We start from the raw sequence: 288,358 nt of genomic DNA, 5'->3' as shown, positions 1-288,358 counted from the left end.
ACGTTCGTTCATCCAGCAAAAAGGGAACGGGTTGCAGGAGAAACACTTACTCTGCTTCTCAGTCTGTTTCCTAGTGCCGGTTTGAAGTGCCTGACGTTTTCACTGTAAAACCGAGTTGGAGCTTGTACCTCCCCATATATATGTATGGAGTGAAGTTGGCAACTGAAAAGAAACTTTGTGTTCCCTTCAAGCTAGGTGAAGGACGGCTTTCACACACACTTATCTCTCAGAACTGAGCATGTGGAGAGACGTTCGTTCATCCAGCACAAAGGGAACCGGTTGCAGGAGAAACAGTTACTCTGCTTTCTCAGTCTTTTTCCTAGTGCCGGTTTGAAGTGCCTGCCGTTTGCACTGTAAAACCGAGTTGGAGCTTGTACCTCCCCATATATATGTATGGAGTGGAGGTGGCAACTGAAAAGAAACTTTGTGTTCCCTTCAAGCTAGGTGAACTACGGCTTTCACACACACTTATCTCTCAGAACTGAGCATGTGGAGAGACGTTCGTTCATCCAGCACAAAGGGAACGGGTTGCAGGAGAAACACATACTCTGCTATCTCAGTCTGTTTCCTAGTGCCGGGTTGAAGTGCCTGCCGTTTTCACTGTAAAACCGAGTTGGAGCATGTACCTCCCCATATATATGTATGGAGTGGAGTTGGCAACTGAAAAGAAACTTTGTGTTCCCTTCAAGCTAGGTGAAGGACGGCTTTCACACACACTTATCTCTCAGAACTGAGCATATGGAGAGACGTTCGTTCATCCAGCACAAAGGGAACGGGTTGCAGGAGAAACACTTACTCTGCTTTCTCAGTCTGTTTCCTAGTGCCGGTTTGAAGTGCCTGCCGTTTTCACTGTAAAACCGAGTTGGAGCTTGTACCTCCCCATATATATGTATGGAGTGGAGGTGGCAACTGAAAAGAAACTTTGTGTTCCCTTCAAGCTAGGTGAAGGACGGCTTTCACACACACTTATCTCTCAGAACTGAGCATGTGGAGAGACGTTCGTTCATCCAGCACAAAGGGAACGGGTTGCAGGAGAAACAGTTACTCTGCTTTCTCAGTCTTTTTCCTAGTGCCGGTTTGAAGTGCCTGCCGTTTGCACTGTAAAACCGAGTTGGAGCTTGTACCTCCCCATATATATGTATGGAGTGGAGGTGGCAACTGAAAAGAAACTTTGTGTTCCCTTCAAGCTAGGTGAAGGACGGCTTTCACACACACTTATCTCTCAGAACTGAGGATGTGGAGAGACGTTCGTTCATCCAGCACAAAGGGAACGGGTTGCAGGAGAAACACATACTCTGCTATCTCTGTCTGTTTCCTAGTGCCGGGTTGAAGTGCCTGCCGTTTTCACTGTAAAACCGAGTTGGAGCATGTACCTCCCCATATATATGTATGGAGTGGAGTTGGCAACTGAAAAGAAACTTTGTGTTCCCTTCAAGCTAGGTGAAGGACGGCTTTCACACACACTTATCTCTCAGATCTGAGCATGTGGAGAGACGTTCGTTCATCCAGCACAAAGGGAACGGGTTGCAGGAGAAACACTTACTCTGCTTTCTCAGTCTTTTTCCTAGTGCCGGTTTGAAGTGCCTGCCGTTTGCACTGTAAAACCGAGTTGGAGCTTGTACCTCCCCATATATATGTAAGGAGTGGAGGTGGCAACTGAAAAGAAACTTTGTGTTCCCTTCAAGCTAGGTGAAGGACGGCTTTCACACACACTTATCTCTCAGAACTGAGGATGTGGAGAGACGTTCGTTCATCCAGCACAAAGGGAAGGGTTGCAGGAGAAACACATACTCTGCTATCTCAGTCTGTTTCCTAGTGCCGGTTTGAAGTGCCTGCCGTTTTCACTGTAAAACCAAGTTGGAGCTTGTACCTCCCCATATATATGTATGGAGTGGAGGTGGCAACTGAAAAGAAACTTTGTGTTCCCTTCAAGCTAGGTGAAGGACGGCTTTCACACACACTTATCTCTCAGAACTGAGCATGTGGAGAGACGTTCGTTCATCCAGCACAAAGGGAACGGGTTGCAGGAGAAACAGTTACTCTGCTTTCTCAGTCTTTTTCCTAGTGCCGGTTTGAAGTGCCTGCCGTTTGCACTGTAACACCGAGTTGGAGCTTGTACCTCCCCATATATATGTATGGAGTGGAGGTGGCAACTGAAAAGAAACTTTGTGTTCCCTTCAAGCTAGGTGAAGGACGGCTTTCACACACACTTATCTCTCAGAACTGAGCATGTGGAGAGACGTTCGTTTATCCAGCACAAAGGGAACGGGTTGCAGGAGAAACACATACTCTGCTATCTCAGTCTGTTTCCTAGTGCCGGGTTGTAGTGTCTGCCGTTTTCAATGTAAAACCGAGTTGGAGCATGTACCTCCCAATATATATGTATGGAGTGGAGTTGGCAACTGAAAAGAAACTTTGTGTTCCCTTCAAGCTAGGTGAAGGACGGCTTTCACACACACTTATCTCTCAGAACTGAGCATGTGGAGAGACGTTCGTTCATCCAGCACAAAGGGAACGGGTTGCAGGAGAAACAGTTACTCTGCTTTCTCAGTCTTTTTCCTAGTGCCGGTTTGAAGTGCCTGCCGTTTGCACTGTAAAACCGAGTTGGAGCTTGTACCTCCCCATATATATGTATGGAGTGGAGGTGGCAACTGAAAAGAAACTTTGTGTTCCCTTCAAGCTAGGTGAAGGACGGCTTTCACACACACTTATCTCTCAGAACTGAGCATGTGGAGAGACGTTCGTTCATCCAGCAAAAAGGGAACGGGTTGCAGGAGAAACACTTACTCTGCTTCTCAGTCTGTTTCCTAGTGCCGGTTTGAAGTGCCTGACGTTTTCACTGTAAAACCGAGTTGGAGCTTGTACCTCCCCATATATATGTATGGAGTGAAGTTGGCAACTGAAAAGAAACTTTGTGTTCCCTTCAAGCTAGGTGAAGGACGGCTTTCACACACACTTATCTCTCAGAACTGAGCATGTGGAGAGACGTTCGTTCATCCAGCACAAAGGGAACCGGTTGCAGGAGAAACAGTTACTCTGCTTTCTCAGTCTTTTTCCTAGTGCCGGTTTGAAGTGCCTGCCGTTTGCACTGTAAAACCGAGTTGGAGCTTGTACCTCCCCATATATATGTATGGAGTGGAGGTGGCAACTGAAAAGAAACTTTGTGTTCCCTTCAAGCTAGGTGAACTACGGCTTTCACACACACTTATCTCTCAGAACTGAGCATGTGGAGAGACGTTCGTTCATCCAGCACAAAGGGAACGGGTTGCAGGAGAAACACATACTCTGCTATCTCAGTCTGTTTCCTAGTGCCGGGTTGAAGTGCCTGCCGTTTTCACTGTAAAACCGAGTTGGAGCATGTACCTCCCCATATATATGTATGGAGTGGAGTTGGCAACTGAAAAGAAACTTTGTGTTCCCTTCAAGCTAGGTGAAGGACGGCTTTCACACACACTTATCTCTCAGAACTGAGCATGTGGAGAGACGTTCGTTCATCCAGCACAAAGGGAACGGGTTGCAGGAGAAACAGTTACTCTGCTTTCTCAGTCTTTTTCCTAGTGCCGGTTTGAAGTGCCTGCCGTTTGCACTGTAAAACCGAGTTGGAGCTTGTACCTCCCCATATATATGTATGGAGTGGAGGTGGCAACTGAAAAGAAACTTTGTGTTCCCTTCAAGCTAGGTGAAGGACGGCTTTCACACACACTTATCTCTCAGAACTGAGGATGTGGAGAGACGTTCGTTCATCCAGCACAAAGGGAACGGGTTGCAGGAGAAACACATACTCTGCTATCTCAGTCTGTTTCCTAGTGCCGGGTTGAAGTGCCTGCCGTTTTCACTGTAAAACCGAGTTGGAGCATGTACCTCCCCATATATATGTATGGAGTGGAGTTGGCAACTGAAAAGAAACTTTGTGTTCCCTTCAAGCTAGGTGAAGGACGGCTTTCACACACACTTATCTCTCAGATCTGAGCATGTGGAGAGACGTTCGTTCATCCAGCACAAAGGGAACGGGTTGCAGGAGAAACACTTACTCTGCTTTCTCAGTCTTTTTCCTAGTGCCGGTTTGAAGTGCCTGCCGTTTGCACTGTAAAACCGAGTTGGAGCTTGTACCTCCCCATATATATGTAAGGAGTGGAGGTGGCAACTGAAAAGAAACTTTGTGTTCCCTTCAAGCTAGGTGAAGGACGGCTTTCACACACACTTATCTCTCAGAACTGAGGATGTGGAGAGACGTTCGTTCATCCAGCACAAAGGGAAGGGTTGCAGGAGAAACACATACTCTGCTATCTCAGTCTGTTTCCTAGTGCCGGTTTGAAGTGCCTGCCGTTTTCACTGTAAAACCAAGTTGGAGCTTGTACCTCCCCATATATATGTATGGAGTGGAGGTGGCAACTGAAAAGAAACTTTGTGTTCCCTTCAAGCTAGGTGAAGGACGGCTTTCACACACACTTATCTCTCAGAACTGAGCATGTGGAGAGACGTTCGTTCATCCAGCACAAAGGGAACGGGTTGCAGGAGAAACAGTTACTCTGCTTTCTCAGTCTTTTTCCTAGTGCCGGTTTGAAGTGCCTGCCGTTTGCACTGTAACACCGAGTTGGAGCTTGTACCTCCCCATATATATGTATGGAGTGGAGGTGGCAACTGAAAAGAAACTTTGTGTTCCCTTCAAGCTAGGTGAAGGACGGCTTTCACACACACTTATCTCTCAGAACTGAGCATGTGGAGAGACGTTCGTTTATCCAGCACAAAGGGAACGGGTTGCAGGAGAAACACATACTCTGCTATCTCAGTCTGTTTCCTAGTGCCGGGTTGTAGTGCCTGCCGTTTTCAATGTAAAACCGAGTTGGAGCATGTACCTCCCAATATATATGTATGGAGTGGAGTTGGCAACTGAAAAGAAACTTTGTGTTCCCTTCAAGCTAGGTGAAGGACGGCTTTCACACACACTTATCTCTCAGAACTGAGCATGTGGAGAGACGTTCGTTCATCCAGCACAAAGGGAACGGGTTGCAGGAGAAACCCTTACTCTGGTTTCTCAGTCTGTTTCCTAGGGCCGGTTTGAAGTGCCTGCCGTTTTCACTGTAAAACCGAGTTGGAGCTTGTACCTCCCCATATATATGTATGGAGTGGAGTTGGCAACTGAAAAGAAACTTTGTGTTCCCTTCAAGCTAGGTGAAGGACGGCTTTCACACACACTTATCTCTCAGAACTGAGCATGTGGAGAGAATTTCGTTCATCCAGCACAAAGGGAACGGGTTGCAGGAGAAACACTTACTCTGCTTTCTCAGTCTGTTTCCTAGTGCCGGTTTGAAGTGCCTGCCGTTTGCACTGTAAAACCGAGTTGGAGCTTGTACCTCCCCATATATATGTACGGAGTGGAGTTGGCAACTGAAAAGAACCTTTGTGTTCCCTTCAAGCTAGGTGAAGGACGGCTTTCACACACACTTATCTCTCAGAACTGAGCATGTGGAGAGACGTTCGTTCATCCAGCACAAAGGGAACGGGTTGCAGGAGAAACAGTTACTCTGCTTTCTCAGTCTTTTTCCTAGTGCCGGTTTGAAGTGCCTGCCGTTTGCACTGTAAAACCGAGTTGGAGCTTGTACCTCCCCATATATATGTATGGAGTGGAGGTGGCAACTGAAAAGAAACTTTGTGTTCCCTTCAAGCTAGGTGAAGGACGGCTTTCACACACACTTATCTCTCAGAACTGAGCATGTGGAGAGACGTTCGTTCATCCAGCAAAAAGGGAACGGGTTGCAGGAGAAACACTTACTCTGCTTCTCAGTCTGTTTCCTAGTGCCGGTTTGAAGTGCCTGACGTTTTCACTGTAAAACCGAGTTGGAGCTTGTACCTCCCCATATATATGTATGGAGTGAAGTTGGCAACTGAAAAGAAACTTTGTGTTCCCTTCAAGCTAGGTGAAGGACGGCTTTCACACACACTTATCTCTCAGAACTGAGCATGTGGAGAGACGTTCGTTCATCCAGCACAAAGGGAACCGGTTGCAGGAGAAACAGTTACTCTGCTTTCTCAGTCTTTTTCCTAGTGCCGGTTTGAAGTGCCTGCCGTTTGCACTGTAAAACCGAGTTGGAGCTTGTACCTCCCCATATATATGTATGGAGTGGAGGTGGCAACTGAAAAGAAACTTTGTGTTCCCTTCAAGCTAGGTGAACTACGGCTTTCACACACACTTATCTCTCAGAACTGAGCATGTGGAGAGACGTTCGTTCATCCAGCACAAAGGGAACGGGTTGCAGGAGAAACACATACTCTGCTATCTCAGTCTGTTTCCTAGTGCCGGTTTGAAGTGCCTGCCGTTTTCACTGTAAAACCGAGTTGGAGCTTGTACCTCCCCATATATATGTATCGAGTGAAGTTGGCAACTGAAAAGAAACTTTGTGTTCCCTTCAAGCTAGGTGAAGGACGGCTTTCACACACACTTATCTCTCAGAACTGAGCATGTGGAGAGACGTTCGTTCATCCAGCACAAAGGGAACGGGTTGCAGGAGAAACAGTTACTCTGCTTTCTCAGTCTTTTTCCTAGTGCCGGTTTGAAGTGCCTGCCGTTTGCACTGTAAAACCGAGTTGGAGCTTGTACCTCCCCATATATATGTATGGAGTGGAGGTGGCAACTGAAAAGAAACTTTGTGTTCCCTTCAAGCTAGGTGAAGGACGGCTTTCACACACACTTATCTCTCAGAACTGAGCATGTGGAGAGACGTTCGTTTATCCAGCACAAAGGGAACGGGTTGCAGGAGAAACACATACTCTGCTATCTCAGTCTGTTTCCTAGTGCCGGGTTGTAGTGCCTGCCGTTTTCAATGTAAAACCGAGTTGGAGCATGTACCTCCCAATATATATGTATGGAGTGGAGTTGGCAACTGAAAAGAAACTTTGTGTTCCCTTCAAGCTAGGTGAAGGACGGCTTTCACACACACTTATCTCTCAGAACTGAGCATGTGGAGAGAATTTCGTTCATCCAGCACAAAGGGAACGGGTTGCAGGAGAAACACTTACTCTGGTTTCTCAGTCTGTTTCCTAGTGCCGGTTTGAAGTGCCTGCCGTTTTCACTGTAACACCGAGTTGGAGCTTGTACCTCCCCATATATATGTATGGAGTTGAGTTTGCAACTGAAAAGAAACTTTGTGTTCCCTTCAAGCAAGGTGAAGTGCGGCTTTCACACACACTTATCGTCAGAACTGAGCATGTGGAGAGACGTTCGTTTATCCAGCACAAAGTAACGGGTTGCAGGAGAAACACTAACTCAGCTTTCTCAGTCTGTTTAATAGTGCCGGTTTGAAGTGCCTGCCGTTTTCACTGTAAAACCGAGTTGGAGCTTGTACTTCCCCATATATATGTATGGAGGGGAGTTTGCAACTGAAAAGAAACTTTGTGTTCCCTTCAAGCTAGGTGAAGGACGGCTTTCACACACACTTATCTCTCCGAACTGAGTATATGGAGAGACGTTCGTTCATCAAGCACAAAGGGAACAGGTTGCAGAAGAAACACATACTCTGCTTTCTCAGTCTGTTTCCTAGTGCCGGTTTGAAGTGCCTGCCGTTTGCACTGTAAAACCGAGTTGGAGCTTGTACCTCCCCATATATATGTACGGAGTGGAGTTGGCAACTGAAAAGAACCTTTGTGTTCCCTTCAAGCTAGGTGAAGGACGGCTTTCACACACACTTATCTCTCAGAACTGAGCATGTGGAGAGACGTTCGTTCATCCAGCACAAAGGGAACGGGTTGCAGGAGAAACAGTTACTCTGCTTTCTCAGTCTTTTTCCTAGTGCCGGTTTGAAGTGCCTGCCGTTTGCACTGTAAAACCGAGTTGGAGCTTGTACCTCCCCATATATATGTATGGAGTGGAGGTGGCAACTGAAAAGAAACTTTGTGTTCCCTTCAAGCTAGGTGAAGGACGGCTTTCACACACACTTATCTCTCAGAACTGAGCATGTGGAGAGACGTTCGTTCATCCAGCAAAAAGGGAACGGGTTGCAGGAGAAACACTTACTCTGCTTCTCAGTCTGTTTCCTAGTGCCGGTTTGAAGTGCCTGACGTTTTCACTGTAAAACCGAGTTGGAGCTTGTACCTCCCCATATATATGTATGGAGTGAAGTTGGCAACTGAAAAGAAACTTTGTGTTCCCTTCAAGCTAGGTGAAGGACGGCTTTCACACACACTTATCTCTCAGAACTGAGCATGTGGAGAGACGTTCGTTCATCCAGCACAAAGGGAACCGGTTGCAGGAGAAACAGTTACTCTGCTTTCTCAGTCTTTTTCCTAGTGCCGGTTTGAAGTGCCTGCCGTTTGCACTGTAAAACCGAGTTGGAGCTTGTACCTCCCCATATATATGTATGGAGTGGAGGTGGCAACTGAAAAGAAACTTTGTGTTCCCTTCAAGCTAGGTGAACTACGGCTTTCACACACACTTATCTCTCAGAACTGAGCATGTGGAGAGACGTTCGTTCATCCAGCACAAAGGGAACGGGTTGCAGGAGAAACACATACTCTGCTATCTCAGTCTGTTTCCTAGTGCCGGGTTGAAGTGCCTGCCGTTTTCACTGTAAAACCGAGTTGGAGCATGTACCTCCCCATATATATGTATGGAGTGGAGTTGGCAACTGAAAAGAAACTTTGTGTTCCCTTCAAGCTAGGTGAAGGACGGCTTTCACACACACTTATCTCTCAGAACTGAGCATATGGAGAGACGTTCGTTCATCCAGCACAAAGGGAACGGGTTGCAGGAGAAACACTTACTCTGCTTTCTCAGTCTGTTTCCTAGTGCCGGTTTGAAGTGCCTGCCGTTTTCACTGTAAAACCGAGTTGGAGCTTGTACCTCCCCATATATATGTATGGAGTGGAGGTGGCAACTGAAAAGAAACTTTGTGTTCCCTTCAAGCTAGGTGAAGGACGGCTTTCACACACACTTATCTCTCAGAACTGAGGATGTGGAGAGACGTTCGTTCATCCAGCACAAAGGGAACGGGTTGCAGGAGAAACACATACTCTGCTATCTCAGTCTGTTTCCTAGTGCCGGGTTGAAGTGCCTGCCGTTTTCACTGTAAAACCGAGTTGGAGCATGTACCTCCCCATATATATGTATGGAGTGGAGTTGGCAACTGAAAAGAAACTTTGTGTTCCCTTCAAGCTAGGTGAAGGACGGCTTTCACACACACTTATCTCTCAGATCTGAGCATGTGGAGAGACGTTCGTTCATCCAGCACAAAGGGAACGGGTTGCAGGAGAAACACTTACTCTGCTTTCTCAGTCTTTTTCCTAGTGCCGGTTTGAAGTGCCTGCCGTTTGCACTGTAAAACCGAGTTGGAGCTTGTACCTCCCCATATATATGTAAGGAGTGGAGGTGGCAACTGAAAAGAAACTTTGTGTTCCCTTCAAGCTAGGTGAAGGACGGCTTTCACACACACTTATCTCTCAGAACTGAGGATGTGGAGAGACGTTCGTTCATCCAGCACAAAGGGAAGGGTTGCAGGAGAAACACATACTCTGCTATCTCAGTCTGTTTCCTAGTGCCGGTTTGAAGTGCCTGCCGTTTTCACTGTAAAACCAAGTTGGAGCTTGTACCTCCCCATATATATGTATGGAGTGGAGGTGGCAACTGAAAAGAAACTTTGTGTTCCCTTCAAGCTAGGTGAAGGACGGCTTTCACACACACTTATCTCTCAGAACTGAGCATGTGGAGAGACGTTCGTTCATCCAGCACAAAGGGAACGGGTTGCAGGAGAAACAGTTACTCTGCTTTCTCAGTCTTTTTCCTAGTGCCGGTTTGAAGTGCCTGCCGTTTGCACTGTAACACCGAGTTGGAGCTTGTACCTCCCCATATATATGTATGGAGTGGAGGTGGCAACTGAAAAGAAACTTTGTGTTCCCTTCAAGCTAGGTGAAGGACGGCTTTCACACACACTTATCTCTCAGAACTGAGCATGTGGAGAGACGTTCGTTTATCCAGCACAAAGGGAACGGGTTGCAGGAGAAACACATACTCTGCTATCTCAGTCTGTTTCCTAGTGCCGGGTTGTAGTGCCTGCCGTTTTCAATGTAAAACCGAGTTGGAGCATGTACCTCCCAATATATATGTATGGAGTGGAGTTGGCAACTGAAAAGAAACTTTGTGTTCCCTTCAAGCTAGGTGAAGGACGGCTTTCACACACACTTATCTCTCAGAACTGAGCATGTGGAGAGAATTTCGTTCATCCAGCACAAAGGGAACGGGTTGCAGGAGAAACACTTACTCTGGTTTCTCAGTCTGTTTCCTAGTGCCGGTTTGAAGTGCCTGCCGTTTTCACTGTAACACCGAGTTGGAGCTTGTACCTCCCCATATATATGTATGGAGTTGAGTTTGCAACTGAAAAGAAACTTTGTGTTCCCTTCAAGCAAGGTGAAGTGCGGCTTTCACACACACTTATCGTCAGAACTGAGCATGTGGAGAGACGTTCGTTTATCCAGCACAAAGTAACGGGTTGCAGGAGAAACACTAACTCAGCTTTCTCAGTCTGTTTAATAGTGCCGGTTTGAAGTGCCTGCCGTTTTCACTGTAAAACCGAGTTGGAGCTTGTACTTCCCCATATATATGTATGGAGGGGAGTTTGCAACTGAAAAGAAACTTTGTGTTCCCTTCAAGCTAGGTGAAGGACGGCTTTCACACACACTTATCTCTCCGAACTGAGTATATGGAGAGACGTTCGTTCATCAAGCACAAAGGGAACAGGTTGCAGAAGAAACACATACTCTGCTTTCTCAGTCTGTTTCCTAGTGCCGGTTTGAAGTGCCTGCCGTTTGCACTGTAAAACCGAGTTGGAGCTTGTACCTCCCCATATATATGTACGGAGTGGAGTTGGCAACTGAAAAGAACCTTTGTGTTCCCTTCAAGCTAGGTGAAGGACGGCTTTCACACACACTTATCTCTCAGAACTGAGCATGTGGAGAGACGTTCGTTCATCCAGCACAAAGGGAACGGGTTGCAGGAGAAACAGTTACTCTGCTTTCTCAGTCTTTTTCCTAGTGCCGGTTTGAAGTGCCTGCCGTTTGCACTGTAAAACCGAGTTGGAGCTTGTACCTCCCCATATATATGTATGGAGTGGAGGTGGCAACTGAAAAGAAACTTTGTGTTCCCTTCAAGCTAGGTGAAGGACGGCTTTCACACACACTTATCTCTCAGAACTGAGCATGTGGAGAGACGTTCGTTCATCCAGCAAAAAGGGAACGGGTTGCAGGAGAAACACTTACTCTGCTTCTCAGTCTGTTTCCTAGTGCCGGTTTGAAGTGCCTGACGTTTTCACTGTAAAACCGAGTTGGAGCTTGTACCTCCCCATATATATGTATGGAGTGAAGTTGGCAACTGAAAAGAAACTTTGTGTTCCCTTCAAGCTAGGTGAAGGACGGCTTTCACACACACTTATCTCTCAGAACTGAGCATGTGGAGAGACGTTCGTTCATCCAGCACAAAGGGAACCGGTTGCAGGAGAAACAGTTACTCTGCTTTCTCAGTCTTTTTCCTAGTGCCGGTTTGAAGTGCCTGCCGTTTGCACTGTAAAACCGAGTTGGAGCTTGTACCTCCCCATATATATGTATGGAGTGGAGGTGGCAACTGAAAAGAAACTTTGTGTTCCCTTCAAGCTAGGTGAAGGACGGCTTTCACACACACTTATCTCTCAGAACTGAGCATGTGGAGAGACGTTCGTTTATCCAGCACAAAGTAACGGGTTGCAGGAGAAACACTAACTCAGCTTTCTCAGTCTGTTTAATAGTGCCGGTTTGAAGTGCCTGCCGTTTTCACTGTAAAACCGAGTTGGAGCTTGTACTTCCCCATATATATGTATGGAGGGGAGTTTGCAACTGAAAAGAAACTTTGTGTTCCCTTCAAGCTAGGTGAAGGACGGCTTTCACACACACTTATCTCTCCGAACTGAGTATATGGAGAGACGTTCGTTCATCAAGCACAAAGGGAACAGGTTGCAGAAGAAACACATACTCTGCTTTCTCAGTCTGTTTCCTAGTGCCGGTTTGAAGAGCCTGCCGTTTGCACTGTAAAACCGAGTTGGAGCTTGTACCTCCCCATATATATGTACGGAGTGGAGTTGGCAACTGAAAAGAACCTTTGTGTTCCCTTCAAGCTAGGTGAAGGACGGCTTTCACACACACTTATCTCTCAGAACTGAGCATGTGGAGAGACGTTCGTTCATCCAGCACAAAGGGAACGGGTTGCAGGAGAAACAGTTACTCTGCTTTCTCAGTCTTTTTCCTAGTGCCGGTTTGAAGTGCCTGCCGTTTGCACTGTAAAACCGAGTTGGAGCTTGTACCTCCCCATATATATGTATGGAGTGGAGGTGGCAACTGAAAAGAAACTTTGTGTTCCCTTCAAGCTAGGTGAAGGACGGCTTTCACACACACTTATCTCTCAGAACTGAGCATGTGGAGAGACGTTCGTTCATCCAGCAAAAAGGGAACGGGTTGCAGGAGAAACACTTTCTCTGCTTCTCAGTCTGTTTCCTAGTGCCGGTTTGAAGTGCCTGACGTTTTCACTGTAAAACCGAGTTGGAGCTTGTACCTCCCCATATATATGTATGGAGTGAAGTTGGCAACTGAAAAGAAACTTTGTGTTCCCTTCAAGCTAGGTGAAGGACGGCTTTCACACACACTTATCTCTCAGAACTGAGCATGTGGAGAGACGTTCGTTCATCCAGCACAAAGGGAACGGGTTGCAGGAGAAACAGTTACTCTGCTTTCTCAGTCTTTTTCCTAGTGCCGGTTTGAAGTGCCTGCCGTTTGCACTGTAAAACCGAGTTGGAGCTTGTACCTCCCCATATATATGTATGGAGTGGAGGTGGCAACTGAAAAGAAACTTTGTGTTCCCTTCAAGCTAGGTGAAGGACGGCTTTCACACACACTTATCTCTCAGAACTGAGCATGTGGAGAGACGTTCGTTCATCCAGCACAAAGGGAACGGGTTGCAGGAGAAACACATACTCTGCTATCTCAGTCTGTTTCCTAGTGCCGGGTTGAAGTGCCTGCCGTTTTCACTGTAAAACCGAGTTGGAGCATGTACCTCCCCATATATATGTATGGAGTGGAGGTGGCAACTGAAAAGAAACTTTGTGTTCCCTTCAAGCTAGGTGAAGGACGGCTTTCACACACACTTATCTCTCAGAACTGAGCATGTGGAGAGACGTTCGTTTATCCAGCACAAAGTAACGGGTTGCAGGAGAAACACTAACTCAGCTTTCTCAGTCTGTTTAATAGTGCCGGTTTGAAGTGCCTGCCGTTTTCACTGTAAAACCGAGTTGGAGCTTGTACTTCCCCATATATATGTATGGAGGGGAGTTTGCAACTGAAAAGAAACTTTGTGTTCCCTTCAAGCTAGGTGAAGGACGGCTTTCACACACACTTATCTCTCCGAACTGAGTATATGGAGAGACGTTCGTTCATCAAGCACAAAGGGAACAGGTTGCAGAAGAAACACATACTCTGCTTTCTCAGTCTGTTTCCTAGTGCCGGTTTGAAGAGCCTGCCGTTTGCACTGTAAAACCGAGTTGGAGCTTGTACCTCCCCATATATATGTACGGAGTGGAGTTGGCAACTGAAAAGAAACTTTGTGTTCCCTTCAAGCTAGGTGAAGGACGGCTTTCACACACACTTATCTCTCAGAACTGAGCATGTGGAGAGACGTTCGTTCATCCAGCACAAAGGGAACGGGTTGCAGGAGAAACAGTTACTCTGCTTTCTCAGTCTTTTTCCTAGTGCCGGTTTGAAGTGCCTGCCGTTTGCACTGTAAAACCGAGTTGGAGCTTGTACCTCCCCATATATATGTATGGAGTGGAGGTGGCAACTGAAAAGAAACTTTGTGTTCCCTTCAAGCTAGGTGAAGGACGGCTTTCACACACACTTATCTCTCAGAACTGAGCATGTGGAGAGACGTTCGTTCATCCAGCACAAAGGGAACGGGTTGCAGGAGAAACACATACTCTGCTATCTCAGTCTGTTTCCTAGTGCCGGGTTGAAGTGCCTGCCGTTTTCACTGTAAAACCGAGTTGGAGCATGTACCTCCCCATATATATGTATGGAGTGGAGTTGGCAACTGAAAAGAAACTTTGTGTTCCCTTCAAGCTAGGTGAAGGACGGCTTTCACACACACTTATCTCTCAGAACTGAGCATATGGAGAGACGTTCGTTCATCCAGCACAAAGGGAACGGGTTGCAGGAGAAACACTTACTCTGCTTTCTCAGTCTGTTTCCTAGTGCCGGTTTGAAGTGCCTGCCGTTTTCACTGTAAAACCGAGTTGGAGCTTGTACCTCCCCATATATATGTATGGAGTGGAGGTGGCAACTGAAAAGAAACTTTGTGTTCCCTTCAAGCTAGGTGAAGGACGGCTTTCACACACACTTATCTCTCAGAACTGAGCATGTGGAGAGACGTTCGTTCATCCAGCACAAAGGGAACGGGTTGCAGGAGAAACAGTTACTCTGCTTTCTCAGTCTTTTTCCTAGTGCCGGTTTGAAGTGCCTGCCGTTTGCACTGTAAAACCGAGTTGGAGCTTGTACCTCCCCATATATATGTATGGAGTGGAGGTGGCAACTGAAAAGAAACTTTGTGTTCCCTTCAAGCTAGGTGAAGGACGGCTTTCACACACACTTATCTCTCAGAACTGAGCATGTGGAGAGACGTTCGTTCATCCAGCACAAAGGGAACGGGTTGCAGGAGAAACACATACTCTGCTATCTCAGTCTGTTTCCTAGTGCCGGGTTGAAGTGCCTGCCGTTTTCACTGTAAAACCGAGTTGGAGCATGTACCTCCCCATATATATGTATGGAGTGGAGTTGGCAACTGAAAAGAAACTTTGTGTTCCCTTCAAGCTAGGTGAAGGACGGCTTTCACACACACTTATCTCTCAGAACTGAGCATGTGGAGAGACGTTCGTTCATCCAGCACAAAGGGAACGGGTTGCAGGAGAAACACTTACTCTGCTTTCTCAGTCTTTTTCCTAGTGCCGGTTTGAAGTGCCTGCCGTTTGCACTGTAAAACCGAGTTGGAGCTTGTACCTCCCCATATATATGTAAGGAGTGGAGGTGGCAACTGAAAAGAAACTTTGTGTTCCCTTCAAGCTAGGTGAAGGACGGCTTTCACACACACTTATCTCTCAGAACTGAGGATGTGGAGAGACGTTCGTTCATCCAGCACAAAGGGAACGGGTTGCAGGAGAAACACATACTCTGCTATCTCAGTCTGTTTCCTAGTGCCGGTTTGAAGTGCCTGCCGTTTTCACTGTAAAACCAAGTTGGAGCTTGTACCTCCCCATATATATGTATCGAGTGAAGTTGGCAACTGAAAAGAAACTTTGTGTTCCCTTCAAGCTAGGTGAAGGACGGCTTTCACACACACTTATCTCTCAGAACTGAGCATGTGGAGAGACGTTCGTTCATCCAGCACAAAGGGAACGGGTTGCAGGAGAAACAGTTACTCTGCTTTCTCAGTCTTTTTCCTAGTGCCGGTTTGAAGTGCCTGCCGTTTGCACTGTAAAACCGAGTTGGAGCTTGTACCTCCCCATATATATGTATGGAGTGGAGGTGGCAACTGAAAAGAAACTTTGTGTTCCCTTCAAGCTAGGTGAAGGACGGCTTTCACACACACTTATCTCTCAGAACTGAGCATGTGGAGAGACGTTCGTTTATCCAGCACAAAGGGAACGGGTTGCAGGAGAAACACATACTCTGCTATCTCAGTCTGTTTCCTAGTGCCGGGTTGTAGTGCCTGCCGTTTTCAATGTAAAACCGAGTTGGAGCATGTACCTCCCAATATATATGTATGGAGTGGAGTTGGCAACTGAAAAGAAACTTTGTGTTCCCTTCAAGCTAGGTGAAGGACGGCTTTCACACACACTTATCTCTCAGAACTGAGCATGTGGAGAGAATTTCGTTCATCCAGCACAAAGGGAACGGGTTGCAGGAGAAACACTTACTCTGCTTTCTCAGTCTGTTTCCTAGTGCCGGTTTGAAGTGCCTGCCGTTTTCACTGTAACACCGAGTTGGAGCTTGTACCTCCCCATATATATGTATGGAGTTGAGTTTGCAACTGAAAAGAAACTTTGTGTTCCCTTCAAGCAAGGTGAAGTGCGGCTTTCACACACACTTATCGTCAGAACTGAGCATGTGGAGAGACGTTCGTTTATCCAGCACAAAGAAACGGGTTGCAGGAGAAACACTAACTCAGCTTTCTCAGTCTGTTTAATAGTGCCGGTTTGAAGTGCCTGCCGTTTTCACTGTAAAACCGAGTTGGAGCTTGTACTTCCCCATATATATGTATGGAGGGGAGTTTGCAACTGAAAAGAAACTTTGTGTTCCCTTCAAGCTAGGTGAAGGACGGCTTTCACACACACTTATCTCTCCGAACTGAGTATATGGAGAGACGTTCGTTCATCAAGCACAAAGGGAACAGGTTGCAGAAGAAACACATACTCTGCTTTCTCAGTCTGTTTCCTAGTGCCGGTTTGAAGTGCCTGCCGTTTGCACTGTAAAACCGAGTTGGAGCTTGTACCTCCCCATATATATGTACGGAGTGGAGTTGGCAACTGAAAAGAACCTTTGTGTTCCCTTCAAGCTAGGTGAAGGACGGCTTTCACACACACTTATCTCTCAGAACTGAGCATGTGGAGAGACGTTCGTTCATCCAGCACAAAGGGAACGGGTTGCAGGAGAAACAGTTACTCTGCTTTCTCAGTCTTTTTCCTAGTGCCGGTTTGAAGTGCCTGCCGTTTGCACTGTAACACCGAGTTGGAGCTTGTACCTCCCCATATATATGTATGGAGTGGAGGTGGCAACTGAAAAGAAACTTTGTGTTCCCTTCAAGCTAGGTGAAGGACGGCTTTCACACACACTTATCTCTCAGAACTGAGCATGTGGAGAGACGTTCGTTTATCCAGCACAAAGGGAACGGGTTGCAGGAGAAACACATACTCTGCTATCTCAGTCTGTTTCCTAGTGCCGGGTTGTAGTGCCTGCCGTTTTCAATGTAAAACCGAGTTGGAGCATGTACCTCCCAATATATATGTATGGAGTGGAGTTGGCAACTGAAAAGAACCTTTGTGTTCCCTTCAAGCTAGGTGAAGGACGGCTTTCACACACACTTATCTCTCAGAACTGAGCATGTGGAGAGACGTTCGTTCATCCAGCAAAAAGGGAACGGGTTGCAGGAGAAACACTTACTCTGCTTCTCAGTCTGTTTCCTAGTGCCGGTTTGAAGTGCCTGACGTTTTCACTGTAAAACCGAGTTGGAGCTTGTACCTCCCCATATATATGTATGGAGTGAAGTTGGCAACTGAAAAGAAACTTTGTGTTCCCTTCAAGCTAGGTGAAGGACGGCTTTCACACACACTTATCTCTCAGAACTGAGCATGTGGAGAGACGTTCGTTCATCCAGCACAAAGGGAACCGGTTGCAGGAGAAACAGTTACTCTGCTTTCTCAGTCTTTTTCCTAGTGCCGGTTTGAAGTGCCTGCCGTTTGCACTGTAAAACCGAGTTGGAGCTTGTACCTCCCCATATATATGTATGGAGTGGAGGTGGCAACTGAAAAGAAACTTTGTGTTCCCTTCAAGCTAGGTGAACTACGGCTTTCACACACACTTATCTCTCAGAACTGAGCATGTGGAGAGACGTTCGTTCATCCAGCACAAAGGGAACGGGTTGCAGGAGAAACACATACTCTGCTATCTCAGTCTGTTTCCTAGTGCCGGGTTGAAGTGCCTGCCGTTTTCACTGTAAAACCGAGTTGGAGCATGTACCTCCCCATATATATGTATGGAGTGGAGTTGGCAACTGAAAAGAAACTTTGTGTTCCCTTCAAGCTAGGTGAAGGACGGCTTTCACACACACTTATCTCTCAGAACTGAGCATATGGAGAGACGTTCGTTCATCCAGCACAAAGGGAACGGGTTGCAGGAGAAACACTTACTCTGCTTTCTCAGTCTGTTTCCTAGTGCCGGTTTGAAGTGCCTGCCGTTTTCACTGTAAAACCGAGTTGGAGCTTGTACCTCCCCATATATATGTATGGAGTGGAGGTGGCAACTGAAAAGAAACTTTGTGTTCCCTTCAAGCTAGGTGAAGGACGGCTTTCACACACACTTATCTCTCAGAACTGAGGATGTGGAGAGACGTTCGTTCATCCAGCACAAAGGGAACGGGTTGCAGGAGAAACACATACTCTGCTATCTCAGTCTGTTTCCTAGTGCCGGGTTGAAGTGCCTGCCGTTTTCACTGTAAAACCGAGTTGGAGCATGTACCTCCCCATATATATGTATGGAGTGGAGTTGGCAACTGAAAAGAAACTTTGTGTTCCCTTCAAGCTAGGTGAAGGACGGCTTTCACACACACTTATCTCTCAGATCTGAGCATGTGGAGAGACGTTCGTTCATCCAGCACAAAGGGAACGGGTTGCAGGAGAAACACTTACTCTGCTTTCTCAGTCTTTTTCCTAGTGCCGGTTTGAAGTGCCTGCCGTTTGCACTGTAAAACCGAGTTGGAGCTTGTACCTCCCCATATATATGTAAGGAGTGGAGGTGGCAACTGAAAAGAAACTTTGTGTTCCCTTCAAGCTAGGTGAAGGACGGCTTTCACACACACTTATCTCTCAGAACTGAGGATGTGGAGAGACGTTCGTTCATCCAGCACAAAGGGAAGGGTTGCAGGAGAAACACATACTCTGCTATCTCAGTCTGTTTCCTAGTGCCGGTTTGAAGTGCCTGCCGTTTTCACTGTAAAACCAAGTTGGAGCTTGTACCTCCCCATATATATGTATGGAGTGGAGGTGGCAACTGAAAAGAAACTTTGTGTTCCCTTCAAGCTAGGTGAAGGACGGCTTTCACACACACTTATCTCTCAGAACTGAGCATGTGGAGAGACGTTCGTTCATCCAGCACAAAGGGAACGGGTTGCAGGAGAAACAGTTACTCTGCTTTCTCAGTCTTTTTCCTAGTGCCGGTTTGAAGTGCCTGCCGTTTGCACTGTAACACCGAGTTGGAGCTTGTACCTCCCCATATATATGTATGGAGTGGAGGTGGCAACTGAAAAGAAACTTTGTGTTCCCTTCAAGCTAGGTGAAGGACGGCTTTCACACACACTTATCTCTCAGAACTGAGCATGTGGAGAGACGTTCGTTTATCCAGCACAAAGGGAACGGGTTGCAGGAGAAACACATACTCTGCTATCTCAGTCTGTTTCCTAGTGCCGGGTTGTAGTGCCTGCCGTTTTCAATGTAAAACCGAGTTGGAGCATGTACCTCCCAATATATATGTATGGAGTGGAGTTGGCAACTGAAAAGAAACTTTGTGTTCCCTTCAAGCTAGGTGAAGGACGGCTTTCACACACACTTATCTCTCAGAACTGAGCATGTGGAGAGAATTTCGTTCATCCAGCACAAAGGGAACGGGTTGCAGGAGAAACACTTACTCTGGTTTCTCAGTCTGTTTCCTAGTGCCGGTTTGAAGTGCCTGCCGTTTTCACTGTAACACCGAGTTGGAGCTTGTACCTCCCCATATATATGTATGGAGTTGAGTTTGCAACTGAAAAGAAACTTTGTGTTCCCTTCAAGCAAGGTGAAGTGCGGCTTTCACACACACTTATCGTCAGAACTGAGCATGTGGAGAGACGTTCGTTTATCCAGCACAAAGTAACGGGTTGCAGGAGAAACACTAACTCAGCTTTCTCAGTCTGTTTAATAGTGCCGGTTTGAAGTGCCTGCCGTTTTCACTGTAAAACCGAGTTGGAGCTTGTACTTCCCCATATATATGTATGGAGGGGAGTTTGCAACTGAAAAGAAACTTTGTGTTCCCTTCAAGCTAGGTGAAGGACGGCTTTCACACACACTTATCTCTCCGAACTGAGTATATGGAGAGACGTTCGTTCATCAAGCACAAAGGGAACAGGTTGCAGAAGAAACACATACTCTGCTTTCTCAGTCTGTTTCCTAGTGCCGGTTTGAAGTGCCTGCCGTTTGCACTGTAAAACCGAGTTGGAGCTTGTACCTCCCCATATATATGTACGGAGTGGAGTTGGCAACTGAAAAGAACCTTTGTGTTCCCTTCAAGCTAGGTGAAGGACGGCTTTCACACACACTTATCTCTCAGAACTGAGCATGTGGAGAGACGTTCGTTCATCCAGCACAAAGGGAACGGGTTGCAGGAGAAACAGTTACTCTGCTTTCTCAGTCTTTTTCCTAGTGCCGGTTTGAAGTGCCTGCCGTTTGCACTGTAAAACCGAGTTGGAGCTTGTACCTCCCCATATATATGTATGGAGTGGAGGTGGCAACTGAAAAGAAACTTTGTGTTCCCTTCAAGCTAGGTGAAGGACGGCTTTCACACACACTTATCTCTCAGAACTGAGCATGTGGAGAGACGTTCGTTCATCCAGCAAAAAGGGAACGGGTTGCAGGAGAAACACTTACTCTGCTTCTCAGTCTGTTTCCTAGTGCCGGTTTGAAGTGCCTGACGTTTTCACTGTAAAACCGAGTTGGAGCTTGTACCTCCCCATATATATGTATGGAGTGAAGTTGGCAACTGAAAAGAAACTTTGTGTTCCCTTCAAGCTAGGTGAAGGACGGCTTTCACACACACTTATCTCTCAGAACTGAGCATGTGGAGAGACGTTCGTTCATCCAGCACAAAGGGAACCGGTTGCAGGAGAAACAGTTACTCTGCTTTCTCAGTCTTTTTCCTAGTGCCGGTTTGAAGTGCCTGCCGTTTGCACTGTAAAACCGAGTTGGAGCTTGTACCTCCCCATATATATGTATGGAGTGGAGGTGGCAACTGAAAAGAAACTTTGTGTTCCCTTCAAGCTAGGTGAAGGACGGCTTTCACACACACTTATCTCTCAGAACTGAGCATGTGGAGAGACGTTCGTTTATCCAGCACAAAGTAACGGGTTGCAGGAGAAACACTAACTCAGCTTTCTCAGTCTGTTTAATAGTGCCGGTTTGAAGTGCCTGCCGTTTTCACTGTAAAACCGAGTTGGAGCTTGTACTTCCCCATATATATGTATGGAGGGGAGTTTGCAACTGAAAAGAAACTTTGTGTTCCCTTCAAGCTAGGTGAAGGACGGCTTTCACACACACTTATCTCTCCGAACTGAGTATATGGAGAGACGTTCGTTCATCAAGCACAAAGGGAACAGGTTGCAGAAGAAACACATACTCTGCTTTCTCAGTCTGTTTCCTAGTGCCGGTTTGAAGAGCCTGCCGTTTGCACTGTAAAACCGAGTTGGAGCTTGTACCTCCCCATATATATGTACGGAGTGGAGTTGGCAACTGAAAAGAACCTTTGTGTTCCCTTCAAGCTAGGTGAAGGACGGCTTTCACACACACTTATCTCTCAGAACTGAGCATGTGGAGAGACGTTCGTTCATCCAGCACAAAGGGAACGGGTTGCAGGAGAAACAGTTACTCTGCTTTCTCAGTCTTTTTCCTAGTGCCGGTTTGAAGTGCCTGCCGTTTGCACTGTAAAACCGAGTTGGAGCTTGTACCTCCCCATATATATGTATGGAGTGGAGGTGGCAACTGAAAAGAAACTTTGTGTTCCCTTCAAGCTAGGTGAAGGACGGCTTTCACACACACTTATCTCTCAGAACTGAGCATGTGGAGAGACGTTCGTTCATCCAGCAAAAAGGGAACGGGTTGCAGGAGAAACACTTTCTCTGCTTCTCAGTCTGTTTCCTAGTGCCGGTTTGAAGTGCCTGACGTTTTCACTGTAAAACCGAGTTGGAGCTTGTACCTCCCCATATATATGTATGGAGTGAAGTTGGCAACTGAAAAGAAACTTTGTGTTCCCTTCAAGCTAGGTGAAGGACGGCTTTCACACACACTTATCTCTCAGAACTGAGCATGTGGAGAGACGTTCGTTCATCCAGCACAAAGGGAACGGGTTGCAGGAGAAACAGTTACTCTGCTTTCTCAGTCTTTTTCCTAGTGCCGGTTTGAAGTGCCTGCCGTTTGCACTGTAAAACCGAGTTGGAGCTTGTACCTCCCCATATATATGTATGGAGTGGAGGTGGCAACTGAAAAGAAACTTTGTGTTCCCTTCAAGCTAGGTGAAGGACGGCTTTCACACACACTTATCTCTCAGAACTGAGCATGTGGAGAGACGTTCGTTCATCCAGCACAAAGGGAACGGGTTGCAGGAGAAACACATACTCTGCTATCTCAGTCTGTTTCCTAGTGCCGGGTTGAAGTGCCTGCCGTTTTCACTGTAAAACCGAGTTGGAGCATGTACCTCCCCATATATATGTATGGAGTGGAGGTGGCAACTGAAAAGAAACTTTGTGTTCCCTTCAAGCTAGGTGAAGGACGGCTTTCACACACACTTATCTCTCAGAACTGAGCATGTGGAGAGACGTTCGTTTATCCAGCACAAAGTAACGGGTTGCAGGAGAAACACTAACTCAGCTTTCTCAGTCTGTTTAATAGTGCCGGTTTGAAGTGCCTGCCGTTTTCACTGTAAAACCGAGTTGGAGCTTGTACTTCCCCATATATATGTATGGAGGGGAGTTTGCAACTGAAAAGAAACTTTGTGTTCCCTTCAAGCTAGGTGAAGGACGGCTTTCACACACACTTATCTCTCCGAACTGAGTATATGGAGAGACGTTCGTTCATCAAGCACAAAGGGAACAGGTTGCAGAAGAAACACATACTCTGCTTTCTCAGTCTGTTTCCTAGTGCCGGTTTGAAGAGCCTGCCGTTTGCACTGTAAAACCGAGTTGGAGCTTGTACCTCCCCATATATATGTACGGAGTGGAGTTGGCAACTGAAAAGAAACTTTGTGTTCCCTTCAAGCTAGGTGAAGGACGGCTTTCACACACACTTATCTCTCAGAACTGAGCATGTGGAGAGACGTTCGTTCATCCAGCACAAAGGGAACGGGTTGCAGGAGAAACAGTTACTCTGCTTTCTCAGTCTTTTTCCTAGTGCCGGTTTGAAGTGCCTGCCGTTTGCACTGTAAAACCGAGTTGGAGCTTGTACCTCCCCATATATATGTATGGAGTGGAGGTGGCAACTGAAAAGAAACTTTGTGTTCCCTTCAAGCTAGGTGAAGGACGGCTTTCACACACACTTATCTCTCAGAACTGAGCATGTGGAGAGACGTTCGTTCATCCAGCACAAAGGGAACGGGTTGCAGGAGAAACACATACTCTGCTATCTCAGTCTGTTTCCTAGTGCCGGGTTGAAGTGCCTGCCGTTTTCACTGTAAAACCGAGTTGGAGCATGTACCTCCCCATATATATGTATGGAGTGGAGTTGGCAACTGAAAAGAAACTTTGTGTTCCCTTCAAGCTAGGTGAAGGACGGCTTTCACACACACTTATCTCTCAGAACTGAGCATATGGAGAGACGTTCGTTCATCCAGCACAAAGGGAACGGGTTGCAGGAGAAACACTTACTCTGCTTTCTCAGTCTGTTTCCTAGTGCCGGTTTGAAGTGCCTGCCGTTTTCACTGTAAAACCGAGTTGGAGCTTGTACCTCCCCATATATATGTATGGAGTGGAGGTGGCAACTGAAAAGAAACTTTGTGTTCCCTTCAAGCTAGGTGAAGGACGGCTTTCACACACACTTATCTCTCAGAACTGAGCATGTGGAGAGACGTTCGTTCATCCAGCACAAAGGGAACGGGTTGCAGGAGAAACAGTTACTCTGCTTTCTCAGTCTTTTTCCTAGTGCCGGTTTGAAGTGCCTGCCGTTTGCACTGTAAAACCGAGTTGGAGCTTGTACCTCCCCATATATATGTATGGAGTGGAGGTGGCAACTGAAAAGAAACTTTGTGTTCCCTTCAAGCTAGGTGAAGGACGGCTTTCACACACACTTATCTCTCAGAACTGAGCATGTGGAGAGACGTTCGTTCATCCAGCACAAAGGGAACGGGTTGCAGGAGAAACACATACTCTGCTATCTCAGTCTGTTTCCTAGTGCCGGGTTGAAGTGCCTGCCGTTTTCACTGTAAAACCGAGTTGGAGCATGTACCTCCCCATATATATGTATGGAGTGGAGTTGGCAACTGAAAAGAAACTTTGTGTTCCCTTCAAGCTAGGTGAAGGACGGCTTTCACACACACTTATCTCTCAGAACTGAGCATGTGGAGAGACGTTCGTTCATCCAGCACAAAGGGAACGGGTTGCAGGAGAAACACTTACTCTGCTTTCTCAGTCTTTTTCCTAGTGCCGGTTTGAAGTGCCTGCCGTTTGCACTGTAAAACCGAGTTGGAGCTTGTACCTCCCCATATATATGTAAGGAGTGGAGGTGGCAACTGAAAAGAAACTTTGTGTTCCCTTCAAGCTAGGTGAAGGACGGCTTTCACACACACTTATCTCTCAGAACTGAGGATGTGGAGAGACGTTCGTTCATCCAGCACAAAGGGAACGGGTTGCAGGAGAAACACATACTCTGCTATCTCAGTCTGTTTCCTAGTGCCGGTTTGAAGTGCCTGCCGTTTTCACTGTAAAACCAAGTTGGAGCTTGTACCTCCCCATATATATGTATCGAGTGAAGTTGGCAACTGAAAAGAAACTTTGTGTTCCCTTCAAGCTAGGTGAAGGACGGCTTTCACACACACTTATCTCTCAGAACTGAGCATGTGGAGAGACGTTCGTTCATCCAGCACAAAGGGAACGGGTTGCAGGAGAAACAGTTACTCTGCTTTCTCAGTCTTTTTCCTAGTGCCGGTTTGAAGTGCCTGCCGTTTGCACTGTAAAACCGAGTTGGAGCTTGTACCTCCCCATATATATGTATGGAGTGGAGGTGGCAACTGAAAAGAAACTTTGTGTTCCCTTCAAGCTAGGTGAAGGACGGCTTTCACACACACTTATCTCTCAGAACTGAGCATGTGGAGAGACGTTCGTTTATCCAGCACAAAGGGAACGGGTTGCAGGAGAAACACATACTCTGCTATCTCAGTCTGTTTCCTAGTGCCGGGTTGTAGTGCCTGCCGTTTTCAATGTAAAACCGAGTTGGAGCATGTACCTCCCAATATATATGTATGGAGTGGAGTTGGCAACTGAAAAGAAACTTTGTGTTCCCTTCAAGCTAGGTGAAGGACGGCTTTCACACACACTTATCTCTCAGAACTGAGCATGTGGAGAGAATTTCGTTCATCCAGCACAAAGGGAACGGGTTGCAGGAGAAACACTTACTCTGCTTTCTCAGTCTGTTTCCTAGTGCCGGTTTGAAGTGCCTGCCGTTTTCACTGTAACACCGAGTTGGAGCTTGTACCTCCCCATATATATGTATGGAGTTGAGTTTGCAACTGAAAAGAAACTTTGTGTTCCCTTCAAGCAAGGTGAAGTGCGGCTTTCACACACACTTATCGTCAGAACTGAGCATGTGGAGAGACGTTCGTTTATCCAGCACAAAGAAACGGGTTGCAGGAGAAACACTAACTCAGCTTTCTCAGTCTGTTTAATAGTGCCGGTTTGAAGTGCCTGCCGTTTTCACTGTAAAACCGAGTTGGAGCTTGTACTTCCCCATATATATGTATGGAGGGGAGTTTGCAACTGAAAAGAAACTTTGTGTTCCCTTCAAGCTAGGTGAAGGACGGCTTTCACACACACTTATCTCTCCGAACTGAGTATATGGAGAGACGTTCGTTCATCAAGCACAAAGGGAACAGGTTGCAGAAGAAACACATACTCTGCTTTCTCAGTCTGTTTCCTAGTGCCGGTTTGAAGTGCCTGCCGTTTGCACTGTAAAACCGAGTTGGAGCTTGTACCTCCCCATATATATGTACGGAGTGGAGTTGGCAACTGAAAAGAACCTTTGTGTTCCCTTCAAGCTAGGTGAAGGACGGCTTTCACACACACTTATCTCTCAGAACTGAGCATGTGGAGAGACGTTCGTTCATCCAGCACAAAGGGAACGGGTTGCAGGAGAAACAGTTACTCTGCTTTCTCAGTCTTTTTCCTAGTGCCGGTTTGAAGTGCCTGCCGTTTGCACTGTAACACCGAGTTGGAGCTTGTACCTCCCCATATATATGTATGGAGTGGAGGTGGCAACTGAAAAGAAACTTTGTGTTCCCTTCAAGCTAGGTGAAGGACGGCTTTCACACACACTTATCTCTCAGAACTGAGCATGTGGAGAGACGTTCGTTTATCCAGCACAAAGGGAACGGGTTGCAGGAGAAACACATACTCTGCTATCTCAGTCTGTTTCCTAGTGCCGGGTTGTAGTGCCTGCCGTTTTCAATGTAAAACCGAGTTGGAGCATGTACCTCCCAATATATATGTATGGAGTGGAGTTGGCAACTGAAAAGAAACTTTGTGTTCCCTTCAAGCTAGGTGAAGGACGGCTTTCACACACACTTATCTCTCAGAACTGAGCATGTGGAGAGAATTTCGTTCATCCAGCACAAAGGGAACGGGTTGCAGGAGAAACACTTACTCTGCTTTCTCAGTCTGTTTCCTAGTGCCGGTTTGAAGTGCCTGCCGTTTGCACTGTAAAACCGAGTTGGAGCTTGTACCTCCCCATATATATGTACGGAGTGGAGTTGGCAACTGAAAAGAACCTTTGTGTTCCCTTCAAGCTAGGTGAAGGACGGCTTTCACACACACTTATCTCTCAGAACTGAGCATGTGGAGAGACGTTCGTTCATCCAGCACAAAGGGAACGGGTTGCAGGAGAAACAGTTACTCTGCTTTCTCAGTCTTTTTCCTAGTGCCGGTTTGAAGTGCCTGCCGTTTGCACTGTAAAACCGAGTTGGAGCTTGTACCTCCCCATATATATGTATGGAGTGGAGGTGGCAACTGAAAAGAAACTTTGTGTTCCCTTCAAGCTAGGTGAAGGACGGCTTTCACACACACTTATCTCTCAGAACTGAGCATGTGGAGAGACGTTCGTTCATCCAGCAAAAAGGGAACGGGTTGCAGGAGAAACACTTACTCTGCTTCTCAGTCTGTTTCCTAGTGCCGGTTTGAAGTGCCTGACGTTTTCACTGTAAAACCGAGTTGGAGCTTGTACCTCCCCATATATATGTATGGAGTGGAGTTGGCAACTGAAAAGAAACTTTGTGTTCCCTTCAAGCTAGGTGAAGGACGGCTTTCACACACACTTATCTCTCAGAACTGAGCACATGGAGAGACGTTCGTTCATCCAGCACAAAGGGAACGGGTTGCAGGAGAAACACTTACTCTGCTTTCTCAGTCTGTTTCCTAGTGCCGGTTTGAAGTGCCTGCCGTTTTCACTGTAAAACCGAGTTGGAGCTTGTACCTCCCCATATATATGTATGGAGTGGAGGTGGCAACTGAAAAGAAACTTTGTGTTCCCTTCAAGCTAGGTGAAGGACGGCTTTCACACACACTTATCTCTCAGAACTGAGCATGTGGAGAGACGTTCGTTCATCCAGCACAAAGGGAACGGGTTGCAGGAGAAACAGTTACTCTGCTTTCTCAGTCTTTTTCCTAGTGCCGGTTTGAAGTGCCTGCCGTTTGCACTGTAAAACCGAGTTGGAGCTTGTACCTCCCCATATATATGTATGGAGTGGAGGTGGCAACTGAAAAGAAACTTTGTGTTCCCTTCAAGCTAGGTGAAGGACGGCTTTCACACACACTTATCTCTCAGAACTGAGGATGTGGAGAGACGTTCGTTCATCCAGCACAAAGGGAACGGGTTGCAGGAGAAACACATACTCTGCTATCTCAGTCTGTTTCCTAGTGCCGGGTTGAAGTGCCTGCCGTTTTCACTGTAAAACCGAGTTGGAGCATGTACCTCCCCATATATATGTATGGAGTGGAGTTGGCAACTGAAAAGAAACTTTGTGTTCCCTTCAAGCTAGGTGAAGGACGGCTTTCACACACACTTATCTCTCAGATCTGAGCATGTGGAGAGACGTTCGTTCATCCAGCACAAAGGGAACGGGTTGCAGGAGAAACAGTTACTCTGCTTTCTCAGTCTTTTTCCTAGTGCCGGTTTGAAGTGCCTGCCGTTTGCACTGTAAAACCGAGTTGGAGCTTGTACCTCCCCATATATATGTAAGGAGTGGAGGTGGCAACTGAAAAGAAACTTTGTGTTCCCTTCAAGCTAGGTGAAGGACGGCTTTCACACACACTTATCTCTCAGAACTGAGGATGTGGAGAGACGTTCGTTCATCCAGCACAAAGGGAAGGGTTGCAGGAGAAACACATACTCTGCTATCTCAGTCTGTTTCCTAGTGCCGGTTTGAAGTGCCTGCCGTTTTCACTGTAAAACCAAGTTGGAGCTTGTACCTCCCCATATATATGTATGGAGTGGAGGTGGCAACTGAAAAGAAACTTTGTGTTCCCTTCAAGCTAGGTGAAGGACGGCTTTCACACACACTTATCTCTCAGAACTGAGCATGTGGAGAGACGTTCGTTCATCCAGCACAAAGGGAACGGGTTGCAGGAGAAACAGTTACTCTGCTTTCTCAGTCTTTTTCCTAGTGCCGGTTTGAAGTGCCTGCCGTTTGCACTGTAACACCGAGTTGGAGCTTGTACCTCCCCATATATATGTATGGAGTGGAGGTGGCAACTGAAAAGAAACTTTGTGTTCCCTTCAAGCTAGGTGAAGGACGGCTTTCACACACACTTATCTCTCAGAACTGAGCATGTGGAGAGACGTTCGTTTATCCAGCACAAAGGGAACGGGTTGCAGGAGAAACACATACTCTGCTATCTCAGTCTGTTTCCTATTGCCGGGTTGTAGTGCCTGCCGTTTTCAATGTAAAACCGAGTTGGAGCATGTACCTCCCAATATATATGTATGGAGTGGAGTTGGCAACTGAAAAGAAACTTTGTGTTCCCTTCAAGCTAGGTGAAGGACGGCTTTCACGCACACTTATCTCTCAGAACTGAGCATGTGGAGAGAATTTCGTTCATCCAGCACAAAGGGAACGGGTTGCAGGAGAAACACTTACTCTGCTTTCTCAGTCTGTTTCCTAGTGCCGGTTTGAAGTGCCTGCCGTTTTCACTGTAACACCGAGTTGGAGCTTGTACCTCCCCATATATATGTATGGAGTTGAGTTTACAACTGAAAAGAAACTTTGTGTTCCCTTCAAGCAAGGTGAAGTGCGGCTTTCACACACACTTATCTCTCAGAACTGAGCATGTGGAGAGAATTTCGTTCATCCAGCACAAAGGGAACGGGTTGCAGGAGAAACACTTACTCTGCTTTCTCAGTCTGTTTCCTAGTGCCGGTTTGAAGTGCCTGCCGTTTGCACTGTAAAACCGAGTTGGAGCTTGTACCTCCCCATATATATGTACGGAGTGGAGTTGGCAACTGAAAAGAACCTTTGTGTTCCCTTCAAGCTAGGTGAAGGACGGCTTTCACACACACTTATCTCTCAGAACTGAGCATGTGGAGAGACGTTCGTTCATCCAGCACAAAGGGAACGGGTTGCAGGAGAAACAGTTACTCTGCTTTCTCAGTCTTTTTCCTAGTGCCGGTTTGAAGTGCCTGCCGTTTGCACTGTAAAACCGAGTTGGAGCTTGTACCTCCCCATATATATGTATGGAGTGGAGGTGGCAACTGAAAAGAAACTTTGTGTTCCCTTCAAGCTAGGTGAAGGACGGCTTTCACACACACTTATCTCTCAGAACTGAGCATGTGGAGAGACGTTCGTTCATCCAGCAAAAAGGGAACGGGTTGCAGGAGAAACACTTACTCTGCTTCTCAGTCTGTTTCCTAGTGCCGGTTTGAAGTGCCTGACGTTTTCACTGTAAAACCGAGTTGGAGCTTGTACCTCCCCATATATATGTATGGAGTGAAGTTGGCAACTGAAAAGAAACTTTGTGTTCCCTTCAAGCTAGGTGAAGGACGGCTTTCACACACACTTATCTCTCAGAACTGAGCATGTGGAGAGACGTTCGTTCATCCAGCACAAAGGGAACCGGTTGCAGGAGAAACAGTTACTCTGCTTTCTCAGTCTTTTTCCTAGTGCCGGTTTGAAGTGCCTGCCGTTTGCACTGTAAAACCGAGTTGGAGCTTGTACCTCCCCATATATATGTATGGAGTGGAGGTGGCAACTGAAAAGAAACTTTGTGTTCCCTTCAAGCTAGGTGAACTACGGCTTTCACACACACTTATCTCTCAGAACTGAGCATGTGGAGAGACGTTCGTTCATCCAGCACAAAGGGAACGGGTTGCAGGAGAAACACATACTCTGCTATCTCAGTCTGTTTCCTAGTGCCGGTTTGAAGTGCCTGCCGTTTTCACTGTAAAACCGAGTTGGAGCTTGTACCTCCCCATATATATGTATGGAGTGGAGGTGGCAACTGAAAAGAAACTTTGTGTTCCCTTCAAGCTAGGTGAAGGACGGCTTTCACACACACTTATCTCTCAGAACTGAGCATGTGGAGAGACGTTCGTTCATCCAGCACAAAGGGAACGGGTTGCAGGAGAAACAGTTACTCTGCTTTCTCAGTCTTTTTCCTAGTGCCGGTTTGAAGTGCCTGCCGTTTGCACTGTAAAACCGAGTTGGAGCTTGTACCTCCCCATATATATGTATGGAGTGGAGGTGGCAACTGAAAAGAAACTTTGTGTTCCCTTCAAGCTAGGTGAAGGACGGCTTTCACACACACTTATCTCTCAGAACTGAGGATGTGGAGAGACGTTCGTTCATCCAGCACAAAGGGAACGGGTTGCAGGAGAAACACATACTCTGCTATCTCAGTCTGTTTCCTAGTGCCGGGTTGAAGTGCCTGCCGTTTTCACTGTAAAACCGAGTTGGAGCATGTACCTCCCCATATATATGTATGGAGTGGAGTTGGCAACTGAAAAGAAACTTTGTGTTCCCTTCAAGCTAGGTGAAGGACGGCTTTCACACACACTTATCTCTCAGATCTGAGCATGTGGAGAGACGTTCGTTCATCCAGCACAAAGGGAACGGGTTGCAGGAGAAACAGTTACTCTGCTTTCTCAGTCTTTTTCCTAGTGCCGGTTTGAAGTGCCTGCCGTTTGCACTGTAAAACCGAGTTGGAGCTTGTACCTCCCCATATATATGTAAGGAGTGGAGGTGGCAACTGAAAAGAAACTTTGTGTTCCCTTCAAGCTAGGTGAAGGACGGCTTTCACACACACTTATCTCTCAGAACTGAGGATGTGGAGAGACGTTCGTTCATCCAGCACAAAGGGAAGGGTTGCAGGAGAAACACATACTCTGCTATCTCAGTCTGTTTCCTAGTGCCGGTTTGAAGTGCCTGCCGTTTTCACTGTAAAACCAAGTTGGAGCTTGTACCTCCCCATATATATGTATGGAGTGGAGGTGGCAACTGAAAAGAAACTTTGTGTTCCCTTCAAGCTAGGTGAAGGACGGCTTTCACACACACTTATCTCTCAGAACTGAGCATGTGGAGAGACGTTCGTTCATCCAGCACAAAGGGAACGGGTTGCAGGAGAAACAGTTACTCTGCTTTCTCAGTCTTTTTCCTAGTGCCGGTTTGAAGTGCCTGCCGTTTGCACTGTAACACCGAGTTGGAGCTTGTACCTCCCCATATATATGTATGGAGTGGAGGTGGCAACTGAAAAGAAACTTTGTGTTCCCTTCAAGCTAGGTGAAGGACGGCTTTCACACACACTTATCTCTCAGAACTGAGCATGTGGAGAGACGTTCGTTTATCCAGCACAAAGGGAACGGGTTGCAGGAGAAACACATACTCTGCTATCTCAGTCTGTTTCCTATTGCCGGGTTGTAGTGCCTGCCGTTTTCAATGTAAAACCGAGTTGGAGCATGTACCTCCCAATATATATGTATGGAGTGGAGTTGGCAACTGAAAAGAAACTTTGTGTTCCCTTCAAGCTAGGTGAAGGACGGCTTTCACGCACACTTATCTCTCAGAACTAAGCATGTGGAGAGAATTTCGTTCATCCAGCACAAAGGGAACGGGTTGCAGGAGAAACACTTACTCTGCTTTCTCAGTCTGTTTCCTAGTGCCGGTTTGAAGTGCCTGCCGTTTTCACTGTAACACCGAGTTGGAGCTTGTACCTCCCCATATATATGTATGGAGTTGAGTTTACAACTGAAAAGAAACTTTGTGTTCCCTTCAAGCAAGGTGAAGTGCGGCTTTCACACACACTTATCGTCAGAACTGAGCATGTGGAGAGACGTTCGTTCATCCAGCACAAAGGGAACGGGTTGCAGGAGAAACACTTACTCTGCTTTCTCAGTCTTTTTCCTAGTGCCGGTTTGAAGTGCCTGCCGTTTGCACTGTAAAACCGAGTTGGAGCTTGTACCTCCCCATATATATGTATGGAGTGGAGGTGGCAACTGAAAAGAAACTTTGTGTTCCCTTCAAGCTAGGTGAAGGACGGCTTTCACACACACTTATCTCTCAGAACTGAGCATGTGGAGAGACGTTCGTTCATCCAGCACAAAGGGAACGGGTTGCAGGAGAAACACATACTCTGCTATCTCAGTCTGTTTCCTAGTGCCGGGTTGAAGTGCCTGCCGTTTTCATTGTAAAACCGAGTTGGAGCATGTACCTCCCCATATATATGTATGGAGTGGAGTTGGCAACTGAAAAGAAACTTTGTGTTCCCTTCAAGCTAGGTGAAGGACGGCTTTCACACACACTTATCTCTCAGAACTGAGCATATGGAGAGACGTTCGTTCATCCAGCACAAAGGGAACGGGTTGCAGGAGAAACACTTACTCTGCTTTCTCAGTCTGTTTCCTAGTGCCGGTTTGAAGTGCCTGCCGTTTTCACTGTAAAACCGAGTTGGAGCTTGTACCTCCCCATATATATGTATGGAGTGGAGGTGGCAACTGAAAAGGAACTTTGTGTTCCCTTCAAGCTAGGTGAAGGACGGCTTTCACACACACTTATCTCTCAGAACTGAACATGTGGAAAGACGTTCGTTCATCCAGCACAAAGTAACGGGTTGCAGGAGAAACACTTACTCTGCTTTCTCAGTCTGTTTAATAGTGCCGGTTTGAAGTGCCTGCCGTTTTCACTGTAAAACCGAGTTGGAGCTTGTACTTCCCCATATATATGTATGGAGGGGAGTTTGCAACTGAAAAGAAACTTTGTGTTCCCTTCAAGCTAGGTGAAGGACGGCTTTCACACACACTTATCTCTCCGAACTGAGTATATGGAGAGACGTTCGTTCATCAAGCACAAAGGGAACAGGTTGCAGAAGAAACACATACTCTGCTTTCTCAGTCTGTTTCCTAGTGCCGGTTTGAAGTGCCTGCCGTTTGCACTGTAAAACCGAGTTGGAGCTTGTACCTCCCCATATATATGTACGGAGTGGAGTTGGCAACTGAAAAGAACCTTTGTGTTCCCTTCAAGCTAGGTGAAGGACGGCTTTCACACACACTTATCTCTCAGAACTGAGCATGTGGAGAGACGTTCGTTCATCCAGCACAAAGGGAACGGGTTGCAGGAGAAACAGTTACTCTGCTTTCTCAGTCTTTTTCCTAGTGCCGGTTTGAAGTGCCTGCCGTTTGCACTGTAAAACCGAGTTGGAGCTTGTACCTCCCCATATATATGTATGGAGTGGAGGTGGCAACTGAAAAGAAACTTTGTGTTCCCTTCAAGCTAGGTGAAGGACGGCTTTCACACACACTTATCTCTCAGAACTGAGCATGTGGAGAGACGTTCGTTCATCCAGCAAAAAGGGAACGGGTTGCAGGAGAAACACTTACTCTGCTTCTCAGTCTGTTTCCTAGTGCCGGTTTGAAGTGCCTGACGTTTTCACTGTAAAACCGAGTTGGAGCTTGTACCTCCCCATATATATGTATGGAGTGAAGTTGGCAACTGAAAAGAAACTTTGTGTTCCCTTCAAGCTAGGTGAAGGACGGCTTTCACACACACTTATCTCTCAGAACTGAGCATGTGGAGAGACGTTCGTTCATCCAGCACAAAGGGAACCGGTTGCAGGAGAAACAGTTACTCTGCTTTCTCAGTCTTTTTCCTAGTGCCGGTTTGAAGTGCCTGCCGTTTGCACTGTAAAACCGAGTTGGAGCTTGTACCTCCCCATATATATGTATGGAGTGGAGGTGGCAACTGAAAAGAAACTTTGTGTTCCCTTCAAGCTAGGTGAACTACGGCTTTCACACACACTTATCTCTCAGAACTGAGCATGTGGAGAGACGTTCGTTCATCCAGCACAAAGGGAACGGGTTGCAGGAGAAACACATACTCTGCTATCTCAGTCTGTTTCCTAGTGCCGGGTTGAAGTGCCTGCCGTTTTCACTGTAAAACCGAGTTGGAGCATGTACCTCCCCATATATATGTATGGAGTGGAGTTGGCAACTGAAAAGAAACTTTGTGTTCCCTTCAAGCTAGGTGAAGGACGGCTTTCACACACACTTATCTCTCAGAACTGAGCATATGGAGAGACGTTCGTTCATCCAGCACAAAGGGAACGGGTTGCAGGAGAAACACTTACTCTGCTTTCTCAGTCTGTTTCCTAGTGCCGGTTTGAAGTGCCTGCCGTTTTCACTGTAAAACCGAGTTGGAGCTTGTACCTCCCCATATATATGTATGGAGTGGAGGTGGCAACTGAAAAGAAACTTTGTGTTCCCTTCAAGCTAGGTGAAGGACGGCTTTCACACACACTTATCTCTCAGAACTGAGCATGTGGAGAGACGTTCGTTCATCCAGCACAAAGGGAACGGGTTGCAGGAGAAACAGTTACTCTGCTTTCTCAGTCTTTTTCCTAGTGCCGGTTTGAAGTGCCTGCCGTTTGCACTGTAAAACCGAGTTGGAGCTTGTACCTCCCCATATATATGTATGGAGTGGAGGTGGCAACTGAAAAGAAACTTTGTGTTCCCTTCAAGCTAGGTGAAGGACGGCTTTCACACACACTTATCTCTCAGAACTGAGGATGTGGAGAGACGTTCGTTCATCCAGCACAAAGGGAACGGGTTGCAGGAGAAACACATACTCTGCTATCTCTGTCTGTTTCCTAGTGCCGGGTTGAAGTGCCTGCCGTTTTCACTGTAAAACCGAGTTGGAGCATGTACCTCCCCATATATATGTATGGAGTGGAGTTGGCAACTGAAAAGAAACTTTGTGTTCCCTTCAAGCTAGGTGAAGGACGGCTTTCACACACACTTATCTCTCAGATCTGAGCATGTGGAGAGACGTTCGTTCATCCAGCACAAAGGGAACGGGTTGCAGGAGAAACACTTACTCTGCTTTCTCAGTCTTTTTCCTAGTGCCGGTTTGAAGTGCCTGCCGTTTGCACTGTAAAACCGAGTTGGAGCTTGTACCTCCCCATATATATGTAAGGAGTGGAGGTGGCAACTGAAAAGAAACTTTGTGTTCCCTTCAAGCTAGGTGAAGGACGGCTTTCACACACACTTATCTCTCAGAACTGAGGATGTGGAGAGACGTTCGTTCATCCAGCACAAAGGGAAGGGTTGCAGGAGAAACACATACTCTGCTATCTCAGTCTGTTTCCTAGTGCCGGTTTGAAGTGCCTGCCGTTTTCACTGTAAAACCAAGTTGGAGCTTGTACCTCCCCATATATATGTATGGAGTGGAGGTGGCAACTGAAAAGAAACTTTGTGTTCCCTTCAAGCTAGGTGAAGGACGGCTTTCACACACACTTATCTCTCAGAACTGAGCATGTGGAGAGACGTTCGTTCATCCAGCACAAAGGGAACGGGTTGCAGGAGAAACAGTTACTCTGCTTTCTCAGTCTTTTTCCTAGTGCCGGTTTGAAGTGCCTGCCGTTTGCACTGTAACACCGAGTTGGAGCTTGTACCTCCCCATATATATGTATGGAGTGGAGGTGGCAACTGAAAAGAAACTTTGTGTTCCCTTCAAGCTAGGTGAAGGACGGCTTTCACACACACTTATCTCTCAGAACTGAGCATGTGGAGAGACGTTCGTTTATCCAGCACAAAGGGAACGGGTTGCAGGAGAAACACATACTCTGCTATCTCAGTCTGTTTCCTAGTGCCGGGTTGTAGTGTCTGCCGTTTTCAATGTAAAACCGAGTTGGAGCATGTACCTCCCAATATATATGTATGGAGTGGAGTTGGCAACTGAAAAGAAACTTTGTGTTCCCTTCAAGCTAGGTGAAGGACGGCTTTCACACACACTTATCTCTCAGAACTGAGCATGTGGAGAGAATTTCGTTCATCCAGCACAAAGGGAACGGGTTGCAGGAGAAACACTTACTCTGCTTTCTCAGTCTGTTTCCTAGTGCCGGTTTGAAGTGCCTGCCGTTTGCACTGTAAAACCGAGTTGGAGCTTGTACCTCCCCATATATATGTACGGAGTGGAGTTGGCAACTGAAAAGAACCTTTGTGTTCCCTTCAAGCTAGGTGAAGGACGGCTTTCACACACACTTATCTCTCAGAACTGAGCATGTGGAGAGACGTTCGTTCATCCAGCACAAAGGGAACGGGTTGCAGGAGAAACAGTTACTCTGCTTTCTCAGTCTTTTTCCTAGTGCCGGTTTGAAGTGCCTGCCGTTTGCACTGTAAAACCGAGTTGGAGCTTGTACCTCCCCATATATATGTATGGAGTGGAGGTGGCAACTGAAAAGAAACTTTGTGTTCCCTTCAAGCTAGGTGAAGGACGGCTTTCACACACACTTATCTCTCAGAACTGAGCATGTGGAGAGACGTTCGTTCATCCAGCAAAAAGGGAACGGGTTGCAGGAGAAACACTTACTCTGCTTCTCAGTCTGTTTCCTAGTGCCGGTTTGAAGTGCCTGACGTTTTCACTGTAAAACCGAGTTGGAGCTTGTACCTCCCCATATATATGTATGGAGTGAAGTTGGCAACTGAAAAGAAACTTTGTGTTCCCTTCAAGCTAGGTGAAGGACGGCTTTCACACACACTTATCTCTCAGAACTGAGCATGTGGAGAGACGTTCGTTCATCCAGCACAAAGGGAACCGGTTGCAGGAGAAACAGTTACTCTGCTTTCTCAGTCTTTTTCCTAGTGCCGGTTTGAAGTGCCTGCCGTTTGCACTGTAAAACCGAGTTGGAGCTTGTACCTCCCCATATATATGTATGGAGTGGAGGTGGCAACTGAAAAGAAACTTTGTGTTCCCTTCAAGCTAGGTGAACTACGGCTTTCACACACACTTATCTCTCAGAACTGAGCATGTGGAGAGACGTTCGTTCATCCAGCACAAAGGGAACGGGTTGCAGGAGAAACACATACTCTGCTATCTCAGTCTGTTTCCTAGTGCCGGGTTGAAGTGCCTGCCGTTTTCACTGTAAAACCGAGTTGGAGCATGTACCTCCCCATATATATGTATGGAGTGGAGTTGGCAACTGAAAAGAAACTTTGTGTTCCCTTCAAGCTAGGTGAAGGACGGCTTTCACACACACTTATCTCTCAGAACTGAGCATGTGGAGAGACGTTCGTTCATCCAGCACAAAGGGAACGGGTTGCAGGAGAAACAGTTACTCTGCTTTCTCAGTCTTTTTCCTAGTGCCGGTTTGAAGTGCCTGCCGTTTGCACTGTAAAACCGAGTTGGAGCTTGTACCTCCCCATATATATGTATGGAGTGGAGGTGGCAACTGAAAAGAAACTTTGTGTTCCCTTCAAGCTAGGTGAAGGACGGCTTTCACACACACTTATCTCTCAGAACTGAGGATGTGGAGAGACGTTCGTTCATCCAGCACAAAGGGAACGGGTTGCAGGAGAAACACATACTCTGCTATCTCAGTCTGTTTCCTAGTGCCGGGTTGAAGTGCCTGCCGTTTTCACTGTAAAACCGAGTTGGAGCATGTACCTCCCCATATATATGTATGGAGTGGAGTTGGCAACTGAAAAGAAACTTTGTGTTCCCTTCAAGCTAGGTGAAGGACGGCTTTCACACACACTTATCTCTCAGATCTGAGCATGTGGAGAGACGTTCGTTCATCCAGCACAAAGGGAACGGGTTGCAGGAGAAACACTTACTCTGCTTTCTCAGTCTTTTTCCTAGTGCCGGTTTGAAGTGCCTGCCGTTTGCACTGTAAAACCGAGTTGGAGCTTGTACCTCCCCATATATATGTAAGGAGTGGAGGTGGCAACTGAAAAGAAACTTTGTGTTCCCTTCAAGCTAGGTGAAGGACGGCTTTCACACACACTTATCTCTCAGAACTGAGGATGTGGAGAGACGTTCGTTCATCCAGCACAAAGGGAAGGGTTGCAGGAGAAACACATACTCTGCTATCTCAGTCTGTTTCCTAGTGCCGGTTTGAAGTGCCTGCCGTTTTCACTGTAAAACCAAGTTGGAGCTTGTACCTCCCCATATATATGTATGGAGTGGAGGTGGCAACTGAAAAGAAACTTTGTGTTCCCTTCAAGCTAGGTGAAGGACGGCTTTCACACACACTTATCTCTCAGAACTGAGCATGTGGAGAGACGTTCGTTCATCCAGCACAAAGGGAACGGGTTGCAGGAGAAACAGTTACTCTGCTTTCTCAGTCTTTTTCCTAGTGCCGGTTTGAAGTGCCTGCCGTTTGCACTGTAACACCGAGTTGGAGCTTGTACCTCCCCATATATATGTATGGAGTGGAGGTGGCAACTGAAAAGAAACTTTGTGTTCCCTTCAAGCTAGGTGAAGGACGGCTTTCACACACACTTATCTCTCAGAACTGAGCATGTGGAGAGACGTTCGTTTATCCAGCACAAAGGGAACGGGTTGCAGGAGAAACACATACTCTGCTATCTCAGTCTGTTTCCTAGTGCCGGGTTGTAGTGCCTGCCGTTTTCAATGTAAAACCGAGTTGGAGCATGTACCTCCCAATATATATGTATGGAGTGGAGTTGGCAACTGAAAAGAAACTTTGTGTTCCCTTCAAGCTAGGTGAAGGACGGCTTTCACACACACTTATCTCTCAGAACTGAGCATGTGGAGAGACGTTCGTTCATCCAGCACAAAGGGAACGGGTTGCAGGAGAAACCCTTACTCTGGTTTCTCAGTCTGTTTCCTAGTGCCGGTTTGAAGTGCCTGCCGTTTTCACTGTAAAACCGAGTTGGAGCTTGTACCTCCCCATATATATGTATGGAGTGGAGTTGGCAACTGAAAAGAAACTTTGTGTTCCCTTCAAGCTAGGTGAAGGACGGCTTTCACACACACTTATCTCTCAGAACTGAGCATGTGGAGAGAATTTCGTTCATCCAGCACAAAGGGAACGGGTTGCAGGAGAAACACTTACTCTGCTTTCTCAGTCTGTTTCCTAGTGCCGGTTTGAAGTGCCTGCCGTTTGCACTGTAAAACCGAGTTGGAGCTTGTACCTCCCCATATATATGTACGGAGTGGAGTTGGCAACTGAAAAGAACCTTTGTGTTCCCTTCAAGCTAGGTGAAGGACGGCTTTCACACACACTTATCTCTCAGAACTGAGCATGTGGAGAGACGTTCGTTCATCCAGCACAAAGGGAACGGGTTGCAGGAGAAACAGTTACTCTGCTTTCTCAGTCTTTTTCCTAGTGCCGGTTTGAAGTGCCTGCCGTTTGCACTGTAAAACCGAGTTGGAGCTTGTACCTCCCCATATATATGTATGGAGTGGAGGTGGCAACTGAAAAGAAACTTTGTGTTCCCTTCAAGCTAGGTGAAGGACGGCTTTCACACACACTTATCTCTCAGAACTGAGCATGTGGAGAGACGTTCGTTCATCCAGCAAAAAGGGAACGGGTTGCAGGAGAAACACTTACTCTGCTTCTCAGTCTGTTTCCTAGTGCCGGTTTGAAGTGCCTGACGTTTTCACTGTAAAACCGAGTTGGAGCTTGTACCTCCCCATATATATGTATGGAGTGAAGTTGGCAACTGAAAAGAAACTTTGTGTTCCCTTCAAGCTAGGTGAAGGACGGCTTTCACACACACTTATCTCTCAGAACTGAGCATGTGGAGAGACGTTCGTTCATCCAGCACAAAGGGAACCGGTTGCAGGAGAAACAGTTACTCTGCTTTCTCAGTCTTTTTCCTAGTGCCGGTTTGAAGTGCCTGCCGTTTGCACTGTAAAACCGAGTTGGAGCTTGTACCTCCCCATATATATGTATGGAGTGGAGGTGGCAACTGAAAAGAAACTTTGTGTTCCCTTCAAGCTAGGTGAACTACGGCTTTCACACACACTTATCTCTCAGAACTGAGCATGTGGAGAGACGTTCGTTCATCCAGCACAAAGGGAACGGGTTGCAGGAGAAACACATACTCTGCTATCTCAGTCTGTTTCCTAGTGCCGGTTTGAAGTGCCTGCCGTTTTCACTGTAAAACCGAGTTGGAGCTTGTACCTCCCCATATATATGTATCGAGTGAAGTTGGCAACTGAAAAGAAACTTTGTGTTCCCTTCAAGCTAGGTGAAGGACGGCTTTCACACACACTTATCTCTCAGAACTGAGCATGTGGAGAGACGTTCGTTCATCCAGCACAAAGGGAACCGGTTGCAGGAGAAACAGTTACTCTGCTTTCTCAGTCTTTTTCCTAGTGCCGGTTTGAAGTGCCTGCCGTTTGCACTGTAAAACCGAGTTGGAGCTTGTACCTCCCCATATATATGTATGGAGTGGAGGTGGCAACTGAAAAGAAACTTTGTGTTCCCTTCAAGCTAGGTGAACTACGGCTTTCACACACACTTATCTCTCAGAACTGAGCATGTGGAGAGACGTTCGTTCATCCAGCACAAAGGGAACGGGTTGCAGGAGAAACACATACTCTGCTATCTCAGTCTGTTTCCTAGTGCCGGGTTGAAGTGCCTGCCGTTTTCACTGTAAAACCGAGTTGGAGCATGTACCTCCCCATATATATGTATGGAGTGGAGTTGGCAACTGAAAAGAAACTTTGTGTTCCCTTCAAGCTAGGTGAAGGACGGCTTTCACACACACTTATCTCTCAGAACTGAGCACATGGAGAGACGTTCGTTCATCCAGCACAAAGGGAACGGGTTGCAGGAGAAACACTTACTCTGCTTTCTCAGTCTGTTTCCTAGTGCCGGTTTGAAGTGCCTGCCGTTTTCACTGTAAAACCGAGTTGGAGCTTGTACCTCCCCATATATATGTATGGAGTGGAGGTGGCAACTGAAAAGAAACTTTGTGTTCCCTTCAAGCTAGGTGAAGGACGGCTTTCACACACACTTATCTCTCAGAACTGAGCATGTGGAGAGACGTTCGTTCATCCAGCACAAAGGGAACGGGTTGCAGGAGAAACAGTTACTCTGCTTTCTCAGTCTTTTTCCTAGTGCCGGTTTGAAGTGCCTGCCGTTTGCACTGTAAAACCGAGTTGGAGCTTGTACCTCCCCATATATATGTATGGAGTGGAGGTGGCAACTGAAAAGAAACTTTGTGTTCCCTTCAAGCTAGGTGAAGGACGGCTTTCACACACACTTATCTCTCAGAACTGAGGATGTGGAGAGACGTTCGTTCATCCAGCACAAAGGGAACGGGTTGCAGGAGAAACACATACTCTGCTATCTCAGTCTGTTTCCTAGTGCCGGGTTGAAGTGCCTGCCGTTTTCACTGTAAAACCGAGTTGGAGCATGTACCTCCCCATATATATGTATGGAGTGGAGTTGGCAACTGAAAAGAAACTTTGTGTTCCCTTCAAGCTAGGTGAAGGACGGCTTTCACACACACTTATCTCTCAGATCTGAGCATGTGGAGAGACGTTCGTTCATCCAGCACAAAGGGAACGGGTTGCAGGAGAAACAGTTACTCTGCTTTCTCAGTCTTTTTCCTAGTGCCGGTTTGAAGTGCCTGCCGTTTGCACTGTAAAACCGAGTTGGAGCTTGTACCTCCCCATATATATGTAAGGAGTGGAGGTGGCAACTGAAAAGAAACTTTGTGTTCCCTTCAAGCTAGGTGAAGGACGGCTTTCACACACACTTATCTCTCAGAACTGAGGATGTGGAGAGACGTTCGTTCATCCAGCACAAAGGGAAGGGTTGCAGGAGAAACACATACTCTGCTATCTCAGTCTGTTTCCTAGTGCCGGTTTGAAGTGCCTGCCGTTTTCACTGTAAAACCAAGTTGGAGCTTGTACCTCCCCATATATATGTATGGAGTGGAGGTGGCAACTGAAAAGAAACTTTGTGTTCCCTTCAAGCTAGGTGAAGGACGGCTTTCACACACACTTATCTCTCAGAACTGAGCATGTGGAGAGACGTTCGTTCATCCAGCACAAAGGGAACGGGTTGCAGGAGAAACAGTTACTCTGCTTTCTCAGTCTTTTTCCTAGTGCCGGTTTGAAGTGCCTGCCGTTTGCACTGTAACACCGAGTTGGAGCTTGTACCTCCCCATATATATGTATGGAGTGGAGGTGGCAACTGAAAAGAAACTTTGTGTTCCCTTCAAGCTAGGTGAAGGACGGCTTTCACACACACTTATCTCTCAGAACTGAGCATGTGGAGAGACGTTCGTTTATCCAGCACAAAGGGAACGGGTTGCAGGAGAAACACATACTCTGCTATCTCAGTCTGTTTCCTATTGCCGGGTTGTAGTGCCTGCCGTTTTCAATGTAAAACCGAGTTGGAGCATGTACCTCCCAATATATATGTATGGAGTGGAGTTGGCAACTGAAAAGAAACTTTGTGTTCCCTTCAAGCTAGGTGAAGGACGGCTTTCACGCACACTTATCTCTCAGAACTGAGCATGTGGAGAGAATTTCGTTCATCCAGCACAAAGGGAACGGGTTGCAGGAGAAACACTTACTCTGCTTTCTCAGTCTGTTTCCTAGTGCCGGTTTGAAGTGCCTGCCGTTTTCACTGTAACACCGAGTTGGAGCTTGTACCTCCCCATATATATGTATGGAGTTGAGTTTACAACTGAAAAGAAACTTTGTGTTCCCTTCAAGCAAGGTGAAGTGCGGCTTTCACACACACTTATCTCTCAGAACTGAGCATGTGGAGAGAATTTCGTTCATCCAGCACAAAGGGAACGGGTTGCAGGAGAAACACTTACTCTGCTTTCTCAGTCTGTTTCCTAGTGCCGGTTTGAAGTGCCTGCCGTTTGCACTGTAAAACCGAGTTGGAGCTTGTACCTCCCCATATATATGTACGGAGTGGAGTTGGCAACTGAAAAGAACCTTTGTGTTCCCTTCAAGCTAGGTGAAGGACGGCTTTCACACACACTTATCTCTCAGAACTGAGCATGTGGAGAGACGTTCGTTCATCCAGCACAAAGGGAACGGGTTGCAGGAGAAACAGTTACTCTGCTTTCTCAGTCTTTTTCCTAGTGCCGGTTTGAAGTGCCTGCCGTTTGCACTGTAAAACCGAGTTGGAGCTTGTACCTCCCCATATATATGTATGGAGTGGAGGTGGCAACTGAAAAGAAACTTTGTGTTCCCTTCAAGCTAGGTGAAGGACGGCTTTCACACACACTTATCTCTCAGAACTGAGCATGTGGAGAGACGTTCGTTCATCCAGCAAAAAGGGAACGGGTTGCAGGAGAAACACTTACTCTGCTTCTCAGTCTGTTTCCTAGTGCCGGTTTGAAGTGCCTGACGTTTTCACTGTAAAACCGAGTTGGAGCTTGTACCTCCCCATATATATGTATGGAGTGAAGTTGGCAACTGAAAAGAAACTTTGTGTTCCCTTCAAGCTAGGTGAAGGACGGCTTTCACACACACTTATCTCTCAGAACTGAGCATGTGGAGAGACGTTCGTTCATCCAGCACAAAGGGAACCGGTTGCAGGAGAAACAGTTACTCTGCTTTCTCAGTCTTTTTCCTAGTGCCGGTTTGAAGTGCCTGCCGTTTGCACTGTAAAACCGAGTTGGAGCTTGTACCTCCCCATATATATGTATGGAGTGGAGGTGGCAACTGAAAAGAAACTTTGTGTTCCCTTCAAGCTAGGTGAACTACGGCTTTCACACACACTTATCTCTCAGAACTGAGCATGTGGAGAGACGTTCGTTCATCCAGCACAAAGGGAACGGGTTGCAGGAGAAACACATACTCTGCTATCTCAGTCTGTTTCCTAGTGCCGGGTTGAAGTGCCTGCCGTTTTCACTGTAAAACCGAGTTGGAGCATGTACCTCCCCATATATATGTATGGAGTGGAGTTGGCAACTGAAAAGAAACTTTGTGTTCCCTTCAAGCTAGGTGAAGGACGGCTTTCACACACACTTATCTCTCAGAACTGAGCACATGGAGAGACGTTCGTTCATCCAGCACAAAGGGAACGGGTTGCAGGAGAAACACTTACTCTGCTTTCTCAGTCTGTTTCCTAGTGCCGGTTTGAAGTGCCTGCCGTTTTCACTGTAAAACCGAGTTGGAGCTTGTACCTCCCCATATATATGTATGGAGTGGAGGTGGCAACTGAAAAGAAACTTTGTGTTCCCTTCAAGCTAGGTGAAGGACGGCTTTCACACACACTTATCTCTCAGAACTGAGCATGTGGAGAGACGTTCGTTCATCCAGCACAAAGGGAACGGGTTGCAGGAGAAACAGTTACTCTGCTTTCTCAGTCTTTTTCCTAGTGCCGGTTTGAAGTGCCTGCCGTTTGCACTGTAAAACCGAGTTGGAGCTTGTACCTCCCCATATATATGTATGGAGTGGAGGTGGCAACTGAAAAGAAACTTTGTGTTCCCTTCAAGCTAGGTGAAGGACGGCTTTCACACACACTTATCTCTCAGAACTGAGGATGTGGAGAGACGTTCGTTCATCCAGCACAAAGGGAACGGGTTGCAGGAGAAACACATACTCTGCTATCTCAGTCTGTTTCCTAGTGCCGGGTTGAAGTGCCTGCCGTTTTCACTGTAAAACCGAGTTGGAGCATGTACCTCCCCATATATATGTATGGAGTGGAGTTGGCAACTGAAAAGAAACTTTGTGTTCCCTTCAAGCTAGGTGAAGGACGGCTTTCACACACACTTATCTCTCAGATCTGAGCATGTGGAGAGACGTTCGTTCATCCAGCACAAAGGGAACGGGTTGCAGGAGAAACAGTTACTCTGCTTTCTCAGTCTTTTTCCTAGTGCCGGTTTGAAGTGCCTGCCGTTTGCACTGTAAAACCGAGTTGGAGCTTGTACCTCCCCATATATATGTAAGGAGTGGAGGTGGCAACTGAAAAGAAACTTTGTGTTCCCTTCAAGCTAGGTGAAGGACGGCTTTCACACACACTTATCTCTCAGAACTGAGGATGTGGAGAGACGTTCGTTCATCCAGCACAAAGGGAAGGGTTGCAGGAGAAACACATACTCTGCTATCTCAGTCTGTTTCCTAGTGCCGGTTTGAAGTGCCTGCCGTTTTCACTGTAAAACCAAGTTGGAGCTTGTACCTCCCCATATATATGTATGGAGTGGAGGTGGCAACTGAAAAGAAACTTTGTGTTCCCTTCAAGCTAGGTGAAGGACGGCTTTCACACACACTTATCTCTCAGAACTGAGCATGTGGAGAGACGTTCGTTCATCCAGCACAAAGGGAACGGGTTGCAGGAGAAACAGTTACTCTGCTTTCTCAGTCTTTTTCCTAGTGCCGGTTTGAAGTGCCTGCCGTTTGCACTGTAACACCGAGTTGGAGCTTGTACCTCCCCATATATATGTATGGAGTGGAGGTGGCAACTGAAAAGAAACTTTGTGTTCCCTTCAAGCTAGGTGAAGGACGGCTTTCACACACACTTATCTCTCAGAACTGAGCATGTGGAGAGACGTTCGTTTATCCAGCACAAAGGGAACGGGTTGCAGGAGAAACACATACTCTGCTATCTCAGTCTGTTTCCTATTGCCGGGTTGTAGTGCCTGCCGTTTTCAATGTAAAACCGAGTTGGAGCATGTACCTCCCAATATATATGTATGGAGTGGAGTTGGCAACTGAAAAGAAACTTTGTGTTCCCTTCAAGCTAGGTGAAGGACGGCTTTCACGCACACTTATCTCTCAGAACTGAGCATGTGGAGAGAATTTCGTTCATCCAGCACAAAGGGAACGGGTTGCAGGAGAAACACTTACTCTGCTTTCTCAGTCTGTTTCCTAGTGCCGGTTTGAAGTGCCTGCCGTTTTCACTGTAACACCGAGTTGGAGCTTGTACCTCCCCATATATATGTATGGAGTTGAGTTTACAACTGAAAAGAAACTTTGTGTTCCCTTCAAGCAAGGTGAAGTGCGGCTTTCACACACACTTATCGTCAGAACTGAGCATGTGGAGAGACGTTCGTTCATCCAGCACAAAGGGAACGGGTTGCAGGAGAAACACTTACTCTGCTTTCTCAGTCTTTTTCCTAGTGCCGGTTTGAAGTGCCTGCCGTTTGCACTGTAAAACCGAGTTGGAGCTTGTACCTCCCCATATATATGTATGGAGTGGAGGTGGCAACTGAAAAGAAACTTTGTGTTCCCTTCAAGCTAGGTGAAGGACGGCTTTCACACACACTTATCTCTCAGAACTGAGCATGTGGAGAGACGTTCGTTCATCCAGCACAAAGGGAACGGGTTGCAGGAGAAACACATACTCTGCTATCTCAGTCTGTTTCCTAGTGCCGGGTTGAAGTGCCTGCCGTTTTCATTGTAAAACCGAGTTGGAGCATGTACCTCCCCATATATATGTATGGAGTGGAGTTGGCAACTGAAAAGAAACTTTGTGTTCCCTTCAAGCTAGGTGAAGGACGGCTTTCACACACACTTATCTCTCAGAACTGAGCATATGGAGAGACGTTCGTTCATCCAGCACAAAGGGAACGGGTTGCAGGAGAAACACTTACTCTGCTTTCTCAGTCTGTTTCCTAGTGCCGGTTTGAAGTGCCTGCCGTTTTCACTGTAAAACCGAGTTGGAGCTTGTACCTCCCCATATATATGTATGGAGTGGAGGTGGCAACTGAAAAGGAACTTTGTGTTCCCTTCAAGCTAGGTGAAGGACGGCTTTCACACACACTTATCTCTCAGAACTGAACATGTGGAAAGACGTTCGTTCATCCAGCACAAAGTAACGGGTTGCAGGAGAAACACTTACTCTGCTTTCTCAGTCTGTTTAATAGTGCCGGTTTGAAGTGCCTGCCGTTTTCACTGTAAAACCGAGTTGGAGCTTGTACTTCCCCATATATATGTATGGAGGGGAGTTTGCAACTGAAAAGAAACTTTGTGTTCCCTTCAAGCTAGGTGAAGGACGGCTTTCACACACACTTATCTCTCCGAACTGAGTATATGGAGAGACGTTCGTTCATCAAGCACAAAGGGAACAGGTTGCAGAAGAAACACATACTCTGCTTTCTCAGTCTGTTTCCTAGTGCCGGTTTGAAGTGCCTGCCGTTTGCACTGTAAAACCGAGTTGGAGCTTGTACCTCCCCATATATATGTACGGAGTGGAGTTGGCAACTGAAAAGAACCTTTGTGTTCCCTTCAAGCTAGGTGAAGGACGGCTTTCACACACACTTATCTCTCAGAACTGAGCATGTGGAGAGACGTTCGTTCATCCAGCACAAAGGGAACGGGTTGCAGGAGAAACAGTTACTCTGCTTTCTCAGTCTTTTTCCTAGTGCCGGTTTGAAGTGCCTGCCGTTTGCACTGTAAAACCGAGTTGGAGCTTGTACCTCCCCATATATATGTATGGAGTGGAGGTGGCAACTGAAAAGAAACTTTGTGTTCCCTTCAAGCTAGGTGAAGGACGGCTTTCACACACACTTATCTCTCAGAACTGAGCATGTGGAGAGACGTTCGTTCATCCAGCAAAAAGGGAACGGGTTGCAGGAGAAACACTTACTCTGCTTCTCAGTCTGTTTCCTAGTGCCGGTTTGAAGTGCCTGACGTTTTCACTGTAAAACCGAGTTGGAGCTTGTACCTCCCCATATATATGTATGGAGTGAAGTTGGCAACTGAAAAGAAACTTTGTGTTCCCTTCAAGCTAGGTGAAGGACGGCTTTCACACACACTTATCTCTCAGAACTGAGCATGTGGAGAGACGTTCGTTCATCCAGCACAAAGGGAACCGGTTGCAGGAGAAACAGTTACTCTGCTTTCTCAGTCTTTTTCCTAGTGCCGGTTTGAAGTGCCTGCCGTTTGCACTGTAAAACCGAGTTGGAGCTTGTACCTCCCCATATATATGTATGGAGTGGAGGTGGCAACTGAAAAGAAACTTTGTGTTCCCTTCAAGCTAGGTGAACTACGGCTTTCACACACACTTATCTCTCAGAACTGAGCATGTGGAGAGACGTTCGTTCATCCAGCACAAAGGGAACGGGTTGCAGGAGAAACACATACTCTGCTATCTCAGTCTGTTTCCTAGTGCCGGGTTGAAGTGCCTGCCGTTTTCACTGTAAAACCGAGTTGGAGCATGTACCTCCCCATATATATGTATGGAGTGGAGTTGGCAACTGAAAAGAAACTTTGTGTTCCCTTCAAGCTAGGTGAAGGACGGCTTTCACACACACTTATCTCTCAGAACTGAGCATATGGAGAGACGTTCGTTCATCCAGCACAAAGGGAACGGGTTGCAGGAGAAACACTTACTCTGCTTTCTCAGTCTGTTTCCTAGTGCCGGTTTGAAGTGCCTGCCGTTTTCACTGTAACACCGAGTTGGAGCTTGTACCTCCCCATATATATGTATGGAGTTGAGTTTACAACTGAAAAGAAACTTTGTGTTCCCTTCAAGCAAGGTGAAGTGCGGCTTTCACACACACTTATCGTCAGAACTGAGCATGTGGAGAGACGTTCGTTCATCCAGCACAAAGGGAACGGGTTGCAGGAGAAACACTTACTCTGCTTTCTCAGTCTTTTTCCTAGTGCCGGTTTGAAGTGCCTGCCGTTTGCACTGTAAAACCGAGTTGGAGCTTGTACCTCCCCATATATATGTATGGAGTGGAGGTGGCAACTGAAAAGAAACTTTGTGTTCCCTTCAAGCTAGGTGAAGGACGGCTTTCACACACACTTATCTCTCAGAACTGAGCATGTGGAGAGACGTTCGTTCATCCAGCACAAAGGGAACGGGTTGCAGGAGAAACACATACTCTGCTATCTCAGTCTGTTTCCTAGTGCCGGGTTGAAGTGCCTGCCGTTTTCATTGTAAAACCGAGTTGGAGCATGTACCTCCCCATATATATGTATGGAGTGGAGTTGGCAACTGAAAAGAAACTTTGTGTTCCCTTCAAGCTAGGTGAAGGACGGCTTTCACACACACTTATCTCTCAGAACTGAGCATATGGAGAGACGTTCGTTCATCCAGCACAAAGGGAACGGGTTGCAGGAGAAACACTTACTCTGCTTTCTCAGTCTTTTTCCTAGTGCCGGTTTGAAGTGCCTGCCGTTTGCACTGTAAAACCGAGTTGGAGCTTGTACCTCCCCATATATATGTATGGAGTGGAGGTGGCAACTGAAAAGAAACTTTGTGTTCCCTTCAAGCTAGGTGAAGGACGGCTTTCACACACACTTATCTCTCAGAACTGAGCATGTGGAGAGACGTTCGTTCATCCAGCACAAAGGGAACGGGTTGCAGGAGAAACACATACTCTGCTATCTCAGTCTGTTTCCTAGTGCCGGGTTGAAGTGCCTGCCGTTTTCATTGTAAAACCGAGTTGGAGCATGTACCTCCCCATATATATGTATGGAGTGGAGTTGGCAACTGAAAAGAAACTGTGTTCCCTTCAAGCTAGGTGAAGGACGGCTTTCACACACACTTATCTCTCAGAACTGAGCATATGGAGAGACGTTCGTTCATCCAGCACAAAGGGAACGGGTTGCAGGAGAAACACTTACTCTGCTTTCTCAGTCTGTTTCCTAGTGCCGGTTTGAAGTGCCTGCCGTTTTCACTGTAAAACCGAGTTGGAGCTTGTACCTCCCCATATATATGTATGGAGTGGAGGTGGCAACTGAAAAGGAACTTTGTGTTCCCTTCAAGCTAGGTGAAGGACGGCTTTCACACACACTTATCTCTCAGAACTGAACATGTGGAAAGACGTTCGTTCATCCAGCACAAAGTAACGGGTTGCAGGAGAAACACTTACTCTGCTTTCTCAGTCTGTTTAATAGTGCCGGTTTGAAGTGCCTGCCGTTTTCACTGTAAAACCGAGTTGGAGCTTGTACTTCCCCATATATATGTATGGAGGGGAGTTTGCAACTGAAAAGAAACTTTGTGTTCCCTTCAAGCTAGGTGAAGGACGGCTTTCACACACACTTATCTCTCCGAACTGAGTATATGGAGAGACGTTCGTTCATCAAGCACAAAGGGAACAGGTTGCAGAAGAAACACATACTCTGCTTTCTCAGTCTGTTTCCTAGTGCCGGTTTGAAGTGCCTGCCGTTTGCACTGTAAAACCGAGTTGGAGCTTGTACCTCCCCATATATATGTACGGAGTGGAGTTGGCAACTGAAAAGAACCTTTGTGTTCCCTTCAAGCTAGGTGAAGGACGGCTTTCACACACACTTATCTCTCAGAACTGAGCATGTGGAGAGACGTTCGTTCATCCAGCACAAAGGGAACGGGTTGCAGGAGAAACAGTTACTCTGCTTTCTCAGTCTTTTTCCTAGTGCCGGTTTGAAGTGCCTGCCGTTTGCACTGTAAAACCGAGTTGGAGCTTGTACCTCCCCATATATATGTATGGAGTGGAGGTGGCAACTGAAAAGAAACTTTGTGTTCCCTTCAAGCTAGGTGAAGGACGGCTTTCACACACACTTATCTCTCAGAACTGAGCATGTGGAGAGACGTTCGTTCATCCAGCAAAAAGGGAACGGGTTGCAGGAGAAACACTTACTCTGCTTCTCAGTCTGTTTCCTAGTGCCGGTTTGAAGTGCCTGACGTTTTCACTGTAAAACCGAGTTGGAGCTTGTACCTCCCCATATATATGTATGGAGTGAAGTTGGCAACTGAAAAGAAACTTTGTGTTCCCTTCAAGCTAGGTGAAGGACGGCTTTCACACACACTTATCTCTCAGAACTGAGCATGTGGAGAGACGTTCGTTCATCCAGCACAAAGGGAACCGGTTGCAGGAGAAACAGTTACTCTGCTTTCTCAGTCTTTTTCCTAGTGCCGGTTTGAAGTGCCTGCCGTTTGCACTGTAAAACCGAGTTGGAGCTTGTACCTCCCCATATATATGTATGGAGTGGAGGTGGCAACTGAAAAGAAACTTTGTGTTCCCTTCAAGCTAGGTGAACTACGGCTTTCACACACACTTATCTCTCAGAACTGAGCATGTGGAGAGACGTTCGTTCATCCAGCACAAAGGGAACGGGTTGCAGGAGAAACACATACTCTGCTATCTCAGTCTGTTTCCTAGTGCCGGGTTGAAGTGCCTGCCGTTTTCACTGTAAAACCGAGTTGGAGCATGTACCTCCCCATATATATGTATGGAGTGGAGTTGGCAACTGAAAAGAAACTTTGTGTTCCCTTCAAGCTAGGTGAAGGACGGCTTTCACACACACTTATCTCTCAGAACTGAGCATATGGAGAGACGTTCGTTCATCCAGCACAAAGGGAACGGGTTGCAGGAGAAACACTTACTCTGCTTTCTCAGTCTGTTTCCTAGTGCCGGTTTGAAGTGCCTGCCGTTTTCACTGTAAAACCGAGTTGGAGCTTGTACCTCCCCATATATATGTATGGAGTGGAGGTGGCAACTGAAAAGAAACTTTGTGTTCCCTTCAAGCTAGGTGAAGGACGGCTTTCACACACACTTATCTCTCAGAACTGAGCATGTGGAGAGACGTTCGTTCATCCAGCACAAAGGGAACGGGTTGCAGGAGAAACAGTTACTCTGCTTTCTCAGTCTTTTTCCTAGTGCCGGTTTGAAGTGCCTGCCGTTTGCACTGTAAAACCGAGTTGGAGCTTGTACCTCCCCATATATATGTATGGAGTGGAGGTGGCAACTGAAAAGAAACTTTGTGTTCCCTTCAAGCTAGGTGAAGGACGGCTTTCACACACACTTATCTCTCAGAACTGAGGATGTGGAGAGACGTTCGTTCATCCAGCACAAAGGGAACGGGTTGCAGGAGAAACACATACTCTGCTATCTCTGTCTGTTTCCTAGTGCCGGGTTGAAGTGCCTGCCGTTTTCACTGTAAAACCGAGTTGGAGCATGTACCTCCCCATATATATGTATGGAGTGGAGTTGGCAACTGAAAAGAAACTTTGTGTTCCCTTCAAGCTAGGTGAAGGACGGCTTTCACACACACTTATCTCTCCGAACTGAGTATATGGAGAGACGTTCGTTCATCAAGCACAAAGGGAACAGGTTGCAGAAGAAACACATACTCTGCTTTCTCAGTCTGTTTCCTAGTGCCGGTTTGAAGTGCCTGCCGTTTGCACTGTAAAACCGAGTTGGAGCTTGTACCTCCCCATATATATGTACGGAGTGGAGTTGGCAACTGAAAAGAACCTTTGTGTTCCCTTCAAGCTAGGTGAAGGACGGCTTTCACACACACTTATCTCTCAGAACTGAGCATGTGGAGAGACGTTCGTTCATCCAGCACAAAGGGAACGGGTTGCAGGAGAAACAGTTACTCTGCTTTCTCAGTCTTTTTCCTAGTGCCGGTTTGAAGTGCCTGCCGTTTGCACTGTAAAACCGAGTTGGAGCTTGTACCTCCCCATATATATGTATGGAGTGGAGGTGGCAACTGAAAAGAAACTTTGTGTTCCCTTCAAGCTAGGTGAAGGACGGCTTTCACACACACTTATCTCTCAGAACTGAGCATGTGGAGAGACGTTCGTTCATCCAGCAAAAAGGGAACGGGTTGCAGGAGAAACACTTACTCTGCTTCTCAGTCTGTTTCCTAGTGCCGGTTTGAAGTGCCTGACGTTTTCACTGTAAAACCGAGTTGGAGCTTGTACCTCCCCATATATATGTATGGAGTGAAGTTGGCAACTGAAAAGAAACTTTGTGTTCCCTTCAAGCTAGGTGAAGGACGGCTTTCACACACACTTATCTCTCAGAACTGAGCATGTGGAGAGACGTTCGTTCATCCAGCACAAAGGGAACCGGTTGCAGGAGAAACAGTTACTCTGCTTTCTCAGTCTTTTTCCTAGTGCCGGTTTGAAGTGCCTGCCGTTTGCACTGTAAAACCGAGTTGGAGCTTGTACCTCCCCATATATATGTATGGAGTGGAGGTGGCAACTGAAAAGAAACTTTGTGTTCCCTTCAAGCTAGGTGAACTACGGCTTTCACACACACTTATCTCTCAGAACTGAGCATGTGGAGAGACGTTCGTTCATCCAGCACAAAGGGAACGGGTTGCAGGAGAAACACATACTCTGCTATCTCAGTCTGTTTCCTAGTGCCGGGTTGAAGTGCCTGCCGTTTTCACTGTAAAACCGAGTTGGAGCATGTACCTCCCCATATATATGTATGGAGTGGAGTTGGCAACTGAAAAGAAACTTTGTGTTCCCTTCAAGCTAGGTGAAGGACGGCTTTCACACACACTTATCTCTCAGAACTGAGCATATGGAGAGACGTTCGTTCATCCAGCACAAAGGGAACGGGTTGCAGGAGAAACACTTACTCTGCTTTCTCAGTCTGTTTCCTAGTGCCGGTTTGAAGTGCCTGCCGTTTTCACTGTAACACCGAGTTGGAGCTTGTACCTCCCCATATATATGTATGGAGTTGAGTTTACAACTGAAAAGAAACTTTGTGTTCCCTTCAAGCAAGGTGAAGTGCGGCTTTCACACACACTTATCGTCAGAACTGAGCATGTGGAGAGACGTTCGTTCATCCAGCACAAAGGGAACGGGTTGCAGGAGAAACACTTACTCTGCTTTCTCAGTCTTTTTCCTAGTGCCGGTTTGAAGTGCCTGCCGTTTGCACTGTAAAACCGAGTTGGAGCTTGTACCTCCCCATATATATGTATGGAGTGGAGGTGGCAACTGAAAAGAAACTTTGTGTTCCCTTCAAGCTAGGTGAAGGACGGCTTTCACACACACTTATCTCTCAGAACTGAGCATGTGGAGAGACGTTCGTTCATCCAGCACAAAGGGAACGGGTTGCAGGAGAAACACATACTCTGCTATCTCAGTCTGTTTCCTAGTGCCGGGTTGAAGTGCCTGCCGTTTTCATTGTAAAACCGAGTTGGAGCATGTACCTCCCCATATATATGTATGGAGTGGAGTTGGCAACTGAAAAGAAACTTTGTGTTCCCTTCAAGCTAGGTGAAGGACGGCTTTCACACACACTTATCTCTCAGAACTGAGCATATGGAGAGACGTTCGTTCATCCAGCACAAAGGGAACGGGTTGCAGGAGAAACACTTACTCTGCTTTCTCAGTCTTTTTCCTAGTGCCGGTTTGAAGTGCCTGCCGTTTGCACTGTAAAACCGAGTTGGAGCTTGTACCTCCCCATATATATGTATGGAGTGGAGGTGGCAACTGAAAAGAAACTTTGTGTTCCCTTCAAGCTAGGTGAAGGACGGCTTTCACACACACTTATCTCTCAGAACTGAGCATGTGGAGAGACGTTCGTTCATCCAGCACAAAGGGAACGGGTTGCAGGAGAAACACATACTCTGCTATCTCAGTCTGTTTCCTAGTGCCGGGTTGAAGTGCCTGCCGTTTTCATTGTAAAACCGAGTTGGAGCATGTACCTCCCCATATATATGTATGGAGTGGAGTTGGCAACTGAAAAGAAACTTTGTGTTCCCTTCAAGCTAGGTGAAGGACGGCTTTCACACACACTTATCTCTCAGAACTGAGCATATGGAGAGACGTTCGTTCATCCAGCACAAAGGGAACGGGTTGCAGGAGAAACACTTACTCTGCTTTCTCAGTCTGTTTCCTAGTGCCGGTTTGAAGTGCCTGCCGTTTTCACTGTAAAACCGAGTTGGAGCTTGTACCTCCCCATATATATGTATGGAGTGGAGGTGGCAACTGAAAAGGAACTTTGTGTTCCCTTCAAGCTAGGTGAAGGACGGCTTTCACACACACTTATCTCTCAGAACTGAACATGTGGAAAGACGTTCGTTCATCCAGCACAAAGTAACGGGTTGCAGGAGAAACACTTACTCTGCTTTCTCAGTCTGTTTAATAGTGCCGGTTTGAAGTGCCTGCCGTTTTCACTGTAAAACCGAGTTGGAGCTTGTACTTCCCCATATATATGTATGGAGGGGAGTTTGCAACTGAAAAGAAACTTTGTGTTCCCTTCAAGCTAGGTGAAGGACGGCTTTCACACACACTTATCTCTCCGAACTGAGTATATGGAGAGACGTTCGTTCATCAAGCACAAAGGGAACAGGTTGCAGAAGAAACACATACTCTGCTTTCTCAGTCTGTTTCCTAGTGCCGGTTTGAAGTGCCTGCCGTTTGCACTGTAAAACCGAGTTGGAGCTTGTACCTCCCCATATATATGTACGGAGTGGAGTTGGCAACTGAAAAGAACCTTTGTGTTCCCTTCAAGCTAGGTGAAGGACGGCTTTCACACACACTTATCTCTCAGAACTGAGCATGTGGAGAGACGTTCGTTCATCCAGCACAAAGGGAACGGGTTGCAGGAGAAACAGTTACTCTGCTTTCTCAGTCTTTTTCCTAGTGCCGGTTTGAAGTGCCTGCCGTTTGCACTGTAAAACCGAGTTGGAGCTTGTACCTCCCCATATATATGTATGGAGTGGAGGTGGCAACTGAAAAGAAACTTTGTGTTCCCTTCAAGCTAGGTGAAGGACGGCTTTCACACACACTTATCTCTCAGAACTGAGCATGTGGAGAGACGTTCGTTCATCCAGCAAAAAGGGAACGGGTTGCAGGAGAAACACTTACTCTGCTTCTCAGTCTGTTTCCTAGTGCCGGTTTGAAGTGCCTGACGTTTTCACTGTAAAACCGAGTTGGAGCTTGTACCTCCCCATATATATGTATGGAGTGAAGTTGGCAACTGAAAAGAAACTTTGTGTTCCCTTCAAGCTAGGTGAAGGACGGCTTTCACACACACTTATCTCTCAGAACTGAGCATGTGGAGAGACGTTCGTTCATCCAGCACAAAGGGAACCGGTTGCAGGAGAAACAGTTACTCTGCTTTCTCAGTCTTTTTCCTAGTGCCGGTTTGAAGTGCCTGCCGTTTGCACTGTAAAACCGAGTTGGAGCTTGTACCTCCCCATATATATGTATGGAGTGGAGGTGGCAACTGAAAAGAAACTTTGTGTTCCCTTCAAGCTAGGTGAACTACGGCTTTCACACACACTTATCTCTCAGAACTGAGCATGTGGAGAGACGTTCGTTCATCCAGCACAAAGGGAACGGGTTGCAGGAGAAACACATACTCTGCTATCTCAGTCTGTTTCCTAGTGCCGGGTTGAAGTGCCTGCCGTTTTCACTGTAAAACCGAGTTGGAGCATGTACCTCCCCATATATATGTATGGAGTGGAGTTGGCAACTGAAAAGAAACTTTGTGTTCCCTTCAAGCTAGGTGAAGGACGGCTTTCACACACACTTATCTCTCAGAACTGAGCATATGGAGAGACGTTCGTTCATCCAGCACAAAGGGAACGGGTTGCAGGAGAAACACTTACTCTGCTTTCTCAGTCTGTTTCCTAGTGCCGGTTTGAAGTGCCTGCCGTTTTCACTGTAAAACCGAGTTGGAGCTTGTACCTCCCCATATATATGTATGGAGTGGAGGTGGCAACTGAAAAGAAACTTTGTGTTCCCTTCAAGCTAGGTGAAGGACGGCTTTCACACACACTTATCTCTCAGAACTGAGCATGTGGAGAGACGTTCGTTCATCCAGCACAAAGGGAACGGGTTGCAGGAGAAACAGTTACTCTGCTTTCTCAGTCTTTTTCCTAGTGCCGGTTTGAAGTGCCTGCCGTTTGCACTGTAAAACCGAGTTGGAGCTTGTACCTCCCCATATATATGTATGGAGTGGAGGTGGCAACTGAAAAGAAACTTTGTGTTCCCTTCAAGCTAGGTGAAGGACGGCTTTCACACACACTTATCTCTCAGAACTGAGGATGTGGAGAGACGTTCGTTCATCCAGCACAAAGGGAACGGGTTGCAGGAGAAACACATACTCTGCTATCTCTGTCTGTTTCCTAGTGCCGGGTTGAAGTGCCTGCCGTTTTCACTGTAAAACCGAGTTGGAGCATGTACCTCCCCATATATATGTATGGAGTGGAGTTGGCAACTGAAAAGAAACTTTGTGTTCCCTTCAAGCTAGGTGAAGGACGGCTTTCACACACACTTATCTCTCAGATCTGAGCATGTGGAGAGACGTTCGTTCATCCAGCACAAAGGGAACGGGTTGCAGGAGAAACACTTACTCTGCTTTCTCAGTCTTTTTCCTAGTGCCGGTTTGAAGTGCCTGCCGTTTGCACTGTAAAACCGAGTTGGAGCTTGTACCTCCCCATATATATGTAAGGAGTGGAGGTGGCAACTGAAAAGAAACTTTGTGTTCCCTTCAAGCTAGGTGAAGGACGGCTTTCACACACACTTATCTCTCAGAACTGAGGATGTGGAGAGACGTTCGTTCATCCAGCACAAAGGGAAGGGTTGCAGGAGAAACACATACTCTGCTATCTCAGTCTGTTTCCTAGTGCCGGTTTGAAGTGCCTGCCGTTTTCACTGTAAAACCAAGTTGGAGCTTGTACCTCCCCATATATATGTATGGAGTGGAGGTGGCAACTGAAAAGAAACTTTGTGTTCCCTTCAAGCTAGGTGAAGGACGGCTTTCACACACACTTATCTCTCAGAACTGAGCATGTGGAGAGACGTTCGTTCATCCAGCACAAAGGGAACGGGTTGCAGGAGAAACAGTTACTCTGCTTTCTCAGTCTTTTTCCTAGTGCCGGTTTGAAGTGCCTGCCGTTTGCACTGTAACACCGAGTTGGAGCTTGTACCTCCCCATATATATGTATGGAGTGGAGGTGGCAACTGAAAAGAAACTTTGTGTTCCCTTCAAGCTAGGTGAAGGACGGCTTTCACACACACTTATCTCTCAGAACTGAGCATGTGGAGAGACGTTCGTTTATCCAGCACAAAGGGAACGGGTTGCAGGAGAAACACATACTCTGCTATCTCAGTCTGTTTCCTAGTGCCGGGTTGTAGTGTCTGCCGTTTTCAATGTAAAACCGAGTTGGAGCATGTACCTCCCAATATATATGTATGGAGTGGAGTTGGCAACTGAAAAGAAACTTTGTGTTCCCTTCAAGCTAGGTGAAGGACGGCTTTCACACACACTTATCTCTCAGAACTGAGCATGTGGAGAGAATTTCGTTCATCCAGCACAAAGGGAACGGGTTGCAGGAGAAACACTTACTCTGCTTTCTCAGTCTGTTTCCTAGTGCCGGTTTGAAGTGCCTGCCGTTTGCACTGTAAAACCGAGTTGGAGCTTGTACCTCCCCATATATATGTACGGAGTGGAGTTGGCAACTGAAAAGAACCTTTGTGTTCCCTTCAAGCTAGGTGAAGGACGGCTTTCACACACACTTATCTCTCAGAACTGAGCATGTGGAGAGACGTTCGTTCATCCAGCACAAAGGGAACGGGTTGCAGGAGAAACAGTTACTCTGCTTTCTCAGTCTTTTTCCTAGTGCCGGTTTGAAGTGCCTGCCGTTTGCACTGTAAAACCGAGTTGGAGCTTGTACCTCCCCATATATATGTATGGAGTGGAGGTGGCAACTGAAAAGAAACTTTGTGTTCCCTTCAAGCTAGGTGAAGGACGGCTTTCACACACACTTATCTCTCAGAACTGAGCATGTGGAGAGACGTTCGTTCATCCAGCAAAAAGGGAACGGGTTGCAGGAGAAACACTTACTCTGCTTCTCAGTCTGTTTCCTAGTGCCGGTTTGAAGTGCCTGACGTTTTCACTGTAAAACCGAGTTGGAGCTTGTACCTCCCCATATATATGTATGGAGTGAAGTTGGCAACTGAAAAGAAACTTTGTGTTCCCTTCAAGCTAGGTGAAGGACGGCTTTCACACACACTTATCTCTCAGAACTGAGCATGTGGAGAGACGTTCGTTCATCCAGCACAAAGGGAACCGGTTGCAGGAGAAACAGTTACTCTGCTTTCTCAGTCTTTTTCCTAGTGCCGGTTTGAAGTGCCTGCCGTTTGCACTGTAAAACCGAGTTGGAGCTTGTACCTCCCCATATATATGTATGGAGTGGAGGTGGCAACTGAAAAGAAACTTTGTGTTCCCTTCAAGCTAGGTGAACTACGGCTTTCACACACACTTATCTCTCAGAACTGAGCATGTGGAGAGACGTTCGTTCATCCAGCACAAAGGGAACGGGTTGCAGGAGAAACACATACTCTGCTATCTCAGTCTGTTTCCTAGTGCCGGGTTGAAGTGCCTGCCGTTTTCACTGTAAAACCGAGTTGGAGCATGTACCTCCCCATATATATGTATGGAGTGGAGTTGGCAACTGAAAAGAAACTTTGTGTTCCCTTCAAGCTAGGTGAAGGACGGCTTTCACACACACTTATCTCTCAGAACTGAGCATGTGGAGAGACGTTCGTTCATCCAGCACAAAGGGAACGGGTTGCAGGAGAAACAGTTACTCTGCTTTCTCAGTCTTTTTCCTAGTGCCGGTTTGAAGTGCCTGCCGTTTGCACTGTAAAACCGAGTTGGAGCTTGTACCTCCCCATATATATGTATGGAGTGGAGGTGGCAACTGAAAAGAAACTTTGTGTTCCCTTCAAGCTAGGTGAAGGACGGCTTTCACACACACTTATCTCTCAGAACTGAGGATGTGGAGAGACGTTCGTTCATCCAGCACAAAGGGAACGGGTTGCAGGAGAAACACATACTCTGCTATCTCAGTCTGTTTCCTAGTGCCGGGTTGAAGTGCCTGCCGTTTTCACTGTAAAACCGAGTTGGAGCATGTACCTCCCCATATATATGTATGGAGTGGAGTTGGCAACTGAAAAGAAACTTTGTGTTCCCTTCAAGCTAGGTGAAGGACGGCTTTCACACACACTTATCTCTCAGATCTGAGCATGTGGAGAGACGTTCGTTCATCCAGCACAAAGGGAACGGGTTGCAGGAGAAACACTTACTCTGCTTTCTCAGTCTTTTTCCTAGTGCCGGTTTGAAGTGCCTGCCGTTTGCACTGTAAAACCGAGTTGGAGCTTGTACCTCCCCATATATATGTAAGGAGTGGAGGTGGCAACTGAAAAGAAACTTTGTGTTCCCTTCAAGCTAGGTGAAGGACGGCTTTCACACACACTTATCTCTCAGAACTGAGGATGTGGAGAGACGTTCGTTCATCCAGCACAAAGGGAAGGGTTGCAGGAGAAACACATACTCTGCTATCTCAGTCTGTTTCCTAGTGCCGGTTTGAAGTGCCTGCCGTTTTCACTGTAAAACCAAGTTGGAGCTTGTACCTCCCCATATATATGTATGGAGTGGAGGTGGCAACTGAAAAGAAACTTTGTGTTCCCTTCAAGCTAGGTGAAGGACGGCTTTCACACACACTTATCTCTCAGAACTGAGCATGTGGAGAGACGTTCGTTCATCCAGCACAAAGGGAACGGGTTGCAGGAGAAACAGTTACTCTGCTTTCTCAGTCTTTTTCCTAGTGCCGGTTTGAAGTGCCTGCCGTTTGCACTGTAACACCGAGTTGGAGCTTGTACCTCCCCATATATATGTATGGAGTGGAGGTGGCAACTGAAAAGAAACTTTGTGTTCCCTTCAAGCTAGGTGAAGGACGGCTTTCACACACACTTATCTCTCAGAACTGAGCATGTGGAGAGACGTTCGTTTATCCAGCACAAAGGGAACGGGTTGCAGGAGAAACACATACTCTGCTATCTCAGTCTGTTTCCTAGTGCCGGGTTGTAGTGCCTGCCGTTTTCAATGTAAAACCGAGTTGGAGCATGTACCTCCCAATATATATGTATGGAGTGGAGTTGGCAACTGAAAAGAAACTTTGTGTTCCCTTCAAGCTAGGTGAAGGACGGCTTTCACACACACTTATCTCTCAGAACTGAGCATGTGGAGAGACGTTCGTTCATCCAGCACAAAGGGAACGGGTTGCAGGAGAAACCCTTACTCTGGTTTCTCAGTCTGTTTCCTAGTGCCGGTTTGAAGTGCCTGCCGTTTTCACTGTAAAACCGAGTTGGAGCTTGTACCTCCCCATATATATGTATGGAGTGGAGTTGGCAACTGAAAAGAAACTTTGTGTTCCCTTCAAGCTAGGTGAAGGACGGCTTTCACACACACTTATCTCTCAGAACTGAGCATGTGGAGAGAATTTCGTTCATCCAGCACAAAGGGAACGGGTTGCAGGAGAAACACTTACTCTGCTTTCTCAGTCTGTTTCCTAGTGCCGGTTTGAAGTGCCTGCCGTTTGCACTGTAAAACCGAGTTGGAGCTTGTACCTCCCCATATATATGTACGGAGTGGAGTTGGCAACTGAAAAGAACCTTTGTGTTCCCTTCAAGCTAGGTGAAGGACGGCTTTCACACACACTTATCTCTCAGAACTGAGCATGTGGAGAGACGTTCGTTCATCCAGCACAAAGGGAACGGGTTGCAGGAGAAACAGTTACTCTGCTTTCTCAGTCTTTTTCCTAGTGCCGGTTTGAAGTGCCTGCCGTTTGCACTGTAAAACCGAGTTGGAGCTTGTACCTCCCCATATATATGTATGGAGTGGAGGTGGCAACTGAAAAGAAACTTTGTGTTCCCTTCAAGCTAGGTGAAGGACGGCTTTCACACACACTTATCTCTCAGAACTGAGCATGTGGAGAGACGTTCGTTCATCCAGCAAAAAGGGAACGGGTTGCAGGAGAAACACTTACTCTGCTTCTCAGTCTGTTTCCTAGTGCCGGTTTGAAGTGCCTGACGTTTTCACTGTAAAACCGAGTTGGAGCTTGTACCTCCCCATATATATGTATGGAGTGAAGTTGGCAACTGAAAAGAAACTTTGTGTTCCCTTCAAGCTAGGTGAAGGACGGCTTTCACACACACTTATCTCTCAGAACTGAGCATGTGGAGAGACGTTCGTTCATCCAGCACAAAGGGAACCGGTTGCAGGAGAAACAGTTACTCTGCTTTCTCAGTCTTTTTCCTAGTGCCGGTTTGAAGTGCCTGCCGTTTGCACTGTAAAACCGAGTTGGAGCTTGTACCTCCCCATATATATGTATGGAGTGGAGGTGGCAACTGAAAAGAAACTTTGTGTTCCCTTCAAGCTAGGTGAACTACGGCTTTCACACACACTTATCTCTCAGAACTGAGCATGTGGAGAGACGTTCGTTCATCCAGCACAAAGGGAACGGGTTGCAGGAGAAACACATACTCTGCTATCTCAGTCTGTTTCCTAGTGCCGGTTTGAAGTGCCTGCCGTTTTCACTGTAAAACCGAGTTGGAGCTTGTACCTCCCCATATATATGTATCGAGTGAAGTTGGCAACTGAAAAGAAACTTTGTGTTCCCTTCAAGCTAGGTGAAGGACGGCTTTCACACACACTTATCTCTCAGAACTGAGCATGTGGAGAGACGTTCGTTCATCCAGCACAAAGGGAACGGGTTGCAGGAGAAACAGTTACTCTGCTTTCTCAGTCTTTTTCCTAGTGCCGGTTTGAAGTGCCTGCCGTTTGCACTGTAAAACCGAGTTGGAGCTTGTACCTCCCCATATATATGTATGGAGTGGAGGTGGCAACTGAAAAGAAACTTTGTGTTCCCTTCAAGCTAGGTGAAGGACGGCTTTCACACACACTTATCTCTCAGAACTGAGCATGTGGAGAGACGTTCGTTTATCCAGCACAAAGGGAACGGGTTGCAGGAGAAACACATACTCTGCTATCTCAGTCTGTTTCCTAGTGCCGGGTTGTAGTGCCTGCCGTTTTCAATGTAAAACCGAGTTGGAGCATGTACCTCCCAATATATATGTATGGAGTGGAGTTGGCAACTGAAAAGAAACTTTGTGTTCCCTTCAAGCTAGGTGAAGGACGGCTTTCACACACACTTATCTCTCAGAACTGAGCATGTGGAGAGAATTTCGTTCATCCAGCACAAAGGGAACGGGTTGCAGGAGAAACACTTACTCTGGTTTCTCAGTCTGTTTCCTAGTGCCGGTTTGAAGTGCCTGCCGTTTTCACTGTAACACCGAGTTGGAGCTTGTACCTCCCCATATATATGTATGGAGTTGAGTTTGCAACTGAAAAGAAACTTTGTGTTCCCTTCAAGCAAGGTGAAGTGCGGCTTTCACACACACTTATCGTCAGAACTGAGCATGTGGAGAGACGTTCGTTTATCCAGCACAAAGTAACGGGTTGCAGGAGAAACACTAACTCAGCTTTCTCAGTCTGTTTAATAGTGCCGGTTTGAAGTGCCTGCCGTTTTCACTGTAAAACCGAGTTGGAGCTTGTACTTCCCCATATATATGTATGGAGGGGAGTTTGCAACTGAAAAGAAACTTTGTGTTCCCTTCAAGCTAGGTGAAGGACGGCTTTCACACACACTTATCTCTCCGAACTGAGTATATGGAGAGACGTTCGTTCATCAAGCACAAAGGGAACAGGTTGCAGAAGAAACACATACTCTGCTTTCTCAGTCTGTTTCCTAGTGCCGGTTTGAAGTGCCTGCCGTTTGCACTGTAAAACCGAGTTGGAGCTTGTACCTCCCCATATATATGTACGGAGTGGAGTTGGCAACTGAAAAGAACCTTTGTGTTCCCTTCAAGCTAGGTGAAGGACGGCTTTCACACACACTTATCTCTCAGAACTGAGCATGTGGAGAGACGTTCGTTCATCCAGCACAAAGGGAACGGGTTGCAGGAGAAACAGTTACTCTGCTTTCTCAGTCTTTTTCCTAGTGCCGGTTTGAAGTGCCTGCCGTTTGCACTGTAAAACCGAGTTGGAGCTTGTACCTCCCCATATATATGTATGGAGTGGAGGTGGCAACTGAAAAGAAACTTTGTGTTCCCTTCAAGCTAGGTGAAGGACGGCTTTCACACACACTTATCTCTCAGAACTGAGCATGTGGAGAGACGTTCGTTCATCCAGCAAAAAGGGAACGGGTTGCAGGAGAAACACTTACTCTGCTTCTCAGTCTGTTTCCTAGTGCCGGTTTGAAGTGCCTGACGTTTTCACTGTAAAACCGAGTTGGAGCTTGTACCTCCCCATATATATGTATGGAGTGAAGTTGGCAACTGAAAAGAAACTTTGTGTTCCCTTCAAGCTAGGTGAAGGACGGCTTTCACACACACTTATCTCTCAGAACTGAGCATGTGGAGAGACGTTCGTTCATCCAGCACAAAGGGAACCGGTTGCAGGAGAAACAGTTACTCTGCTTTCTCAGTCTTTTTCCTAGTGCCGGTTTGAAGTGCCTGCCGTTTGCACTGTAAAACCGAGTTGGAGCTTGTACCTCCCCATATATATGTATGGAGTGGAGGTGGCAACTGAAAAGAAACTTTGTGTTCCCTTCAAGCTAGGTGAACTACGGCTTTCACACACACTTATCTCTCAGAACTGAGCATGTGGAGAGACGTTCGTTCATCCAGCACAAAGGGAACGGGTTGCAGGAGAAACACATACTCTGCTATCTCAGTCTGTTTCCTAGTGCCGGGTTGAAGTGCCTGCCGTTTTCACTGTAAAACCGAGTTGGAGCATGTACCTCCCCATATATATGTATGGAGTGGAGTTGGCAACTGAAAAGAAACTTTGTGTTCCCTTCAAGCTAGGTGAAGGACGGCTTTCACACACACTTATCTCTCAGAACTGAGCATATGGAGAGACGTTCGTTCATCCAGCACAAAGGGAACGGGTTGCAGGAGAAACACTTACTCTGCTTTCTCAGTCTGTTTCCTAGTGCCGGTTTGAAGTGCCTGCCGTTTTCACTGTAAAACCGAGTTGGAGCTTGTACCTCCCCATATATATGTATGGAGTGGAGGTGGCAACTGAAAAGAAACTTTGTGTTCCCTTCAAGCTAGGTGAAGGACGGCTTTCACACACACTTATCTCTCAGAACTGAGGATGTGGAGAGACGTTCGTTCATCCAGCACAAAGGGAACGGGTTGCAGGAGAAACACATACTCTGCTATCTCAGTCTGTTTCCTAGTGCCGGGTTGAAGTGCCTGCCGTTTTCACTGTAAAACCGAGTTGGAGCATGTACCTCCCCATATATATGTATGGAGTGGAGTTGGCAACTGAAAAGAAACTTTGTGTTCCCTTCAAGCTAGGTGAAGGACGGCTTTCACACACACTTATCTCTCAGATCTGAGCATGTGGAGAGACGTTCGTTCATCCAGCACAAAGGGAACGGGTTGCAGGAGAAACACTTACTCTGCTTTCTCAGTCTTTTTCCTAGTGCCGGTTTGAAGTGCCTGCCGTTTGCACTGTAAAACCGAGTTGGAGCTTGTACCTCCCCATATATATGTAAGGAGTGGAGGTGGCAACTGAAAAGAAACTTTGTGTTCCCTTCAAGCTAGGTGAAGGACGGCTTTCACACACACTTATCTCTCAGAACTGAGGATGTGGAGAGACGTTCGTTCATCCAGCACAAAGGGAAGGGTTGCAGGAGAAACACATACTCTGCTATCTCAGTCTGTTTCCTAGTGCCGGTTTGAAGTGCCTGCCGTTTTCACTGTAAAACCAAGTTGGAGCTTGTACCTCCCCATATATATGTATGGAGTGGAGGTGGCAACTGAAAAGAAACTTTGTGTTCCCTTCAAGCTAGGTGAAGGACGGCTTTCACACACACTTATCTCTCAGAACTGAGCATGTGGAGAGACGTTCGTTCATCCAGCACAAAGGGAACGGGTTGCAGGAGAAACAGTTACTCTGCTTTCTCAGTCTTTTTCCTAGTGCCGGTTTGAAGTGCCTGCCGTTTGCACTGTAACACCGAGTTGGAGCTTGTACCTCCCCATATATATGTATGGAGTGGAGGTGGCAACTGAAAAGAAACTTTGTGTTCCCTTCAAGCTAGGTGAAGGACGGCTTTCACACACACTTATCTCTCAGAACTGAGCATGTGGAGAGACGTTCGTTTATCCAGCACAAAGGGAACGGGTTGCAGGAGAAACACATACTCTGCTATCTCAGTCTGTTTCCTAGTGCCGGGTTGTAGTGCCTGCCGTTTTCAATGTAAAACCGAGTTGGAGCATGTACCTCCCAATATATATGTATGGAGTGGAGTTGGCAACTGAAAAGAAACTTTGTGTTCCCTTCAAGCTAGGTGAAGGACGGCTTTCACACACACTTATCTCTCAGAACTGAGCATGTGGAGAGAATTTCGTTCATCCAGCACAAAGGGAACGGGTTGCAGGAGAAACACTTACTCTGGTTTCTCAGTCTGTTTCCTAGTGCCGGTTTGAAGTGCCTGCCGTTTTCACTGTAACACCGAGTTGGAGCTTGTACCTCCCCATATATATGTATGGAGTTGAGTTTGCAACTGAAAAGAAACTTTGTGTTCCCTTCAAGCAAGGTGAAGTGCGGCTTTCACACACACTTATCGTCAGAACTGAGCATGTGGAGAGACGTTCGTTTATCCAGCACAAAGTAACGGGTTGCAGGAGAAACACTAACTCAGCTTTCTCAGTCTGTTTAATAGTGCCGGTTTGAAGTGCCTGCCGTTTTCACTGTAAAACCGAGTTGGAGCTTGTACTTCCCCATATATATGTATGGAGGGGAGTTTGCAACTGAAAAGAAACTTTGTGTTCCCTTCAAGCTAGGTGAAGGACGGCTTTCACACACACTTATCTCTCCGAACTGAGTATATGGAGAGACGTTCGTTCATCAAGCACAAAGGGAACAGGTTGCAGAAGAAACACATACTCTGCTTTCTCAGTCTGTTTCCTAGTGCCGGTTTGAAGTGCCTGCCGTTTGCACTGTAAAACCGAGTTGGAGCTTGTACCTCCCCATATATATGTACGGAGTGGAGTTGGCAACTGAAAAGAACCTTTGTGTTCCCTTCAAGCTAGGTGAAGGACGGCTTTCACACACACTTATCTCTCAGAACTGAGCATGTGGAGAGACGTTCGTTCATCCAGCACAAAGGGAACGGGTTGCAGGAGAAACAGTTACTCTGCTTTCTCAGTCTTTTTCCTAGTGCCGGTTTGAAGTGCCTGCCGTTTGCACTGTAAAACCGAGTTGGAGCTTGTACCTCCCCATATATATGTATGGAGTGGAGGTGGCAACTGAAAAGAAACTTTGTGTTCCCTTCAAGCTAGGTGAAGGACGGCTTTCACACACACTTATCTCTCAGAACTGAGCATGTGGAGAGACGTTCGTTCATCCAGCAAAAAGGGAACGGGTTGCAGGAGAAACACTTACTCTGCTTCTCAGTCTGTTTCCTAGTGCCGGTTTGAAGTGCCTGACGTTTTCACTGTAAAACCGAGTTGGAGCTTGTACCTCCCCATATATATGTATGGAGTGAAGTTGGCAACTGAAAAGAAACTTTGTGTTCCCTTCAAGCTAGGTGAAGGACGGCTTTCACACACACTTATCTCTCAGAACTGAGCATGTGGAGAGACGTTCGTTCATCCAGCACAAAGGGAACCGGTTGCAGGAGAAACAGTTACTCTGCTTTCTCAGTCTTTTTCCTAGTGCCGGTTTGAAGTGCCTGCCGTTTGCACTGTAAAACCGAGTTGGAGCTTGTACCTCCCCATATATATGTATGGAGTGGAGGTGGCAACTGAAAAGAAACTTTGTGTTCCCTTCAAGCTAGGTGAACTACGGCTTTCACACACACTTATCTCTCAGAACTGAGCATGTGGAGAGACGTTCGTTCATCCAGCACAAAGGGAACGGGTTGCAGGAGAAACACATACTCTGCTATCTCAGTCTGTTTCCTAGTGCCGGGTTGAAGTGCCTGCCGTTTTCACTGTAAAACCGAGTTGGAGCATGTACCTCCCCATATATATGTATGGAGTGGAGTTGGCAACTGAAAAGAAACTTTGTGTTCCCTTCAAGCTAGGTGAAGGACGGCTTTCACACACACTTATCTCTCAGAACTGAGCATATGGAGAGACGTTCGTTCATCCAGCACAAAGGGAACGGGTTGCAGGAGAAACACTTACTCTGCTTTCTCAGTCTGTTTCCTAGTGCCGGTTTGAAGTGCCTGCCGTTTTCACTGTAAAACCGAGTTGGAGCTTGTACCTCCCCATATATATGTATGGAGTGGAGGTGGCAACTGAAAAGAAACTTTGTGTTCCCTTCAAGCTAGGTGAAGGACGGCTTTCACACACACTTATCTCTCAGAACTGAGGATGTGGAGAGACGTTCGTTCATCCAGCACAAAGGGAACGGGTTGCAGGAGAAACACATACTCTGCTATCTCAGTCTGTTTCCTAGTGCCGGGTTGAAGTGCCTGCCGTTTTCACTGTAAAACCGAGTTGGAGCATGTACCTCCCCATATATATGTATGGAGTGGAGTTGGCAACTGAAAAGAAACTTTGTGTTCCCTTCAAGCTAGGTGAAGGACGGCTTTCACACACACTTATCTCTCAGATCTGAGCATGTGGAGAGACGTTCGTTCATCCAGCACAAAGGGAACGGGTTGCAGGAGAAACACTTACTCTGCTTTCTCAGTCTTTTTCCTAGTGCCGGTTTGAAGTGCCTGCCGTTTGCACTGTAAAACCGAGTTGGAGCTTGTACCTCCCCATATATATGTAAGGAGTGGAGGTGGCAACTGAAAAGAAACTTTGTGTTCCCTTCAAGCTAGGTGAAGGACGGCTTTCACACACACTTATCTCTCAGAACTGAGGATGTGGAGAGACGTTCGTTCATCCAGCACAAAGGGAAGGGTTGCAGGAGAAACACATACTCTGCTATCTCAGTCTGTTTCCTAGTGCCGGTTTGAAGTGCCTGCCGTTTTCACTGTAAAACCAAGTTGGAGCTTGTACCTCCCCATATATATGTATGGAGTGGAGGTGGCAACTGAAAAGAAACTTTGTGTTCCCTTCAAGCTAGGTGAAGGACGGCTTTCACACACACTTATCTCTCAGAACTGAGCATGTGGAGAGACGTTCGTTCATCCAGCACAAAGGGAACGGGTTGCAGGAGAAACAGTTACTCTGCTTTCTCAGTCTTTTTCCTAGTGCCGGTTTGAAGTGCCTGCCGTTTGCACTGTAACACCGAGTTGGAGCTTGTACCTCCCCATATATATGTATGGAGTGGAGGTGGCAACTGAAAAGAAACTTTGTGTTCCCTTCAAGCTAGGTGAAGGACGGCTTTCACACACACTTATCTCTCAGAACTGAGCATGTGGAGAGACGTTCGTTTATCCAGCACAAAGGGAACGGGTTGCAGGAGAAACACATACTCTGCTATCTCAGTCTGTTTCCTAGTGCCGGGTTGTAGTGCCTGCCGTTTTCAATGTAAAACCGAGTTGGAGCATGTACCTCCCAATATATATGTATGGAGTGGAGTTGGCAACTGAAAAGAAACTTTGTGTTCCCTTCAAGCTAGGTGAAGGACGGCTTTCACACACACTTATCTCTCAGAACTGAGCATGTGGAGAGAATTTCGTTCATCCAGCACAAAGGGAACGGGTTGCAGGAGAAACACTTACTCTGCTTTCTCAGTCTGTTTCCTAGTGCCGGTTTGAAGTGCCTGCCGTTTGCACTGTAAAACCGAGTTGGAGCTTGTACCTCCCCATATATATGTACGGAGTGGAGTTGGCAACTGAAAAGAACCTTTGTGTTCCCTTCAAGCTAGGTGAAGGACGGCTTTCACACACACTTATCTCTCAGAACTGAGCATGTGGAGAGACGTTCGTTCATCCAGCACAAAGGGAACGGGTTGCAGGAGAAACAGTTACTCTGCTTTCTCAGTCTTTTTCCTAGTGCCGGTTTGAAGTGCCTGCCGTTTGCACTGTAAAACCGAGTTGGAGCTTGTACCTCCCCATATATATGTATGGAGTGGAGGTGGCAACTGAAAAGAAACTTTGTGTTCCCTTCAAGCTAGGTGAAGGACGGCTTTCACACACACTTATCTCTCAGAACTGAGCATGTGGAGAGACGTTCGTTCATCCAGCAAAAAGGGAACGGGTTGCAGGAGAAACACTTACTCTGCTTCTCAGTCTGTTTCCTAGTGCCGGTTTGAAGTGCCTGACGTTTTCACTGTAAAACCGAGTTGGAGCTTGTACCTCCCCATATATATGTATGGAGTGAAGTTGGCAACTGAAAAGAAACTTTGTGTTCCCTTCAAGCTAGGTGAAGGACGGCTTTCACACACACTTATCTCTCAGAACTGAGCATGTGGAGAGACGTTCGTTCATCCAGCACAAAGGGAACCGGTTGCAGGAGAAACAGTTACTCTGCTTTCTCAGTCTTTTTCCTAGTGCCGGTTTGAAGTGCCTGCCGTTTGCACTGTAAAACCGAGTTGGAGCTTGTACCTCCCCATATATATGTATGGAGTGGAGGTGGCAACTGAAAAGAAACTTTGTGTTCCCTTCAAGCTAGGTGAACTACGGCTTTCACACACACTTATCTCTCAGAACTGAGCATGTGGAGAGACGTTCGTTCATCCAGCACAAAGGGAACGGGTTGCAGGAGAAACACATACTCTGCTATCTCAGTCTGTTTCCTAGTGCCGGGTTGAAGTGCCTGCCGTTTTCACTGTAAAACCGAGTTGGAGCATGTACCTCCCCATATATATGTATGGAGTGGAGTTGGCAACTGAAAAGAAACTTTGTGTTCCCTTCAAGCTAGGTGAAGGACGGCTTTCACACACACTTATCTCTCAGAACTGAGCACATGGAGAGACGTTCGTTCATCCAGCACAAAGGGAACGGGTTGCAGGAGAAACACTTACTCTGCTTTCTCAGTCTGTTTCCTAGTGCCGGTTTGAAGTGCCTGCCGTTTTCACTGTAAAACCGAGTTGGAGCTTGTACCTCCCCATATATATGTATGGAGTGGAGGTGGCAACTGAAAAGAAACTTTGTGTTCCCTTCAAGCTAGGTGAAGGACGGCTTTCACACACACTTATCTCTCAGAACTGAGCATGTGGAGAGACGTTCGTTCATCCAGCACAAAGGGAACGGGTTGCAGGAGAAACAGTTACTCTGCTTTCTCAGTCTTTTTCCTAGTGCCGGTTTGAAGTGCCTGCCGTTTGCACTGTAAAACCGAGTTGGAGCTTGTACCTCCCCATATATATGTATGGAGTGGAGGTGGCAACTGAAAAGAAACTTTGTGTTCCCTTCAAGCTAGGTGAAGGACGGCTTTCACACACACTTATCTCTCAGAACTGAGGATGTGGAGAGACGTTCGTTCATCCAGCACAAAGGGAACGGGTTGCAGGAGAAACACATACTCTGCTATCTCAGTCTGTTTCCTAGTGCCGGGTTGAAGTGCCTGCCGTTTTCACTGTAAAACCGAGTTGGAGCATGTACCTCCCCATATATATGTATGGAGTGGAGTTGGCAACTGAAAAGAAACTTTGTGTTCCCTTCAAGCTAGGTGAAGGACGGCTTTCACACACACTTATCTCTCAGATCTGAGCATGTGGAGAGACGTTCGTTCATCCAGCACAAAGGGAACGGGTTGCAGGAGAAACAGTTACTCTGCTTTCTCAGTCTTTTTCCTAGTGCCGGTTTGAAGTGCCTGCCGTTTGCACTGTAAAACCGAGTTGGAGCTTGTACCTCCCCATATATATGTAAGGAGTGGAGGTGGCAACTGAAAAGAAACTTTGTGTTCCCTTCAAGCTAGGTGAAGGACGGCTTTCACACACACTTATCTCTCAGAACTGAGGATGTGGAGAGACGTTCGTTCATCCAGCACAAAGGGAAGGGTTGCAGGAGAAACACATACTCTGCTATCTCAGTCTGTTTCCTAGTGCCGGTTTGAAGTGCCTGCCGTTTTCACTGTAAAACCAAGTTGGAGCTTGTACCTCCCCATATATATGTATGGAGTGGAGGTGGCAACTGAAAAGAAACTTTGTGTTCCCTTCAAGCTAGGTGAAGGACGGCTTTCACACACACTTATCTCTCAGAACTGAGCATGTGGAGAGACGTTCGTTCATCCAGCACAAAGGGAACGGGTTGCAGGAGAAACAGTTACTCTGCTTTCTCAGTCTTTTTCCTAGTGCCGGTTTGAAGTGCCTGCCGTTTGCACTGTAACACCGAGTTGGAGCTTGTACCTCCCCATATATATGTATGGAGTGGAGGTGGCAACTGAAAAGAAACTTTGTGTTCCCTTCAAGCTAGGTGAAGGACGGCTTTCACACACACTTATCTCTCAGAACTGAGCATGTGGAGAGACGTTCGTTTATCCAGCACAAAGGGAACGGGTTGCAGGAGAAACACATACTCTGCTATCTCAGTCTGTTTCCTATTGCCGGGTTGTAGTGCCTGCCGTTTTCAATGTAAAACCGAGTTGGAGCATGTACCTCCCAATATATATGTATGGAGTGGAGTTGGCAACTGAAAAGAAACTTTGTGTTCCCTTCAAGCTAGGTGAAGGACGGCTTTCACACACACTTATCTCTCAGAACTGAGCATGTGGAGAGACGTTCGTTCATCCAGCACAAAGGGAACGGGTTGCAGGAGAAACACATACTCTGCTATCTCAGTCTGTTTCCTAGTGCCGGGTTGAAGTGCCTGCCGTTTTCATTGTAAAACCGAGTTGGAGCATGTACCTCCCCATATATATGTATGGAGTGGAGTTGGCAACTGAAAAGAAACTTTGTGTTCCCTTCAAGCTAGGTGAAGGACGGCTTTCACACACACTTATCTCTCAGAACTGAGCATATGGAGAGACGTTCGTTCATCCAGCACAAAGGGAACGGGTTGCAGGAGAAACACTTACTCTGCTTTCTCAGTCTGTTTCCTAGTGCCGGTTTGAAGTGCCTGCCGTTTTCACTGTAAAACCGAGTTGGAGCTTGTACCTCCCCATATATATGTATGGAGTGGAGGTGGCAACTGAAAAGGAACTTTGTGTTCCCTTCAAGCTAGGTGAAGGACGGCTTTCACACACACTTATCTCTCAGAACTGAACATGTGGAAAGACGTTCGTTCATCCAGCACAAAGGGAACGGGTTGCAGGAGAAACACTTACTCTGCTTTCTCAGTCTTTTTCCTAGTGCCGGTTTGAAGTGCCTGCCGTTTGCACTGTAAAACCGAGTTGGAGCTTGTACCTCCCCATATATATGTAAGGAGTGGAGGTGGCAACTGAAAAGAAACTTTGTGTTCCCTTCAAGCTAGGTGAAGGACGGCTTTCACACACACTTATCTCTCAGAACTGAGGATGTGGAGAGACGTTCGTTCATCCAGCACAAAGGGAAGGGTTGCAGGAGAAACACATACTCTGCTATCTCAGTCTGTTTCCTAGTGCCGGTTTGAAGTGCCTGCCGTTTTCACTGTAAAACCAAGTTGGAGCTTGTACCTCCCCATATATATGTATGGAGTGGAGGTGGCAACTGAAAAGAAACTTTGTGTTCCCTTCAAGCTAGGTGAAGGACGGCTTTCACACACACTTATCTCTCAGAACTGAGCATGTGGAGAGACGTTCGTTCATCCAGCACAAAGGGAACGGGTTGCAGGAGAAACAGTTACTCTGCTTTCTCAGTCTTTTTCCTAGTGCCGGTTTGAAGTGCCTGCCGTTTGCACTGTAACACCGAGTTGGAGCTTGTACCTCCCCATATATATGTATGGAGTGGAGGTGGCAACTGAAAAGAAACTTTGTGTTCCCTTCAAGCTAGGTGAAGGACGGCTTTCACACACACTTATCTCTCAGAACTGAGCATGTGGAGAGACGTTCGTTTATCCAGCACAAAGGGAACGGGTTGCAGGAGAAACACATACTCTGCTATCTCAGTCTGTTTCCTAGTGCCGGGTTGTAGTGCCTGCCGTTTTCAATGTAAAACCGAGTTGGAGCATGTACCTCCCAATATATATGTATGGAGTGGAGTTGGCAACTGAAAAGAAACTTTGTGTTCCCTTCAAGCTAGGTGAAGGACGGCTTTCACACACACTTATCTCTCAGAACTGAGCATGTGGAGAGAATTTCGTTCATCCAGCACAAAGGGAACGGGTTGCAGGAGAAACACTTACTCTGCTTTCTCAGTCTGTTTCCTAGTGCCGGTTTGAAGTGCCTGCCGTTTTCACTGTAACACCGAGTTGGAGCTTGTACCTCCCCATATATATGTATGGAGTTGAGTTTACAACTGAAAAGAAACTTTGTGTTCCCTTCAAGCAAGGTGAAGTGCGGCTTTCACACACACTTATCGTCAGAACTGAGCATGTGGAGAGACGTTCGTTCATCCAGCACAAAGGGAACGGGTTGCAGGAGAAACAGTTACTCTGCTTTCTCAGTCTTTTTCCTAGTGCCGGTTTGAAGTGCCTGCCGTTTGCACTGTAAAACCGAGTTGGAGCTTGTACCTCCCCATATATATGTATGGAGTGGAGGTGGCAACTGAAAAGAAACTTTGTGTTCCCTTCAAGCTAGGTGAAGGACGGCTTTCACACACACTTATCTCTCAGAACTGAGCATGTGGAGAGACGTTCGTTCATCCAGCACAAAGGGAACGGGTTGCAGGAGAAATAGTTACTCTGCTTTCTCAGTCTTTTTCCTAGTGCCGTTTTGAAGTGCCTGCCGTTTGCAGTGTAAAACCGAGTTGGAGCCTCTACCTCCCCATATATATGTATGGAGTGGAGGTGGTAACTGAAAAGAAACTTTGTGTTCCCTTCAAGCTAGGTGAAGGACGGCTTTCACACACACTTATCTCTCAGAACTGAGCATGTGGAGAGACGTTCGTTCATCCAGCAAAAAGGGAACGGGTTGCAGTAGAAACACTTACTCTGCTTCTCAGTCTGTTTCCTAGTGCCGGTTTGAAGTGCCTGACGTTTTCACTGTAAAACCGAGTTGGAGCTTGTACCTCCCCATATATATGTATGGAGTGAAGTTGGCAACTGAAAAGAAACTTTGTGTTCCCTTCAAGCTAGGTGAAGGACGGCTTTCACACACACTTATCTCTCAGATCTGAGCATGTGGAGAGACGTTCGTTCATCCAGCACAAAGGGAACGGGTTGCAGGAGAAACAGTTACTCTGCTTTCTCAGTCTTTTTCCTAGTGCCGGTTTGAAGTGCCTGCCGTTTGCACTGTAAAACCGAGTTGGAGCTTGTACCTCCCCATATATATGTAAGGAGTGGAGGTGGCAACTGAAAAGAAACTTTGTGTTCCCTTCAAGCTAGGTGAAGGACGGCTTTCACACACACTTATCTCTCAGAACTGAGGATGTGGAGAGACGTTCGTTCATCCAGCACAAAGGGAAGGGTTGCAGGAGAAACACATACTCTGCTATCTCAGTCTGTTTCCTAGTGCCGGTTTGAAGTGCCTGCCGTTTTCACTGTAAAACCAAGTTGGAGCTTGTACCTCCCCATATATATGTATGGAGTGGAGGTGGCAACTGAAAAGAAACTTTGTGTTCCCTTCAAGCTAGGTGAAGGACGGCTTTCACACACACTTATCTCTCAGAACTGAGCATGTGGAGAGACGTTCGTTCATCCAGCACAAAGGGAACGGGTTGCAGGAGAAACAGTTACTCTGCTTTCTCAGTCTTTTTCCTAGTGCCGGTTTGAAGTGCCTGCCGTTTGCACTGTAACACCGAGTTGGAGCTTGTACCTCCCCATATATATGTATGGAGTGGAGGTGGCAACTGAAAAGAAACTTTGTGTTCCCTTCAAGCTAGGTGAAGGACGGCTTTCACACACACTTATCTCTCAGAACTGAGCATGTGGAGAGACGTTCGTTTATCCAGCACAAAGGGAACGGGTTGCAGGAGAAACACATACTCTGCTATCTCAGTCTGTTTCCTAGTGCCGGGTTGTAGTGCCTGCCGTTTTCAATGTAAAACCGAGTTGGAGCATGTACCTCCCAATATATATGTATGGAGTGGAGTTGGCAACTGAAAAGAAACTTTGTGTTCCCTTCAAGCTAGGTGAAGGACGGCTTTCACACACACTTATCTCTCAGAACTGAGCATGTGGAGAGACGTTCGTTCATCCAGCACAAAGGGAACGGGTTGCAGGAGAAACACATACTCTGCTATCTCAGTCTGTTTCCTAGTGCCGGGTTGAAGTGCCTGCCGTTTTCACTGTAAAACCGAGTTGGAGCATGTACCTCCCCATATATATGTATGGAGTGGAGTTGGCAACTGAAAAGAAACTTTGTGTTCCCTTCAAGCTAGGTGAAGGACGGCTTTCACACACACTTATCTCTCAGATCTGAGCATGTGGAGAGACGTTCGTTCATCCAGCACAAAGGGAACGGGTTGCAGGAGAAACACTTACTCTGCTTTCTCAGTCTTTTTCCTAGTGCCGGTTTGAAGTGCCTGCCGTTTGCACTGTAAAACCGAGTTGGAGCTTGTACCTCCCCATATATATGTAAGGAGTGGAGGTGGCAACTGAAAAGAAACTTTGTGTTCCCTTCAAGCTAGGTGAAGGACGGCTTTCACACACACTTATCTCTCAGAACTGAGGATGTGGAGAGACGTTCGTTCATCCAGCACAAAGGGAAGGGTTGCAGGAGAAACACATACTCTGCTATCTCAGTCTGTTTCCTAGTGCCGGTTTGAAGTGCCTGCCGTTTTCACTGTAAAACCAAGTTGGAGCTTGTACCTCCCCATATATATGTATGGAGTGGAGGTGGCAACTGAAAAGAAACTTTGTGTTCCCTTCAAGCTAGGTGAAGGACGGCTTTCACACACACTTATCTCTCAGAACTGAGCATGTGGAGAGACGTTCGTTCATCCAGCACAAAGGGAACGGGTTGCAGGAGAAACAGTTACTCTGCTTTCTCAGTCTTTTTCCTAGTGCCGGTTTGAAGTGCCTGCCGTTTGCACTGTAACACCGAGTTGGAGCTTGTACCTCCCCATATATATGTATGGAGTGGAGGTGGCAACTGAAAAGAAACTTTGTGTTCCCTTCAAGCTAGGTGAAGGACGGCTTTCACACACACTTATCTCTCAGAACTGAGCATGTGGAGAGACGTTCGTTTATCCAGCACAAAGGGAACGGGTTGCAGGAGAAACACATACTCTGCTATCTCAGTCTGTTTCCTAGTGCCGGGTTGTAGTGCCTGCCGTTTTCAATGTAAAACCGAGTTGGAGCATGTACCTCCCAATATATATGTATGGAGTGGAGTTGGCAACTGAAAAGAAACTTTGTGTTCCCTTCAAGCTAGGTGAAGGACGGCTTTCACACACACTTATCTCTCAGAACTGAGCATGTGGAGAGAATTTCGTTCATCCAGCACAAAGGGAACGGGTTGCAGGAGAAACACTTACTCTGCTTTCTCAGTCTGTTTCCTAGTGCCGGTTTGAAGTGCCTGCCGTTTTCACTGTAACACCGAGTTGGAGCTTGTACCTCCCCATATATATGTATGGAGTTGAGTTTACAACTGAAAAGAAACTTTGTGTTCCCTTCAAGCAAGGTGAAGTGCGGCTTTCACACACACTTATCGTCAGAACTGAGCATGTGGAGAGACGTTCGTTCATCCAGCACAAAGGGAACGGGTTGCAGGAGAAACAGTTACTCTGCTTTCTCAGTCTTTTTCCTAGTGCCGGTTTGAAGTGCCTGCCGTTTGCACTGTAAAACCGAGTTGGAGCTTGTACCTCCCCATATATATGTATGGAGTGGAGGTGGCAACTGAAAAGAAACTTTGTGTTCCCTTCAAGCTAGGTGAAGGACGGCTTTCACACACACTTATCTCTCAGAACTGAGCATGTGGAGAGACGTTCGTTCATCCAGCAAAAAGGGAACGGGTTGCAGTAGAAACACTTACTCTGCTTCTCAGTCTGTTTCCTAGTGCCGGTTTGAAGTGCCTGACGTTTTCACTGTAAAACCGAGTTGGAGCTTGTACCTCCCCATATATATGTATGGAGTGAAGTTGGCAACTGAAAAGAAACTTTGTGTTCCCTTCAAGCTAGGTGAAGGACGGCTTTCACACACACTTATCTCTCAGATCTGAGCATGTGGAGAGACGTTCGTTCATCCAGCACAAAGGGAACGGGTTGCAGGAGAAACAGTTACTCTGCTTTCTCAGTCTTTTTCCTAGTGCCGGTTTGAAGTGCCTGCCGTTTGCACTGTAAAACCGAGTTGGAGCTTGTACCTCCCCATATATATGTAAGGAGTGGAGGTGGCAACTGAAAAGAAACTTTGTGTTCCCTTCAAGCTAGGTGAAGGACGGCTTTCACACACACTTATCTCTCAGAACTGAGGATGTGGAGAGACGTTCGTTCATCCAGCACAAAGGGAAGGGTTGCAGGAGAAACACATACTCTGCTATCTCAGTCTGTTTCCTAGTGCCGGTTTGAAGTGCCTGCCGTTTTCACTGTAAAACCAAGTTGGAGCTTGTACCTCCCCATATATATGTATGGAGTGGAGGTGGCAACTGAAAAGAAACTTTGTGTTCCCTTCAAGCTAGGTGAAGGACGGCTTTCACACACACTTATCTCTCAGAACTGAGCATGTGGAGAGACGTTCGTTCATCCAGCACAAAGGGAACGGGTTGCAGGAGAAACAGTTACTCTGCTTTCTCAGTCTTTTTCCTAGTGCCGGTTTGAAGTGCCTGCCGTTTGCACTGTAACACCGAGTTGGAGCTTGTACCTCCCCATATATATGTATGGAGTGGAGGTGGCAACTGAAAAGAAACTTTGTGTTCCCTTCAAGCTAGGTGAAGGACGGCTTTCACACACACTTATCTCTCAGAACTGAGCATGTGGAGAGACGTTCGTTTATCCAGCACAAAGGGAACGGGTTGCAGGAGAAACACATACTCTGCTATCTCAGTCTGTTTCCTAGTGCCGGGTTGTAGTGCCTGCCGTTTTCAATGTAAAACCGAGTTGGAGCATGTACCTCCCAATATATATGTATGGAGTGGAGTTGGCAACTGAAAAGAAACTTTGTGTTCCCTTCAAGCTAGGTGAAGGACGGCTTTCACACACACTTATCTCTCAGAACTGAGCATGTGGAGAGAATTTCGTTCATCCAGCACAAAGGGAACGGGTTGCAGGAGAAACACTTACTCTGCTTTCTCAGTCTGTTTCCTAGTGCCGGTTTGAAGTGCCTGCCGTTTTCACTGTAACACCGAGTTGGAGCTTGTACCTCCCCATATATATGTATGGAGTTGAGTTTACAACTGAAAAGAAACTTTGTGTTCCCTTCAAGCAAGGTGAAGTGCGGCTTTCACACACACTTATCGTCAGAACTGAGCATGTGGAGAGACGTTCGTTCATCCAGCACAAAGGGAACGGGTTGCAGGAGAAACAGTTACTCTGCTTTCTCAGTCTTTTTCCTAGTGCCGGTTTGAAGTGCCTGCCGTTTGCACTGTAAAACCGAGTTGGAGCTTGTACCTCCCCATATATATGTATGGAGTGGAGGTGGCAACTGAAAAGAAACTTTGTGTTCCCTTCAAGCTAGGTGAAGGACGGCTTTCACACACACTTATCTCTCAGAACTGAGCATGTGGAGAGACGTTCGTTCATCCAGCACAAAGGGAACGGGTTGCAGGAGAAACACTTACTCTGCTTTCTCAGTCTTTTTCCTAGTGCCGGTTTGAAGTGCCTGCCGTTTGCACTGTAAAACCGAGTTGGAGCTTGTACCTCCCCATATATATGTAAGGAGTGGAGGTGGCAACTGAAAAGAAACTTTGTGTTCCCTTCAAGCTAGGTGAAGGACGGCTTTCACACACACTTATCTCTCAGAACTGAGGATGTGGAGAGACGTTCGTTCATCCAGCACAAAGGGAAGGGTTGCAGGAGAAACACATACTCTGCTATCTCAGTCTGTTTCCTAGTGCCGGTTTGAAGTGCCTGCCGTTTTCACTGTAAAACCAAGTTGGAGCTTGTACCTCCCCATATATATGTATGGAGTGGAGGTGGCAACTGAAAAGAAACTTTGTGTTCCCTTCAAGCTAGGTGAAGGACGGCTTTCACACACACTTATCTCTCAGAACTGAGCATGTGGAGAGACGTTCGTTCATCCAGCACAAAGGGAACGGGTTGCAGGAGAAACAGTTACTCTGCTTTCTCAGTCTTTTTCCTAGTGCCGGTTTGAAGTGCCTGCCGTTTGCACTGTAACACCGAGTTGGAGCTTGTACCTCCCCATATATATGTATGGAGTGGAGGTGGCAACTGAAAAGAAACTTTGTGTTCCCTTCAAGCTAGGTGAAGGACGGCTTTCACACACACTTATCTCTCAGAACTGAGCATGTGGAGAGACGTTCGTTTATCCAGCACAAAGGGAACGGGTTGCAGGAGAAACACATACTCTGCTATCTCAGTCTGTTTCCTAGTGCCGGGTTGTAGTGCCTGCCGTTTTCAATGTAAAACCGAGTTGGAGCATGTACCTCCCAATATATATGTATGGAGTGGAGTTGGCAACTGAAAAGAAACTTTGTGTTCCCTTCAAGCTAGGTGAAGGACGGCTTTCACACACACTTATCTCTCAGAACTGAGCATGTGGAGAGAATTTCGTTCATCCAGCACAAAGGGAACGGGTTGCAGGAGAAACACTTACTCTGCTTTCTCAGTCTGTTTCCTAGTGCCGGTTTGAAGTGCCTGCCGTTTTCACTGTAACACCGAGTTGGAGCTTGTACCTCCCCATATATATGTATGGAGTTGAGTTTACAACTGAAAAGAAACTTTGTGTTCCCTTCAAGCAAGGTGAAGTGCGGCTTTCACACACACTTATCGTCAGAACTGAGCATGTGGAGAGACGTTCGTTCATCCAGCACAAAGGGAACGGGTTGCAGGAGAAACAGTTACTCTGCTTTCTCAGTCTTTTTCCTAGTGCCGGTTTGAAGTGCCTGCCGTTTGCACTGTAAAACCGAGTTGGAGCTTGTACCTCCCCATATATATGTATGGAGTGGAGGTGGCAACTGAAAAGAAACTTTGTGTTCCCTTCAAGCTAGGTGAAGGACGGCTTTCACACACACTTATCTCTCAGAACTGAGCATGTGGAGAGACGTTCGTTCATCCAGCACAAAGGGAACGGGTTGCAGGAGAAATAGTTACTCTGCTTTCTCAGTCTTTTTCCTAGTGCCGTTTTGAAGTGCCTGCCGTTTGCAGTGTAAAACCGAGTTGGAGCCTCTACCTCCCCATATATATGTATGGAGTGGAGGTGGTAACTGAAAAGAAACTTTGTGTTCCCTTCAAGCTAGGTGAAGGACGGCTTTCACACACACTTATCTCTCAGAACTGAGCATGTGGAGAGACGTTCGTTCATCCAGCAAAAAGGGAACGGGTTGCAGTAGAAACACTTACTCTGCTTCTCAGTCTGTTTCCTAGTGCCGGTTTGAAGTGCCTGACGTTTTCACTGTAAAACCGAGTTGGAGCTTGTACCTCCCCATATATATGTATGGAGTGAAGTTGGCAACTGAAAAGAAACTTTGTGTTCCCTTCAAGCTAGATGAAGAACGGCTTTCACACACACGTATCTCTCAGAACTGAGCATGTGGAGACACGTTCGTTCATCCAGCGCAAAGGGAACGGTTTGCAGGAGAAACACTTCCTCTGCTTTCTCAGTCTTTTTCCTAGTGCCTCTTTCAAGTGCCTGCCGTTTTCACTGTAAACCTGAATTGGAGTTTGTACCTCCCCATATATATGTATGGAGTGGAGTTTGCACCTGAAAAGAAAGTTTGTGTTCCCTTCAAGCTATGTGAAGGACGGCTTTCACACACACTTATCTCTCAGAACTGAGCATGTGGAGAGACGTTCTTTCATCCAGCACAAAGGGAACGGGTTGCAGGAGAAATAGTTACTCTGCTTTCTCAGTCTTTTTCCTAGTGCCGTTTTGAAGTGCCTGCCGTTTGCAGTGTAAAACCGAGTTGGAGCCTCTACCTCCCCATATATATGTATGGAGTGGAGGTGGTAACTGAAAAGAAACTTTGTGTTCCCTTCAAGCTAGGTGAAGGACGGCTTTCACACACACTTATCTCTCAGAACTGAGCATGTGGAGAGACGTTCGTTCATCCAGCAAAAAGGGAACGGGTTGCAGTAGAAACACTTACTCTGCTTCTCAGTCTGTTTCCTAGTGCCGGTTTGAAGTGCCTGACGTTTTCACTGTAAAACCGAGTTGGAGCTTGTACCTCCCCATATATATGTATGGAGTGAAGTTGGCAACTGAAAAGAAACTTTGTGTTCCCTTCAAGCTAGGTGAAGGACGGCTTTCACACACACTTATCTCTCAGAACTGAGCATGTGGAGAGACGTTCGTTCATCCAGCACAAAGGGAACGGGTTGCAGGAGAAACAGTTACTCTGCTTTCTCAGTCTTTTTCCTAGTGCCGGTTTGAAGTGCCTGCCGTTTGCACTGTAAAACCGAGTTGGAGCTTGTACCTCCCCATATATATGTATGGAGTGGAGGTGGCAACTGAAAAGAAACTTTGTGTTCCCTTCAAGCTAGGTGAAGGACGGCTTTCACACACACTTATCTCTCAGAACTGAGCATGTGGAGAGACGTTCGTTCATCCAGCACAAAGGGAACGGGTTGCAGGAGAAACACATACTCTGCTATCTCAGTCTGTTTCCTAGTGCCGGGTTGAAGTGCCTGCCGTTTTCATTGTAAAACCGAGTTGGAGCATGTACCTCCCCATATATATGTATGGAGTGGAGTTGGCAACTGAAAAGAAACTTTGTGTTCCCTTCAAGCTAGGTGAAGGACGGCTTTCACACACACTTATCTCTCAGAACTGAGCATATGGAGAGACGTTCGTTCATCCAGCACAAAGGGAACGGGTTGCAGGAGAAACACTTACTCTGCTATCTCAGTCTGTTTCCTAGTGCCGGGTTGAAGTGCCTGCCGTTTTCACTGTAAAACCGAGTTGGAGCATGTACCTCCCAATATATATGTATGGAGTGGAATTTGCAACTGAAAAGAAACTTTGTGTTCCCTTCAAGCTAGATGAAGAACGGCTTTCACACACACGTATCTCTCAGAACTGAGCATGTGGAGACACGTTCGTTCATCCAGCGCAAAGGGAACGGTTTGCAGGAGAAACACTTCCTCTGCTTTCTCAGTCTTTTTCCTAGTGCCTGTTTCAAGTGCCTGCCGTTTTCACTGTAAACCTGAATTGGAGTTTGTACCTCCCCATATATATGTATGTAGTGGAGTTTGCACCTGAAAAGAAAGTTTGTGTTCCCTTCAAGCTATGTGAAGGACGGCTTTCACACACACTTATCTCTCAGAACTGAGCATGTGGAGAGACGTTCGTTCATCCAGCACAAAGGGAATGGGTTGCAGGGAAACACTTACTCTGCTTTCTCAGTCTGTTTCCTAGTGCCGGTTTGAAGTGCCTGCCGTTTTCACTGTAAAACCGAGTTGGAGATTGTACCTCCCCATATATATGTATGGAGTGGAGTTTGCAACTGAAAAGAACCTTTGTGTTCCCTTCAAGCTAAGTGAAGTTGTCTTTCACACACACTTATCTCTCAGAACTTTGCATGTGGAGAGACGTTCGTTCATCCAGCACAAAGGGAACGGGTTGCAGGAATAAACAATTACTGTGCTTTCTCAGTCATTTTCCTAGTGCCAGTTTGAAGTGCCTGCCGTTTTCACTGTAAAACCCAGTTGGAGCTTGTAGTTCCTCATATATATGTATGGAGTGGAGTTGGCAACTGAAAAGAAACTTTGTGTTCCCTTCCAGCTAGGTGAAGGACGGCTTTCACACACACTTATCTCTCAGAACTGAGCATGTGGAGAGACGTTCGTTCATCCAGCACAAAGGGAACGGGTTACAGGAGAAACATTTACTCTGCTTTCTCAGTCATTTTCCTAGTGCCTGTTTGAAGTGCCTGCTCTTTTCACTGTAAAACCGAGTTGGAGCTTGTACCTCCCCATATATATGTATGGAGTGGATTTTCAACTGAAAAGAAACTTTGTGTTCCCTTCAAGCTAGGTGAAGTACGGCTTTCACACACACTTATCTCTCAGAACTGAGCATGTGGAGAGACATTCGTTCATCAAGCAATAAGGGAAAGATTTGCAGGAGAAACACTTCCTCTGCTTTCTCAGTGTTTTTCCTAGTGCGTGTTTCAAGTGCCTGCCGGTTTCACTGTAAGCCCGAATTGGAGCTTGTACCTCCCCATATATATGTATGGAGTGGATTTTCAACTGAAAAGAAACTTTGTGTTCCCTTCAAGCTAGGTGAAGTACGGCTTTCACACACACTTATCTCTCAGAACTGAGCATGTGGAGACACCTTCGTTCATCCAGCACAAATGGAACGGTTTGCAGGAGAAACACTTACTCTGTTTTCTCAGTCTGTTTCCTAGTGCCGGTTTGAAGTGCCTGCCGTTTTCAATGTAACACCGAGTTGTAGCTTATACCTCCCCTTATATATGTATGGAGTGGTGTTGGCAACTGAAAAGAAGCTTTGTGTTCCCTTCAAGCTAGGTGAAGGACGGCTTTCACACACACTTATCTCTCAGAACTGAGCATGTGGAGAGACGTTCGTTCATCCAGCAGAAAGGGAACGGGTTGCAGGATAAACACTTACTCTGCTTTCTCATTCGGTTTCCTAGTGCCGGTTTTAAGTGCTTGCAGTTTTCACTGTAAAACCGAGTTGGAGCTTGTACCTCCCCATATATATGTATGGAGTGGAGTTTGCAACTGAAAAGAAACTTTGTGTTCCCTTCAAGCTAGGTGAAGGACGGCTTTCACACACACTTATCTCTCAAAACTGAGCATGTGGAGACACGTTCGTTCATCCAGCACAAAGGGAACGGGTTGTAGGAGAAACACTTACTCTGGTTTCTCAGTCTGTTTCCTAGTGCCGGTTTGAAGTGCCTGCCGGTTTGAAGTGCCTACCATTTTCACTGTAAAACCGAGTTGGAACTTGTACCTCCCCTTATATATATATGGAGGGGAGTTGGCAACTGAAAAGAAATTTTGTGTTCCCTTCAAGATATGTGAAGTACGGCTTTCACACACACTTATCTCTCAGAGCTGAGCATGTGGAGAGACGTTCGTTCATCCAGCACAAAGGGAACGTGTTGCAGGGGAAATACTTTCTCTGGTTTCTCATTCTGTTTCCTAGTGCCTGTTTGAAATGCCTGACGTTTTCACTTAAAACCGAGTTGGAACTTGTACCTCCCTATATATATATATGGAGGGGATTTGGCTACTGAAAAGAAACTTTGTGTTCCCTTCAAGATAGGTGAAGGACGGCTTTCACACACACTTATCTCTCAGAACTGAGCGTGTGGAGAGACGTTCTTTCATCCAGCACGAAGGGAACGGGTATCAGGAGAGACACTTACTCTGGTTTCTCAGTCTGTTTCCTAGTGCCGGGTTGAAGTGCCTTCCGTTTTCAGTGTACAACCGAGTTGGGTCTTGTACCTCCCCATATATATATTTATGGACCAAAGGCCGACACAAAAGAAGAGATTGTTGAAAATATAAAGAGTCTGAAATCAATGTCCGGAAAACCTTGCTAAGTTTCCAAAATGGCCCAATTTAACTAACTACAGCATTGCCGCATCAAGAATGAGGCAAATAGCACGTATTGGATTGTTTTTAATAAGTAAATAATGATCCATTTCCTACCACAGGCAATTATGATAAGACTGGGTATAAGTTCTTACAACAAATAGTGTACAATTCATAATTTCTACTTGATTCAAACTGCTTCTTCTATAAAATTTGAATCTTTTTTCTTTAGAGCGATTTGTGCCATATGACCTAGTGATAAAATTTTCAACTGGCTTTTATTAAAAATTTTCACCGTAGTGAGAGTTTATTACATCAACTATTCCTTTATGGGAAACCCATGTGCCTTGTCACTCTCTTTCATAATATTTCCTGTGGAAAATTCAATCCTTCATTCAGGAAAATGCTGAGCAATATATCTCATGGAAAACCGTCATAAACTGCAACACAAGAAAATGAAAAGGACACTGAGCATGTCGTGAAACTGGCAGACACACACAGTGCACTGTTGTGCTCCCGCCTCGAATTTCTGTAACCAGCAGGGAATTGTGCATCTCACGAAATAGACATAAACAATTTTCAGGACCTGAGCACACAATTTCCCTTTCAGGGTTTAGTGGGCTTCCATTTAATTCTATGCGAAATGTTTAAAACAATAGAACAACAGCTGAGATAAGGTTTAAAATAAATTTTATGTCAGTGAAAATAAAGCCAACTGACAGTTATCATTTTTACTTTATTTGATGTCACTCTCTTACTTTACCTCCCCAACCTCCTCCACAAAATGATGGTGAACATCCCCTCCTGGGTCAGAAATCTAAGTAGAAATTACCAATCACATTGAGGTGTGCTTTGTTGTTTTATTTTTCAAAACAACCAAGTTTCATTCATATGATTTAATAATTAAGATCAGAAACAAAATCGACTCAATAAATGGTAGACAACACATGTCGTCATAGCTGCTCATCAGGTTTGGCCCCACGTTACACACTTTTACATGGACATGTGCCATGTGCTGTCATGGGAAACGGTGAGTGGGGACAGGTCCTCTGCTCTCACAGGGCACACAGCCTGGTGGGGCAGGCGGTGTTCAATCATTGCCCTTTTCTGCTTAATTTACTTACAAATTATGGGAAATGCTATTTAAAAAGAACAAAATGAGTCAATGAAAGTGAAAAATACAAGGACAGTATTTAGGCTGAGGGAAGACAGGGAATCTCTTTGAAGATCTGACACTCCACTGAGACCCAAAGGACAACTCTGGCACTGCAGGTGAAGGGCAGGGACACACTGATAAAGGGCTGAAATCCAGAATATACCAAAATTTCTGTACACTCAACAAGAAGGATGAATAACCTGATTAAAAAATGAGCAAAATGCCTGAACACACACCTCATCAAAGAAGAAATCTAGATGCCAAAGAAGCCTTTGGAAAGATGCTCCACAGCACCTGTCATCAAGGGGATGCAGACTGAAACAGCGAGATACCACTGCACACCTGTCAGAACTGCCAAAATGCAGAAAACTGACAGCACCGAATGCTGGTGAGGATGTGGAGCACCAGAAATTATAATGCATTGTTGGTGGCAATGAAAAATGGCCCAGGTACTTTGGAAGACGGTCTGGCAATTTTTTACAGAGCTAGACGTAATTCTAACATATGATCCGGCAACTGTGCTCCTTGGTGTTTACTCGATGAAATGGAAACTTATGTTCACACACAAATCTGCATACAGATGTTAATAGCAGCTTTATTCATACTCAACAGAATTCAGAAGCAACTAAGCTCTTCTTCAGTAGGTGAATGGATAAATAAACTGTGGTCCCGCCAGAAAATGGACTATTATTTTGTGCTAAAATGAAATGAGTTATCAAGGAATGGAAAGACATGGAGGAACCTTAAATGCATATTACTAAGTGAAAGAAGCCAATCTGGAAAATTTCAGCAACTGTCTGATTCCAACTGTATGGTGTTCTGGGAAAGGGAAAAACAGAGAGACTGAAAGATCAGTGGCTGCCAGAGGCTAGAGGGGAAGGAGCAATGAATGAGGTGCAGCACGGAGCATTTTAAGGTCACTAAGACAGACGACTCTGTATGATGATGTGATGGTGGATACATGTCATTGTACATCTGTCCAAACCCACAGAGTGCACAACACAATGTGTAAATCCTAGTGTCAACTATGGGCTATGGGTGATGATGACGTGTCAGTGTAGGTTCACCCATTGTCACAAATGTACACTCTGGTGCAGGTGTCAATATTGAGGAGGCTGTGGGGACATACTGCTGTTCATACACCCAATCCAGCCCCTGCCACCGCTGTTAATAAAGCTCTATGGGTGTGTGGACTGTCTGGCTGTTCTGGCATCTAAACAGCAGAGCTGAGCAGCTGCACCAGAGATCAGGAGTTTTTCAGACCCTGAAATATTTACCCCCAAGCCCTTGAAAGGAAAAGTCTGCTGAGCCCTGTTCTAAATGAATCAAAATTCACCCTGATGAGGCAGGACAGCAGGGCCCAAACCAGGCATGGTTAATGGGGCTGAAGCAATGTTTTAGTTCCAACACATTTGCTGAAGTCCTGCAGGTCCAGCGACAGACTGTAGCCAGGAAGCGTCTGCAGGAGGAGTCGGGAGCAGGCCTTCCCGCCAGGCTCCGGGACGCCGGGGGCCGCGTGCCGCACGGAGGCCACCCGCTTGAAGAAGGTGGACTTGCAGTGGAAGCCGATCAACTCGTAGAGCTCGGAGAGGATGCTGCACGGCTGAATTCTCTCCTCGGAATGCTGAAGCACAGGGAGAAAAGCAACAAGCATCTGAATGAAACACGTAAGTGAAAAAAGACCAATAAAAATGGTTTTCCCTTAAAACAGAGACCCTATGACACAGGAAGGAAGAGGAAGGCTGACTTAGTGCACTGATGGGACCGGATGCAGAAACGCAGGGAAGCAGCACTGTGCAGACACTCCAGACCCCCTCTGGGCCCCACCTCTCCGCATTCCACCTGTCCCTTTACTAGAAAAGCCCGTATTCCCTGAAATAGAGGAATCTGCTACCTAAACATGGGACACAGAGAAGGGAAAGAGGGAAAGGAAGGGAAAGTAAAGGAACAACAGTTCATCTAGACCCTAGGGTCTGGGCGGGACTTTCACCAAACACACAACTTCTCAAAGCACAGAGCGCACAGGGAGAGGCTGACAGAGTGACTGCGACTTCTGCTCCTAAAGCAGCCAGCTACCTGTCAGCACACGCTGTGCCCGTTACTGAATCATTACAATCATCTCAGAAACAATTACTACCCCGGCTCACAGGCAAGGAAATCTGAAACTCGGGGAGGAATTATTATCATCCTGGACAAAGTCCCACAGCCCAGTAGTCTCAGAGCCTCCGGCAGACCCTGGGCTAAAATGCTCCTCATCACCACGGGCCCTGAGACTCAGGCTGAGGCCACGTCAGGTCTGCACGGGCCCAGAGCACAGTCTGTGGGATAGGGAATGCTCCCACTCGAAGTGCCAGGTCAAGGCCCTCAGGAACTTGTGTAATGAAACCAAATCCCCAAACTCATTTCCAACCCACTGCCCTGTCCGGGAGGACTGCTCGGCACAACTGTGCTGTCACCTGTGCACAGGCTTAGCAAGGGGCCCAGACAGTGATGTGACATCCCAGTGGAAGTGGCTCGGAGACCACTTCATCACAGGACAGATTCTCCCGGCTTCCAACGTTAACTCTCCATTCCATTTCCAACTGGAAAGTAAGTTTAGACTTGTTTTCCTCTCTTAGAAACAAAGAGAGCGGTAACATCAGAGGGAAACTCAAGACTGAGGAAGAGTCTCCTGGTCATTTGCAAGGATAGGCCTGGGAGGGAACAGAGACAGGGATCAGAAAGACCCGTGTTCCAGTCCAAAGTCTGCACGTCACTCGCTTTGACAGTTTCCTTTTTAATACAGGTGATAAAATCTAATTATGATTGTTGGGAAAACTAAATGAAATAACGTATTCCACTAGCATAGGTGTAAAATCCTCCATGAGTGTTCCAGAAATGGACGTGATCGTGGTTAGTTACTGTCTGCCAATTCTTGTGTTCTCAGCTCACATCACCCAACCAGAGATGTGTGAGAGAATGCCTCACCAGCCAGCAGCCTTCTCCAACTTGGAAACTTACAGTGTCTGAAGGGCAGGCAGTGTTGGATGCTTTGCGGCACTCTGGAGGTAGCACTCCAGTGATGACTTTAAAAAGCTGGGGAGAATTTAGGGGACCATACAGTTCAAATACAGAGTACTCATTCCATGTCTAGAAATATTCATCTCTAGCCATGATGATTAAGAGAGGAAATACATATTCAAACATACATCATTTTCCCACATAAGTGCATCAAAACAATTTGGAAAGAGTGTAACTTTCTTCTCTAGATCACACTGTGGGGATTACAAGGTTTGTACTGACAGCCCTACTTGTAAATCATCTGCAAACGTAACTGGGTCCACTATCAGTCATCATAATTTGAAGGGAATGTTAGAAAAGAAAAAAGCCAAGCTAATACTCTCCAGTCTTTTGTTTGGTTACGATGTCACAGAGAAGATGGACAGCTCAATAAGGAACCACTCTGCCGTGATCATGGAGCCGGGGAGCGGGATGTGCGGCAAGATGTATGACACAGCCGCAACTGTGCCCATGCTTCTAGGCAGGTACCCAAAGTCACCTTGACAAGGTGTGAAACGTTTATGCCCAAGTCCTCATAACCTGACATGTATTAAAGAGAAATGGAAACTTATAAACGGCCAATACCCTTGGTGGATACACCGTCCAAAGAGCAAAGTCACAGTTTGACAACTGGCCATCCCGGTACCTTGGGATTCATTCTTGAAGAACCTTAAAAACCACTCCTCTGTCCTAAGAAGTGCTGCCTACTAGTCCTATCTTTGGCTCATGGATACTGCATGTTGAAGTGAACTTCAATGTCTGCACAGATTTGACTGTCTTTCTCCAGGTTCACTTGTCCATTCTGAAGAGGCCTGAGTTAAGTCCAAATTCCTTAAGATTAATTCCCTCCAGTGACAACTCAACGAGCCTGTAATTACAAGCCAACTGAACAGGACTGTCCTCAGCGAAAAATGTCACCAACCCTTCACTGCTTTCTTAAACTCCTCTCCTGGTTAATTGCAACATACTAACACCACCATCCACCAAGTTCCCCAACTATGTCAAATAGAAAGTAAGGTCCATAAAAGAGGAGACAACTACATAGTCACCTTTGAATTCCTAGCATAAAGTAATGTCAATAAATAGAACTATGATTATGGCTTCTTTCCTTTAAAACCTTTCTGGTTATTTAAATGAGAACATGGAAGGGAGGTGTTTGAGTCCAGTATCTTGATCCAGAAGACTCTGGAGGCCTTTTTCAGAATGGCTGTCCACTGATTCATTCAAAACACACCTTCTCTTTCCGGGAGGAGCTGTGATTTTCTGCCATGGGTTTGTGGTCACTCTCATGCCAGAACAGCTTTAAACTAAATCCTTACTTTGGATATGTTATTTTTTCCCGCTTCCAAAAAAATTTACTTTCCTTACTTCCTTGCCTTGAGGAATGCTTTTATTCTTTTCTTTCTAATTCAACCTTTTATAAAGCAGGATTCTCAGGATGTGCTTGGCCTTATATAAGAACAGCCATCCAACTCCCAGTGTGAGAGGCCACAGGCTCACCTCCTGCCCTCCTGCCAGGGCAACTGAAACTCAGTTCAGGAGCCAACCGGCACCCCAGGGCTTCTAAGGCTCATGTATCTCCCAGAATCCCTGCTTTCTGGTTTGTCTTGGCTTCTGAGAATTTCCCCTCACTTTCTTGACAATTAGCTGTGCAGCTTGAAAGATGAGGAAGGAAGGTTTTATTTCTTAATCAGAATTTAAAGGAACTTATGTAATGAAGCTTTTTACGAGTTTCTAGAACCCTCCATTGCTGAGACAGAAAACACACAAGATATTTTCTAAATTTAGCTATCATGTGCATTTTTTCTTTGCTTTTGTTTTGTTAACTGCTAATAGACATTTTTTAATTAAAAAATAAAATAAGGTCCCAAATAAGATAGAAAATTGAAGGGGCAAACAAAATTAAAGAGCAAAGACAGAAAAATGATAAGTACTCTACAAAGTTAATAGAATAAATACACTATGAATCAGACCAGCAATTCTCAGTAACAGCTAATTGAAACCTGACCATGAGGTAAAACGTCTCTCCTGTCAGGAGATGACCAACAGAAAATAGAATTAAATCAACAACCTAAAATTCTAAGTCTGGCGAGGTATAGAAGTCTACCAGCTAAATGTGTCTTCTTCTGGAAAAGAGGGAGACTCACCAGCTCTTTTCTGTGGAGCCTGAGCCCAGGGGAGGACAGTGAAGTGTGTTCTGTAAGTACCCAATTAGCAAAGTGAGTGATGAATAAAGAGATGTGAGCTTTGATGAGAGATGATACTACTATTCACTTGTCCTGTAAAGTATGTCTTCGCATTCAGAGATCAATATCTCGGCAGGAAAATGCACAGCCCGGGACCAGACCACTTCTGTGATTGTGACACTGCACTTAGATGTCTCAAGGGCACCTCCAACTCCACCTGCAAAGAGCTAACTTCACGGTGTTCCTCCCATAGCCATCCTGCCCAGGGCCCCTGGTCGGGGGCAAGGTCTCCCTGCCTCTCCCAGCTCAGGCCAATCACTCACAGGTGTGACAAGACCCCTCCTTCAGGGACAAATTTCCTCAGTCAACGAGATCCACCACCCACACCTGTCCTACCAGGTAATCACTGGCACTCCCTCAGCACTGACTCTGTGCTGGGGACCATGCTGCACACTGTGCACACGTTATCTCACTGGATCTACACAGCAGTCCTGGGAGTTCGGTACATCACTGCTTCTATTGATTAGATAAATTGTTTCACTTCCTTGGGTGTGTCATCCAAAGTGACACGGCTACTGAGCCACAAACCTGGGACTGAAAACCACTTGAAAATTGAACACTGCTACACCTCGCAGCCACCCTACTCTGACTCATCACATCACCTCCTGCCGAGCCTTCTAAATGTTTCTAAGCATTCTACAAGACAAAAGTGATCTACGAGAGCACCGCACTAGCCTACTTAAAATCTGTCAATGACGGTCCACTGCTCTTAGGAGAAAGCCCCACCGGGCCTGAGCACAGCCCAACGACCCGGCATCCGCTTTCCCTGTGCTGCCGCGCCGCCTCACCCACCACGCAGCTCTACACTTGCAGCGTCCAGGACAGGGATGCTGACTCCGTACAACCCGGGGCTCGTCTCACTCAAACAATGATCACCCTCTTCAGTGGTTACCTTCTTCAATACTGAATCTCAGAAAAATATTTTCTCTGGATGAATCAATATCTTTTTCCTTACAACTTCCCATCATTGATAATGAGCTCCCCCCAAAAGAGAGAAGACCTAATCCTCAGTCTCCTTATCTGTAAAGTGCAAATAACAGGGAAATATGAGAGGTTTTATTAGAAGTAATATTCATGTGAGGCTGAGGGACAATTCCCAACATACAGTAAGTACTCAATATGTGCTTACTTAATATTAATAAGAATAGATTACATTCCAGCAACCTTACATCAATGCTTTATGGCTTTGTCTAAAAGACTACCGACAAACTGTTGGACGAACTGTTTTGAGCAGATCAGCACAAGTGTACTGGGCGAGGTAAGCGCTGACTCCAGTTACAGCTGCAACCAACCAGCACTACGGGGCGGGAGCAGTTTGCTCAAACTCTTACATGTTGCTCGAGCATTTAGTTGTAGTTATTGAATAAAGACAGGTATTATTTACTCAAAGCTCCTGAAACATAAATCTTCAAAGATTGATGCAAATTAGGTTTCAAGTACAACACTCTCACTAGAAATTACTTGAAAATTATAGTCTTAGCTCCTCCGCACATCAAAAGAGCATTTTCCTAATGTATCTGACTATATACTCTGAAAGGATTGTTTCAAAGAAATTAAGATGAAGCCATCCTGAATAAGATCTCAGTATCATCTACACAAACCCCACCCAAAGGTCTCATTTCTCACTTCCACATAGGTGTTCAGATGGCTTAAGCTGGGTCTTGGTTTCTTATGACACGGGGGTGGGAAGAATTGTGGATAGATCAATGTAGCAAATATAAACCTAGTGTATTTGCTATGTAGGAATCCTAGAAATAAATAAATTGATATATATAGTCCCACCCTTATGAAGCTAATCCTTTCCATTTACAACAGCATAAAAAATAAAATGAGAGATACATTTAACAAAAGTTTACAAGATTTGTACATTGAATATTTTGAAGTATCACCAAAAAAAATTTAAAATATCTTCATATATGGAAGGCATCCCATGATCATGCAATGGTAGAAAATATTGTTAAAAATGTTAAGACTTCCCAAAGCAATCTACATATTTAATGGAATCCCTATCAAAATTCCAGCTGACTTCTTTGCAAAAATTGAAAAACTGATCCCAAAATTCATATTGAAAGCAAGGGACCCAGGTCAGCCAAAACAATCTTGAAAAAGAAGAGCAAATTTGGAGGACTCACTCAAAGGTTACAGCAAATCTATAGCACTCAAGTCATTATGGTTCTGTCATAAGTTTGGATGCAGAAATCTATGAGACACAATAAAAAATCCTGGGGGGAAACTTACATTTACAGTCAGTTTTCCAGAAATGTGCCAACAACACTCCATTGAAAGTATAGTCTATTCAACAAATGGAGCAGAGACACCTGGGTATCTGAAGGCAAAAGAATGAATCTGGAATCTGGACCCCGTATTTTATATAACAAATATTAATTCAAAATGGATCACAGACAGAAACGTAAAAACTAAATATATGAACTTTCTAAAAGAAGACATAGTATGAATCTTTGTGGTCATAGGATAGGTTATGGCTTCCTAGATGCAATATCAAGAGCACAAGTGATAAAACAAAACAGATAAAATGGACTTCATCAAATTAAAATCATTTGTTACAAAGGACATCATCAAGAGTGTGAAATGAAAGGGGAAAGGGGTAGCTCAAATGATAGAGTGCGTGCTAAGGAAGAAAAACAAAATGAATAAATCTAATTACCTCCCCTATAAAGAAATTGTTTTAATGTTTAAAAAAATTAAAGTGAAATGACAATCTGCAGAATAGGAGAAAAATCTTGCAAAGCATATATCTAATAAGAGACTAGTATCCAGGATATAAAACAAATGCTTACAACTGAACAATACAAAGAAAATCGACCCAATTTTTTAATTTGCCAAGGATTTAAATAGATACATAATTGGCCAATAAGCATCTGAAAAGATGCTCAGCATCACTAGCGAAATCAAAATCAAAATGAGATCTCATTTTAAACTCACTAGGATGGTTATAATCAAAACATGGACAATAACAAGTGTCAGTCAGGAGGCAGAGAAATGGATACCCTCAATATGCAGCCGTTGGAAAGGGGCAATGGTGCAGCTTCTTTGGAAAAGCCCGATGTTTCCTCAAAAGGTTAGAGTTATGTGGCTGAGAAATTCCACTCCTACATGTAGAGTCATCCATCAGTGTCCTCGGGGGGTTGGTTTCAGGAACCCCCCACCCTGGATACCATAATCCAAGGATGATCGAGTCCCTTTGCAATCAGCCATCTGGATCCATGAAGTGGAAACTACAGATATGGTGGGCCAACTGTACAGCCAACAGAATGGAAATGTATTCTCACAAAAACTTGCACATCAATATTCATAGCAGTATCATTCAGAGTAGCTAAAAGTCACTAAAAATATCCATCCATCAATGAATGGATAAACAAAATTACCAAGAATAGTCCCACAAACTTTTGGTAATTGAATCTTTGACAAAGGAGGTGAGAACATACAATGGAGTAAAGACAGCCTCTTCAGCAAATGGTGCAGGGAAAACTGCACAGCTGCATGTAAATCAATGAAGTTAGACTTCCCCCTCACAACATACAAAAAAATGAATTCAAAATGGCTTAAAGACTTAAAATTGTAGACAAGACACTATAAACCTCTTAGAAGAAGACATAGGCAAAACATCTGACATATATCTCAACAATGTTTTCCAAGAGCAGTCTACTCAAGCAATAGAAATACAAGCAAAAATATACAAGTGGGTTCTAATTAAACTTACAAGCTTTTGCACAGAAAAGAAAACAAAAATTAAAGCAAAAAGACAACCTATGGAATGGGAGAAAATAGTTGCATTAAATGAAAGTGACAAGGGCTTAATTCCCAGAATATGTAAACAGCTTTTACACTTGATAAAAAAGAAAAACAAACAATTCAATCCAAAAATGGGCAGAAGACCTAAAGAAACATTTCTCCAATGAAGACATACAAATGGCCACTAGGCACATGAAAAAATGCTCAATATCATTATCAGAGAAGTGCAAATCAAAACTGCAAACAAGTATCACCTTTCACCAGTCAGAATAGCCATCATTCAGAAGTTCATAGACACTAAATGCTGGAGAGGCTGTGGAGAATTGGGAACACTCCTACACTGTGGTGGGAATGCAGTTTGGTGGAGCCATTGTGGAAAACTGTATAGAGGTTCCTCAAAAGACAAAACCTTGGGGGCCCAGATGACACAGCAATCCCACTCCAGGGCATATATCCGTAAGGAACCGTAATTCAAAAAGACACTTTCAGCCCAATGTTCACAGCAGCACTATTTACAATATCAAGACATGGAAACAACCTAAATGTCCACTGACAGATGACTGGATAAAGAGGTTGTAGTATATATGTCCAATAGACTACTATTCAGCCATAAAATAATAATAAATAATGCCATTTGCAGCAATATGAATGGACCAGGAGAATGTCATTCTAAGTGAAATAAGCCAGAAAGAGAAAGAAAAATACCATATGAGATCGCTCACATGTGGAATCTAAAACAAAAAAAACAAAAACAAAAACAAAGAAACAAAAAGATAAACTTATCTATAGAACAGAAACAGACACAGAGACATAGAAACCAAACTATGGTTACCAGAGGGGAGAGGGTGTGGAAGGAATAAATTGGGAGTTCAAGATTTGCAGATGCTCAGTATGTATACAATAAACAGCAAGTTTATACTGTATAGAACAGGAGAATATTTTTAATAACTTATAGTAACTTATGTTTAAAAAGAATATGAAAATGAATACAGGTATGTTCCTATTTAATTGAAGTGTTGTGCTGTACACAAGAAACTGACGCAACACTATAAACTGACTAGACTTCAATGAAAATATTTTTAAATACCAAAAACGAAAAAAAAGGAAAAGGATACTATCAAACAAAAAGAATAAAGTACTGATTCAGGCTACAATATGAATGAACTTTGAAAATTTATGCTAAAATAAGCCCGTCACAAAAGGGCAAATAGTGCCCTTTAAGGTGAACTGTATCTAAGCATTTATTGTACTACTCCTGTAAATTTTCCGGAGTTTTGAAGTCTATCAATATCAAAATAAAATGTATTATTCATTAAAAACTTAAAACGCTTCCTCACAGGAGGGCTTTAATTATTAAATGCAGAAAAGCATGTAAAACTCTTGGAACAACAATTTTCACGTCCACACACAGTCACTGCTGTCACTGCCACTCAGAGTGTGGTGCCAGCGCTGATGAGAGCTGCCTCCTCTCGCTCCCCTGCAGAAAGGAGTGAAGGCCTGAGCTCTGACAGGCAGGGTTTCCGTGAACCTGGGTCAGCCACAGCCACGTCCCAGACTCTGCATTACCCAAATTTCTTATACAAACTGCAACATGTAATGTAAACACTCTAGAGGGATGTATCTTACAACACAGGGAATACAGACAATGTTTTACAGTAACTATAAATGGAGCATCTATTGTACACCTGAAACATATATTTTAAATCAGCTATGTCTTTATAAAAATTAAAAAATAATTTAAAAATGTTATCCTTTTAATATTCAATTTGGTTTTTAATTAACTACTAAACAGCTTAGAATATATAAAAGCATTTAAGTGTGATGTTTGTTTACATATTTATTTACTTCAGCCTCCTGCTAAAAGAGAAATTAAACAATTTTTTAAAAACAGCTTAACAACCATAAAAACAAAAAGGCAAAACTGAGAGTGAAGAGAAAATGGAGATTCAATACTTAAATGAAACCAGGGGGAGGTAAACTCATAAAAATGGATTCCATGAAGTCAGGGCAAGTGTTAAAGGCCGACTAGAAATTCAGCTGTAAGATTCTTGGCAGCTAAAGCAAAAAGAAAAAGATGATGGGGCAGGTGGTAGAGCGTGTGCTTAGTGTGCACGGGGTCCTGGGTTCAAGCCCCAGGGCCTCCACTAACAGATAAATATACCTAATTACCTACCCCCCAAAAGAGCCCCAAAGAAAAGAAAAAGAAAAATTTCTTTCCAAAAAAATCCTGATATTAAATTTGGATTAAATACTTTTAAAAAAAAAAAGAAAAATAGAAAAGATGAGTGACACTGTGAACAAAAACCCCAGCTCGGCTAACAAGCTAAGTCACAAATCTAAGTGTGATAAGTGTCGGTTTACTGATCTAAGTTTTGCTGGGCTAACTCGTAAATCTGAAGTTCAGTGTCAGTTTACTGGGCTAACAAGCTAACTCGTAAATCCAAGGTCAACAATTGTCAGTAACGTGATCTGTTCCAAATTGATAAGCTTCAGTGTACTGATTCCTTGCTTTTTGTTGTTTGAGCCTTATTGGCTAAAAGCCCCATACTTGTAATTAACCCTATAAAACCTCATGTGCACGTCTTGGAGGTGCTCAGGGCTTGGGAACACAAGCCCCTCTGAGCCCGCTGGCATAATAAATCTCAGTACTCCCACCCTCTGAGTGGTGCTTATTTCTTGGCTGGCCTGTTGTTTCCATAACAACACAAGCGATAATGCCCATGAGATAAATCTGCGATGGCTGCTGGCAGGTCCCCATGTCTCATGTGGGAAAATCTGAAACATATTTCTCACCAGAGTCATCCTCAGCCCACCCCACATCTCCCGCTGTTAAATGCAGGAACACATGCAGGGCCCGGCCTTTGCTCTCTCTGTGTCATCACAGTGAGACAGGATGGAAGGGGGCAGAGCAAGCCTTTCAAGAAAGACCACAGCAATTAACATCAAAATGGTGAAGAATTCAACCCCCAATAGGTCTTGAGGCTCAGGATGAAGAGATTTAACTTCTAGCAGATCTTGAGCTTCATTATACACCCATTGTAATAGTAACATGGTGAATAACACGGCCCCAGGCACCATGGCAGTCACAAGGCTAGCCACAAAAGGTCAAAGGGTGGGAAATGGCCAACTCCCTGGAATCCCAGCCCCTTGCCCTAAGGCTGGTCCTTCTACTCATTAGCATATGAAACCACCAAGCCCAAGAAAACAAGCAACACAGCTCCACCTCCCAGGAACCCCTCTCTCTACCTCTTCGGAGAAGGCCCACACTATTTCTGTGGAGTGTGTGCCTACTTTTAATCTGAGCATCAAACCCCCATACTTCGTGACGTTTCTCATGCCTGTCAATGTATCTCTCTGAATAAATCTACCTTTACTCAACACTGGCTTGTTCTTGAATTCTTTACTGCATGAAGCCAAGGAAAAAAATCTGGTGGGGCACATCCCAGGGGCTCAACGGAAGCCTGGGACACAGCCCTTCTCATGCCCCACATATTTTTTCTTGTATCAAAAGGACTGGGATGTGAAGTGAGGTCTGAGGCCCCAGCTAAGGGACAGAAGCAGCCTCCAGGTCTCCAATTGGTGGGCAGCCTCTCCCCCATCAGGGGCCATGGGGTCTGCCCGGTTCCCTGTGTTTTTTTGTTGTGCTGACTCCCCAGTCAGAGAGATTTCTCCTTAGGCCTGGCTCCACAAAACCCTTCTCTCCAAAATACAAGCACATCATGTCACAATCCTCTTGTTCAACCATGAATTGTTCAGCCAACTTTTTCCTTCCCCAGTTAAGTACCTAAATGTCCTCCCTGCCATCCCACCACTTCTTTCTTTTTGAGAACTCTGCACTCCCCACACACCATCCTGAACGCAGGTGCCTTGCTGGCTGGGACCGAGATGTTTCAGTCTCAAACATCCTGAGTCGTTTCTCTTTCCACTTTCTAACTTAAAAAGGCCTTCCTGTGTCTCCCACCGCTCTGATTCTGAACGTCAAAAAATGCTCAGGTTGCATTCACTATGTGAATACCTCCCAGGTTTTGGCTAGGTTTCCTTCCCAAGATCTTCATTAAGGAGCTGCATCAAGAAGTTTAAAGGGGCTATTCTTACATTTGAGTGGAGGAGCCTCTAAGAAATTTAAATGGCTTTGAAGAGAGAGTTAACCAGGGACAGAGAGGTCGCAGGTCCTAGTCAACAGTGTCATGAGGCAAAATGTTCTTCAAAGGCTCAGAGTGTCTTCTGAACACGGAGTCCTCAGGGAGGAGGTGACAGGCAGTGAGTGGGGTGAGTGACACAGGGTACGGTCCCCCAGCAGGGGAAGAATTGGTTATTTTCTAGTTTTGCAATTTCTTACTAACTTTTTCTCTTATTGTCACATACCATTTCCTACGAATTAAGCATATCAATGTCAGTCATTTGGGCCACTTGGGAGAAGCTACACGATGCCATTCACAAGGCTGGGACATGACAGCCACACCAGTCTAGGTTGAAAGACCAGTGGGGGTATATCCATGGTAATCACAGGCATGCAGCAAACCCCCCAGATTCAAAGACCTCCTCTCAAAGTTGGCGCCAATAAAACTACCAAGCAAAATGCGTGATGATTATGGCCAACATCTGTTTATTAGTTAAGTGCCCGAGACAGCTGTCGCGTAATGGGGAATGAGTACGATCAATGAGGCCCTGTCTACCTGGCCACACGCGCCCTGCCTTCCTGCCTTGCTGCAACAGCAGAGCTTGTTTAGCTGAGATGAGCGCCCCCAGAGCAGCCCCAACGGGAAAGCTCCCAGCTCTGCATGGCCAGACGTGTTCCTTTCCTTCTCAGAGCTGATCACAGTTTGCTGTCGTCTGTTTTTATGTTTATCCCTTTTGTAACTGCCTCTCCTCCGGAGATTTTGCTCAAGCAGCACAGGACCAGGTGTCTCTTGTGGCCTGCCGGATATTCTGGGCTGGGAAACAGCCGAGCCCACATCTGGCTCTGGTGCTGAATGGAGAAGGCACAAGGCCCAGGGGCCCATGCTGAACCGAGGCCCCTGCACACAAAATTATGGTCTGACTTTGGGCAAATTACACAGTCTTTTTTACCCTGAGATTCCTCATCTGTCCATAAAAATAACTGCCCATGGCACACAGAGTTACAAGTATTAAAGGAAATCACCAAATTCACAAACTAGCCAAGGGGCTACCAGTGCATCCTAAACAGACACATGCTGCCTTTAAGGCTCTGACACACACCAAGCGTGGTGGTTGAACAAAGTGTACACTGCTAAGTGTCAGTGTGTTAAGTGCTTCATGTGTGCTATAATACTCTTCAGAACTTACAACAATCCCAGGAAGTAACGAATATTATCATGCCCATTTCACAGATTCACCATCAGTTTAAGAGAGGTTACATTCAAGTCCAAGGCACTATGGTGAGTAAATGGCGATTTCAACCTGAATATGGGCCCAGTCCTGGGCTCCATCTCTGTCCCATCCACCTGACCACTGCCTATGTATTCCACCTGTCCAATACCCAAGTTGAAGCCAGCCAGCACTTAAATGCAATGTGTGTCACCGTTTGTCAATGTTGGTTCATTACCATAAACAGTTCTCAGAAAGCACTTCAGAAAGGAAAGTTGGACTCACATACCTGCCCACAAAGAAGAGGAATTCTGCCTTGCCTTCTCCTGTAACGTGCAGAAACCCTTCCCATTCACCACCGAATCCTTTTGTATGCTTCCTCCGTGTTCATGTTTACACATGGCTTATTAAAGTAGAAGTTACCTGCAGTAATTCCATCTCGGTTCCATTCCAAGCTTCCAGATTATCCATAATCAGGGTAATATCATAATTTTCTGTGAATGAAATTACTACAAATTGAATGAAAATATTGCAACCATGTCACTAAACAAAGTATGCTGAAAACAAGTCATCAGCGGCTGCCGCCACCCCCCAGTGAAGACAGGCCTGCAGCCATTCACAACGGTGCCCTCTGAGCAGACTCAGAATAAGAAAGGACAGATTACTGGCCCTAGATAGCTAGGTGCTTGTCTAAAATATATATTCAGTCAGCCCAAATGTTGGCTTCCTCCCATATATTGAAAAGCATTAAATTCATGAACTTGAGATACCTGGCTTTCTTTAGATAACAAGCAATGTTTTATTGTTCTAACTACCTGGTCTTTGTTGTAAAGCTCCTATATAATCCTAGCTTCTCCCCTACTCGTGGGAGCAGTCCCTCAGAGTGTTCTGAGAGGCGGTCATCCTGGCTCGAGTCCTCCTGACAAATAAAACATAACTCTTAACATTCAGGCTGCACGTTTATTTCAATCAAGTCCCAGAATAGACACAACTCATCAATTCTGTAATGGGACACACTGGATCAGGAACCAAAAGAGTGTAGTAGTCCCGAAGAACTACGGCTCCCTCTTTCTTCCTGTCATTATACAATCCCACCAGAACTCATTACTTTGCTGTCTGCTCCTCTGGCAACCAAACTCAGAGAAGAGTCAACTCAGCAGAGCGTCCTGCTGGGGAGAACCCCCGCAGAATCAGGGCTGGCTGCCTGCCTCCCGCACGATCTGCTGACACTTGGTGTCCTCCATGGAGACCAGGCCAACAGAGCTGTTCCCTACAGCTACAAAGTCCCAAATATTAAATAAAACCTTTCATTTTATACTATATGTTACATATATACCCATCTCTGAAAACAGCTTTGCCAGAAGCCCAAATCTTCAACATTAATCTGCAAAGGCAAATCAGGTCCCCAAGGGAAAACAAGTCTTAAGACGATGCTAAGACTTCCAAAGTCCTCTCCACGACCATAAACCAAACTGCCTGTAGGTCTGCAGCTGCAGGAGGCTACATGTCTGCTTTTAAAGCAACCCCTTCCTGCCCTCGGGTGCTACAATGCCCTTCTACGCCCTCCCATCTCAGGGTAAGAACAGCCACTGCAGAACCTTGCAGGGCAGCACTGACAGGACTGGACAAAGAGGATCAGAGCTAAACCAAGCCTTCTGATGACACGAGTTATCACTCTGTCACTTTACAGATGAAGATATATATAGAGAGAGGTGGGGTGATATTGTTCAAAGTCACACAGATAAAAAGTGACAAAGTCTATAACTCTGCTCCTCCCTCTGGTGTGACGCCCCAACTGGGACAACCACAGGGTTCTCTCATGCCTGCCTGACCAGTTCTTTCCTATCACTCATGACCCACCACAGGGTCTGAAATTAGCCTGCATTTGCAGCATCTTTTCCCTCCAGTTTCTCAGGAACAAGGCTGTTCGGGCCACTGTATGACTTCCAGGTCCCCGAAATCTCCGTGCTCAGGCTGCTCTTGACTGTGCATCCGGCCCGCTGCTCAGAGGCTCTTCCTCCCCTGCAGGAGGACTTTTCTACTCTTCACAGGGACACCCCCTTAGGGGATCCCTCCTCTCGCCCTCAGCATGGCAGGTGTCCCAGGCCACATCGCGAGATGCCCCAATAGGACTGCATCTGCCCAGGTCTGCTAGTCAGACCAGCAGCCTCAGAGCCAGGGATTATGCCCAGGTCACACTGCAAACCTACTGCCCGCCTCACAGCCCCCAGCCAGCAGGTCACCTGGAAGTCACAGCAAGTGCCCCACCCAATCCAGAAGCCTCTTCATTTCCCAGCACCACTGATGACTGGTTTCCAAACTTTGGTCAGTTTCGCACAGAACAACACCTTCTACTGTGAAGCGGGTAGTTTTCGCTTCTGGGCCCCATTCTTACTGAAAACGTTAAGGGAAACCAAAAAGCCTCTTCTCAACCCTTTTCTGATGATACCCTCCCACCCACAATATACATATGCTCAAGAGATTTGGATCCACGTGATTTTGTTTCCCTTGCGGTAAGTGGCTCAAAACACTGCGGGATTCTTTCTCCTTTGAGGGTATTAGGACTCAGTTTCTCGGCTTTAATCTGTTTTTGTCTCTGTCTTCTTTGTTCCTAGCAGTTGCCACCTCTTACTCCCTTCAGCAGCCTCCCTCCCAACTTCTAGTCTAGGAAATCAGCTGTGATGAGGGGCCCGGGGGCATTCACAGAAGATGCAACAAATGCAAAGAGAGGCTACATAATTTGCCAAAGATATCACCTTCAACCCCCAACAGAGTGTGTCATGTCCCTGTGTTTAACTCTTATTCTAAGCAAGTTAACTTTTTGTAGATTATGTTTATAAACAGATGAGAAATCAAAATACATACAAGGACACACATCAACTCTAAGATATTCATTAACTCCACTATTTTGTTTCTATTTATTTTATTTGTATTAAAAAATTAAGAACCCCTGCAATCAATATAGCAAAATGTTACTGGGTTTTAAATACAGAATATAGAGGGGTTAAGTGTGTCATTACTCATCCTTATATGTATGTTCACAAGATAAAATTATTTGAAAGTCTCTCTCCCCTCTCCCTACTCACTACTGGCTCTCACCTGAGCTCCCAGACCACACATCTAACAACCTTTCACTTTACCCACAGCTGAACTCATCAGTTTTCCCCCAGAAATCCCTCTGCAGCTTTCCCTCCTCAGAACACAGCAGGACCATCATTTAACTCATTAATCCACCCAGAAACCTGGGCCTTACTCCATCCTACCTTCACAGACAGCTTTAATTCTTTCTTTTTACCATCTAAACATGCCTTCAATCTGTTTGTTTTACCCACTGACTGTCCTACCGCTCAAGGGGAAGCCAACAACACTGCCCACCTGGACTCACGAGTCTCCCAAGTGGCCCCACAGCCACTCTCCCCTACTTGAGACAAATGGGATTGTGTCACTCCCACGCTTTTTGGGCTCTTTTCAGACCCAATGTTCATAGAAGAAACTCCAAATTCTTCACCTGGTGAAGGTGTTTGCCATGAAACTGTCAGCTCAGGGAGGGCAGGGCACGCCCTCTCCCCTCAACCCCACTCTCTGGCAGAGCATCAGCTTGGGAGGACCTGCTGAGCTACATCAGCCTGTATCCTAAACCTGGTCTTGAGTTCTTAGCAAACTGCTTCACTTATCCATACATATCCAAGGTAGATAAGAAAGATTTTAGATGTTGAGCTAGACTATTCATTTGGGGATTTTGCACTGGCAACCTGCAAGTATATGTTCTAATGATTGTGTCTTGTTAAAACCACACCCAAATTAAAGGAGTATTTGTGGAATGTCTTCGGAGTAAAAGGGTTCTGTACTTCTACAGATTTTATGTTTTATAACATGAATAACCCGGACAGGGTCACAAATGGAACTGCCTCACAAGTGACAGAAGACAGGTTAGACGCATATAGCAACAGGTCACAAAGATGGTAAGAGCAAAATTGTTTCTCCAAACCCCCAAAAAATTCCTCCAAGAACAGAATACTCAGAATTTTGAAAGTAAAATACTATCATATAAGGAAAGAAAATAAATAATCCTCTTCATCAGTGATTCAAGATCTGACTGCAGAGTTATTAGCAGGCTATACTGAATCCTAGCACAGAAAAATCAGATGGACTAGTGGTGAGTAAGTTCCAGGAAAACGGCAGTAATTCCTCCACTTGAAAGAGGACACACACTCACTTGTTCAAGGTGATTGTAAACAACATTCTGCAGAAATTCAGAATATTCAGGCACCGATTCTAGATGGTGATGACACGGAAGGATGGCTTGGATGCATGCTTCTGAGTCACCGGCATTCTTACACTGCAGGGGGAAACGGAGGCCCTCAGCCAAGAGCAGAGATGTTCCTGTCATGTATCCCAGGCAGTGCCTCGGGGACTCAGTGTCCTGTAGCAGTCCGGCCCCAGGCGAGGACCAGAAGCGTGGCCCACCCAAGCAGGAAGGGCACTGTGCTTGAGAAAGCCCACACCAGATGGGAGCAAGAGTGGCTGGTGGGGTTTTGTGAACTATGAATGCTCATAGAAAAACACCTGCATACATACAAGTGATACAATTAACAGTAGCATTCTTTTTAACAAAATTTCAAATGTCAGTGTTAATTTTACCATTCCTTTCCTCTTGTCCCCTGCACTCTGAGACAGGCTTAGGCTCTCTCACACTTGCAGTTCTGATGCAATAGTTGTGAAGTTATTTTACTTTACTGCAAGTGTCTTTGCTCCACGTGTCGCTGTGACTGTCGTCTCTTAACACAGTCAAATATCTTCCTGGATCTCTCCATGAGTTCCTTGCTCCTGCTTCTCAGATCCTGAGATAAAGAACAGGTGAAGGCACATGACTGGAAAAGTCAATGTGGACTTGAGCAAAGTCCACAGTGACCCCCTAGGTGAGTGTTGACCACCCCTTAGCTTCGATTCTCAAAGTTCTGCCCAGGGTGACATCCAGACAGGAGGGAGTCCTGGGCCAAATTAAAATCTGTGTGGCTTGGGTGCGGGGAAAGGTGCAGGAGCTGGTTCCGTAGCCGGGACCCTCCACACCTCTGCTCCTCTCTCTCCCGAGGCCCCGCTGCCAAGCCCCCAGGTTCCCTGATCTTGTGTCCTTCTCTTCTACTCTACTTCAAGCCCTTTTCCTCTTCCTTTATTCCCTGATTATCTGCAGCTGGAGTGATTTTTCCATCACAAAATCTGAAAAAATTTCCTGCAGCTGAAAAAGAGGTCTCCAGAGGTCAATGCCCATATGGTGGTTCCTGAAGAGAGCCCCTGGTTAGGGGGACCCTCACCAACACTCACGGGACATCAGGCATGTTGCAGGGTCGACCACCCCCAACAAGAGTTTGCTGTGACCCCAAGGCACGCACAGCATCCCTGCTCACTAAAGTGTAGTTGTAATCCGTTATTAAGAAGCAAAAATAAAAAAAAATTTCTCATGTTTCTTACTAAAATTATTTATGAGTTAGAAAAAGAAATTGTAATAGAAAAGAACAAATTTGACTCCATGTTAGATGTGTTCGTTTGGCTTTAAACCTGTACCTTGTTTTCTAGGCTCTGACTTGCTATCTCTGCACCTTTTGTAAAAAAAGTTGCCTTTAGCCTGAAATATCCAGGACAGCCTATTCTCCGGGCTCTGATCTTTAAGGATATTAGCTCTTCTACACTTATGTACAGATGGCAAGTTGCAAAATAGATAATAACCTTTGTTTTATTTGGAGGTTTTACGGGGGCACCTTAATTTGACCCACATGGACAGCTGCAGGAACAAAGGATTCCAAGGACAAACAATTCGTACAGCGAGAAGTTTGCAACAACCAACCACATCCCCGCCGCTTTTTAGTATAAAAGGAGACTGAATTCTGCTTTGGGGAAGAGAGTTCTACTGGATATCAATATGCCATTTTCTGGGTCTGCCAGATTTTCAAATAAAGTCACTATTCCTTACTCCAACATCTCATCTCCCCATTTATTGGCCTGTCATGCAGCAAACAGAACGAGTTTGGACTTGGTAACAAAGTGACTGCATTAGAGGTAGTATGTCTCCACTGTTACCTCATTTCCAGTATGTCACAACCTATCAATTTTATATGCTGTTTAACAACACGACAAAAAACTTATTATACGGAATTGATTCCACAGAAATAAAATTATTTCTACTCCCTCAAAAATTTTCTTTTCTGTTTTATTTTGTTTTGCTTATTGAAAAGAAAATAAAAGTCAAATCATTTTATTTCACGTATTTTTATAGCTACATAATGTAAATACTACAAAAATATTTAAATTGCAATAAAATTGTTCATATATTTGTATAAAGATATATAAACAATCAATGCAGATTAGGAAAGGAGTAGATATTTACTAAAAATCCACTGCACATCCAGTCTTTTACAAGCATAACCTGGAATATAAGCTCTATTATCCAGGGGTCCCCCACCCCCATTCTCACTGCCGATTCCCTTAGTAATCAACTACCAAGGCACCAGCATAGAACCATGCGATCACTATTTTAGGTATAAATGAAGGAATTAGCTCATTCAATTCTAAAACAGAAACCTTAAAATAAATACTGAACTTATTTACAGATAAACAAAATTGGACACAAAAAAGTACAGTTTCTCCCCCAAGACACAAAGATAATAATTGGTAAAGGCAAGATTTGAACTAATCTGCCTGATTCTAAAGCTAAGGTGGAAATCCCCTTTGACTTTGGAGGTACAGCAGCACAACCCATCACCCTATCTTTGTTCAGATCTGGCTTTAGACAGCCTGAGACAGCACCCCATTCCTATGGAACTCGAGGGGAAACGATAACAATAAGGATTTTATATTCAGTAGTTTCTTAGGTCTCAATTTATAAAGTGTCAGCAGGTCAGCAGAAAACTCTGGGAGATATGAGTGGGTCCAGAGCTTTTCGCTGATAAGAAACTCAATCTATCAGGACACAGTGACCTTCCCATGAGTGGCCTCATGAACATAAACTGAATGAAGCTGAAATGAAAACTAGCAAGAACATGGAAGTGAAGCAGGAAGGATCCCTACTATCCCCTGCCCAGTTGCCTCTTCACCCGCGTGGACAAGATGGCAGAAGACCCAGGTTCTTGTCTAAGTTACAACATCATGGATTCTCACCCATAAAATGTTGCGACTCTATGCTGTCTTAAGTCCTTTACAACTAAAATATGATGACACCAATATCTCAGTGGAATGTCTATGTCTCCACTTTCTCTCTTCTATTAGGAGACTATATCTATGGCCACAAACAGAAATTCAATTAAAAACACCATGCACGAAGCCTGGTGAAACTCTGTGTAAGAGACATTGTTCTCACTCTCTGTGAATGAAAACTCAGAAAAAGTGGACCTTCTCCCTCTGCAAGTGGGAGGTAGACTGATTTTGTGTGTGTGTGTGTTTGCACGCACATGTGTGTGTGTAAATCAAATAAAATATATTCTGGGATGTGCACAGTTTTTTTTATGATACTATCATTTCATGAGGATGAGCCAACCTTTAAAGTAATTTCAATCTACTTTTCTGAGAGACTCTTTTGGTGGAGGATGGGAAAGGAGGAAAGAAGTAAATGAAGCAAAGCTGTAAGAATACTGCTAGGGAAAGGCAAGACATTAATTTTGTTCCTACTTGCATCACACACAAATTAGGGACTGGCTTTCCCCCATGTCTTGTCAAGCACTGAGCTGCAGAAGAACAGGCAAGAGCCCATTTCTCACTGAGCTTGTGACTGTACTTGGCATCTTATAGACACAAATTATTTAACTTGATCAAACATTCTAGCAGCAGGATGTAATTCTCCTACTTTGAGAGACAAGAAAACAGGAAGTGAAAGACGGTATATAGCTTGACCAAAGTCAGAGGACAAGTAAACTAAAGAGGATGAATTCAAACTCAGATCTGAATGCAGAGTCTGATCTTCCCACTCCCAGGGCTGGAAAATCCTTAACACACAGGGTCCCCAGCTCCTCTGCATTGTTCCTGGCACCAAGCATTTCCCATGGCGATGGTCTCCAGTTCTCCGACACAGTGCTCTGTGCAGCCAATAACCTCCATTCGACCTTGATCATCTACCCCCCACGCCCACCAGGCTTCACCATACAGGCAGGAAAGCTGGATTTCAAGTGCATACAAAGCCACCCTGGTTTAAGCTGGTCTGTTTATCAGCTTTTCCAGCATAAAGGCAGCCATGAAAGTGCTCACAGTTTGTACATGAGCCACACTACCTCTCTCCATCTGTCTCCCCACCTATACTACTTAGCTATGACCATTTTGAGAATCTTGGAAACAAATTTTTAAAAACAGAAAAGAAAGGATTCTGTAACAAGTACTTAATACTTACAATTTTAAATGAGAAGTTACAAAGTGAGTATTTACAAACCGAATCTGCCTTCCTAGGTGTCAGTTTTAACAGTTAAAAAAGATAATAGCAAAAATTTCTCACTTAAAAAATTAACAAAAACATCAACAATAATCTGGAATAAACTCAAAAACAATGCCCATGTTGTACATGGAGAAAGTACAGGACTGTACTGAGGGGTAAAGTAAGAAGTGTGAAAGTAGAGACATCAACATATTGTATGGAGGAAAGCAGTTTTAAAGATGTACGTTCTCCTAAAGATAATTCAAAATTACTAAAAAATCCCATGACAACTCTTATCTGTTTTTTTTTAACTTGAAAAAATTATATTAGAATTCTTCAGGAATAATAAAGTCATAATACAAGCCAAGAAATTTAGGGATCGAAAAAAGAATCAAAAAATTCGCACTGTAATATATTAAATAAATTTTTACAATATGTAAGATATAGTGCTAGAGTAAGAAAGTAAGATTGACAGAAATAAATCATGAGCTCAAAAAGAGACTCTAGTGTACATAAGTAGTTTTTACAGGTGGGATTTCAAATTAAAAAGCAAAGTATGAATTTAATAATTGTCTTGTTACAATCAGAGAATACCTGGAAAAAACAAATTCTATTCCAGTCAAAATGACCACAAGAAAAATTACAGAAAGTGATGTAAATATTAGAAAGTACTAATAAGAGCAAATACAACCCTTTGCTCATATCAATTCAGCTTCTCCTCACTATGACAAGTACCATTATCATCTCCATCTTAGAGATTAAAAAAACCTACAGAAGAAATTTATACCATTATAAGAAAGCATTTCTAAGAGTAATATCAAGAATAAAACCCAAAAAGAAGACATTTACTATCTTAAGGTTATTTTGGGCCACAACAATAATGAACCTACTGAACAAAATGAAAGGCAAGAAATGACAAGGGAAAGCTCTGTGATACATGTTGATGAAGACAAGGGGCTAATGTTCATAATATACATAGAGGTGTCACAAAGCAACAAGAAGCTCCCTCACTTAAATATTTGCAAAGGACAAAAGGGATCATTCACTTTTTAAAAGTTAGGTGGCTAATGAGTGAAAAATGCTCAATACCACACTGGTCATAAAGTGCAAACTAAAACAATGAAAATCATTTTGCTCATCATATTGGCAAATATTTGTAAAAGATATTCTAGCTAGTGTCCATTTTTGAGACAACAAACTGTGAGCGATCTTTTGGAGGACGACATGTCAATGGATATATAAACTCTGAAAAACGTGTGTACACACAGGCTGAACTTCACTTTTAGGAATTGTTTCATTTACAAAAAGAATCAGTTCAAAAAGATGTACTCATCAGAGCATTTACACAGCACTGTTTACATTGGTGGGAAGAAAAGCTGAAGTGGAATCATACCCAGGGATAGAGAATTGGTTACAAAATTTATTCTACATCTTTTCATTCCCCACAGTAGAAGGAATTTCTAGATTCACTTGAAAGGAGCCTGTGATTTATGTAGTTGTCACATCCAAGGACTAAATTTCCAGAAACCTTAGCTAAAGGAATACTCATACAAGATCACAGGAATGTTTGTACAAGAAGGATGCCAGTCAGACACCCTTTCTGACAGTGGAAAATGGAGAAAACTTAAGTGTCCACCATCAAGACAATGATGCGGTAAATCAAGGTGAGCTGTGGCCACTAAAGTTCCTGTGTTTCGGCGTGGTCCAAGGCTTTGTCCACAGTTCTCTCCCACGAAAAGTGTCCTTACACAAGAGACCAAACCTGCACATCAGAAGACCACTCTACTCTATCTGAAAGGATCGGGTGAGTCTGGAGGGGGAGGACGTCTGTGATATATACCTTAGTGAATAAACCGAGCTGCAGAAAACATATAGTATGGCCTTATTTTTCAATAAAGCATATATACACACACATATACATAGATTTCTCATATACGTGTATGTATGTGTGTATATATATATGACAAAGGCATAAAGGTCATGAAATATATACTCCACATTGTCAGCAGCTTTTACTCTCAGGAAAAAAGGGGAAGGGAAGTAGGGGACTTTCGGTACCACCACAGTTCTCTTTTCAGAATTTCAATTAAGTATACTTGGAATTTAAAAGTTTACTTAAGTACAAAGTAAAATGGACGATGCCTCCACAAAACAGAATGCTATATGGTCATTAAAAATCATGTCAGGGGAGATAGAATATTGTAGAAAAATGTGTAATAAGCCGAATGGAAAATGGAGGTCTCCACACAGTAAACAGGCACACAGTGCTCGCTGGTTTTTATGACAGAGTTAATACACACTGATGAAAAGAACAGAAAATAGATGTTAAAGTGTTAATTATTATCTCTGTGTACTGGGACCAGGATAGATTCTTTTGACTCTTTTTTCAGACTTTTATATTAAATACACATTATTTTTCATCTGAAAAATGCATTTTTAGATGTCTAGTACCACACATTGGAAAAAATACATGAGTAGTTACAGAAACAAATAACTAGGGGACACCGCAGCACCGTCACACAGTGTAGAAAGGGCGATCCTGAATAACACCACGCAGTTACAAAAGGACCCACAAAGTGAGAGCACCCGCTGTAACAGGCCGCGGCTCCCTTCTATTTGTCAGTTGTGTCTTCAGGGCTGAGGCATTTCTGAGCACGGCCAGTGTCAGTGCTGGTGTCTGGATGGATGCCACTGGAGGTGAGGGCACCTGCAAGCCGAGAGGAAGAACAGAAATAATCCTCTGCTTTTTCTGTCTTGTTTCTTTGTTACTTTTAAAGAGAGGTGTAAATAAGATAAACTGAATCTTCCCTACTGAAATTTCAGTAATGAAACCGTTTTTAAAGTGTTCACAACTTATATTCTGCCTATGACTGTCTTTTCAACAAAGCATCATATTTATTAAATGTTAATTAACTCAGTTAATTAACTACTTGTTGAAACCAATTAAAGAACATGAAATGCACTACGTGAAAGCACCACACATGCAGTGACTAGCTCAGCTGTCTTTACGGCAGTGCAGTCAGCCCCCACCATCCCATGACCCTGAGCTCCTGATGCTGGGAAGAGAGCACGCTGCTTCCTCAGATGGAGAGAAATGGTAAAAGCATTTTCTGAAATTTACAGCACTGACAAAACATACCTGACAAATCCCAGGCTCCTTTGAGGCTGTCATTTTCCGTTTCTGGCCAACACCCGTCAATGAGCAGAACCACCCCATTCCCGAGTCATGGGACTCACGTGGGCAGCAGTTTTGGAGAAATTTCCAGTTATAGAATGTTAACCAACTATACATAAAACTCTGAAAAAGAAAAGATGCAATAATCTGATTTTGGAAGACACTCAAAATATTCTCCTAAGTCTTAGTAGTTGGAAAGGCTGGGCTTCTCCTAAGCCACTTATTTATTTCACAGCCAGTGAGCATCTCCCACAAACCCTGATTCCCTGTGTGTGCTGGGAGCCTCAGGCACATTGATGCTGTCTATCTTATAAGTCACAAGGCAGAGGCGTGTGTCTCACGCCTGCAACTCTCACACAGGCTCAACTCCGAGCCTCAATTTGTGAACTTGGCCCCATTTTCTCACCTGTTTATTTGGTATCTGTTCTTCTGTAAGCTGCCTGAAGTGCTTCTTGGAACAAGTTAGAAGAATGAGTGGGTAGAGAAATGGACAGATGGACAGGTGAGAGATGGGCAGACAAACAGTGAGACTGCAAGAGAAGGGGAGCAAACAATATTTCCTATGCAAAACCCTCTTCTAGTCAAGGAAGAAAACCATCACGAAGAAGTATGAAAAGGCAGGTGGCTTAGTACTGTTTCCTGGATTTCATCAAAAGTCACACCACGTGATGAGAGGGTAGAAGTATAAATAATAAAAGAAAAAAAGCATGCATGTTTGAAAAATATATCTACATTATGTACTTTCTAAAGAATAGATTTATATCAGCAAGGCTCAATAACACAATCTTTGGGTATTTACAGAAGTGAGAATCCCATCTCCAATCCGCAAGACATCACTTCGGAGCACTGAGAGTCTACACTGTGCGATCATAAAGCCGTAACCGCAAAACCTGTGCTATCCTGCACTTACGAGGAACGAGCAGCTGTGCTTGGCCTGCCCACGCGCGTCATTTACAACCCACAGCACCTCTAAGGGGGAGGGATGACTAGCGAGCCCTGTCTCTGCAGGACAGAAAAAAAGTCCGGGAGAGGCTAAGACGACCTACAAGTTCTCCATCTCACAGGACTTGTCACTCCAGAGCAGGACTCGAACTCGGCTCACGTTTGTAACCACAGTACTACCGTACTTTATGTGCTTTGTGTGTGTATAATACATTTGTTTCTGGCATGAAAGGGTATTTAATAAATGATCGGTTGTCTTGTATATTTCATTAGCTAACAATCTTTATATTTTTGAATTGTACTCTTCCCCTGGAGAAAGGAACGGAAAGAGCAGTGGTCAGAATGAGGTGGGGCTCCATTCTTTATCTGTTACCTCATCTCATCCAAGTCCCCAAGCAGGGAGAAGGAGCAAATATTCTCTTCATCTTTTAAAGAGAGCGGTCCAGTGATGGTGATTTACTCAACTCCAAAACTAAGTCTGGGGGAAGGGCACATGCAGCAACGAGAGCAGTATCACCTGTAGGAAGGCGAAAAGAGCTCAGGGGATGGCTCAATGGGTCAGCCTGATTTAATTTCAATTGATAATTCAATAACACACTAAAAATACTAGAGTATTTCTTGACATCTAGCAAGTTTCCACAGCCGACATGTAACATTATCATGAACTAGTGAAAGGAAGAGTCCACAGACAAGGAAAATCAATGCCACAGGCAGGCTGAAACCCAGGCTGGAGGAAAGGAAGAGAAAGGGCATATTTAAGAAGAGGGGAAAGTCTGGGAAAAAGACATCATCACAAGGACTCTCAAGCATCATCCAGCAATCATATAATCATTCTTTCAAGAGAGAGTTACTTAGGTCCTATTTTGTGCGAGATTTTACAAAGGGCAAAGAGAGACCGCAGCATCCATGGTGGCAGCAAGTTGCGGGGCTATAATACAATTCTAATCCTGGTACCTTGCACACTTGTCCTCAGTATAAAGGCAAAAATTAAAGTAAAATAATACTATGTCAACCATACACATTGCTGAAATAAATTAAAGAAGACCTAAATACCTGGAAAGACAAACCACGCAAATTCCTGGATCAGATGACAATATTCTTGGGATGGCAGTGCTCCCCAGAGTGAAGCACACATACAACGTGGTCTTGATCACAATCCCAGCGGGCTCCTCTGCAATAACTGACTAGCTTCTGCTACAATTCATATGGGAATTCGAGGGTCTCAGTAACCAAAACGTACTTGAAAGAGTAGAACAAAGTGAGAGGACTTGTAATTCTCAATTTCAAACATTACAACTGTATCTACAAGTGAGATTAGAGGCCATTTTTAAGTTATTATTGTGTTTATCCTTATTTTCTAAATTCTGTACAACGAATATACCTGTTAGAATAAGAAAAATAAAAAGTAAGGTATCTTTTAAAACATGCACACCGATTCATTCATTGGGGAAAAATTATTTTAACTATAAAGAGGTAAACAAATATATAGTGAAAAAGGACTACTTAAAAATAAGTGTGCATTTACAATTTTCATAAATTGAAAACTGAAAAGCACAAACACATCAAGTTTCTTGGGAGACTCGTGAAACATATTAATAATTATTTTCAAAAATTCTAATTGCACAATGAAAACACAAGAAAGGGAAAATCATGATTGATAGGCAACTGCGAACACGTGGAGAGCAAAGGCCTTGAAATCACTGTTCCTTTAACTCTGCTACTAGCTCAATAGGAGAGGAAATTCCTCACTGAGGGGACAGTGGAATCCCATGCATAAGATAGGATACACAGTACAAACTGCAGTAGTATCGGGAGTGAATATGTTAGAAGAATTCTGAAGTTACAACATTGCTGAAAAACTATAAAAACACTGACAGACAGATTAAAACACACAGTCATACATATTATATAGAAACATGAACTCTTCTCCCATGTTGCATAGAAATACAAACATATTTGTTCATTTATGGGCAATGATTACTTTATCCCAGGTAGAATATTTCAACTTAAACAAATAATCAATATTACACTCCTATTGTCAAATGTACTTGATAAGTTACTCTGCTATGTAACCATATGTGTCTAAGATAGATCTAAAATTAGTGAAAAAGAGCTTTGTACGGTTTCTTGAATTCTTCTCAAAACTCCAAGCTTAATTTTAAAATATATCTGAGCAGTATTTCTATATTACCTTTTCCCTTGTGAAATGAACAACACAGTCTGTTGTCAAAATTCTGTCCTTACAATGATTCACGAGCACCGTATCCTCACAAAACTGCTGGACAGCAGAGCACTATCCAGACACTGTGACCAAATAAATGAAACAGAAGGAAGACAGTGACCCTATTCTGGAGGGCTTATAGTCTGTGTCAACACTGGGGTTTTTACTTGATTGGTTTGATTGGGTAGCAAAATAAAATCAATCAAGTACTTTCTTTGAGCATTCTATAAGTCATGACTGTTTTTAGTGTCATTAGCAGGAAAGACTTAAGCATGACTTGGTTAGGTCAACTAGCAACAATCATCACTGGAGAGTGAGTAATAAAGAAGTTAACTGATAGCAATGCTTCTGCCTACATGAGACCTAAAATAAATCTACACTGACATCCGAAAGGAAAATAAGGAGATGAGGTCCCCAATGAGAAAACAAACTAACAAGAAATCAAAAAAGGAAAGATGTATTCATTAACGATTCCAGGCAGTAGTGGAGCATGGTGGTGAAGATCACAAATGCTGGGGACAAACATGAGGGTCTGAAATCCCACAGCACTAGGTAGATGTGACACTGATATTTCAGGGAAATTTTCTGCATCTCAGTCTCCTATCCATAGACTGGGGACAACAACTGCACCCATCTCCTATAACGGTCCTAAGAATTAAGTTATTTTATATATAAAAGCTTAAATAAAATACCTCAGAGTTTAAATAATACCCCAAAAGCACAAGAAACAAAGAAAACAGAGACAAATTGCAGTTCATCAAAATTTAAAACTTTGCTTCAAAGGGCACCATCCAGAAAGTGAAACAACAACACAGAGGAGAAAATTTTTTCAAATCTCTTATCTGATAAGGAATTTGTATCTCAAAATGAAGAAAAAAAATACCCTACAACTCAACAATAAAAAGGCAACTCAATTAAAAGATTAATAAAATATCTGAAAAGGTATTTTTCAAGGAAAATATACAAATGTCCATAAAGCACAATGTAATGATGTTCAATAGCATTAGCTGTAAGGGAAATCAAGTCAAAACCACTAGGAGAAACCGCTTCACACTCACTACAATAGGGTATAATAAAAAAAAAGGTAACAAGCACTAAAGAGGACACAGAGGAAGCGGAGCACGTAGCCCTTGCTGGTGAGGATGTAACACAGCGTGGCCACTTTGGAAAACAGCCTGGCAGGGCCTCAGAGAGTTGAACATTTCGTTTCTGACTTACCCAGCAATTCTGCTCTTTGGGCACACACGTAAGAGAACTGAAAACAAATATCCACATAAAAAATCCCACATGAGTGTTCACGGCGACATTACTCATCACAGCCAAAAACAGAAACAACCCAAATGCGTATCACCTGATGAATGGGTAAACAGTGGGGCCCAGCCATAGAGTGGAATGTTATTCAGCAATAGCATAGCATAGAATAGTGACTAAGGCCACAACATGAGCAAACATTGAAAACTTTACTCAGTGTGAAAGAAGTCAGTTACAATAGACGTTTCCACTTATATGAAGTGACTCGATTTATATGAAATGTCCAGCACAGGCAAATCCACAGAGAGAAAAGTGGCTCCTTGGGGCTGGGGGAGGATGGGGAAGATGGGAATGCCTGTTTATGCATACGAGGCTTCCTGTTGGGGGGATGAAAATATTCTAAGATTGAATGGGATGCACAATTCTGGGCATAGAGTAAAAACCGATGTACATTTTAATGGGTGAATTTTATTAAAACTCTTAAGAACAAAAGGACCTTGGGCCAGTATCTTCCAAAGTAAATGCAAATTGCTAACTTTTATTAGAAGAAAAAGAAACTGCTCTCAGCATGAAAGCAGGAGATCAGCAAATGTGAGTTAACCGAAATTGGACCAGAGCATTTCACTTGAAACAGTTGCTGAGTGTACACTAAATATTCAGAAATAGGAAAATCACCTTGACATCACGAGGAAGCATTCTGTTTCAAATACAGATCAAGGATTCGGCAAGCCCAGCTGCCAAAAATGACCAGAGAAGAAACCTGGTTTATAAAACTAGCACCAGAGACAACAAGGAATGGTGATGAGGAAAGCAGGCGGCGAATATCTGGAACAGTTCGCTACAAATAATTTCTCCACCAAAAATTGAAAAATAAAATGAAAGTGATGAAATGCTCTGTTGACCTCTCGAGAATGGGCTTCCTTCGGTGCTCGACTGTTCTGTAACCCCGATTGAGAGACTCAGGAGAATCAGCATGGCTCCTGGGGGTCCCCAAAGGACTGCCCACCAGCACGCTGACCACCATCACATCTGCCAGGTTTGAATTGCAGAGAAGAGACCAAGTTCTGAAAGGCACAGGAAATATTGACAAGGGAAGAAAACGGTGAGGTCAGTCCTGGGACAGAGGCCCTCTGAGCAGAGGCCAGAAGGCTGCAGGTGAACTGCAGTAGCCCTGGGGCAGGAAGGGATCACGGGGGAGCATATCTCAATTCTCTTCTGTCTCTGCCTCTGGTAGGAGAGATAAAGCCTGCATCCTCCTCACATGGAACTGTGGGTTCTGGCTGGCAGAAGTCTTACTGACATGGAATGATTATTCAAGACTCTGTGGAAAAAGTCAAGAAATCGAGAGGGAGTAGGGAGCCATCTCCATGAGCCTCTCAAATGCTCCCATATTTATAGGGTATAATCAAAGGAAAACTTCGTTAACAGTTGTGAGATAGTAAGGAGGAAATTCGGGAAAGACAGGATGAGGCAGAGATTGTAGAATACACAAGGATTAGTGTATCTTTAGGGAAGTCATGGGGAGAGGGGAACAAGATACATTTTTAGATATGTTCATTAAAAAGCAGACCACCAGACCAGCCAGGTCCTTGTTTTGGGGATAATACACTATCTAACAGCACACAAGCCCAGCGTTTATAGCTGAGGGTCTCGGTCCTTGCTTTACAACCAGCAGAGTGCTATCTAAAACCTCAACTACACAAGCAAAGCATTGTCTCTGCTTTTTAAGGCAAGGAGTCTGGAGTGAGGATGCACAGGAACTTGCTTGTAAAGCAGTATCAAAGCATATTTTTTCTTCTTAAAATTCAGAGGCGACTGGGGTGTGTTACAATTTGTTAACCCAATCATCTGCTTCCACATGGAACCATTATGGAGGACACCCTAGGATGAAAATCCTGGATGTGGGTCTTTTCCTGCCATCTTCCGCCACTCTATCAGGGTCTAGGCACATCCGTGAATAACGATCCTACAGTACCACTCACTCTCTTAACTCCTGGTGATTGAAACTTAATTTTAGCTCTACACAACTTAACGTAGAAAAGTTTCAGCAAAAAAAGATATAATATTCCATTTATATCTCATCATATTACTGATTTTCTGATTGCTCTAAGCTGCTTCTACTTGGTAAAGCACCTCATTCTGAAGCTGAATTCAGTAATTTCCATTGTGCATTTCTAGCCAGTTTGGGCTTGCTAACTTCTTTTGGTCAAATATCGATACACTTAATTGATTTCTTTGTTTATCAATTTCAGCCAGGAGGAGAGGGAGTGTCACTCTTTTCCTCAGCCCACCCTCAACTTTTTTCCCATCAACTCAGGCCTCCTGAAAACAAAACAAAGTATTTTTTTCCCTTCTACTCTTTCCACAAACCCAACAGGAAACATCAGCCTGGAGAAAGAATTCAACCCAAATGTTAAAACAAAAATCTATAAACCTGAAACAACACCATCTCTGAATCATGATACCCAATGACATGAGAGTAAGTGTGTCAGGCACAAAGCATGCGGGAGCCTGACTACCTGATTTCTATTCTTCAAAGGAAGGAAGGTTTTCGTATTTTTTATTATCATTCTTGGTCATTGTTTCTGATTATGCCAAAAAATAATTTATGAAATAATTATGCACTGCAATAACTGATTTTTATTGTATCTATTTTAGAAGGCATTCAGAGGGGATAGGAAAACCCACCTCTGTAAAAAATGCAAAATTTCTTCCCCTGTTAAGAACACGTATACAAAATGCAACAGAGAATTCAAATTCTTGTGGAGAGGAGCAAAAGTCACAGAATCAAAGCAAAGTCATTACAATGAGTCAATTTAAAATTCACTGGACAAACATGCTCAATGCATTCAAATATTTTAAAGGCAAACTGCAAACCATTCACTTAATGATCTGCAGGCTAGAGGAAGAATTTCACTCTTTAACAGACAACAGAAATCAATAGGGTGCCCCACCAAACAAGGAGCAGTGAACAATCAGGTTTTTAACAGTTCTGATAAATCAGCATGTTCTAAAGATCAAAATCCAGAAATTTTAAACATTCATTCAAACCACAATGAAAAAAGCACTTAAAGAAAAAAAAAGAAAGTAAGCACATAGATCATTTCAACAGAACAATGAGAAATTCTTGTACCACTGGAAGAAAGAACAGGCTATAGCCTTTTACTTGAAAAGAGACTACTTTTAAAAATAACTGCTAAAACACATTTCATCATTCATGTTGCCTTTAAAAATCTGAGGTACTTGTATCTGATCAGAAAAGCAATTCTGAGTAATAGTATGTTACAATTCAGTGCCAGTTTGCTTTAGAAGAAAAGAGAAAAGTTACTGTTTCTAATTCTGCACAAAGTTTAAAGAACCTCCCTGCCTCTATCTCCTCCCATTTCCTAAGCTCATGCTCCCTAACCCTTCTGAAACAAGTATGAGAAAGTCTTATTCCCAATATGCCAAATGACAACTGAATATCAATTTATTAGTGTAAATATATGCCAATACCTTGAAATGGAGGAGAAAGGTATCAGAAGTCTATATGGAATTTCTTTCTACCTTCCTGAAATCACACACACCAACGTTCACACAGACACAGACACAGACACATACCCCCTGGGTTACTGGGCACTTCACAAGCTTAGTACTTACAACTTGTAGAAGGTAACTTTGTAGTTACTTTAAAATACAAAACTGTCAGCTTTTGAAAGCCTTCATCATCTGCTAAACCATCCAAATATCAAAGAGACCCAATTAGCCTTCTCTGTAGAATGTAATTTCCCTTGATGGCAAAACAGACTCTAAGAAGTACTGGATCAAAGATTCGTGTTTATCACTACCTATGATCGTTTTTAAGCACATTAACAGATTCAGAAATGTATGTCTCAAAAACATTTATTCCTATTGAAATAGTATACGTGTTCAATTGTCTATACAGTTACTAGGTCCCATGATGGTGTTTAAGAGATATTTTGTGTATAGCAATATTTACTTTCAAGTGCAGAAAAGGAGGATGTGTATTACTCAGTTGTAGAGCACCTGCTTAGCATGCACAATGTCCTGGCTTCAGTCCCCAGTACCTCCAAAAAAAAAATAAAAATAAGTGCATATTTAAAAATAAGAATAAAGTTATAAAAAATGCAGACTAAAAACCACTGCAATCTAGGTGCTACAATTATACTAAAAAAACAAGTGTTTCTATCAAATATTAACTCTATGCCAATCACAGAGACAACCACAATTCACACCTGAAGCATCACGTGTGATTCTCAGCAACCCTACTAAGTAGACACGGATGAGAAACCCGGCTCTGCGGATGAGGAGACGGAGCTCGGAGGAGCCGGGGACGCTGACCGTCCTGCTTCCCGTGACACCGCGTCAGCCCAGGGCAAGCGCTGACGGAGCTGCACTGAGGGGACACCCAGCTGCATGGACCCTTGGGGCACTGGGGAATCCCAGAAAACACTAAAAACTTTTCAGTGAAAAACCAGCTAAAATATATTACACTGTGCTGCATCCTTTAAACAGGGAAAGTGACTGAGACCTTTTTGATGCCTCCGTGTCCTTTCTGCCATTATCAGTTACTTGCCCTCACAGTGCGACCAGTGATGATCTGGACCCCATATGAAGTGCACTCAGATGGAAGAGCTTTTAAAGCTGTTTTATGAAGTTTGTAAGACTGTCTATGACTCACAAAGGTGGTCATCCATCACTTCTCACCGGTGTGGACGTACCACCTGAAATCACTCCTTTCTGCTTTTTAAAATCCCTTCATCTACTCCAGACTTTTCAACAGCAAAGAAGTAGCTCAACCACAGACAGTGGACAGCTTTTCACCAAATGGACTCAAACAGCCCATCTGACAACCTGGAAGCCCTTGTCTTCTATTAAACCCACTTCCAGGTACTTCCTTATTTTCTGATTGGTGGACTCGGCCTCTGACTGGCCTACTCAGAGAGCTCCCAACCTCACATCCAGGGGTGGGAGAGGACCACGCTGTTGGGGAAAATCAGTGAGGAAGCTGGACATCCTCCAGCCACATCTGCACGGGTAGAAGTGCCTCAACGTGCTCAGAAATTATACCGTCATCATCCCTGGACTCCCATGTACTGGTTTCACATTAACCAAACTCATGAGACATTGATGCAAGAAAACCAGAAACTTAACTTTTTAATGTAACAGAAGACGTGAATCTATGAACCAGACTGAAATATCAGAGTTCAACCATGAGTACATTTTCTCCTCCACGGCCCAATCACGGGCAGGCAGTCACATGGCAAGCATGGACAGAAATGGAGCAGGAAGCATTTCTAGATTAATTCAATGGACTATATTTCTATTATACGAACAGATCTACTGCCCAGAAGTCAATTAACGCCAATCACGGTGCACTCTCCGTGGACAGTGGCCAAGACATGACTATGAGCTCCTGTGTAACACTCCATTCCCTGTCCTTTCTAGGCTAACTGATGCACAGAGGTACAAAGATTCAGGGATGCCGATAATGCTAAACACCCAAAGCCCATCTCTGGGAACCTCAAAACCAGACAGCCAGGGTTTAAATACCAGCTCTGCCAATTACTAGTTCTGTGATTTTGCCAACTAACTTACCCTCTGTGTGCCTCAATTTCCACACTGTAAAACTGGGATAACAATCAAACCTTCCTTACTCGCTTATTGAGAAGATTGAAGGATTCATTTCTGTAAAACTCTCAGAAAAGAATGTAGCACATTTTGGGTGTTCAACAAATGTCAACTTAATATCAAATTGTTTTACAAGTCTCCCCTCTAATCATCTCTTGTGTTTCCTGGCTAGCCTAAGTCCCAAATAAAATCCTTATTTCTCCTTTTATACACTCTTGGGGAGCACCCTTATGTTCCATCCAACCACCTGTTTAAACTGAGGGAGTGGATGTCTCCTAACCACTCCTCTGGGCCATGGAGAGTGTTTCTCCCTTCACACCCCTGGCCCCTGGCCCACAGCTAGCACTCATTACACTAACAGAGTGAGGTGTGAGTCCAGGGAGACAAGCAGGGCATGTGAAACCCTTCCTTTCACTCCAGTGTTGGTCACCATTGGGAAGCACCTGGGATGCTCAGCTCCATGGCAGGAAAGCCCTGTGCATGAAAGGGCAGGTCTTCTCAAGGGAAGGCTCGCTGTGGCCCAGAGCTACATGGGACAGGGTGATTCTGTATTTCTGGGACACAGTATCATGACACGCATTTTCCCACAGCCTTGAAGTTCATGGAGAACGTGGCTTCATCAGTAACAAAGAAGACATTTATCGCCTGTATACTCTTTTGTGTCATCTCTCAGTAGGCTGCTGGAGACAACATGTGTATAAGTATTGGATCTCCTTAAACCCCAAAATATATGAAGTAACAAATAATTCTGTGGCTTAACGTTGGTTTAGGGCGACTGTGTAACAGTTCTGACTCTGCTGATGCTAAATTATGGGTATAGGAACTATGGAACCTCCTCAAATATCTTTCATCATAAAACCATCTCTTCTTATTTTCCTGTTTCTTAGTAATTGCCAAAGACTCTCAAATGATGGCTTCACACAAAACAGCAGCTAAAGTTTAAGAGCCCTCTTGACATAGCCACTGTGGTAAACACTGCACATAATTTCTAATTCTCACAATTCTACAAATCAGATACAAATTTCCCCATCTCACAGACGAGGGAAAAACTCAAAACGAACTGACTCAGGCTCAAGTGGCTCAGTGGCAGCGCGTGCAGGCAAACCATATCAAAAACTACACCCCTTCGTATATGTACCAAATCTCCTACCACCAATTAACACACAGCGGCGGGGTCAAAACTCAGGGAACTCAATACACTTTTCACCTTTAAGGTCCTCCAGATGCCGCTTCTAGCTGTTTTATAAAACCCCGGCTCACTGGTTTCTAACACTAGAAGAAAAGCCCGATTTTGCTATTGTTTGCACAGCAAGTCTGAAATGTTCACAGTGAGATGACAGAATAAATCTAAGATATAAGCAGAATAACTTTTCCAGTTAGACAGACATAATGGACATTGGGGTATTCTGAAGCATTAAGTAAAGTAATCAAAATAAAATAACGTTGTTTAAGCCTTCTTTTACAAACAGGAATGTTAAGACTGTAAGAAGGTGCAACAGTGCCACCTATGGCTAAAATGACCTTCCAGGTTACCGGGAAAGATGCAACACAAAAATTGCCTGTAGGATCAGTAACGAGAATCAGATAAATGAAACTTATGTAGCACATGCTGCACTTTGATTCGGGGGAAAGGAGGGATATTCAGTATTTAATCTGATATTGCTAATACTCCTGAATATAAACAGAAGACATAGGCTCATGGAAACTCATCTTAGAAGAGGAAAGAATCCAGTTCAGCCACTTCATTTTACAGGAGGGGAAACTGAGACATGGGATCTGTCCTCCTGGCAATCAGCAGCAAAGCTCTCCTATGCCTCATGTCTTGCACTGTAGCAAAAACCAACAGATCTGCACTAGGCCTATATTCATAAAATTCACGTTTGTATTTTTCCAACAGTAGGTTATCTAAATATCTTGCAAAATACTAAAAGAGCCAGGATATCATACAATTTTGTTGCCATACAAAAACATTTATTTACATAATAAAACAGCATGAGCTTTATTCTCTCTATTAAAAAAGTGACATGTCAAATCAATGTTTTGATATTTTAAACCTGTTAAGAATGTAGAAAAAAATCAAAATTTTCTTTAATCACAAAATAGAGGAGCTTATTCCCTGAAAATGATCAATATGGATTTTACTAAACTTAACGGATCTGGTCAGAATCCCACGAATTTAAATGTCTGATGGATGGTTACACGGCAACATAAATTCTGATTTGTAACAATACATATTCTGTGTAAATAATCTTCAAGGTCATCTGATTAAGGCAATTTAACTAGTCCCTGTCTCACTAGAATGATACAGATTTCATTAAAATTTCATACTACACCAAAAAAAATGAATCCTTGTTGCTTTAAACCATATTCAAATATATCATACAAATACATATTGAATATGTATCAGAAATAAGCGACACTCTTTAGTATTCAGAGTTGATCCTTCTAAAATATCTCTCATTGTGACAGCACACTTTTATTAAGCACCTCTTGGGTTCTTTGTATACAAGGCATCTACCTCTCACAGTCAGACAAATTAAACGATATTACTCAAATTTCACAAATGAGGAAATGTACTTAAGCCATGAAAATAACGTACATATTCATCAACAGGAAAGAAAAGAGTAAAGACTTTTCTTACAATATTCACTGACAATCTTTTCTTCCATATTAAAACTACATAAAACCAATTCAGTCTTTGTAAGTATTTCTGTCAAAAAGGGCCACAAGAGAAAAACAAGCAACATCATTAGCAGTGGTTGGACTTTAAGAGCTCACTTCTCTTTTGCACTATAATTATTTTTAATGTTTTGTTTTTAGTGCTTACAGAGCACTAAAATAAAAAAATAACTTTTTATGTAATTACCTGAGAATTAAAAATTTGTGAAAATGAACAATTTTAATTTCTGCCACTCTGTCTCAACTTCTCAATGGTGTCTCTCCTTTCAAAGCCTCATCAGTCTGAGATCACTAAACTCGGCCATTTATGGAGTCACAGGTGTTCAGGTAACCACTTAACGGGAGGCTGATAAGAGGAGCAATTAAGAATGCATTCTGTGCAGCCTGGGTTCCAGCACCGAGTTAGCCACAGCCTGCTGCGTGTAATTTGGGACAAGCTGCCCCATCTCTCAATCCCTCAGCTGCAAAAAAGGAGACACTGATACCTACAATCAAACACCTGCTATGAAGTAAAACATGAGGAAAGCATTTTAGCCTTAGGTAGGTGTCCACTCACAGCGACTTTGGTCATTATGATGATGAGGATGGCTGTTAACAAATTAAGCTAGACCTAACAGGAGAAATAACCTTAAAGGAGAAACATTTTAAGTCAATGAGCATTTCCATTTGGATGAATTGCAGAATATTCTAATGATTTTTTAATAAACCAAATTTTGTCCATTAATTATAGATTTACAGGTTCATGGACAAGTCTCCAGAAAAAGAATTAGAGGCCTCTTACCTCTGTAAACTAAGAAAGTAAATTTTAAAATAAATCACGGAGGAGATTATACCTCATTTGGGAGAGTATGTGCTTAGCATGCATGAGGCCCTCAGTTCAGTCCCCAGTAACTCCATCTAAAAACTTTGTTTATTAAGAAATAGAGAATTAAAGCAAAAAGATGGAGGAATACAGAATTTTTTAGAGACTCATCTCAGATTTAAGATGGGGAAGAAACCATCCAATTCTCAGAAGAAATCTTGAGGACTATGTAAACTGGATCTGAGATGTCTAGTCTTTTAACATTATTCATGAAATCATATTACCAAGTCTTAAAACTACCTGATAACCCAAGTGGTGATACTGATCATAACAGCTACCATCACGGATCGAGCTCCGGCTAGGACTGCTCTGTTCTGACATCTCTGCCCCTGAGGCCTCACCAGGCGGAGAGCACTAAATTCGGTCATTTATGAGCATCTCGTGTAAGTCCTCCATTTGTGCTTCTCACTCTCCCCTCACCAGCTCCTCTGAGGGAAGCACTGTTATCATCTTCCCCACTCACAGATAAGGCCACTGAGGCACAGAGACTAAACCTGTTCCAGGCCACATTGGCATTAAAGGACGTCTGTATTTCTGCTGTTTTGCTTTTCACAAAGGAATCTGAGATATCAATTCAAGGCAGACTGTTAAATAATCAAGTCTGTCAGGTCTTCACCTCAAAGAGCAGATACTATAAATTCCTGATGTAGGATGAGGCTGCCACCACAAACTGACTCAGCTTGAAATTAATATCCAAGATGAAGCAGCGGATACACGTAAATATTCACGACTGTCAACTCTGCTCACGGGTCTGGGCCCTTCACTGCCTGCAAGGGGGTGAAATCCCCACCCGTGTCTGGGAGGGAAGTGCGGCTCTTCCCGGGGTCACCCAGGCTTCACGGGCTATGTCCCCCCACAGACTGGCCTCAACGATTAAAATCTCTCAAGGTTTTTACACCATGCAAATCTAAAAGACATTTCTGCAGATGGAGCACTTTCTCAGGCTTAAATCTTTTTTGCCTACACTCAGCCAGGGGGAAAAAAGAAACATGACTCTACAAAGTCTCTGACCCGCACCACTCACAGGAGTAGAACGGCCAGAGCAGAAGATGGTTCTTCACATTGCAGGATGAGAAAAAAATAAAGATGCCCCGACAAGAGGCACTCCCAGAGACAGTGCTCAGCAGTCTTCTGCACACTCACGGTTGTGCAGCCCTAATCACCTTCTATTTCCAGAACACTTCATCACCCCAAAAGAATCCCCCTGTCACTAGCAGTCACTCCCTAATCCCCCTCCAACCAGCTACTTCCAACCATCACCTGCTCTCTGCCTCTGCATGTGCCTATTCTGGGCACTTCAGATCACTGAAATCAACAATAAGTGGCCATTTGTGTCTGCTTCCTTTCAATTAACATGCTGTTATCAAGTCTTGTACATTTTGAAGTGGTATCAGCATCTCTTTCTTTTTTTTTTTTGAAAACTTTAAAGATTATTAGAAGGTGGTAAGTACTATCAAAAAGAGTAGAGTGGAGCATAAGTGATTGGGTTTCAAAGGGAAAAGTGTGGGTTGAACAGTCAAAGTGGACTTCCCAAAACAGGTGGCATTTTTTATTTTCCTCTTCTTTTTTGTCTTTTTTATTCACTCTTACATGTGAATAATGTTCCACTACATGGAGATACTACATTCTGTTTATCCATTCAGCAGCTATTTATGCACGAGGCCAGAAAAATGAGTGTAAGTGGTGACTAGCATGGATGGTATTTAAGCAAAGGGCAAAATGTGCTTTCAAAAAAATCCAACAAAGAGAGGCATAAGGAAATTCAGTGTGTTTCTGAGCAAAGTGCTTGCTTGCTTCGGCAGGACTACCGTGCAGGGCTGGGGTGGATATTGGCAGGAGTCACGGTGAGGGAGTCAACTAAGACTCTCCACTGCAAGCAGCTCAGCCAATCCTCCTCCCTCATCCTGTATTGTTAGAGCAATGTTTCTAGGTTACTCTTATTTCAAGTAATAGCATTTTAACTGCACATCTGATCATCTCCATCAGACCACATTATCTCCAAGCCACAGAAAATCATTCACTGACCGGAGCAGCCCCAGGACATAAAGGTGATGGATCAGGGAGTCCTGCAGCATTCCAGCCTGCAGGCACAAACCCCACATGTGCCCTGGTGATGTCCAGAAAATAAAATGCATGGAAATTTCTCACTGCTGGTACACGACATCTGCCCTCAAATTGCCCCAAAATCATGCTGGCAAAGCACTACACAACCCTCTCACTATAAAAAAACCAAAAAGCTAAGAAGGCAAATTTAGGCTCTTCCATTGAAAACCAGCAACCATCACTGCCAGTATCTGAGCAGGAATGCTCCTGACTTCGAAAACCACTGCGCAGATACTTTTCAAACGTGAAACTCATATATGTATTCCAAATAGATGATATTGCAGTAGGATTTTTCTTTTCAAAATTTCCACTTGCAACATTAGCACAAGAAAATTTATGTTTAGGCTTTAAAAAAATCATTTATCCTCCACTTTCTTAGTTTTGAACTTATTATTATTTTATAAATGGAGATATGCTGTGTATTATAAACCTTTTGATTTCTGAAAACAAGACCTTTATGACCTCACTACTTCAGAGCAAACTTTAATGATTCTTTGAGAGGTGGGACCTGGGGCGCTCACTAACAGCTCTTTAAATACTGACAAGGACGTGCTATTAAGTAATGCAAAGGCTCTAACTCCACATTAGCTCAGAAAGCAAAGAAACTACACCAAAGACTTCCTTAAATATTTTATATATTCGTATTCTTTTGAATATTAAAATTCTTAAAAGATGATTTTTTTTGAAAAAGACAACCACTGTTTTAAATTTCCTCTCACCAAGAAAGCAATCTTTATCAAGAATAAAAACCCCTATGGAAATCGAAATGACAGGACGTTTCTAGCTAAGTGAACATCCAGCTCTGAACACAAACCTAAATCCAAACAGATCTCACTCGAACGAACTGAACAAAGTCCTGGGCAACCCTGGAAATTAGCTCTTTTGTTCCAAATGTTGGCTGAGCTAAGATCATCAAACAAGGAAGGGAAAGAGAGAAGACGAAAGTCCACCTGGCAGCCTCCATCAGTTTTCTTCCAGCCACAAGGTGCCTCTAGGGCGGCTCCGCTAACAAGCCCCCCATAAGGAAAGCCGGCATCCACACTGCCCCTGCCGTCCCCAAGTAGCCCCGATGCCCATATTCCAGCCTGTGAATGGTCTTCTAATGATCCCCCAGTTGGTGGCACCCACCCCCTCATCCCCGCTACACACACAGTGCCACGGCAGCCTTCCCAAATCACAAATTTGATTACATCAACCCCACTTCAAATGCTTCAGAGGCTCCCTGTTAGAGTTCTAGCCCCACCCCAGACCCTGCTCGCCCAGCCTCACCTCAGTACACAGGTCCTCAGTGACCTCAGTGGTCCCCTGACATGCTCCTAACTCTCACTTGCCTCCAGGTTCATTTTGGCTGTTTCCCAAGGAAGCCTTCCCTCCCTCCAAACTCCATAATTTGTTCCTCTCTTCCTAGAGCTTTCTAGGCTAAGTCAACTTCTGACAATGCTAAGCTCTCAAGAAGCAAATACATTTTGCTTATTATCGTGGCTACACCCTCTCTCCCCTATACTCACAGAAGTGTACGTGTTATGAATAAATGAATGACGGGTTGGATCTCAAAGGGACAGACATACCTGCTCTCGCCCATCCCGATCCTTCTGTCTGTAGAATATCAGAAGCAAAACCTGAAGTAACTTTCATGAGGGTCACTTTCTGTTGACACCCTTCACTGCCTACTGTGTCAGTTCTAGTAAAACTCAACTTATTACAAAGCCCTACACCCCAGACTCTCTCCAGTGTCCTCCCCAGCAGGGGCTCCCTCCACCCTGGACTGCACAGGGCACTCTCCCCGGGTCCCCACGCCAAAAGCCTCCAGGCCTCTGCCTGGGCTGCACCTGCGACCTGAGCCACATTCTTGACTCCTTCTCCTGGCTGACTCTTACTCTGTCCTCACAACTGAATTTAGAGCCCATTTCTTCCAGGAAGTCCTCTCTGATAATGTCCTTAAGTCTTGTCTGGGCTCTATCTATAGCAGCAATATATGGAGACCAACTGGTTGCCTGCTCCTAATAAGACCATGAACCCTTGGGGGCCACGTGAGAAGGAGTCAGAGATTACAAGACGGGTGGGGGAATCAAAAAGCAAAAATCACAGCCCAAGTCCCAAATTCAAGGATACTTTCTCAGAAAAAAGTATAAACTATTTCACACGTGTCCAAATTGGCTACTATTTTTGTGGCTTGTGGACAGCAAGAAATTGGTGTTCTTGTCCAAAACCTAGGTTACATGCAAAGAAATGTATATATTCATATCCAAAGGAAACAAGAGCTGCTCAACAACAGTTTACAGTTAGAACTGAAAGGAAATTTGATAAAGGCAATCTCTCTCTCTTCTTTCTTTTCTGGAATCATATAATTTTAGAAGTATTTGCGTGACTAACAGATGGCTACAGCCCGTGATTCTGCACTGGAGTGTTTGGGGCTGAGGAAGCCCAGATTAGATTCACTCTGTAAATGAAATTACACCAACAAACTGATAGGTGCCGTGGTGGTGGAGCTGATGTTCCAAAGCAGGCAACCTTATTCTGTAACAGAACACTAAATAGAAAGCAAGAAATGCAATGTCCTATACTGAATTTCATTTGCTATATGGGTCATTAACTGATAGTATATCTTGACTAATGGAACCCAAAAATAAATTGTCAACGTCGGTTTTCTTCATCTGACCGTTTTATGCTAACTTTGGATATGAAACACTCACTCCATACGGAAAGCTCAGGCTTACGCTGCAGCACAGTTACATCCCGTGGAAGAAAGCTGACCAAGGGAGAACTGGAGAGTTTCCGTTCAGAAGCTGCAAAGTCTGGTTTTGCACCTGTACATCATTTGCAACCACGTCATCTTCAAAGGAGTTAGACGTTACCTCTGTGGGGCGAAAATCACTGCATCCTTCAGAATCATCAAAGAACGCTGAGCTTTGTGAAACAGTCCTGAGGCGCTTAAACCATACTTTTTCTGAAAGGCTCCAAAACTGACCCACTTCACCTTTCCAGGTATAACAGGGAAGTACTGGAAACAGTAGAGAGAACATGCCCTTGAAGTCTGACAAGGTCCTGCTTGAATCCTGCTACAGCATTTACCAACCGCTAAACAGACCAATTCCTTAACCCCTCTGAGAAGGCTTCCCAATCTGCAAAAGGGGGCTGCCACCGCCCACCTGGTAGGCATGGATGTGAATACAACACGCAAGTAGGGCGGCCGACTGGTACCTGACACGGGGCCTGGCTAGTTTCCCTCCGCTGCCCTTCTCCCCCTTTAAACTTGCACTGTTCCCCCTGTAACGATCAAGCCCCCAGAACAGACTACCCGTATCTTCTGTGTATCCCTGGATACATGCCTTACCCTTAGGAGGCCAGAAAAACAACTGCCTCCTCCCAAGTCACTAACAATGTTCTTAAGAGTCTGGGTATTTTTAACTCTATTTTTCAGGGAGACTACTCCAGAACTTTCCAAGCACCATTCTCCAGGTTGGCTCCCCTCCCTTTTCCCATCCCTTCTCACCTCAGATCCTCTATCTGACTGCCTTCTGTTCATGGGAAAGAGAGTCCGGTAAGGTGGGGACTCCCTAGGCCTCCCTCCCTCCCTCACAGGTGACTGTGACTACATTCTCCCCACTCCCCACTCCAACTTCAGTTTCTGAGGGCTCTACCCTCCCAGACCCTGCAGCCTCTGCACCTTCCCAAGATGCACATGTGGCCACGACCCTCCCTGCAGATTTCTTCCAGGCTGGCCCTGCCCACCCCCCGGCCCCTTAAGGATAAATAGCATTGCTCTGAAAATGGCAAACGCCGCTAACTGACACACCAAAGCTGCATGGTCTGGGCTTTCCTCCAACCCAGGCACAGCCCTGCCACCCCTCAGCCTCAGTCTGCAGCCCTCGAGAAGATCTAATTCACATGCAAGGCTGTGAACACCAGCTAAGAATGATGACTCCCAACGTGTATCTCTAGTCCGGCTCCTTCACTTGAGCCCCAGGCTCATCGACCCGAGTGCCTCTTTGAAGTCCTAACTTGGATGAAAAATGGCATCTTAAAAATGCCTCATGTCCACCATTTACTCTGGAATTCGATTCCTGGCAGGTATCTCCCAGACTCCCCATTTTAGTAACAGCCCCAGCACCCACCTACTTGTCTGAGGTCACATTCAATTTCCACTCTTCCCTCCCCCGGGCCCTGCCCTGCAATCAGTCCTGTTATTTATGACAATAAGTCCATCTCAAGTGTGGTTCTGCAGGGACCATGGCCGGAACCCCACAAGCTCACAGCATGGTGCACTGAATAACAGTCCTCCGTAGGGTGCTCCCCGGCGGGGGAGGCATCTGCTGCCACTGGCCACCTCAGAAGGCACTGGATTCTCACACAGGAGGCCCAGGAGAAGGGACTCAAGGTTCTCCCGTGGTCTGAGCTTTGAAGGGCCCGAGGTCTGGGGGAGCTCATAATTAGCAGACACACTTGAAAGTGAGCAGATGAGGATGTGGGAACCCAGGCTAGGCTGTTCTCACTCCAACTCCTGGGCTCATGGGAGCCACGGGAAAGGCCTGTGTCCAGGGTACAGCCCGGCCATCACAGATCCCAGCCTGCAATTGCCAACCCGGACAGCCTAGACTCCATCTACTTGTGACACTTACTTATGTTTTGTTCACCACCCAGAATGTGATGGACTCATTCAGAAATTCTGGCCTGTCTCAAGTGAGACAAATTCAGTGAAAAATGAAGTGTCCACATTTGGACCAGAGCATGAAAGGAGAAACAAGGCCTCATGTTCAGCATGATGGTGGTGGCCACACCCTTCCACTGGGTGAGATGAACCATGGTGAGGGTGAGAATCCAAGGTCCTAGGTCGGCCAAATCATCTTCCTTCACGGTTGTCTGGGGTGTTGGAGACTGACTACCACAAACTAATGACACGGCAGTCAGTGGTGAACGTCAGCTGCAACAGAAACGGATTCAGCTATTTACTACCAACATAGGTTAAAAGTAAATCCCTGGGTAGGGAGGTCTGCACGACTGCTGAGGCAAACCACAGACCCAGCTCTGAATGCCCACTGGCTGGAGCAGAGAGGAAGCTACGGCCCTTTTAGCAGTCCCTGTGTCCAACAGATCCAGGTGAGCCAGCTACTTAGGAGAAGGCCATGTTGTCCTGATACTCAGAAAAACCAGCCTCGTAAAGGGAACAAAATAGTGGCATGGATTTTAGACCCAATTCTGCCTCTTTATGAAGGCAAAGTAATGTAAATGGCATGGGGAACTTGAATGCAAAAAAAAAAAAAATTAAAGAACCAAACGGTGACTGTTTCTTCCAACAGCGTCCCCTGCAGATGCTCACCCCCGAGCCGGCCACTTCCTCACCAGTGACCGCCGGCCAGGAAGCGCCGTCACGCACGTCACACAGCGACAGCCAGGAACCACGTGCCGAGCACGTTTGTATAAAAGCAGGAATCTTGCAAGTTGCCGCAGAATTTGACTTTACAAGTTTAAATACTCCATGAAAAGAATCCCTCAGCAGCTGCATAAATCAATTCGCATCTCACTTCTTCAAAACAATGATACAAATTTAATAAGGGAGCATTTGTCACCAAATAAAAGGAGGACCAAACAGGTTCCTCAAAGCAAGGATTTTAACAGGTATCAAAAACCAGTGGGTAATGTGCAAACAAAGTAAATATTCCAAAAATTAAGAAAATACAAAATGACGAGGATAATACATGGATCAAGACAGCTGTTAAGTTTTTGCTTTTTAAAACGATTGAGACAGCATGGATGGCAATCTGGCTATTTCCAATGCAGGATGTGCACAGCCCACATTTTCAGATGCAACAACATGCTCACTGGGCAGTACAAGTGAAAAAGGAATAAAGAAAAAGGAAAAGAGGAACAAGAGAAAATTAGAAACACACAAGAACAAAAATGATTTTGACAGCATGTACAAGAATTTACGTGAGTGTGTGAGGCCAGGGACGTGGGGATGGTGAAACCCACCCTCACCTCTTGCTCCAGGGAAAGCAGGGGCCTGAGGTGTGCGGTGCTGCCGGACGACCCCAACATGGTCAGCGCCCCTAACCCATATTCCACCTACAAGCGTCTAGGCAGATTTTGAGCTACAAAATGTGGTCGCATTTCATTCTGGACCGTTTTACTCACTTCCACCAAGAGTAGCAGGAGAGAATTAGGCTCTGCTCCTGCACCAAAGCATTGTTTAAAAAACTAATGACTGTGGAATACTAAAAGCAACAATGGGGTAAAAGTGACTGGAGGAGAATGTGCTTGACCCGAGCTCACTGGCCGCATTATCTAACTGACGTTCAGATGCTGGCTGAGCTCTTATGGTACCAGGACAGACAGACCCACAAGGAGGGAGATTTAATGCGCTGCTGTATTTTGATGCCGGGAGCCATACCTGGTACATGAGTTTCTGGGTAATCAATGGTGACAGTGTCAAACACTGTGGGCTAAGTACACATTCGGCTACTCCACCAAGTCCCAAGGGCAGACTTCAAAAGACAAAAACAAGCTGGCATTCTCTGGTGGGTCTGCAGACTCAGAGACAAGCATTTGTTGAGTAAAAATGTCACCAGTGACTCCTATGACAAAAGAGGACGCACTGGCGTGGGGGCTGGAGCAGGGCTCAAGGCTTCCACTGCTCACTCACCAGTCTGTCCAGGGGGAGAAGGTGGTCCCTGCTTACGTTGCACCGATGCACCTACCTTGACTGGTAGGGGCCTGGCAGGAGTTGACAGGTGAGGGGAACGGAGCCAGACTCTGTGTAGCACGGTGCTGGCAGCTATGCCCTCAGCAGTGCCCAGGATCCTAAACATACCAGCACATCCCCAAGAAGCAGAAGGGGAATGCGGGCATGTAGATCACAGGGCCCTGTGAGGACAAGCACAGATCATGGCCACGACAAGCCTCTCCCATTCCTTAAGTCATACAGGTATATCTGGGAGGAACAGAAAATTCATCCAGAGACCGCTAGGTGGGCTCTCGCAGGTGGGACTCCTGTCCCCTGTGCTTCTCACTCACAGGGCTGGTCTAGACATTCTTTTTATCAATTCTCTAGCATCTTCTCCTCCAACTTACCAACAACCAGAAAGTAGGATCTGATATTAGGTAAGTTCAAGAATCACAGAGCACTGCCTTCACGGCGGACCCAGCAGCATGTGCCAGGTTCTCCGACCGTCACCTGTGGGACCACCATGAGCCCTCTCCAGACTCAAGGACAGAGGCCGTAGGATGGGGGGACACAGCTTCCCTCACTCTCCCCAGCAAAGGGGGACCACTTCTCGGCAAAGACATCTCACCCTCTTCTGCCCTAGGGACAGCACGATAGATACACCGGGAAACAGAGCAGAAGGTGGGGGGGTAGGCAGCCCAAAAGAGCTCCTCTGTACTTCCGAGGTAAAGTGGGGCCTTTGACTTAATCACAGGGACAAACTGAGAATGAACATTTCCCTGCTCTGTCCCATACACCGTGATACGCCTTTCCCTGCATAAGGAGTTCATTCGGAAGTCCCTGGCGGTGTTTCTGATGTCCTAACTTGGCATGGTGGCTGTCGGGCAAGAAGAGAGGGCCTGAGCCGAATAGGTGCTGAGCCTGGGAGGCAGGAGTCACCGGCTCCAGCCCCAGCTCAACCAGCGCCTCGTTCCGCCTCTTGAGGTTAAGCATCTCATCTATAAGCAAAGGGATGAGACTGTCCCAGGACAGGCTACCCAACAGAAATGAAATGAGAGCCATGTAAAGAAAGTTTCCCAGTTGCCACGTTTAAAACAGTAAACAAACCAACAAACCAACAAACAAAAAACAAATACTAGAAACTGATTTTAAGAACAGATCTTACTTAATCAACTGTATGTAAAATACTATCATTTTGACATGTAATCAATGTAGGAAGTAAAGAGATAGTTTATATACTTTTGCTAGACAAGCCTCAGCGTCTGATGTGCATTTGACCTATAGCATATCTCAGCTCAGTCCAGCCTCCTCCCCAGTGCTCCTAGCAGCAGTGGCTTTGGCTAATTTATTGGACAGCAACTCCAGGGTTCCCACCATGGTCCTGGCTGTAAAGCGGGAGTAAGTGTCCACACTAACCCTAAAAGGATCTCTCTGAAACAAAGGCTGATTCACTTTGAAATGTCTGTAAACCGGCGGGCTGCACCTCCCTCCCCCCTTGGCTACAAGACAGACTTCTTCCTTGCTGATCCCTTTCTGGATGTAGGGAAGCAATCCAGCACACAGCCAGGGTGGGCTGGCCTCCAGGTAAACTTACCTGCTGTCTGTGTCCAGTCCCATGAAGTCCTCCTTCTCAAACGGGATGCAGAGGAGGGGAATCTTGCCCCAAAATTCTTGTGGCCACCATCCAGCCACTTGGACTTGAGCAAGATGAAGAGTGACTCAGTGAAGTTCTCGATCCTCTTCTCCACCACCCTGCAGTCCTCGTAGATTGAGGACACGTCGGTGAACGGCTGCTCGGCTACCTCCCCATGCAGCACAAAGACAAAGAGCTGAGAGTCATTAAGCGCGGTGCCATACAGCCCCTCTGCACGTGCAGCTTCTCCAAGGCCTTGGCAGAGAGACAGTTGGTAATGGTGACAAGGCCCACGACTTTGCGGTGTGTCTGGAAGACGCTCCACCCATTCTCGGGCACATAGTGGTGCCTGTAGTGGATACAGAGTGTCCACTGGGAGCCGCATGGGCTGATATGGCTCACCGAGGTGAGTAGCTGATAGATGCAAAAGAAATTCTCCTCTGAGATGATCTCCATGGGTTGGACCACAATGGGAAGTGTCTGGTGGTCCTCAGCACACTGCACATAGTCAGGGATGCTCATGTTGCTGGCCCTGCCGAGAGGGGTGAGGAGATCGAGGTACATAATCTGCTGTGTGCTACGGGCCCATCTGGGTTGCTGTGACCTGGTGTGTACCAGCCAGAAGGCAAGGGAAGCCAAAGCAAATCCGGGGGTACAGTTTGTCCTCAGAGTCTGCACGTGGCTAATGTATCTCGGATCATATTACCCAGCTTTTGGTCTAGGCTTTCTGCCTCTGCAGAGAAGGATCATTTCTTATTTTCTATTTCTAAGCACCTAGCAAGGCCCTGATGCAAATTCACTGCTCAAAAATGCTGAATAAAAAATGAACAAAAAAATGCTTTCCCCAAACCCCTTCAGCAGAATATAAAGAAAAGGTCCACAGTAGGATTAAAAGATCTGGATTTCTATCCAAATTATTTGAACCCCTAAGCTTCATAATAATGGATAAGAAAACTTGCCTAGGGGAAGAGGATACAGTTCAGTGGTACAGCACATGTTTACCATGTACAAGGTCCTGGGTTCAAACCCCAGTACCTTATTTTAAAAAATGAAACAAATAAATACACCTAATTACCCTCCTGAAAAAGTATTTTTTAATTCAAAAGTCAAAAAACACCTTGCAATTGACACAACATCGTAAACTTGACTATACTTCAATTAAAAAAAATTCTTGCCTTACAAGAATATATCTGAATTACGGATGTTTGCAAATGTAAAATGTCTAGTGTACCACCTGCATAAAAAGAGGTGACTGTACAAATGTTCTATCCCTCCTTAATGAGCTATACTTCCTTTGGGGGGGTTATAACCTCTCAGAACTAATTTTCTCAGATTAAAAAATATAAACATTGCCTGATTCTCAGTAGTGATGAATAATCAGATAAGCCAAAGAAAGCATATGACCCACAGAGTTTACTCAATAAATGTTTGTTGAATGAATGAATAAACAAGCAAGTGAATGCTGCTCCGTCCCACAGACCATCATAATGATACTGCCTGGAAATCCCAAGCCCACATTCACCTGACTCTGCACTAACAAAGTGGGTGACCTGGGTAGGCCTGTGTGCTTCTCTAAGCCCCAGTTTAATCATGAATAGAAATGAGGGCAATAACACAAACCTCAAATTGTTAGTGAGTCAGTAATGAATTGTACCCCAACACTGCAAGATGGAACCATGAAGGAAAACTGGGCAAAAGGATCCATAAGCCCTCTCCATATAATCTCTTACTACCACATGGGAATCAACATTACATCTCAAAATAAAAAGTCTAATTTTTTAAAGAGGTTATTGAGGTTAGGTGAGCTCACTGTCTCAAATTAGGAACACACAGTACAAATAGGTCAATGCCCAGCCCATGAGATACACTCAGTTATCATTCCCACTGAACCCACTGGTACCTCCAACTTCAGAGCAAGAGAATGGGTCCTCGTGGCAACAGGCCACAGCACCTGAAGCTAACAAAGCTAATGGTGTCCATTTCAAAGAGCCCCCGAAACCACCCTTGCTCTAATTTTCTATTTGTAATTTTTTTTCCTTTTCATTAAATAGAAACTCTCAATTCCATAGAATTCTTACCAGATATCATGATGGCAACCCTTCAAAGCCTGACCAAAGAGATCATGATGGCAGAACTTCTTGGTGAAACAATAAAATGAAAAGCTATTTCCACAAGACCTCTGAGTAAATCTACAAGGGAACTTCATCCTGGACTGAGGAAGAGGACTGGGGAGGAGGGGGTAATCTGGGGCACAGAGAACTATGGGCCACCTGTCCCACGATGGGCTTTAGACTCACCCTTACCCTCCAGGAACTTAAAATACACACAGACAGTCTGCTATGGACAAGATTTTTTTAAAACAAATCCCTGAATCCCTAGCAGGTCTTGTTTCTACCGAGACACAAATGGCTCATGTGTATAATGTTTCACAAAAGCCTTAAAATATTATCACCCCAACTTCACACATCAAGAAACTGAGGTAGAGAAGTTTATCACATTCTACAAGATTAGAGAAAGGCCACGTCAGTCACCATATTTAAATCCAAGCCCCTGCTCCATTGCTCACACTAGAAAGTGTGACATACTGCCCCTTTCCTGCCCTCTCCCTGCAATCAATCTCTGAAGAGTCTTTTCTGTTTCACCTGGGATCACAATCACATTCATTTTCCACAAAGAGCTATGTCACTCCTTGGAGGACTTATCAAAATCTAAAGGGTTGGGCTGAGAGGAGAGATTTGCATTTTCTGTTTCTCAAAGGAAACATGGCTTTAAAAGAAACTGAAAAGTACTTATCAAGTCTAAGCCCTCATTGTGCAGAGAAAGAAACGGAGGATCAGATGAGAAGAGGAAAGGACCTTATTAACAAATATTGCCTCAGCGCAGCACCAAGCCAGCCCTGGGCCCTTCTGGGGGAGGATCTGGGAGGCCCAGGAGAATGAGTGTAATAAAACAGAAAGAGAAGAAGCATACAAGGCCCTGTCTCCACACCACCATACCATGAATTTCCACCAAATTACCCAGTATGGGTGCAGCCAATATTAAGGTTGTCTAAACAGGTTATAGAACCCTGGAATTCTCAACCATAGTTGAAATTCCAAAATTTACTGTGCCTTTTTCCCAGTTCAAGCATCAATTCAGTGGGCACTCTGTACCAGGGACTACAGAGGCCTGAATTTCTCCCAAATACAGATCTCTATTACCACGTGTGCAAACCACATAAAGGCCACCAGAATAAAAGCACCCACAGATAAGATGAAATTACTGAAACTGAAAGCAGCCAAAGAGCATATACTACTAGGAAAATGGTGCTCCTATAAATGGACTCATGAACATAGAAAGTAAACTGTGTTTAGCAGGCAGGAAAGGGGGGATTAAGAGATACAAATTAGTAAATATAAAATAAATGACAAGGACCTGCTGTATAACACAGGGAACTATATTCAATTTCTTGTAATGAGTTATACTAAAAACAATCTATAACATATATATACATATGCATATGTTTATAACTGAATCTCTTCTGTACACCTGAAACTAACATTGTAAATTGACTACACTTAAATAAAAAATAATTTAAAAAAATAAGTAAAAATAAAAGCAACGCCATTAAGAAAAAATAAAAGAACACTCTAATCCCCTTAACTGTATGTGGTGGAGAATTCTGGTTGCAAGCACCAAGTCCACTAGATCACTTCAGCACTGGCTGTCACTCTTTCTGACCATCAGAGAGTCACTTGCTTCACTGAGGTTACTTTTGTCTTCTGTGAAAGGCTACAGTTGCAACTAACGATGTATAGAATCTCATCATTCACAAGCCCAACAAGTAGTGAGGACTTCCCATGGGCCAGGCACTGGACAGATGAAAATATAGGGTCCCAGATATATTCATGGGTAGAAGAAGTTTATGCCATAAAGACATTAATTCTTCCAGTTTTAATAGACAGTTTCATTGCAATTCTGATTAGAATTCCTACCAAATTTTTCTTGGAATGTAACAAGTTAATTTATGATCAGGAATAGCCAAGAAATTTCTTTAGAACCACCACTGGGGAGGGGTGGATAGGTCATTCATTTCCACTGGTCTTTCTGAAGTGATGAAAACGTTCTGGAATAATAAAGGTTGCACCACTGTGAATATGCTAAAAGCTTCTGAATTGTACCATTTAAATGGATGGAATTCATGGTGTGTGAACTATATCACAATAACACTGTTACATGAAGAAATATTTCTTGACAATTATTTTTCTGTTTATACCACTAGTCTATCACACAATTTAAGAAAAACAAAAAACCAAAAGAAACCAAACTGTGCCAGGAGCTCTTTAGGACTGCAATATCCCTGGGTCTCCAAGGCCTCTGGTGGTGCTGTTCCTGTTAACACACACTAGCTGGGCTGGGCTAGTTAGGGACTGTGAATATCTTTTTAAAATCGAGGATCACTCCTTTCACCCTGGGAGAGGGAAGGAAGGAGGATGTCACAGCCTCATGCCTTCAGCCCTTTTTTAACAGAACCAAGCCCTGCTTTCACCACTGTAATCACTCGCACTATAAAAACACGTGACATCAACAAGCACCGCCATGATAACACCTGAAAGTGTTAAAAGTACTTACCTGCAGCAGAAAAACTGAGGGAGGAGACAGAAGCTCGCTCAGCACTGAGGCTCCCTTTTCCCGACCTCAACTGGAGAAGCAGGGCATTACAGCCGGAGGTTCTCAGCCCAGGGAGCAGTGCCCAGGACACTGAGCTGGTCCTCCGGGAGCGGGAAAGGGAGAGGAGGGCTGCCCCGGGGGGAGGGAAAGGGGAGGGGCGCGGGCTGCAGCCCTGCTCGGAGGCCAGCCCCAGCCCCAGCCCCCCGCCCCGTCCGGGTCCAGAGTCCCCGCCCGCCCGGACACAGCCCTCCCAGGGGCGTGAACGGGCCGGCGGCCAAGGAGAGGAAGCCCGGGAGGAGAGGACTCGCGGGCGAGAGAGGGGAAGGGGACGCCAGCCGCGGACTGAGGGGATCCCGGCTGGGTGAGAGGTGGCAGGTGCACACCTGGCCCTTGGCAGCTGTGGCCGGGGCGCCGGGGCAGGTGGCGCGGGTAGAGGGGTCTGGACTGAGCAATTCATCTGAACACGGGCTGACTGGCACCCTTGGGGACTGTGACAGGCAGACCGCCCTCCCGCAACCGCCTGACCACTATTCCGGGAGTCCCCCACCTTGCACTTCCACAGCCAGAGGCCCCGGCCCCAGACAGGAACCAAAGGCCTACCGGGCAACAGAGTTGAGAAAACTTTGGGTCCGATCCCCGGCTAGGATATGGAGCTTCCAACCAGCGGACCACTTGGCACTGACTGCGCATGCGCAGGAGGGCCAGCGATCCTCTCTGGGTTCTGTGAGAGAAGGTGGGACAGGGAGGGAGGGAGAAGATGGGAGCGGGTAGAGAGGACGGGAAAATTGGAGAGATACAGATGGACACGATGAGCTGACAGTAGGGAGGGATCTGGAGAGGGGAGGGTCTTAGCGGAGTTGGAGAGAAAAAGCTTTACCTCTGGGGCACCCCTAGGCGGCAGACCTGCCTCTGTACCCTTCTGTAACCCTTCAAGAACCGCAGCTCAAGTTTTACCTCCCTGATCCAGCCCTCCATCAGATGCTTCTGCAGAAGCCCTATGGGGATCACATCCATTGCCCCCACGCGGACCTGGGTTTTCTCTTGCACTGAGAACCAAGCACCCGCAGGTGTTGTCGCTCAGAACTACCTTGGGAAAGGTACATAATCCCCTTTTACACGCTGGGAAACAGGCAGGCAGGATCACTGCCTTAGCTCCACTGTCCCAGGTGTTGGGCTGGCGGGGAGCGGGATGGTACAAGATCAGAGCCCCAGACAGAGCAGACTGCCTGAGTGTTGGTGCATAGTCCCCATCCCTCCTGGGTAAACCATACCCAACCCTAGTGGAAACATCAAGGGCTCACAGTAGTTCCCTGGGTGTGGGAGAGCTGTCCTCATGTGAAGGAAAAGTCCAGCTGGGCTAACAAGCTAAGTCACAAATCTAAGTGTGATTAGTGTCGGTTTAATGATCTAAATTCTGCTGGGCTATCTCATATATCTGAAGTTTAGTGTCAGTTTATTGGGCTAACAACCTAACTCGTAATTCCAAGCTCAACAAGTGTCAGTAATGTGATCTACTACAAATTGATAAGCTCCAGTGTACTGATTCCTTGCTTTTTGTTCTTTGAGCCTTATTGGCTAATTCCCCCTTACTTGTAATTAAGCCTTTAAAACCTCATGTGCATGTCTTGGAGGTGCTCAGAACTTCGGAGCAGGAGCCCCTCTGAGCCCACCGGCATAATACTTCTGAGTACATCAACACCCCGATTGGTGCTTTTCTTGGCTGGCCTGTTTCCATAACACTCAGCTCCAGTGCCCAGCTTTCTAGGTAGATAGGAGTGTTACCAAGTCGAAATTCTTTCTCCTCAGTGCAGGACAGGACAATAAGTTGGGAGACCAGATGTTGGGGCATGGAATAGCAAGTTTCTGTAGACCTAGATGGCAAACTAATGTTCTGGAAAACCATCTCCCCAAGTCACAATTCAGGGTCCTTTCCTATGTGCTTGGTTGTTGCAAACTTCTTAGTGTAGGAATTCCTTCTTGTTAGAATCCTTTGTTCTTGCAGCTATCTGCGTGGGTCAGATCCCTGCAAACCTCCAACAAAAGAAACGTTATTTTCTATTCTGTAATTTGCTATCTTTAAATGAATGAAAAAGTGTTAAATATCCTTAAAGGTCAGAGGCTTCAGAATAGGCTCTCCTGTATATTTCAGGCTCTAGGCAACATTTATTACAAGGAAGATGAAGCCTAGGAGACAGAGCATAGGGTTAAATTCAAAGGAACAGATCTAATATGGAGTCAGATTTGTTCTGTTATATTACCCGGCCAGAAGCCACTTGAGGATTTAAATCCGTTTAAGTTAAAAATAACTAAAATTTTAAAGGAATTTACATACATATGTGGGAATGTGCAAAGCATATCTGGAACAGCACCCAAAGGATAGCAAACAGTGGCATCTCCAGACAGGGCTGAAAGAACAGAGGATGAGGGAAAACTTCTTTCACTTGTGTATTTTTGTGTTCTGTTTGAGATTTTTTTTTAACCATTTGCTTGTATTTCTTTTTCAGTTAAAAAAAATGTGTAATGGAACAAAGGAGTAACTAGCATAGCAAATACAGCAGCCATGGAATCACTGAGTCATCACTTTTGATTTAAGCCAGAAAGCATTTATTGACTCTCTCCAATGTGCAGTCGTGTTTTAAGAATTCTTTTAATATAATTATTATTATTATTATTATTATTATTATTATTACTACTACTACTGCTACTACTATTAATATTACTATTATTACTATTATTTTATGAAATAATAACACGGTTTATCTCACCCCTGCCCATGGCTGGTGAAAAACCAACTGAGTTTTTCTTGAGTTGTTTTCAAAGGAGTACAGATGAGTTTATAAACAGAACACATCTTCAGGGTAAAACAGGCACAGTGCTTTTCCAGCAGGCCAGACAGCTATGAAGGGTTTTCAACAGAGGCGCCCAGAAGCTGAGAGAGAAAGCTTCCAGGACACTACAAAAAGCTGCCCAAACTGCCTTCTCCATGGCACTACTGAAATAGGAAAGAACAAATCTGACTCCATATTTGATCTGTACCTTTGACTTTAACAAAGCCAAGTTAATATGCTCCGGTCCTTTCATGGGTTATGATGTCACAGAGGAGATGGACAGGTCAACAAGGAACCACTCTGCCGTGATTACAGAGCCGGACAAAGGGATGGGCTGGAAGATGTATGACGCAGCCGCAACTGTGCCCCTGCTTCTAGGCAGGTATCCAAAATCGCCTCGACAAGGTGTCAAACACTTGTGCCCACGTCCTCATCAAAAGACATGTATTAAAGACAAATGGAACCATATAAAAGGCCAATACCCTTGATGGGTACACCGTCCAAAGAACAAAGTCTCAGTTTGACAACTGGCCATCTCGGTTCCCTGGGATTCATTCTTGAAGAACCTTAAAAACCACTCCTCTGTCCTCAAGAAGTGCTGCATATTTGTCCTATCTTTGGCTCAGGGATGGAACACGTTCAAGTGAACTTTAATGTCTGCACAGATTTGACAGTCTTTCTCCAGGTTCACTTGACCATTCCAAAGAGGCCTGAGCTAAGTCCATCCTCCGTAAGATCTATTCCCTCCAGGGACAGCTCATTGAGCCTGCAATTAAAAGCCAAGTGAACAAGACTGTCCTCAGCTAAAAAGTTCACCCACCCTTCACTGTTTTCTTAATCTCCTCTCCTGGCTAATTGCAACAGACTAACACCTCCCTCCACCAAGATACCCAACTATGTCATTTTGTCTCCCCAAAGAGAAAGTAAGGTCCATAAAAGAGGAGACAACTACATAGTCACCTCTGAATTCTTAGCATATAGTAATGTCAATAAATAGAACTCAGATTATTGCTACTTTCCTTTAAAACCATTCTGGTTATTTGAATAAGACCTTGGAAGAGAGGTGTTTGCTGTCCAGTATCTTGATCCACAAGACTCTGGAGGCCTTTTTCGGAATAGCTGTTCACTGATTCATTCAAAACACAACTTATCAATCAAGGAGTAGCTGTGCTTTTCTGCCAGGAGGTTGTGGTCACTCTCATGCCAGAACAGCTTTAAACTATATCCTTACTTTGGATTTGTTATTTTTCCCCTCTTCCAAAAAATTGACTTTCCTTACTTTCTTGTCTTGAGGAATTTTTTTTTCCTCTTTCACCCTTTAGTAAACCAAGATTCTAAGGATGGGCTAGGCCCATTATATGATCACCCATCCAACTCCTAGTGTGAGAAGCCTGGGGCTAACCTCCTGCCCTCCTGTCAAGGCAACGGAAAATCAGTTCAGGAGCCAACCAGCACACCACGGATTCTAACGCTCACTTATCTCCCAGAATCCCTGTTTTCTCGTTTGTCTTGGCTTCTGAGGATTTCCCCTTTGTTGACAATTAGTTGTGCAGCTTGAAAGGTGAGGAAGGAAGGTTTTATTTCTCAATCAGCATTTTAAGAAACTTGTCTAATGAAGGTTTCCAAGAGTTTCTACAACCCTCCATTGCCGAGACAGAAAACACACTAGACATTTTCTAAATTTAGCTCTCATGTGCATTTTTTCTTTGCTTTTGTTTTCTTAACTGCTAACAGACATTATTTAATTAAAAAAAAATAAGGCCCCAAAAAGGATAGAACACTGAAGGGGCAAACAAAATTAAAGGGCAAAGACAGAAAAATGATAACTAGTCTACAAAGTTAATATAATACATACACTATGTATCAGATCAGCAATTCTCAGTAACAGCTAATTGAAACATGACCATGAGGTAAAATTTCTCTCCTGTCAGGACATGGCCAACAGAAAATACAATTAAACCAACAAACTAATATCCTAAGTCTGGCAAGGTACAGAAGTCTACAAGCTAAATGTGTCTTCTTCTGGAAAAGAAGGAGACACACCAGCTCTTCTCTGTGGAGCCGGAGCCCACGGGAGGACGGTGAAGTGAGCTCTGTAAGTACCCAATTAGCAAAGTGAGTGATGAATAAATAGACGTGAGTTTTGTTGACAGTGATGATACTACTATTCATTTGTCCTTTGAAGTATGACTTCACTTTCAGTGATCAATACTTCGGCGTCCTCAGGAGTTGAGATTTTAGGAAAATGCACAGCCTGGGCCCAGACCTCCCCTTTAAACTCGTGACTCTGCGTAGATATCTCAAGGGCACTCCGAAATCAACCTGCAAAGAGCTGACTTCACGGTGCTCCTCCCATAGCCGTCCTGCCCAGGGCTCCTGGTCAGAGGGTAAGGTCTCCCTGTGTCTCCCAACTCAGGCCCATTACTCACAGATGTGAATGGACCCCTCCTTCGGGGACCAGATATCATCAGTCACAGAGTACCACCACCCTCAACTGACCTATCAGATACTCACTGGCACTCACTCAGCACTTACTCTGTGCTGGAGGCCACGCTGCACACTACACAGTGTATCTCTCTGGATCTCCACAACAGTCCTGGGAATTGGGTACATCACTGCTTCAATTGATTAGATAAATTGTTTCAATTCCTTGCCTGTGTCATTCAAACTGACACGGCTACTAAGCCACAAGCCTGGGCCTGAAAACCACTTGAAAATTGAACACTGCTACACCTCGCAGCCACCCTACTCTGACTCATCACATCACCTCCTTCCAAGCCTTCTAAACTTTTCCAAGCATTCTACAAGACAAGTGTGAACTACGAGAGCACACTACTCTCCTACTTAAAATCTGTCAATGATGGTGCAATGCCCTTAGGGGAAAGCCCCACCGGGCTTGAGCACAGCCTAAGACCCCAGCATCCGCGTTCCCTGCGTGGCCGCGCTGCCTCACCCACCACGCAGCTCTACACGTGCCGTGTCCAGGACAGGGATGCTGACTCCGCACAACCCAGGGCTTGTCTCACTCGAACAATGATCACATTCTTCAGTGTTCATCTTCATTGCTGACTCTCACAAAAATGTTTTCTCATGATGAATCAATATCTTTTTCCTTACAACTTTCCATCATTGATAATGAGCTCCCCCCAAAAGAGAGAAGACATAATTCTCAGTCTCCTTATCTGTAAAGTGAGAATAACAAGGAAATATATGAGGTTTTAAGAGAAATAATATTCATGTGAGGCTGAGGGACAATTCCATCATACAGTAAGCACTCAATGTGTGCTTACTTAATATTAGTAAGAATATATTGCATTCCAGCAACCTTCAATCAATGTTTTATGACTTTGTCCAACAGACTACTGACAAACTGTTGGACGAACCACTTTGAACAGATCAGCACAAGCGTACTGGGAGAGGTAAGCGCTGACTCCAGTTACAGCTGCAGCCACCCAGCACTACGGGGCGGGGGCAGTTTGCTCAAACTCTTACATGTTGCTTGAGCATTTAGTCCTCGTTATAGAATAAAGATAGGTGTTCTTTAGTCAAATCTCCTGAAACATAAATCTTCAAAGATTGATGCAAATTAGGTTTCAAGTACAACACTCTGACTAGAATTTATTTGAAAATTATAGTCTTAGCTACTCCGCACATCAAAAGGGCATAATCTTAATGTATCTGACTAAATAAACTGAAAGGGCTGTTTAAAAGAAATTAAGAAGAAGCCATTCTGAATATGCTCTCAGTATCATCTGCACAAAGCCCCACCCATGGGTCTCATTTCTCACTTCCACATAGGTATTTTCAAGTAGCTTACCTTGGGTCTTGGTTTCTTATAACATGGGGCGGGGAATAGTTGTGGATAGATTTATGTAGCAAATATATACCTAGGGTATTTGCTGTGAAGGAATTCTAGAAATAAGAAGATTGATATATAGTACCACCCATAAGAAACTCAGCCTTTCCATTTACAACAGCATTAAGAATAAAGTGAGAGATACATTTAACAAGAATTTATAAGATTTGTACATTGAAATTTTTGAAGTATCACCAAAATAAATTTTAAAAGATCTACATATATGGAAGACATTCCATTTTCATGGAATGATTGACAATATTATTAAAAATGTTAAGACTCCTCAAAGTGATCTATATATTCAGTGGAATCCCTATCAAAATTCCAGCTAACTTCATTGCAAAAATTGAAAAACTGAACCCAAAATTCATATGGACGTGCAAGGGGCCCAGGACAGCAAAAACAACCTTGAAAAAGAAGAGTAAAGTTGGAGAACTCACTTTAAAGTGTACTAAAATGCTATAGCACTAAGTCAGTATGAAACAGGCATAAGTTTGGATAAATAAATTTAAGAGACACAATAAAAACCCACGGGGAAAACTTTCATTTACAGACAGTTTTCCACCTGGAGGCCAAAAACACTCCATTGAAAGAATAGTCTATTCAACAAATGGTGCAGGGACAGCTGGGTATCTGCAGGCAAAAGAATCAATCTGGAATCTGAACACCCATATTTTATATAACAAATAAAATTAATTCAAAATAGATCACAGACAGAAATGTAAAAATTAAACTTATAAACTTTCTAAAAGAAGACACAGTATAAATCTTTGTGGGCCTAGGATAGGCTTTGGTTTCCTAGATACAAAACCAAGAGCACAAGTGATAGAAGAAAAAAGCAGATAAACTGGACTTCATCAAAATTAAAATCTTTTTATTACAAAGGACATCATCAAGAAAGTGAAATGACGGGGGAAAAGGGTGTCTCAAGTCAGAGAGGGCGTGCTTAGTAAGAAAAATAAAATAAATCATTTCATCTATCTACCTCCCCTGAAAAGACATTGTTTTAATGTTTAAAAAAAATATAGTGAAAAGACAGTTTGCAGAATAGAAGAAAAATTTTGCAAAGCATGTATCTAATAAGAGAGTAGTATCCAGGATATATAACGAATGCTTTCAACTGAACAATACAAGGAAATAGACCCAATTTTTAAATTTACCCTGAATTTACATAGATATACAAACGGCCAATAAGCATATGAAACAATGCTCAGCATCACTAGCAAAATCAAGAACAAAATGAGATCTCATTTTACACCCACTAGGATGGTTATAACCAAAACATGGACAATAACAAATGTCATTCAGGAGGCAGAGAAACCTCATATGTGGCCAGGGGAAAGGGGCAATGGTGCAGCTTCTTTGGAGAAGTCTGGTATTTCCTCAAAAGCTTAGAGTTATATGGCTCAGCAATTCCACTCCTACATAAAGAGTCATCCCTCAGTATCCTCGGGGGGTTGGTTTCAGGAACCCCACACCCTGGATACCATAATCCAAGGATGTTCGAGTCCCTTTACAATCAGCCATCTGGATCCATGTAGTGGAAACTACAGATATGGCGGGCCAAATGTACAGCCAAAGAATGAAAACATATGCTCATAAAAAATTTCACATCAATATTCATAGCAGTATCATTCAGAGTAGCCAAAAGTTACTAACAATATCCATCCATCAATGAACGGATAAACAAAATTACCAAGAATAGGCCCACAAACTTTTGGTCATTGAAACTTTGACAAAGGAAGTCAGAACATAGAATGGAGTAAAGACAGCCTCTTCAGCAAATGGTGTAGGGAAATCTGAACAGCTGCATGTAAATCATTGAAGCTAGACTACTGCCACACAGCATACACAAAAAAGAATTAAAAATGTGTTAAAGACTTAAACATGTAGACAAGACACTATAAACCTCTTAGAAGCAACCATAGGCAAAACATCTGACATACATCTCAGCAATGTTTTCCTAGAGCAGTCTACTCAAGCAATAGAAAAACAACCAAAAATATACAAGAGGGATCTAATTAAACTTACAAGCTTTTGCACAGCTATGGAAACAGTAAGCAAAACAAAAAGACAACCAACCTATGGAATGGGAGAAAATATTTGCAATAAATGAAACTGCTAGGGTCTTAATTCCCAGAATATGTAAGCAGCTTTTACAGTTAATATGGAAAAAAACAAACAATCAATTCAAAAATTGGCAGAAGTCCTAAAGAAACATTTCTCCAATGAAGACGTACAAATGGCCAGTAGCCACATGAAAAAATGTTCAATATCATTATCAGAGAAATGCAAATCAAAACTGCAATCAAGTATCACCTCTCACCAGTCAGAATAGGCATCATTCAGAAGTTCACTGACAATAAATACTGGAGAGGCTGCGGAGAATTGGGAACACTCCTACACTGTGGAGGGAATTCAGTTTGGTGGAGCCATTGTGGAAAAGTGTATAGATGTTCCTCTAAAGACAAAAAATTGACCTCCCATATGAACCAGCAATGCCACTCCTGGGCATATATCCAGAAGGAACCCTAATTCAAAAAGACACCTACACCCCAATGTTCACAGCAGCACTATTTACAATAGCAAGACATGGAAACAACCGAAATGTCCACTGAGAGATGACTGGATAATAAGGTTGTAGCATATTTGTCCAATAGACTACTATTCAGCCATAAAATAATAATAAAATAATGCAATTTGTAGCAACATCAATGGACCTGGAGAATGTCATTCTAAGTGAAGTAAGCTATAAAGAGAAAGGAAAATACCATATGAGATTGCTCACATGTGGAATCTAAAAAAAAAAAAAGAAAGAAACAAAAAGATAAACTTATCTACAGAACAGAAACACACATAGAAACCAAACTATGGTTACCAGAGGGGAGAGGGTGTGGGAAGGAATAAATTGGGAGTTCAAGATTTGCAGATACTGAGTATGTAACAAATAAACAGCAAGTTTATACTGTATAGCACAGGAGATTATATTTAATATCTTATAGTAACTTATGTTTAAAAAGAGTATGAAAATGAATACAGGTATGTTCCTATTTAACTGAAGTGTTGTGCTGCACACAAGAAACTGACACAAAATTATAAACTGACTAGACTTCAATGAAAATATTTTTAAATAGACCAAAAACGAAAAAAAGGAAAATGATATTATCAAACAAAAAGAATAAAGTACTAATTCAGGCTACAATATGGATGAACCTTGAAACTTTATGCTAAAAAGCCAGACACAAAAAGTCAAATAGTGCCCTTTAAGGTGAACTGTATCTAAGCTTTTATTTTACTACTCCTGTAAATTTTCCGGTGGTTTGAAATCTATCAATATCAAAATAAGATGTATTATACATTAAAAGCTTAAAACGCGTCCTCACAGGAGGGCTTTTATTATTAAATTCAGAAACGCATATAAAGCTCTTGGAAAAACACTTTGCCCGTCCACAAACAATCACTGCTGTCACTGCCACTCAGAGGGTTGTGTGAGCGCTGATGAGAGCTGCCTCCTCTCGCTCCCCTGCAGACGGGAGTGAAGGCCTGAGCTCTGACAGGCAGGGTGAGCGTGAACCTGGGTCAGACACAGCCACGTCCCAGGCTCTGCGTTACCCAACTTTCTTATACAAACTGCAACATGTAATGTAAACACGCAAGAGGGATGTATCTTACAACACAGGGAATACAGACAATGTTTTACAGTAACTATAAATGGAGCATCTATTGTACACCTGAAACTAATATCATATTTTAAATCAGCTATATCTTTCTAAAAAATTAAAAAATATTTCTAAAATGTTTTCACTTTAATATTCAATTCGGTTTTTAAGTAACTACTAAACAGCTTAGAATGTATAAAAGCATTTAATTGTTGCTGTCTCTGTGTCATCACAGTGAGACAGGATGGAAGGGGGAAGAGCACAGCCATTCAAGGAAGGCCACCGCAATTAACATAAAAATGGTGAAGGATTCAAACCCCAATAGGTCTTGAGGCTCAGGATGAAGAGATTTAACTTCTAGCAGATCTTGAGTTTCAGTAAACACCCATTGTAATAGTAATGTGGTGAATAACATGCCCCAGGCAACATGGCAGTCCCAATGATAGCCACAAAAGGTCAAAGGGTGGGAAGTGGCCAACTCCCTGGAAATCCCAGCCCCTTGCCCTAAGGCTGGTCCTTCTACTTATTAGCATATGAAACCACCAAGCCCAAGAAAACAAGCAACACAGCGCCACCTCGCGGTCACCACTCTCTTTCCCTCTTTGGTGAAGGCCCACACTCTGTCTGTGAAGTGTGTACCTACTTCTAATCTGAGCATCAAACCCCCACACCTCGTGAAGTTTCTCTTGCCTATCAATGTATCTCTCTGAATAAATATACCTTTACTCAACACTGGCTTGCTCTTGAATTCTTTACTGCATGAAGTCAAGGAACAAAATCTGGTGGGGCACATCCCAGGGACTCAACAAAAGCCTGGGACACAGCCCTTCTCATGTCCAACGTTTTTTTATTCTTCTATCAACAGGACTGGTCTGTGAAGGGAGGTCTGAGACCCCAGCTAAGGGACAGAAGCAGCCTCCAGGGCTCCAGCTTGCAGGCAGCCTCTCCCCCAGCATGGGTCTTGGGGTCTGCCAGGATCTCTGTGTTCTCTGTTGTGCTGACTCCCCAGCCAGAAAGCGTAATCCTAGGCCTGTCCCCACAAAACCCTTCTCTCCAAAATACAAGCACATCATGTCACAATCCTCTTGTTCAACCAGGAAATGTTCAGCCCACTTTTTTCCTCCCCAATAAAGTACCCAACTGTCCTCCCTCCCATCACATCACTTCTTTATTTGTGAGAACTCTGCACTCGCCACACCCCATCCTGAACACAGGTGTCTTGTTGGCTGTGACCGAGATGTTTCTTTCTCAAACAGCCTGCGTCCTTTCACTTTCCACTTGTTACCTTAAAAAAGCCTTTCCTGAGTCACCCACCCCTCTGATTATGAACTCACAAAGTGCTGAGGTTGCAGTCACTATGTGCATAACTCCCAGGTTTTGGCTGGGTTTCCTTCGCAAGATCTTCATTAAGGAGCTGCATCAAGAAGTTTAAAGAGGCTATTCTTACATCTGAGTGGAGGAGCCTGCAAAAAATTTAAATGGCTTTGAAGAGAGAGTTAACCAGGGACAGAGAAGTCACGGGTCCTAGTCAAAAGTTTCATGAGGCAAAATGTTCTCCCAAGGCTCAGAGTGGCTTCTGAACATGGAGTCGGCAGGAAGGAGGTGACAGGCAGTGATTAGGGTGGGTGATACAGGGTACGCTCCCCCAGCCGGGAAAGAATAGGTTTTTTTCTAGTTTTCCAAACAATTTCTTACTGCCTTTTTTCCCTTATTACCACATACCATTTCCTACGAATTAAGCATATCAATGTAAGTCATTTGGGGCACTTGGGAGAAGCTACACGATGCCATTCACAGGGCCGGGACATGACAGCCACACCAGTCAAGGTTGAAAGACCAGTGGGAATATTTCCATGGTAATCACGGGCATGTAGCAAACTCCCCAGCTTCAATGACCTCATCTCAAAGCTGGGGCCAATAAAACTACCAAGCAAAGTGCGTGATGATTATGGCCCACATCTGTTTACTAGGTAAGTGCCCGTGAGAGCTGCCGCTTAATGGGGAATGAGTACGATCAATGAGGCCCTGTCTACCTGGCCACACGCGCCCTGCCTTCCTGCCTTGGTGCAGCAGCAGAGCTTGTTTAGCTGAGATGAACGCCCCCAGAGCAGCCCCGACGGGAAAGCTCCCAGCTCTGCATGGCGAGACGTGTTCCTTTCCTTCTCAGAGCTGATCACAGTTTGCTGTCGTCTGTTTTTATGTTTATCCCTTTTGTAACTGCCTCTCCTCCGGAGATTTTGCTCAAGCAGCACAGGACCAGGTGTGTCTTGCGGCCTGCCGGATATTGTGGGCAGGGAAACCGCCGAGCCCACATCTGGCTCTGGTGCTGAACGGAGAAGGCACAAGGCCCAGGGGCCCATGCTGAACCGAGGCCCCTGCACCCAAAATTATGGTCTGACTTTGGGCAAATTACACAGTCTTTTTTACCCTGAGATTCCTCATCTGTCTATGAAAATAACTGCCCATGGAACACAGAGTTACAAGTATTAAAGGAAATCACCAAATTCACAACCTAGCCAAGGGGCTACCAGTGCATCCTCAACAGATAAATACTACCTTTATGGCTCTGACACACGCCAAGCTTGGTGGCCGCACAAAGTGTAAACTGCTAAGTGCCAGTGTGTTAAGTGTTTCATGTGTGCTATAATACCCTTTAGAACTTACAACAATCCCAGGAAGTAACGAATATTATCATGCCCATTTCACAGATTCACCAACAGGTTAAGAGTGGTTACATTCTAGTCCAAGGCGCTATGGTGAGGTAATGGCGATTTCAACGTGAATATGCCCCAGGCCTGGGCTCCATCTCTGTCCCATCCACCTGACCACTTGCCTATGAAATCCACCTGTCCAATACCCAAGTTTGAAGCCGGCCAGCTCTTAAATGCAATGTGTGCCACCGTTTGTCTATGTTCCTTAATTACCATAAACAGTTCTCAGAAAGCACTTCAGAAAGGAAAGTTAGACTCACGTCCCTGCCCACAAAGAAGAGGAATTCTGCCTTGCCTTCTCCTGTAACGTGCAGAAACCCTTCCCATTCACCACTGAATCCTTTTGTATGCTTCCTCCGTGTTCATGTTTGCACACGGCTTATTAAAGTAGAAGTTACCTGCAGTAATTCCATCTCGGTTCCTTTCCAAGGTTCCAGATTATCCATAATCAGGGTAATATCATAATTTTCTGTGAACGAAAATACTACAATGTGAATGAAAATACTGCAACCATGTCACTAAACAAAGAATGCTGAAAACAAGTCATCAGCGACTGCTGCCGCACCCCAGTGAAAACAGGCCTGCAGCCACTCACAACGGTGCCCTCTGAGCAGACTCAGAATAAGAAAGGACAGATTACTGGCCCTAGATAGCTAGGTGCTTGTCTAAAGAATATATTCAGTGAGCCCAAATGTTTGCGTCCTCCCATATATTGAAAAGCACTAAATTCTTGAACGTGAGATACCTGGCTTTCTTTAGATAACAAGCAATGTTTTATTGTTCTAACTACCTGGTCTTTGTTGTAAAGCTCCTATATAATCCTAGCTTCTCCCCTACTCGTGGGAGCAGTCCCTCAGAGTGTTCCGAGAGGCGGTCATCCTGGCTCGAGTCCTCCTGACAAATAAAACATAACTCTTAACATTCAGGCTGCACGTTTATTTCAATCAAGTCCCAGAATAGACACAACTCATCAATTCTGTAGTGGGACACACTGGATCAGGAACCAAAAGAGTGAAGTAGTCCCGAAGAACTACGGCTCCCTCTTTCTTCCTGTCATTATACATTCCTACCAGAACTCATTACTATGCTGTCTGCTCCTCTGGCAACCAAACTCATAGAAGAGTGAACTCAGCAGAGCACCATGCTGGGGAGAACGCCCCGCAGCAGCACTGCAGGCTGCCTGCCCTCCCGCACGCTCTGCCGACCGCTAGTGTCCTCCGTGGAGACCAGGTCAAAAGAGCTGTTCCCAACAACTGCAAAGTCCCACATATTAAATAAAAACATTTTATTTTATACGATATGTTACGTATATACCCATCTCTGAAAACAGCTTTGCCAGAAGCCCAAACCTTCAATATTAATATGCAGAGGCAAACCCTGTCCCCAAGGGAAAACATGTCTTAAGACGACGCTAAGGCCTCCAAAGTCCTCTCCATGACAATGAACCAAACTGCCTGCAGGTCTGCAGCTGCAGGAGGCTACATGTATGCTTTTAAAGCAGCCCCCTTCTGCCCTCGTGTGCTACAATGCCCTTTTATGCCCTCCCATCACAGGGCAAGAGCAGCCGCTGCAGAAACTTGCAGGGGCCTCAGAGCCAGGGATTATGCACAGGTCACACTGCAAACCTACTGCCCGCCTCACAGCCCCCAGCCAGCAGGTCACCTGGAAGTCACAGCAAGTGCCCCAATCCAGAAGTCTCTTCATTTGCCAGCACAACTGATCACTGGTCTCCAACCTTCGTCAGTTTTGCACAAAACAGCACCTTCTACTGTGAAGTGGGTGGTTTTCGCTTCTGTGCCCCATCCTTACTGGAAACGTTAAGGGAAACCAAAAGGCCTCTTCTCAACCCTTTTCTGATGACACCCTCCCACCCACAATACTCATATGCTCAAGAGTTTGGATCCACGTGATTTTGTTTCCCTTATGCTAAGTGGCTCAAAACACTGCGGGATTCTTTCTCCTTTGAGGGTATTAGCACTCACTTTCTCGGCTTTAATCTGTTTTTGTCTCTCTCTTCAGTGTCCCTAGCAGTTGCCACCTCTTACTCCCTTCAGCAGCCTCCCTCCCAACATCTATTCTAGGGAATCAGCTGTGATGAGGGGCCCGGGGGCAGTCACAGAAGATGCAACTAAGGCACAGAGAGGCTACATAATTTGCCCAAGAAATCACCTTGAGCCACCAACAAAGTGTGTCACGTCCCTCTATTTAAGAGTTATGCTAAGCAAATTAACTTTTTGTAGATTATGTTTATAAACAGATGAGAAATCAAAATACATACAAGGACACACATCAACTCTAAGATGTTCATTAACTCCACTGTTTTGTTTCAATTTATTTTATTTCTATTAAAAAATTGAGAACACCTGCAGCCTATATAGCAAAATGTTACTGGGTTTTAAATCCAGAATATAGAGGGGTTATGTCATTACTCATTCTTATATGCATGTTCAGAATACAAAATGATTTGAAAGACTTTCTCCCCGCCCCCTACTCACTACTGGCTCTCACCAGAGCTCCCAGATCACACATCTAATACCTTTTCACTTTACCCACAGCTGAACTCAACAGTTTTCCCCCAGAACTCCCTCTGCAGATTTCCGTCCTCAGAACACAGCAGGACCATTATTTAACTCATTAATCCACCCAGAAACCTGGGCCTTACTCCATCCTACCTTCACAGACAGCATTGATCCTTTCATTTTAACCATCAAAACATGCCTTCAATCTGTTCACTTTTACCCACTGACTGTCCTACCGCTCAAGTGGAAGCCACCAACACTGCCCACCTGGACTCACGAGTCTCCCAAGTGGCCCCACAGCCACTCTTCCCTACATTAGACAAATGGGATTGTGTCACTCCCGCACTTTTTGGACTCTTCAGACCCAATTTTCTTAGAAGAAACTTCAATTTCTTCACCTGGTGAAGGTCTTTGCCATGTAACTGTCAGCTCAGGGAGGGCAGGAACCGCCCTCTCCCCTGGCCCCGCCCTCTGGCAGAGCTTCAGCTTGGGAGGACCTGCTGAGCTACATCAGCCTATATTATAAACCTGGTCTTGAGTTCTTAGCAAACAACTTCACTTATCTATACAAATCCAATGTAGATTAAAAGATTTTAGATGTTGAGCTAGACAATTGATTTGGGGATTTTGCACTGGCAACCTGCAAGTATATGTTCTAATGATTGTGTCTTGTTAAAACCACACACAGATTAAAGGAGTATTTGTGGAATGTCTTCGGAGTAAAAGGGACTGTACTTTTACAGATTTTATGTTTTATTACATGAACAACCAGGACAGGGTCACAAATGGAACCGCCTCACAAGTGACAGAAGACAGGTGAGATGCATATAGCAACAGGTCACAAAGATGGTAAGAGCAAAGTTGTTTCTCCAACCCCCGAAAAAATTCCTCCAAGAACTGAAAACTCACAATTTTGAAAATAAAATTCTATCATCTAAAGAAAGAAAATAAATAATCCTCTTCATCAGGGTTTCTAGATCTGACTGCAGAGTTATTAGCAGGCCATACTGAATCCTAGCACAGAAAAATCAGATGGACTAGTGGTGAGTAAGTTCCAGGAAAACGGCAGTAATTCCTCCACTTGAAAGAGGACACACACTCACTTGTTCAAGGTGATTGTAAACAACATTCTGCAGAAATTCAGAATATTCAGGCACCGCTTCTAGATGGTGATGACACGGAAGGACGGCTTGGATGCATGCTTCTAACTGAGTCACCGGCATTCTTACACAGCAGGGTGAAACGGAGGCCCTCAGCCAAGAGCACAGATGTTCCTGTCATGTATCCCAGATCGTGCCTCGGGGACTCAGTGTCCTGTAGCAGTGCGGCCCCAGGCGAGGACCCGCAGCGTGGCCCACGCAAGCAGGAGGGGCACCGTGCTTGAGAAATCCCATCCCCGATGGGGGCAAGAGGGGCTGGTGGGGTTTTGTGAACCTATAAATGCTCATAGAAATAAACCTGCATACATTCACGTGATAAAATTAACTGTAGCAGGCTATTTAACAAAATTTCAATTATCAGTGTTAATTTTACCATTCCTTTCCTCTTGTCCCCTGCACTCTGAGACAGGCTTAGGCTCTCTCACACATGCAGCTCTGATGCAATAGTTGTGAATTTATTTTATTTTGCTACAAGTGTTTTCGCTCCCAGTGTCGCTGTGACTGTCGTCTCTTAACACAGTCAGATATCTTCCTGGATCTCTCCATGAGTTCCTTGCTCCTGCTTCTCAGATCCTGAGATAAAGAACAGGTGAAGGCATATGACTGGGAATGTCAATGTGGACTTGATCAAAGTCCTCAGTGACCCCCTAGGTGAGTGCTGCCCACCCCTTACCTTCGATTCTCAAGGTTCTGCCCAGGGTGACATCCAGACAGGAGAAATTCCTGGGCCCAATTAAGAGCTGTGTGGCTTGGGTGCGGGGAAAGTTGCAGGAGCTGGTTCCGTAGCCAGTCACTTCCATATCTCTGCTCCTCTCTCTCCCGAGGCCCCGCTGCCAAGCCCCCAGGCTCCCTGAACTTCTGTCCTTCTCTTCTACTCTACTTCAAGCCCTTTTCCTCTTCCTTTATTCCCTGATTATCCCCAGCTGGAGTGAGTTTCCCATCACAGATTCTGAAAAATTTTCCTGCAGCTGAAAAACAGGTCTCCAGAGGTCAATGCCCATATGGTGGTTCCTGAAGAGAGCCCCTGGTTAGGGGGACCCTCACCAACACTCATGGGGCATCAGACATGTTGCAGGGTCGACCACCCCCAACAAGAGTTTGCTGTGACCCCAAAGCACGCACAGCTCACTAAAGTGTAGTTTTAGTCCTTTATTAAGAAGCAAAAATAAAAAAATTGCTCGTTTCATACTAAAATTATTTATGAGGTAGAAAAAGTAATTCTAATAGAAAAGAACAAATTTCACTCCATGTTAGATATGTTCGTCTGACTTTAAACCTGTACCTTGTTTTCTAGGCTCAGACTTGCTATCTCTGCACCTTTTGTAAAAGAATGTTGCCTTTAGCCTGAAATACCCAGGAGGGCCTATTCTCCGGGCTCTGATCTTTAAGGATATTAGCTCTTCTACACTTATGTACAGATGGCAAGTTGCAAAATAGAGAATAACCTTTCTTTTTTTTGGAGGTTATACGGGGGCACCATAATTTGACCCACATGGACAGCTGCAGGAACAAAGGATTCCAAGGAGAAACAATTCATATAGCAAGAAGTTTGCAACAAGCAGCCACATCCCCGCCGCTTTTTAGTATAAAATGAGACTGAATTCTGCATGGGGAAGAGAGTTCTACTGGATATCAATATGCCATTTTCTGGGTCTGCCGTCTTTTCAAATAAAGTCACTATTCCTTACTCCAACATCTCATCTCCCGATTTATTGGCCTGTCATGCAGCAAGCAGAACGAGTTTGGACTTGGTAACAAAGTGACTGCATTAGAGGTAGTATGTCTCCACTGTTTCCTCATTTCCAGAATGTCACAACCTATCAGTTTTATATGCTTTTTAACAACACGAACAAAAAACCTATTATACGGAACTGATTCCAAGAAATAAAATTATTTCTACTCCTTCAAACATTTTTTTCTTTTTATTTTGTTTTGTTATGCTTATTGAAAAGAAAATAAAAGTCAAATCATTTTATTTCACTTATTTTTTAAAGCTACATATTGTAAGTACTACAAAGATATTTAAATTGCAATAAAAATTGTTCCTATATTAGTATAAAGATATATACACAATCAATGCAGATTAGGAAAGGAGTAGATATTTACTAAAAATCCACTGCACATCCAGTCTTTTACAAGCATATCCTGGAATATAAACTCTATTATCCCGGGGTCCCCCACCCCCATTCTCACTGCGGAGTCCCTTAGTAATCAACTACCAAGGCACCAGCATAGAACCATGCAATCACTATTTTAGGTATAAATGAGAGTATTAGCTCATTCAATTCTAAAACAGAAACCTTAAAATAAATACTGAACTTATTTACAGATAAACAAAATTGGACACAAAAAAGTAAAGTTTCTCCCCCAAGACACAAAGATAATAATTGGTAAAGGCAAGATTTGAATTAATCTGACTGATTCTAAAAGCTAAGGTGGAAATCCCCTTTGACTTTGGAGGTACAGCAGCACAACCTAACACCCTATCTTTGTTCAGATCTAGCTTTAGACAGCCTGAGACAGCACCCCATTCCTATGGAACTCGAGGGCAAACAATAACAATAAGGGTTTTATATTCAGTATTTTCTTAAGTCTCAATTATATAAAGTGTCAGCAGATCAGTAGAAAACTCTGGGAAATGTGAGTGGGTCCAGAGCTTTTCGCTGATAAGAAACTCATTCGATCAGGACAGAGTGACCTTCCCATGAGAGGCCTCATGTACATAAACTAAAGGCAGCTGAGCAATGAAAACTAGCAAGAACATGGAACTCAAGCAAGAAGGATGCCTGCTATCCCCTGCCCAGTTGCCTCTTCACCCACGTGGACAAGATGGCAGAAGATCCAGGTTCTTGTCCAAGTGACAACATAATGGATTCTCACCCATGAAATGTTATGACTCTATGCTGTCTTAAGTCCTTTCCAACTAAAATATGATGACACCAATATCTCAGCAGAATGTCTATGTCTCCACTTTCTCTCTTCTATTAGGAGACTATATCTATGGCTACAAAGCAGAAATTCAATTAAAAACACCATGCACGAAGCCTGGTGAACGTCTGTGTAAGAGACACTGTTCTCACGCTCAGTGAGTGAAAACTCAGAAAAAGTGGTCCTTCTCCTACTGCAAGTGGGAGGTAGCCTGATTGTGTGTGTGTGTGTGTGTGTGCACACGCGTGTGTGTGTAAATCAAATACAATGTATTCTGGGATTTGCACAGATTTTTTTTATGTTGCTATTATTTCGTGAGAATGAGCCTACCTTTAAATTAATTTGAATCTATTATTCTGAGAGAATCTCAGGCTCTTTTGGTGGAGGTTGGGAAAGGGGAAAGGAAAGGAGGAAAGAAGTAAATGAAGCAAAGCTGTAAGAGTACTGCTAGGGAAAGGCAAGACATTATTTTTGTTCCTACTTGCATCACACACAAATTAGGGACTGGCTTTCCCCCATGTCTTGTCAAGCACTGAGCTGCAGAAGAACAGGCAACAGCCCTTTTCTCACTAAGCTTGTGACTGTACGTGACATCTTATAGACACAAATTATTTAACCTGATCAAACACTCTAGCAGCAGGATGTAATTCTCCTACTTTGAGAGACAAGGAAACAGGAAGTGAAAGAGGGTATATAGCTTGACCAAAGTCAGAGGACAAGTAAACTAAAGAGGATGAATTCAAACTCAGATCTGAATGCAGAGTCTGATCTTCCCACTCCCAGGGCTGGAAAATCCTTAACACAAGGCTCCCCAGCTCCTCTGCATTGTTCCTGGCACCAAGCATTTCCCATGGCGATGGTCTCCAGTTCTCAGACACAGTGCTCTGTGCAGCCAATAACCTCCATTCGACCTTGATCATCTACCTGCCACGCCCACCAGGTTTCACCATACAGGCAGGAAAGCTGGATTTCAATTGCATACAAAGCCACCCTGGTTTAAGCTGGACTGTTTATCAGCTTTTCCAGCATAAAGGCAGCCATGAAAGTGCTCACAGTTTGTACATGAGCCACACTACCTCTCTCCATCTGTCTCCCCACCTATACTACTTAGCTATGACCATTTTGAGAATCTTGGAAACAAATTTTTAAAAACAGAAAAGAAAGGATTCTGTAACAAGTACTTAATACTTACAATTTTAAATGAGAAGTTACAAAGTGAGTATTTACAAACCGAATCTGCCTTCCTAGGTGTCAGTTTTAACAGTTAAAAAAGATAATAGCAAAAATTTCTCACTTAAAAAATTAACAAAAACATCAACAATAATCTGGAATAAACTCAAAAACAATGCCCATGTTGTACATGGAGAAAGTACAGGACTGTACTGAGGGGTAAAGTAAGAAGTGTGAAAGTAGAGACATCAACATATTGTATGGAGGAAAGCAGTTTTAAAGATGTACGTTCTCCTAAAGATAATTCAAAATTACTAAAAAATCCCATGACAACTCTTATCTGTTTTTTTTTAACTTGAAAAAATTATATTAGAATTCTTCAGGAATAATAAAGTCATAATACAAGCCAAGAAATTTAGGGATCGAAAAAAGAATCAAAAAATTCGCACTGTAATATATTAAATAAATTTTTACAATATGTAAGATATAGTGCTAGAGTAAGAAAGTAAGATTGACAGAAATAAATCATGAGCTCAAAAAGAGACTCTAGTGTACATAAGTAGTTTTTACAGGTGGGATTTCAAATTAAAAAGCAAAGTATGAATTTAATAATTGTCTTGTTACAATCAGAGAATACCTGGAAAAAACAAATTCTATTCCAGTCAAAATGACCACAAGAAAAATTACAGAAAGTGATGTAAATATTAGAAAGTACTAATAAGAGCAAATACAACCCTTTGCTCATATCAATTCAGCTTCTCCTCACTATGACAAGTACCATTATCATCTCCATCTTAGAGATTAAAAAAACCTACAGAAGAAATTTATACCATTATAAGAAAGCATTTCTAAGAGTAATATCAAGAATAAAACCCAAAAAGAAGACATTTACTATCTTAAGGTTATTTTGGGCCACAACAATAATGAACCTACTGAACAAAATGAAAGGCAAGAAATGACAAGGGAAAGCTCTGTGATACATGTTGATGAAGACAAGGGGCTAATGTTCATAATATACATAGAGGTGTCACAAAGCAACAAGAAGCTCCCTCACTTAAATATTTGCAAAGGACAAAAGGGATCATTCACTTTTTAAAAGTTAGGTGGCTAATGAGTGAAAAATGCTCAATACCACACTGGTCATAAAGTGCAAACTAAAACAATGAAAATCATTTTGCTCATCATATTGGCAAATATTTGTAAAAGATATTCTAGCTAGTGTCCATTTTTGAGACAACAAACTGTGAGCGATCTTTTGGAGGACGACATGTCAATGGATATATAAACTCTGAAAAACGTGTGTACACACAGGCTGAACTTCACTTTTAGGAATTGTTTCATTTACAAAAAGAATCAGTTCAAAAAGATGTACTCATCAGAGCATTTACACAGCACTGTTTACATTGGTGGGAAGAAAAGCTGAAGTGGAATCATACCCAGGGATAGAGAATTGGTTACAAAATTTATTCTACATCTTTTCATTCCCCACAGTAGAAGGAATTTCTAGATTCACTTGAAAGGAGCCTGTGATTTATGTAGTTGTCACATCCAAGGACTAAATTTCCAGAAACCTTAGCTAAAGGAATACTCATACAAGATCACAGGAATGTTTGTACAAGAAGGATGCCAGTCAGACACCCTTTCTGACAGTGGAAAATGGAGAAAACTTAAGTGTCCACCATCAAGACAATGATGCGGTAAATCACGGTGAGCTGTGGCCACTAAAGTTCCGGTGTTTCGGCGTGGTCCAAGGCCTTGTCCACAGTTCTCTCCCACGAAAGGTGTCCTTACACAAGAGACCAAACCTGCACATCAGGAGACCTCTCCACTCTATCTGAAAGGACCGGGTGAGTCTGGAGGGGGAGGACGTCTGTGATATATACCTTAGTGAATAAACCGAGCTGCAGAAAACATATAGTATGGCCTTATTTTTCAATAAAGCATATATACACACACATATACATAGATTTCTCATATACGTGTATGTATGTGTGTATATATATATGACAAAGGCATAAAGGTCATGAAATATATACTCCACATTGTCAGCAGCTTTTACTCTCAGGAAAAAAGGGGAAGGGAAGTAGGGGACTTTCGGTACCACCACAGTTCTCTTTTCAGTATTCCAGTTAAGTTTACTTGGAATTTAAAAGTTCACTTAAGTCCAAAGTAAAATGGACGGGGATTCCACAACACAGAATGCTATAATGGTCATTAAAAATCATGCCAGCGGAGATAGAATACTGTAAAAAAAATTGTAATAAGCTGAATGGAAAATGGAGGTCTCCATACAGCAAACAGGCACACAGTGCTCGCTGGTTTTTATGACAGAGTTAATACACACTGATGAAAAGAACAGAAAATAGATTTTAAAGTGTTAATTATTATCTCTGAATACTGGGAACAGGATAGACCCTTTTGACCCTTTTTTCAGACTTTTATATTTAATACACATTATTTTTCATCTGAAAAATGCATTTTTAGATGTCTAGTACCACACATTGGAAAAAATACACGAGTACTTACAGAAACAAATAACTAGGAGACACCGCAGCACCATCACACAGTGCAGAATGGGTGATCCTGAATAACACCACGCAGTTACATAAGGACCCAAAAAGTGAAAGCACCCGCTGTAACAGGGTGCGGCCCCCTTCTATTTGTCAGTTGTGTCTTCAGGGCTCAGGCACTTCTGAGCACGGCCAGTGTCAGTGCTGGTGTCTGGATGGATGCCACTGGAGGTGAAGGCACCTGCAAGCCGAGAGAAAGAACAGAAATCATCCTCTGCTTTTTCTGTCTTGTTCCTTTTTCACTTTGAAAGAGAGGCGTAAATAAGATAAACTGAATCTTCCCTACTGAAATTTTAGTATTGAAACAGTTTTATATTGTTCACAACTAATATTCTGCCTATAACTGTCTTTTCAACAAACCATTATATTTATTAAATGTTAATTAACTCAGTTAATTAACTACCTGTTGAAACCTATTAAAGAACATGAAATGCACTACGTGAAAGCACCACACCTGCAGTGACTAGCACAGCTGTGTTTACGACAGTGCAGTCAGCCCCCACCATCCCGTGTCCCTGAGCTCCTGATGCTCGGAAGAGAGCACGCTGCCCCCTCAGGCGGAGAAACATGGTAAAAGCATTTTCTGAAATCTACAGCACTTACAAAACATAACTGATTAATCCCAGGCTCCTTTGAGGCTGTCATTTTCCGTTTCTGGCCAACACCCGTCAATGAGCAGAACCACCCCATTCCCGAGTCATGGGACTCACGTGGGCAGAAGTTTTGGAGAAATTTCCAGGTATAGCATTTAAACCAACTATACATAAAACTCTGAAAAAGAAAAGATGCAATACTCTGATTTTGGAAGATACTAAACTATTCTCCTAAGCCTTAGTAGTTGGAATGGCTGGGCTTCTTCTAAGCCACTTATTTATTTCACAGCCAGTGAGCATCTCCCACAAACCCTGTTTCCCTGTGTGTGCTGGGAGCCTCAGGCATATTGATGCTGTCTATCTTATAAGTCACAAGGCAGAGGCGTGTGTCTCACGCCTGCAAATCTCACACAGGCTCAACTCCTAGCCTCACTGTATGAACTTGGCCCCACTTTCTCACCTGTTTATTTGGTATCTGTTCTTCTGTAAGCTGCCTGAAATGTTTCTTGAAACAAGTCAGAAGAATGAGTGGGTAGAGAAATGGACAGATGGACAGGTGAGAGATGGGCAGACAAATAGTGAGACTCCAAGAGAAGGGGAGCAAACAAAATTTCCTATGCAAAACCCTCTTCTAGTCAAGGAAGAAAACCACCACAAAAAAGTGTGAAGAGGCAGGTGGCTTAGGACTGTTTCCTGGATTCCATGAAAAGTCACACCAAGAAATGAGAGGGTAGAACTATAAATAATAAAAGAAAAAAGCATGCATGTTTGAAAAATATATCTACATTAAGTACTTTCTAAAGAATAGATTCAAATCAGCAAGGCCCAATAACCCAATCCTTGGGTATTTACATAAGTGAGAATCCCTTCTCCAATCAGCAAGGCATCCATTCGGAGCACTGAGAGTCTACACGGTGTAGTCATAAAGGCGTCACTGCAAAAGCTGTGCTATCCTGCACTTGCGAGGAATGAGCAGGTGTGCTCGGGCTGCCCACTCGCATCATTTACACCCCACAGCACCTCTACGGGGTAGGGATGCCTAGCGAGCCCCGTCTCTGCAGGACAGAAAACCAGTCCTGGAGAGGCTAAGTCGATCTACCAGTTCTCCATCTCACAATACTTGTCACTCCAGAGCAGGACTCGAACTCAGACCCACATTTGTAACCACAGTACTACCGTACTTTATGTGCTTTTTGTGTGTATAATACATTTGTTTCTGGCATGAAAGGGTATTTAATAAATGATTGGTTGTCTTGTCTATCTCATTATCTCACAATCTTTATATTTTTGAATTGTACACTTCCCCTGGAGAAATGAACGGAAAGAGCGGTGGTCAGAATGAGGTGGGGCTCCATTCTTTATCTGTTACCTCATCTCATTCAAGTCCCCAAACATGGAGAAGGAGCAAAGGTTTTCTTCATCATTTAAAGAGAGGGCTCCAGTGATGGTGACTTACTCAACTCCAAAACCGAGACTGGGGGAAGGGCACATGCAGCAACGAGAACAGTATCACCTGTAGGAAAGTGAAAAGGGCTCAGGGGATGGTCAATGGGGCAGCCTGATTTAATTTCAATCGATAATTCAATAACACACTCTAAAAATACTAGCATGCAACGGATTTGATCTTTCTTGACATCTAGCAAGTTTCCACAGCCCACATGTAACATTATCATGAACTAGTGAAAGGAAGAGTCCACAGACAAGGAAAATCAATGCCACAGGCAGGCTGAAACCCAGGCTGGAGGAAAGGAAGGGAAAGGGCATAGTTAAGAAGAGGGGAAAGTCTGGGAAAAAGACATCATCACAAGGACTCTCAAGCATCATCCGGCAATCATATAATCATTCTTTCAAGAGAGAGTTACTTAGGTCCTATTTTGTGCGAGATTTTACAAAGGGCAGAGAGACCCCAGCATCCATGTTGGCAGCAATTTGCGGGGCTATATTACAATTCAAATCCCGGTAACTTGCAACTTGTACTCAGTATAAAGGGAAAAAAATAAAGTAAAATAATACTATGTAAACTCTACACATTGCTGAAAAAAAATTAAAGAAGACCTAAATACCTGGACACACAACGCAGATTCCTGGATCAGATCACAACATTCCTGGGATGGCAGTGGTCCCCAGAGCGATGCAAACATACAACGTGGTCTCGATCACAATCCCAGTGGGCTCCTCTGCAGAAACTGACTAGCTGCTGCTACAATTCCTATGGGAATTTGAGAGTCTCAGTAACCAAAACTTACTTGAAATAGAAGAACAACGTGAGAGGACTTGTAATTTTCAATTTCAAACATTACAGCTGTATCTCCAAGTGAGATTAGAGGCCATTTTTAAGTTATTATTTTGTTTATCCTTATTTTCTAAATTCTGTACAATGAATATACCTGTTAGAATAAGAAAAATAAAAAGTTAGGTATCTTTTAAAACTTGCACATCGATTCATTTATTGGGAAAAAATTATTTTAACTCTAAAGAAGTAAACAAATATCTAGTGAGAAAGGACTACTTAAAAACAAGTGTGCATTTACAATTTTCATAAATTGAAAACTGAAAAGCACAAACACATCAAGTTTCTTGGGAGACTCGTGAAACATATTAATAATTATTTTCAAAAATTCTAATTGAAAAATGAAAACTCAAGAAAGGGAAATTCGTGATTGATAGGCAACTGCGGACACGTGGAGAGCAAAGGCCGTGAAATCACTGTTCCTTTAACTCTGCTACTAGCTCAATAGGAGAGGAAATTCCTCACTGAGGGGACAATGGAATCCCATGCATAAGATAGGATACACAGTACAAACTGCAGTAGTATCGGGAGTGAATATGTTAGAAGAATTCTGAAGTTACAACATTGCTGAAAAACTATAAAAACACTGACAGACAGATTAAAACACACAGTCATACATATTATATAGAAACATGAACTCTTCTCCCATGTTGCATAGAAATACAAACATATTTGTTCATTTATGTGCACTGATTACTTTATCCCAGGTAGAATATTTCAACTAAAACAAATAATCAATATTACACTCCTATTGTCAAATGTACTTGAAAAGTTACTCTGCTATGTAACCATATGTGTGTAAGATAGATCTAAAATTAGTGAAAAAGAGCTTTGTATGGTTTCTTGAATTCTTCTCAAAATTCCAAGCTTAATTTTAAAATAGATCTGAGCAGTATTTCTATATTATCTTTTCCCTTGTGAAATGAACAACACAGTCTTTTTTCAAAATTCTGTCCTTACAATGATTCACGAGCACAGTATCCTCACAAAACTGCTGGACAGCAGAGCACTATCCAGACACTGTGACCAAATAAATGAAACACAAGGAAGACAGTGACCCTATTCTGGAGGGCTTATAGTCTGTGTCAACACTGGGGTTTTTACTTGATTGGTTTGATTGGGTAGCAAAATAAAATCAATCAAGTACTTTCTTCTTTGAGCATTCTATAAGTCATGACTGTTTTTAGTGTCATTAGCAGGAAAGACTTAAGCATGACTTGGTTAGGTCAACTAGCAACAATCATCACTGGAGAGTGAGTAATAAAGAAGTTAACTGATAGCAATGCTTCTGCCTACATGAGACCTAAAATAAATCTACACTGACATCCGAAAGGAAAATAAGGAGATGAGGTCCCCAATGAGAAAACAAACTAACAAGAAATCAAAAAAGGAAAGATGTATTCATTAACGATTCCAGGCAGTAGTGGAGCATGGTGGTGAAGATCACAGATACTGGGGACAAACATGAGGGTCTGAAATCCCACAGCACTGGGTAGCTGTGACACTGATATTTCAGGGAAATTTTCTGCATCTCAGTCTCCTATCCATAGACTGGGGACAACAACTGCACCCATCTCCTATAATGTTCCTACAAATTTAGATATTTTATACATAAAAGTTTAAATAAAATACTTCAGATTTTAAATAATACCCCAAAAGCAGAAGGAACAAAGAAAACAGAGATAAATTGGAGTTCATCAAAATTTAAAATTTGCTTCAAAGGGAACCATACAGAAAGTGAAAAAACAACACACTGGAGAAAATTTTTTCACATCATTTATCTAACAAGGAATTTGTATCTCCAAATGAAGAAAAAACAACCCTACAACTCAACAATAAAAAGGCAACTCAATTAAAAGGTTAATAAAGGATCTGAGAAGGTATTTTTCAAGAAAAATATAGAAATGTCAAATAAGCACAATGAAATGATGTTCAATAGCATTAGCTGTAAGTGAAATCAAGTCAAAACCACTAGGAGAAACAGCTTCACACTCACAACAATAGGTTATAATAAAAAAAAAAAGGGTAACAACCACTAATGAGGACACAGAGGAAGCGGAGCGCACAGCCATTGCTGATGAGGACGTAACACAGCGTGGCCACTTTGGAAAACAGCCTGGCAGGGCCTCAGAGACTTGAACATTTGGTTTCTGTCTGACCCAGCAATTCTGCTATCTGGGCACACACGTAAGAGAACATAAAACAGATATCGACATAAAAAATCCCACATGAGTGTTCACGGCGACATTACTCATCACAGACAAAAAGCAGAAACAACCCAAATGCCTATCACCTGGTGAATTGGTAAACAGAGGGGCCCAGCCATACAGTGGAAAGTTATTCAGCAATAGCAAAGAATAGAATAGTGACTCAGGCCACAACATGGACAAACATTGAAAACGTTACTGAGTGTGAAAGAAGTCAGTCACAATAGACGGTTCCACTTACATGAAGTGACTCGATTTACATGAAATGTCCAGCACAGGCAAATCCACAGAGAGAAAAGTGGCTCCTTGGGGCTGGGGGAGGATGGGGAAGATGGGAATGTCTGCTTATGCATACGGGGCTTCCTGTTGGGGGGATGAAAATGTTCTAAGATTGACTGGGATGCACAATTCTGGGCATAGAGTAAAAACCGCTGTACATTTTAATGGGTGAATTGTATTAAAACTCTTAAGAACAAAAGCATCTAGGACCAGTACCTTCCATTGTAAATGCAAATTGCTAACTTTTATTAGAGGAAAAAGAAACTGCCCTCAGCATGAAAGCAGGAGATTAGCAAATGTGAGTTAACCGAAATTGGACAAGAGCATTTCACTTGAAACAGTTGCTGAGTGTACACTAAATATTCAGAAATAGGAAAATCACTTTGACATCACGAAGAACATTCTGCTTCAAATGCAGATCAAGAATTCGGCAAGCCCAGCTGCCAGAAATGACCAGAGAAGAATCCTGGTTCATAAAACTAGCACCAGAGCCAACAAGGAATTGGTGGTGAGGAAAGTAGGTGGCGAATATCTGGAACAGTTTGCTGCAAATAATTTCTCCACCGAAAATATAAAAATAAAATGAAAGTGATGAAATGGTCTGTTGACATCACGTGAATGGGCTTCCTTCGGTGCTCGACTGTTCCGTAACCCAGATTGAGAGTTTCAGGAGAATCAGCATGGCTCCTGGGTGTCCCCAAAGGACTGCCCACCAGCACGCTGACCACCATCACATCTACCAGGGTTGAATTGCAGAGAAGAGACCAAGTTCTGAAAGGTACAGGAAATGTTGACAAGGGAAGAAAAGGCTGAGTTCAGTCCTGGGACAGCGGCCCGCTGAGCAGAGGCCAGAAGGCTGCAGGTGAACTGCTGTAGCCCTGGGGCAGGAAGGAATCACGGGGGAGCATATCTCAATTCTCTTCTCTCTCTCCCTCCAGTAGGAGAACTAAAGCCTGTATCCTCCAAACCTGGAACTGTGGGTTCTGGCTGGCGGAAGTCTTACAGACACGGAATGATTATTCAAGACTCTGTGGAAAAAGTCAAGAAATCGAGAGGGAGTAGGGAGCCATCTCCATGAGCCTGTCAAATGTTCCCATATTTATTGTGTATAATCAAAGGGAAAATTCGTTAACAGTTGTGAGAGAGTAAGGAGGAAATTCGGGAAAGACAGGATGAGGCAGAGATTGTAGAATACACAATGAGTACAAAGGATTAGTGTATCTTTAGGGAAGTCATGGGGTGAGGGGAACAAGATATATTTTTTATATGTTCATTACAAAGCAGACCACCAGACCAGCCAGGTCCTTGTTTTGGGGATTATAGACTATCTAACAGCACACAAGCCCAGCGTTTATAGCTGAGGGTCTCGGTCCTTGCTTTGCAACCAGCAGAGTGCTATCTAAAACCTCAACTACACAAGCAAAGCATTGTCTCTGCTTTTTAAGGCAACGAGACTGGAGTGAGGATGCACCGGCACTTGCTTGCAAAGCAGTATAAAAGCATATTTTTTCTTCTTAAAGTTCAGAGGCGACTGGGCTGTGTTATAAATTGTTAACCCAATCATGGGCTCCCACATGGAACCATTATGGAGGACACCCTAGGATGACAAATCCTGGATGTGGGTCTTTTCCTGCCATCTTCAGCCACTCTAGAAGGGTCTAGGCACATCTGAGAATAACGATCCTACGGAACCACCCACTCTCTTAACTCCTGGTGCTTGAAACTTAATTTTAGCTCTACACAACTTTCCGTAGAAAAGTTTCAGAAATAAAAGATATAATATTCCTTTTATATCTCATCATATTACTGATTTTTCTGATTGCTCTATGCTGCTTCTACCTGGTAAAACACCTCATTCTGCAGGTGAATTCAGTAATTTCCATTGTGCATTTCTAGCCAGTTTGGGCTCGCTAACTTCTATTGGTCAAATATCGATACACTTAATTGATTTCTTTGTTTATCAATTTCATCCAAGTGGAGATGAATTGTCACTCATTTCCTCAGCTCAACCTCAACTCTTTTCTCATCAACTCAGGCCTCCTGAAAACAAACCAAAGTATTTTCTTCCCTTCTACTCTTTCCACAAACCCAACAGGAAACATCAGCCTGGAGAAAGAATTCAACACAAATGTTAAAACAAAAATCTATAAACCTGAAGCAACTCCATCTCCGAATCATGATACACAATGACATGAGAGTAATTGTGTCAGCCACAAAGCATGAGGGAGCCTGACTACCTGATTCCTATTCTTCAAAGGAAGGAAGGAAGGTTTTTGTATTTTTTATTATCATTCTTGGTCATTGTTTCTGATTATGCCAAAAAATAGTTTATGAAATAATTATGCACTGCAATAACAGATTTTTAATGTATCAATTTTAGAAGGCATTCAGAGGGGATAGGAAAACCCACCTCTGTAAAACATGCAAAATTTCTTCCCCTGTTAAGAACACGAATACAAATTGCAACAGAGAATTCAAATTCTTGTGGAGAGGAGCAAAAGCCACAGAATCAAAGCAAAGTAATTACAATGAGTCAATTTAAAATTCACTGGACAAACATGCTCAATGCATACAAATAATTTCAAAGGCACACTGCAAACCATTCACTTAATGATCTGCAGGCTAGAGGAAGAATTTCCCTCTTTAACAGACAACAGAAATCATTAGGGTGCCCCACCAAACCTGGAGCAGAGAACAATCAGGTTTTTAACAGTTCTGATAAATCAGCATGTTCTAAAGATCAAAATCCAGAAATTTTAAACATTCATTCAAACCACAATGAAACAAGCACTTAAAGAAAAAAAAAAACACCAAGAAACTAAGCACAGAGATCATTTAGATAGATCAATGAGAATTTCTTGTACCGCTGGAAGAAAGAACAGGCTATAACCTTTTACTTGAAAAATAAAACTTCTTTTAAAGATAAATACTAAAACACATTTCATCATTCATGTTGCCTTAAAAAATCTGAGGTACTTGTATCTGATCAGAAAAGCAATTCTGAGTAGTAGTATGTTACAAATCAGTGCCAGTTTGCTTTAGAAGAAAAGAGAAAAGTTACTGTTTCTCATTCTGCACAAAGTTTAAAGTACCTCCCTGCCTCTATCTCCTCCCATTTCCTAAGCTCAATCTCCCTAAATTTTCTGAAACAAGTATGAGAAAGTCTTATTCCCAATATGCCAAATGACAAAAGAATATCAATTTATTTGTGTAAATATATGCCTACACCTTGAAATGGAGGCAAAAGTTATCAGAAGTCTATATGGAACTTCTTTCTACCTTCCTGAAATCACACACACAAACGTTCACACAGACACAGACACATACCCCCTGGATTACTGGGCACTTCACAAGCTTAGTACTTACAACTTGTAGAAGATAACTTCGTAGTTAATTTAAAATACAAATCTGTCAGCTTTTGAAAGTCTTCATCATCTGCTAAACCATCTAAATATCAAAGAGACCCAATTAGCCTTCTCTGTAGAATGTAATTTCCTTTGATGGCAAAACAGACCCTAAGAATTACTGGATAAAAGATTCGTGTTTATCACTACCTATGATCGTTTTTAAGGACATTAACAGATTCAGAAATGTATGTCTCATCAACATTTATTCCTATAGAAATAGCATACGTGTTCAATTGTCTATACAGTGACTAGTTCCTATGATGGTGTTTAAGAGCTATTTTGTGTATAGCAATATTTATATTCAAGTGCAGAAAAGGAGGGTGTGTATTACTCAGTTGTAGAGCACCGGATTAGCATGCACAATGTCCTGGCTTCAGTCCCCAGTACCTCCAAAAAAATAAATAAACTAAGTGCATATTTAAAAATAAGAATAAACACAGGAAAACATACACAAAATGTTATGATAAATCACAGAGAAAAAATGTGACAATGAGTGTGTATATGTCCATGAATGACTGAAAAATTGTGCTGAACACTGGAATTTGACCCAACACTGTAAAATGATTATAAATCAATAAAAAATGTTAAAAAAATAAAAATAAAAATAAATAAATAAAGTTGCAAAACAAAAAAAAATAAGAATAAAGTTATAAAAAAATGCAGACTAAAAACCACTGCAACCTAGGTGCTACAATTATACTAAAAAAACAAGTGTTTCTATCAAATATTCACTATATGCCAATCACAGAGACAACCACAAATCACACCTGACAAGCATCACGTGTGATTCTCAGCAACCCTACTAAGTAGACACGGATGAGAAACCTGGCTCTGCGGATGAGGAGACGGAGCTCGGAGGAGCCGGGGACGCTGACCGTCCTGCTCCGTGTGACACCGCGTCAGCCCAGGGCAAGCACTGACAGTGCTGCACTGAGGGGACACCCAGCTGCATGGACCCTTGGGGTACTGGGGAGTCCCAGAAAACACTAAAAATTTTTCAGTGAAAAACCAGCTAAAATATATTACACTGTGCCGCATCCCTTAAACAGGGAACGTGAATGAGACCTTTTTGATGCCTACGTGTCCTTTCTGCCATCATCAGTTACTTGCCCTCACAGCGCGACCAGTGATGATCTGGATCCCATATGAAGTGCACTCAGATGGCAGAGCTTTTAAAGCTGTTTTATGAAGTTTGTAAGACTCTGTCTATGCTTCACAGTGGCGGTCATCCATCACTTCTCACCAGTGTGGACGTACCACCTGAAATCACTCCTTTCTGCTTTTTAAAATCCCTTCATCTACTCCAGACTTTTCAACAGCAAAGAAGCAGCTAAACCACAGACAGTGGACAGCTTTTCACCAAATTTCTTGCACAGCCCATCGGACTACCTGGAAGCCCTTTACTTTTATTAAACCCACTTCCAGGTACTTCATCATTTTCTGATTGGTGGACTTGGCCTCTGACTGAGCTACTCAGAGAGCTCGCAGCCTCACATCCGTGAGAGGACCCTGCTGTTTGGAGAAATCAGTGAGAAAGGCGTACATCCCCCAGTCAGGTCTGCACGGCTAGAAGTGCCACAACGTGCTAAAAATTTATACCGTCATAACCCCTGGGCTCCCATGGACTGGTTTCACATTAACCAAACTCATGAGACATTGATGCAAGAAAACCAGAAACTTAGCTTATTAATGTAACAGAAGACGTGAATCTATGAACCAGACTGAAATATCAGAGTTCAACCATGAGTACATTTTCTCCTCCATGGCCCAATCACGGGCAGGCAGTCACATGGCAAGCATGGACAGAAACGGAGCAGGAAAGGTTTCTAGATTAACTCAATGGACTAAATTTCTATTATATGAACAGATCTACTGCCCAGAAGACAATTAACGCCAATCACGGTGCACTCTCCATGGACAGTGGCAAGACATGACAATGAGCACCCGTGTAACTCTCCTTTCCCTGTCCTTTATTGGCTAACTGATGCACAGAGGTACAAAGATTCAGGGATGCTGATAACGCTAAACACCCAAAGCCCATCTCTGGGAGCATCAAAACCAGACAGCCAGGGTTTAAATACCAGCTCTGCCAATTACTAGTTCTGTGATTTTGCCAACTTACTTACCCTCTGTGTGCCTCAATTTCCACACTGTAAAACTGGGATAATAATCAAACCTTCCTTACTCGCTTGTTGAGAAGATTGAAGGATTCATTTCTGTAAAACACTCAGAAAAGAATGTAGCACATTTTGGGTGTTCAACTAATGTCAACTTAATATCAAAGTGATTTACAAGTCTCCCCTCTAATCATCTTATGTGTTTCCTGGCTAGCCTAAGTCCCAAAGAACATCCTTATTTCTCCTTTTATAAACTCTTGGGGAGTACCCTTATGATCCATCTAACCACCTGTTTAAACTGAGGGAGGGGATGCCTCCTAACCACTCCTCTGGGCCATGGAGGGTGCTTCTCCCTTCACACCCCTGGCCCCTGGCCCACAGCTACCACTCATCACACTAACAGAGTGAGGTGTGAGTCCGGGGAGACAAGTGGGGCATGTGAAACCCTTCCTTTCACTCCAGTGTTGGTCACCATTGGGAAGCACCTGGGATGCTCAGCTCCATGGCAGGAAAGCCCTATGCATGAAGGGGCACGTCCTCTCAAGGGAAGGCTCGCTGTGGCCCAGAGCTTCATGGGACAGGGTGAGTCTCTACTTCTGGGACACAGTATCATGACACGCATTTTCCCACAGCCTTGAAGTTCATGGAGAACGTGGCTTCATCAGTAACAAAGAAGACATTTATCGCCTGTCTACACTTTTGTTTCATCTCTCAGTAGGCTGCTGGAGACAACATGTGTATAAGTATTGGATCTCCTTAAGCCCCAAAATATATGAAGTAACAAATATTTCTGTGGCTTAACATTGGTTCAGGGTGACTGTGTAACAGTTTTGACTCTGCTGATGCTAAATTATGGGTATAGGAACTATGGAACCTCCTCAAATATGTTTCATCATAAAAACAGCTCTTCTTATTTTCCTGTATATTCCTGTCTTCACCTCAAAGAGCAGATAGTATAAATTCCTGATGTAGGATGAGGCTGCTGCCACAAACTGCCTCAGCTAGAAATTAATATCCAAGATGAAGCAGCGGATACACGTAAATATTCACGATTGTCAACTCTGCTCACGGGTCTGGGCCCTTCACTGCCTGAACGGGGGTGAAATCCCCACCCGTGTCTGGGAGGGAAGCCCGGGTCTTCCCGGGGTCACCCAGGCTTCACGGGCTATGTCCCCCCACAGACTGGCTTCAACGATTAAAATCTCTCAAGGTTTTTACACCATGCAAAACTAAAAGACATTTCTGCAGATGGAGCACTTCTCAGGCTTAAATCTTTTTTTGCCTACAATCACTCAGGGGGAAAAAAGAAACATGACTCTGCAAAGTCTCTGACCCTCACCACTCACAGGAGTAGAACGGCCAGAGCAGAAGATGGCTCTTCACATTGCAGGATGAGAACAAAATAAAGACGGCCCAACAGACACTCCCAGAGACAGCGCTCAGCAGTCTTCTGCACAATCACGGTTGTGCAGCCCTCATCACCTTCTATTTCCAGATCACTTCATCAGCCCAAAAGAATCCCCCTGTCACTAGCATTCACTCCCTAATCCCCCTCCACTCAGCCCCTTCCAACCATCACCTGCTCTCTGCCTCTGCATGTGCCTTTTCTGGGCATTTTAGATCACTGAAATCAACAATTTGTGACCGTTTGTGTCTGCTTCCTTTCAAGTAACAAGCTGTTATCAAGGCTTGTACATTTTGAAGTGGTATCAGCATCTCTTTCTTTTTTTTTTTTTGAAAACTTTAAAGATTCTTAGAAGGTGGTAAGTACTATCAAAAAGAGTAGAGTGGAGCATAAGTGATTGGGTTTCAAAGGGAAAAGTGTGGGTTGAACAGTCAGGGTGGACTTCCAAAAACAGGTGGCCTTTTTCATTTTCCTTTTTTTTTTCTTTTTAATTCGTTCTTACGTGTGAATAATGTTCCACTACATGGAGATACTACATTCTGTTCATCCATTCAGCAGCTATTTATGGACGAGGTCCAGAAAAATGAGTGTAAGAGGTGACTAGCATGGATGGCATTTAAGCAAAGGGCAAATTGTGCTTTCAAAAAAAGCCAACAAACAGAGGCACAAGGAAATTCAGTGCGTTTCTGAGCGAAGTGCTTGCTTGCTTCGGCAGGACTACCATGCAGGACTGTGGCGGATATTGGCAGGAGTCATGGTGTGGGAGTCACCTGAGAAGACACCCTACTGCAAGTAGCTCAGCAATTCTCCTCCCTCATCCTGTATTGTTAGAGCAATGTTTCTAGGTTACTCTTATTTCAAGTAATAGCATTTTAACTGCACATCTGATCATCTCCATCAGACCACATTACCTCCAAGTCACAGAAAATCATTCACTGACTGGAGCAGCACCAGGACATAACGGTGATGGATCAGGGAGTCCTGCAGCATTCCAGCCTGCAGGCACAAACCCCACATGTGCCCTGGTGATGTCCAGAAAATAAAATGCATGGAAATTTCTCACTGCTGGTACACGACATCTGCCCTCAAATTGCCCCAAAATCATGCTGGCAAAGCACTACTCAACCATCTCACTACAAAAAAAAAAAAAGCTAAGAAGGCAAATTTAGGCTCTTGCATTGAAAACCAGCAACCATCACTGCCAGTATCTGAGCTGGAATGCTCCTGACTTCGAAAACCACTGCGCAGTTACTTTTCAAGCGTGAAACTCGTAGATGTATTCCACGTAGATGATATTGCAGTAGGATTTTTCTTTTCAAAATTTCCAGTTGCAACATTAGCACAAGAAAGTTTATGTTTAGGCTTTAAAAAAAATCAATTATCCTCCACTTTCTTAATTTTGAACTTATTATTATTTTATCAATTGGGCTATGCTACGTATTATAAACTGATTTCTGAAAACAAGACCTTTATGACCTCACTATTTCAGAGCAAACTTTAATGATTCTTTGAGAGGTGGGGCCTGGGGCGCCCACTAACAGCTCTTTAAATACTGACAAGGATGTGCTATTAAGTAATGCAAAGGCTCTAACTCCACATTAGCTCAGAAAGCAAAGAAACTACACCAAAGACTTCCTTAAATATTTTATATATTCCTATTCTTTTGAATATTAAATTTCTTAAAAGATATGATTTTTTTGAAAAAGAAAACAGCTGTATTAAATTTCCACTCACCAAGAAAGCAATCTTTATGAAGAAAAAAACCCCTATGGAAATCGAAATGCCAGGACGTTTCTATCTAAGTGAACATCCAGATCTGAACACAAACCTAAATCCTATCAGATCTCACTCAAAGGAGCTCAACAAAGTCCTGGGCAACTCTGGAAATTAGCTCTTTTGTTCCAAATGTTGGCTGAGCTAAGATCATCACACTAGGCAGGGAAGGAGAGAAGAGGACAGTCCACCTGGCAGCCTCCATCCGTTTTCTTCCAGGCACAAAGTGCCTGTAGGGCGGCCCGCTAACAAGCCCCCCATAAGAAAAGCCGGCATCCACACTGCCCCTGCCGTCCTCAAGAAGCCCTGATGCCCATATCCCAGCCTGTGAATGGTCTTCTAATGATCCCCCATTTGGTGGCACCCACCCCCTCTTCGCCGCTACACAAACACACAGAGCCACGACAGCCTTCCCAAATCACAAATTTGATTACATCAACCCCCACTTCAAATGCTTCAGAGGCTCCCTGTTAGAGTTCTAGCCCCACCCCAGACCCTACTCGCCCAGCCTCACCTAAGTACACAGGTCCTCAGTGACCTCAGGGGCCCCCTGACCTGCTCCTACTTCCCACTTGCTCCAGTCTCATTTTGACTGTTTCCCAAGGAAGCCTTCCCTCCCTCCAAACTCCACAATTTGTTCCTCTCTTCCTAGAACATTCTAGGCTAAGTCAACTTCTGACAATGCTAAGCTCTCAAGAAGCAAATACATTTAGCTTACTAACGTGGCTACACTCTGTCTCCCCTAGACTCACAGAAGTGCACGTGTAATGAATAAATGAATGATGGGTTGGGTCTCAAAGGGACAGACATACATGCTCTCTCCTGTCCCGACCCATCTGTCTGTAGAATATCACAAGCAAAACCAGAAGTTCCTTTCCTGAGGGTCACTTCTGTTGACACCCTTCACTGCCTACTGTGTCAGTTCTAGTAAAACTCAACTTATTCCAAAGCCCTACATCCCGGACTCTCTTCAGCGTCCTCTCCAGCAGGGGCTCCCTCCACCCTGGACCGCACAGGGCACTCTCCCCAGGTCCCCACGCCAAAAGCCTCCAGGCCTCTACCCGGGCTGCACCTGCGACCTGAGCCACATTCTTGACTCCTTCTGCTGGTTGACTCTTACTCTGTCCTCACAACTGAATATAGAGCCCATTTCTTCCAGGAAGTCCTCTCTGATAATGTCCTTTAGGTCTTGTCTGGGCTCTATCTATAGCAGCAGTACATGGTGACCAACTGGGTGTTTGCTCACTCCTTTGAGACCACGAACCCTTGGGGACCACTTGGGAAGGTGTGAGAGATTACAAGACGGTTGAGGGAAGCAAAAAGCAGAAATCACAGTCCAAGTCCCAAATTCAAGGATACTTTCTCATAAAAAAGTATAAACTATTTCACACGGGTCCAATTTGGCTACTATTTTTGTGGCTTGTGGACAGCAAGAACTTGGTGTTCTAGTCCAAAACCCAGGTTACATGCAAAGAAATGTATATATTCATATCCAAAGGAAACAAGAGCTGCTCAACAACAGATTGCACTTAGAATTGAAAGGAATTTTGATAAAGGCATTCTGTCTCTCTCTTCTTTCTTTTCTGGAATCATATAATTTTAGAAGTATTTGCGTGACTAACAGATGGCTACAGCCCGTGATTCTGCACTGGAGTGTTTGGGGCTGAGGAATACCAGATTACATTCACTCTGTAAGTGCAATCACACCAACACACTGATAGGTGCCGTGGTCGTGCAGCTGATGTTCCAAAGCAGGCAACCTTATTCGGTAAGAGAACTCTAAATAGAAAGGAAGAAATGCAATGTCCTATACTGAATTTCATTTGCTATATGGGCCATTAACTGATAGTATATCTTGACTAATGGAACCCAAAAATAAATTGTCAAGTCGGGTTTCTTCAACTGACCGTTTTATGCTAACATCGGATATTAAACCCTCACTCCATATGGAAAGCTCAGGCCTACGCTGCAGCACGGTTACACCCCGTGGAAGAAAGCCGACCAAGGGAGAATTGGAGAGTTCCCTGTAAAAGCTGCGAAGTGTGGTTTTGAACCTGTACATCATTTGCAACCACATAATCGACAATGGAGTTAGACGTTACCTCTGTGGGGCGAAAAGCACTGCATGCTTCAGAACCATCAAAGAACGCTGAGCTTTGTGAAACAGTCCTGAGGCACTTAAATCATACTTTTTCTGAAAGGCTCCTAATCTGACCCACTTCACCATTCCAGGTATAACAGGGAAGTACTGGAAACAGTAGAGAGAACATGCCCTTGAAGTCTGACAAGGCCCTGCTTGAATCCTGCTACAGCATTTACCAACCGCTAAACAGACCAATTCCTTAACCCCTCTGAGAAGGCTTCCCAATCTGCAAAAGGGGGCTGCCACCGCCCACCTGGGAGGCATGGATGTGAATGCAACACGCAAGTAGGGCGGCCGACTGGTATCTGACACGGGGCCTGGCTAGTTTCCCTCCGCTGCCCTTCTCCCCCTTTAAACTTGCACTGATCCCCCTGGTAAGGATCAAGCCCCTGGAACAGACTGCCCCTATCTTCTGTGTATCCCTGGATACATGCCTTACCCTTAGGAGGCCAGAAAAACAACTGCCTCCTCCCAAGTCACTAACAATATTCTTAAGAGTCTGGGTATTTTTAACTCTAGTTTTCAGGGAGACTATTCCAGAACTTTCCAAGCACCATTCTCCAGGTTGGCTCCCCTCCCAGTGCCCATCCTTCTCACCTCAGATCCTCTGTCTGACTGCCTTCTGTTCATGGGAAAGTGAGTCCGGTAAGGTGGGGACTCCCTAGGCCTCCCTCCCTCCCTCACAGGTGACTGTGACTACCTTCTCCCCACTCCAACTCCAGCTTCTGAGGATTCTAACCTCCCGTATCCTGCAGCCTCTACATCTTCCCAAGATACACAAGTGGCCAAGAATCTCCCTTCAGATTTCTTTCTGGCTGGCCCTGCCGACCCCCAGGCCCCTTAAGGATAAATGGCATTGCTCTGAAAATGGCAAACGCCGCTGACTGACACACCAAAGCTGCATGGTCTGGGCTTTCCTCCAACCCAGGCACAGCCCTGCCACCCCTCAGCCTCAGTCTGCAGCCCTTGAGAAGATCTAATTCACATGCAAGGCTGTGAACACCAGCTAAGAATGACGACTCCCAACGTGTATCTCTAGTCCGGCTCCTTCACTTGAGCCCCAGTCTCATAGAGCCGAGTGCCTCTTTGAAGTCCTAACTTGGATGACAATTGGCATCTTAAAAATGCCTCATGTCCACCATTTACTCTGGAATTTGATTCCTGGCAGGTACCTCCCAGACTCTTCATTTTAGTTACAGCCCCAGCACCCAGCTAGATATCTGAGGTCACATTCAATTTCCACTGTTCCCTACCCCCGTCCCTGCCCTGGAATCAGTCCTGTTATTTCCGACAATAAGTCCATCTCAAGTGTGGTTCTGCAGGGACCATGGCCAGAACCCCACAAGCTCACAGCATGGTGCACTGAATAACAGTCCTCCGTAGGGTGCTCCCTGGAGGGGGAGGCATCTCCTGCCACTGGTCACCTCAGAAGGCATGGATTCTCACACAGGAGGCCCAGGAGAAGGGACTCAAGGATTTCCCGTGGTCTGAGCTTTGAAGGGCCCGAGGTCTGGGGGAGCTCCTAGTTAGCAGACACACTTGCCAGTGAGCAGATGAGGATGGGGGAACCCAGACAAGGCTGTTCTCACTCCAACTCCTGGGCTCTCGGGAGCCACGGGAAAGGCCTGTGTCCAGGGTACAGCCCGGCCATCACAGATCCCAGCCTGCATTTTCCAAACCGGACAGCCTAGACTCCATCTAATTGAGACACTTATTTCTGTTCTGTTCCCCACCCAGAATGTGATGGACTCATTCAGATATTCTGGCCTGTCTCAAGCGAGACAAATTCAGTGAAAAATGAAGTGTCCACATTTGGACCAGAGCATGAAAGGAGAAACAAGGCCTCATGGTCATCATGATGGTGGTGGCCACACCCTTCCACCGGGTGAGATGAACCAGGGTAGGGGTGAGAATCCAAGGTCCTAGGTCGGCCAAATCATCTTCCTTCACGGTTGTCTGGGGTGTTGGAGACTGACTAACACAAACTAACGACACCGCTATCAGTGGTGGACGTCAGCTGCAACAGAAATGGTTTCAGCTCTTTACTGCCAGCATGGGTTAAAAGTAAATGCCGGGGCAGGGAGGTCTGCACAGCTGCTGGTGCAAACCACAGACCCAGCTCTGAATGCCCACTGACTGGAGCAGAGAGGAAGCTACGGCCCTTTTAGCTGTCCCTGTGTCCAACAGATCCAGGTGAGCCAGCTACTTAGGAGAAGGCCATGTATTCCTGATACTCAGAAAAACCAGCCTCGTAAAGGGAACAAATAGTGGCATGGATTTTAGAACCTATTCTGACCCTTTATGTAGGCAAAGTAAAGTAAATGGCACGGGGAAGTTGAATGCAAAAAAAAAAAAAAAATTAAAGAACCAAACGGTGACTGTTTCTTCCAACAGCATCCCCTGCAGCTGCTCACCCCCGAGACGGCCACTTCCTCACCAGTGACCGCCGGCCAGGAAGCGACGTCACGCACTTCACACAGAGACAGCCAGGAATAGCGGGCCGAGCACGTTTCTGTAAAAGCAAGAATCGAGCAAGATGCTGCAGAATTTGACTTAACAAGTTTAAATACTCCATGAAAAGAATCCCTCAGCAGCTGCATAAATCAATTCGCATCTCACTTCTTCAAAACAATCAAATTTAATACGGACGCATTTGTCACCAAATAAAAGTAGGACCAAACAGGTTCCTCAAAGCAAGGATTTTAACAGGTATCAAACACCAGTGGGTAATGTGCTAACAGAGTAAATATTCCAAAATATTAGAAAATAAAAAATTACTAGGATAATACATGGATCAATACAGCTGTTAAGTTTTTGCTTTTAAAAACGATTGAGACAGCACGGATGGTAATCTGTCTATTTCCAATGCAGGGTGTGCACAGCCCACATTTCCAGATGCAACAACATGCTCACTGGGCAGTACAAGTGAAAAAGGAATAAAGAAAAAGGAAAAGAGGAACAAGAGAAAATTAGAAACACACAAGAACAAAAATGATTTTGACTGCATGTACAAGAATTTACGTGAGTGTGTGAGGCCAGGAACGCGGGGATGGTGAGACTCAACCACACCTCCTGCTCCAGGGAAAGCAGGGGCCTGAGGGTAGCGGCGCTGCCCGTGGACCCCAACGTGTTCAGCGCCCCTAACCAAAATTCCACCTACAAGAGTCTAGGCAGATTTTGAGCTACAAATTGTGGTCGCATTTCAGTCTGGACCGTTTTACTCACTTCCACCAAGAGTAGCAGGAGAGAATTAGGCTCTGCTCCTGCAACATATCATTGTTTAAAAAACTAATGACTGTGGGATACTAAAAGCAACAATGGGGTAAAAGTGACTGGAGGAGAATGTGCTTGACCCGAGCTCACTGGCCGCATTATCTAACTGACGTTCAGATGCTGGCTGAGCTCTTATGGTACCAGAACAGACAGACCCAAGAGGAGGGAGGTTTAATGCGCTGCTGTATTTTGATGCCGGGAGCCATGCCTGGTACACGAGGTTCTGTGTAATCAATGGTGACAGTGTCAATCACTGTGGGCTAAGTACACATCCGGCTAATCTGCCAAGTCCCAAGGGCAGACTTCAAAAGACAAAAACAAGCTGGCATTCTCTGGTGGGTCTGCAGACTCAGAGACAAGCATTTGTTAAGCAAAAATGTCACCAGTGCCTCCTATGACAACAGAGGAGGCACTGGCGTGGGGGCTGGGGCAGGGCTCCAGGCTTCCACTGCTCACTCACCAGTCTGTCCAGGGGGAGAAGGTGGTCCCTGCTTACGTTGCACCGATGCACCTACCTTGACTGGTAGGGGCCTGGCAGGAGTTGACAGGTGAGGGGAACGGAGCCAGACTCTGTGTAGCACGGTGCTGGCAGCTATGCCCTCAGCAGTGCCCAGACTCCTAAACATGCTAGCTCATCCCCAAGAAGCAGATGGGGAGTGCGGGCATGTAGATCACATGGCCCTGAGAGGACAAGTACAGATCATGGCCACGACATGCCTCTCTCCTTCCTTAAGCCATTGAGGTATTACTGGGAGGAAAAGAAAATTCATCCAGAACCCGCTAGGTTGTCTCTCGCAGGTGGGACTCGTGTCCCCTGTGCATCTCACTCACAGGGCTGGTCTAGACATTCTATTTATCAATTCTCTAGCATCTTCTCCTCCAACTTATCAACAACCAGAAAGTAGGATCTGATCTTAGGTAAGTTCAAGAATCACAAAACACTTCCTTCACGGCGAGCCCAGCAGCATGTGCCAGGTTCTGCGACAGTTACCTGTGGGACCACCATGAGCCCTCTCCAGACTCAAGGACAGAGGCCGTAGGCCGGGGTGACACAGCTTCCCTCACTCTCCCCAGCAAAGGGGGACCACTTCTCGGCAAAGACATCTCACCCTCTTCTGCCCGAGGGACAACACGATAGATACACCGGGAAACAGAGCAGAAGGTGGGGGGGTAGGCAGCCCAGAAGAGCTCGTATGTATTTCCGAGGCAAAGTGGGGCTTTTGACTTAATCACAGGGACAAACTGAGAATGAACATTTCCCTGCTCTGTCCCATACACCGTGATACGCCTTTCCCTGCATAAGGAGTTCATTCAGAAGTCCCTGGCGGTGTTTCTGATGTCCTAACTTGACATGGTGTCTGTCGGGCAGGAAGAGAGGGCTTGAGCAGAACAGGTGCTGGTCCTGGGAGGCAGGAGACACCGGCTCCAGCCCCAGCTCAACCAGCGCCTTGTTCCGCCTCTCGGGGTTCAACATCTCATCTATAAGCAAAGGGATGAGACTGTCCCAGGAAAGGCTGCCCAACAGAAATGAAATGAGAGCCATGTAAAGAAAGTTTCCCAGTTGCCACGTTTAAAATGGTAAACAAAGTAACAAACCAACAAACAAAAACCAATACTAGAAACTGATTTTAAGAACAGATCTTACTTAATCTACTGTATGTTAAATACTATCATTTTGACATGTAATCAATATAGGAAATAAAGAGATAGTTTATATACTTTTACTAGACAAGCCTCAGCGTCTGATGTGCATTTGACCTACAGCACATCTCAGCTCAGTCCAGCCTCCTCCCCAGTGCTCCTAGCATTTGTGGATTTGGCTACTTTATTGGACAGCAACTCCAGGGTTCCCACCATGGTCCTGGCTGTAAAGCGGGAGTAAGTGTCCACACTAACCCTAAAAGGATCTCTCTGAAACAAAGGCTGATTCACTTTGAAATGTCTGTAAACCGGCGGGCTGCACCTCCATCCCCCCTTGGCTACAAGACAGACTTCTTCCTTGCTGATCCCTTTCTGGATGTAGGGAAGCAATCCGGCACACAGCCAGGGTGGACTGTCCTCCAGGTAAACTTACCTGCTCTCTGTGTCCAGTCTCATGAATTCCTCCTTCTCAAACGGGATGCAGAGGAGGGGAATCTTGTCCCCAGATTTCTTGGGGCCACCAGCCAGCCACTTGGACTTGAGCAAGATGAAGAATGACTCAGTGAAATTCTCGATCTTCTTCTCCACCACCCTGCAGTCCTCGTAGATTGAAGGCAAAGTCGGTGCGTGGCTGCTCGACTACCTCCACATGCAGTACAAAGACAAAAAGCTGAGAGTCATTATCGAGGTGCCATACAGCTCCTCTGCACGTAGAGCTTCTCGAAGGCCTTGGCAGAGAGACAGTCGGTAACGGTGACAAGGCCCACAACATTGCGGTGGGTCTGGAAGATGCTCCACCCAATGTCGGGCACATAGTGGTGCCTGTAGTGGATACAGAGTGTCCACTGGGAGCCGCATGGGCTGATATGGCTCACCAAGCTGAGTAGCTGATAGATGCAAAAGAAATTCTCCTCTGACATGATCTCTAAGTATTGGACCACAACGGGACGAGTCTGGTGGTCCTCAGCACACTGCACGTAGTCAGGGATGCTCATGTTGCAGGCCCTGCCGAGAGGGGAGAGGAGATCGAGGTACATACTCTGCTGTGTGCTAAGGGCCCATCTGGGTTGCGGTGACCTGGTGTGTATCAGCCAGAAGGCAAGGGAAGACAAAGCAAATCCAACGGTACAGTTTGTCCTCATAGTCTGCACATGGCTACTGTAGCTCGGATCACACAACCCAGCTTTTGGTCTAGGCTTTCTGCCTCTGCAGAGAAGGGTCATTTCTTATTTTATATTTCCAAGCACCAAGCAAGGCCCTGATGCAAAGTCACTGCTCAAAAATGCTGAATAAATAAATGAACAAAGGAAATTCTTTCCCCAACCCCCTTCAGCAGAATATAAAGAAAAGGACCACAGTAGGATCAAAAGATCTGGATTTCTATCCAATTTATTTGAACTCTTAAGCTTCATAATAATGGATAAGAAAACTTGCCTTGGGAAAGAGTGTACAGTTCAGTGGTAGAGCACATGCTTAGCATGTACGACGTCCTGGGTTCAAACACCAGTACCTCATTTTAAAAAAATGACACAAATAAATACACCTAATTACCCAGCTGAAAAAGTATTTTTTAATTCAAAACTCAAAAAAAACCTTGCAATTGACACAACATTGTGAACTTCACTATACTTCAATTAAAAAAAAATCCTTGCCTTACAAGAATATATCTGGATTACGGATGTTTGAAAATGTAATATGCCTAGGGTACCACCTGCATAAAAGGAGGTGACTGTACAAATGTTCTATCCCTCCTTTATGAGCTATACTTCCTTTGGGGGGTTATAACCTCTCAGAGCTAATTTTCTCAGATTAAAAATATAAATATTACCTGATTCTCAGTACTGCTGAAGAATCAGATAACCCTAAGAAAGCATCTGACCCACAGAGTTTACTCAATAAATGTTTGTTGAATGAATGAATAAACAAGCAAAGTGAACGCTGCTCCCTGCCACAAACCATCATAATGGTACTGCCTGGAATTCCCAAGCCCACATACACGCGACTCTGCACTAAAAAGTGGGTGACCTGGGCAGGCCTGTGTGCTTCTCTAAGCCCCAGTTTAATCATGAATAGAAATAAGGGCAATAACACAAACCTCAAATTGTTAGTGAGCCAGTAATGAATTGTACCCCAACACTGCAAGATGGAACCATTAAGAAACCTGGGCAAAGTGTCCATATGCCCTCTCCATATAATCTCTTACTACCACATGGGAATCTACATTACATCTCAAAATAAGAAGTCTAATATTTTAAAGAGGTCATTGAGGTTAGGTGAGCTCACTGTCTCAAATAAGGAACACACAGTACAAATAGGACAATGCCCAGCCCATGAGATACACTCAGTTAACATTCCCACTGAGCCCACTAGTCCCTCCAACTTCAGAGCAAGAGGATGGGTCCTCGTGGCAACAGGCCGCAGCACCTGAATCTAACAAAGCTAATGGTGTCCACTTCCAAGAGCCCCTGTCACCACCCTTGTTCTAATTTTCTATTTGTAATTTTTTACTTTTCATTAAATTGAAACTCCCAATTGCATACAATTCTTACCAGATATCATGATGGCAGCCCTTCAAAGCCTGACCACAGAGATCATGATGGCAGCCCTTCTTGGTGAAACAATAAAATGAAAAGCCATTTCCACAAGATCTCTGTGTAACTCTACTAGGAAACTTCATCCTGGACTGAGGAAGAGGACTGGGGAGTAGCGGGTAAACTGGGGTACGGAGAACTATTGGTCACCTGTCCCACGATGGACTTTAGACTCACCCTCACCCTACAGGAACTTCAAAATACACACAGACAGAGTGCTATGGACAAGAATTTTTTTTTAATCAAATTCCTGAATCCCTAGCAGGTCTTGTTTCTACCGAGACACAAATGGCTTATGTGTATAATGTTTCACAAAAGCCTTAAAATATTATCACCCCAACTTGACCCATCAAGAAACTGAGGTAGAGAAGTTTATCACATTCTACAAGATTAGAGAGAGGCCACGTCAGACACAGTATTTAAATCCAAGTCTCTGCTCCAGTGCTCACACTAGAAAGTGTCACATACTGCCCCTTTCCTGCCCTCTCCCTGCAATAAATCTCTGAAGAGTCTTTTCTGTGTCACCTGGAATCAAAATCACATCAATTTTTCACAAAGAGCTATGTCAATCCTTGGAGGACTTATCAAAATCTAAAGGGTTGGGTTGAGAGGAGAGATTTGCAATTTCTGTTTCTCAAAGGAAACATGGCTTTAAAAGAAACTGAAAAGTACTTATCTAGTCTAAGCCCTCATTGTGCAGAGAAAGAAACGGAGGCTCAGAGGAGAAGATGAAACGGTGTTATTAACAAATATTGCCTCAGCGCAGCACCAAGCCAGCCCTGGGCACTTTTGGGGGAGGATCTGGAAGACCCAGGAGAATGAGTGATAGAAAATAGAAAGAGAAGAAGCATATAAGCACCCGTCTCTACACCACCATACCATGAATTTCCACCAAATTACCCAGTATGGGTGCAGCCAATATTAAGGTTGTCTAAACAGGTTATTGAAACCTGGAATTCTCAACCATAGTGGAAATTTCAGCATTTACTGTGCTTTTTTCCCAGTCCAACCATCAATTCAGTGGACACTCTGTACCAGGGACTACACGAGGCCTGGAGTTCTCCCAAATAAAGATCTCTATTACCACGTGTGCAAACCACATAAAGGCTACCAGAAGAAAAGTGCCCACAGATAAGATGGAATTACTGAAACCTAAAGCATCCAAAGGGCATATATTACTAGGAAAAATGGTGCTCCTAGAAATGGACTCATGGACATACAAAACAAACTGTGTTTAGCAGGCAGGAAAGGGGGGATTAACAGATACAAATTGGTAAATATAAAATAAATGACAAGGACCTGCTATATAACACAGGGAAATATATTCAATTTCTTGTAATGAGTTATACTAAAAACAATCTAAAACATATGTATATACATATGCATATGTTTATAACTGAATCTCTGCTGTACATCTGAAACTAACATTGTAAATTGACTACACTTAAATAAAAAATAATTTAAAAAATAAGTAAAAATAAAAGCAACGCCGTTAAGAAAAAATAAAAGAACACTCTAATCCCCTTAGCTGTAGGTGGTGGAGAATTCTGGTTGCAAGCACCAAGTCCACTGGATCACTCCAGCCCTAGCTGTCACTCTTTCTGAACATCAGGGAGTCACTTGCTTCACTGAGGTTTCTTTTCTCTTCTCTGAAAGGCTACAGCTGCAACTAATGATGTATAGAATCTCATCATTCACAAGCCCAACAAGTAGTGAGGACTTCCCATGGGCCCGGCTCTGGACAGAGGAAAAGATAGGGTCCGAGTTATATTCATGGGTAGAAGAAGTTTATGCCTTAAAGACATTAAATCTTCCTGTTTTGATAGACAAATTCATTGCAATTCTGATTAGAATTCCTTCAAGATTTTTCTTGGAATGTAACAAGTGAATGTATGGTCAGGAATAGACAAGAAATTTCTTTAGAACCACCACTGGGGAGGGGTGGATGGGACATTCATTTCCACTGCTCTTTCTGAAGTGATAAAAACGTTCTGGAATAATAATGGTTGCACCACTGTGAATATGCTAAAAGCTGCTGAATTGTACCATTTAAATGGAGGACTTCATGGTGTGTGAACTATATCACAATAACACTGTTATATGAAAAAATATTTCTTGACAAATATTTTTCTGTTTATACCATGAGTGTGTCCCACAATTTAAGAAAAACAAAAAACCAAAACAAACCAAACTGTGCCAGGAGCTTTTTAGGACTTCAATATCCCTGGGTCTCCAAGGCCTCTGGTGGTGCTGTTCCTGTTAACACACACTAGCTGGGCTGGGCTAGTTAGGGACTGTAAATAACTTTTTAAAATCGACGATCACTCCTTTCATCCTGGTAGAGGGAAGGAAGGAGGATGTCTCAGCCTCATACCTTCAGCTTATTTTTAACAGAACCAAGCCCTGCTTTCACCACTGTAATCCCTCTCACTATAAAAACACGTGACATCAACAAGCACCGCCATCATAACTCCTGAAAGTGTTCAAAGTACTTACATGCAGCAGAAATACTGAGGGAGGAGACAGAAGCTCCCTCAGCACTGAGGCTCCCTTTTCCCAACTCCAACTGGAGAAGCAGGGCGTTACAGCCTGAGGCTCTCAGCCCAGGGAGTAGTGCCCGCGCCACTGAGCTGGTCCTCTGGGAGCGGGAAAGGGAGAGAAGGGCAGCCCCGGGGTGGAGGGAAAGAGGGGGGGACGCGGGCTGCAGGCCCACTCAGAGGCCAGCCCGAGACCCAGCCCCAGCCGCCCGCCACGTCCGGGTCCACAGTCTCCGCCCGCCCAGACAGAGCCCTCCCAGGGGCGTGAACGGGCCTGCGGCCCAGGAGAGGAAGCCTGGGAGGAGAGGACTCGCGGGTGGGAGATAGGAAGGGGACGCCAGCCGTGGACTGAGGGGATCCCGGCTGGGTGAGAGGTGGCAGGTGCACACCTGGCCCTGGACAGCTGTGGCCGGGGCACCTGGGCAGGTGGCGCTGTGAGAGGGGCTGGCCTGGGCAATTCAGCTGAACACACGCTGACTGGCGCCCTGGGGGACTGTGACAGGCTGACCGCCGTCCCGCAGCCACCTGATCCCTTTCCCGGGAGACCCCACCTTGCACTTCCACAGTCAGAGGCCCCGGCCCCAGGCAGGAACCAAAGGCCTAATGGGCCACAGACTTGAGAAGCCTTTGGGCCCGATCCCCGGCTCGGATATGGAGCTTCCAACCGGCGGACCACCTGGCACTACTGCGCATGCGCAGGAGGGCCAGTGATCCTCTCTGAGTTCTGCGAGAGAAGGTGGGACAGCGAGGGAGGTAGAAGATGGGAGCGGGTGGAGCAGAGGGGAAAAGTGGAGGGATACAGATGGACAGGATGAGCAGAGAGTAGGGAGGGATATGGAGAGGGGAGGGTGGTAGCGGTGTTGGAGAGAAAAAGCTTTACCTCTGGGCAGCCAGAGGTGGCAGACATGCCTCTGTACCATTCTGTAACCCTTCAAGTCCCACAGCTCAAGTTTTACCTCCCTGATCCAGCCCTCCGACCGATGCTTCTGCAGAAGCCCTATGGGGATCACATCCATTGCCCCCACGCGGACCTGGGTTTTCTCTTGCACTGAGAACCAAGCACCCGCAGGTGTTGTCGCTCAGAACTACCTTGGGAAAGGTACATATTCCCATTTTACACGCTGGGAAACAGGCAGGAAGGATCTCTGCCTTAGCTCCACTGTCCCAGGTGTTGGGCTGGCGGGGAGCGGGATGGTACAAGATCAGAGCCCCAGACAGAGCAGACTGCCTGAGTGTTGGTGCATAGTCCCCATCCCTCCTGGGTAAACCATACCCAACCCTAGTGGAAACATCAAGGGCTCACAGTAGTTCCCTGGGTGTGGGAGAGCTGTCCTCATGTGAAGGAAAAGTCCAGCTGGGCTAACAAGCTAAGTCACAAATCTAAGTGTGATAAGTGTCGGTTTAATGATCTAAATTCTGCTGGGCTATCTCATATATCTGAAGTTTAGTGTCAGTTTATTGGGCTAACAACCTTACTGGTAATTCCAACCACAACAGGTGTCAGTAATGTGATCTATTACAAATTGATAAGCTCCAGTGTACTGATTCCTTGCTTTTTGTTCTTTGAGCCTTATTGGCTAATTCCCCCTTACTTGTAATTAAGCCTTTAAAACCTCATGTGCACGTCTTGGAGGTGCTCAGAACTTCGGAGCAGGAGCCCCTCTGAGCCCACCGGCATAATACTTCTGAGTACATCAACACCCCGATTGGTGCTTTTCTTGGCTGGCCTGTTTCCATAACACTCAGCTCCAGTGCCCAGCTTTCTAGGTAGATAGGAGTGTTACCAAGTCGAAATTCTTTCTCCTCAGTGCAGGACAGGACAATAAGTTGGGAGACCAGATGTTGGGGCATGGAATAGCAAGTTTCTGTAGACCTAGATGGCAAACTAATGTCCTGGAAAACCATCTCCCCAAGTCACAATTCAGGGTCCTTTCCTATGTGCTTGGTTGTTGCAAACTTCTTAGTGTAGGAATTCCTTCTTGTTAGAATCCTTTGTTCTTGCAGCTATCTGTGTGGGTCAGATCCCTGCAATCCTCCAACAAAACAAAAGTTATTTTCTATTATGCAATTTGCTATCTTTTAATGAATGAAAAAGTGTTAAATATCCTTAAAGATCAGAGCCTTCAGAATAGGATCTCCTGTTTATTTCAGGCTCTAGGCAACATTGTTTTACAAGCAAGATGAAGCCTAGGAGACAGAGCATAGGGTTAAATTCAAAGGAACAGATCTAATATGGAGTCAGATTTGTTCTGTTCTATTACCCGGCCAGAAGCCACTTGAGGATTTAAATCCCTTTAAGTTAAAAATAACTAAAATTTTAAAGGAGTTTACATACATAGGTGGGAATGTGCAAAGCATATCTGGAAAAGCACCCAAAGGATAGGAAACAGTGGCATCTCCAGAGAGGGCTGAAAGAACAGAGGATGAGGGAAATTTTCTTTCACTTGTGTATTTTTGTGCTCTGTTTGAGATTTTTTTTTAACCATTTGCTTGTATTTCTTTTTCAGTTAAAAAAAATGTGTAATGGAGCAAAGGAGTAACTAGCTTAGCAAATACAGCAGCCATGGAATCACTGAGTCATCACTTTTGATTTAAGCCAGAAAGCATTTATTGACTCTCTCCAATGTGCTCAGTCCTGTTTTAAGACTTCTTTTAATATTATTATTATTATTATTATTACTACTACTACTACTAATAATAATAACACAATTACTATTATTACTATTATTTTATGAATTAATAACACTGTTTACCTCACCCCTGCCCATGGCTGGTGGAAAACCAACTGAGTTTTTATTGAGTTGTTTTCCAAGTAGTAGTGATGAGTTTATAAACAGAACACATCTTCAGGGTAAAATAGGCAGAGTGCTTTTCCAGCAGGCCAGACAGCTATGAAGGGTTTTCTACAGAGGTGCCCAGAAGCTGAGAGAGAAAGCCTCCAGGACACTACATAAAGCTGACCAAACTGCCTTCTCCATGGCACTACTGAAATAGGAAATTACAAATCTGACTCCATGTTTGATCTGTACCTTTGACTTTAACAAAGCCAAATTAATATGCTCCGGTCCTTTCATGGGTTATGATGTCACTTAGGAGATGGACAGGTCAACAAGGAACCACTCTGCCGTGATCAAGGAGCCGGGGAAAGGGATGGGCTGCAAGATGTATGACGCAGCCGCAACTGTGCCCGAGCTTCTAGGCAAGTATCCAAAATCGCCTCGACAAGGTGTCAAACACTTGTGCCCACGTCCTCATCAACAGACATGTATTAAAGACAAATGGAAACATATAAAAGGCCAATACCCTTGATGGGTACACCATCCAAAGAGCAAAGTCTCAGTTTGACAACTGGCCATCTCGGTTCCCTGGGATTCATTCTTGAAGAACCTTAAAAACTACTCCTCTGTCCTCAAGAAGTGCTGCATATTTGTCCTATCTTTGGCTCAGGGATGGAACACGTTCAAGTGAACTTTAATGTCTGCACAGATTTGACAGTCTTTCTCCAGGTTCACTTGTCCATTCCAAAGAGGCCTGAGCTAAGTCCATCCTCCGTAAGATCTATTCCCTCCAGGGACAGCTCATTGAGCCTGCAATTAAAAGCCAAGTGAACAAGACTGTCCTCAGCTAAAAAGTTCACCCACCCTTCACTGTTTTCTTAATCTCCTCTCCTGGCTAATTGCAACAGACTAACACCTCCCTCCACCAAGATACCCAACTATGTCATTTTGTCTCCCCAAAGAGAAAGTAAGGTCCATAAAAGAGGAGACAACTACATAGTCACCTCTGAATTCCTAGCATATAGTAATGTCAATAAATAGATCTCAGATTATTGATAGTTTGCTTTAAAACCTTTCTGGTTATTTGAAAGAGACCTTGGAAGAGAGGTGTTTGCTGTCCAGTATCTTGATCCACAAGACTCTGGAGGCCTTTTTCGGAATGGCTGTTCACTGATTCATTCAAAACACAACTTATCAATCAAGGAGTAGCTGTGGTTTTCTACCAGGATGTTGTGGTCACTCTAATGCCAGAACAGCTTTAAACTATATCCTTACTTTGGATTTGTTATTTTTCACCTCTTCCAACAAAATTGACTTTCCTTACTTTCTTGCCTTGAGGAATTTTTTTCCTCTTTCACCCTTTAGTAAACCAAGATACTCAGGATTGGCTAGGCCCATAATATGATCACCCATCCAACTCCTATTTTGAGAGGCCTGGGGCTCATCTCCTGCCCTCCTGTCAAGGCAACTGAAAATAAGTTCAGGAGCCAAGCAGCACCCCACGGCTTCTAACGCTCACATATCTCCCAGAATCCCTGCTTTCTCGTTTGTCTTGGCTTTTGAGAATTTCCCCTCACTTTCTTGACAATTAGTTGTGCAGCTTGAAAGATGAGGAAGGAAGGTTTTATTTGTTAATCAGCATTTTAAAGCACTTGTCTAATGAAGGTTTCTAAGAGTTTCTAGAACCCTCCATTGCCGAGACAGAAAACACACTAGACATTTTCTAAATTTGGCTCTCATGTGCATTTTTTCTTTGCTTTTGTTTTCTTAACTGCTAACAGACATTATTTAATTAAAAAAAATAAGGCCCCAAAAAGGATATAACACTGAAGGGGCAAAGAAAAATTCAAGGGCAAAGACAGAAAAATGATAACTACTCTACAAATTTAATATAATACATACACTATGTATCAGATCAGCACTTCTCAGTAACAGCTAATTGAAACATGACCATGAGGTAAAATTACTCTCCTGTCAGGACATGGCCAACAGAAAATACAATTAAACCAACACACTAATATCCTAAGTCTGGCAAGGTACAGAACGCTACAAGCTAAATGTGTCTACTTCTTGAAATGAGGGAGACTCACCAGCTCTTCTCTGTGGAGCCTGAGCCCACGGGAAGACGGTGAAGTGAGCTCTGTAAGTACCCAATTAGTAAACTGAGTGATGAATAAATAGACGTGAGCTTTGATGACAGAGATGATACTACTATTCATTTGTCCTTTAAAGTATGACTTCACTTTCAGTGATCAATACTTCGGCGTCTTCAGGATTTGAGATTTTAGGAAAATGCACAGCCTGGGCCAAGACCTCCTATTTAAGCTCGTGACACTGCACGTAGATGTTTCAAGGGCACCTCCAACTCCACCTGCAAAGAGCTGTCTTCACGGTGCCCCTCCCATAGCCGTCCTGCCCAGGGCCTCTGGTCGGGGGGTAAGGTCTCCCTGCGTTTACCAACTCAGGCCCATCACTCACAGATGCGAATGGACCCCTCCTTCAAGGACCAGATATCCTCAGTCACCGAGTACCACCACCCTCAACTGACCTACCAGATACTCACTGGCACTCACTCAGCACTGACTCTGTGCTGGAGACCATGCTGCACACTGCACAGTGTATCTCACTGGATCTCCACAACAGTCCTGGGAATTGGGTACATCACTGCTTCAATTGACTAGATAAATTGTTTCACTTCCTTGCCTGTGTCATTCAAACTGACACGGCTACTAAGCCATAAGCCTGGGCCTGAAAACCACTTGAAAATTGAACACTGCTACACCTCGCAGCCACCCTACACTGACTCATCACATCACCTCCTTCCAAGCCTTCTAAACTTTTCCAAGCATTCTACAAGACAAATGTGAACTACGAGAGCACCCCATTCTCCTACTAAAAATCTGTCAATGATGGTCCACTGCCCTTAGGAGAAAGCCCCACCGGGCTTGAGCACAGCCTAAGGCCCCAGCATCCGCGTTCCCTGCGCGGCCGCGCCACCTCACCCACCACGCAGCCCTACACATACCGTGTCCAGGACAGGGATGCTGACTCCGCACAACCCAGGGCTTGTCTCACTCGAACAATGATCACTTTCTTCAGTGTTCATCTTCTTCATTGCTGACACTCACAAAAATATTTTCTCATGATGAATCAATATCTTTTTCCTTACAAATTCTCATCATTGATAATGAGCTCCCCCCAAAAGAGAGAAGACCTAATTCTCAGTCCCCTTATTTGTAGTGAGAATAACAAGGAAATATGAGAGGTTTTAAGAGAAATAATATTCATGTGAGGCTGAGGGACAATTCCATCATACAGTAAGCACTCAATATGTACTTACTTAATATTAATAAGAATATATTGCATTCCAGCAACCTTCAATCAATGTTTTATGACATTGTCTAACAGACTACTGACAAACTGTTGGACGAGCCCCTTAGAGCAGATCACCACAAGCATACTGGGAGAGGTAAGCGCTGACTCAGTTACAGCTGCAGCCACCCAGCACTACGGGGCGGGGGCAGTTTGCTCAAACTCTTACATGTTGCTTGAGCATTTAGTTATGGTTATTGAATAAAGACAGGTGTTCTTTAGTCAAATCTCCTGAAACATAAATCTTCAAAGATTGATGCAAATTAGGTTTCAAGTACAACACTCTCACTAGAATTTATCTGAAAATTATAGTCTTAGCTACTCCACACATCAAAAGGGCATTTTCTTAATGTATCTGACTAAATACACTGAAAGGGTTGTTTAAAAGAAATTAAGAAAAAGCCATTCTGAATAAGCTCTCAGTACCATCTGCACAAAGCCCCACCCAAGGGTCTCATTTCTCACTTCCACATAGGTGTTTTCAGGTAGCTTAACTTGGGTCTTGGTTTCTTATAACATGGGGCGGGGAATAGTTGTGGATAGATTTATGTAGCAAATATATACCTAGGGTATTTGCTGTGAAGGACTTCTAGAAATAAGAAGATTGATATATAGTCCCACCCATAAGAAACTCAGCCTTTGCATTAAAAATAAAGTGAGAGATACATTTAACAAAAATTTACAAGATTTGTACATTGAAATTTTTGAAGTATCACCAAAATAAATTTTAAAAGATCTACATATATTGAAGACATTTCATTTTCATGGAATGATTGACAAAATTATTATAAATGTTAAGACTCCTCAAAGTGATCTATATATTCAGTGGAATCCCTATCAAAATTCCAGCTAACTTCTTTGCAAAAATTGAAAAACTGATCCCAAAATTCACATGGACATGCAAGGGGCACAGGACAGCAAAAACAACCTTGAAAAAGAAGAGTAAAGTTGGAGGACTCACTTTAAAGTGTACTAAAATGCTATAGTACTAAGTCAGTATGATACTGGCATAAGTTTGGATAAATATATCTAAGAGACACAATAAAAACCCACGGGGAAAACTTACATTTACAGACAGTTTTCCACTAGGGGGCCAAAAACACTCCATTGAAAGAATAGTCTATTCAACAAATGGTTCAGGGACAGCTGGGTGTATGCAGACAAAAGAATCAATCTGGAATCTGAACACCCATATTTTATATAACAAATAAAATTAATTCAAAATAGATCACAGACAGAAATGTAAAAATTAAACTTATAAACTTTCTAAAAGAAGACACAGTATAAATCTTTGTGGGCCTAGGATAGGCTTTGTTTCATAGATACAAAACCAAGAGCACAAATGATAGAAGAAAAAAGCAGATAAACTGGACTTCATCAAAATTAAAACCTTTTTCTTACAAAGGACATCATCAAGAAAGTGAAATGACAGGGAAAATGGGTATCTCAAGTGAGAGAGTTCATGCTTAACAAAAAAAATAAAATAAATCATTACATAACTACCTTCCTTGTAAAGAAATTGTTTTAATGTTTAAAAAAAATATAGTGAAAGGACAATGTGCAGAATAGATGAAAAATTTTGCAAAGAATTTATCTAATAAGAGAGTAGTATCCAGGATATATAACGAATGCTTTCAACTGAACAATACAAGCAAATAGGCCCAATTTTTAAATTTACCACGAATTTAAATACATATACAAATGGCCAATAAGCATATGAAAAGATGCTCAGCATCACTAGTGAAGTCAAAAACAAAATGAGATCTCATTTTACACCCACTAGGATGGTTATAACCAAAACATGGACAAATACAAATGTCGTTCAGGAGGCAGAGAAACCTCATATGCGGCCAGGGGAAAGGGGCAATGGTGCAGCTTCTTTGGAGAAGTCTGGTATTTCCTCAAAAGCTTAGAGTTATATGGCTCAGCAATTCCACTCCTATATGTAGAGTCATCCCTCAATACCCTTGGGTGGTTTTTTTCAGGAACCCCACACCCTGGATACCATAATCCAAGGATGTTCGAGTCCCTTTACAATCAGCCATCTGGATCCATGTAGTGGAAACTACAGATATGGCGGGCCAAATGTACAGCCAACAGAATGAAAACATATTCTCATAAAAAATTTCACATCAATATTCATAGCAGTATCATTTAGAGTAGCCAAAAGTTACTAACAATATCCACCCATCAATGAACGGATAAACAAAATTATCAAGAATAGGCCCACAAACTTTTGGTCATTGAAACTTTGACAAAGAAGTTCAGAGCATAAAATGGAGTAAAGACAGCCTCTTCAGCAAATGGTGTAGGGAAAACTGAACAGCTGAATGTAAATCATTGAAGTTAGACTACTTCCTCACAGCATACACAAAAATGAATTCAAAATGTGTTAAAGACTTAAACATGTAGACAAGACAGTATAAACCTCTTAGAAACAACCATAGGCAAAACATCTGACATACATCTCAGCAATGTTTTCCTAGAGCAGTCTACTCAAGCAATAGAAAAACAACCAGAAATATACAAGAGGGATCTAATTAAACTTACAAGCTTTTGCACAGCTATGGAAACAGTAAGCAAAACAAAAAGACAACCAACCTATGGAATGGGAGAAAATATTTGCAATAAATGAAACTGCTAGGGGCTTAATTCCCAGAATATGTAAGCAGCTGTTACACATAATAAGAAAAACAAACAAACAATTCAATTCAAAAATTTGCGGAAGTCCTAAAGCAACATTTCTCCAATGAAGACGTACAAGTGGCCAGTAGGCACATGAAAAAATGTTCAATATCATTATCAGAGAAATGCAAATCAAAACTGCAATCAAGTGTCACCTCTCACCAGTCAGAATAGCCATCTTTCAGAAGTTCACTGACAATAAATACTGCAGAGTCTCTGGAGAATTGGGAACACACCTACACTGTGGTGGGAATTCAGTTTGGTGGAGCCATTGTGGAAAAGTGTATAGATGTTCCTCTAAAGACAAAATATTGACCTCCCATATGAACCAGCAATTCCACTCCTGGGCATATATCCAGAAGGAACCCTAATTCAAAAAGACACATACACCCTAATCTTCACAGCAGCACTATTTACAATAGCAAGACATGGAAACAACCGAAATGTCCACTGACAGATGGCTGGATAAAGAGGTTGTAGCATATTTGTCCAATAGACTACTATTCAGCCATAAAATAATAATAAAATAATGCCATTTGCAGCAACATCAATGGACATGGAGAATGTCATTCTAAGTGAAGTAAGCCAGAAAGAGAAAGGAAAATACCATATGAGATTGCTCACATGTGGAATCTAAAAAAAAAAAAGAAAGAAAAAAAAATCTACAGAACAGAAACAGACACAGAGACTTAGAAACCAAACTATGGTAACCAGTGGGGAGAGGGTGTGGGAAGGAATAAATTGGGAGTTCAAGATTTGCAGATACTTAGTATGTAAAGAATAAACAGCAAGTTTATACTATATAGCACAGGAGATTATATTTAATATCTTATAGTAACTTATGTTTAAAAAGAGTATGAAAATGACTACAGGTATGTTCCTATTTAACTGAAGTCTTGTGCTGTACACAAGAAACTGACACAACATTATAAACTAACAAGACTTCAATGAAAATATTTTTAAATAGACCAAAAATGAAAAAAAAATGGAAAATGATATTATCAAACAAAAAGAATAAATTACTAATTCAGGCTACAATATGGATGAACCTTGAAACTTTATGCTAAAATAAACCAGACACAGAAAGCCAAATAGTGCCCTTTAAAGTGAACTGTATCTAAGCATTTATTTTACTACTCCTGTAAATTTTCCAGAGGTTTAAAATCTATCAATATCAAAATAAAATTTATTATACATTAAAAACTTAAAACGCTTCCTCACAGGAGGGCTTTTATTATTAAATGCAGAAACGCATATAAAGCTCTTGGAAAAACACTTTGCACCTCCACACAAAATCACTGCTGTCACTGCCACTCAGAGGGTGGTGCCAGCACTGATGAGAGCTGCCTCCACTCGCTCCCGTGCAGACAGTTGTGAAGGCGTGAGCTCTGACAGGCAGGATGAGCGTGAACCTGGGTCAGACACAGCCACGTCCCAGGCTCTGCGTTACCCAACTTTCTTATACAAACTGCAACATGTAATGTAAACACGCTAGAGGGATGTATCTTACAACACAGGGAATACAGACAATGTTTTACAGTAACTATAAATGGAGCATCTATTGTAAACCTGAAACTAATATCATATTTTAAATCAGCTATATTTTTATAAAAAATTAAAAAATATTTTTAAAATGCTATCACTTTAATATTCAATTCGGTTTTTAAGTAACTACTAAACAGCTCAGAATGTATAAAAGCATTTAATTGTGCTGTTTGTTTACATATTTATTTACATTCAGCCTCTTGCTAAAAGAGAATTTAAACAATTCATTTATAAACAGCTTAAGAACCATAACAACAAAAAGGCAAAACTGAGAGTGAAGAGAAAATGGATATTCAATAGTTAAATGAAACCAGGGGAGATAAACTCATAAAAATGGATTCCATGAAGTCAGGGCAAGTGTTAAAGGCTGACTAGAAATTCAGCTGTAGGATTCTTGGCAGCTAAATCAAAAAGAAAAGATGATGGAGCGGGTGGTAGAGCGTGTGCTTAGCGTGCAAGGGGTCCTGGGATGAAGCCCCAGGGCTTCCACTAACAGATAAATACATCTAATTACCTGCCCCCCAAAAGAGCCCCAAAGAAAAGAAAAAGAGAAATTTCTTTCCCAAAGAACCCTGATATTAAATTTGGATTAAATATTTAAAAAAAGAAAAAAAGAAAAATACAAAAGATAAGTGACACTGTGAAGGAAAACCCCAGCTGGGCTAACAAGCTAAGTCACAAATCTAAGTGTGATAAGTGTCGGTTTACTGATCTAAGTTTTGCTGGGCTACCTGGTAAATCTGAAGTTTAGTGTCAGTTTACTGGGCTAATAAGCTAACCCGAAAATCCAAGGTCAACATTTGTCAGTAACGTGATCTTTTCCAAATTGATAAGCTTCAGTGTACTGATTCCTTGCTTTTTGTTGTTTGAGCCTTATTGGCTAATAGCCCCATACTTGTAATTAACCCTATAAAACCTCATGTGCACATCTTGGAGGTGCTCAGAGCTTTGGAAAAGAAACCCCTCTGAGCCTGCCAGCGTAATAAATCTCAGTACTCCAACCCTCTGTGTGATTCTTGATTTTGGCTGGCCTGTTGTTTCCATAACAACACAAGCGATAATGCCTGTGAGATAAATCTGGGGAGGCTGCTGGCAGGTCCCCATGTCTCACGTGGGAAAATCTGAAACATCCTTCTCACCACTCAGAGTCATCATAAGCCCACCCCACACTTCCCGCCGCTAAATGCAGGAGCACGTTTAGGGCCCAGCCTTTACTCTCTTTGTGTCATCACAGTGATACAGGATGGAAGGGGGAAGAGCACAGCCATTCAAGGAAGACCGCAGCAATTGACATCAAAATGGTGAAGGATTCAACTCCCAAAAGGCCTTGAGGCTCAGGATGAAGAGATTTAACTTCTAGCAGATCTTGAGATTCAGTAAACACCCATTGTAATAGTAACGTGGTGAATAACATGCCCCAGGCAACATGGCAGTCCCATGGCTAGCCACAAAAGATCAAAGGGTGGGAAATGGCCAACTCCCTGGGAATCCCAGTGGCTTGCCCTTAGGCTGGTCCTTCTACTTATTAGCATATGAAACCACCAAGCCCAAGAAAACAAGCAACACAGCGCCACCTCGCGGTCACCACTCTCTCTCCCTCTTTGGAGAAGGCCCACACTCTGTGGAGAGTGTACCTACTTCTAATCTGTGCATCAAACCCCCACACCTCGTGACGTTTCTCTTGCATTTCAATGTATCTCTCTGAATATATATACCTTTACTCAACACTGGCTTGCTCTTGAATTCTTTACTGCATGAAGTCAAAGAACAAAATCTGGTGGGACACATCCCAGGGGCTAAATGAAAGCGTGGGGCACAGCCCTTCTCATGCCCAACGCTTTTTATTCTTGTATCAACAGGACTGGGCTGTGAAGCGAGGACAGAGTCCCCAGCTAAGGGACAGAACCAGCCTCCAGGGCTCCAATTTGCGGGCAGCCTCTCGCCAGCTTGGGCCTTGGGGTCTGCCAGGATCTCTGTGTTTCTCTGTTGTGCTGACTCCCCAGCCAGAAAGCGTAATCCTAGGCCTGTCCCCACAAAACCCTTCTCTCCAAAATACAAGCACATCATGTCACAATCCTCTTGTTCAACCAGGAAATGTTCAGCCCACTTTTTTCTCCCCAATAAAGTACCCAACTGTCCTCCCTCCCATCACATCACTTCTTTATTTGTGAGAACTCTGCACTCGCCACACCCCATCCTGAACACAGGTGTCTTGTTGGCTGTGACCGAGATGTTTCTTTCTCAAACAGCCTGCGTCCTTTCACTTTCCCCTTGTTACCTTAAAAAAGCCTTTCCTGAGTCACCCACCCCTCTGATTATGAACTCACAATGTGCTGAGGTTGCAGTCACTGTGCATACATCCCAGTTTTGGTTAGGTTTCCATCGCAAGATCTTCATTAAGGAGCTGCATCAAGAAGATTAAAGAGGCTATTCTTATATCTGAGTGGAGGAGACTGCAAAAAATTTAAATGGCTTTGAAGAGAGAGTTAACCAGGGACAGAGATGTCGCGGGTCCTAGTCAAAAGTGTCATGAGGAAAAATGTTCTCCCAAGGCTCAGAGTGGCTTCTGAACACGGAGTCGGCAGGGAGGAGGTGACAGTCAGTGAGTAGGGTGAATGATACAGGTTACGCTCCCCCAGCTGGGGAAGAAAAGGTTCTTTCCAGTTTTCCAAACAATTTCTTACTACCTTTTTCTATTATTGCCACATACCATTTCCAACGAATTAAGCATATCAATGTCAGTCATTTGGGCCACTTGGGAGAAGCTACACGATGCCATTCACAGGGCTGGGGCATGACAGCCACACCAGTCTAGATTGAAAGAACAGTTGGGGTATTTGCAAGGTAATCACGGGCATGCAGCAAACTCCCCAGGTTCAATGACCTCATCTCAAAGCTGGGGTCAATAAAACTACCAAGCAAAGTGCGTGATGATTATGGCCGATGTTTACTAGGTAAGTGCCCGTGAAAGCTGCCGCTTAATGGGGAATGAGTACGACCAATGAGGCCCTGTCTACCTACCCACACGCACCCTGCCTTCCTACCTTGCTGCAACAGCAGAGCTTGTTTAGCTGAGATGAAATCCCCCAGAGCAGCCCCGACGGGAAAGTTCCCAGCTCTGCACGGCAAGACGTGTTCCTTTCCTTCTCAGCGCTGATCACAGTTTGCTGTCTTATGTTTTTATGTTTATCCCTTTTGTAACTGCCTCTCCTCCGGAGTTTTTGCTCAAGCAGCACAGGGCCAGGTGTGTCTTGCGGCCTGCCGGATATTCTGGGCAGGGAAACAGCCAACTCCATATCTGGCTCTGGTGCTGAACGGAGAGAGCAGAAGGCCCAGGGGCCCATGCTGAACCGATGCCCCTGCACCCAAAATTATGGTCTGACTTTGGGCAAATTACACAGTCTTCTTTACCCTGAGATTCCTCATCTGTCCATGAAAATAACTGCCCATGTCACACAGAGTTACAAGTATTAAAGGAAATCAGCAAATTCACAACCTAGCCAAGGGGCTACAAGTGCATCCTCAACAGACAAATGCTGCCTTTACGGCTCTGACACACGCTAAGCGGGGCGGCCCCACACAGTGAACACTGCTAAGTGCCAGGGTGTTAAATGCTTCATGTGTGCTATAATACTCTTTAGATCTTACAACAATCCCAGGATGAAACGAGTATTATCATGCCAATTTCACAGATTCACCAACAGGTTAAGAGATTTTGAATTCTATTCCAAGGCCCTATGTTGAAGAAATGGCGATTTAAACCGGAATCTGGGCCCAGGCCTTGGCTCCATCTCTCTCCCATCCACCTGACCACTTGCCTATGAATTCCACCTGTCCAATACACAAGTTTGCAGCCGGCCATCTCTTAAATTCAATGTGTGCCACCATTTGTCAATGTTGTTTAATTACCATAAAATGTTCTCAGAAACCACTACAGTAAAGAAAGGTGGACTTAAGGAATTCTGCATTGCGTTCTCCTGTAATGTGCAGAATCCCTTCCCTACACCTCCAAATCCAAGTATATGCTTCCTCCATGTTTATGTTTGCACACGGCTTATTAAAGCAGAAGGTATCTGCAGTAATTCCATCTCGGTTGCTTTCCAAGGTTGTAGATTATCCATAATCGGTCTGTGAACGAAAATACTACAATGTGAATGAGAATACTGCAACCATGACAGTAAACAAAGAATACTGATACCAAGTCATTAAAGGCTGCCGCCACCCCCCAGCGAGGACAGGCCTGGAGCCCAGCCACAGCAGCAAATCACAATGGTGCCCTCTGAGCAGACTCAGAATAAGAAAGGACGGGCTACTGGCGTGAGAAAGCTAGGTGCTTGTCTAAAAAATGAATTCAGTGAGTCCTAATATTTGCTTCCTCCCATTCATACAAAATCACTAAATTCGTGAACTTGAGACACCTGGCTTTCTTTAGATAACAAGTAATCTTTTATTGTTCCAACAACCTGGTCTTTGTTGTAAAGCTCCTATATATCCTAGCTCTTCCTCAACCTCTTGGGAGCAGTCCCTCAGAGAGTTCTGAAAGGCTGTCATCCCGGCTCGAGTCCTCCCGCCAAATAAAACAAAATTCTTAACTTTTAAGCTGCACATGTATTTCAGTCAACAGTTTTGGACACCATGAAGGGACCCACAGCAGATTTCTCTCCACCTGAACTCTCCAAGTAACCGGAGCCTTGGTACCAGCAGTGGCCCTTTGTGCCCATCCGCCTCCTCGGGGAGTCCAGATGAATTTGGGTGAGTCTCTCCTGGTTCTCAGATCTCACATATTGGTTGATGATCCTAAGTTTTATCTGGCGGTGTATCCAGGTGCGTGGCCCTCCAGTTGAAAGAAACTGAGGTGAATTACCCACCCAGTGGAGACATACTGGGTGGGGCCTGTTTGAAAGATAACAGGAAATACCCACCTTGAGGATATGTCCAAAGTGGGGCTGGTGGAAACATATGAGGAAAATACTCACCCAGTTGAGACATCCCGAGTGAGTCCAAGTTGAAAGACACTGGGTTCAGGACTGAGTGGTTAGGTAAGTGGCTGGTCTAATATTTTCCTCAATTTGGTTACCTCCATTGAATTTTTCAGGATAAAAGTAAAACTCTTATGAGGAAATTTTCAACTCCAAAATTCGGACCATCCTCCTGGCTGGTAACAGCATTCTCGGGTGACAGAGAATCTTCCAGGAGTGGTAGAGACAAAGGCTTCATGCCACAGAGTTGTCCCTGTTGGAAATCTTACTAGCAAATTTATTCTGAGAACCCGACCTTACAATGGGGAATAGAACTTTCAAAAAAAATAAAGAACAAAAAAGAAAAGAAAAAGAAATGACAGATTGCCAGTCTCCAACTATTACCCCAGCCAGATTTATGTACATACAAAACTTACAATATTAATCGGGAATAAGAAAAAAAAAACTCACTCTGAAAATAACCAGGCCTGATAAAAACATTTTTTGGAATTCTGAACTTATAAAAACAAAATCCCCTTTAGGGGGAACTTGGAATGTAAATGTTTTATCTTTCTCTGGGTGTTTTAAGTGTGTGTATGTAAGTATATATATGTTTAGTTTAGTTTTTAAAGGAAACCTTGGACTCTGCCATACAAAAGTTTCAAGTATTGTGTACATATGGTGGCCACACAAATAAATTGGGATTCTAAGCAATTCTTTGATTGTACCAATTTTCAGATATTTTGCCATCTTAAACTTTGCTGCATCAGCTTGGACCACGAAGGTTTTAAGCTTTTGGAGAGTAAACCTTTGAATTTTATTTAGGCAACACCCCGACTCTCATGTGGAAGGGCCTCTTCATCTTATTGGTTTAAAATCACTATATATATATATATATATATATATATATATATATATATATAAATTGATGGCCATATGATGGATTTTTTAATTTGGAAAAACTTTTTAATTGGTGAAAGTTTAAAGAGAACTCATTATAAACAGCTGTTTTATTGGTACCTATTAAAATAAAGTTTAAATGCAGAAAAATATATCTAATGGTTAACCTAAGAACTCAGATAAAAAAATATAACTGGTTTGAGAAGCTACATTTGTGTTTTTCCTTTCTGATAAATGTTTCTAGAGATGCTAATAAAAACTTAGAATAATTAATGTTAATTAGGTTGAATAACTGGAAAAATGATTGTAAAAATGTGGAAAAAACAGATAAGTAGCTTATCCCAAAACGATAAATATTTTTATATGGTTATTTTGAATGAGATAAATAAAATGGACATTTTTGGATTTACATACAGGGTTTTGATACTACACTACGTAAAGTTAAAAAAAAAAAAGGGCCAAAGAGATCACCTACTCCCCCCCAACATTAAAGTTTAAACAAGTCCGTTTTATTTACCACAGTTTAAAATATATTTATATGTAGACTGAAATACTTGATCAATGATTGGGACAACAGACCAATTAATGAAATTAAAAATCGAGAAGGGCCTAAGCTCTTTGGCTGAAACTTGGGCATCCTAGAGACTTCTATAAAATTATATACAATGCAAACACACAAAAAAAAGGTTTCTGGCACTCCTTCTAGAAATAAGAATTATTGATTAAACTTAATAAATATAAAAATTAAAGGTATAAGATTTAATAAAATTGAGATAAAAGTTTGTGAAATTGGTATATTTAAATGGTCTTTATATAAACCTTTTGCTTATGTTGTGGGATAGATATGTTTCAGTGGAAAAACGCTTCCCCTTCTTGGTATTATAAGGCTGGGCACATATCTGTCCCTCTGAAAATATTAATTGAACAAATTAAAGGAAACCAATATAGTTACATGAGCCATCCAATATAACGTAAAACTAAAAACTAATTTGAGTGGCTAATAAAAAAATATAGGTTTACCCTGGGTTTAACTTATAACTCAAGGAAAAGAGACCTTAATAATTGCCTTATGCAAGCTTTGGAAGACATAATAAAGAAAACCTTAAAGTTTAATTACATGGAATTCTTTGTTTACAGCTCTTCTCACTGATACAAAAATGCCAATTAAGGAGATAAAATTGGGTCTGAGTGACAGAGCAGTTCTCTGGGGACATGGAAGAGAGTGTCTTTGTCTTGAAGATCAGAAATATAAATACAACAAACAGTGACCTAGGACTGAGCTTAATTAGCTCAACGAAATAAAACTTGAGGCCAAGAAATTTTTGGCATTTTAGAACTCAGAACTCTAACGAGTCCTTCAGACTTTGTGAAGAAATCTTAACTATCTGTTTCATAAATAGTAAGCCTTAGTGATTTGAGCAAGCAAATTCAGCTTACTCCAACTATTATTATAAATATCTTAAAAGTAAGTTTTTAAGTGAATCTATGAGATCTCTAGCTTTTGTCTGTTTATAAGCCTGCATACAGATTATAGAAGTGAGATATTTCTACTGCTAAAAAAAAAAAATTCAAAGTCAAAGAGCTCTGCTTAATTGATGTAAAAATATATGAGCTTAAAAATTAAGTATTTTTATAATAAAAACTTAACAAATTGACTTTCAGCGTCATGTGAATTGGAAAATATTCAATATTAAGATAATATTTGATATTGTTTAGTTTAAGTATGTTCTAATTAATATAGACATCTTTAAAGTCATCAATATTATGTATAATAACTTTACTGTACCTAGGTTTAATGAAAGTCAAATAAGATCCTGTTATATCTGTTGCAGATTTGTCAAAAAAAATATAACAGTAATGTGCTGTGGTAAAATTTTAAGTAAATTAAATGCAAATGAGATGAGAGCTTTGGGTAAATATTTAAAATATATTTTTAAAATGTATGCTTAAAATAATCTCTAAATGTTTGATATCTTTAAATTCTAGAGTTGTGCTAAATTAAGTTAAATGACAAGATTTTATTAAATATCTATGCCATTGTCAGATAAAATAAGATTGAAATATGAATTACTTAACATTTAACTTCCTCTTACAGTGAAACTAAAGGTGTTTAGAAATATTAATCAATGGTTGGTGCCACACAGAAATGGTCTCTATTAGTAAGGGAATGATCTCAGTATCCTAGGAAAGTAATATAAATGTGTAAAGGAAGATGTAAGAATGGAATTATACTTTGTTAATGAAAAATAGTGACTTTCTACTGAAGCTGGTTACTTCTGAATGGAAGACAAAATAAGGGGCACACTAATATAAGTATAGAAAGCTGTGGAAGGCTTGTGGAAAAGGAACCCTGAGGAAAGTTTTGTACGTGGTCAGAATTGGCTAAGTTTAGAATCAAATTGGGCAACGTAAATGAATCTTAGAAGTAAGCTGGTACAAGATTAGATTTGGTTTTCTCTCTGTTAAGAGGAAAAAATTTTCTTAAAATATTAATCCACCTTCAGTAACAGATTGTAAAACTTCTTATACCACTTAGCTGAACTATTCTGCCTTTACCTTTGACATATTTTCTTGTTAATGAATTAGTACTACTTTACAGTGATCTATATGTTTATCTGATCAAGTGTTCTGAAATCTTTCAAAAAACTCCCCAAATATAAAATTATAATTAATTAATTACATTAAAATTAATTTAATTAATTAAAATTCTTTTAATCTCCAGTTAAGTTTGGGATGCTACAGAAGGCCCCTAAACATCCCAAAGAGAGATTTTTAATTATAAAGTTTCATTTGGCATTTTAAATAACATGGAATTGTCAAATGAATCATAAAACTTCTAAGGTTATATTGAATGAGAAATATTATTAATATAGGTATTGTAGAAATTATATGGACTCCCTAAAATTCTGGTTTATCTGAAATGTTACCAGTGATAATTATGGGTATAGTGAACAGGTTTCTTTATTGATTATAGTGTAACGGTGTTTAAACATGCTTTTAAATCTTTTGTCATTTATAGACAGTTAATTGTTTTCTTCTGATGGTTTTGCAAAATGCTTTCTCTTCAAGGAGATTTACTGATTTCTAATAAATTTCTAACTACAGCACTGAACTAAACTGGGTAAGAAATTTTAAAGTTCTAATGAAAACTCTCATTAAAAGAATTAGTTACATGGGACTGAGTAACCTGGTGAATTTGGTTATAATTTTTGATATTGTTTCAAATACTACTGGCTTTTAACCTGTTTCCAAGACATAAAGAATCTCTTCTCCTTAAGCTAGTTATGGTTCACAGCAATTTGATAAATTATACCTATGTATACAGACTTGGAACAGTTATCTTTTCTCTCTATCTGATCCCTCAAAAGACTAAAAATACTTAGGTCCCCAGTGGCTCTATCAGACAAATTAGAGAGATCATCTCCTAAGAGATATAGGAGTATAAAGGTATTTTAAGGATTTTAAAGAGAAAAGAATTTACCTAAATCTGTAAGGCAAAAATCCATGAAAAGCCTTGACGTGGCTTTCTTGGCCTTAGAAAACCTTATTAACATTCTACCCTGAGACTCCATATTAAAACTTCCAACACAGTCAATTTAAAAAGCCTATATGATCAAATAATCAGATTTAACTTGTAAAGAAATTAATCTTGATTTGGCTATATTTGAGAAAACTGAGGGTAACTTTAGAGAGAAAAAAATTATATTTTAGTGGATATTAAATTCTAGTTTTGTTAATTGAGGTCCATATTTACTAAGACCCTTCCCAGATCATTCCTTGCTGTTATGTCACATTGCTGTACAGTTTAATTGAATTATGCAAAGAATACTCTAGGTTTGTTTCTGAAGCTCAGTAATCTATCCTTGGGTAAAGTTCCAATGCCCCATGACCTGCAGCCAGGGGATTATACATACTGCAACAGGCATGACTTAAAGAACTGTCTCCAACCTGAATGGAAAGACCCTTTTTCAGGTACTCTTAACTAGACCATACACACCAAAGCTGAAGGAAACAGAGTCTCGGATTCATTTCCTATCTGAAACAGCCCCTGCAGTGCACTGGCCTATAGAGCGCTGCTCACCTTAAAACAATGCCCAAATGGAGAAAAAGCTACCAGACCAGGATGAGAAGAAGACGACATCTGAGCCAGACAGCTGACCCAAGACACCAGACCAGGCCTGTATAAAAATTACTTTGATAATTTCTCCAACCTTTGATTATGAACTACTCCACTTGTTAAGTTTATGATAAATTACCTATGTCTAGTACTTCTGAGTTACCTTGGTGGGTTTCCCTACTCCAAGGCTCTAACTAGATAGCCCTCAGAAACATTATTCTAAAAATAAATTATAGTTCTGTTTAGGCCACTGTTGATCTTACAAGGTGGGAGATTTCACCTGGCCAATTAATACCTGCTCTGACCCTGACCATAAATATGAACTTTCTCATAGGATCAAACTCAGAAACACAAGCAAAATTTTAACCCAAAAATACAACTTCTCGACTATTAAATTCTTACTTGTGACTTTATTAACGTTACTAGCTTTATTACTTATATCCTGTCTATTTTATAAAATTGTTGTCTGTTACATTTCCCAATGTGTAACTAGGCCCACAAGATTGATGATGGCTAAACATCTTGAAGAAACAGATAAAATTTATAACCCTGAATAAAATAAATATAATAGTGTAATTCTAGGTATGGAAATGAGCAAAGAAGGTTAAACACTTCCTGGATCATAATAGACTAGTAAGACAGGTGATCCAGAGAACTTTTAGTATCAACAGGGCCTGATAAAAAAACTAACACCTTGAATGGCAACTCAGAAGATTCTTCACCTGAACTAGGAATGAGCCATTCTAGCACCATGGGACAAAATTGGTCATGAAATGTCTCTCAAAATATTGGTCGAATTTAGGACCAAGGGTGAACACTGTGAATGAAAATACTACAATGTGCATGAAAATACTGCAACCATGTCAGTAAACAAAGAATGCTGAATCCAAGTCATTAGCGGCTGCTGCCAACCCCCAGCGAGTACATGCCTTCAGCCCGGCCTCTCAACAACTCACAGTGGTGCCCTCTGAGCAGACTCAGAGTAAGAAAGGACAGGATACTGGCCCTAGATAGCCAGGTGCTTGCCAAAGGAATGAATTCAATGACCCAAATATTTGCTTCCCACCATACATAGAAAAGCAGTAAATACTTGAACTTGAGATATCTGGTTTTCTTTAGATAACAAGCAATATTTTATTGTTCCAATTACCTGATCTTTGTTGTAAAGATTCTATATATCCTAGCTCCTCCCCTACCTCTTGGGAGCAGTCCCTCAGAGTGATCTGAGAAGCTGTCATCCCAGCTCGAGTCCTCCAGCCAAATAAATCAAAGCCCTTAACATTTAGGCTGAACGTTTATTTCAATGACGTTCCAGAATAGACACAACTCATCAATTCTGTAATGGAACACACTGAATCAGGAACCAAAAACGTGTTTTAGTCCGGAAAATCTCCAGGTTCCTATTTCTTCCTGTCATTATACAATCCCTCCAGAACTCATTACTTTGCTGTCTGCTCCTCTGGCAACCAAACTCAGAGAAGAGTCAACTCAGCAGAGCACCATGCTGGGGAGAACCCCCGCAGAAGCACTGCAGGCTGCCTTCCCTCCCGCACGCTCTGCTGATCCTTGGTGTCCTCCGTGGAGACCAGGCCAACAGAGCTGTTCCCAACAGCTGCAAAGTCGCACACGTTAAATAAATCATTTTATTTTATATGATATTTTACGTATATACCCATCTCTGAAAACAGCTTTGCCAGAAGCCCAAATCTTCAACATTAATCTGCAAAGGCAGATGAGGTCTCCAAGGGAAAACATGGCTTAAGTCGATGCAAAGGCCTCCAAAGTCCTCTCCAAGAATATAAACCAAACTGCCTGCATGTCTGCAGCTGCAGGAGGCTACATGTCTGCTTTTAAAGCAACCCCTTCCTGCCCTCGGGTGCTACAATGCCCTTTTATGCCCTCCTATCGCAGGGCAAGAACAGCCGCTGCAGAACCTTGCAGGGCAGCACTGACAGGACTGGACAAAGGGGATCAGAGCTAAACTAAGCATTCTGATGACATGAGCTTGTCACTGTGTCACTTTACAGATGTAGATATATATATAGAGGTGGGGTGATATTGCTCAAAGTCACACAGCTATTAAGTGACAAAGTATATAACTCTGCTCCTCCCTCCTGTGTGACGCCCAACTGGGACACCCACAGGGTTCTCTCGTGGCTGCCTGAACAGTCGTTTCCTATCACTCATGACACACCACAGTGTCTGAACTTAGCATGCTTTTGCAGCATCTTTTCCCTCCAGTTTCTCAGGAACAAGGCTGTTCGGGCCTGCATGAATTCTGGCTTCCTGAAATCTCCATGCTCAGGCTGGTCTTGCCTGTGCATCTGGCATGCTGCTCAGAGGCTCTTCCCCCCCTGCAGGAGGACGTTTCTAATCTTCACAGGGACACAACCTCAGGGGAGCTCTCCTCTCGCCCTCAGCACGGCAGGTGTCCCAGACCTCATCCCGAGCAGCCCCATTAGGACGGTGTCTGCCCAGCTCTGCTAGTCAGAACAGCAGCCTCAATGCCAGGGATTATGCCCAGGTCACACTGCAAACCTACTGCCCGCCTCACAGCCCCCAGTCAGCAGGTCACCTGGAAGTCACAGCAAGTGCCCCACCCAATCCAGAAGTCTCTTCTTTTGCCAGCAACACTGATGACTTGTTTCCAACCTTTGGTCAGTTTCTCACAAAACAGCACCTTCTACAGTAAAGCGGGTTGTTTTTGCTTCTGCGCCTCATCCTTACTGGAAACTTTAAGGGAAACCAAAAGGCCTTTTCTCAACCCTTTTCTGATGACACCCTCCCACCCACAATACTCATATGCTCAAGAGCTTTGGATCCACATGGTTTTCTTTCCCTTACGCTAAGCGGCTCAAAAAACTGAGGGATTCTTTCTCCTTTGAGGGTATTAGCACTCAGTTTCTCGGCTTTAATCTGTTTTTGTCTCTCTCTTCAGTGACCCTAGCAGTTGCCACCTCTTACTCCCTTCAGCAGCCTCCCTCCCAACATCTAGTCTAGGGAATCAGCTGTGATGAGGGGCCCGGGGGCAGTCACAGAAGATGCAACTAAGGCACAGAGAGGCTACATAATTTGCCTAAGAAATCACCTTGAACCACCAACAGAGTGTGTCACGTCCCTCTGTTTAACTCTTATGCTAAGCAAGTTAACTTTTTGTAGATTATATTTATAAACAGATGAGGTATGAAAATACATAAAGGGCACACATCAACTCTAAGATATTCATTAACTCCACTATTTTGTTTCTATTTATTTTATTTCTATTAAAAAATTAAGAACCCCTGCAGTCAATATAGCAAAATGTTACTGGGTTTTAAATCCAGAATATGGAGGGGTTGTGTCATTACTCATTCTTATATGTATATTCACAAGACAAAATGATTTGAAAGTCTCTCTCCCCGCCCTCTACTCACTATTGGCTCTTACCAGAGCTCCCAGACCACACATCTAAGAGCCTTTCACTTTACCAACAGCTGAACTCATCAGTTTTCCCCCAGAACTCCCTCTGCAGCTTTCCCTCCTCAGAACACAGCAGGACCATTATTTAACTCATTAATCCACCCAGAAACCTGGGCCTTACTCCATCCTACCTTCACAGAAAGCATTGACCCTTTCCTCTTTACCATCTAAACATGCCTTCAATATGTTCGCTTTTACCCACTGACCGTCCCACCGCTCAAGTGGAAGCCAACAACACTGCCCACCTGGACTCATGACTCTCCCAAGTGGCCCCACAGCCACTCTCCCCTACTTGAGACAAATGGGATTGTGTCACTCCCACGCTTTTTGGACTCTTTTCAGACCCACTGTTCGTAGAAGAAACTTCAATTTCTTCACCTGGTGAAGGTCTTTGCCATGAAACTATCAGCTCAGGAAGGGCAGGACACGCCCTCGTTCCTCGGCCCCACCATCTGGCAGAGCATCAGCTTGGGAGAATTGAGTTCTTAGCAAACTAATTCACTTATCCATACAAATCCATGGTACATTAGAAAGATTTTAGATGTTGAGCTCGACTATTAATTTGGGGATTTTGCACAGGCAACCTGCAAGTATATATTCTAATGATTGTGTCTTCTTAAAACCACACCCAGATTAAAGGAGTATTTGTGGAATGTCTTCGGAGTAAAAGGGACTGTACTTTTACAGATTTTATGTTTTATACTATGAACAACCAGGACAGGGTCACAAATGGAACCGCCTCACAAGTGACAGAAGACAGGTTAGACGCATATAGCAAAAGGTCACAAAGATGGTAAGAGCAAAGTTGTTTCTCCAACCCCCGAAAAAATTCCTCCAAGAACTGAAAACTAAGAATTTTGAAAGTAAAATACTATCATATAAAGAAAGAAAATAAATAATTCTCTTCATCAGGGTTTCTAGATCTGACTGCAGAGTTATTAGCAGGCCATACTGAATCCTAGCACAGAAAAATCAGATGGACTAGTGGTAAGTTCCAGGAAAACGACAGTAATTCCTCCACTTGAAAGAGGACACACACTCACTTGTTGAAGGTGATTGTAAACCACATTCTGCAGAAATTCAGAAGATTCAGGCACCGCTTCTAGATGGTGATGACAGGGAAGGATGGCTTTGATGCATGCTTCTAACTGAGTCACCGGCATTCTTACACTGCAGGGGGAAATGGAGGCCCTCAGCCAAGAGCACAGATGTTCCTGTCATGTATCCCAGGCCGTGCCTCGGGGACTCAGTGTCCTGTAGCAGTCCGGCCCAAGGCGAGGACCCGCAGCGTGGCCCAAGCAAGCAGGAGGGGCACCGTGCTTGAGAAATCCCATCCCCCATGGGGGCAAGAGGGGCTGGTGGGGTTGTGTGAACCTATAAATGCTCATAGAAATACACCTGCATATATTCAAGTGATAAAATTAAAAGTAGCAGTCTATTTAACAAAATTTCAATTGTCAGTGTTAATTTTACCATTCCATTCCGCTTGTCCCCTGCACTCTGAGACAGGCTTAGGCTCTCTCACACCTGCAGCTCTGATGCAATAGTTGTGAATTTATTTTACTTTGCTGCAAGTGTCTTCGCTCCCAGTTTCACTGTGACTGTCGTCTCTTAACACAGTCAGATATCTTCCTGGATCTCTCCATGAGTTCCTTGCTCCTGCTTCTCAGATCCTGAGATAAAGAACAGGTGAAGGCACATGACTGGAAAAGTCAATGTGGACTTGACCAAATTCCTCAGTGACCCCCTAGGTGAGTGCTGCCCACCCCTTACCTTCGATTCTCAAGGTTCTGCCCAGAGTGACATCCAGACAGGAGAGAGTCCTGGGCCCTATTAAAAGCTGTGTGGCTTGGGTGCAGGGAAAGCAGCAGGAGCTGGTTCCGTAGCCGGTCCCATCCACACCTCTGCTCCTCTCTCTCCCGAGGCCCCGCTGCCAAGCCCCCAGGCTCCCTGAGCTTCTGTCCTTCTCTTCTACTCTACTTCAAGCCCATTTCCTCTTCCTTTATTCCCTGATTATCCCCAGCTGGAGTGATTTTTCTATCATAGAATCTGAAAAAATTTCCTGCAGCTGAAAAAGAGGTGCCAGAGGTCAATGCCCATATGGTGGTTCCTGAAGAGAGCCCCTGGTTAGGGGGACCCTCACCAACACTCACGGGGCATCAGGCATGTTGCAGGGTCGACCACCCCGAACAAGAGTTTGCTGTGACCCCAAGGAACGCACAGCATCCCTGCTCACTAAAATATAGTTGTACTCCTTTATTAAGAAGCAAAAATAAAAAAATTGCTCATGTTTCTTAGTAAAATTATTTATGAGGGAGAAAAAGAAATTGTAATATAAAGAACAAATTTCACTCCATGTTAGATGTGTTCATTTGGCTTTAATCCTGTACCTTGTTTTCTAGGCTCAGACTTGCTGTTTCTGCACCTTTTGTAAAAGAAAGTTGCCTTTAGCCTGAAATATCCAGGAGGGCCTATTCTCCGGGCTCTGATCTTTAAGAATATTTGCTCTTCTACACTTATGTATAGATGGCAAGTTGTAAAATAGTGAATAACCTTTCTTTTTTTGGAGGTTATACGGGGGCACCATAATTTGACCCACATGGACAGCTGCAGGAACAAAGGATTTCAAGGACAAACAATTCATACAATAAGAAGTTTGCAACAACCAGCCACATCCCCGCCCCTTTTTGGTATAAAAGGAGACTGAATTCTGCCCTGGGGAAGAGAGTTCTACTGGATAACAATATGCCATTTTCTGGGCCTGCCAGCTTTTCAAATAAAGTCTCTTTTCCTTACTCCAACATCTCATCTCCCGATTTATTGGCCTGTCATGCAGCAAGCAGAACGAGTTTGGACTTGGTAACAAATTGACTGCCTTAGAGGTAGTGTCTCCACTGTTTCCTCATTTCCAGTATGTCACAACCTATCAATTTTATATGCTTTTTAACAACACGAACAAAAAATCTATTATAAGGAATTGATTCCACAGAAATAAAATTATTTCTACTCCTTCAAAACTTTTTTCTTTTCTATTTTATTTTGTTTTGCTTATTGAAAAGAAAATAAATTCAAATCATTTTATTTCACGTATTTTTATAGCTAGATATTGTAAATACTACAAAGATATTTAAATTGCAATAAAAACTGTTCATATATTAGTATAAAGATATATACACAATCAATGCAGATTAGGAAAGGAGTAGATATTTACTAAAAATCCACTGCACATCCAGTCTTTTACAAGCATATCCTGGAATATAAGCTCTATTATCCAGGGGCCCCCCACCCCCATTCTCACTGCAGTGTCCCTTAGTAATCAACTACCAAGGCACCAGCATAGAACCATGCGATCGCTATTTTAGGTATAAATGAGGGAATTAGCTCATTCAATTCTAAAACAGAAACCTTAAAATAAATACTGAACTTATTTACAGATAAACAAATTTGGACACAAAAAAGTACAGTTTCTCCCCAATTTCACAAGGATAATAACTGGTAAAGGCAAGATTTGAACTCATCTGCCTTGAATATAAAGCTAAGGTGGAAATCCCTTTCGACTGTGGAGGAACAGCAGCACAACCTTTCACCCTATCTTTGTTCGGATCTGGCTTTAGACAGCCTGAGACAGCACCCCATTCCTATGGAACTCGAGGGCAAACAATAACAATAAGGATTTTATATTCAGTAGTTTCTTAGGTCTCAATTATATAAAGTGTCAGCAGGTCAGCAGAAAACTCTGGGAAATATGAGTGGGTCCAGAGCTTTTTGCTGATAAGAAACTCAATCTATCAGGACAGAGTGACCTTCCCATGAGAGGCCTCATGGACATAAACTAAAGGCAGCTGAGCAATGAAAACTAGCAAGAACATGGAACTCAAGCAAGAAGGATCCCTACCATTCCCTGCCCAGTTGCCTCTTCACCCTTGTGGACAAGATGGCAGAAGGTCCAGGTTCTTGTCCAAGTTACAACATCATGGATTCTCACCCATATAATATTACGACTCTATTCTGTCTTAAGTCCTTTCCAACTAAAATATGATGACACCAATATCTCAGCAGAATGTCTATGTCTCCAATTTCTCTCTTCTATTAGGAGACTATATCTATGGCTACAAAGCAGAAATTCAATTAAAAACACCATGCACAAAGCCTGGTGAACGTCTGTGTAAGAGACACTGTTCTCACGCTCAGTGAGTGAAAACTCAGAAAAAGTGGTCCTTCTCCCTCTGAAAGTGGGAGGGAGGCTGATTGTGTGTGTGTGTGTGTGTGCACGCGTGTGTGTGTAAATCAAATACAATGTATTCTGGGATGTGCACAGATTTTCTTTATGTTACTATCATTTCATGAGGATGAGCCAACCTTTAAATTAATTTGAATCTAGTATTCTGAGAGAGCCTCAGGCTCTTTTGGTGGAGGATGGGAAAGGGGAAAGGAAAGGAGGTAAGAAGTAAATGAAGCAAAGTTGTAAGAATACTGCTAGGGAAAGGCAAGACATTATTTTTGTTCCTACTTGCATCACACACAAATTAGGGACTGGCTTTCCCCCATGTTTTGTCAAGCACTGAGTTGCAGAAGAACAGCCAACAGCCCATTTCTCACTGAGCTTGTGACTGTACGTGGCATCTTATAGACACTAATTATTTAACCTGACCAAACAATCTAGCAGCAGGCTGTAATTCTCCTATTTTGAGAGATAAGAAAACAGGAAGTGAAAGAGGGTATATAGCTTGACAAAAGTCAGAGGACAAGTAAACTAAAGAGGATGAATTCAAACTCAGATCTGAATGCAGAGTCTGATCTTCCCACTCCCAGGGCTGGAAAATCCTTAACACACAGGGTCCCCAGCTCCTCTGCATTGTTCCTGGCACCAAGCATTTCCCATGGTGATATTCTCCAGTTCTCAGACACAGCACTCTGTGCAGCCAATAACCTCCATTCGACCTTGATCATCTACCTGCCACGCCCACCAGGCTTCACCAGGCAGGAAAGCTGGCTTTCAACTGCATACAAAGCCACCCCTGGTTTATCCTGGACTCTTCAGCGGCTTTTCCAGCGTAAAGACAGCCATGAAAGTGCTCAACGTTTGTACATGAGCCACACTACCTCTCTCCATCTGTCTCCTCACCTATACTACTTTGCTATGACCATTTTGAGAATCTTGGAAACAAATTTTTAAAAACAGAAAAGAAAGGATTCTGTAACAAGTACTTAATACTTACAATTTTAAATGAGAAGTTACAAAGTGAGTATTTACAAACCGAATCTGCCTTCCTAGGTGTCAGTTTTAACAGTTAAAAAATATAATAGCAAAAAATTCTCACTTAAAAAATTAACAAAATCATCAACAATAATCTGGAATAAACTCAAAAACAATGCCCATGTTGTACATGGAGAATGTACAGGACTGTACTGTGGGGTAAAGTAAGAGGTGTGAAAGTAGAGACATCAACATTTTGTATGGAGGAAAGCAGTTTTGAAAAAATGTACGTTCTCCTAAAGATAATTCAAAATTACTAAAAAATCCCATGACAACACTTCTTTTTTTTAACTTGAAAATTATATTAGAATTCTTCAGGAATAATAAAGTCATAATACTAGCCAAGAAAATTTGGGATGGTAAAGAGAATCAAAAAAATCGCACTGTCAGATATTAAATAAATTTTTACAATATGTAAGATATAGTGCTAGAGTAAGAAAGTAAGATTGACAGAAATAAACCATGAGCTCAAAAAGAGACTCTAGTGTACATAAGTATTCTTTACAGGTGGGATTTCAAGTTAAAAAGCAAAGTATGAATTCAATAATTGTCTTGGGACAATCAGAGAATCCCCTGGAAAGAACAAATTCTATTCCAGTCATAATGACAACAAGAAAAATTACAGAAAGTGATGTGAATATTAGAAAGTACTAATAACAATGAATATAATTCTTTGCTCATATTAATTCAACTTCTCCTCACTATAACAAGTACCATTATCATCTCCATCTTAGAGATTAAAAAAACCTACAGAAGAAATTTATACCATTATAAGAAAGTATTTCTAAGAATAATATCAAGAATAAAACCCAAAAAGAAGACATTTAGTATGTTAAGATTATTTTGGGCCACAACAAAAATGAACCTACTGAACAAAATGAAAGGCAAAATATGACAAGGAAAAGCTCTCTGATACATCTTGATGAAGACAAGGGGTTAATGTTCATAATATACATAGAGCTGTCACAAAGCAACAAGAAGCTCCCTCACTTAAATGTGTTCAATGGACAAAAGAGATCATTCACTTTTTAAAAGTCAGATGGCTAATGAGTGAAAAATGCTCAATACCTCACTGGTCATCAAGTGTAAATTAAAACAATGAAAAAGTACTTTTGCTCATCATATTGGCACATATTTTTAAAAGATATTCTAGCTAGTGTCCATCTTTGAGAGAACAAACTGTGAGCGATCTTTTGGAGGACGACATGTCAATGGATATGTAAACTCTGAAAAACGTGTGTACACACAGGCTGAACTCCACTTTTAGGAATTGTTTCATTTAGAAAAAATCAGTTCAAAAAGATGTACTCATCAGAGCATTTACACACCACTTTTTAAAATGGTGAGAAGAAAAGCTGAAGTGAAATCATATCCAGCGATAGAGAATTGGTTACATAAGTTATTCTACATCTTTTCATTCTCCACAGGAGAAGGAATTTCTAGATTCACTTGAAAGGAGCCTGTGATTTATGTAGTTGTCACATCCAAGGACTAAATTTCCAGAAACCTTAACTAAAGAAATACTCACACAAGATCACAGGAATGTTTGTATAAGAAGGATTCCAGTCAAACACCCTTTCTGACAGTGGAAGATGGAGAAAACTTAAGTGTCTACCATCAAGACAATGATGCGGTAAATCACGGCGAGCTGTGGGCACTAAAGTTCCGGCGTTTCGGCGTGGTCCAAGGCCTTGTCCACAGTACTCTCCCACGAAAGGTGTCCTTACACAAGAGACCAAACCTGCACATCAGGAAAACCCTCTACTCTATCTGAAAGGACCGGGTGAGTCTAGAGGGGGAAGAAGTCAATGATATATAACTGAGTGAATAAACTGAGCTGCAGAAAACATATAGTATGGCCTTATTTTTCAATAAAGCATATATACACTCACATATACATAGATTTCTCATATTCGTGATGTATGTGTGTATATATATGACATAGGCATAAAGGTCATGAAATACATACTCCACATTGTCAGCAGTTTTTACTCTCTGGAAATAAGGGGAAGGGAAGTAGGGGACTTTCGGTACCACCACAGTTCTCTTTTCAGTATTTCAGTTAAGTATACTTGGAGTTTAAAAGTTTATTTAAGTCCAAAGTAAAATGGACGATGCCTCCACAAGACAGAATGCTATACTGGTCATTAAAAATCATGCCAGTGGAGATAGAATATTGTAGAAAAATGTGTAATAAGCCAAATGGAAAATGGAGGTCTCCACACAGTAAACAGGCACACAGTGCTCGCTGGTTTTTATGACAGAGGTAATACACACTGATGAAAAGAACAGAAAATAGATGTTAAAGTGTTAATTATTATCTCTGAGTACTGGGAACAAGATAGACACTTTTGACACTTTTTTCAGACTTTTATATTAAATACACACTATTTTTCACCTGAAAAAAGCATTTTTTGATGTCTAGTACCACACATTGGAAAAAACACATGAGTACTTACAGAAACAAATAACTAGGAGACACCGCAGCACCGTCACACAGTGCAGAATGGGTGATCCTGAATAACACCACGCAGTTACATAAGGATCCACAAAGTGAGAGCACCCCCTGTAACAGGGCGCCCCCCCTTCTATTTGTCTTCAGGGCTGAGGCAATTCTGAGCACGGCCAGTGTCAGTGCTGTTGTCTGGATGGATGCCACTGGAGGTGAAGGCACCTGCAAGCCGAGAGGAAGAACAGAAATCATCCTCTGCTTTTTCTGTCTTGTTTCTTTGTTACTTTTTAAGAGAGGCATATATAAGATAAACTGAATCTTCCCTACTGAAATTTCAGTAATGAAACCGTTTTTAAAGTGTTCACAACTTATATTCTGCCTATGACTGTCTTTTCAACAAAGCATCATATTTATTAAATGTTAATTAACTCAGTTAATTAACTACTTGTTGAAACCAATTAAAGAACATGAAATGCACTACGTGAAAGCACCAAGCCTGCAGTGACTAGCACAGCTGTCTTGATGTCAGTGCAGTCAAACCCCACCATCCCATAGCCCTGAGCTTCTGATGCTGGTAAGAGAGCACGCTGCTGCCTCAGATGGAGAGAAACGGTAAAAGCATTTTCTGAAATCTACAGCACTGACAAAACATAACTGATAAATCCCAGGCTCCTTTGAGGCTGTCATTTTCCGTTTTTGGCCAACACCCGTTAATGAGCAGAACCACCCCATTCCTGAGTCATGGGACTCACGTGGGCAGAAGTTTTGGAGAAATTTCCAGGTATAGAATGTAAACCAACTATACATAAAACTCTGAAAAAGAAAAGATGCAATACTTTGATTTTGGAAGACACTAAAATATTCTCCTAATCCTTAGTATTTGGAAAGGCTGGGCTTCTACTAAGCCACTTATTTATTTCACAGCCAATGAGCATGTTCCACAAACCCTGTTTCCCTGTGTCTGCTGGGAGCTTCAGGCACATTGATGCTGTCTATCTTATAAGTCACAAGGCAGACGCGTGTGTCTCACGCTTGCAACTCTCACACAGGCTCAACTCCTAGCCTCACTGTATGAACTTGGCCCCATTTTCTCACCTGTTTATTTGGTATCTGTTCTTCTGTAAGCTGCCTGAAATGCTTCTTGGAACAAGTCACAAGAATGAGTGGGTAGAGAAATGGACAGATGGACAGGTGAGAGATGGGCAGACAAACAGAGAGTCTCCAAGAGAAGGGGAGCAAACAAAATTTCCTATGCAAAACCCTCTTCTAGTCAGGGAAGGAAACCACCACGGAGAAGTGTGAAGAGGCAGGTAGCTTAGGACTGTTTCCTGGATTCCATGAAAAGTCACACCAAGAGATGAGAGGGTAGAACTATAAATAATAAAAGAAAAAAAAGCATGCATGTTTGAAAAATATATCTACATTATGTACTTTCTAAAGAATAGAGTCAAATCAGCAAGGCCCAATAACACAATCCTTGGGTATTTACAGAAGTGAGAATCCCATCTCCAATCCGCAAGGCATCCCTTCGGAGCACTGAGAGTCCACACGGTGTGGTCATAAAGCCGTCACCGCAAAAGCTATGCTATCCTGCACATACGAGGAAAGAGCAGCTGTGCTCGGTCTGCCTACACGCGTCTTTTACAGCCCTCAGCACCTCTACGGGGGAGGGAAGCCTAGCGAGCCCCATCTCTGCAGGACAGAAAACAAGTCCAGGAGAGGCTAAGCCGACCCACCAATTCTCCGTCTCACAGGACTTGTCACTCCAGACCCGGACTCGAACTCGGACCCATGTTTGTAACCACAGTACTACCGTATTTTATGTGCTTTTTGTGTGTATAATACATTTGTTTCTGGCATGAAAGGGTATTTAATAAATGATCGGTTGTCTTGTCTATCTCATTAGCTCACAATCTTTATATTTTTGTATTGTACTCTTCCCCTGGAGAAAGGAACGGAAAGAGCGGGGGTCAGAATGAGGTGGGGCTCCATTCTTTATCTGTTACCTCATCTCATCCAAGTCCCGAAAGAGCAAATGTTCTCTTAATCATTTAAAGAGAGGGCTCCAGTCATGGTGACTTACTCAACTCCAAAACCAACTCTGGGGGAAGGGCACATGTAGCAACGAGAGCAGTATCACCTGTAGGAAGGCAACAAGAGCTCAGGGGATGGCTCAATGGATCAGCCTGATTTAATTTCAATCGATAAAACAATAACACACTCTAAAAATATAAGCATACAATGGATTTGCTCTTTCTTGACATCTAGGAAGTTTCCACATCTCACATGTAACATTATCATGAACTAGTGAAAGGAAGAGTCCACAGACAAGGAAAATCAATGCCACAGGCAGGCTGAAACACAGGCTGGAGGAAAGGAAGAGAAAGGGCATAGTTAAGAAGAGGGGAAATTCTGGGGAAAAGACATCATCACAAGGACTCTCAAGCATCATCCAGCAATCATATAATCATTCTTTCAAGAGAGAGTTACTTAGGTCCTATTTTGTGCAACATTGTACAGTGGGCGAAGCAAGAGCACAGCGTCCGGTGGCAGCAAGTTGCGGAGCTCCAATACACTTCTGATCCCGGTACCTTGCACACTTGTCCTCAGTATAAAGGCAAAAATTATAGTAAAATAATCCAATGTAAACTCTATGCAATGCTGAAAAAAAATTAAAGAAGACCTAAATACCTGGACAGACACACCACGCACATTCCTGAATCAAATGACAGCATTCTTGGGATGGCAGTGCTCCCCAGAGTGATCCATATATTCAACGTGGACTCGATCACAATCCCAGCGGTTTCCTCTGCAGAAACTGACTATCTTCTGCTACAATTCATATGGGAATTCGAGGCTCTCAGTAACCAAACCGTACTTGAAATAGAAGAAGAATTTGAGAGGACTTGTAATTCTCAATTTCAAACCTTACAACTGTATCTCCAGGTGAGATTAGAGGCCATTTTTGAGTTATAATTGTGTTTATCCTTATTTTCTAAATTCTGTACAACGAATATACCTGTTAGAATAAGAAATATAAAAAGTAAGGTATTTTTTAAAACATGCAAACCAATTCATTCATTGGGAAAAAAATATTTTGACTATAAAGAAGAAAACAAATATCTAGTGAAAAAGGACTATTTAAACACAAGAGTGCATTTACATTTTTCGTAAATTGGAACCTGAAAAGCACAAACACATCAAGTTTCTAGGGAGAGTGTTGCAACATATTAATTGTTATTTCCAAAATTCTAATTGAACAATGAAAACTCAAGAAAGGGAAAATCTTGATTGACAGCCAACTGCAAACACATGGAGATCAAAGGCCTAGAAATCATAGTTCCTTTAAATCTGCTACTAACTCAATAGGAGAGGAAATTCCTCACAGAGGGGACAGTGGAATCCCATGCATAAGACAGGATACACAGTATAAACTGCACTAGAATTGGGGGTGGTTTCCTTAGAAGAATTCTAAAGTTACAACATTGCTGAAAAACTATAAAAACACTGACAGACAGATAAAAACACACAGTCATATATATTATATAGAAAGATATGAAGTCTGCTCCCATGTTGCATAGAAATACGAACATATTTGTTCATTTATGGGCACTGATTACTTTATCCCAGGTAGAATATTTCAACTAAAATAGATAATCAATAATACACTCCTCTTGTCAAGGCTAGTTGATAAGTTACTCTGCTATGTAAGCATAATGTGTCTAAGATACATTTAAAATTAGTGAAAAAGATTTTTGTATGGTTTCTTGAAACTTCTCAAAACACCAAGCTTAATTTTAAAATAAATCTGAGCAGTATTTCTATATGATCTTTTCCCTCGTGAAATGAACAACACAGTCTGTTGTCAAAATTCTTTCCTTACAATGATTCACGAGCACCGTATACTCACAAAACTGCTGGACAGCAAGGCAATATCCAGACACTGTGACAAAACAAATGAAACACAAGGAAGACAGTGACCCTATTCTGCAGGGCTTATAATCTGTTCCAACACCGGGTTTTTATTTGATTGGTTTGATTGGTTAGAAAAATAAAATCACTCAAGTACATTCTTCTTTGAGCATTATGTAAATCATGACTCTCTTTTTAGTGTCATGAGCAGGAAAGACTTGAGCATGAATTGATTAGATCAACTAGGCACAATCATCACTGGAGCCTGAGTAATAAATAAGTACATGAGACCTAAAATAAACCTACACAGATCTCTACAAGGAAAATGAAGAGGAGAGTTCCCCAATGAGAAAACAAACAATCAAGAAATCAAAAAAGGAAAACTTTTTCATTAACGATTCCAGGCAGTAGTGGAGCATGGTGGTGAAGATCACAAATGCTGGGGACAAAAATGAGGGTCTGAAATCCCACAGCACTGGGTAGCTGTGACACTGATATTTCAGTGAAATTTTCTGCACCTCAGTCTCCTATCCATAGACTGGGGAAAACCACAGCACCCATCTCCTAGAACGGTCTTAAGAATTAAGTTATTTTTTATATAAAAGTTTAAATAAAATACCTCAGATTTTAAATATTACCCCAAAAGCTCAAGGAACAAAGAAAACTGATAAATTGGAGTTCATCAAATGTTAAAAATTTGATTCAAAGGACACCATCCAGAAGGTGAAAAAACAACAGAGAGGAGAAAATTTTTTCAAATTATTTATCTGATTAAGTATTTGTATCTTCAAATAAAAGAAAAAACTCCTACAACTCAATAAGAAAAAGAGAACTCAATTAAAATATGAATAAAGTATCTGAAAATGTATTTTTCAAAGAAAATATACAAATGGCCAATAAGCACAATCAAACGATGTTCAATATCATTAGCTGTAAAAGAAATCAAGTCAAAACCACTAGGAGAAACCGCTTCACACTCACTACAATAGGTTATAATAAAAATATGTGTAACAAGCACTAATGAAGACACAGAGGAAGCGGAGCGCGCAGCCCTTACTGGTGAGGATGTAACACAGCGTTGCCACTTTAGAAAACAGCCTGGCAGGTCCTCAGAGAGTTGAACATTTGGTTTATGAATGACCCAGCATTTCTGCTCTCTGGTCACACAAGTAAGAGAACTGAAAACAAATGTCCACATAAAAACTCCTACAGGAGTATTCAGGGCGCCATTACTCTTCACACACAAAAAGCAGAAACAACACAAATGACTATCACCTGATGAATGGGTAAACAGTGGGGCCCGGATATACAGTAGAATATAATTCAGCAATAGCAAAGCATAGAGTACTGACCCAGGCCACAACCTGGAAAAACATTGAAAAAGTTACTCAGTGTGAAAGAAGTCAGTCACAATAGACAGTTCCATTTACATGAAATAACTTGTTTTACATGAAATGTCCAGCACAGGCAAATCCACAGAGAGAGAACAGTGGCTGCCTGGGGCTGGGGGAGGATGAGGAAGATGGGAATGATGCTTGTACATACAGGGCTTCCTGTTGGGGGATGAAAATATTCTAAGATTGACTGCGATGCACAATTCTGGGCATTGAGTAAAAACCGCTGTACATTTTATTGGGTGAATTGTATTAAAACTGTTAAGGACAAAGGCACCTAGGGCCAGAACCTTCAAATAGTAAATGCAAATTGCTAACTTTTATTACAGGAAGAAGAAACTGCCCTCAGCATGAAAGCAGGAGATCGGCAAATGTGGGTTAACAGAATTGGACAAGAGCATTTCACTTGAAAGAGTTGCTGAGTGTACACGAAATATTCAGAAATAGGAAAATCAGCTTGACATCACGAAGAAGCATTCTGCTTCAAATGCAGATCAAGGATTCGGCAAGCCCAGCTGCTAGAAATAACCAGAGAAGAAACCTGGTTCTTAAAACAAGCACCAGAGCCAACAAGGAAATGGTGGTGAGGAAAGCAGGCAGCCAAAAATCTGGAACAGTTTGCTACAAATAAGTTCTCCACTGAAAATTCAAAAATAAAATGAAAGTGATGCAATGCTGAGCTGGCCTCACGTTAAAGGGCTTCCTCTGCTGCTCGACAGTTCTGTAACCCCGAATGAGAGACTCAGGAGAATCAGCATGGCTCCTGGCAGTCCCCAAGTGACTGCCCACCAGCACGCTTACCACCATCATATCTGCCAGGGTTGTATTGCAGAGAAGAGACCAACTTCTAAAAGGCACAGGAAATGTTTACCAGGGAAGAAAAGGCTGCTGTCAGTCCTGGGACAGAGGCCCTGTGAGCAGAGGCCAGAAGGCTGCAGGTGAACTGGAGTAGACCTGGGGCAGGAAGGGACCACGGAAGAGCAGATCTCAATTTTCTACTCTCTCTCCCTCGGGTAGGAGAGATAAAAATGCTCCCATATTTATTGTGTATTATCAAAGGAAAACGTCATTAACAGTTGTGTGATAGTAAGCAGGAACTTGGGGAAAGAAGGATGAGACAGAGACTGTAGAATCCACCATGAGTACAAAGGCTTAGTGTATCTTTAGAGAAGTCATGGGGTGAGGGGAATAAGATACATTCTTTAGACATGTGAATTACAAAGCAGGCCACCAGACCAGCTAGGTCCTTGTTTGGGGGATAATAGAGTATCTAACTGCACACAAGCCCAGCCTTTATAGCTGAGGGCCTGGGTCATTGCTTTGTGATGAGCAGAGTGCTATCTAAAACCTCATCTACGCAAGCAAAGCATTATCTCTGCTTTTTAAGGCAAGGAGACAGGAGTGAGGATGCACAGGCCCCTGCTTGCAAAGCAGTTACTAAGCATATGTTTTCTTCTTAAATTTGACAGGCGGCTGGGGTCTGTTACAATTTGTTAACCCAATCATGGGCTCCCACATGGAACCATTATGGAGGACACCCTAAGGTGACAAATCCTGGCTCTGGGTCTTTTCCTGCCAGCTTCAGCCACTCTAGCAGAGTCTAGGCACATTCCTGAATAATGATCATACAGAACCACCCACACTGTTAACTCCTGGTGCTTGAAACTTAATTTTAGCTCTACACAACTTAACGTAGAAAAGTTTCAGAAATAAAAGATATTATATTTATTTTATATCTCATCATAGGACTGATTTTTCTGATTGCTCTAAGCTGCTTCTTCTTGGTAAAGCACCTAATTCTGCAGGTGAATTCAGTACTTTCTTTGGGCATAACTAGCCAGTTTGGGCTCGCTAACTTCTATTGGTCAAATACCGATACACTTAATTGATTTCATTGTTAATCAATTTCAGCTGGGAGCAGAGGGAGTGTCACTCTGTTCCTCAGCCCACCCTCAACTCTTTATCATCAGCAACTCAGGCCTCCGGAAACCAAAAAAAGCTTTTGTTTCCCTTCTACAGTTTCAACAAACCCAACAGGATACATAAGCCTGGAGAAAGAATTCAAAACAAATGTTAAAACAAAAATCAATAAACCTGATTTCTATTCTTCAAAGGAAGGAAAGTTTTCCTATTTTTTATTATCACTCTGTCATTGTTTCTGATTAAGCCAAAAACTAGTTTATGAAATAATTAAGCATTGAAATAACAGATTTTTGTTGTATCAATTACAAAAGGCATTCAGAGGTGTTAGGAAAAACCACCTCTTTAAAAAATGTCTTCCACTGTGAAGAACACGTATACAAAATGCAACAGAGAATTCAAGCTCTTGGGGAGAGGAGTAAAAGCCACAGAAACAAAGCAAAGTCATTACTATGAGTCAACTCAAAATTCACCGGACAATCATGATCAATGCATTCAATGAAATTTAAAGGCATACTGCAAACCATACACTTAATGATCTGCAGGCTAGAGGAAGAATTTCTCTCTTTAACAGACAAGATTAATCAACAGGGTGCCCCACCAAACAAGGACCAAAGAACAATCAGGTTTTTAACAGTTCTGATAAATCAGCATGTTCTAAAGATCAAAATCCAGAAATTTTAAACATTCATTCACACCACAATGAAACAAGCACTTAAAAAAAAAACCCAAAGAAAATAAGCACATAGGACATGTACATAGATCAATGAGAATTTCTTGTGACGCTGGAAGAAACAGGCTATAGTCTTTTACTTGAGAAATAAAACTACTTTTAAAGATAACTGCTAAAACACATTTCATCATTCATGTTGCCTTGAAAAATCTGAGGCAATTGTATCTGATTAGAAAAGCAATTCTGAGTAATAGTGTGTTACAATTCAGTGCCAGTTTGCTTTAGAAGAAAAGAGAAAAGAAAAGCTACTGTTTCTCATATCCTACACAAAGTGTGAAGTGTCTCCCTGCCTCTTTCTCCTCCCGTTTTCTAAGCTCATGCTTCCCAACCCTTCTGAAACAAGTATGAGAACCTCTTATTCCCGCCAATATGCCAAATGACAAAAGAAAATCAATTTATTTGTGTAAGTATATGCTTATACCTTGAACTGGAAGAGAAAGATATCAGAAGTCTATATGGAACTTATTTCTACATTCCTGAAATCACACACACAAACGTTCACACAGACACAGACACAGACACATACCCCCTGGATTACTGGGAAATTCACAAGGTTATGATTTCCATCTTCTAGAAGATAACTTTGTAGTTAGTTTAAAATACAAAACTGTCAGCTTTGGAAAGCCTTGATCACCTGCTAAACCATCCAAATATCAAAGAGACCCAATTATCCTTCTCGGTAGAATGTAATTTCCCATGATGGCAAAACATACCCTAAGAAGTACTGGATCCAAGTCTCGTGTTTATCACTAGCTATGATCGCTTTTAAGCACATTAACAGATTCAGAAACGTATGTCTCAACAGCATTTATTCTTATTGAAATAGTATACGTGTTCAATTGCCTATACAGAGACCAGGTCCCATGATGGAGTTTAAGAGCTATTTTGTGTATTGCAATATTTATTTTTAAGTGCAGACAAGGAGGGTGGGTATTACTCAGTTGTAGAGAACCTGCATAGCATGCACAATGTCCTGGCTTCAGTCCCCCGTACCTCAAAAAATATAAATAAAATAAGGGCATATTTAAAAATGAGTAAAGTTATAAAAAAATGCAGACTAAAAACCACTGCAATCTAGGAGACACAATTACAATAAAAAAACAAGAGTTTCTATCAATTATTGGCTATTTGCCAATCGCAGAGACAACCAGAAATCACACCTGATAACCATCATGTGTGATTCTCAGCAACCCTACTAAGTAGACACGGATGAGAAACCAGGCTCTGCGGATGAGGAGACGGAGCTCGGAGGAGCCGGGGACGCTGACCGTCCTGCTTCCCGTGACACCGCATCAGCCCAGGGCAAGCGCTGACGGAGCTGCAATGAGGGGACACCCAGCTGCATGGAACCTTGGGGCACTGGGGAGTCCCAGAAAACACTAAAAACTGTTCAGTGAAAAACCAGCTCAAATATAATACACTGTGCCACATTCTTTAAACAGGGAACATGACTGAGAACTTTTTGATGCCTCCGTGTCCTTTCTGCCATCATCAGTTACTTGCCCTCACAGCGTGACCAGTGATGAACTGGACCCCATATGAAGTGCACTCAGATGGCAGAGCATTTGAAGCTGTTTTATGAAGTTTGTAAGACTCTGTCTGTGCCTCACACAGGCGGTCATCCATCACTTCTCACCGGTGTGGACGTACCACCTGAAATCACTCCTTTCTGCTTTTTAAAATCCCTTCATCTACTCCAGACTTTTCAACAGCAAAGAAGCAGCTAAACCACAGACAGTGGACAGCTTTTCACCAAATTTCTTGGACAGCCCATCGGACTACCTGGAAGCCCTTTACTTTTATTAAACCCACTTCCAGGTACTTCATCATTTTCTGATTGGTGGACTTGGCCTCTGACTGAGCTACTCAGAGAGCTCCCAGCCTCACATCCGTGAGAGGACCCTGCTGTTGGGAGAAATCAGTGAGAAAGGCGTACATCCCCCAGTCAGGTCTGCACGGCTAGAAGTGCCACAACGTGCTAAAAATTTATACCGTCATAACCCCTGGGCTCCCATGGACTGGTTTCACATTAACCAAACTCATGAGACATTGATGCAAGAAAACCAGAAATTTAACTTATTAATGTAACAGAAGACATGAAACTATGAACCAGACTGCAATATCAGAGTTCAACCATGATTATATGTTCTCCTCCATGGCACAATCACGGGCAGGCAGTCACATGGCAAGTGTGGACAGAAGCAGAGCAGGAAGGATTTCTAGATCAATTCAACGGACTAAATTTCTGTTATACCAACAGATCTGCTGCCTGGAAAACAATTAATGCTAATCACGGTGCACTCGTCGTGGACAGTTGCCGAGACACGACTGTGAGCACCTGTGTAACTCTCCTTTCCCTGTCCTTTCTGGGCTAATTGAGGCACAGACGTACAGAAATCGAGGGATGCAGATACATCTAAACACCCAAAGCCCATTCTGGGAGCCACAATACCATACAGCCAGGGTTAAAATACTTGCTCTGCCACTTACTGGTTCTGTGACCTTGGCCAACTTACCCTTTGTGTGCCTCAATTTCCACACTGTAAAACTGGGATAACAATCAAACCTTCCTTACTCGCTTGTTGAGAAGATTGAAGGATTCATTTCTGTAAAACGCTCAGAAAAGAATGTAGCACATTTTTGGTGCTCAACAAATGTCAAATTAATATTACAGTGGTTTACAAGTCTCCTTCCTAATCATCTTCTGTGTTTCCTGGCTAGACTAATACCCAAAGGAAATTTTTATTTCTCCTTTTATAAACTCTTGGGGTGCACCCTTCTGTTCCATCCCAGCACCTGTTTAAACTGATGGAAGGGATACCTCCTCCCCACTCCTCTGGGCCATGCAGAGTGCTACTCCCTTCACAGCCCTGACCCCTGGCCCACAGCTAGCCCTCCTCACATTAACAGATTGAGTTGTGATTCCGGGGGACAAGCAGGGCATGTGAAACCCTTCCTTTCCCTCCAGTGTTGGCTACCCTAGGGAAGCACCCTGGATGCTCAGCTCCATGGCAGAACAGCCCTGTGCATGATGGGGCACATTCTCTCAAGGGAAGGCTTGCTGTGGCCCAGAGATACCTGGGACAGGGTGAGTCTCTACTTCTGGGACACAGTATCATGACACTCATTTACCCACAGCCCTGAAGTTCATGGAGAACGTGGCTTCATCAGTAACAAAGAACACATTTAACGCCTGCCTACTCTTTTGTGTCATCTCTCAGTTGGCTGCTGGAGACAACATGTGTATAAGTATTGGTTCCCCTTAGACCCCAACATATATGAAGTAACAAAAATTTCTGTGGCTTAACGTTGGTCCAGGGCGACTGTGTAACAGTTCTGACTCTGCTGATGCTAAATTATGGGTGTAGGAATTATGGAACCTCCTCAGATATCTTTCATCATAAAATCAGCTTTTCTTATTTTCTTGTTTCTTTGTAATTACCAAAGATTATAAAATGATGGCTTCACACAAAACAGCAGCTAAAGTTTATGAGCTCTCTTGACGTACCCACTGTGTTAAACACGTTACATAATTACTAATTCTCACAATTCTACAAAGCAGATATGAGCGTCCCCTTCTCACAGACGAGGGGAAAACTCAGAACGAGCTGACTAAGGATCACGTGGTTCAGTGGCAGCACGTGCAGGCAAACCCAAGTCAAGAAACTACACCCCTTCATATATGTACCAAATCAACTGCCACCAATTAACACACAGCGGCGGGGTCAATACTCAGGGAACTCAACACACTTTTCAGCTTTATGGTGCTCCAGAGGCAGCTTCTAGCTGTTTTATAAAATCCCGGCTCACTGGTTTCTAACACTAGAAGAAAAGGCCGATTTTGCCATTGTTTGCACAGCAAGTCTGAAATGTTCACAGCGAGATAACAGAATAAAACTATGATATAAGCAGAAAAATTTTTCCAGGTAGAAAGACATAATGGACATTGTGCTATTCTGAAGCATTAAGCAAAGGAATCAAAATAAAATCACATTGTTTAAGCCTTATTTTACAAACAGAATAATTAAGACTGTAAAAAGTTTCAACAGCGTCACCTACGGCTAAAAAGACCTTCCAGGTTGCCGGGAAACATGCAACACAAAAATTGACTGTAGGATGAGAAACGAGAATCAGATAACTAGAAGCTTATGTAGCATATACTGCACTTTGCTTCAGGGGAATGGAGGCGTATTCTGTATTTAATCTGATATTGCTAATACTCCTAAATATAAACAAAAGACATAGGCTCATGGAAGCTTATCTTAGAAGAGGAAAGTATCCAGTCCAGCCACTTCATTTTACACAAGGGGAGACTGAGACCTGAGATCTGTCCTCCTGGCAATCAGCAGCAAAGCTCTACTAGGTCTCATGTCTTGCACTGTAGTAATAACCAACAGAACTGTACTACGCCTATATTCATAAAAGTCACGTCTGTATTCTTCCAACAGTAGGTAATCTAAGTATCTTGCAAAATACTTCTCAAAGAGCCAGGAAATCATACAAGTTTGTTGAAATACAAAAACATTTATTTACATATTAAAAGAGCATGAGCATTATTCTCTCTATTAAAAAAGTGACATGTCAAATCAAAATTTTGAAATTTTAAAATCTGAAAAGATTGCAGAAAAAAATCAAAATTTTCTTTAATCACAAAAGAGAGAAGCTTATTCCCTGAAAATAATCAATGTGGATTTTTCTAAACTTAATGGTTCTGGCCAGAATCCCGAGAAATTAAATGTCTGATGGATGGTTACACGGCAACATGAATTCTGAGCTGTAACAATACACATTCTGTGTAAATAATCTTCAAGGTCGACTGCTTAAGGCAATTTAAGTAGTCCCTGTCTCACTAGAATGACACAGATTTCATTAAAGCTTCATACTGCACTTAAAAAAAAACTGAATCCTAGTTACTTTAAGCCATATTAATGTATATCATATATATACATATTGAATATGCATCAGAAATAAGCTACCCTTTTCAGTATTCAGAGTTCATACTTCTAAACTATCAGTCACCGTGACAGCACATTTTTATTAAGCACCTCTACAGTGCTTTGTATACAAGGCGTCCAGCTCTCACAGTCAGACAAGGTAAACCATATTACTCAAATTTCACAAATGATGAAATATACTTAAGCCATTTAAACAACTAAGATATTCATCATCAGGAAAGAAAAGAGTAAGGATTTTACTTACAATACTCACTGACAAAGTTTTCTTTCATACTAAGACTACATAAAACAAATTCAGTGTTTGGAAATTTTTCAGTAAATAAGCACCACTAGAAAAAACAAGTAACATCATTAGCAACAGTTGGACTTTCAAAGACCACTTCTCTCTTGCACAATCATTATTTTAAATGTTTTGTTTTTAGTTCTCACAGAGCACTAAATTAAAAAAATATTACCTTTAAAGTCATTACCTGAGAATAAAACATTTGTGAAAATGTACAATTTTAATTTATGTCACTCTGCCTCACATTCTCACTGGTGTCTCTCCTTTGAAGACCTCATCAGGCTGAGATAGCTAAAATTGGTCATTTATGGACTCACAGGAGTTCGGGAAAACACTCAACGGGAGGCTGATTAGAGGAGCAATTGAGAATTCATCCTGTGCAGCCTGTATTCCAGCATCGAGCTAGCCACCGCCAGCTGCGTGTGATTTGGGGCAAGCTGACCCATCTCTCAATCCCTCAGCTACAAAAAAGGAGACACTGATACCTACAATCAAACACCTGCTATGAAGTAAAATATGAGCAAAGCATTTTAGCCTCAGTTAGGCGTCCACTCACAGCGAGTTTGGTCATTATGATGATGAGGATGGCAGTTAATAAATTAAGCTCGACCAAACAGGAGATATCACCTTAAAGGAGAAACATTCTAAGTCCATGAGAATTTCCTTTTGGATGGATTGCAGAATATTCTATAGATTTTTTTTAATAAACCAACTTTTGTCCATTAATTGTAGATTTACAGGTTCATGGACAAGTCTCCAGAAAAAGAATTAGAGGCCTCTAACCTCTGAAAACTAAGATGTAAATTTTAAAAAAAATCAGGGAAGAGATTATACCTCATTTGGGAGAGTATGTGCTTAGCATGCATGAGGCCCTCAGTTCAGTCCCCAGTAACTCCATCTAAAAACTTTGTTTTTTAAGAAATAGAGAATTAAAGCAAAAAGATGGAGGAATACAGAATTTTTTAGAGACTCATCTCAGATTTAAGATGGGGAAGAAACCATCCAATTCTCAGAAGAAATCTTGAGGACTATGTAAACTGGATCTGAGATGTCAAGTCTTTTAACATTATTCATGAAATCATATTACCAAGTCTTAAAACTACCTGATAACCCAAGTGGTGATACTGATCATAACAGCTACCATCACGGATCGAGCTCCGGCTAGGACTGCTCTGTTCTGACATCTCTGCCCCTGAGGCCTCACCAGGCGGAGAGCACTAAATTCGGTCATTTATGAGCATCTCGTGTAAGTCCTCCATTTGTGCTTCTCACTCTCCCCTCACCAGCTCCTCTGAGGGAAGCACTGTTATCATCTTCCCCACTCACAGATAAGGCCACTGAGGCACAGAGACTAAACCTGTTCCAGGCCACATTGGCATTAAAGGACGTCTGTATTTCTGCTGTTTTGCTTTTCACAAAGGAATCTGAGATATCAATTCAAGGCAGACAGTTAAATAATCAAGTCTGTCAGGTCTTCACCTCAAAGAGCAGATACTATAAATTCCTGATGTAGGATGAGGCTGCCGCCACAAACTGACTCAGCTTGAAATTAATATCCAAGATGAAGCAGCGGATACACGTAAATATTCACGATTGTCAACTCTGCCCACGGGTCTGGGCCCTTCACTGCCTGAAAGGGGGTGGAATCCCCACCCGTGTCTGGGAGGGAAGCCCGGCTCTTCCCGGGCTCACCCAGGCTTCATGGGCTATTTACCCCCACAGACTAGCCTCAACGGTTAAAAGCTCTCAAGATTTTTACACCAGGCAAAACTGAAAGAGATTTCTGCAGATGGAGCACTTCTCAGGCTTAAATTTTTTTGCCTACACTCAGCCAGAGGGAGAAAAGGAACAGAACTCTACAAAGTCTCTGACCCTCACCACTCACAGGAGTAGAATGACCACAGCAGAAGATGGCACTTCACATTGCAGGATGAGAACAAAATAAAGATGCCCCAACAACAGGCACTCCCAGACACAGCGCTCAGCAGTCTTCTGCACACTCACGGTTGTGCAGCCCTCAACACCTTTTATTTCCAGAACACTTCATCAGCCCAAAAAAATCCCCCTATCACTAGCATTCATTCCCTAATCCCCCTCCACTCAGCCCCTTCCAACCATCACCTGCTCTCTGCCTCTGCATGTGCCTATTCTGGGCATTTCAGATCACTGAAATCAACAATTTGTGACCGTTTGTGTCTGCTTCCTTTCAAGTAACAAGCTGTTATCAAGGCTTGTATATTTTGAAGTGGTATCAGCATCTCTTTCTTTTTTTTTTTTTTGGAAACGATAAAGATTATTAGAAGGTGGTAAGTACTATCAAAAAGAGTATAGTGGAGCATAAGTGATTGGGTTTCAAACGGAAAAGTGTGGGTTGAACAGTCAGGGTGAAATTCCCAAAACAGGTGTCTTTTTCATTCTCCTCTTTTTTTTTTCTTTTTTACTCACTCTTAAGTGTGAATAATGTTCCACTACATGGAGATACTACATTCTGTTCATCCATTCAGCAGCTATTTATGGACGAGGTCCAGAAAAATGAGTGTAAGAGGTGACTAGCATGGATGGCATTTAAGCAAAAGGCAAAATGTGCTTTCAAAAAAAAAGCCAACAAACAGAGGCACAAGGAAATTCAGTGCGTTTCTGAGCAAAGTGCTTGCTTGCTTCGGCAGGACTACCGTGCAGGGCTGGGGCGGATATTGGCAGGAATCACGGTGAGGGAGTCACCTGAGAAGACACCCCACTGCAAGCAGCTCAGCCAATCCTCCTCCCTCATCCTGTATTGTTAGAGCAATGTGTCTAGGTTACTCTTATTTCAATTAATAGCACTTTAACTGCACATCTGATCATCTCCATCAGACCACATTACCTCCAAGTCACAGAAAATCATTCACTGACTGGAGCAGCACCAGGACATAACGGTGATGGATCAGGGAGTCCTGCAGCATTCCAGCCTGCAGGCACAAACCCCACATGTGCCCTGGCGATGTCCAGAAAATAAAATGCATGGAAATATCTCACTGCTGGTACACGACATCTGACCTCAAATTGCCTGAAAATCATGCTGGCAAAGCACTACTCAACCCTCTCACTATAAAAAAACCAAAAAGCTAAGAAGGCAAATTTAGGCTCTTCCATTGAAAACCAGCAGCCACCAATGCCAGTATTTCAGCTGGAATGCTCCTGACTTTGAAAATCACTGCGCAGTTACTTTTCAAACGTGAAACTCATATATATATATATATATATACCACGTAGATGATATTGCAGTAGGATTTTTCTTTTCAAAATTTCCAGTTGCAACATTAGCACAAGAAAGTTTATGTTTAGGCTTTAAAAAAATCAATTACCCTCCACTTTCTTAATTTTGAACTTATTATTATTTTATAAATGGAGCTATGGTGCGTATTTAAAACCTTTTGATTTCTGAAAACAAGACCTTTATGACCTCACTATTTCAGAGCAAACTTTAACGATTCTGAGAGGTGGGGCCTGGGGCGCTCACTAACAGCTCTTTAAATACTGGCAAGGATGTGCTATTAAATAATGCAAAGGCTCTAACTCCACATTAGCTCAGAAAGCAAAGAAACCACACCAAAGTCTTCCTTAAATATTTTTATATTCCTATTCTTTTGAATATTAAAGTTCTTAAAATATATGATTTTTTTTGAAAAAGACTACAGCTGTATTAATTTTCCTCTCACCAACAAAGCAGTCTTTATCAGGAATAAAAACCCCTATGGAAATCGAAATGACAGGACGTTTCTAGCTAAGTGAACATCCAGATATGAACACAAACCTAAATCCTACCAGATCTCACTCGAAGGAGCTCAACAAAGGCCTGGGCAACCCAGGAGATTAGCTCTTTTGTTCCAAATGTTGGCTGAGCTAAGATCATCACACTAGGCATGGAAGGAGAGAAGAGGAATGTCCACCTGGCGGCCTCCATCAGTTTCCTTCCAGCCACAAGGTGCCTCTAGGGCAGCCCCGCTAACAAGCCCCACATAAGGAAAGCCGGCATCCACACTGCCCCTGCCTTCCCGAAGTAGCCCCGATGCCCATATCCCAGCCTGTGAATGTTCTTCTAATGATCCCCCAGTTGGTGGCACCCTCCCCCTCTTCCCCGCTACACACAGATACACAGAGCCACGACAGCCTTCCCAAATCACAAATCTGATTACATCAACCCCACTTCAAACACTTCAGAGGCTCCCTGTTAGAGTTCTAGCCCCACCCCAGACCCTGCTCGCCCAGCCTCATCTCAGTACATAGGTCCCCAGTGACCTCAGGAGCCCCCTGACCTGCTCCTACTTCCCACTTGCCTCCAGGCTCATTTTGACTGTTTCCCAAGGAAGCCTTCCCTCCCTCCAACCTCCACAATTTGTTCCTCTCTTCCTAAAACATTCTAGGCTAAGTCAACTTCTGACAATGCTAAGTTCTCAAGAAGCAAATACATTTTGCTTACTAATGTGGCTACACTCTGTCTCCCCTAGACTCACTGAAGTGCACGTGTTATGAATAAATGAATGACGGGTTGGGTCTCAAACGGACAGACATACCTGCTCGCGCCCGTCCCGACCCTTTTGTCTGTAGTATATCAGAAGCAAAACCAGAAGTACCTTTCCTTAGGGTCACTTTCTGTTGAAACCCTTCACTGCCTACTCTGTCAGTTCTAGTAAAACTCAAATTCTTCCAAAGCCCTACACCACGGACTCTCTCCAGTGTCCTCCCCAGCAGGGGCTCCCTCCACCCTGGACCGCACAGGGCACTCTCCCCGGGTCCCCATGCCAAAAGCCTCCAGGCCTCTACCCGGGCTGCACCTGCGACCTGAGCCACATTCTTGACTCCTTCACCTGGCTGACTCTTACTCTGTCCTCACAACTGAATGTAGAGCCCATTTCTTCCAGGAAGTCCTCTCTGATAATGTCCTTTAGGTCTTGTCTGGCCTCTATCTATAGCAGCAGTACATGGTGACCAACTGGGTGTTTGCCTGCTCCTTTGAGTCCACGAACCCTTGGGGGCCACGTGGGAAGGAGTGAGAGATTACAAGATGGGTGGGGGAAGCAAAAACCAAAAATCACAGCCCAAGTCCCAAATTCAAGGATACTTTCTCAGAAAAAAGTATAAACTATTTCACACGGGTCCAATTTGGCTACTATTTTTGTGGCTTGTGGACAGCAAAACCTTGGTGTTCTAGTCCAAAACCCAGGTTACATGCAAAGAAATGTATATATTCATATCCAAAGGAAACCAGAGCTGCTCAACAACAGTTTGCAGTTAGAACTGAAAGGAAATTTGATAAAGGCAATCTCTCTCTCTTCTTCCTTTTCTAGCATCATATAATTTTAGAAGTATTTGCGTGACTAACAGATGGCTACAGCCCGTGATTCTGCACTGGAGTGTTTGGGGCTGAGGAAGCCCAGATTACATTCACTCTGTAAATGCAATCACACCAACACACTGATAGGTGCCGGGAGTGGTGCAGCTGATGTTCCAAAGCAGGCAACATTATTCTGTAAGAGAACTCTAAATAGAAAGGAAGAAATGCAATGTCCTGTACTCAATTTCATTTGTAATACGGGCCATTAACTGATAGTATATCTTGACTAATGAAACCCAAAAATAAATTGTCAACGTCGATTTTCTTCATCTGACTGTTTTACGCTAACATCGGATATTAAACCCTCACTCCATACGGAAAGCTCAGGCCTATGCTGCAGCACAGTTACATCCCGTGGAAGAAAGCAGACCAAGGGAGAACTGGAGAGTTTCCCTTCAGAAGCTGTGAAGTGTGGTTTTGAACCTGTACATCATTTGCAACCACGACATCGACAAAGGAGATAGACGTTACCTCTGTGGGGCGAAAATCACTGCGTGCTTCAGAACCATCAAACAACGCTGAGCTTTGTAAAACAGTCCAGAGGCGCTTAAATCATACTTTTTCTGAAAGGCTCCAAAACTGACCCACTTCACCATTCCAGGTATAACAGGGAAGTACTGGAAACAGTAGAGAGAACATGCCCTTGAAGTCTGACAAGGCCCTGCTTGAATCCTGCTACAGCATTTACTAGCCGCTAAATGGACCAATTCCTTAACCCCTCTGAGAAGGCTTCCCAAACCGCAAAAGGGGGCTGCCACCGCCCACCTGGGAGGCATGGATGTGAATACAACACGCAAGTAGTGCGGCCGACTGGTACCTGACACGGGGCCTTGCTAGTTTCCCTCCGCTGCCCTTCTCCCCCTTTAAACTTGCACTCTTCCCCCGGTAACGATCAAGCCCCTGAAACAGACTACCCGTATCTTCTGTTTATCCCTGGATACATGCCTTACCCTTAGGAGGCCAGAAAAATAACTGCCTCCTCCCAAGTCACTAACAATGTTCTTAAGAGTCTGGGTATTTTTAACTCTATTTTTCAGGGAGACTATTCCAGAACTTTCCAAGCACCATTCTCCAGGTTGGCTCCCCTCCCAGTGCCCATCCCTTCTCACCTCAGATCCTCTGTCTAACTGCCTTCTGTTCATGGGAAAACGAGTCCGGTAGGGTGGGGCTCCCAAGTCCTCCCTCCCTCCCTCACAGGTGATTGTGACAAACTTCTCCCCACTCCTCACTCCAACTCTAGTTTCTGAGGAGTCTACCCTCCCGGACCCTGCAGACTCTGCACCTTCCCAAGATGCACACGTGGCCACGACCCTCCCTTCAGATTTCTTCCTGGTTGGTCCTGCCCAGCCCCCAGCCCCTTAAGGATAACTGGCATTGCTTTGACAATGGCAAACGCCACTGACTGACACACCAAAGCTGCATGGTCTGGGCTTTCCTCCAATCCAGACACAGCCCTGCCCCACCTCAGCCTCAGTCTGCAGCCCTCGAGATGATCTAATTCACATGCAAGGCTGTGAACAGCAGCTAAGAATGTATCTATAGTACGGCTCCTTCACCTGAGCCCCAGGCTCATCCACCCGAGTGCCTCTTTGAAGTCCTAACTTGGATGAAAAATGGCATCTTAAAAATCCCTCATGTCCACCATTTACTCTGGAATTCCATTCCTGGCAGGTATCTCCCAGACTCCCCATTTTAGTAACAGCCCCAGCACCCAACGAGGTGTCTGAGGTCACATTCAATTTCCACTGTTCCCTCCCCCCAGCCCTGCCCTGGAATCAGTCCTGTTATTTCTGTCAATAAGCCCATATCAAGTGTGGTTCTGCAGGGACCATGGCCGGAAACACACAAACTCACAGCATGGTGCACTAACAGTCCTCCGTAGGGTGCTCCCTGGAGGGGGAGGCATCTCCTGCCGCTGTTCACCTCAGAAGGCACTGGATTCTCACACAGGAGGCCCAGGAGGAGGGACTCAAGTTTCTCCCGTGGTCTGAGCTTTGAAGGGCCCGAGGTCTGGGGGAGCTCCTAGTTAGCAGACACACTTGCCAGTGAGCAGATGAGGATGGGGGAACCCAGACAAGGCTGTTCTCACTCCAACTCCTGGGCTCTCAGGGGCCACGGGAAAGGCCTGTGTCCAAGGTACAGCCTGGCCTTCACAGATCTCAGCCTGCATTTGCCAACCCGGACAGCCTAGACTCCATCTACTTGTGACACTTACTTCTGTTCTGTTCCCCACCCAGAATGTGATGGACTCATTCAGATATTCTGGCCTGTCTCAAGCGAGACAAATTCAGTGAAAAATGAAGTGTCCACATTTGGACCAGAGCATGAAAGGAGAAACAAGGCCTCATGGTCAGCATGATGGTGGTGACCAAACAATTCCGCCAGGTGAGATGAACCAGGGTAGGGGTGAGAATCCAAGGTCCTAGGTCGGCCAAATCATCTTCTTTCATGGTTGTCTGGGGTGTTGGAGACTGACTAAGACAAACTAACGACACGGCCATCAGTGGTGGACGTCAGCTGCAACAGAAACGGATTCAGATCTTTACTGCCAACATGGGTTAAAAGTAAAGGCCGAGGCAGGGAGGTCTGCACGGCTGCTGAGGCAAACCACAGACCCAGCTCTGAAAGCCCACTGGCTGGAGCAGAGAGGAAGCTACGGCCCTTTTAGCAGTCCCTGTGTCCAACAGATCCAGGTGAGCCAGCTACTTAGGAGAAGGCCATGTTGTCCTGATACTCAGAAAAACCAGCCTCGTAAAGGGAACAAAATAGTGGCATGGATTTTAGACCCAATTCTGCCCCTTTATGAAGGCAAAGTAATGTAAATGGCACGGGGAAGTTGAATGCAAAAAAAAAAAATTAAAGAACCAAACGGTGACCGCTTCCTCCAACAGCGTCCCCTGCAGATGTCACCTCCGTGGCGGCCACTTCCTCACCAGTGACCGCCGGCCAGGAAGCGGCGTCACGCACGTCACACAGCGACAGCCAGGAACCGCGTGCCAAGCACGTTTGTGTAAAAGCAGGAATCGAGCAAAATGCTGCAGAATTAGACCTTACAAGTTTAAATACTCCATGAAAAGAATCCCTCAGCAACCGCCTAAATCAAATCGCATCTTAACTTCTACAAAACAATCAAACAAGTTTAATAAGAGCGCATTTGTCACCAAATAAAAGGACGACCAAACATGTTCCTCAAAAGCAAGGATTTCAACAGGTATCAAACACCAGTGGGTGATGAGCTAACAAAGCAAATATTCCAAAAATTTAGAAAACTAAAAAATGACTAAGACAATAGATGGAACAAAACAGCTGTTAAGTTGTTGCTTTTTAAAGCGATGGAGATGTACGGAGGGCAATCTGGCTATTTCCAATGCAGGATGTGCACAGCCCACATTTTCAGAAGCAACAACATGCTCACTGGGCAGTACAAGTGAAAAAGGAATAAAGAAAAAGGAAAAGAGGAACAAGAGAAAATTAGAAACACACAAGAACAAAAATGATTTTGACTGCATGTACAAGAATTTACGTGAGTGTGTGAGGTCAGGGACGCGGGGATGGTGAGACCCACCCTCACCTCCTGCTCCAGGGAAAGCAGGGGCCTGAGGGGAGCGGCGCTGCCAGGGGACCACAACGTGTTCAGCGCCCCTAACAAAAATTCCACCTACAAGCGTCTAGGCAACTTTTGAGCTACAAATTTTGGTCGCATTTAGGTCTGGACAGATTTACACACTTCCACCAAGAGTAGCAGGAGAGAATGAGGCTCTGCTCCTGCACCAAAGCATTGTTTAAAAAATTAATGACTGTGGAATAGTAAAAGCAACAATGGAGTAGAAGTGACTGGAGGAGAATGTGCTTGACCCTAGATCACTGGCCGCGTTATCTCACTGACGTTCAGATGCTGGCTGAGCCCTAATGGTACCAGAACAGACAGACCCACAAGGAGGGAAGTTTAATGCGCTGAACCACTGTGGGCTAAATACACATCCGGCTACTACGCTAAGTCCCAAGGGCAGACTTCAAAAGGCCAAAACAAGCTGGCATTCTTTGGTGGGTCTGCAGACTCAGAGACAAGCATTTGTTGAGCAAAAATGTCACCAGTGCCTCCTATAACAAAAGAAGTGGCACTGGCGTGGGGTCTGGGGCAGGGCTCCAGGCTTCCACTGCTCACTTACCAGTCTGTCCAGGGGGAGAAGAAGGTCCCTGCTTAGGTGTCGCTGATGAACCTACCTTGACTAATGTCTGGGGCCTCAGCAGGAGTTGACAGATGAGGTGAACGGAGCCAGACTCTGTGTAGCACGGTTCTGGCAGCTATGCCCTCAGCAGTGCCCAGGCTCCTAAACATGTCAGCTCATCTCCAAAAGTAGATGGGGATTGCGGGCATGTAGATCACAGGGCCCTGTGAGGACAAGTACAGATCATGGCCACGACATGCCTCTCCTCTTCCTTAAGCCATAGAGGTATGTCCGGGGAGGAACAGAATATTCATCCAGAGCCTGCTAGGTGGGCTCTCGCAGGTGGGCCTCGGGTCCCCCGTGCTTTTCCCTCACAGGGCTGGTCTAGACATTCTATTTATCAATTCTCTAGCATCTTCTCCTCCAACTTACCCACAACCAGAAAGTAGGATCTGATCTTATGTAAGTTCAAGAATCACAGAGCACCTCCTCCAAAGCGGGCCTGGTAGCACATGCCAGGTCCTCCGACCGTCACCTGTGGGACCACCATGAGCCCTCTCCAGACTCAATGACCGAGGCCGTAGGCTGGGGGGACACAGCTTCCCTCACTCACCCCAGAAAAGGGGGACCACGTCTCGGCAAAGGCATCTCACCCTCTTCTGCCCGAGGGACAGCACGATAGATACACCGGGAAACAGAGCAGAAGGTGGGGGGGAAGGCAGCCCAGAAGAGCTCGTCTGTACTTCCGAGGCAAAGTGGGGCCTTTGACTTAATCACAGGGACAAACTGAGAATGAACATTTCCCTGCTCTGTCCCAAACACCGTGATACGCCTTTCCCTGCATAAGAAGTTCATTCAGAAGTCCCTGGCGGTGTTTCTGATGTCCTAACGTGGCATGGTGGCTGTCGGGCAGGAAGAGACTGCCTGAGCTGAAAAGGTGCTGGGCCTGGGAGGCAGGTGACAGCGGATCCAGCCCCAGCTCAACCAGCGCCTCGTTTTGCCTCTCGGGGTTCAGCATCTCATCTATAAGCAAAGGGATGAGCATGTCCCAGGACAGGCTGCCCAACAGAAATGAAATGAGAGCCATGTAAAGAAAGTTTCCCAGTTGCCACGTTTAAAATTTTAAACAAAGAAACAAACCAACAAACAAAAAACAAATACTAGAAACTGATTTTAAGAACAGATCTTACTTAATCTACTGTATGTTAAATACTATCATTTTGACATGTAATCAATATAGGAAGTAAAGAGATAGTTTATGTACTTTTACTAGACAAGCCTCAGCGTCTGATGTGCATTTGACCTACAGCACATCTCACCTCAGTCCAGCCTCCTCCCCAGTGCTCCTAGCATCAGTGGCTTTGGCTACTTTCTTGGACAGCAACTCCAGGGTTCCCACCATGGTCCTGGCTGTAAAGTGGGAGTAAGTGTCCACACTAACCCTAAAAGGATCTCTCTGAAACAAAGGCGGATTCACTTTGAAATGTCTGCAAAGCGGCGGGCTGCACCTCCCCTCCCCTTGGCTACAAGACAGACATCTTCCTTGCTGATCCCTTTCTGGATGTAGGGAAGCAATCCGGCACACAGCCAGGGTGGACTGTCCTCCAGGTAAACTTACCTGCTCTCTGTGTCCAGTCCCATGAATTCCTCCTTCTCAAACGGGATGCAGAGGAGGGGGATCTTGTCCCCAGATTTCTTGGGGCCACCATCCAGCCACTTGGACTTGAGCAAGATGAAGAGTGAGTCAGTGAAGTTCTCGATCCTCTTCTCCACCACCCTGCAGTCCTCTTAGTTTGAAGGCAACGTCGGTGCGCGGCTGCTCAGCTACCTCCCCATGCTGCACAAAGACAAAAAGCTAAGAGTCATTAAACGAGGTGCCATACAGCTCCTCTGCACGTGGAGCTTCTCGAAGGCCTTGGCAGAGAGACAGTCGGTAATGGTGACAAGGCCCACGACTTTGCGGTGGGTCTGGAAGATGATCCACCCATTGTCGGGCACATAGTGGTGCCTGTAGTGGATACAGTGTGTCCACTGGGAGCCGCATGGGCTGATATGGCTCACCAAGCTGAGTAGCTGATAGATGCAAAAGAAATTCTCCTCTGAGATGATCTCTATGGATTGGACCACAACGGGACGAGTCTGGTGGTCCTCAGCACACTGCACGTAGTCAGGGATGCTCATGTTGCAGGCCCTGCCGAGAGGGGAGAGGAGATCGAGGTACATACTCTGCTATGTGCTACGGGCCCATCTGGGTTGCGGTGACCTGGTGTGTACCAGCCAGAAGGCAAGGGAAGCCAAAGCATATCCAACGGTACAGTTTGTCCTCAGAGTCTGCACATGGCCACTGTAGCTCGGATCACATTACCCAGCTTTTGGTCTAGGCTTCCTGCCTCTCCAGAGAAGGGTCACTTCTTATTTTATATTTCCAAGCACCTAGCAAGGCCCTGATGCAAAGTCACTGCTCAAAAAATGCTGAATAAAGAAATGAACAAAGGAAATGCTTTCCCCAATCCCCTTCAGCAGAATATAAAGAAAAAGACCACAGTAGGATCAAAAGATCTGGATTTCTATCCAATTTATTTGAACTCTTAAGCTTCATAATAATGGATAAGAAAACTTGCCTTGGGGAAGAGTGTACAGTTCAGTGGTAGAGCACATGCTTAGCATGTATGACTTCATGGGTTCAAACACCAGTACCTCATTTTAAAAATGAAACAAATAAATACACCTAATTACCCAGCTGAAAATGTATTTTTTAATTCAAAAGTCTAAAAACACCTTGCAATTGACACAACATTGTAAACTTGACTATACTTCATTTAAAAAAAAATCTTTGCCTTACAAGAATATATCTGGATTACGGATGTTTTCAAATGTAAAATGCCTAGGGTACCATCTGCATAAAAGGAGGTGACTGTACAAATATTCTATCCCTCCTTTATGAGCTATACTTCCTTTGGGTGGGTTATAAACTCTCAGAGCTAATTTTCTCAGATTAAAAATATAAATATTACCTTATTCTCAGTACTGCTGAAGAATCAGATAACCCTAAGACAGCATATGACCCACAGAGTTTACTCAATAAATGTTTGTTGAATGAATGAATAAACAATCAAAGTGAATGCTGCTCCCTGCCACAAGCCATCATAATGGTACTGCCTGGAAATCCCAAGCCCACGTTCACCCGACTCTGCACTAACAATGTGGGTGACCTGGGCAGGCCTGTGTGCTTCTCTAAGCCCCAGTTTAATCATGAATAGAAATAAGGGCAATAACACAAACCTCAAATTGTTAGTGAGTCAGTAATTAATTGTACCCCAACACTGCAAGATGGAACCATTAAGAAAACTGGGCAAAGTGTCCACATGCCCTCTCCATATAATCTCATATTACCACATGGGAATCTACATTACATCTCAAAATAAGAAGTCTAATATTTTAAAGAGGTCATTGAGGTTAGGTGAGCTCACTGTCTCAAATAAGGAACACACAGTACAAATAGGACAATGCCCAGCCCATGAGATACACTCAGTTAACATTCCCACTGAACCCACTAGTCCCTCCAACTTCAGAGCAAGAGGATGGGTCCTCGTGGCAACAGGCCGCAGCACCTGAAGCTAACAAAGCTAATGGTGTCCACTTAAAAGAGCCCCTGTCACCACCCTTGTTCTAATTTTCTATTTGCAATTTTTTTCTTTTCATTAAATTGAAACTCCCAATTGCATAGAATTCTTACCAGATATCATGATGGCAGCCCTTCAAAACCTGACCACAGAGATCATGATGGCAGCCCTTCTTGGTGAAACAATAAAATGAAGAGCCATTTCCACAAGACCTCTGTGTAAATCTACTAAGGAACTTTATCCTGGACTGAGGAAGAGGACTGGGGAGTAGCGTGTAAACTGGGGCATGGAGAAATAGGGGCCACCTGTCCCACAATGGACTTTAGACTCACCCTCACCCTCCAGGAACTTCAAAATACACACAGACAGAGTGCTATGGACAAGAATTTTTTTTTAAACAAATCCCTGAATCCCTAGCAGATCTTGTTTCTACCGAGACACAAATGTCTTATGTGTATAATGTTTCAAAGAAGCCTTAAAATATTATCACCCCAACTTGACCCATCAAGAAACTGAGGTAGAGAAGTTAATCACATTCTACAAGATTAGAGAGAGGCCACGTCAGACACCGTATTTAAATCCAAGTCCCTGCTCCTGTGCTCACACTAGAAAATGTCACATACTGCCTCTTTCCTGCCCTCTCCCTGCAATAAATCCCTGAAGATTCTTTTCTGTGTTACCTGGAATCAAACTCACATTAATTTTTCACAAAGAGCTATGTAACTCCTTAGAGGATTTATCAAAATCTAAAGGGTTGGGTTGATAGGAGAAATTTGCATTTTCTGTTTCTCAAAGGAAACATGGCTTTAAAAGAAACTGAAAAGTACTTATCTAGTCTAAGCCCTCATTGTGCACAGAAAGAAACGGAGGCTCAGAGGAGAAGAGGAAAGGGCGTTATTAACAAATATTGCCTCAGCGCAGCACCAAGCCAGCCCTGGGCACTTCTAGGGGAGGATCTGGAAGGCCCAGGAGAATGAGTGTTAGAAAATAGAAAGAGAAGAAGCATGTAAGGCACCGTCTCTACACCACCATACCATGAATTTCCACCAATTACCCAGTATGGGTGCAGCCAATATTAAGGTTGTCTAAACAGGTTATTGAAACCTGGAATTCTCAACCATAGTGGAAATTCCAACATTTACTGTGCTTTTTTCCCAGTTCAAGCATCAATTCAGTGGGCACTCTGTACCAGGGACTACACGAGGCCTGGAGTTCTCCCAAATACAGATCTCTATTACCACGTGTGCAAACCACATAAAGGTCACCAGAAGAAAAGCGCCCACAGATAAGATGGAATTACTGAAACCGAAAGCAGCCAAAGAACATATATTACTAGGAAAAATGGTGCTCCTAGAAATGGACTCATGGACATAGAAAGCAAACTGTGTTTAGCAGGCAGGAAAGGGGGGATTAACAGATACAAATTAGTAAATATAAAATAAATGACAAGGACCTGCTATATAACACAGGGAACTATATTCAATTTCTTGTAATGAGTTATACTAAAAACAATCTAAAACATATGTATATACATATGCATATGTTTATAACTGAATCTCTGCTGTACACCTGAAACTAACATTGTAAATTGACTACACTTAAATAAAAAATAATTTAAAAAATAAGTAAAAATAAAAGCAACGCCATTAAGAAAAAATAAAAGAACACTCTAATCCCCTTAGCTGTAGGTGGTGGAGAATTCTGGTTGCAAGCACCAAGTCCACTGGATCACTCCAGCACTGGCTGTCACTCTTTCTGACCATCAGAGAGTCACTTGCTTCACTGAGGTTACTTTTCTCTTCTGTGAAAGGCTACAGCTGCAACTAACAATGTATAGAATCTCATCATTCACAAGCCCAACAAGTAGTGAGGACTTCCCATGGGCCCGGCTCTGGACAGAGGAAAAGATAGGGTCCGAGTTATATTCATGGGTAGAAGAAGTTTATGCCTTAAAGACATTAATTCTTCCTGTTTTGATAGACAGATTCATTGCAATTCTGATTAGAATTCCTACCAGATTTTTCTTGGAATGTAACAAGTGAATTTATGGTCAAGAATAGCCAAGAAATTTCTTTAGAACCACCACTGGGGAGGGGTGGATAGGTCATTAATTTCCACTGCTCTTTCTGAAGTGATAAAAACGTTCTGGAATAATAATGGTTGCACAACTGTGAATATGCTAAAAGCTGCTGAATTTTACCATTTAAATGGATGGACTTCATGGTGTGTGAACTATATCACAATAATGCTGTTATATGAAAAAATATTTCTTGACAAATATTTTTCTGTTTATACCACGAGTGTGTCCCACAATTTAAGAAAAACAAAAAACCAATACAAACCAAACTCTGCCAGGAGCTCTTTAGGACTGCAATATCCCTGGGTCTCCAAGGCTTCTGGTGGTGCTGTTCCTGTTAACACACACTAGCTGGGCTGGGCAAGTTAGGGTCTGTAACTATCTTTTAAAAATCGACGGTCACACGTTTCACCCTTGGAGAGGGAAGGAAGGAGGATATTACAGCTTCATGCCTTCAGCTCATTTTTAACAGAACCAAGCCCTGCTTACACCACTGTAATCCCTCTCACTATAAAAACACGTGACATCAACAAGCATCGCCATCATAACACCTGAAAGTGTTCAAGGTACTTACCTGCGGCAGAAACACTGAGGGAGGAGACAGAAGCTCGCTCAGCACTCATCCTCCCTTTTCCCGACTCCACCAGGTGAAGCTGGGCGATACAGCCACAGGCTCTCAGCCCGGGGAGCAGCACACACGCCACTGAGCTGGTCCTGAGGGAGGGTGAAAGGGAAAGGAGGGCAGCCTCTGGGGGGAGAGAAAGCGGGGGGGGGGACGCGGGCTGCAGCCCCGCTCGGAGGCCAGCCCCAGCCCCACCATAAGCAGCCCGCTCCCGTCCGGGTCCGTAGACCACGCCCGCCCGGACACAGCCCTCCCAGGGGCGTGAAAGGGCCGGCGGCCAAGGAGAGGAAGCCCGGGAGGAGAGGACTCGGGGGCGAGAGAGGGGAAGGGGACGCCAGCCTTGGACTGAGGGGATCCCGGCTGGGTGAGAGGTGGCAGGAGCACACCTGGACCTGGACAGCTGTGGCCGGGGCGCCGGGGCAGGTGGTGCTGTCAGAGGGTTCTGGCCGGAGCAATTCAGCTGAACACGGGCTGACTGGCGCCCTTGGGGGCTGTGAAAGGTGGACCACCCTCCTTCAGCCGCCTGACCCCTGTCCCGGGAGCCCCCCACCTTGCACTTCCACAGCCAGAAGCCCCGGCCCCAGGCAGGAACCAAAGGCCTACCGGGCGACAGAGTTGAGAAGCATTTGGAGCCAATCCCCGGCTCGGACATGGAGCTTTCAACCAGCGGACCACCTGGCACCGACTGCGCATGCGCAGGAGGGCCATCAATCCTCTCTGGGTTCTGCAAGAGAAGGTGGGACAGCGAGGGAGGGAGAAGATGGGAGCGGGTGGAGAGGAGGGGAAAAGTGGAGGAATACAGATGGACAGGAAGAGCAGAGAAGGGATGGGTCTGGATAGGGGAGTGTCGTAGCGGAATTGGAGAGAAAAAGCTTTACCTCTGGGGCACCCCGAGACGGCAGACCTGCCTCTGTAACATTCTGTAACCGTTGAAGTCCCGCAGCTCATGTTTTACCTCCCTGATCCAGCCCTCTATCAGATGCTTCTGCAGAAACCCTATGGGGATAACACCCGTTGCCCCCACGTGGAGCTGGGTTTTCTGTTGCTCTGAGAACCAAGCACCCGCAGGTGTTGTCGCTCAGAACTTCCTTGGGAAGAGTACATATTCCCCTTTTACACGCTGGGAAACAGGCAGGAAGGATCTCTGCCTTAGATCCACTGTCCCAGGTGTTGGGCTGGCGGGGAGCGGTGTGGTACAAGATCAGAGCCCCATACAGAGCAGACTGCCTGAGTGTTGGTGCATAGTCCCCATCCCTCCTGGGTAAACCATACCCCACTCTAGTGGAAACATCAAGGGCTCACAGTAGTTCCCTTGGTGTGGGAGAGCTGTCCTCATGTGAAGGGAAAGTCCAGCTGGGCTAACAAGCTAAGTCACAAATCTAAGTGTGATAAGGGTCGATTTACTGATCTAAATTCTGCTGGGCTATCTCGTAAATCTGAAGTTTAGTGTCAGTTTATTGGGCTAACAACCTAACTCGTAATTCCAAGCTCAACAAGTGTCATTAACGTGATCTATTACAAATTGATAAGCTCCAGTGTACTGATTCCTTGCTTTTTGTTCTTTGAGCTTTATTGGCTAATACCCCCTTACTTGTATTTAAGCCTTTAAAACCTCATGTGCACGTCTTGAAGGTGCTCAGAATTTCGGAGCAGGAGCCCCTCTGAGCCCACCGGCATAATAATTCTGAGTACTCCAGCACTCAGATTGGTGCTTGTTTCTTGGCTGGCCTGTTTCCATAACACTCAGCTCCAGTGCCCAGCTTTCTAGGTAGATAGGAGTGTTACCAAGTACAAATTCATTCTCTTCAGTGCAGGACAGGCCAATAAGTTTGGAAACAAGATGTTTGGGCATGGATTTGCAAGTTTCTGTAGACCTAGTTGGCAAACTAATGTCCTGGAAAGCCATCTCCCCAAGTCACAATTCAGGCTCCTTTCCTACGTGCTTGGTTGTTACAAACTTCTTAGTGTAGAAATTCCTTATTGTTATAATCCTTTTTTCTTACAGCTATCTGCGTGGGTCAGATCCCTGTAAACCTCCAACAAAAGAAACGTTATTTTCTATTCTGCAATTTGCTCTCTTTTAATGAATGAAAAAGTGTTAAATATCCTTAAAGGTCAGAGCCTTCAGAATAAGCTCTCCTGTGTATTTCAGGCTCTAGGCAATGATTTTTTACAAGCAAGATGAAGCCTAGGAGACAGAGCATATGGTTAAAGTCAAAGGAACAGATCTAATATGGAGTCAGATTTGTTCTGTTCTATTACCCGGGCAGAAGCCACTTGAGGATTTAAATCTCTTCAAGTTAAAAATAACTAAAATTTTAAAGGAATTTACATACATAGGTGGGAATGTGCAAAGCATATCTGGAGAAGCACCCAAAGGATAGTAAACAGTGGCATCTCCAGACAGGGCTGAAAGAACAGAAGATGAGGGAAAACTTCTTTCAATTGTGTATTTTTGTGCTCTATATGAGTTTATTTTTTTTAACCATTTGCTTGCATTTCTTTTTCAGTTAAAAATTGTGTAATGGAGCAAAGGAGTAACTAGCTTAACAAATACAGCAGCCATGGAATCACTAAGTCATCACTTTTGATTTAAGCAAGAAAGCATTTATTGACTCTCTCCAATGTGCTCAGTCCTGTTTTAAGACTTCTTTTATTATTATTAATTATTATGATTATTATGATTATGATTATGATTATGATTTCTAGTACTATTACTAGATTACTATTACTATTATTTTATGAAATAATAACATGTTATACCTCACCCCTGCCCATGGCTGGTGGAAAACCAACTGAGTTTTTATTGAGTTGTTTTCCAAGTAGTAGTGATGAGTTTATAAACAGAACACATCTTCAGGGTAAAATAGGCAGAGTGCTTTTCCAGCAGGCCAGACAGCTATGAAGGGTTTTCTACAGAGGCGCCCAGAAGCTGAGAGAGAAAGCCTCCAGGACACTACAAAAAGCTGCCCAAACTGCCTTCTCCATGGCACTACTGAAATAGGAAATTACAAATCTGACTCCATATTTGATCTGTACCTTTGACTTTAAGAAAGCCAAGTTAATATGCTCCGGTCTTTTCATGGGTTATGATGTCACAGAGGAGATGGACAGGTCAACAAGGAACCACTCTGCCGTGATTACAGAGCCGGACAAAGGGATGGGCTGCAAGATGTATGACGCAGCCGCAACTGTGCCCCTGCTTCTAGGCAGGTATCCAAAATCGCCTCGACAAGGTGTCAAACACTTGTGCCCACGTCCTCATCAACAGACATGTATTAAAGACAAATGGAAACATATAAAAGGCCAAAACCCTTGCTGGGTACACCGTCCAAAGTGCAAAATCTCAGTTTGACAACTGGCCATCTTGGTTCCCTGGGATTCATTCTTGGAGAACCTTAAAAACCACTCTTCTGTCTTCAAGAACTGCTGCATATTTGTCCTATCTTTGGCTCAGTGATGCAGCACGTTCAAGTGAACTTTAATGTCTGCACAGATTTGACTGTCTTTCTCCAGGTTCATTTGTCCATTCCAATGAGGCCTGAGCTAAGTTCATCCTCCGTAAGATCTATTCCCTCCAGGGACAGCTCATTGAGCCTGCAATTAAAAGCCAAGTGAACAAGACTGTCCTCAGCTAAAAAGTTCACCCACCCTTCACTGTTTCTTAATCTCCTCTCATGACTAATTGCAACAGACTAACACCTCCCTCACCAAGATAACCAACTATGTCATTTTGTCTCCCCAAAGAGAAAGTAAGGTCCATAAAAGAGGAGACAACTACATAGTCACCTCTGAATTCGTAGCATATAGAAATGTCAATAAATAGAACTATGATTATGGCTTCTTTCCTTTAAAACCTTTCAGGTTATTTGAATGAGACCTTGGAAGAGAGGTGTTTGCTGTCCAGTATCTTGATCCACAAGACTCTGGAGGCCTTTTTCGGAATGGCTGTTCACTGATTCATTCAAAACACAACTTATCAATCAAGGAGTAGCTGTGCTTTTCTGCCAGGAGGTTGTGGTCACTCTCATGCCAGAACAGCTTTAAACTATATCCTTACTTTGGATTTGTTATTTTTCCCCTCTTCCAACAAAATTGACTTTCCTTACTTTCTTGCCTTGAGGAATTTTTTTTTTCCTATTTCACCCTTTAGTAAACCAAGATACTCAGGATGGGCTTGGCCCATAATATGAACCCCCATCCAACTCCTAGTGTGAGAGGTCTGAGGCTCACATACTGCCCTCCTGTCAAGGCAACTGAAAATCAGTTCAGGAGCGAACCAACACCCGAGGGATTCTAAGGCTTGCATATCTCCCAGAAACCCTGCTTTCTCGTTTTTCTTGGCTTCTGAGTATTTCCCCTCACTTTCTTGACAATTAGTTGTCCAGCTTGAAAGATGAGGAAGGAAGGTTTTATTTCTTAATCAGCATTTTAAGGAACTTGTGTAATGAAACTTTTCACGAGTTTCTAGAACCCTCCATTGCCGAGATAGAAAACACACTAGACATTTTCTAAATTTAGCTCTCATGTGCATTTTTTCTTTGCTTTTGTTTTCTTAACTGTTAACAGACATTTTTTAATTAAAAAAATATAAGGCCCCAAAAAGGATAGAACACTGAAGGGGCAAACAAAATTAAAGGGCAAAGACAGAAAAATGATAACTACTCTACAAATTTAATATAATACATACACTATGTATCAGATCAGCACTTCTCAGTAACAGCTAATTGAAACATGACCATGAGGTAAAATTACTCTCCTGTCAGGACATGGCCAACAGAAAAAACAATTAAACCAACTAATATCCTAAGTCTGGCAAGGTACAGAAGGCTACAAGCTAAATGTGTCTTCTTCTGGAAAAGAGGGAGACACACCAGCTCTTTTCTGTGGAGCCTGAGCCCACGGGAGGACGGTGAAGTGAGCTCTGTAAGTACCCAATTAGCAAACTGAGTGATGAATAAATAGACGTGAGCTTTGTTGACAGAGCTGATACTAATATTCATTTGTCCTGTAAAGTATGACTTCCATTCAGTGATCAATACTTCGGCATCCTCAGGAGTTGACATTATGGGAAAATGCACAGCCTGGGCCCAGACCTCCTCTTTCAGCTCGTGACACTGCACTTAGATGTCACAAGGACACCTCCAACTCCACCTGCAAAGAGCTGACTTCATGGTGCTCCTCCCATAGCCGTCCTGCCCAGGGCCTCTGGTCGGGGGTTAAGGTCTCCATGCCTCTCCCAACTCAGGCCCATCACTCACAGATGTGAATGAACCCCTCCTTCAGGGCCCAGATATCCTCAGTCACCGAGTCCCACCACCCACACCTGAGCTACCAGATACTCACTGACACTCACTCAGCACTGACTCTGTGCTGGGGACCACACTGCACACTGCAAACTTTATCTCACTGGATCTCCACAACAGTCCTGGGAATTGGGTACATTACTGCTTCAATTGATTAGATAAATTGTTTCACTTCCTTGCGTGCATCATTCAAACTGACCCGGCTACTGAGCCACAAGCCTGGGCCTGAAAACAACTTGAAACTTGAACACTGCTACACCTCGCAGCCACCCTACTCTGACTCATCACATCACCTCCTGCCAAGCCTTCTAAATGTTTCTAAGCATTCTACAAGACAAAAGTGAACTACGAGATCACCCCACTCTCCTACTTATAATCTGTCAATGATGGTCCACTGCCCTTAGGAGAAAGCCCCACCGGGCCTGAGCAAAGCCCAACGGCCCAGCATCCGCGTTCCCTGCGCGGCAGCGCCACCTCACCCACTATGCAGCTCTACACGTGCCTTGTCTAGGACAGGGATGCTGACTCCGCACAACCCAGGGCTTGTTTCACTAGAATAATGATCATCTTCTTCAGTGTTCATCTTCTTCTTTGCTGACCCTCAGAAAAATGTTTTCTCATGATGAATCAATATCTTTTTCCTTATAACTTCCCATCATTGATAATGAGCTCCCCACAAAAGAGAGAAGACTTAATTGTCAGTCTCCTTATCTGTAAAGTGAGAATAACAAGGAAATATGTGAGGTTTTATGAGAAATAATATTCATGTGAGGCTGAGGGACAATTCCATCATACAATAAGCACTCAATATATGCTTAATTAATATTAATAAGAATATATTGCATTCCAGCAACCTTCAATCAATGTTTTATGACATTGTCCAAAAGACTACTGAGAAACTGTTGGATGATCCCCTTTGAGCAGATCAGCACAAGCGTACTGGGAGAGGTAAGCGCTGACTCCAGTTGCAGCTGCAGCCACCCAGCACTACGGGGCGGGGGCAGTTTGCTCAAGCTCTTACATGTTGCTTGAGCATTTAGTTGTCGTTATTGATTAAAGACAGGTGTTCTTTAGTCAAAGCTCCTGAAACTTAAATCTTCAAAGATTGATTCAAATTAGGTTTCAAGAACAACACTCTCACTAGAAATTATTTGAAAATCATAGTCTTAGCTACTCCGCACATCAAAAGGGCATGTTCTTAATATATCTGACTAAATACACCGAAAGGGTGGTTTAAAAGAAATTACGATGAAGCCATCCTGAATAATCTCCAGTATCATCTGCACAAAGCCCCACCCAAGGGTCTCATTTCACATTTCCACATAGGTGTTCAGGTAGCTTAACTTGGGTCTTGGTTTCTTATAACATGGGGCGGGAAATAGTTGTGGATAGATTTATGTAGCAAATATATACCTAGGGTATTTGCTGTGAAGGACTTCTAGAAATAAGAAGATTGATATATAGTCCCACCCATAAGAAACTCAGCATTTCCAATTACAGCAGCATTAAAAATAAAATGAGAGATACATTTAACAAAAATTTACAAGATTTGTACATTGAAATATTTGAAGTATCACCAAAATAAATTTTAAAAGATCTACATATATGGAAGACATCCCATTTTCATGGAATGATAGACAATATTATTAAAAATGTTAAGACTCCTCAAAGTGATCTATATATTCAGTGGAATCCCTATCAAAATTCCAGCTAACTTCTTTGCAAAAATTGAAAAACTGATCCCAAAATTCACATGGACGTGCAAGGGGCCCAGGACAGCAAAAACAACCTTGAAAAAGAAGAGTAAAGTTGGAGGACTCACTTTAAAGTGTACTAAAATGCTATAGTACTAAGTCAGTATGATACTGGCATAAGTTTGGATAAATATATCTAAGAGACACAATAAAAACCCACGGGGAAAACTTACATTTACAGACAGTTTTCCACAAGGGGTCCAAAAACACCCCATTGAAAGAATAGTCTATTCAACAAATGGTGCAGGGACAGCTGGGTATCTGCAGGCAAAAGAATCAATCTGGAATCTGAACACCCATATTTTATATAACAAATAAAAATTAAAACAAAATAGATCACAGACAGAAATGTAAAAATTAAACCTATACACTTTCTAAAAGAAGACACAGTATAAATCTTTGTGGTCCTAGGATAGGGTTTGGTTTCCTGGATACAATACCAAGAGCACAATTGATAGAAGAAAAAAGCAGATAAACTGGACTTCATCAAAATTAAAACCTTTTTCTTACAAAGGATATCATCAAGAAAGTGAAATGACGGGGGAAAAGGGTGTCTCAAGTCAGAGAGTGCGTGCTTAGCAAGAAAAATAAAATAAATCATTACATCTAACTACATCCCCTGTAAAGAAATTGTTTTAATGTTTAAAAAAATATAGTGAAAGACAATGTGCAGAATGGAAGAAAAATTTTGCAAAGCATGTATCTAATAAGAGAGTAGCATCCAGGATATATAATGAATGCTTACAACTGAACAATACAATAAAATAGACCCAATTTTTAAATTTACCATGAATTTAGATACATATACAAATGGCCAATAAGCATATGAAAAGATGCTCAGCATCACTAGCCAAATCAAAATCAAAATGAGATCTCATTTTACACCCACTAGGATGGTTATTACCAAATCATGGACAATAACAAATGTCGTTCAGGAGGCAGAGAAACCTCATATGCGGCCAGGGGAAAGGGACAATGGTGCAGCTTCTTTGGAGAAGTCTGGTATTTCCTCAAAAGCTTAGAGTTATATGGCTCAGCAATTCCACTCCTACATAAAGAGTCATCCTTCAGTATCCTCGGGGGGTTGGTTTCAGGAACCCCACACCCTGGATACCATAATCCAAGGATGTTTGAGTCCCTTTACAATCAGCCATCTGGATCCATGTAGTGGAAACTACAGATATGGCGGGCCAATTGTACAGCCAAAAGAATGAAAACATATTCTCATAAAAAATTTCACATCAATATTCATAGCAGTATCATTCAGAGTAGCCAAAAGTTACTAACAATATCCATCCATCAATGAACGGATAAACAAAATTATCAAGAATAGGCCCACAAACTTTTGGTCATTGAAACTTTGACAGAGGAGGTGAGAACATACAATGGAGTAAAGACAGTCTCTTCAGCAAATGGTGTAGGGAAAACTGCACAGCTGCATGTAAATCATTGAAGTTAGACTACTCCCTCACAGCATACACAAAAATGAATTCAAAATGTGTTAAAGATTTAAACATGTAGACAAGACACTATAAACCTCTTAGAAACAACCATAGGCAAAACATCTGACATACATCTCAGCAATGTTTTCCTAGAGCAGTCTACTCAAGCAATAGAAAAACAACCAAAAATATACAAGAGGGATCTAATTAAACTTACAAACTTTTACACAGCTAAGAAAAGAGTAAGCAAAACAAAAAGACAACCAACCTATGGAATGGGAGAAAATATTTGCAATAAATGAAACTGCTACGGGCTTAATTCCCAGAATATGTAAACAGCTTTTACACTTAATAAGAAAGAATAACAAACAATTCAATTCAAAAATTAGCAGAAGTCCTAAAGAAACATTTCTCCAATGAAGACGCACAAATGTCCAGTAGGCACATGAAAAAATGTTCAATATCACTATCAGAGAAATGCAAATCAAAACTGCTATCAAGTATCACCTCTCACTAGTCAGAATAGCCATCATTCAGAAGTTCACTGACAATAAATACTGGAGAGGCTGCGGAGAATTGGGAACCCTCCTACACTGTGGTGGGAATGCAGTTTGGTGGAGCCATTGTGGAAAAATGTATAGAGGTTCATCAAAAGACAAAACCTTGACCTCCCAGGTGACCCAGCAATCCCACTCCTGGGCATATATCCAGAAGGAACCCTAATTCAAAAAGACACCTACACCCCAATCTTCACAGCAGCACTATTTACAATAGCAAGACATGGAAACAACCGAAATGTCCACTGACAGATGGCTGGATAAAGAGGTTGTAGCATATTTGTCCAATAGACTACTATTCAGCCATAAAATAATAATAAAATAATGCCATTTGCAGCAACATCAATGGACATGGAGAATGTCATTCTAAGTGAAGTAAGCCAGAAAGAGAAAGGAAAATACCATATGAGATTGCTCACATGTGGAATCTAAAAAAAAAAGAAACAATAAGATAAATTTATCTACAGAACAGAAACAGACATAGAGTCACAGAAACCAAACTATGGTTACCAGAGGAGGGAGGGTGTGGGAAGGAATAAATTGGGAGTTCAAGATTTGCAGATACTGAGTATGTAAAGAATAAACAGCAAGTTTATACTGTATAGCACAGGGGAATATATTTAATATCTTATAGTAACTTATGTTTAAAAACTGTATGAAAATGAATGCAGGTATGTTCCTATTTAACTGAAGTCTTGTGCTGTACACAAGAAACTGACATAACAATATAAACTGACTAGACTTCAATGAAAATATTTTTAAATAGACTAAAACCAAAAAAAAAAATGGAAAAGGATATTATCAAACAAAAAGAATAAAGTACTGATGCAGGCTACAATATGGAAGAACCTTGAAATTTTATGCTAAAATAAGCCAGACACAAAAAGCCAAATAGTGCCCTTTAAGGTGAACTGTATCTAAGCATTTACTGTACTACTCCTGTAAATTTTCCGGAGATTTGAAATCTATCAGTATCAAAATAAAATGTATTATGCATTAAAAACTTAAAACACTTCCTCACAGGAGGGCTTTAATTATTAAATTCAGAAACGCATATAAAGCTCTTGGAACAACAATTTGCACGTCCACACACAGTCACTGCTGTCACTGCCACTCAGAGGGTGGTGCCAGTGCTGATGAGAGCTGCCTCCACTGGCTCCCCTGCAGAAAGGAGTGAAGGCCTGAGCTCTGACAGGCAGGGTGAGCGTGAACCTGAGTCAGACACAGCCACGTCCCAGACTCTGCGTTACCCAACTTTCTTACACAAACTGCAACATGTAATGTAAACACGCTAGAGGGATGTATCTTACAACACAGGGAATACAGACAATGTTTTACAGTAACTATAAATGGAGCATCTATTGTACACCTGAAACTAATATCATATTTTAAATCAGCTATATTTTTATAAAATTTAAAAAATATTTTTAAAATGCTATCACTTTAATATTCAATTCGGTTTTTATGTAACTACTAAACAGCTTAGAATATATAAAAGCATTTAATTGTGCTGTTTGTTTACATATTTATTTACATTCAGACTCTTGCTAAAAGAGAATTTAAACATTTTTTTAAACACAGCTTAACAACCATAACAACAAAAAGGCAAAACGGAGAGTGAAGAGAAAATGGACATTCAATACTTAAATGAAACCAGGGGGAGATAAACTCATAAAAATGGATTCCATGAAGTCAGGGCAAGTGTTAAAGGCCGACTAGAAATTCAGCTGTAAGATTCTTGGCAGCTAAAGCAAAAAGATGATGGGGCGGGTGGTAGAGAGTGTGCTTAGCGAGCACGGGGTCCTGGGTTCAAGCCCCAGGGCCTCCACTAACAGATAAATACATCTAATTACCTGCCCCCGAAAAGAGCCCCAAAGAAAAGATAAAGAGAAATTTCTTTCCCAAAAAACTCTGATATTAAATTTGGATTAAATACTTAAATAAAAGATAAAAAGAAAAATAAAAAAGATAAGTGACACTGTGAAGGAAAACCCCAGCTCGGCTAACAAGCTAAGTCACAATTCTAAGTGTGATAAGTGTCGGTTTACTGATCTAAGTTTTGCTGAGCTACCTGGTAAACCTGAAGTTTAGTGTCAGTTTACTGGGCTAATAAGCTAACACGTAAATCCAAGGACAACAATTGTCAGTAACGGGATCTGTTCCAAATTGATAAGCTTAAGTGTACTGATTCCTTGCTTTTTGTTGTTTGAGCCTTATTGGCTAATAACCCCATACTTGTAATTAACCCTATAAAACCTCATGTGCACGTCTTGGAGGTGCTCAGAGCTTTGGAAAAGAAGCCCCTCTGAGCGCGCCAGCGTAATAAATCTAAGTACTCCAACCCTCTGAGTTATTCTTGTTTCTTGGCTGGCCTGTTGTTTCCATAACAACACAAGAGATAATGCCCATGGGATAAATCTGTGGAGGCTGCTGTCAGGTCCCCATGTCTCACGTAGGAAAATCTGAAACATCCTTCTCACCACTCAGAGTCATCATAAGCCCACCCCACACCTCCCGCCCTTAAATGCAGGAGCACAGGTAGAGCCCGACCTTTGCTGTCTTTGTGTCATCACAGTGAGACAGGTTGGAAGGGGAAGAGCACAGCCATTCAAGAAGGCCACAGCAATTAACATCAAAATGTTAAAGGATTCAACCCCCAATAGGCCTTGAGGCTCAGGATGAAGAGATTTAACTTCTAGCAGATCTTGAGATTCAGTAAACATCCATTGTAATAGTAACCTGGTGAATAACATGCCCCAGGCACATGGCAGTCCCAATGCTAGCCACAAAAGGTCAAAGGGTGGGAAATGGCCAACTCCCTGGGAATCCCAGCCCCTTGCCCTAGGGCTGGTCCTTCTACTTATTAGCATATGAAACCACCAAGCCCAAGAAAACAAGCAACACAGCGCCACCTCGCGGTCACCACTCTCTCCCTCTTTGGGGAAGGCCCAAAATCTGTGGAGTGTGTACCTACTTCTAATATGAGCATCAAACCCCCACACATCTTGACGTTTCTCTTGCATTTCAATGTATCTCTCTGAATAAATCTACCTTTACTCAACACTGGCTTGCTCTTGAATTCTTTACTGCATGAAGTTAAGGAACAAAATCTGGTGGGGCACATCCCAGGGGCTCAACGAAAGCCTGGGACACACCCCTTCTCATACCCAACGTTTTCTATTCTTGTATCAACAGGACTGGGCTGTGAAGGGAGGTCTGAGACCCCAGCTAAGGGACAGAAGCAGCCTCCAGGGCTCCAGTTGGTGGGCAGTCTCTCCCCCAGCAGGGGTCTTGGGGTCTGCCCGGTTCTCTGTGTTTCTCTGTTGTGCTGACTCCCCAGCCAGACAGCGTACTCCTAGGCCTGTCCCCACAAAACCCTTGTCTCCAAAATACAAGCACATCTTGTCACAATCCTCTTGTTCAACAAGGAAATGTACAGCCCACTTTTTTTCCTCCCCAATAAAGTACCCAACTGTCCTCGTTCCCATCACACCACTCTTTTCTTAGTGAGAACTCTGCACTCGCCACACCCCATCCTGAACACAGGTGTCTTGTTGGCTGTGACTGAGATGTTTCTTTCTCAAACAGCCTGCGTCCTTTCACTTTCCCCTTGTTACCTTAAAAAAGCATTTCCTGAGTCACTCACCCCTCTGATTCTGAACTCACAAAGTGCTGAGGTTGCAGTCACTATGTGCATAACTCCCAGGTTTTGGCTGGGTTTCCTTCGCAAGATCTTCATTACGGAGCTGCATCAAGAAGTTTAAAGAGGCTATTCTTACATCTGAGTGGAGGAGCCTGCAAAAAATTTAAATGGCTTTGAAGAGAGAGTTAACCAGGGACAGAGATGTCGCGGGTCCTAGTCAAAAGTGTCATGAGGAAAAATGTTCTCCCAAGGCTCAGAGTGGCTTCTGAACATGGAGTCGGCAGGAAGGAGGTGACAGGCAGTGATTAGGGTGTGTGATACAGGGTACGCTCCCCCAGCTGGGGAAGAATAGGTTTTTTCCAGTTTTCCAAACAATTTCTTACTACCTTTTTCTATTATTGTCACATACCATTTCCAACGAATTAAGCATATCAATGTCAGTCATTTGGGCCACTTGGGAGAAGCTACACGATGCCATTCACAGGGCTGGGGCATGACAGCCACACCAGTCAAGGTTGAAAGACCAGTGGGAATATTTCCATGGTAATCACCGGCATGTAGCAAACTCCCCAGCTTCAATGACCTCATCTCAAAGCTGGGGCCAATAAAACTACCAAGCAAAGTGCGTGATGATTATGGCCCACATCTGTTTACTAGGTAAGTGCCCGTGACAGCTGCCGCTTAATGGGGAATGAGTACGATCAATGAGGCCCTGTCTACCTGGCCAAACGCGCCCTGCCTTCCTGCCTTGGTGCAGCAGCAGAGCTTGTTTAGCTGAGATGAGCGCCCCCAGAGCAGCCCCGATGGGAAAGCTCCCAGCTCTGCATGGCGAGACGTGTTCCTTTCCTTCTCAGAGCTGATCACAGTTTGCTGTCGTCTGTTTTTATGTTTATCCCTTTTGTAACTGCCTCTCCTCCGGAGATTTTGCTCAAGCAGCACAGGACCAGGTGTGTCTTGCGGCCTGCCAGATATTCTGGGCAGGGAAACCGCCGAGCCCACATCTGGCTCTGGTGCTGAACGGAGAAGGCACAAGGCCCAGGGGCCCATGCTGAACTGAGGCCCCTGCACCCAAAATTATGGTCTGACTTTGGGCAAATTACACAGTCTTTTTTACCCTGAGATTCCTCATCTGTCTATGAAAATAACTGCTCATGGAACACAGAGTTACAAGTATTAAAGGAAATCACCAAATTCACAACCTAGCCAAGGGGCTACAAGTGCATCCTCAACAGACAAATGCTGCCTTTACGGCTCTGACACATGCTAAGCGGGGCGGCCCCACACAGTGAACGCTGCTAACTGCCAGTGGGTTAAGTGCTTCATGTGTGCTTTAATACTCTTTAGATCTTACAACAATCCCAGGATGAAACGAGTATTATCATGCCAATTTCACAGATTCACCAACAGGTTAATAGAATTTGAATTCTATTCCAAGGCCCTATGTTGAAGAAATGGCGATTTAAACCGGAATCTGGGCCCAGGCTTTGGCTCCATCTCTCTCCCATCCACCTGACCACTTGCCTATGAATTCCACCTGTCCAATACACAAGTTTGCAGCCGGCCATCTCTTAAATGCAATGTGTGCCACCATTTGTCAATGTTGTTTAATTACCATAAAATGTTCTCAGAAACCACTACAGTAAAGAAAGGTGGACTTAAGGATTTCTGCATTGCTTTCTCCTGTAATGTGCAGAAACCCTTCCCTGCACCACCAAATCCAAGTGCATGCTTCCTCCATGGTTATGTTTGCACACGGCTTATTAAAGCAGAAGGTACCTGCAGTAATTCCATCTCGGTTGCTTTCCAAGGTTGCAGATTATCCATAATCAGTCTGTGAACGAAAATACTACAATGTGAATGAGAATACTGCAACCATGACAGTAAACAAAGAATACTGAAACCAAGTCATTAAAGGCTGCCACCACCATCCAGCTAGGACAGGCCTGCAGCCCAGCTGCTACAGCAACTCACAATGGTGTCGTCTGAGCAGACTCAGAATAAGAAAGGACAGGCTACTGGCCCGAGATAGCTAGGTGCTTGTCTAAAAAATGAATTCAGTGAGTCCAAATATTTGCTTCCTCTCATACATACAAAAGTACTAAATCCTTGAACTTGAGATACCTGGCTTTCTGTAGATAACAAGCAATCTTTTATTGTTCCAACAACCAGGTCTTTGTTGTAAAGCTCCTATATATCCTAGCTCTTCCTCAACCTCTTGGGAGCAGTCCCTCATAGAGTTCTGTGTGGCTGTCCTCTCAGTTCGAGTCCTCCCGCCAAATAAAACATAACTCTTAACTTTTAGACTGCACATGTATTTCAGTCAACAGTTTTGGACACCATGAAGCACCACAGCAGATTTCTCTCCACCTGAACTCTCCGAGTAACCGGAGCCTTGGTACCAGCAGTGGCCCTTTGTGCCCATCCGCCTCCTCGGGGAGTCCAGATGAATTTGGGTGAGTCTCTCCTGGTTCTCAGATCTCACATATTGGTTGATGATCCTAAGTTTTATCTGGCGGTGTATCCAGGTACGTGGCCCTCCAGTTGAAAGAAACTGAGGTGAATTACCCACCCAGTGGAGACATACTGGTTGGGGCCTGGTTGAAAGGTAATAGGAAATACCCACCTTGAGGATATGTCCAAAGTGGGGCTGGTGGAAACATATGAGGAAAATATTCACCCAGTGGAGACATCCCGAGTGAGTCCAAGTTGAAAGACACTGGGTTCAGGACTGAGTGGTTAGATAAGTGGCTGGTCTAATATTTTCCTCAATTTGGTAACCTCCATTGAATTTTTCAGGATAAAAGTAAAACTCTTATGAGGAAACTTTCAACTCCAAAATTCGGAACATCCTCCTGGCTGGTGACAGCTTTCTCGGGTGACAGAGAGTCTTCCAGGAGTGGTAGAGACAAAGACTTCATGCCACAGAGTTGTCCCTGTGGGAAATCTTACTAGCAAATTTATTTTGAGAACCCGACCTTACAATGGGGAATAGAACTTTCAAAAAAAAATAAAGAACAGAAAAGAAAAGAAAAGAAAAGAAAAAGAAATGACAGATTGCCAGTCTCCAACTATTACCCCAGCCAGGTTTATGTACATACAAAACTTACAACATTAATTGGGAATAAGGAAAAAAAAAACTTACTCTGAAAATAACTAACCAGGCCTGATAAAAGCATTTTTTGGAATTTTGAACTTATAAAAACAAAATCCCCTTTAGGGGGAACTTGGATTTCTCTTCCTGTGTCCTTGAAATGTAAATGTTTTATCTTTCTCTGTGTGTTTTAAGTGTGTGTATGTATGTATATGTATGTTTAGTTTATTTTTTAAAGGAAACCTTGAACTCCGCCATACAAAAGTTTCAAGTATTGTGTACATATGGTGGCCACGCAAATAAATTGGGATTCTAAGCAATTCTTTGATTGTACCAATTTTCAGATATTTTGTCATCTTAAACTTTGTTGCATCAGCTTGGACCACAAAGGCTTTTAGCTTTTGGAGAGTAAACCTTTGAATTTCATTTAGGCAACACCCCGACTCTCATGTGGAAGGGCCTCTTCATCTTATTGGTTTAAAATCACTATATATATATTTGTATATAAATTGATGGCCATATGATGGATTTTTTAATTTGGAAAAACTTTTTAATTGGTGAAAGTTTAAAGAGATCTCATTATAAACAGCTGTTTTATTGGTATCTATTAAAATCAAGTTTAAATGTAGAAAAATATATCTAATGGTTAACCTAAGAACTTAGTTAAAAAAATAAAACTGGTTTGAAAAGCTACATTTGTGTTTTTCCTTCCCGATAAATGTTTCTAGATATGCTAATAAAAATTTAGGATCATTAATTTTAATTAGGTTGAATAACTGGAAAAATGATTGTAAAAATGTCGAAAAAAAAATGTGGCTTATCCCAAAAGGATAAATATTTTTATATGGTTATTTTGAATGAGATAAATAAAATGGACATTTTTGGATTTACAAACAAGGTTTTGATACTACACAACGTAAAGTTAAAAAAAAAGGTTCAAAGAGTTCACCTACTCCCCCCCAAGATTAAAGTTCAAACAAGTCCATTTTATTTACCACAGTTTGAAATATATGTATATATAGACTGAAATACTTGATCAATAATTGGGATAACAGACCAATTAATTAAATTAAAAACTGAGAAGTGCCTAAGCTCTTTGGCTGAATCTTGGGCATCCTAGAGACTTCTATAAAATTATATACAATGCACAAAAAAAAAAAAAGGTTTCTTGCACTCCTTCTAGAAATAAGAATTATTGATTAAACTTAATAAATATAAAAATTAAAGGTATAAGATTTAATAAAATTGAGATAAAAGTTTGTGAAATTGGTATATTTAAATGGTCTTTATACAAAACTTTTGCTTATGTTGTGGGATACATATGTTTCAGAGGAAAAACGCTTCCCCTTCTTGGTATTATAAGGCTGGGCACATATCTGTCCCTCTGAAAATATTAATTGAACAAATTAAAATAAACCAATATAGTTACATAAGCCTTCCAATATAATGTAAAACTAAAAACTAATTTGAGTGGCTAATAAAAAAATACAGGTTTACCCTGGGTTTAACTTATAACACAAGGAAAAGAGACCTTACTAAATGCCTTATGCAAGTTTTGGAAGACATAATTAAGTAAACCTTAAAGGTTTAAAACATGGAATTCTTTGTTTACAGCTCTTCTCACTGATACAAAAATGCCAATTAAGGAGATAAAATTGGGTCTGGGTGACAGAGCAGTTCTCTGGGGAACTGGAAGTCAGTGTCTTTGTCTAGCAGATCAGAAATATAAATACAACAAACAGTGACCTACAACTGAGCCTAAATAGCTCAACGAAATAAAACTTAAGACCAAGAAATTTTTGGCATAGTAGAACTCAGAACTCTGACGGGTCCTTCAGACTTTGTGAAGAAATTTTAACTGTCTGTTTCATAAATAGTAAGCCTTAGAGATTTGAGCAAGCAAATTCAGCTTACTCCAACTATTATTATACCTATCTTATAAGTAAGTTTTAAAGTGAAGCTATGAGATCTCTAGCTTTTGTCTGATTATAAGCCTGTGTACACATTATAGAAGTGAGATATTTCTACTGCTAAAGAAAAAAAATTCAAAGTCAAAGAGCTCTGCTTAATTGACATAAAAACATAAGAGCTTAAACATTAAGTATTTTTAAAATAAAAACTTAACAAATTGACTTTCAGCGTCATGTGAATTGGAAAATATTCAATATTAAGATAATATTTGATATTGTTGAGTTTAAGTATGTTCTAATTAATATAGACATCTTTAAAGTCATCAATATTATGTATAATACCTTTACTGTACCTAGGTTTAATGAAAGTCAAATAAGATCCTGTTATATCTGTTGCAGATTTGTCAAAAAAGAAATAAAAGTAATGTGCTGTGGTAAAATTTTAAGTAAATTAAATGCAAATGAGATGAGAGCTTTGGGTAAATATTTAAAATATATTTTTAAAATGTATGCTTAAGATAATCTCTAAATGTTTGGTATCTTTAAATTCTAGTGTTGTGCTAAATTAAGTTAAGTTACAAGATTTTATTAAATAGCTATGCCATTTTCAGATAAAATAACATTGAAATACGAATTACTTAACATTTAACTTCCTCTTACAGTGAAACTAAAGGTGTATAGAAATATTAATATATGGTTGGTGCCACACGGAAATAGTCTCTATTATTAAGGGAATGATCTCAGTATCCTAGGAAAGTAATATAAATATGTAAAGGAAGATATAAGAATGGAATTATATTTTGTTAATGAAAAATAGTGACTTTCTCCTGAACCTGGTTACTTCTGAATGGAAGAAAAATAAGGGACACACTAATATAAGTATAGAAAGCTGTGGAATGCTTGTGGAAAAGGAACCCCGAGGAAAGAGTTTTGTACATGGTCAGAATTGGCTAAGTTTAGAAACAAATTGGGCAACGTAAATGAATCTTAGAAGTAAGCTGGTACAAGATTAGAATTGTTTTTCTCTCTGTTAAGAGGAAAAAATTTTCTTAAAATGTTAATCCACCTTCAGTAACAGATTGTAAAACTTCTTATATCACTTAGCTGATCTGTTCTGCCTTTACATTTGACGTATTTTCTTGTTAATGAATTAGTACTACTTTACAGTGATCTATATGTTTATCTGACCAAGTGTTCTGAAATCTTTCAAAAAGCTCCCCAAATATAAAATTCTAATTAAATAAATAAAAATTAATTAAATTAATTAAAATTCTTTTAATCTCCAGTTAAGTTTGGGATGCTACAGAAGGCCCCTGAAATATCCCAAAGAGAGATTTTAAACTATAAATTTTCATTTGGCGTTTTAAATAACATGGAATTGTCAAATGAATCATAAAACTTCTAAGGTTATATTGAATGAGACAATATTATTAATATAGATATTGTAGAAATTATATGGACTCCCTAAAATTCTGGTATATCTGAAATGTTACCAGTGATAATTATGGGTATAGTGAACATGTTTATTTATTGATTATAGTGTAATGGTGTTTAACCATGCTTTTAAATCTTTTGTCATTTATAGACAGTTAATTGTTTTCTTCTGATGGTTTTGCAAAATGCTTTCTCTTCAAGGAGATTTACTGATTCCTAATAAATTTCACACTATAGCACTGAACTAAACTGGGTAAGACATTTTAAAGTTCTAATGAAAACTCTCATTAAAAGAATTAGTTACATGGGACTGATTAACCTGTTGAATATGGTTATAATTTTTGATATTGTTTGAAATACTACTGGCTTTTAACCTGTTTCCCAGACATAAAGAATCTCTTCTCCTTAAGCTAGTTACGGTTCACAGCAATTTGATAAATTATACCTATGTAATCACACATGGAACAGTTATCTTTTCTCTCTATCTGATCCCTCAAGAGACTAAAAACACTTAGGTCCCCAGTGGCTTTATCAAACAAATTAGGGAGATCATCTCCTAACAGATATAAGAGTATAAAGGTATTTTAAGGATTTTAAAGAGAAAAGAATTTACCTAAATCTGTAAGGCAGAAACCCATGAAAAGCCTTGACGTGGCTTTCTTGGCCTTAGCAAACCTTAACATTCTACCCTGAGACTCCGTATTAAAACTTCCAACACAGCCAATTTAAAAAAGCCTATATGATCAAGTAATCAGATTTAACTTTTAAAGAAATTAATCTTGATTTGGCTATATTTGAGAAAACTGAGGGTAACTTTAGAGAGAAAAAAAATTATATTTTAGTGGATATTAAATTCTAGTTTTGTTAATTGAGGTCCATATTTACTAAGACACTTCCCAGATCATTTCTTGCTGTTATGTCACATTGCTGTACAGTTTAATTGAATTATGAAAAGGATACTCTAGGTTTGTTCTGAAGCTCAGTAATCTATCCTTGGGTAAAGTTCCAATGCCTCATGACCTGCAGCCAGGGGATTATACATACTGCAACAGGCATGACTTAAAGAACTGTCTCCAACCTGAATGGAAGGACCCTTTTTAAGGTACTCTTAACTAGTCCATACAAACCAAAGCTGAAGGAAACGGAGTCTCGGATTCATTTCCTATCAGAAACATCCCCTGCAGTGCACTGGCCTATAGAGCGCTGCTCACCTTAAAACAATGCCCAAATGGAGAAAAAGCTACCAGACCAGGATGAGAAGAAGACGCCATCTGAGCTAGACAGCTGACCCAAGACACCAGACCAGGACTGTATACCAATTACTTTGATAATTTCTCCAACCTTTGATTATGAACTACTCCACTTGTTAAGTTTATGATAAATTACCTATGTCTAGTACTTCTGTGTTACCTTGGTGGGTTTCCCTACTCCAAGGCTCTAACTAGATAGCCCTCAGAAACGTTATTCTAAAAAGAAATTATAGTTCTGTTTAGACCACTGTTGATCTTACAAGGTGGGAGATTTCACCTGGCCAATTACTACCTGCTCTGACCCTGACCATAAATATGAACTTTCTCATAGGATCAAACTCAGAAACACAAGCAAAATTTTAACCCAAAAATACAACTTCTCGACTATTAAATTCTTACTCGTGACTTTATTAACATTACTAGCTGTATTATTTATATCCTGTCTATTTTATAAAATTGTTGTCTGTTACATTTCCCAATGTGTAACTAGGCCCACAAGATTGATGATGGCTAAACATCTTGAAGGAACAGATAAAATTTATAACCCTGAATGAAACAAATATAATAGTGTGATTCTAGGTATGGGATTGAGCAAAGGTTAAACATTTCCTGGATCATAATAGAGTAGTAAGACAGGTGATCCAGATAACTTTTAGTTATCAAAAGGGTCTGATAAAAAAAATTACACCTTGAATGGCAACTCAGAAGATTCTTCACCTGAACTAGGAATGAGCCATCCTAGCACCGTGGGACAAAATTGGTCATGAAATGTCTCTCAAAATATTGGTCGAATTTAGGACCAAACGGGAGCACTGTGAATGAAAATACTACAATGTGAATGAAAATACTGCATCCATGACAGTAAACAAAGAATGGTGAATCCAAGTCATCAGCGGCTGCTGCCAACCCCCAGCGAGTACATGCCTGCAGCCCGGCCTCTCAGCCACTCACAGTGGTGCCCTCTGAGCAGACTCAGAGTAAGAAAGGACAGGATACTGGCCCTAGATAGCCAGGTGCTTGCCAAAAGAATGAATTCAATGACCCAGATGTTTGCTTCTCACCATACATAGAAAAGCAGTAAATACTTGAACTTGAGATATCTGGTTTTCTTTAGATAACAAGCAGTATTTTATTGTTCCAATTACCTGGTCCTTGTTGTATGCTTCTATATATCCTAGCTCCTCCCCTACCTCTTGGGAGCAGTCCCTCAGAGTGATCTGAGAGGCTGTCATCCCGGCTCGAGTCCTCCAGCCAAATCAAAAAAGCCCTTAACATTTAGGCTGAACGTTTATTTCAATGACGTTCCAGAATAGACACAACACATCAATTCTGTAATGGAACACACTGAATCAGGAACCAAAAGCGTGTTTTAGTCCAGAAAATCTCCAGGTTCCTATTTCTTCCTGTCATTATACAATCCCTCCAGAACTCATTAATTTGCTGTCTGCTCCTCTGGCAACCAAACTCATAGAAGACTCAACTCAGCAGAGCACCATGCTGGGGAGAACCCCCCGCAGAAGCACTGCAGGCTGCCTGCCCTCCTGCACGCTCTGCTCACCCTTGGTGTCCTCCGTGGAGACCAGGCCAACAGAGCTGTTCCTAACAGCTACAAAGTCGCACACGTTAAATAAATCATTTTATTTTATATGATATTTTACGTATATACACATCTCTGAAAACAGCTTTGCAGAAGCTCAAATCTTCAACATCAATCCCCAAAGGCAAATCCGGTCCCCAAGGGGAAACAAGACTTAAGACGACGCTAAGGCCTCCAAAGTCCTCTCAGGGACCGTCAACCAAACTGCCTGCAGGTCTGCAGCTGCAGGCGGTTACATGTCTGCTTTTAAAGCAACCCCTTCCTGCCCTCGGGTATTACAATGTCCCTCTAAGCCCTCCCGTCTCAGGGTAAAAGCAGCCGTTGCAGAACCTTGCAGGGAAGCACTGACAGGACTGGACAAAGAGGATCAGAGCTAAGCTAATACTTCTGATGACACGACCTTGTCACTGTGTCACTTTACAGATGAAGATATATATAGAGAGAGGTGGGGTGATATTGCTCAAAGTCACACAGCTAATAAGTGGCAAAGTCTATAACTCTGCTCTTCCCTTCGGCGTGACGCCACAGCTGGGACGCCCACAGGGTTGTCTCGTGCCTGCCTGAAAAATCCTCTCCTGTCACCCATAACCCACCACAGGGTCTGACCCTAGCCTGCCTTTTCAGCATCTATTCCCTCCAGTCTCTCAGGAACAAGGCCGTTTGGGCCCCTGTATGATTTCCGGCTCCCGGAAACATCAGTGCTCATGCTGGTCTTGCCTGTGCATCCGGCCCGCTGCTCAGAGGCTCTTCCTCCCCTGCAGGAGTACGTTTCCACTCTCCACAGGGACACCCCCTCAGGGGAGCCCTCTTCTCGCTCTCAGCACGGCAGGGGTCCCAGGCCACATCCTGAGCTGCCCCATTAGGACAGTGTGCTCCCAGGTCTGTTAATCAGACCAGCAGCATCAGAGCCAGGGATTATGCCCGGGCTACCCTGCAAAACTACTGCCCGCCACACAGCCCCCAGCCAGCAGGTCACCTGGAAGTCACAGCAAGTGTCCCACCCAATCCAGAAGCCTCTTCATTTGCCAGCATCGCTGATGACTGTTTTCCAAACTTTGGTCAGTTTCGCACAAAACAGCACCTTCAACTGTGAAGCAGAGGGTTTCGCTTCTGCTCCCCATCCTTACTGGTAATGTCAAGGAAAACAAAGAGGCCTTTTCTCAACACTTTTATAATGACACCCTCCCACCCACAATACTCATATGCTCAAGAGCTTTGGATCCACGTGATTTTCTTTCCCTTATGATAAGCGGCTCAAAACACTGCAGGATTCCTTCTATTTAGAGGGTATTTGTACTCAGTTTATCGGCTTTAATCTGTTTTTGTCTCTCTCTTCAATATCCCTAGCAGTTGCCACCTCTTACTCCCTTCAACAGCCTCCCTCTCAACATCTACTCTAGGAAATCAGCTGTGATGAGGGGCCCTGGGGCAGTCACAGACGATGCAACTAAGGCAAAGAGAGGGTCCATAATTTGCCCGAGAAGATCAGCTTCAACCCCCAACAATGTGTGTCACGTCCCTGTGTTTAACTCTTATGCTAAGGAAGATAACTTTTTGTAGATTATGGTTATAAACAGATGAGGTATAAAAATACATACAAGGACACATATCTACTCTAAGATGCTCACTAACTCCACTATTTTGTTTCTACTTATTTCTATTAAAAAATATTAAGAACCTCTGCAGTCAGTATAGCAAAATGTTACTGGGCTTTAAATCCAGAATATAGAGGTGTTAAATGTGTCATTACTCATACTTATTTGTATGTTCACAATACAAAATTATTTGAAAGTCCCTCTCACCTCCCCCTACTCACTACTGGCTCTCACCTGAGCTCCCAGACCACACATCTAACAACCTTTCACTTTACCCACAGCTGAACTCATCAGTTTTCCGCAGAACTCCCTCTGCAGCTTTCCCTCCTCAGAGCACAGAAGGACCATCATTTACCTCATTAATCCACCCTGAAACCTGGGCCTTACTCCATCCTGCATTCACAGCCAGCCTTTATCCTTTCCTTTTTACCATCTAAACATGCCTTCAATCTGTTCGCTTTTAAACACTGACCGTCCCACCGCTCAAGTGGAAGCCACCAACACTGCCCACCTGGACTCACGAGTCTCCTAAGTGGCCCCACAGCCGCTCTCCCCTACTTGAGACAAATGGGACTGTGTCACTCCCGCTCTTTTTGGACTCTTTTCAGACCCACTCTTCTTAGAAGAAACTCCAAGTTCTTCACCAGGTGAAAGTCTTTGCCATGAAATTGTCACCTCAGGGAGGGCAGGACCCCCCTCTCCCCTCGGCCCCGCCCTCTGGCAGAGCATCAGCTTGGGAGGACCTGCTGAGCTACACCAGCCTGTATTCTAAACCTGGTCTGAGTTCTTAGCAAACTGCTTCACTTATCTATACAATTCCAAGGTAAATTAGAAAGATTTTAGATGTTGAGCTAGACTATTGATTTTGGGATTTTGCACTAGCAACCTGCAAGGACATGTTCTAAAGATTCTGTCTTCTTAAAACCACACCCAGGTTAAAGGAGTATTTGTGGAATGTCTTCAGAGGAAAAGGGACTATACTTTTACAGGCTTTATGTTTTATAACATGAACAACCCGGACAGGGTCACAAATGGAACCGCCTCACAAGTGACAGAAGACAGGTGAGAGGCACAAAGCAACAGGTCCAAAGATGATTCTCCAACCCCCCCAAAAAATTCCTGAAACAACCAAAAATTCTGAATTTTAAAAGTAAAAGAGTATCATATAGAGAAATGAAATAAATAATGCTCTTCATCAGGGTTTCAAGATCTCACTCCAGAGTTTTTAGCAGGCCATACTGAATCCTAGCACAGAAAAATCAAATGGACTTGTAGTGAGAAAGTTCCAGGAAAACTGCAGTAATTCCTCCACTTGTGTAAGGACATACACTCACCTGCTGAAGGTGAATGTAAACCGCATTCTGGATAAATTCGAAAGCTTCCAGGCTCCGCTTCTGGATGCCAAGGACATGGACAGCTTGGAAGCATGCTTCTAACTCAGTCACCGGCATTTTTACACTGCAGGGGAAACGGAGGCACCCAGTCAAGAGCAGAGATGTTCCTGTCGTGTCTCACAGGCCGTGCCTCGGGGATTCAGTGCCCTGCAGCAGCCCAGCCCCAGGCAAGGACCAGGAGCGTTTTCCACCCAAGCAGGAGGGGCACTGTGCTTGAGAAAGCCCATCTCCGATGGGGGCAAGAGGGGCTGGTGGGGTTGAGTGAACCTATAAATGCCCACAGAAATATGCCTGCATTCATTCAAGTGATGCAAACAACTGTAGCAGGCTATTTAACAAAATTTCAATTGTCAGTGGAAATTTTGCCATTCCTTTCTGCTTGTCCCCTGCACTCTGAGACAGGCTTAGGCTCTCTTACACCTGCAGCTCTGTGCAATAGTTGTGAAGTCATTTTACTTTACAGATACCACGGTTCTGCCCAGGGTGATATCCAGCCCAGAGAGGTGGCCCAGGCCAATTTAAAGCTATGTGGTTTGCGCGCGGGGACAATTACAGGAGTTGGTTCTGGAGCCAGGCCCCTCCCCACCTCTGCTCCCCTCTCTCCCGAGGCCCCGCTGCCAAGCACTCAGGCTCCGTGATCTTATGTCCTACTCTTCTAGTCTACTCCAAACCCTTTTCCTTTTCTTTTTTTCCCTAATTATTCCCAGCTGGAGTGATTTTTCAATCTCAATATCTGAAAAAAATTCCTGCAGCCGAAAAAGAGGTCTCCAGAGGTCAATGCCCATATGCTGGTTCCTGAAGAGAGCCCCTGGCTACGGGGACCCTCACCAACACTCACGGGGCATCAGAGATGTTGCAGGGTCGGCCACCCCCTACAAGAGTTTGCTGTCACCCCAATGCGTGCACAGCATCCCTGCTCACAAAATATAGTTGGTACACTTATCGGTTATTAAGAAGCAAAAATACAAAATTGCTCATATTTCTTACTAAAATTATCTATGAAGCTGGAAAGGGAATTGTAATAAAATATAACAGTTTTTACCCTATGTTAGATCTGTTCCTTTGAGTTTAAACCTGTGCCCTGTTTCCTAGGCTCAGACTTGGTAGCTCTGCACCATTTGAAAAAGAAAGTTGCCTTTAGCCTGAAATGTACAGGAAAGCCTATTCTCCTGGCCCTGATCTTTAAAAATGTTAGCTCATCTGCACTTCTGTAGAGATGGCAAGTTGCATACTAGAGAATAGCCTTTGTTTTCTTGGAGGTTTTACAGGGGTACCATGATTTGATCCACATGGACAGCTGCAAGAACAGCGGATTCAAAGGACAAACAATTCATAAAGCAAGAAGTATGCAACAACCAACCACAACCCCGCCCCTTTTTAGTATAAAAGGAGACTGAATTCTTACTTGGGGAAGATGGTTCTCCAGGACATCAGTCTGCCGTCTTCTGGGTCTGCCAGCATTGCAAGTGAAGTCACTATTCCTTGCTCCAACACCTCATCTCCCGGTTTATTGGCCTGTCATGCGGCGAGCAGAACAAGTTTGGACTCGGTAACAAAATGACTGCATTGGAGGTAGTATGTCTCCAATGTTTCCTCGTTTCCAATATGTAACATGCACATCATTTATGATCTAGTGCAAATAATTCATCAAAGACAACCACAAAAAGAAACTATACTCACCTAGCTATCAACACTGAAGTCACAACCTGTTAATTTTATATGCTGTTGAACAACACAACGGAAAAACCTAACATAGGGAATTGATTCCACGGAAATAAAATTATTTCTACTCCTTCAATACTTTTTCTTTTCTTTTCTTTTCTATTTTATTTTGTTTTGCTTACTGAAAGGAAAATAAAAGTCAAGTCATTTTATTTCACGTATTTTTGTTATAGCTACATTTTTTAAATACTACAAAGAGATTTAAATTGCAAAAAAAATTGTTCATATATTAGTATAAAGATATATACACAATCAATGGGGATTAGGAAAGGAATGGACATTTACTAAAAATCCACTGCAATCCTGTCTTTTACAAGCATATCCTGGAATATAAGCTGTATGATCCAGGGGGCCCCACCCCCATTCTCACTGTTGAGTCCCTTAGTAATCAACTACTAAGGCACCAGCATAGAACCTTGTGATCAGTATTTTAGGAATAAATTAGGGAATTAGCGCATTCAATTCTAAAACAAAAACCCTAAAATAAATACTGAACTTATTTACAGATAAAGAAAATTGGAACCAAAAAAGTAGTTACTTCCCCAATGTCACAAAACTAATAACTGGTAAAGACAAGATTTGAACTCATCTGCCTGATTCTAAAAACTGAGGTGGAAATCCCATTCGACTGGGGAGGGTCCAGCAGCAGAGCCTATCACCCTATCTTTGTTCAGATCTAGCCTTAGACAGCCTGAGACAGCACCCCATTCCTATGGAACTCGAGGGCAAATGATAACAATAAGGATTTTATATCCAGTAGTTTGTTAGGTCTCATTTATATAAAGTGTCAGCAGGTCAGCAGAAAAACTCTGGAAAATATGAGTGGGTCCAGAGCTTTCTGCTGATTAGTAACTCAGTATCTCAGGACATAGTGACCTTCCCATGAGAGGCCTCATGGACATAAACTAAAGGCAGCTGAGCAATGAAAACTAACAAGAACCTGGAACTCAAGCAAGAAGGTTCCCTGCCATCCCCCACAAAGTTGCCTCTTCACCCGCGTGGACACGATGGCAGGAGACCCAGGTTCTTGTCCAAGTTACATCATCATGGATTCTCATCCATAATAATTTATGACTCTATGCCATCTTATGTCCATTAAAACTCAAATATGAGAACACCAATATCTCAGCAGAATATCTATGTCTCCACTTCCTGTCTTATAATAGGAGAATATTTTTATGGACAAAAAGCAGAAATCCAATTTAAAAAACCATGCATGAAGCCAGGTGAAATTCTGCTTAAGAGACTGCTCTCATGCTGAGTAAATGAAAACTCAGAAAAAGTGGTCCTTCTCCCTCAGCAAATGGGAGGTAGCCTGATTGTGTGTGTGTGTGTGTGTGTGCACGTGTGTGTGTGTAAATCAAATACAATGAATTCTGGGATGTGTACAGTTTTTTTAAGTCACTGTCATTTCATGGGAATGAGCCAACATTTAAATAATTTGAATCTAGTGTTCTGAGAGAGTCTCAGGCTCTTGGTGGAGGAGGTGAAAGGGGAGAGTGAAGGAGGAAAGAGGTACATGAAGCAAAGAAGTAAGAATACTGCCAGGGAAAGGCAAGACGTTAGTTTTGTTCTTCCTTGCAACACATACAAATTAGGGACTCGCTTTCCGCTGATGACTTATCGAGCCCTGAGTTGCAGGAGAAGAGGGGACAGCTCATTGCTCACTTAGCTTGTGACTGTACGTGGCATCTTATAGACACAAATCATTTACCCTGATCAAAGACTCTAGCAGCAGGCTGTAATTCTCCTGTTTTGAGAGACAACAAAGCAGGAGTTCAAACAGGATGCATAACTTGACAAAGGTCAGAGGTCCAGTAAACTAAAGAGGATTAATTCAAACTCAGATCTGAATGCAGAGTCTGATCTTCCCACTCCCAGGACTGGAAAATCCTTAACACAGGCTCCCCAGCTCCCTTGCATTGTTCCTGGCACCAAGCATTTCCCATGGCAATGGTCACCATTTCTCACAGACACAGCGCTCTGTGCAGCAAATGACCTTGATCAGACCTTGATCATCTACCTGCCACGCCCACCAGGCTTCACCATACAGGCAGGAAAGCTGGCTTTCAAGTGCATACAAAGCCATTCCTTGTCTAACCTGGGCTCTTCTGTGGTTTCTCCAGCCTAAAGGCAGCCATGAAACTGCTCACAGTTTGTACATGAGCCACACTACCTCTCTCCATCTGTCTCCCCACCTATACTACTTAGCTATGACCATTTTGAGAATCTTCGACACAAACTTTTAAAAACAAAAAAGAAAGGATTCTGGAACAACTACTTAATACTTATAATTTTAAATGACAAATTACAAAGTGAGTATTTACAAACCGAATCTTCCTTTCTAAATTTCAGTTTTAAGCGTTTAAAAATATAATAGCGAAAAATTTTCACTTGCAAAATTGACAAAAACATAAACAATAATCTGGAATAAGTTAAAAAATAATGCCCATGTTCTAAATGGAGAAACTTCAGGACTGTACTGAGGGGTAAAGTAAGAGGTGAGAATGTAGAGACATCAACAAATTGCATGGAGGAAAGCAGTTTTGTAAAGATGTAAGTTCTTATCAGAATAATTCAAAACTTACTGAAAACTCCCATGACAACTCCAATCTGATTTTTTTTAACTTGAACAAAATATTTTGGAATTCTTCAGGAATAATAAAATCATAATACTAGACAAGAAAATTTGAGATGGAAGAAAAGAATGAAAAAAAATTCAGACTGCCAATTATTAAATAAATTTTTACAATATGTAAGTTATGGTGCTGGAGTAAGAAAGGCAGATTGACAGAAGGGAACCATGAGCTCAAAAAGAGACTCTAGTGTACATAAGTATTTTGTAAAGGTGGGATTTCAAATCAAAGAGAAAAGTATGACATCAATAATTGTCCTGAGACAATCAGAGAATCACCTGGAAAGAATAAATACTATTCCTCTCATAAGGACCACAAGATAAATTACAGACAGTGATGTAAATATTAAAAAGTACTAATAACAGCAAATACAACACTTTGCTCTTATTAACTCAACTTACCCTTACATTAACAAGTACTATTATCATCTCCATCTTAGAGATTAAAAAAGACCTACAGAGGAGATTTATTCCAGTATAAGAAATTATTTTTAAGAATAATGTCAAAGATAAAACCCATAAGGAATACATTTATTATCATAAGAATATTTTGAGACACTACCAAAATAAAAATCCTCCTAAACAAAATGAAAGGCAAGAAATGACAAGAAAAAGCTCTGTGATACATGTTGTTGAAGACAAGAAGTTAATGTTCATAACATACAAAGAGCTTCACAAAGCAACAAGAAGCTCCCCCACTTAAATGTGTGCAAAGGATAAAAGGAATCATTCATTTTAAAAAAGTCAAATGGCTAATGAGTGAAAAATGCTCAATACCTCACTGGTCATCAAATGCAAACTAAAACAATGAAAAAGCACTTTTGCTCATCATATTGGCAAATATTTTTAAAAGATATTCTATCTAGTGTCCATCTGCGGGAGAAGAAAACATGAGCGACATTTTCAGAGGACGACATGTCAATGGATATGTAAACTCTGAAAAACGTACGTACACACTGACTCAACACCACTTCTACGAATCGTTTCCTTTAGGAAAAAACAAATTTAGTCCAAAAAGATGTACCCATCAGGGCATTTACACAGCACTGTTTACAATGGTGGGAAGAAAAACTGAAGTGAAATCATATCCAGCAAGAGAGAATTGGTTACATAAGTAATTGTGCATCTTTTCATTCCCCTATGGAAGGAATTTCTAGAGTTACTTGAAAGGAGTCTGTGATGAATGTAAATGTCACATCCAGGGACTAAATTTCCAGAATCCTTAACTAAAGGAATACTCATACAAGATCACAGGAATGTCTGTACAAGGATGCCAGTCAAATATCATTTCTGACAGTGGAAAATGGAGAAAACTTAACTGTCCACCATCAAGACAATGATGCAGTAAATCACGACGAGCTGCAATCAATGAGGGAGCCGGCGTTTCACCGTGGTCCAGGGCCTTGTCCACAGCATTCTCTCACCAAAGGTGTGCGTGGGAAAGAGACCACACCCGCAAATCAGGAGACCCCTCCACTTTATCTGAAAGGACCGTGTGAGTCTGGAGTGGGAGGACGTCTATGATATACACCTGAGTGATTAAAGCAAGCTGCAGAAAAACATATAGTATGGTCTCATTTTTAAATAAAGCATATATACACACACGTATACATGGAATTCTCATATGTGTGTATATATGTATGTCATAGGCATAAAGGTCATGAAATATATATACCAAATTTTCAACAGCTTTTAATCTTCGGAAATAAGGGGAAGGGAGGTAGGGCCTTCCTGTACCACCACAGTTCTCTTTTCAGTATTTCAGTTAAGTATACTTGGAATTTAAAAGTTTATTAAAGTCCGAAGTAAAATGGACGATGCCTCCACAAGACAGAATGCTATACTGGTCATCAAAAATCATGCCAGAGGAGATAGAATATTGTAGAAAAACATATAAAAAGCCGAATGGAAAATGGAGGTGTCCACACAGTAAACAGTCACAGAGTGCTCTCTGGTTTTTTATGACAGAGGTGATACACACTGACGAAAATATACGTTAACGTGTTAATTATTATCTTTGAATAGCGGGACAAGGATAGCCTCTTTTGCCCACTTTTTCAGACTTATTATTTTAAATGCACATTCTTTTTCATCTGAAAAAAGCATTTTTAGGTGTGTAGTACTACGCATTGGAGAATAATACAAGAATACTTAGAGAAACAAGTAACTAGGAGACAAAGCAGCAGCATCACACATTGTAGGACGGGCGATTCTGATTAACACCACGCAGTTACATAAGGACCCACAAAGTGAGAGCACCTGCTGTAACAGGGCGTGGCCCCCTTCTATTTGTCAGCAGTGTCTTCAGGGCTGAGGCAGTTCTGAGCACGGCCAGTGTCAGTGCTGGTGTCTTGATTGATGCTACTGGGGGTGAGGGAACCTGCAAGCCGAGAGGAAGAACAGAAATCATCCTCTGCCTTTTCTGTCTTGTTTCTTTGTTACTTTAAAAGAGAGGCATATATAAGATAAGCTGTGTATCTCCCCAAATGAAATTTCAGTAATGAAACCGTTTTTAAAGACTTCACAGCTTATATTCTGCCTATAACTGTCTTTTCAACAAAGATCATATTTATTAAATGTTAATTAACTCAGTTAATTAACTCCCTGTTGAAACATTCTAGTAAAGAACATGAAATGCAGTATGTAAAAGAACCACACCTGCAGCGACTAGCTCAGCTGTCTTGACGGCAGTGCAGTCAGCCCCCACCATCCCGTGGCCCTGAGCTCCTGATGCTGGTAAGAGATTACGCTGCCGCCTCAGATGGAGAGAAACGGTGAAAGCATTTCTTGAACCCTACAGCACTGACAAAACATAACTGACATATCCCAGGCTCCTTTGAGGCTCTCATTTTCTGTTTCTGGCCAACCCCCGTCAATGAGCAGAACCACCCAATTCCCGAGTCATGGGACTCACGTGGGCAGAAGTTTTGGAGAAATTTCCAGGTATAGAATGTAACCAACTATACATAGAACTCTGAAAAAAGAAAAGATGCCATACTCTGATTTTGGAAGGCACTCAAAATATTCTCCTAAGCTTTAGTAGCTGGAAAGGCTGGGCTTCTCCTAAGTCACTTATTTATTTCACAGCCAGTAAGCATCTCCCTCATACCCTGCTTCCCTGTGTCTGCTGGGAGCTTGAAGCACACTGCTGCTTTCGATCTTATAAGTCACATGGCAGAGGCATGTGTCTCACGCCTGCAATCCTCACACAGGCTCGCCTCCTAGCCTCACTGTCTGAACTGGGCCCCATTTTCTCACCTGTTTATTTGGTATCTGTTCTTCTGTAGGCTGCCTGAAATGCGTTTTGGAACATGTCAGAAGAAACAGTGGGTTGAGAAATGGACAGATTGAGAGGTGAGAGATGGGCAGACAGAGAGAGAGACTCCAAGAAAAGGGGAACAAATAAAATTTCCTATGCAAAACCCTCTTCTAATCAGGGAAGGAAACCATCACGGAAAAGTGTGAAGAGGCAGGTAGCTTAGGACTGTTTCCTGGATTCTATGAAAAGTAACACCAAGAGATGAGAGGGTAGAACTTTAAATAGTAAAAGAAAAAAAGCACGCATGCTTGAAAAATATATCTACAATATGTACTTTCTAAAGAATAGACTGAAATCAGCAGGGCCCAATAACACTATACTTGGGTATTTACAGAAGTGAGAATCCCATCTCCAAACCACAAGGCATCCCTTCAGAGCACTGACAGTCTACATGGGGCGGTCATAAAGCCGTCACCGCAAAAGCTATGCTACCGTGCACTTACGAGGAACGAGCAGCTGTGCTCAGGCTGCCCACGCGCGTCATTTACACCCCACAGCACCTCTACGGGGGGGACGCCTAGCGAGCCCCGTCTCTGCAGGACAGAAAACCAGTCCTGGAGAGGCTAAGCCGACTTACCAGTTCTCCATCTCACAGGACTGGTCTCTCCAGAGCAGGACACGAACTCGGACCCACGATTGTAACCATGGTACTACCGTGCTTTGTGTGCTGTTTGTGTGTATAATACATTTGTTTCTATCATGAAAGGGTATTTAATAAATGATCGGTTGTCTTGTCTATCTCATTAGCTCACAATCAATCTTTATACTGTTGAATTGTAGTCTTTTCCCCTGAAGAAAGGAACGGAAACAGCGGGGGTCAGAAAGAGGTGGGGCTCCATTCTTTATCTGGGATCTCATCTCATAGAAGTCCCCAAACAGGGAAAAGGAGCAAATGTCCTCTTTATCTTTTAAAGAGACGGCTCCAGTGATGGTGACTTATTCAATTACAAAATCAAGGCTGGGTAAAGGGCACATGCAGCAACTAGAGCAGTACCAGCTGTAGGAAGGTCAAAAGTGCTCACAGGAGGGCTCAGGGGGCAGCCTCATTTAATTTCAATCAATAAAACAATAAACTCTAAAAATACTGGCCTACAATGGATTAGCTCTTTCTTGACATCTAGCAAATTTCCACAGCCCACATGTAACATTATCATGAACCAGTGAAAGGAAGAGTCCACAGACAAGGAAAATCAATGCCACAGGCAGGCTGAAACCCAGGCTGGAGTTTAGGAAGAGAAAGGGCATAGTTAAGAACTGGGGAAAGGCTGGGGAAAATAATCATCACAATGACTCTCAAGCATCATCCAACAATCATATAATCATTCATTCAAGAGAGAGTTACTAAGGTCGTATTCTGTGCAAGATTGTACAGCGGGTGAAGCAAGAGAGCAACGTCCATGGTGGCAGCAAGTTGCGGGGCTCAAATACATTTCTGATCCTGGTACCTTGCACACTTGTCCTCAATATAAAGGCAAAGATAATTAAAGTAAAATAATACTCTGTAAACTCAAAGCATTGTTGAAAAAAAAGTTAAAGAAGACCTAAATACCAGGACAGACACTCCACACACATTCCCCTATCAAAAGAAAGTGCTCTTGGAATGGCAGTGCTCCCCAGAGCGATCTGTATATTCAATGTGGTCTCGATCACAATCCCAGAGGGCTCCTCTGCAGAAACTGACTATCTGCTGCTACAATTCATATGGGAATTCGAGGATCTCAGTAACCAATACGTACTTGAAAAAGAAAAATTTGAGAGGACTTATAATTCTCAATTTCAAACCTTACAACTGTATCTCCAGGTGAGATTAGAGGCCATTGTGAAGTTATTACTGTGTTTATCCTTATTTACTAAATTCTCTACAATGAATATAACTGTTACAATAAGAAAAATAAAAAGTAAGTTATCCTTTAAAACATGCACACCGATTCATTCATTGGGAAACAATTATTCTATCAATTAAGAGATAACTATCTATTGAAAAAGGACAACTTAAAAACAAGAGTGCATTTGCATTTTTCATAAATTGAAAACTGAAAAGCACAAAGACGTCAAGTTTCTAGGGAGACCAATGCAACATATTAATAGTTATTTTCAGAAACTCTAATTTAACAATGAAAACTCTGGAAAGGGAAAATCGTGACTGAGAGCCAACTGCAAACACATGGAGAGCAAAGGCCTAGAAATCACAGTTCCTTTAACTCTGCTACTAACACAATAGGAGAGGAAATTCCTCACTGAGGGGACAGTAGAATCCCATGCATAAGACAGGATACACAGTACAAACTGCACTAGAATTGGGGGTGATTTTTTTAGAAGAATTCTAAAGTTACAAAATTGCTAAAAAACTATTAAAACACTGACAGAAAGATTAAAACACACAGTCATATATATTATATAGAAACATATGAAGTCTGCTCCCATGTTGCATAGAAATACAAACATATTTGTTCATTTAAAGGCACTGATTACTTTATCCCAGGTAGAATATTTCAACTAAAACAAATAATCAATATTACACTCCTCTTGTCAAATCTACTTGATAAGTTACTCTGCTTTGTAAACATAATGTGTCTAAGATAGATCTAATATTAGTGAAAAAAATCTTTTTATGGTTTCTTGAACTATTCCCAAAATTCAAAGCTTAATTTTAAAACAGATCTGAACAGTAATTCTATATTACCTTTTCCGTCGTGAAATGAACAACAGTCTGTTGTCAAAATTCTGTCCTTACAATGATTCACGAGCACCGTATCCTCACAAAACTGCTGGACAGCAAGGCACTATCCAGACACTGTGACCCAACAAATGAAACACAAGGAAGACAGTGACCCTATTTTGGAGGGCTTATAGTCTGTGTCAACACCAGGGTTTTATTTGATTGGTTTGATTGGTTGGCAAAATAAAATCAATCAAGTACTTTCTTCTTTGAGCATTCTATAAATCATGACTCTGCTGTTAGTGTCATGAGCAGGAAAGACTTAAGCATGACTTGATTAGATCAACTATGAACAATCATCACTGGAGGGTGAGCAATAAAGAAGTTAACTGATAGCAATGCTTCTCCCTACATGAGACCTAAAATAAATCGACACTGATATCCGAAAAGAAAATGAGAATTTGAGGTCCCTAATAAGAAAAAAAATCTAACAAGAAATCAAAAAAGTAAACATTTTTTCATTAACGTTTCCTGGAAAGATTGGAGCATGGTGGTGTTGAGCTCAGATGCTAGGGAAAAACATAAGGGTCTGAATTCCCACAGCACTGGGTAGCTTTGACACTAATATGTCAGTCAAATTCTCTGCATCTCAGTCTCCGATGCATAGACTGGGGACAACAACCGCACCCATCTCCTAGAACGGTCCTAAGAATTAAGTTATTTTATATATACAAGTTTTAATAAAATACATCAGATATTAAACATTACCCCAAAAGCACAAGGAAAAATGAAAACAGAGATAAATTGGGGTTCATTAAACTTTAAAACTTTGCTTCAAAGGACACCATCCAGAAAGTGAAAAAACAACACTCAGGAGAAAATTTTTTCAAATCATTTATCTGATAAGGAATTTGTGTATCAAAAAAAAATCCCACAGCTCAACAATAAAAAGTCAACTCAATTAAAAAATGAAAAAAGAATCTGAAAAGATATTTTTCAAGGAAAATATACAAATGGCCAATAAGCACAATGAAACGGTGTTCAATAACATTAGCTCTAAAGGAGATCAAGTCAAAACAACTAGGAGAAACCGCTTCACACTCACTACAATAGGTTAATATCAAAAAAAGATTAACAAGCACTAATGAAGACACAGTGGAAGCGGAGCCTGCAGCCATTGCTGGTGAGGATGTAACACAGCGTGGCCACTTTGGAAAACATCCTGGCACGTCCTCAGAGAGTTGAACATTTGGCTTCTGAATGATCCAGCAATTCTGCTTCCTGGGCACACAAGTAAGAGAACTGAAAACAAATGTTAACATAAAAACTCCTACAGGAATATTCACCATTACTTTTCGCCATTAATTTTCAGAGCCAAAAAACAGAAACAACCCAAATGTCTATCACGTGATGAATGGGTAAACAAAGGGGCCCAGCCATACAGTGGAATATTATTCAGCAATAGCAAAGCATAGAGTACTGGCCCAGGCCACAACGTGGACAAATATTGAAAACGTTACTCAGTGTGAAAGAAGTCAGTCAAAATAGACGGTTCCACTTACATGAAGTGACTCAATTTGCATGAAATGTTCAGCACAGGCAAATCCACAGAGACAGAAGAGTGGCTCCCTGGGGCTTGGGGAGGATGGGGAAGTTGATAATGTCTGCTTATGTGTACTGGGTTTCCTGTTGGGGGGATGAAAATATTCTAAGATTGACTGGGATGCACATTTCTGGGCATAGAGTAAAATCCGCTGTACATATTAATGGGTGATTTGTATTAAAACTTTTAAGAGCAAAAGCACCTCGGATTAGTACCTTCCATAGTAAATGCAAATTGCTAACATTTATTACAGGAAGAAGAAACTGCCCTCAGCATGAAAGCAGGAGATCAGCAAATATTAGTTAACCAAAATTGGACAAGAGCACTTCACTTGAAACTGTTGCTGAGTGTACAAGAAATATTCAGACATGACAAGGAAAATCAGTTTGACATCACGAAGAAGCATTCTGCTTCAAATGCAAA

General features: G+C 43.4%; 1 protein-coding gene and 1 pseudogene across 3 annotated transcripts; both read right to left on the bottom strand.

The window, feature by feature from the left end:
* Positions 1–87,341: 87,341 nt before the first annotated feature.
* Positions 87,342–157,559, bottom strand: LOC140688672 (trafficking protein particle complex subunit 9-like). Of its 3 annotated transcripts, none has more exons than XM_072948279.1 (3): positions 157,460–157,559; positions 101,007–101,092; positions 87,342–87,841 (listed from the first exon to the last, which is right to left on the bottom strand). In XM_072948279.1, the coding sequence occupies exons 2-3, from the start codon at positions 101,052–101,054 to the stop codon at positions 87,593–87,595; spliced, it is 297 nt and encodes a 98-aa protein (XP_072804380.1). In that variant the 5' UTR covers positions 101,055–101,092; positions 157,460–157,559; the 3' UTR covers positions 87,342–87,592. The 3 variants fall into 3 exon arrangements, 2 of the variants coding, with proteins under 2 accessions (XP_072804380.1, XP_072804381.1); XM_072948280.1 differs by having other exon boundaries at positions 101,007–101,077; positions 157,460–157,527; XR_012063373.1 differs by lacking the exons at positions 87,342–87,841; positions 157,460–157,559 and adding an exon at positions 104,800–104,852 and having other exon boundaries at positions 100,835–101,077.
* On the bottom strand, positions 113,512–222,009 carry LOC140688670 (trafficking protein particle complex subunit 9-like; annotated as a pseudogene).
* Positions 222,010–288,358: the final 66,349 nt, after the last annotated feature.

The sequence above is a fragment of the Vicugna pacos genome, chromosome 23, assembly GCF_048564905.1.
Source record: "Vicugna pacos chromosome 23, VicPac4, whole genome shotgun sequence".
In the NCBI taxonomy this organism is placed as follows: domain Eukaryota; kingdom Metazoa; phylum Chordata; class Mammalia; order Artiodactyla; family Camelidae; genus Vicugna; species Vicugna pacos.
Note: the sequence above shows the minus strand (reverse complement) of the source record. Positions and strands in the feature narration are given on the sequence as shown.

Bases quoted from the DNA above. Each gene is read 5' to 3' on its own strand.
- LOC140688672 (XM_072948279.1), bottom strand. From the start codon at position 101,054: ATGGATAATCTGGAAGCTTGGAATGGAACCGAGATGGAATTACTGCAG. The intron at 87,842-101,006 runs GTAACTTCTACT...CCTGTGCTTCAG, and splicing joins CCGAGATGGAATTACTGCAG to CATTCCGAGGAGAGAATTCA.